The sequence below is a fragment of the Nuphar pumila genome, chromosome 13 (genome assembly GCF_984573655.1).
Source record: "Nuphar pumila chromosome 13, dmNupPumi1.hap1.1, whole genome shotgun sequence".
Lineage (NCBI taxonomy): Eukaryota > Viridiplantae > Streptophyta > Magnoliopsida > Nymphaeales > Nymphaeaceae > Nuphar > Nuphar pumila.
The window spans coordinates 49,548,272-49,836,629 of NC_143261.1; the positions used below are offsets into that span (position 1 = coordinate 49,548,272).

Here is a 288,358-nt window from a genome sequence, read left to right on the forward strand (position 1 = left end):
AGTAGTGTATGCATGCGTTAGTTCGGTAATTAGACTTGATTTTCAAGATAGGCTTTTTCATACTTTATCTGATTTTGTGACGCTTATATCCGGAGCTCCGAAAGTGATTTCTGAAATCCAAAAGTTTTGTTGAATCCCCTCTGTCAGGAATTCAATAGAACAAAAATTACTCTAATCGGACTCCGTTTAGCTGTCTACGATTCATTTTTCGACCTATCAGAAATTAGGGTTTTGCGTAGCACGAGGGCAAAATAGTCATTTGTGATTTGCGTAGTCTTTTTAATTCTGTTTTTTAATGTTTTATTAGGTTTCTAACACTAGTCCAGAGTTAATTGTAGCATTAGGATAGTTAGTTTAAGAAATTAGCACTAGTAATTTCTCATTTTAAGATTATAATTTCAGAATTAATTTAAAAATAGTTACCGTGATTTCTTAATAGTTTTACTAACTTCGTGTTTGTAGTGCAGGTGATTTTGCATTGCAATAAGAGCATCTCGTCTCAGTGACAGATTGTCGCATCAAGTGAACTGACAAAAATGCCCTTGTGTTCGCAAGCTTAAGTCACGACGCGTCTCTTTTCTATTCTTGTTCAATTCTTATTTCATTGTACTACTTTCTATAATTGAACAAGTTCAATATCAATAAAATGCAAAGTTTAGATTTAATTTGAGTATTTCCTGTTCCCTGTGGATTCGACCTGTACCACATTCGTGAAAAGTCGGTTTTATTACTTGATTGGTGATTTTCTAAAATGCTTTCAATGATAAAATAATATTTTAAAAATAACACTTACAAAAATCCGATCAGTACCCATTGGCGTGTCCAGACGTTTGGCACCAAGGTAGCCACTGTCCCCAAGGATGTCTAAGAGATACTTTCGTTGGGTCGACATAAACAAGAGAAGAAACACCCGGCACTGGCATGATCTTGGAGAATATAAAGCAATATGATTTCGATTAATTGAACCCGCTATTTTTAAGGGATGACAAAAACTTTGCAAATCAATTTTATGATTGCTTTAAGTCCATAAATTGACTTGTCAACAAACTATCTGCTCCCCCTTTCTTGAATATACCGGTCATGTACAAGTTGACGTCAAATTGATAGATGGGTTCAACATCGACAATGGCAAGCAAACATCGCACAGTTACAAATTTGGCAATAAGTGCATATATTTTATTGTAGTAGAGGCCTTCTACTTGTGTGTAGCCTTTGGCGACTAAGCGAGCTTTATATCGCTCGATGGAACCATCTTCTGACTGATACCTAACCTTATAAACCCATTTGATGGACTTTTTATCAAGATAGCGGAACAAGAGTCCAAGTGTATATAACCTCTAATGCTTGATCTCGACTGCTGTCTCTTACCAATTAGGATCTTGATCTCACAAAGTTTTTGGTTCTATGGTTTGAGTAATAGTTGCTAGGAAAGCTTTATGAGAATCCAAAAATTTGTCATAAGATAAATGAGTTAGAAGGTACCGACTGCCTTTATAGTCCAACGCAAACGACGTATCATGATGTTGGTATAGCAACTATAGTCCTTGAGATATCCAGGTGATATTTGGGTCGGAGGAAGTAGAGGTGGATCGGGTTCTATACATTTGGGTTCGATGAGGTAATTGGATCGCAATAGCTATAATTATGGGACAAAATCCATGGTTTTAGGCAAAAATTTGTGATCCTCCCCCATCTTCTTTGATGCACTTGAGACTTTGCGAAGTGGAAAAATATTTTTATGAAAATGACATGCCTAATATGGTGATTATCGACGTCATAAACTCGATAAGGTTTTTTATCATAAGGATACCCTATGATGCATCTTTTGGCACAAGAATCAAATTTGTGCGAATGGTGGATGTGCAACAAATCAAAAAATGGTCTTAACTTGGATTCTTGCCAAACAAAACTTTATATAGCATCTTACCTAGTAGGATTTTTGTGGGAACACAATTTAACAAATGTGCAGCCGATACACTCCCCAGTGATAATAAAGACAATAGAATCCTTTGATGGTGAGTCTGATAAATCCATGTAATATGGGAAGTATGGCATGATTAGATTCATATTAGGAAAGTGATTTATTAATCGAAGTCATAAAGATGGTTAATGAAATTATCGTGTACTGTACTGGCACTCCTTGCCCACCATTTTCATAGTTATAAAGTGATATTTGGTCATGGTGGATGTGTTCCACTACCCCATTTTGTTGAAGTGTGGAGTGCATGGTCCCTTGAGCACCATTTTCATAGTTATAAAGTATTTCGTTGAAAAAAAACTTAGTTTCATTATCACTACAAAGGTGTTGAATTTGAATTCTGAATTGTGTCTTTATAGAAAAAAAATCACTCATGTGAGTTGCATAGTTTCAGATTTATATTTCATCAAATAAACCCAAATATTCTATAAAAGTAGAGTAGATATGGGGTTGGTGCATACACAAATGTATCAATTAAAAAGGAGCATGAGTGAAAATGAAACTATAGGAAAAGGTAAGCGAGTTTGATTGGCAAAATAACAAATATCACAATGATTATCAAAATTTATTAATTTTATTGGAAGAAACTAAGGATTGTAGTTATTAGAAATGTGACTGAGTCTAAAATGCCAAAAACATGGGCTGGTGTGATGGCAGCTAAGGCGATCTCATTGGTTGTCTCAAGGAAATAAAGTTCATTCACTTACTTGCTCCAATCGTCTATTTTGAGGCATGATCCTGCAACAGACAAAGGTCATTGTCAAAACATGCTATACAATCCAAGGTAAGCTTGCTAATGGAAATCAAGTGACATTCAAAAGATTCATCTTAAGTCAATGTAACGTTCTCGGTATGGGAGACATGTGAAATAGTTCAAGTGGAGAGGTGAATTCACAGGTGTAGGTGATTTGATATTTGGGAGGAAATTTGTCATGTGATGATCAGTGGCACCAATGTCAAGGATCCATGGTTATGATGGAGGCAACAACAACAAAGTTTTGAGCATTACCTGACTTGGGGTCCTGCCCGATTACCTTGATTAAGGCAAAAAATTGTTCAACAGGATGTTGCAAGAGCTCTTTGGTATATATTGAGGATTAGATGTCGGTTTCTCGCCTGATGCAATGGAAATCAAGTGACATTCAAAAGATTCATCTTAAGTCAATGTAACGTTCTCGGTATGGGAGACATGTGAAATAGTTCAAGTGGAGAGGTGAATTCACAGGTGTAGGTGATTTGATATTTGGGAGGAAATTTGTCATGTGATGATCAGTGGCACCAATGTCAAGGATCCATGGTTATGATGGAGGCAACAACAACAAAGTTTTGAGCAGGTTGGCTTAGCATTTCCTATTTTTCCCGTGCCCATTTTCCTTTTGTTCGATTGATTCAAGAAGAATCCATGTATTTGAAAACACTTGGCATTGACATGGCTGACATTCTCATAATGGTCGCATGGGGGTTGAGCACAGTTTTGACACTATCGGTATTCAGTTTCAGCCACCGCAGAAAGGGGCCTCTAAACCATGGCACACATATCTCGTGTGTTCATTATGTATTATTAATACTCATGTTTTCAATACATACAGTGGGAGGCGACTGCATGAGGATCTATATGAATAGTGCCATAGTTGTCGTTCAGTCCCATTAAGGATTGGATGAGATGATCTAACTATAATCTATCATGCACAAACTACATGGCACCACACACACATATGAGAAGTGGGAATCAAGTTTGTCCCACAGTCCCTTCATCTTTGTAAAGTAATCTGCAACCGAGCTCTGCATTTGCTTCACCAACAGTTGATATTTGGTGTTGGATCTCGTAGATCCTTGGCACATTTGAAGAAAATTGTTGCTCGAGATCCATCTACACCTTTGCCAGGTCCTTGTGAATGGCATTGAGAAGCCATGACAGAACCTCCCCCATGCATCTTTGGTGGATTCGTAGGTTTTGTGATGGTGTCATTGATGAATAGCCCCAGTAGAACACTTGCGACACAAGAAGAGCTCAGAATGGGTTCGATTCGCAAGTTTTGTGATGGTGTCATTGATGAATAGCCCCAGTAGAACACTTGCGATACAAGAAGAGCTCAGAATGGGTTCGATTCGCAGGTTTTGTGATGGTGTCATTGATGAAGCCCATCTTGTTTTTGGCACTTGCCATAAAGATCACTCATTTCCACGTTGAATAGTTCTCCCCGATAGAACTTGTGACACACGAGCGCTCAGACTGTCTGAATGATGAATGTAGAATGGGTTCGATTCGACTGGATTATCACCCTTCTGGTTTTGGTCACCATTGTTGTCGTTGGAAGCCATGAAAACTAGGCCTTAGATGCCTACTCAGATATGCATAAGATGGACGTACGTCTGGATGGACGAAGAGGCTTTGTTATGGTGAACCAGTGGATGATAGTAATGCGAAGTGAACCGGCTACAAGGCTTTTGTTATCGTTGGTGGCAACAACAACCACAATGGTCACGTCAAATCAATCTTTTAGCAACAGGGACCAAGCAACGACAATATCTCAAGGTATCGACCCACTCTGATACCATGAAAGAAGTGAGTGTGTATACTTCATGCACACAGTTTTCCATATACATTGGTGGAACGATTACCAAAATATTTTAATCTTAACCCAGCCTGCATAAACTAAAAATGGTGGAACGATTACCAAATCTATGTTAATGTGTGGGCCCCCATCATACCAAATCTATGTTAATGTGTTACCATACAGGTATACAGTCAAAATTTCATTACGACTCATCACTCAGCTCATCCTTGAGTGACTTGTTACTCAGTCGGGTCAACTTAGTGACTTGACCCCATGTAACTTTTATTTTATAAAATAATTATATTTTTATAGTATTTTACCAATATATTATATATAATAATACCAATATGATATTTTTTTATAATATTTAATATAAAATTATATATTAATGTGTTCATACCAAATATACGTTAACGTGTAATTCCAATATTGCACTCAACTCGTCCTTGACTGTGACTCGATCAAGTCAACTCGGTGACTTGACCAGGGGTCATGTAATTTTTAATTTTATATAAAATATATGTATATTATATATATTTTATAGTATTTTGTCATACATTATAATGATATTTTTTATAAAATATTTAATGTAAATTATATATAAAATATTATATATATATATATATATGTATGATTATTTTTACATAATACATGTATGATTATTTTTATATATGTATTATTAATACATGTATGATTATTTTTATATATATAATATACATAATATTTATATTATATTGCATACAATATATGTAAATTTTATATATGTGTGATTATACAATTTTATAGTATTTTACCAATATATGTATATAGTATTTTTTCATAATATATTTAATGTAGAATTAATTGTATTAAATATATAATCATATTTTTACATAATATTTATATTATATTTCATATAATATAAATATATAAAATATATTATATGTGTAATATGCATGACTTGCCCATGACTCAGCTGGGTCACACCTGGTTCTTCATACATGTATAATCAGCTCGTCCTTGCATGACTCAATCAAGTCATGTAATTTTTAATTTCATATAAAATATATAAATATATATTATCTATATTTGCCCATGACTCATCAGCTGGGTCACACCTGGTTCTTCATACATGTATAATCAGCCCGTCCTTGAGTGACTCGTGACTCGATCAAGTCATGTAATTTTTAATTTCATATAAAATATATAAATATATGTATATATATATTATCTATATTTTATAGTATTATATGATATTTTTTATAAAATATTTAATGTAGAATTGTATTAAGTATGATTATTATATTAATATTTATTAATATTTCATATAATATATGTAAATTATATATAAAATATATTATATATGTATATTATATATATAACAACCAAGTGTGATTATACATCTATTATCTAAATTTTATAGTATATAATATATGTATGTATATAGTATTTTTTTATAATATATTTAATGTAGAATTAATTGTATTAATATATAATCATATTTTAATATATAACATACATAATATTTATATTATATTTCATATAATATATGTAATTATATATAAAATATATTATACATGAATCGGCTCGATGACTTGACCAGGTCATGTAATTTTTAATTTCATATAAAATATATAAATATATGTATATATTATCTATATTTTATAGTATTTTGTCAATATAATATATAATATATTATATGATATTTTTTATAAAATATTTAATGTAGAATTGTATTAATACATGTATGATTATTTTTATATATAATATACATAATATACATAATATACATAATATTTATATTATATTTCATATAATATATGTATATATAACAACCAAGTGTGGATTATACATCTATTATCTAAATTTTATAGTATTTTTACCAATATATTATATTAAAAAATACTATATATATATGTATATATAGTATTTTTTTATAATATATTTAATGTAGAATCATATTTTTATATATAACATACATAATATTTATATTATATTTCATATAATATATGTAATTATATATAAAATATATTATATATTTATAATATGCATGACTTGCCCATGACTCAGCAGGGTCATACATGTATATCATATTTTTATATATAATATATACATAATATTTAAAATATATTATATATGTATATATGCGTGACTCACCCGAGTTTTGTTAAAGTTGGGTCACACCTGGTTTTTGACTCAGTGACTGAGTGATCAGGGTCGAATCAACCGAGTCACCGCCGGCGAGTTTTTAAGCCATAGTTTTATTCATTTCAGATCGGTTCAAATCTTTGGGGTGTGGTGGTATTTTTTCAGCCTAATCAAAATCCAATCGAAGATTGCCTTTCATAGACTTTTTTGCTTCACAAACACACCTTAAATGGGAAGCAAAAACGCTCATATGTTCAGCATGACCTGATCTGCTTCCCCTTAAATGGTCGTTATGAACCGACTAAATGACAATCTTGACTGAAGTACATTTATCTTGCATTGTTTACGTTGATCACAATAATGCAGTACAAAGTTGGCATATCATTGCTATATATCATATGACAGTGTCATAAAAACAAACAAAAGATCTTGCATTTAAGAAGCGAAGGATATGCTATGTGATCACATTTGCTGAGCACTTACGCATAATAATCGATAGAGGAAAACGCTAGCACAACAAGAGGTGAAAAAAAGTTGGAAAAGGTTGGAGCTGCCCCACACATGCATTTGATGGTACAAGCTCACTGCAGATAAATGGTCAGCAGAGGATAAGTCGTTGACAGATTGCTTTGCCACCACCATGGTACTTACGGTAGAAGTTCAAATTTAGACCTCTAACCTCCACCAGCGAGGGTATCTGAAAAAATAAAAGAGTTGAATAAGATGAAAATCATGCTTAAATATAAAAAAATGAACTTCAAAATCTCCACAAATATGCTAGTTTTACAAAACCAGAGAACCCATTTATACTTAAAGCAACTGAAACATGACTTGAAGTTGGAGAGGAAGATATAAGGAGATACCTTTTTAGGCTTCTAGTTCACTTAAGCTCCTCCCTGGCTCCCACTTTTTCTCTTAATGTTTCTGATGATATGATGCAAAAAAAGATGAACCTTCTGTTCAAGATTTAAGCCAACTCAGTACTGAAGAGATTTATGGATCTGACTTTTCTGTTCAAGATTAAGATTTGTAACTTAGCCTTCATCCAACTTACAATATGTTCAGTCAACCATGCTGGAATACGTCTCCATCCTGACCTAACCATATATAGAATTTGAAGAAAATCCATAAGAGAGCAAAAAAGGCTTTCCTATCAATAATGATAAAAGAAAAAATATAAATACAGAGGCCTTACCAAGAACCAAATGCACTTGGAACTTACCTATTATCTCAACTCACCAATATGCACTTGTACATCAAAACATACAACAAGAAACAAGAAAAAGAAAATCTAAACAAGACTTTACCCCTTGAGACTGATATTCAAATTCTGTATATACATGTTCAGAAAAAAAACTAGCTCCGCCAAAAGTAGTGCTTCACTTACCAAGAATTCATTGAAAAAAAAAGCTTGAAAAGGAAAAACTATAAAACCCATAAAGATCAAATCTTACCTAACCATTCTTACCCAATGAATGGAATGAAAAAGGAAAGAAACAGAAAATAGACTACAGAATAAGCAAGTAATACTTCACCTACCCAAGAATTTATTGAATAAGAAAAGATTAAATCTTACCTAACCCTTCTTACCTGATTGAAGCAAGATAAGCAGATTTGTCCCAGAGCTAATTTTTACTCGTATGTACATCAAGAAAGGAAGAAATGGACCCACTTTCTTCTTGCTCTGGAGAACTTTTGAAGTTAAAAAGTACTTTGACAGTTGCTAACCACACAATATATATCTGCAAGCAGGAAACACAAGACCCATGACACAAACTAGACAGATTGTAACAAGATTCTGAGAACACCATCTAAGAGGATTCAGCTTGATCTCGACGCTCGAACTCTTAATCCTCCTGACATTGCCAAAGGGATCTTTCGACAGATCGAAACTCGCCCCCTTCATCCTCAATTCTTGAATGCACCTGCTCAGTGCTCTGCCAACGATACGCTCCCTCTGCAGCTGTGCTGACATCTTCAGGTACCTAAAGACCTTCCACTGGACGCAGACTATTACGACCAAAGAGGTCACCAAATACAAAAAACAGGGTACCCACCATTTCCTACAAGAACTTTCTTTGGAATTGTTGGAAGAAACGAAGAGGAGAGTTAGGAAGAAGCCGTGGAAGGCGAAGAAGAGACAGCACAATTGGAAGACCTCGCGCCGGATGCCGTCGATCCGCGCCTCCTTGATCGCGATCCGGCGGCCGGAGAGGTGTTCCTCCCTCTGCCAGAGCTTCAGGAGCAAGAGATGGCCGGGGCTTTCGGAGATTTCTTGAAGAGGGTGGCGGATTGAGGATGGGGAAGTCGGTTGCTGGTGGTGTTCGTCGTCCACGGGGATTTCTACGACGTGGGCGTCCTTCAGTTCTGCCATTGCTGTTTCAAGAACGCTCAAAGAAGGCGAGAGAATAGAGAGGAAGAAGATTCAGAGAGAGAGAGAGAGAGAGAGAGAGAGAGAGAGAGAGAGATCGGATGAGGAAGATCAGGTGAGGGAGAGAGGAAGCTTTTAAAGGGTGAGTTTGTTGTGGGAAATGAAATAGTTGTGCGGCCCAACGGTCATATTTCTTGGGCCCTTGAAGACGTTCTTTAATCTGACCGTTGGGAAAAAATGGGTTCGTGAATTATCCGGCGACTCGGTACACCTGACCGTATCGGATTGAGTATATCAAAATTCACAAGACTTGGGGCACGTTTTCTTAGCCGTTTGAGGGATTCAGACACTTGATGTTAGCCAAAAGGCCTCTTTGAGGGATTCTCATGAAAATAAACTCACGGGAGAATTTTCATTTAGGACATGTTTGGAAGCAAGAAACAATCGTATAGAAAAGCAACCTTTCACTTATAAGAAGTTTTGATATTATAACTTTTCCAAATGAATTTTTTTTGCTTGTTTGTGTAGCATGAGAAAACAATGTGAAAATTTGTGAGAAAAATCAGAGAGAGAGAGAGAGAGAGACCTGAAAATGGCGGTGGTGAGCTTCCTATGGCAGACATGAAATGAGATGTATTATGGGTGAATGGTTGCCCTAATGCAAAAAACAAAAAAAATGATAGAAAAAATTCTTAGACCCTCTAAGTGGAGGATTTTTTCTTATAAATATCAGACTTTTTAGAGCAACTTTTCTTTTAAAAATTTTCTCTTATTTGGAACAGAGACACATCAGAGGAAGGAAGAGTCGCACATGTAGTTGGTGCTCCTGAACAAGGGATAGTGGTGATTAATCATGCTGAAGTAGTGGTTGGTGCTCTAGAACAACTAATAGAGGTTGGACTTGAAGCAGTGGCTGGTTCCCCTAAGATAGAGGAGAATGTGAAGGAGACATCAGAGGAAGGAAGAGTCCAAAAATGAAGGGCAGATTGATGCTCCTGAACAACAGATAGTGGTGGGTGATCATCCTCAATCAGTGGTGGTTGATCCTGATATAGAGTTTCATCCTCCTCAATGGATGGAAGAGGTGGAGATGAACTTGGAGGAAGAAATGGAAGTTGAGGATAGGAGGGTAGAGATGAACTTAGAGGAAGAAATAGAGGTTGAGGATAGGAGGGCAAAGAAAGGTAGAAGATCGGAGAAGATGCCGTCTAGTTCAATGAATTGTGCACGTGGACAAAAACCTTGTTTACTTAGTTTATGCTCTGCCAATGATTTTGAAGTGTAATCATTTTGCTCTGATAAACACGCAACTGATTAAAATGCACTTTGGGATTCGTATCTAGAAATTACAGTGTTCTTAATCATTTATTTATTTATTTTAGTGATTTTCGTGAACTAACCTAGTCATACAAAGTCTGGTTTGTTTTGTGTCTTGTGTTTATGTTTGCAGGCAGCTGGCACGGGAGGGAGGCACAACACTTAATTAGATAAATGAGATTGATTTACAAGGATTTGAATTTCAGTTCACAAGAAGAGGCGGGTTTTTGTTTTCTTTATTTGTAGTAGTTAATTAGAGCCTTAGGTCACATTTGGGGTTATATTTAATTTATTTTCTACTCGCAACTTTATAATAGATTTTTATGTGCTTCTGTGTTACACATTGTAAACACCTCAAATTTTTCAAAATTTTGTAAATATTTCCTTTTTGCCCTTGGCCCCGTTTTCTGGATAAATTGAGTCATTTTCGCTCAAAATTTTCAGTTTATTCCTCGGATTTACTGGAATTAAATTCATTTTATACATCTGACTCAATTTCGGATCCGGATCTAGTTTAAAATCCAAATCTGAGCCTTGTTGTCCAAATTTTCAAATTAAAATTACAAAAATACCAAAGGTAGTTTTGGAATGGCTCGAACGGTCCATCCGGCATCCGTTTGGATTCACTGCTCTATATTTCTCGATTTGAGGTCACAAACTCGAATATCTTCTAAAAAACTGGGCCAAAAACCCATTTTCTGAAAAAATTTCAAAAGATTGACCCGAATCCTCAGAAAACCCCTCCTTGTAAATATTTCTCAAAAAATTACAAAAATAATTTCAAAATCCCTTACTTTCCCTTAGATTTTAGAATTTTATGTCAAAAGCCCATAAAATATAGAAAATGTTAGAAAAAGAACAAGAAAAAAATCAAAATAGAAAAGAAAAATACAAAAAAATTAATCGAGTAAGCCTTTTTCATAAAAATCGTTTTTAGTAAACCCCCTTTTTAGAAAATTTCTTATAAAAGAGCCATCTCTTTGATTTTTTAAAATTTCTCAGTTTTTTCGAAAAAAAAATCCTTCTCGATGCTTCTTCCCCTTTTATAAAAAAGATACAGGGGGAAGGGGGGTCGGACACCGCCTCTTCACCCCCGCACCCCTCCTCTCTTCTCCTTCTGCATATCCTGCTTCAAACCCTGCACCCCCCCTTCTTCATCCATTAGCCTAACGACTTTCTTCTTCTGCTCTTCCTCATCTCCCATGACCTTCTCTTCCTCTCTGATCGAGCGAAGGAAACCCAATCTCCAGTAAGAGCTACGCAGTAAAAGGTCTCCATGATAGAATATAAGCCTCGGCTCCCTTCCCGCGAGAATCCCTGCCGAATCAAAGGAAAAATGGCTCACTGCAAGCCATCTGTTTGCAGAGAGCATCGAAAGAACAATGGCTTTCTCCTGTAACCAAATCCTCCATTGATTCACGGTAAGTAATCACTTTCCTTTCTCTTTACATTTCTGTAAAATCCTTCCCCTACGCCTCTCTGTTTTAATTTGATATCTTCATCTTTTATATTTTCCTTTTATTAGCTATCAAAAGCATCATCCGCAGCGCCAGTTTTGCCTCTAGCATTATTGACCTCCGTGTTGCGATATTAACGAAATCCTTGCGTTTCTACATTTTTTTTCTTTCTTCTTTCTTTTCCCTCCTGTTAATTTTGTTTTTCTCTTTTGCTTCATTCTTTTGATTTTCCTCTATTATCCATATCGAGCATCATTTGTGAAAATTGACCTGTATATAACAAGGCCAATCCACGTATTGCCATAGTAACAGAGTGCTTGCATTCCCACATCGTTTTTTCCTCTTTATTTGCGGTTTGTTATTGAGATTCATTGGTTTATATTCAAGTTTGGTCAAGGTTCTTATGATTGATCTGCACATATCAGGTTTCACTTTGATTTCCTTATTTAATTTCTGTTTGCAATTTCCTCTGGTTTTCGTTTTCCTGTTTTCACCCTTCTTCCATTTTTTTTCTTATCCTTTTTCTTTTCTTTAATCTTGATTTCTTGATTCATCTTTCCGATTTCCTGCTATCATCTATTTTTCTTACCTCGATTCTCGATTTCCCGTTTAAGGGTCTGTTTGAATTTGGATTCTCGTTTCGATAACGCCCAATGTTTATCTTCTTTCTTTTACGCTGCGGATTCATTGTTATGCTTTCATTATCTCTGAAAATCCTGTAATCATTATGGGCTTTTCAGATTAACACCTGATTATCAGTGTAATTTCAATATGATTCCCCCATTTTCTTTGGATTTATGCTTTTGCTTCACCAACACCTCTTATTTCTGTTTTGAGATATTGATTTGGCATCACGTTTCACTCTTCTTCTCTATTTTAGCACTAAGTTTACTTATATCCAAAATAATATGACATTTGCATTTGATTCAGAATATCTTTGGTTTTCTGCATTTTCTGTGTCTCACACGATGCACTGCCAAATCCTTGTGTTTTCTATTTTGGGTCGAATGTGGCTATATTTATCTGTTGTATTCTCGTGGGTTTCGTACCTCTTCCTCTGTTAAATCCACAACAATTGTCTGATGGTAAAAGCATATAACGTGGGTAGTCAAAATTTAGTTTCATTTGATCATATCCAAGGTAATCTCGTTTAGCATGGTTAAGATTTAACAGGGTGCTGCGAAATCAGAGCAGGTGGGCGTGAAACTTGGCATCTATACTGGACCTGGGGAAAAGTCACCATCTGATCCTCCCAACCAGCATTTCTCTTTGAGTTCGATCTGTCTGATTATGTTTCTAACCCTATGATCATAGTATTGGTCTTGTGCATTCATTTACAGCTAATGAGAGGTTTTAAAACCCAATTCTCATCGCATTCAGTCTACTCTAAGGTAATGGTGCTTTACATGAACCTGGAAAATTCGTGAAGAAGTCATGTTCTTGGGGCCCAATTTATCTAAGAAATGCCCAATAGCATGATCATCCATTATATGATCAGTGTTGAATAAAGGCATCTCAGTGGTGGTCATCATTAGTGCTTTGCATCAAGCATATTAAAAAAAAAGAGAGAGACCACAAGGCAAGAGTGGGGAAATTAGATTCAATTCAGCATTGAGAGTGGCCTTTGTTGAAGCCAGTCTGAAACAGGAGGTAATGGAGGATGCCATTAAAATCTTGAGTCCGGTCTAATTTGATGTATTCTTGTTGATAGCTGTGATTTCTGGGCGCAACCAAGCTGAAAATTTTATTAAGACAATAAATGTCATCCACCTTTTCATTAAGACCCACAAGGTTGCTAACTGTTTCTGCGAATTAGGCTCGAAGTTGGGCCTTTCGCCTCTTGGTAGGAAGGTTAGGATTTTGAATCCCCATGTGGTTCCCTATCTAGGTTTTTACTCCTCCTGATCATTGCATACGCAATTCTCAGGATGGTGTTCCAGGAGTTCACCTTTGAGGAGTCTCAATTCCTCTTCTAGTTTAATCCCTTGAGATTCAATGTCAACTTCTATGAATAATTGTTGCTGCTCTTCCTGCAAGTTGACCGGCACTTGTTCACAGGATGTTGAAATAAAAAAAAAATCGCCTTTGGGTTCTGTTTTACTGCAATTACCAGAGTTTGCTGGAAGTAGTGGTTTCTTGATTTCATCGCCATCACAACTCTGTAGAGAAGATCTTCTCTTGCTCTGGCATCTTTCCGGCAAATCGCTCATGTCGGCCTCTCATAATCCAATTCTTTATGCTCCGCACTTCAAGTACTATTGTGTTGATTAATTCATATAAGGTAATGTCAGGATATTTTCCATTTTTGATGAATTACGTCAGCAGACCTATGTGTTAGTAGAACTCATCTGTGACTTGACATCCAAAACTTGAGAAAAGTCAGATCAAGCTCAACCTAATACCTTCAGATTTGACTCTAATAGTAGAAATTCCCAGTGAGCATGCTTCATTTTGACAGTACTGACTTGTGTTACAGTAATCTGTTGTGGAATGTTTATCATATCACATGTATCATTATGTGCTTGTTTGGAATGTTTAAGCAAATGTGTTGATTGCCTGTTGTCATTAGGTGCTTCCTATTTTTTTTTTAGGTTGAGATGCTCAATTTCCATCAGCTAGATAGTTAAATTGTTATCTAAAACATCTTCTTGCTTCAGATAAACCATTGCAGGTTCATGCCATAGTTTGCTAAACCTTGCTATCCATAGCTTGAAGGATTTAGGTTGGTTCTAAGGGTGTTCTATCATAGAGGAATTTGTGTTTCCTTGTTTCAAGTCATTACAATTGTATGTGCAGTTTATGGCACTTCAGGTACCTCTTTTAGGGAGGTGAGTGAATCCAATTATCTTGGGCAAATACTTTTGTGAACCTCCTAGACTTTGTTTCTATACCAAGTGCCCTGCAAAAATTTCCATCAGCACTCACCTGCTTCAATCTCATTTTTTTTTTAGTAGCTCAGCGTGAACTACTATGGCTCTTTGTCCTTTACACATTATTTCAATTTTGAATTACTATGGTTTTGGGCCCGTCATTGCAGTACATTTCAACTGCCGTAGCGATGAGCCCTTCACAACAGTTCCTTTGAACTGTTGTGGCCTTTTTATACTTCATAACAGTTCACCTAGAACTATTATCACCCCCGTCATCTTTCACAGTAGGTCATCTTGAACTACTATGTCTTTCGTACCCATGGTAGCTCATCGTGAACTACCTTGGTTGTTTTCTTTCACAGTAGTTCACAATGAACTATTGTGGCTTCCCATCTTCATAGTAGTTCATCACAAACTATTATGGCTGTTGTCTTTCATGGTGGGTCATCTCGAGCCACTGTGGCTTTTGCCTTCTACAACAGCCATGGATTGCTACAATCCCTACACTGCTTACACTATCATCTGTATTGACTGCATCAACATTTCATAACATTCTCATTTATTTCTTTATTACATTTTTATGATAGCCACATTAATGTTCCATAATATCTTTTCAAATAATCACATCTTCATCATCATTACATGTATCCCTCATTAGGTATAAACTCCTCTATTAGCTCATGCACAACATTTAAGCAGTGGCGTAGCTAGGATTCATGTGAGGGGGGGGGGGGCAAACAGGGGTGTAGCACAAAAAAAATTTGTGTGATAGTCGCGGCCGAAATTTTTTTTTTTGAGATAAAATAAAAAATGACTAATTTTTTAATAAAAATCTATTTCATATGGACGAATCAAACTATTTGCTACAGTCAGGGTTGGGCTTTAAAAAAAAATTAACTGTTTCGGGAGGCAAGACTGGGCTCGCCTTTGCATTTAAGCATTACCTGTTCATTTTCTTATTAGCCTATGCATGGCATTTAGGTGTTACATGTGCATTTTTCTATTGAATCACCCCTTGCATTTAAGTATTATAAATGCATTTTCCTACTACTTTATGCACTGCATTCAAACACTACACATATATTTCTAGTAGGGCATAGGAATATTAATTTATATAGGTATAGTCATATGCATCCTCTTCTATATATGGCATTTGGCTTTATGCTAACTTTGTTTCGCAAGAAAGATTGTAAAAATATCAAATTCTTTCCTAGATTAGGATTTTATCATTTCAATTCAATTCAAAGATGTAATAATTAGATATAAATGAGAATTTACATTTCCTGTATTAGATTTGAATGTATGAGCATGCATATTTTCTAGAATTACATGTTTCATTTTGTTTTCTCTTTCGTTTATGAAAATCCACCATGGGCACACGAATGACACGTGCACCATTCTGATAGGAAGTGATTAAATCCTAAGTTGATGATTTGCCTCAATGGCCATAGTCAGGATGTGAACAAAACTTAGGATTTTCATCTTTTATGGAATAACATTGGATCCACACTGGATTCCTCTTAAAAAATCATCATACTTTTAAATATTTTCTTCTTTTATCAGGATTTAACTTAAAATTAACTCAGAATGGATATCAATGGCCATAGTCAGGATATATTAAGAGTTAATTTTATTTTAAACTCTATAAAAGCACCAAAATATATTTTTATTCTTCACCTGAATTTAAATATGATTATTATATAATACATTCAATGACCATAGTCAGGAATGTATTATATCTTCAATCTTATTTCAAATTCACTTAAAGAATGAAATATGCTTTTTTAAATCTAGTTTCAAATTCTTTAAATTCATTCATCATTTAGGATAAAATTACATCGTATTTTCAAAATTCTTTTTCAAAATCCAAGTGATTTTGAGATATATTTTCAAATATCTTCTTCATTTCTCAAATCAATCTTCAATTCTTATTCATGAATTCAATTTCATCTTCCTATTCTCAATTCTATTTTTACTTCAAAAACTCAAAATCAAATTTTAGAGTTCAATTCAACTTTGAAATTCCAAATTCATTTTTTAGGATCAAAATTCAATTTCGAATTCGATTCAATATTCAAATTCAACCTTGAAATTTCCAGATTCATCTTCTGATTTTCAAAATTCAAAGTTTAAATTCAAATTTATTCTTTATTTTTTCCAAAATCTTCAAAATTCTATCTAAAGATTGAGTCTTGATTCTCAATTCAAAATCCAAGTTTTGAGATTGATTCTGAATCTCAAAATTTGATTTTCTTTAAAGTTTAAAGCCCACTTTTAAATTCAAAACTGGATTTTCATAATCCAGATCCATCTTCAAAAGTCCCATTTGGATTTTCAAATTCAATTCTAGATTTAGAATCTGGTTCCACTTTGGATTCAAATTTCCAATCTCTATCTTGGATTACATACTTCGGATCCAATTCCATTTAGGATCCTAGGTTTCAGATTCAACTCCATTTTCGGATTCCAGACTTCGGATCCAATTCCATTTAGGATTCAGAATTCAACTTCATTTTGGATTCCAGATTTTGGACCCAATTCTATATAGGATTTCAGATCCTGGATTCAATTCTATCTCGGATTCCAGACTTCAGATCCAAATTCCATTTTCATATTTCAGATCCAAATCCATCTAACATTCCAGAGGTTAGAAAGGAAAAAGAGGAGGAAAAGAGAGAAGGAACACCAAGAGGAAAAATTTTGCGATGATCACACACATTTAATTACTTTTCATTTTTATTAAAGCAATAAAGGTGTGCTTTATGTGGAATACAACGTATTTTATCCTGTTCCTTGAGTTCGACCTGAATCTCACCCTAGTGTGAGCTAATTTTTATTATTTGGTGTCTGGTTTACACATTTTAAATTTTATCAAAAATATCTTCAAAAATCTATTTCATAAAAATTTACACCAAATTTTTGGCATTGTTGTCGGGGAACAACAATTGAAAAACTAGTATTCACTTTATTGCCTCTTGTTTGTTCACGTGTTATGTAGGACTGCTAGTTTACTTTTCTGTAATTTTTTTAGGGTTGTTTAGTTTACTTTCCTGCACTTTTATCTAGGACTGCTTAGTTTGTTTATGTTCATTATTTAGGATTGTTAGGACCGCATTGCTTGTTACCCATAGAGCCATCTTACAATTCTTGCTCGACTCACCTACTAGGGTACCCATTTCATAGGCGTCATGCATCTAGTTTAATTTTTTACAAGATAACTATTTGAGTGCAAGTGTGTGATTATGTGTACTTCTTTCTATTTTATTTTCCTACTTTCATGGTTTGGTTTGATCATGCTTGCGTGCTATAAGTAGGTAGAAAACCAACTCTAGGATGATTGCTACATCGGTCTCTACCTAAGGTGTTTGCAAGGGCGACTTTCGCAAGACCCTGAGCTTGTTTTACCTGTACGTACATCATTAGGAGAGCCCGCAGATCCGGCCATGTGGTTGAAGATCATCAAATCACTTGTCCTTTAAGGAAATATTTCATCCCAAATGAATATACTCTCGCCTTCTGCATCGTGAGACCTGATGTAGTTGCAAATCAGTTTGAGATTTAAGCCAGTGTCATTCAGATGCTTGGAGCAAATGCAAAAAGAGTTTCTTAAAAAATATTTTTTTATTGGCAAAATGAATTAATATCGAAAGGCAATAACCAATTTCCTTCAAATAGAAAAAAAAACAATTTCACGAGACCTGTAATATGTTGAAAGACCTACTCAGGAAGTGCCCTCACCACCAAGTGCCTAAATGGTAGTTGGTGTAGTACTTTTATGATGGTCTAACTAAAAAAGACAGGCAAATGGTCGATTCATGGTGTGGGGGCACGTTTATGCTAAAAACGAGGATGAGACATGGGCCGTGTTTAAAACATTGAGTGAAAACTCAATGCATCATGACACAACCTTGAGAGTTGATAGGGCTCCATCTGCAGTCGTGAGACCAAAGAAAGGGAGGACATAAAAGGTAGAGGCCTCCCTAGAGTTGCATCAGAAAGTTGACATACTGACCCAAAAATTGGATCAACTTTTTTTGAGCTCTACCCCAACTCAGCAAGGGTGCGCGTTGTGTGTTAGCCCAGCACACCAAGTCTTGGACTGTCCAGCGGCGCAATATTACCCTGAATTTGTTCCAAAATAAGTTCAGGCGGCGCAAGGTTTTGCTAAGCCTCCGAACAACCCTTTCTCGCAGACTTACAACCCAAGATGGCGAAACCATCCAAACTTTTCATGGAGAAATCCATAAGGCCCATCCTCCTTTTCTTCCCAGACTCAGGGTAGATGGGGTAACTTTCAGCAAAGTTACCAATGCATTACCTTTCCACAGACTCCACCTCAATATAGCCATCCTTCTTCCCAAGAATCCACTTCTAGCCAATCCTTTCAAGAGAAGCTCATCAAGACCTTTTCTGACATAAAGGTCAACCTCAACTCCCATATGCAGTCAATAGCAAAGCTAAAGATTTAAATGGGACAGTTAGCCGAGGCGTTGAGCAGGCGCAGTGAGGGGAGTCTACCGAGTCAATCCATTATCAACCCGAGGGTACGAAACCCATGCACCACGGCCTGCATTTGACAAAGTCTCATCAAGAGCAGGCTAAGGCCGTTATGACCCTTCAGAGTGTGAAAGAGTTTCACCCACTTAGGGAGATGACTGAGAGAACCAATGACCAACCCATAGACTAGTCGAGTCCCCTCACTAGGCCCAAGGATAGTGACCAGGGCAAACAACCTGAATCATCCATTTCCTACATTTCTAGAGCCCCTTTCACCTAGGCCTTAGAAAAGTCCAAACCGTTTGGCAAGTAGGGAGTTAAGATGAACGAGATGCTTGAGTTATTCAATCAAGTACATATAAACCTCTCATTGCTTGGTGTGATTTAGCAGGTCCTCGCTTATGCGAAGTTCCTCAAAGAGCTTTGCACCCAAAAGCAAAAGTCAAGGTCCAGTGTTTCTAAGTGTGTATACTTGACTGAACATATGAGTTTAATGCTTTTGCACTGGACCCCACTCAAGCTCAAGGATCCCATGACACCAATTATTTCTTGCATCATAGGAAACATCACTATTGAGTGTGCTTTGTTCGATCTTGAGACAAGTGTCAACATCTTGTCAGGTTTCTTCTATGACACATTTAGGCTTTAAGATATGAAGCCTACACCCATGACCCTGTAGCTTGCAGATAGATCTGTTAAGGTCTCACGAAGGATCCTTGAAGACATCTTGGTTAAGGTGGAGGACTTTTTCTTTCATGTTGACTTCATCATTTTAGAAATGGAAGGCGTGGATCATGTCCGACAGATGCCCATCATTTTGGGTTGCCCTTTACTGGTGACAACGAATGCTTGCATAAACTGTCACACTGTAGCCATGGACGTGTCCTTTGACAACAGAAAGATGAGATTAAACATTTTTAATGCCGACATGGGGCCTACAGGCAAGGATGCTTGCTTCCAAGTAGACATTGCCCAAGAGGTGGAAGTAGAGTTGTTATGAATGTCGAGTGCTCCCCCTCGGGATTCGGATGATGCATTGCTTAGAGAGTATGAGTTTGAGATGGATGATGTGATGGTGGTCTTACTAGGCGAGAGACGATTGACCTGGACTTTAGAGCCCCTCCCGAACCTTCAGAGTTACCTTTCAAACCCTCAGTGGAGTGTCTGACAGTACTTGAGTTGAAGCCTTTATCGACCACACTCAAGTATGCCTTTCTAGGTGACCGACAAACACTCTTTGTCATCATTGCATCAGATCTGACGAGTGATCAAGAGCATAAATTGATCCAGATCCTGCAAGTGCATAAGACAACAATAGAGTGGTCCGTTGAGGATTTAAAGGGGATCAACCATTCCTTTTGCATGTATAGGATTATCATGGATGAGGGTGCCAAAGCCTCCAGAGAAATGCAAAGGAGGATAAATCTAAATATGAAGGAGGTGGTTAAGAAGGAAGTGGTGAAGTGGTTGGATGCAGAGATTATCTATCTCATATCTAATAGCCAGTGAGTGAGCCCTACACAGGTTGTCCATAAGAAATCAAGGCTCACAGTGACAATCAATAAGAAAGGAGAGAGTATCCCTATGAGAACCACCACAGGGTGACGAGTTTGCATTGATTATAGGAGGTTGAACAATGCAATAAGGAAGGACTACTTTTTGTTGTCGTTTATTGACCAGATCTTGGAGCGACTCACATGCCAAAGTTATTTAAGCTTCTTGGATGGATATTCAAGATATAACCAAGTGGCCGTTCACCTAGAGGATCAGAAGAAGACCACCTTTACATGTCCGTATGGCACCTTCACATTTCAACATATGTTGTTTGGGCTATGCAATGCCTCGACCACTTTTTAAAGGTGCATGATGGCCATATTCTCGGATATGGTAGATGACGTCCCCAAGATATTCATGGACGACTTCTCGGTCTATAGCTCATCTTTCGAGGATTGTCTCTAAAAGTTGACCCAAGTGTTGAAACGGTATATGGAGATAAACTTAGTGCTCAGTTGGAAAAAGAGTCACTTTATGGTGAAACATGGTATAGTGTTGGGCCACATCATGTCCTAGAGAGATATTGAGGTAGACCGAGCGATGGTGAAGACCATTGCAAAACTTACTCCACCTACCTCAGTACCCCAGATCCGATCATTTCTAGGGCATGGTGGATTCTATTATAAATTTATCAAAGATTTTAGCAAAATCTCCCGACCATTATGTGCCTTACTTTTTAAGGAGATGCCTTTTCATTTTGATTCTAATTGCATGCAGGCTTTCCTTATGCTTAAGAAAGCCTTGATTTTAGCCCTAATTTTGCAGTCTCTCGATTGAGCACTCTCCTTTAAAATAATGTGTGACGTATTAGATTATGCGGTCTGAGCCATTCTCAGACAACGGATTGACAAAAAACCTTATGTGATTTATTACGCTAGTAGGACCCTCTCTGACACTCAATTGAATTATACCACCACAGAAAAGGAACTACTAATAGTAGTATTTGCATTAAAAAAGTTTTGGTCATACTTATTGGGCTCCAAGGTGGTCATCTACTCGAATCATGCCACTTTGCAGTATTTGATGAGTAAGAAGGACACCAAACTGCAACTCATCCGATGGATTTTGCTACTACAAGAGTTCAGTCTCGTGATTCGAGACAAGAATGTCAGTGAAAATATAGTAGCAGATCATCTATCGAGACTGACAGTGAAGCCATCTCTTCAGCTGAGGCCAATTAATGACTCTTTTCTGAATGAGCATATCTTAAATGTTCAGCATCTCTCTTGGTTTGCCAACATTGTGAATTATCTGGTGACCAGAAAGCTCCCTGCGCATTGAAGCATGACTGAAAGAGATTGATTTATAGCGCAGGCGAAGCATTACTTCTGGGAGGATCCAAAACCTTTTTAATTGGGGGCAGACCAGGTTATTTGGAGGTATGTGCCTGAGGAAGCGGTCCACTCCATCTTGACTTTTTGCCATTCCTTGGCATATATGGGTCCTTTTTCCAGCAGAAAGACCACAACGAAGGTCTTACAGTCTGGATTTTGGTAGCATATGTTGCATAAGGACTCACATGAGTATTGTCGTAGATGTCTGTGTTGCCAACAGACGGAGAACATGTCCAAGAGGGACATGATTCCCCTGATCCTTATTTTGATTATCAAAATCTTTAAGGTGCGGGGGATCAATTTTATGGGTCCATGTTCACCTTCGTATGGTTTTATGTACATTCTTGTTGGAGTGGATTATGTTTCCAAGTGGGTAGAGGCAATGGCCACCAAAACCAATGATCATAAGGTAGTATTTAGTTTCATTAAGCACACTATCTTTAGTCGGTTTGATATGCTACGAGCCATTATCAGTGATGGAGGAAAGCACTTCAAGAATGTGCAGGTTGCTTCTCTTCTGAAGAAGTATTCTGTACAACACATGATGGCCACCCCTTACCACCCACAAACTAGCAGTCAAGTTGAGGTCTCCAACAGGAAGGTCAAGAGGATCTTAGAGAAGATGGTAAGTCCAGACCGTAAGGACTGGTCCCGGCATTTAGATGATGCTTTATGGGTATATATGACTGCTTACAAGACTCATATTGGCATGTCTCTGTACCTCCTGATTTTTTGGAAAGACATGCCATCTCCCTGTTAAATTGGAGCACAGGGCCTATTGGGCGATCAAAGCGTTCAATTTCGATTTAGCCCAAGTTGACAAGGAGCACAGATTACAATTGAGTGAGCTGGAAGAGCTGAAAGAGCTCCACAACGAGGCATACGATAATGCCAAAATTTATAAAACATGAACCAAAGCCTTCCATGACAAGCTTATCCTTAGAAAGGAATTCGTGTTTGGACAAAAAGTTTGGTTGTTCAATGCGAGGTTGCAGCTCTTTCCAGGGAAGCTTAGGTCTCAATGGGATAGCCTGTTTGTGGTTCACATAGTATTTCCACATGGTGCAGTTACTTTATTGAACCCCAAAATGGGTGGGCTTTTCAAAGTTAATGGGCAAAGGATGAAGCCCTACATTTCGGATCTTGGAAAGGAACACGACATTGAGTCCATCAATCTCATTGATTGCGAGGGCTAGCAGTTTCTGAAGTCTGGTTAAAGACTTAAAACTTATTGCTGCATGAGAGGCAACTCATGATAGATATAATGATTTTTGTTTATTTTTGTTTTGCTTTAGGTAGCATTAGGATTAAATAATGCATATATTATGATTTGATATGATTAATGGTCTATGAGTTTTCTATCAAGTATAGGACATTGAGGAGCTTTGTGTGCACATGGCCTTACAGAATAAAGCATTTTCTCAAGGGAGCTCCAAAAGAAATATCAGGTTGTATCTCTCCTTTTTTCCTTTTTCTTGTGTTCTTTGCGTGCACTTACGCATTCATGTAGTTTCATTTAAGCATGGGGGAGTGCCACTGAGGACAATGACATTCAAGCATGGGGGGAAGGTATAATGCATACCTAAAAAAATTTCTGTCCATGTATGAATATTATTAAAACTCATAAAAATTAGGCATTTTAAAGCAAAATTTTAGCAATATATGATTCTTTTTTTATTTCTTTGACATTTTGAGATGAATTTTCAAGCTCCATGTAAAAAAAAAATTCGAAATGGATTTAGATGGATAGGTTATTTATGTGGTTTTTAAAGAAAATATTTGTTTATAATTGTTAGATTCTACTTTGATTTATACAGATGAAGATGCATTAAATTTTTGAAAATGAGCAATGTTAGCAAGAAAAGAAAAGAAATAGCATACAAGTAGTACTTTGATGTTTTTAGTTGTATTGCCCTTAATAGCGAGGTTGAGTCACAAGTTAAAGTGCCTGCACTCATGTGAATAAAATCTTTAGTAGCTCGGTTCAGACACGAGTTGAAGTGTTTGTACTCATGCGAATAAGGTAGCTAAGAATATTAAAACTTCTTATCTAACCGACACATGAGGCCTTTTGGAGTCAAACAATTAAGCCTGAAGGGTATTCTACACTTGGTGCCCTAAATCCATCTAGTTCGGGAGACACTGGCCCAAAGCTCGCTATATGGATCCATTAAAAAGCTCGGTCAGTGGAGATATTGCAAATGACAGAAAGAAAAACTATAAGTACCTATGAAAATTTAGGATGAAGTGACTCGAGTGATTAAGTTGAAGGGACACTCCGTGTCTAATACCCTAAATTCTTTTGTCCTAGGAGTCACTAGCCTAAAGTTCATTACATGGGTCATTAAATCCAAAAATTAGCATAGTTCTCAGTGAAAGAAAATTGGAATAAAAATAGAATAAAAGAGCTTAAAAAAAATTTTGCTTAAAAAATTTTGCAAAACTGTACAAAAGCATTTGTGTAATGATAGTAGATGATGACATGAGTAGGCAAGTTGCTCTAAAATAAAGCATATATAATATTAAATTCTAAAGAAATAGATAGATTTTTTTCCTACTATGGAGGTGTTGCTGATTCAAAAAAAATGAAAAGGAATGTGATTGCATGAAATATATTTATTGAAAATAGCTTTTAATTGCCTAATGATTTTTAAAATTGTATAATTATGCATGATAAAGATGTTTGTGGGTATCATCACTGGAAACCCTCATGAGAGCTTACTCATCCACTAGGGTAACCCAGGGGTTTAAAGAGCTTGTTGCATGCGCTAAATGAAATCGTGATTTCTATGAAAGTGAGTTGGGCATTGTATATTAATTTTGCATTTTTATTTTTGTTTAGCATGTAGCTTTATTTTCTTTTAGTTTAGGAGTAGTGTTTGCTTGAGGACTAATAAACAACAAGAATGGGGGAATTTGATAATGGATGAAAATGCATTCATAATTATCATTAAATTCATGCATTTGTGTATCTTATAATGCGATAATGCCTATGTTGTTTTAGGTGTCATGAAGCCACGATTCAAATTTCATTCAGTTCAGAGTTAAAATGACCAAAGTATGGTTGTTTTATAATTTTGGAGCAAACTTCGAGGTGAATCGGGTCCTGTTCTGGTCTGAATAGCAGTTGGTGGATATTGAATTGGATCCTCATGTGATCCACACCCCAATCCACCAAGATCCAATTGGAAAATATCCAAAAACCCCTCTCATTTGGTGCCAAACCCCTTTTTTTGTAAAATATAATAAGTTTATGCAATATTTTGAAATAACTTTTATGCTTTAGACTAATTTTGTAATTTTTGTTAAAACCTAGAAAACCACTATAAAAGCTCATGCATGAATGAGTTCTGACCTTTATTTACAACGGCCTCTCTCTCTCTCCCTTTTGATCCCCTTTCTCTCTCTTCCACACCACTCTTTCTCCTTCTTCCTCTCTTTTTGATTTTTTTCTTCTTCTTCGTCATTTCTTCCTCTTCTTCTTTTTCTTCTTCTTTTTCTTCTCCTTCTTTTCTATTTCTTTATTTTTCAGAATCAGCATGGGATCTGCTTTAGGAGGTTGCTGCATGTTGCACGAGACAATGATTCATTCTCTTCTCAACCCAAGCCATTGAGAAATGCCAGATATGCAATCTGGTATTTCTTTCTTCCCCTTTCACAATTGCATATTTCATTTTTGTTTTTCTATTTTTAATTAGCATCATTTTTTATGGTGTAGATTAGATTAGATTCGATTTCAATAATTAATTTGCATTAGATCTGTGTTTTCTTATATTTATTTTTTTGAAAAAAAAATCAAAATGATCGATTGACGGTTTGGATCGACCATCCTTCAATCCTAACCACTGATTGGTTTTAGATCTGCATTTTCTTCTATGTAATTTTTTTATTTAATTAATTAATTTATTTTGCTGATTAATTAGAATTTCTGTAATTTTATTAGATTTGTATTTTTTCCATTTTTTATTATTATTAAAAACAAAAAAAAAATAGTATAGATCTATGGCTCGGATTGGCCATCGCACGAACCGAGTCATCATCTAGACTTAGATAATTTTGCCTTATTTTAACTTTTTGGTTTAATTTCTTTAGTTAATTTTTTCTGATCAATTAGGATTTGAATTTATTTAGTATTTGGATTAGTGATTAATCTTAATTAATTTTTTTTAGAAAATGTTAATTAAAATAGTGATTTAGTTTAGCAAAGCCATTAGTTAATTTTCTGTGTTGTCATTATGATTTTCTTGTTTTTGTTTTAAGTGTATTTGGAGCTTCCGGATTCTGAATTTGAATTCATAAATTGGGTCAGATTGATAAACAAATCTATTTGCATTCTACAAATTTTGGTCAGGTTATGATTCTGATTGATGGACTTTTGCATTGAAATACGAGAAGCTTTCCAAAATGCATGTTTGTCTGCAATTTTCTAAAAATTTTCTGTTATTTTAATTGTTTTGAGAGTTTTACACAAATTTTTTTAATTCTGTAAATTGTGTTAGATTCTTGATCATGTCAAAAACATTCTTGCAAATTTTCAGCTAGAATTGACATAGTTTAATAGACTATTCTACCGATTTACAAAAACCTGTCTTGATAGGTGACCGTGAAATTGAGTAGGACAAACTTCATAAATTGTGCTTTGTTTGACTTTCATTTTATGAACCCCGTATGTCGTGTCGTATCGTATCTTGGAACAACTTTGTTTTAGATCAGATCCCTTTGATTCCCTTGGGATTCATGTCTAAAAATTGCAATGTTCTTAATTGTTTATTTATTTATTTCTGCGATTTTCATGAACTAACCTAGTAGTACAAAGTGTGGTTTATTTCGTGTCTTGTGTTTATGTTTGCAAGTGGCTGCCATGGGCGGAAGACACAACACTTAATTGGATAAACAAGATTTATATGCAAGGATTCAGATTCCAATGCACAAGTAGCGGTGGCTTTTTGTTTTCTTTGTTTTTATTTTTATTCGTAGTTAATTAAGGCCTTAGGCCATATTTAGGGTTGTATTTAATTTATTTTATGATCGCAACTTTGTAATAGGTTTTTATGCATTTTTGTGTTGCACATTTAATTACTTTTCATTTTTATTAAGGCAATAAAGGTGTGCTTTGTATGGAATACAACATATTTCATCATGTTCCCTGAGATCGACCTAGATTTCACCCTAGTGTGAGCCAATTTTTATTATTTGGTGGCTGGTTTACACATTTTAAATTTTATCAAAAATATCTTCAAAAATCTATTTCATAAAAACTTACACCAGTTACTTAAGGCATTCAAACTGCGAAAGGGTTGAGAGTGTGGAACCGCTGGCAATTTTGAGCGTAATAGCGACATCTTCACCCCCGCTGCATTTCTACATCCATGCATACAATATCCTACATTGGTATCAGAGCGGGTTCGACAGATCCCTGACGACGTTGAAAGTAGCTTGTGGATGCGAGCATATTGACAAAAGAATCGAACACTGGTGACAACAACAACTCATTTTTAGAAAAAAGCACATAAAAAATCAAAAATAAAAAACAAGAGGTCAGTTATATTTTCGAATTTAGCCAAATCAGTGAACCAAGCATTCCTGTTTTGCATAAACTCGAAAAAAATAGGAACGACCCTCTTCTATTTTTTTGTTTTTTCTGGGTAGAGAAAAATAAAGGGGGAAGAGGAAGAGGGTTTGACTCCCTCTCTCCTCTCTCTCTACTGAGGGGGCTCGACCCGCCGAAAAATACCTACAAAAGTGTCGGTTGAAGCCGTTAAAATAGGAAAAAGAGAAAAACAAAAATGAGAAAAAAAATATAGGCACAGAACTCTATCAGATTTGTAGTTGGAGTTGCTGTTGGGCAGCCATTGCCAGGCACAGGATGGCCGGATTTTGTTTTCAGCCCTCAAAACCCTCACCAGCGGAGGTCTCATTCTTTGAGGTCGTGCGGCGACCGCTGGTCACCTTATCTGGTGTGACGTGTTGCCATCAGACTGGTCGTCGGGTGTGGTGTGTTGTCGCTAGGCTGGCTGGCGTGTTTCGCCTGCAGTGGTAAACAAAAGAAAAATAAAAAAAATGGAAGAAGGGGGAACAGGGTACCTTGCCTATGCGTCGTCGAATAAGCTGGAGGAGGTTGCCGGAATATCGGTCGCTAAAAAATCTAACACTACTCCAGCGCCGCTCCAGCTGCTATTTTCTCTCTCTCAAAGAACAAAAAGGAAAAAAAAGGAAAAGAAGCCTAATCGGGTTTCCCTTTTGTTTTTAAGCATATGCCTTTTCTAATAAAAAAAAAACAATTTAAAACTAAAATTTCTGAAAAAGGTTTCTGTTAATTTATTTTTTCTGAAAAACAGAAAACCAGTACACCAACTTTTCTGAAATTATAGAAAAGTGGTTCCTTTCTTTTCTGTTAAACTCAAAAAATTTCATATACATATATAGTTTGCTGAATAATTATGGAGAGGCTACTAATCTTTTCTGAAATTATAGAAAGAGGGTTGTATCTTTCTGTTTAACTAAGAAAATTTTCTTCTTGAGGTTTCTGTTTTTGTTTTTGCTTAGAAAGGCTTCTGTCTTTCTAGAAATTACAAAAAAGATTATATTTTCTGATAAACTCAAAAATTTCAGAAAGTGTTCTGTTTTATTGAATTTTTACAGAACAGGGCCTTTGATCTTTTCTAATATTATAGAAAGAGAGTCAGAACTTTTTGTTTAACTTAAAAAGTTGTAGAAACAAGTTTCTGTGATTTTTGTCTACACAAAACCTCTTATTTTATTTTCTAAAATTACAGAAAGGTGGTTCTAAGTTTCTGAAAACCACCTACCCCTTATTTTTATCAAAAAATGCTTAATATTTAGCAATTTTTATGATTTTTTTGCATACCTAAAGACCATATTGTATGCTAAACCAGTTTAGAAAGATCAAAACTAGTTACATTTACAAATATTAGTTGGAATAAACTTTATTAATTTTAATATTTGTTTATAATTAGGAATATGACAAATCGAATAGTCATGGCTGAGTTATCCAAAATCAAAAAACTCAATAGAACAAATTTTGGAATGTGGAAAAGGAAGATGAAATATCTATTAACACATGATAAGACTCTATACATATTGAATAATGTAAAATCTTCACTAACTGATAAATCGAGTGTAGAAGAGAAAAAAACTTATAATGAGTTTATCAAAGATGATCAACTTGCTCGAGCAACTCTTCTAACATTTATGCAAGATGACCTCATCCGAGTGTTTAAAGACTTTGACACTACAAAGAGAATGATAGAAGAAGTCAGAAAAAAATATTCATGTAGGATGAAAGAGTCAGACAACGTGGTTGATCATGTGAATCAAATACTGGTAATAGCTAAGGATTTAGCCATAGCTGGAAATGATATTCCTGAGTGAATATAAATCTCAACCATACTAAACAACCTTCCTCCAACTTAGAAGATGGTGTTAATTGCCATGAGATTAAACTAGAAAAGTTTTACTCTAACTAAGCTCCCTCTGCAATTAGCCATTGAGCAAGAGCACATGTCAAAAGACCAGAAGGGAGAAGTTATGAATACCCAAGAATCCTTCCCGACAACCTCTTACAAGTTCAAGTCTAAAGGCACATTCTTCAAGAAATTTAAGAAGAATAAGTTCAATCAGAAGGGTATACTGCAAACCAAAAACTCCAAGACAACAACCAGAGGAGAATGTTTTTTTTTTGCAAAAAAAGTTGGGCATTTTAAGAATAATTGTCTAAATAGAACCAAGAAAGAAAATATAGGAAAACAAGTAAGTGGAGGACAAGAATTAATATACACTGTCTTTGAATCATTGATCGTAGATACTGATCTCACAGGGTGGTGGATTGATTAAGGTATAATGCAACATGTGCCTAAGACAAATGAAGGACTTGTAGAGATGAAGGAGTTGAAGCCTGAAGATCATAAAGTGTATATGAGAAATAACACCTATAGTGATGTGGTTGAAATATGGACCTACATGCTTCAGGTAGAAGGGACTACTTACCTACTAATAAATGTACTTTATGTACCTTACACGAGAAGAAATATTTTAGTAGTGGGAGATTTTACTAAAAAGGGCTTTAAAATTCGCTTCCGGGGTGACAAGGTCACTATTGGGAAAGATGAAAAAGTGAAGCTCAGGGGTCGCTATGATGCTGACCATAGTCTCTTCTGTCTAAACACAACTCTTTCTATAAATAATGCAATCAATATTTCTGGTTATATTGATTGTATATTTAATGTTAATGCATATTTATGACATTTAAGGTTAGGGCATGTAAATGTCAATAAAATAAAAAGAATAATTCGCATGAGATTATTACCTTCTCTTAAAAATATAAAATTTGAAAGATGTAAACCATGCATATCATGTAAAATGATTAGAAAACCTTTTCCTAAGAAAAATAGGTCATGTGACTTACTAGTTTTGGTACACATAAATATTTATGAAACCTTAAAAGTAAAAACACATGAAAAGAAATCACATTTCATCATATTTATAGATGACTACTCAAGGTATGAATATATATACCTAATCTCTAAGAAATATGAAGCTCTAGAAAAGTTTAAGGCATATAAACATGAAGTTGAAGGATTACTATAAAGAAAAATCCAAGTTATTAGATCTGATAGAGGAGGTAGATATAATTTTGATGAGTTTAAGACCTTCTGCATTGATAATACTATAACTCCTTATACAACTATGCCCTATACAACACAACAGAATGGTGTAGCATAATGAATGAATAGAACCTTAATGGATATGACAATGTCCATATTGGCATATGCAAATATTTCCAAGAAATTTTGGCAAAAAGCAATTTGCACTGCCATGTATATTCTAAATAAGGTTCCTTCTAAAATTGTAGAGTTTACACCCCATGAATTATGAACTGGTAAAAAGACAGACTTGAGTAATTTACGGAAGTGGGGGTCACCTGCTCATGTGTTGATTCCTAGTCAAATGAGAGACAAGTTAGATAGCAAAACTATCAAATGCATTTTCATGGGATACCCAAAAAGATCAAAGAGATATCGACTATATAAACCTTAAAAGGATTTATAGAGAGTAGAGAGGTAAAATTCCTAGAAAGTCAAGAAAGCAATTTTGATCCTGAAGATGATAGTGTCTTTCTTGATATAATAAATGATGGGATACCAAATCAAGAGTTAAAGCATAACGATCCAGTTATGAATAATGAGCAAAATTCACAACCAGTAATTTGACAGAAAAGAACAAGAACTCTATCATATTTGAATGATTATTATACATTCCTGAGTAAGGAATTATGTTATTCCATGGATTTGGATGAAACTCTTGACAACTTGAGTTTTGAAAATACAATTGTTTCTAATGAGTTTGAACTATGGAAGGAAGCAATAAAAGATGAGTTGAACTCTATAGAAAAAATGAAGTTTGGAAACTAGTTACTTTGCCTAGTAGATATAGGGCAATTGATAATAAGTGGGTTTTCAAGAAAAAACTCAAGGCAGATGAATCTATTGATAAATTCAAGGCAAGATTAGTAGCAAAAGGCTATTCTCAACGAGAAGGGATTGATTATGAAAAAACTTACTCTCCTATAGCCAAACTAACATTTATTTATATCATCTTGGCATTGGTAGCTTATTTTGATCTTGATCTATATTAAATGGATGTGAAAAATGACATTCTTAAATGGTGAACTAAATGAAATTATTTTCATACAATAATCAGAAGGTTTTGAAATTAAAGGTAAAAAGGATAAAGTATACAAGTTAAAAAGATCCTTGTATGGACTTAAATAGTCACCAAGATAGTGGTATTTGACTTTTCATAATGCAATAACAAAATTGAGTTATAAGGCAAATAGTTTGAACCACTGTGTATATGCTAAAAAATAGTAAAAGTAAGTTTGTTGTGTTATCCCTCTATTTTGATGATATATTAATTATAGAAAATGATATATATGATAAAAATGACCAAATCATGGTTAAGTTCTTGATTTAAAATGAAGGATATGAGTGAAGCTTCATATATCCTTGAAATTAAGATAAAGAGATAGAAAATCGCGATTGCTATGCGTAAGTCAAGAAAAATAACTTGACCACATTCTAAAAAAAATTAGAATGAAAAGTATCAAGGCAAAGGGTACTCCTTTAGTAAAAGGCTAAAGGCTAAGTAAGAATGATTGTCCAAAAGATGAACAAGAAAAGTTGAATGTTTTCTATGCTCAGGAAATTAGAAGCCTAATGTATGCAATGCTTTGCACTAGACTTGATTTAAATTTTGCTGTAAGTCTAGTGAGTAGATATCAAAATAATTATGAGCTTTCTCACTGGAAAGTAATGAAGATAATTTTTTCAATATCTAAAGGAAACTAAGAAACTCAAGATATGCTATCAGTCAGATAGTTTAAAGCTTGTAGGCTACTCAGATGCTGACTTTGCTGGTGATAGAGATGAAACAAAGTCCACCTCTGATTATGTATTTATGTTAGGAGGTGGGGCAATTGCATGGTCATAAAAGAAACAAGGGTGTGTGGTACAACATTACCAGGCAGCTGAGTATATGGACTGTAACATGGCAACCACTTTTGGTGTGTAGATAAATCATTTTCTAAATGAGTTAAAATTGAACATTCAAAAAGATCCAGATCAACTTTATTGTTACAATAAAGCTGCTATAGGACTAATACAAAAAAAGTTGATAGCTTCAAAAGTAAGCATATTGAAGTTAAATATCAATATATTCATGATATACTTATGAAAAATGAAATAACAGTGAACTATATTCCTTCAAGTGATATGGTAGCAGATCCACTAACCAAGGCAGTCCCTAAGGATGTTTTCAGTAGACATGTGAGTTAGATGGGACTCAGATATGTCTAAGTGGTGAGTGAGTAAAGATTACTTGAAAAATGTGTATACAAGGTTATGGTTGAGAACAAGCTTATAAATACAAGAAATTTCTTATGGCCAAGTGAGAGATGTAAGACCATGTGACCATAAGGAGACTATTGGGGGGTATTCCAATAGTCAAAATACTTAAATGCAAAGAGACGTGTCTCTTGGAGGATGAAGGGATTTCTCTCAGGAGTGTATCCCAAACTTGAACTCTTTACACAACTATAAATGCAGTGAAAATGGTATGGTATATATATGAAGTCATACCAGAGTAACAGTTACAGTTAATAAAGTCATTCAAACTGTAAAAGGGTTGAGAGTGTGAAACCCCTGACGATTTTGAGCGCAACAGTAACATCTTCACTCCCGCTACAATTCTACATCCGTGCATACAAGTCCCTACAAGCCTCAGGGAGAGCGTTGACTTTCCCGCCTAGCAAGGGTGGAGCCTTGGGGACTCTTTTGTTCTTTTTTCTCACTCTTTTTTCTTTTTCTTTTAGGCTTAGTTGGGCTGCTCTGTGGTATGGGGGAAGGCTTTTCTCAACCGACAACCATGGTAGAGAAGCTGTTCCAACACCTCCTCTGTCTCATTTTTTTAATGTTTTTATTTCTATTTTTCTCATGGTGCACAAAGAAGTGAATTTTTCATTTAGAAAAATTATCATATCAAAACTTCTCATAGACAAAATTTTATTTTCCTATGAAATTTTCTTTGCTTCCAAACATGCCCTTATATTCCAAGTCACAAAGTCCACCGAGTAACTCTTACACATTTTGGGCAAGTTTGCTTGATTTTGGGTACATCGAGTTATCACTGAATAAAACATAGTAGTGCCAACAGCAACACCCTTGACCTATAACATAGCATCAAAGAGAAGATCAGGTGCAATGTGACTGTACGGTTTTGGTGTGCTGCTGAACCTGATCACCCACAACATGGTGGTCCTCACAACTGACAGGCTGTATGTCAAAGATGGAAGGTGATTGAGTGCAGCAGCACATTAAAAGTGTGCAACCACATTGCACCTGAACCTCCCTGGTGTTGGTCCTTTTTTTTCTGATAAATGAGGAAGCTCAAGGTTAACTTTTCTGTTATAGTAGACCCTGCCATTGTGCGGCTGATTTCTCCCTCCTTTTGGCCTTTGCAAAAAATATTCAGAGTCGAATCGCTTAACCCCACATTCAACCATAGTCACAAATATGTCAACTATTTTTTTCAATATTGTGATATTTTCAGAACAAAAAACTTCATATTTTCAGAATACAATCTGTTTTGAAGTGTTTTTTGCTTGGTTTTTATATTATTTATATGTGCATTTTGTTTATATATTTATTATTTATATAAACCATTTTTTTTATATATTTTCTAAAAAAAAACACACTTTGTCAAGATATCACAAGCTTTCCCTTGCGGACATTTTCTCGAGAATGAGATTTATCACATTCCCAGATATATTTTAATGCATTGGTTTTCTCTGAAAAAGGTCAGGAAAGCCACCTTGCTTGAGAGGGATGCCAGGAGGGAAAGTGCTTCCCTACCGCAGTACTTGTCAACTTATTTTAATATAAAAGTGTTTTTTTTTTTTTTTGCGTTTCACAAATTTCCTATGGAGATGTTTGTTTCACCTCCCATATGAAAGAGGACATTTTTCTTATGAAAAGGGCATTTTCACAAGAAAGGGCATGACATTCTGGTTGGTCTTGTGGTTTGAAGGAAATGCTTAGCCAATTCCATGTGTCTAACCGTATCTTTCAAATTTTTTTATTTTTCCAGTCATTGCCTGTTGATCCTTCTTCTCCCAATTCCTTCCATTCCACCAATGAACGATCTATATGTCAAAACCTCGAGTTTCAAAAAAAATCTAAAAAAACACAATCTGAGCCTAGTCAAGTCCTAAGTTTTGGGCTGCGTGCTTCTCTTAAGCCTAGACCACTGCCTAGTTTGGAGCAGGTTGGATTCACCAACAGGGAGGCTCCGGCCATGGCAGGAGCAGTTAGTGCACTTCACATTGTGTTGGAACGTTGTAAGTTCAAATCCCAATGGTATGGTTGTACATAACTGGTAGGGGTCTGCCTAACCCCAGCTTTCTCTGTCCAAAAAAAAAAAAAAAACATGTTGGATTCAGATAAGAAACATATCTCCTTTAAAAAAAATGTCAGAACCATCTTAAATCTTGCGGTGTCTGCATCTAAACTAGGCACATGCCACCCAAGGAGATGGCACAACACACTTTTTGTGCGATTTTGTTGGACCGGATCCTTGCTTGGATTTGAAGGAGTTGACATGCTTTTAGGACTCCCTAAGCATAACCATCTTAAATCTACATTTTTAACTCATCCATAAATCTCATGAGATTGTTACTTTTCAACAGGGGAATGAATTAAGATTTCTAAAAAAAATTTGTATGTAGACAATTTTATGGATAAGAAATGTTCAAGACTCATGAGAGAGCAAACACTGTTTTCAGCCATGGTTGATGCAAATGAGAGAGGACGCTGAGCTTAAAACAAAAAAAATGGCTCAAAGAAACTAATCAGATGAAGCACACTATCTCGATGTAAGGAGCACTGAATTTGATCAAGAGATCAGATCAGCTCTCATACCATATTAAAACTATCACACCGCACACAAACACAAAAAAAAAATGTGGTTCGATCATGAGAAGGATCTACTTTCACAACCAATAATGTTTCTCTATCTCTCAATGATTTGCATAGCGATGAGAGGTTCCTTAAATGGATGAACACATGATACAACTGATTAGATATTTCCAATCCGAGTGGTCTCTTTCTACACGTTTTTCCACATTAGATTTATGTAAATCAATACTTGATGAGATTTTGTTAGTTATAGATAACGATGGCTTTTCTGCAGGAGGAGTCTGAATCCTTTTTGGTATTGCCTCTCTTGGATTTGCTTCTCATTGGACTCATCAACATGTGTACTCTAAGATGTTGAACTCTTAGACAATTCTAACTTCTACAAGATGATTTGGATTTAGATTGGTTCCTCATGATTAGTTCTGACCAAGATTAAGATTATCCTTAACAAGGAGCAAGGGGTGTGCCATGGGTTTACATTGTTAAAAAGGAAGCCCCTAAGCACAACAGGCTGGGCCAATGCGACTAGGTCTCTGATCTCAAAGGTGGTTTCCCCATCCTTCATGGAAAAAAAACACCCAAACCCTTACTCTTTTTAATGAAGAATCCTCTCTGAAGGTCGCGACACTTAATGGGCCTGCCCCCCTTCAAGCAAGGCAAACCATTACAAAGTCCACCAATTAAAAGCACCCACACACTTTATGGGAGTCAGACCTGGAATGAAGAAGTCAACACCTTCCCCCTAGACCCGTTGTCGATGGGGCGACTAGGACGGTGTAGCCACTGGTACTTCGTAAATGACAAATACATGAGTTCTTTAGTTCTCAATACTGTGAAATGGGTATGGGTACAAACCACATTTTCATCACTTTGGGCATATATTTTAGATATTTAATTGGGTTGAATCCAAAATGGTTTTGGTTTGATATGTGAGCTTTAGTCTGATGTATGTTTTATAGAGCCAATTGAGTTGGGCATAAAAACGGGTCAAGCGCGAATGATCTGGGTTTATAATTCAGTACCCGAAAATAACCCTTTTTAAATGGTTTGAATTTTAGACCTGATAAACCATCAGACTACTAAAAATCAGGTTGGGTCAGGTCTAACCAGTTTGGGACATTGATTACTCCTGGATAGTTTTAATTCAAATCCAATTCATTATTTTCATATATGGAACTTGAAACAGAATCTGAATGTGTTTTGGACTCTTCCGTTTCGGACTCAGATTTCTGTTAAAAGTATGTACCAGTTTTATGTGTAAAAAACATAATTTTCAACTTTTTTATTTATTTATTTATTTTTCTGGAAGGCTCACTTTCAACATGTTTTTTTCTCAGTTCCATTAGCACCGTATAAATCTGGACTCTGATTCAAGGCTATGGCCTGTCTGGGGTCGGTAACTGGGATGGGCGTTTATAAAGTTATGCATTTGAGGAGCTGCTTTGCCAGCCACACTCCGTCTAGGAGGTGGTAGTAGCTATCCTTTAGTATAAATATAAAGGAGAAAGGGCTTCACTTCTCATCCCAAATGCATAAACTTCAGAAACACCATTCTTAACTTCGGCGAAGGCCTAATGATGCTCCGGTTAGAAGGATGGAGAAATGGAAAAATATATTATTTTAAAGAAGTCGGGGTAGGCCTAAGAAAACTTGGATAGAGATGATAGGAAATGATATGATTGCTTTGAACCTCACCGAGGACATGACATTAGATATAAATGATTGGAGGAGAAGAATTCATATGGAAGACCCAGAATGATTTTCTTTGTTGGTTCATATCGCCGACCCCAATTGTTTTGGGATGAAGGCGTAGTTGTTGTTGTTTGTTGTTGTATTCTTAACTTCCCAAACACCTGTGAGGGTTGGTGGTATTAGTTAAAACCTCCTTAACTCGCATCTCCTCACATCTCCTGCTCCCAAACAGGTCTGTTTTCGAAATCTAATTCGGACCAACCCATAGAGTCCAGTTCATATCCGAGCCATTTGTGCCCCTGAGTGGACTTGAACCTAGTTTTTATCTCGGTCCTGCAATACTTTCGAATTTGTTGCTCTATAACTAGGGATGTCAATGGGTTGGATGTAGTCCCACATCCAACCCAAATCTTAATCCAATTAGTCGGATTCAGTAGCCAAATTCAGATCCGAGCACAAATCCAAGTCTGACTAAAATCCGTCCGATTGTATGTAAACATGGGATTTTAAACTAGTCAAATCCAGATTCGGTTTTGTCTGATGCCATCCTAATCACCCGAATCCGACTCCCTATCTACAAAGCAGGAATTTCCTCATCCAAAAAACGTGGGGAGTTTCGTTCACTGTCTCAATGGTACGCCACCTCGAATTCGGGTCATAGAGACACGACACCGACTAAAAGACACGACTCTCTCAGCACGAACATTACTTTAATATTTTCAATATATTTTTTAATCACATTTCGAAAAACATAAACCTAAGTTAATAAAATAACAAAAAACAGTCTTATTAATTAAGGGCCACAATTAAAAGAACCATTGTCCGTGTTCCCTTGCGACTTACAGTGTACAGTTGCGCTAGAGTCTGTTTTGCTTTTGTTGAGTCTGATGTAAGCTGCCCGGTTCAGGTGAATCAATACCCCGAAGGGGCAGCCCGTATACTTGAACTGTAATCGCCTGCGGGCAAAATTGTGAATGAATTAAATGCGTTGAGCTTTCTTTTGTTCACCCTCGTTGTGATTGCTTCTTGTGATTGCAATTTCTCTCCCTCTATTCTCTCTTGCTCTCTTGCACTCTGATTACAAGCTTTCGCGACCGGCAAGCGAGCTGACGAGTAGGCTTGCGGTGGTAAGGAAGGACCGTCGTGCCGCGCTGGCCCATTGAAGGAAATAGGCCCGTGACAAGTGGTACCAGAGCTCGTTCTCGTGCTGGGGAAGGGACTCCGGAGTCGGTGTCGACAGACACGCCGACAGGCTGCGATTTGTGAGCAAGACATCGTGGCGCCTTATCAACACTTGCGCAACACCAAGGGCAAGGCAGTTGCCGAAACTGAGGAGATGGGTTCACCTCGGGGCCAAGAAGAGTTGGCTGCAACTGTTAACAAGCTGGTGGAAGATGTGACTTCGCATGATGAAGCGATTTCACGGGCATGTGAATCATTCAATGGATTGAATGATGTGGTGGCGAGCCTGCAAGAGCAGGTGAACTTACTAATGGGGCAGGTCACTTTGTTGACGACTATAGTGACCGATCTTGAGTTGAGGAACCGTACGTTGCAGCGGACGGTGACCCTGAATGGCGGAAATGGTGAGAGACCATCAAGGATTGATGTACCTAGACCCGCAAAATTCAATGGTTCTCGCGACAGCAAGGCCATTGAGAACTTCTTGTTCCAAGTAGAAGACTACTTGGATATCCAGAATGTGACCCTCGAAGATCTGAGGATCAAGGCTGCAGCGGCCTTACTTGATGGTGATGCTATCGCTTGGTGGAGGCGGAAACGCAATGACATGGAGAGGGGTCAATGTGTGATAGACACCTTTGACGACTTCAAAGTAGAGTTGCGCAACTACTTCATGCCAAGAAATGCGCAGAGACAGGCTTACCGGATGGTTCGTGAGCTCAAACATACTTGTTTGTTGCAAGACTATGTCAGAACGTTCCAGAAGCTTATGCTGGAGATACCTAACATGCCAGAAGACGACATGCTCAACTGGTTCATTGTGGGACTTCAACCATGGGCACAGTCTGAAGTGGAAATGAGTAACCCCCGTATTTTGGAAGATGCATATGTGGCGGCTGAGCGCTTAGTTGACACTCAGCGCAAGCCTTTCACCCCATCAACCAAAGTTGGGAAGAAGCCTGACCACGGAGGCAAGAAGGATGAGCAGCGCAACGATAAAGGTGAGGCATCGACACGCCATCAATCCGAAAAGAAACAGAACTACACAAAGCATAACAACAGCAACAAGGGTGCAGTTGTGACATGTTGGTTCTGTGGTGATAGACATATCGCCTGGCAATGCCCAAAGCGCCTTGTAAAGGACGACGGGCAAGCCAATGCTGCACAGGAAGAATGCAGCGATACTGAATGCAGCGACACTGAGACCATGCAACCGAGGATGGGCGCCATGCGATCGATTAATGCAGCCAGAAGTTATGCAGCTAAAAACATGCAGGTCAGTAAGGAACTCATGTACGCTGAAGTTATTATGAATGGAAAGTCTACTTCAGCAATGATAGACTCCGGGGCCACACACAACTTTGTCTCGCGGGAAGAGGCAGAGCGGTTGGGCTTGAAGCATGGGCCAAAGCAGAGGACCATTAAAACGGTAAACTCTGAGGCCAAGCCCATCCTTGGTGAAGCAAGGGATGTGGCTATTCAAGTGGGAAGTTGGGTCGGTAAAGCCAACTTCTCTGTGGTGCCCCTGGACGATTTCAAGATGATTTTGTGTATGGAGTTTCTGCGAAGCCAGAATGTTATGATGTTGCCAAAATTCAACACGCTGACGATCATGGAGTTAGACTTGTCCCACACAGTGCAGTGCCTTACGCAGAAAGGCATGTCTTCAGTGTTGTCGGCAATGCAACTAAAGAAGGGTGTCAAGCATGGGGAGCAGACATTCTTAGTGGCAGTGCGCGCAGAGGAAGGGAAGGTGGAAGCAGCAGTGCCACCGACCCTAGCCCCACTGTTGGAGGAGTTTCGAGGGGTGATGCTCCCGGAATTGCCAAAGCGTCTTCCGCCAAGACGCGAGGTCGACCATAAGATTGAGTTGACCCTGGGAGCAAACCCTCCCGCAATGGTTCCATACCGTATGGGGCCAGCAGAGTTGAAGGAGTTGCGCAGGCAGCTAGATGAGATGTTGGACGCAGGCATTGTTCGTCCATCAAAAGCCCCATTTGGTGCCTCAGTCCTTTTCCAGATGAAACATGATGGCTCTAAACGGTTATGTGTGGATTACCGTGCTTTGAACAAGGTCACGGTGAAGAACAAGTACCCATTGCCATTGATAGCGGACTTGTTCGATCAGCTAGGCAGTGCCCGTATCTTTTCCAAGTTAGATCTGCGATCGGGTTACTGGCAGGTGAGGATTGCTGAAGGTGATGAGCCGAAAACAACTTGTGTCACCCGCTATGGTGCTTACAAATTTCTAGTAATGCCATTCGGGTTGACAAATGCTCCAGCCACGTTCACGACTTTAATGAACCAGATCTTCTACCCTTACTTAGACAAGTTTGTGGTAGTCTATCTGGATGATATCGTGATCTACAGCAGTAACATGGAGGAACATGTCGGGCACTTGCGAACAGTGTTTCAGGTGCTAAAGGAGAATAACCTCTGTGTTAAACGAGAGAAGTGTCTCTTCGGGCAGGAGGAGATCAGCTTCCTTGGCCACGTTGTGGGGCGTGGTGTGCTGCGTATGGATGGGCAGAAGATAAGGGTCATCCAGGAATGGGTTCCGCCAAGCAAAGTGTCAGAATTGCGGTCATTCCTCGGCTTGGCAAATTATTATCGGCGTTTCATCGAAGGTTATTCCCTCATTGCTGCGCCCCTCACAGATTTGTTGAAGAAGAATCGGGTATGGCTCTGGACAGGAGCGTGCCAAGATGCCTTCGAGGGCTTGAAGAAAGCCTTAGTGAGAGAGCCAGTGCTGCGACTGCCTGATCATTCGAGACCCTTCAAAGTCCACACGGATGCCTCAGACTTTGCCATTGGCGGAGTTATTATGCAAGATGGTCATCCGATCGCATATGAGAGTCGCAAGCTGAAGGATACAGAGAGGCATTACACAGTGCACGAACGTGAGATGACCGCCATTGTGTATTGCCTCAGGACCTGGCGGCACTACCTTTTGGGTGCCGAGTTCGTCGTCAAGACGGACAATGTGGCCACGAGCTATTTTCAGACGCAAAAGAAGTTGACGCCCAAGCAAGCTCAATGGCAGATGTTTTTGGTTGAGTTCGACTTTGCCTTAGAGTACAAGGTTGGAAAAACCAATGTTGTGGCGGATGCCCTGAGCCGTAGGGCTGAATTAGCTGCTGCGCGCGCAGAGCCTTCTGAAGTGCATTTGGAGGGTGCATTGCTGAGCCGCATTCGCGAGGGTACGCAGCAGGATCCGACTGCACAACACCTTGTTTCTCTGGCGCAGGCAGGGAAGACTCGGCGATTTTGGCTACAGGACGGCCTCTTCGTAACAAAAGTGGGACACATCTTTGTACCACGGTGGGGAAGCCTTCGTCGAGAGCTACTCAAGGAGTGCCATGATACACTATGGGCCGGCCATCCTGGCCAGGAGCGGACCTTAGCACTCCTTGAGCGCGGCTACTATTGGCCGCAGATGAGAGACGATGTTAAGGGGTATGTGCGGACATGCCTTATCTGCCAGCAAGATAAGGGGACAAACCAGAAGGCTGCCGGTCTCCTTGAGCCTCTACCAATTCCAAAACGTCCTTGGGAAAGCATCTCTATGGACTTTATTGTTAGTCTGCCAAAGGTAGAGGGCCTCAGTTCTATTTTGGTTGTGGTGGATCATTTCTCAAAGTATGCCACCTTCAACTCAGCTTCCAAGGAGTGCCCTGCAGAGTTGTTCGTAAAGCATGTGGTGAAGCACTGGGGCATACCAAAGAGCATTGTGAGCGATCGCGATGCTCGCTTCACGGGCAAGTTCTGGCGTGAAGTATTTCGGCTACTTGGCTCTGAGTTGTTGTTTTCAACAAGCTTCCATCCGCAGACAGATGGGCAGACAGAGCGCATCAACGGGATACTGGAGCAGTACCTTAGGCACTTTGTTAGTGCCAATCAGAAAAATTGGGTGAAGCTCCTTGATGTGGCACAGTTTTGTTATAATCTGCAGAAGAGCGAATCTTCAGGCCACAGCTCGTTTGAGATAGTCATGGGGCAGCAGCCACTGACCCCGCACACTCTTGCCGCACAAGAAAAGGGAAGGCCATCCTTCGCCTATCAGTTTGTTCGCGACTGGCACGAGCAGAATGAGTTGGCGAAGGCATTCTTACACAAAGCGGCGAAGAGAATGAAGAAGTGGGCGGACAAACACCGTCGGCCCGCAGGGTTCCAAGTTGGGGACCAAGTGTTGGTGAAGCTATATCCTGGTCGCACAGGCATCTTCCGCGGGCGGCACCGCGGACTACTCAGAAAGTATGAGGGACCCTTCACCATCACAAAGAAGGTGGGCAAGCTGGCATACAAGTTAGAGTTGCCCCCAGATTTCAAGGTGCACCCGGTGTTCCACGTGTGCAACCTCAAGCAGTTCCATCCAGATGATGGAGACCCAGAACGCAGTGTGCCACAACGCGCTCCCATCATGCAAAGGGCCCCGGCAGCACAACGGGCCGAGAAGCACCTCAGTTAGATCCTTCGCCACAAGGTCAACTACTTGGGGCAAGCGAATAAATACTTGTGCAGTGGGAGGAAACAGCAGAACCAATGTGGGAGCCTGCATTTCGAATGAACAGCCGCTACCCGGCTGAAGTCAGGGCTTATCACGAAACAGATGGCGCCGAGGACGGTGCATGATTTGAAGGGGGGAGCATGTTCTCTTGCGACTTACAGTGTACAGTTGCGCTAGAGTTTGTTTTGCTTTTGTTGAGTCTGATGTAAGCTGCCCGGTTCAGGTGAATCAATACCCCGAAGGGGCAGCCCGTATACTTGAACTGTAATCGCCTGCGGGCAAAATTGTGAATGAATTAAATGCGTTGAGCTTTCTTTTGTTCACCCTCGTTGTGATTGCTTCTTGTGATTGCAATTTCTCTCTCTCTATTCTCTCTTGCTCTCTTGCACTCTGATTACAAGCTTCCGCGATCAGCAAGCGAGCTGACGAGTAGGCTTGCGGCGGTAAGGAAGGACCGTCGCGCCGCGCTGGCCCATTGAAGGAAATAGGCCCGTGACCGTCCGTGTGCTATTTCGAATTTCGAACTTGCGTGTCGCGTCATTCACGTGTCAAGTTTTGTAAGGTTCACCCGTACAAATAGCTCTGAGTCCCCTTTGAAACAATGCGCTTCACTTAGAATGGAAGAGATGACAAATTATTTTTTTTTTTAATTCTGGTGTTGCAGGGAAACTAGGGCTTTTTGGTGCGTGATACAAGTTAGGTTTCTTTTTTTGTCCTCAATCCTTGTAGAAGAGGAATGCCGGTTTAGGGTTTCTTCCGTCTACGAGCAAATCGTTTCTTCTTGTTACTCCTGAGAAAAGAGCGATTTTGAAAGGTTTTTGATTCGAGAAATGGGGGCGATTTCTGTATCGGATCGAAGCCTTTTGCGCATTTAAGAAAAAGACGATTTTTTATGGTTTCTTCCTTCTGAGTCGTGGAAGAATTCGGGTTGGGGTTTGCTCTTTATGTAATTCTGGGGTTTTGCTCGTTTGCTTGATCAGGAGAGGAGGAAATTTAGTGTTTTTTCTATCGGAAACGTGGATGGCTTCGGGTTATGTGCTGTTGATTCTGTGAATTGACCATTTTTCGCGTTTTTAATCACAGAGAGGTGGCGACTTAGGGTTTCTCTGTGAGAGATGTAGGAGGATGAGGATTTGATCAGTTCGGAGATGGAGCAGGTAGAGGCAGAAATCAGCAGGGTGCTTCAGGACCACCAGACGCTGTGCGCGAATGTGCGGAGCGAGGAGGCGAAGATCGATAGCCTGAACAAGGAGATCAAGCTATGCGAGGAACGGGTGAGGGAGTCCGGAGCTGGGGAGTTGGAGAAGCAGAGGATGCAGAACCTACTGAGCTATCAGTCCACTCTGATCCTCCGTGCGTCGTCGCAGACACAGCTGATTCGGGCTCTTCATGAGGATCTGCTGGTCCTTTTCTTAAGACGCAAGCAGCTTCGTCAATCGGGTACTTGCTTCTGTTAAATTTCGTTCAATGTTATCTAATTTACAATGGGAATCGATTTTCACCATGGAAAGAAGCTTCATTCTGTAAATAACTCTCACTTCAATAATTGAATAGTTGCATAAGACTTTGTTTGGTTTACTCTGTGTTTTCTCTTTGAGAAATGATCTATGCCACATTGTTGTATGTTCTGCATTTTCGAATAGAGCGAAATGCTGTTTATTGGGCGTGGACTGGCTTGTGCAGGAGTTACAAATTTGGACACAATTCCTAATGTTTCTCTCAGCTCAGGATTATCTTGTGGCAATGATGATAATCAAGAGTTTCCGAATAATTGTACAATGCCTGCCACAATGGATGTAATGAGAGTGAATGTAGAACAGAATGATAACTTGGAGGAAGTGACAACTGGGCAAGAACAACTGCCCCTAGGCTTGAAAATGCTTCAAATCAATATGAACGAGGATGCGTGCTTGACTCCGGAAGATGGTAGCGAGTATGGCGACCTCCAATATAAAGACAATATCTTAGATAATATTGCCATGAGCATTCTCGATCCAAATGCAAATGTTGAGAGCATTTTTAAAGAAGCAATAGACAGTCCTGAATTTTCTGGTGCAGAAAGTCAAGGTAAATGCACCTGTTGTTGAATATGATTGGTTTTTTTGGGCTTGTAATAGGTCATTTGGTCACTGATCCAAATTTAAGATCTTTAATCTGGCACTCATTGTCACCTGTTTTGTGTTTCCACAGGTACTAGGAATATGACTAAAAAAATAGGTCATGTAAGTTATCGGAACTTGGCGAGACGTTTGACTGTGGATTTTGATGAAAACGGTAATCCAACTGGCCCTAATGCTGGGGGCTTTAAAAGGTCAATCAACTCATTTGTCTGCCAATTCTTGCCTGTCAATTTTAAGCAAATTGGAGATGTTCCAGTTGAGGACTACAAATCAGTGTTAAACATGTTAACGGTATGTATCCTGTGTTTTGCTTGCATACTTATGAAAGATATTGTTTTTTATATCTTTATTTGTTGCATGGTGGGATCATTTGAATTTTGTTCTTTCCAGGAAAGGTATAATTTTGATCTTAATAAGAGCTACACTCGGAAAAAAATTTCGTCTTGCTACAGACAACACAAGTATAAACTGTTAGTTCAAGTTAAGAAAGACCTTGAGAGGGGCGTAGAACCACAAAAGCCATCTTATGTAAAACAAGAAGACTGGGATTCTTTTGTGGCAAAGACAAGAGATGAAGAATTTGATGTGAGTTGTTCCATCAATTTACTATTTCTACTTTTCACTTACCAAAGTGCTGTATGGCTGAGACAACTTAAATGTGTCTTATTTAGAGGATAAGCAAGAAAAACAAAGCCTGTAGGAGTCAGCAGAGTGCTCTTAACAGGAAGAGTCTCTCAGGTGCTACTGTTCGTAAGAGGAAGACGGTGAGAAGATATGCAAACTGGGTTGAAACGCTCTTTTATTAAAGTCATTACTTGGAAATCTCCAAGTTGTGTCATTTGAAAGTGTTGGCTGTGATGACAGAAAGTATTGGAACTAGGCATAGTGGATGATGCTATCTGGGCAAAGGTGCAGAAACCTAAGCGAGGTGCAGTAATTTTTGCTTTGCACTTTGCAGACTTGTAGAATCTCAAATTTTGTCTAGTGATTGCATTGACTTTACTATTAAAACATGAATTGGATGTGTTTGTTTTTCATGATTTAATTGCTCTTTTTTTACTGTGTCTGAATCTGATCATGAATAATGTGCTTAGAGGCTGCTTCATTTGGAAATCCCCTTTTTTTTTGGGTGCAAGTTGTGTTCCATTCTACATTTTGCTCTTCATATGTTTATCAATTGCAGTTTTCCTAGGGAATTGTTTTCCTCTTTGGTTTAAATGTATTAAGTTGATTAGCTTTTTCATTTCATTTCAAAAAAATATATCTTGTGTTAATGTCGTTATGGAAGTTCTTTGCAATTCCTTGATCAAATCATACAATCTATGATCATTTTAAAATGTGCCTTCTGACAGTTGCTTGTTTTGAACTATTTGATTGGTTCCATCCAGCAGGCCCAGGATAACATGGCCGTTGATCAAAGTAGTAAGTAGTTGTTTGATGTTTTGAAGTGCTATCATTCGAAAAACAAGCCAATCAAGGAAAGGGGATGCTAAACATTGATGAAGAATGGGGATTTCAATTTGTAAAAAAAAATGATTTGAACAATAGTTAGAAATATAAAAAATACTGTTAGATAAACTTGGTAATAATGCTCAGAAAAAGTGCCTTCTTACTGAAATTATCTTGGTATTTTTTTTTGGTTATTTGACCAAGTTTTTGAAGCTGATGTCTGTATTATTGACTAAATGGACCTCAAAAATAATAAGAACCTCAAATTAGCATGAGCTATCCTACTTGAAAGGTTATATGTTTGTTGTAGGTACCAACAACTAGAAGCGCTTAATTTAAGTTTTCAACCAGTCTTGGTTATTTCATCAATTTTTTCCCATACACATAATTATGAGTTTTCTTTTCTATTTGTGAATCTCCATATTGGTTTCTTTTTTGGTTGCTGTGCTTGTTTGGCATTTGGCTGCAGTTGTCTGTGTTCAATCGTTTCTTTTTTTGAAGTTGGAACTGTACTGTAGCTATAGAAGAGGTATATTGTCCAATCTCATGCATTATCTGCTTATTGCTGGTTGTAAGGGTGCAAGCAAGTGAAGTCAACCTGAGTTAATCTAACCATTGGGATGCTCAAGTGAGCCCTTCTTGAGTATTGCTCATGCTCAAAGCTGAGTTAATCTAACTGTTGGGATGCTCAGGCAAGCCTTTGTTGAGTGATGCTTGTGCTCAAGCTTAGGGTGAGGTGATGTCAACAAAAGCTTGATTAAGTGGGTTCAAGCATCAATTTCTTAAGAAGAGTCAAGCACTCAAGCTCACGCTCTTCAAAAAATGTTTTCTTTGCATGTTCTAGTCTTTTTGCAAAGAAAAACAGCATTCCCTCTTTTTTTTATTTTTAATTTAATATCTTCATGGAAGAGGTTAAAGGCTGGGTTCTCACCATCCTTTCCCTTTTTAAGGGTATAAAGGAATGAGGGATAATCATATCTTTACTCTTATATGTTGCACGATAGCTTTTAACTGCTGCATGCTTCCAAATTTTGTGTATATAATTTTTCTTTTTTTCTTATGCTGTGTGTGGAGTTGGTTAGGCTAATTACAACCTTGTGTATTTGTTTCTGTTCACTAAAGTTATTCCATGCAATTATTTAATTTTAGGTCGACCAAAGAAATTACTGGCTACTGTGGATGAAAGTCATGAGGTATGGCTTTCTCTGTATGGGTTCTCTGCACCTGTTTTTTCCTTTTTGTACATAGTAGAATCCTTGTTGTTTTGCTAATCAATCCAGTTTCATTTTGATATGTTTGCTTTTAAAAAACATAAGTTTCTTGACACTGTTATGGCGCATTTCTGTCATTATTCTCTTTATATGATATGTGCCACTCATTTTCTTGTGTCTGAAATTTGTTGAACATATTTTAGTTTTGTACAGAAAAACCTTATGTTCAGTTTTCTTTTTTTCAGGTTGATGAAAGTATGGGTCTTCTTGCTACAACGAAGTTTGTTGTTTAACTGGATTAATTGATTGATCATAGTTGTTTCCAATCATCTTAATCATTTGAACAACTCACTGTGGTTCTTTCTATTACTGTTTAATCTCAGGTCTATTTGAAGTTTTTTACTACTGACGGATAAGCTTATCTGTTTGGTATTACTGTTTGCTTTTAATAGAAGCAGAGTTTATCACCTTAATCATTTGAACAACCCACTATGATTTCTTCTATTATAGTTTAATCTCAGGTCTATTTGAAGCTTTTACTGCTGACGGATAAGCTTATCTGTTTGGTACAATTGATTTCTTTTAATAGAAGGCAGAGTTAATCATTTAAATGATCATTGAATACCAGATCCCTCCATTATTTTGTTGTTTTAGATGTACGAGCAGGCATTCAACTCTGGATTTTGTTGGCTGTATTCATCTTGCATTCCTGTTAGTTGGGCCCTTTACATCCATATCATGAGGGAATGCTATATATCGTTGCACATCTAGGTGACATAACACAACACTTGGACATGCCATGTTACACACTATGACCTGCTTAAACATTATTCCATGTCTGTATCTCTGTGCATGTGACATAACTTTGCAATATCTTCTATAAACTTGGCAATGTTAGGTTTTATGTTTTTTTACCTTCTAAGCATATAGTTTTTTCATTTTGGGTCTCTTCTGTTGTGAAACAAAGACGATGAATGAGTTCAACTAAGAGACTGTTTTCTTGTATTTGTGTTCTAACTTCTTTATATTCGTTTTGGTACCTAATTGATGATTATCTCTTTATGTGCATCATAGTCACCACATGTTTTTTCCAATTTTTTGTGCTTTTAAAAGTTTTCTATTTAAGAAAAAAAATGTGGCAAAATATCACAACAAATTGAAAATATTGTAAAAAATATGTTTTTCATTATTATCTTGATATTATCACTTTTTAAATGTATTTTGTAACATTTAAAGTTTTTGTTATTGTTATTGTTATTGTTATTGTTATTGTTCTTTAAAATATCAAGAGTTCAACAAAAAAAGGAACCTTTGCTTTTGTTATTGATATTGTTGCAAGAATAATTTTGTTAAGAATGATGGACATACTTGAAAACAGATAAGAAATAAGAATAGAGCCACTGCTACCATCTTTCTTTTGCAAACAGCTGCCATGGCATATCTCTCACGTGTCCCTAACCCCTCAACTGAACAGCTAGAATATCTCAGACAATGGAGGTTTGAATAGAAGGAACCTTTGCTTTTGTTATTGATATTATTGCGAGAATAATTTTGTTAAGAATGATGGACATACGTGAAAACAGATAAGAAATAAGAATAGAGCCACTGCTACCAGCTTTCTTTTGCAAACAGCTGGCATGGCATATCTCTCACGTGTCCCTAACGCCTCAACTGAACAGCTAGAATATCTCAGACAATGGAGGTTTGAATAGCTTCTATGTTTGAAGAGGATCAATGCTGCAGATGGGCCATGTTGTGGTGATATGCCGCAAGCACTAATGGTGGAATAAGAATTAGACTTGCTGAACCATTCAAGTGGTTTAGACATTGCAGATCAAGAGAATGATCCTATTTATATTTATGTCATGAGCTGCCTACCTTCTAGAGCTTTCTCTTCCGGCTCTTCATAAGCTACTGATTAGGTATATGGTATACGCATTGTATTATCCCTTATTTGCATATTGATTCTTCATGAACTCAGCTGTTCTGTCTCATAAAAGACCTCCTATCTCTGTGGAAGCTTCCACTTCCTGAGCTAAGATATGAGGAGCACTTTCTCTGCTTCCCTTTCTTTCCACTCCCTTGGGGTTTAAGGGGGAGCTTTTAATGGGTGTCTTGATTTATGTGTTATATGTCTACTCACATTCTTCCTTTGTATTGTGGTTTGCTGGTATTTTTTTCCTTGATGGTTCTGAGTTGTGTAAATGTTTTTTGTCTTGATTGAAATCTTTGATTTTGTGACTCAGGGCTTTGAGTCAAAGCATCCTTCGAAGATGTATTCGTGTCATGTTGCCATGAATCAATATGAATATTGGTAAGAATTTTCTTAGTGGTTTACTATCATCGGTTTGATTTTGTTATATTTTCAATTGCCTTAATTAATCTTGGTAAGTTTTTCTGTCAAATTAATTGACATTCCATCGTCAACACTTGGGCTTCACTTCTATCAAATACATTTGCCTCCAAATCTTTTTCTTATATGTGTTTGAATGAGAAAAATGCACTGTGCACTAATTAACCATCTGGAGTCTACTAACTGGATTTTCTTTAGTTGTTATATTCTGGTGCCTGTTGTATTACCATAACATGTTCTAAAGTCATCCTGCTGAATTTAAGGTGTAACTATAAAACCCATGAAAAAAAATCTGGACCCAGGCCCCGTGCCTTTAAAAGGGCACAAAGGGCTGAGGGTTTCTCACTCGAGAAATCTTCTCTGCCTCGTTCTCTCTCTGCTTGCCTCTCACCCTTGCTCGACCCCCTCCTTGTTTTCCCTATTTTGTCGGGGAGGGGCCGAGCCCCCTCCTTGTCTCCTTGTTGTATGAGATACGGGGAAGGGGCTCGGTCCCCTCTCTGCTTCCCTATTTTTCCAGGGAGGGGCCGAGCCCCCTCCCTGTCTCCTTGTTCTATGAGATACAGGGAAGGGGCTTGGCCCCCTCCCTGTTTCCCTATTTCGCCTGGGAGGGTCCGAGCCCCCCTCCCTGTTTCTCCTTTTCTCAAGGGAGGGGCTGAGCTCTCTCCCTATCTCCTTGCTTTCCTTTTTATGCAAAAGGAGGGGTTGAGCCCCTCCCTACTCTTGTTTGGGCCCGGGATCAGGTTCAGTTCATCAGCCGAGCCCACCCTTCACCTTTGGCTGTTGAAGGTAGGGTTGTGCCCGGTTCGACTGTCGGGCTCACCTACCTCTCATGTTTTATCTTTCGAGCTTGTTATATATATTCATACTTTGCTCTTTTGTAGCTTGCACGACGGATCTTGCTCGCGTCCCGCGGCCCGAGCCCTTCGTTACTTACACACGAAGGCAAGCACAACCCCAAGACTCCCCAAGGTAGGGGAAAGTTGCGCAATGGACTTTGGATGAATTGAACTAAGCTAAAACACTAAAAATAGAAATTAAAATAATTAAATATATATATATATATATATTTATAGAAGTATGTTTTTTAACTCAAGGACGCAGTTTTGCGATCCTTATCCTTTCCATTATGTCATTTACTTTGCTGTCATGCTTTAGTGCACATGTTATTGCTTTATGTCATTTACTTTGCTGTCGCGCTATAGTGCACAAGCTACTGCTTTATGTCATTTACTTTGCCGCCTCACTTTAATGCACATGCTACTGGTTTATGTCATTTACTTTGTCATCGCGCTATAGTGCACATGCTACTACTTTATGTCATTTACTTTGCTGTCGTATTTTAGTGCACTGGCTACTGCTTTATGTCATTTACGTTGCCGTCACGCTATAGTGCACGGGCTACTGCTTTATGTCATTTACTTTGCTGTCGTATTTTAGTGCACAGGCTACTGCTTTATGTCATTTACTTTGCCGCCACGCTTTAGTGCATAGGCTACTGCTTTATGTCATTTACTTTGTCGTCGTGCTTTAGTGCACAGGTTACTTGCTTTATGCATTTACCTGCTTACGCATTTATTTAGTCGATGTACAGTTTTGTACTTCGTGTACTGCTTACGCATTTTTGCGCTCAATACACAGTTTCGCGCAATGAAGATTGCTTGCGTCTTACATTCACATTGGATTGTACTTGAGCTTGCATTTTATTGACTTACACTTACATAAGTGTAGCCTTGAGCGTACCCCATCTCGCTCATTGTTTTAAAATATGCGAGTCACACTTATGCATTTCAATTATCTAAAAAGGGGATTCCTAGCGCGAACCTGCTTTCCCGAATGCGTATTTTCAAAGCAGAAATTTAAAGTCTTTCCTGTTGCAAGATAGCAACCAAGTCTGTTAAATTGCTATATTTGAGAGAAGTGTCTCTACTGCTTCTATTGCACATCTGATATGACTCAGAAAACCCTGATTTGGGGGGGGGGGGGGCACAACTTGTGTTTTGGGATAGTTCCTTTGAAAGACCCTTATCCCGTTTATCGGGACCAATATCACGAGATATGCGTAGCATACGATACTGTGATAGTCGAATAAGAGATCTGTGGCGATTCCGTCTCGTACAAATTGCACAGTGTTGTACTCACGGTTTGGAAGATAAATCATCATCAAAATAAGATGTTTGGTTCAACATATTCTAATTATGCTCTTTTTCAAAAGATGCGGGTTTGTGCATGAGCGCTAAAATTCTAAATAAAAGGATTTCTATTCGTGATTCCAACTTTTCAAATATACGGTTTTGCAAAGTAAAGTTTGAGAGCCTTTTTTTTTTTTGAGAAATAACATCCAGGTCTCCCAAATCAATGTATTTGGGAGTAGTGTGTTTGCTAGTTCTGATTGAGTATCTGATACAACTTGGATAACCCCGATTAGGGGCATGAGTATGAGTTTGGGCGGGGTTTCTGTTGAGAAACTTGTATCTTAAACAGTATCACAAGACATGCACAATATACTGATACTGCAATAAATTAGATAAGAGATTTGTGGCGATCTCGTACCGTGTAAAGTGCATAATGTTGTTCAAGTGGTTTAAAGGACTTGATCATGTCAAGTCAAACTAAATATTTGTTGCATCGAGTTGGGGTTTCTTCTGAGAAACCAATACCCCTTTCATCATAGTCATGCTTTTAGACAAACACAACATGTTTATACTACGATGATTGGATGACAGGTTCATGTAACCTCGAAGAGTGCAAATGACACTTTGTAGAAATCAATTATATAATGATGTTTCGCTTTTACAAACAAGATGCTTGTGTTGGTTTAAAGAACCAGAGCATGTTAAATATAAATTAAAATGATTTCATCATTTCTTTTACAACACATTAAAGCCAGAGTTTCTTTATGAGCAACATGTATCCCTCTCATCGTAGCTGTACTTTTTGACTGGTATGACATGTTAGTACTACGATGATTGAATGAGACAGTCATGCGATCTCGAATTGTGCTACTAGCAAAGTGCTGCAATCACATAAATAGTGATAATTCGTTTTTACAGACAAGATGCTCGTATTGGTTTAAAAGACCAGAGCATGTCAAATTTAAACTAGAATGATTACACCATGTGTTGTGGGGATTTCTTTTGAGAAATCCAGACCCCTCTTATCGTAGTTGTACTTTTGAACATGTACGTTGCGTACTGCGATGAGTATGATGAGAGGTCTATGTTTACCTCGAACATGCAATGGCACATGATTGAAATCACATAATGGTGATGTTTTCACCCTCATAATAAGTTGACCCCTCTCATCGTGGTTGTACTTTTGAACATGTACGTTGTGTACTGCGATGAGTAGGATGAGAGGTTTATGTTTACCTCGAACGTGCAATGGCACATGATTCAAATCATATAATGATGATGTTTTCACCCTCACAGTAAGTTGACCCCTCTCATCGTGGTTGTACTTTTGAATAGGTACGTTGTGTACTGCGATGAGTAGGATGAGAGGTTTATAATCACCTCAAACGTTCAATGACATGTGAATGAAATCATATAATGATGATGTTTCGCCTTCACAGACAAGATGCTCGGATGGGTCGAAAGACCAGAGCATATAGAATGAGTATTCAGTTAAGTAACACCTGACGTACCCATTCGACTCGATGTTTTCATCAAGAGAGAGGATGAATTGGTACAAAACTCCGATGGACAGGTTGTTAACAACCACCCCTTGGGCAATGACTCGGTATCCCCAGTTATCGGAGTTAGGGGACAGGACTACCAAAAATTATCCTAGGTGGTAGATTCCATAGACTTCTGCAGAAGTAGGATGCATTCGTTGTCTACGCATGCCTTTGAGGAATCCTCTTTCAGTCACCGACCGTCCCCTTAGGAACAGACTCAGTTGGCTATTCGGGGTATTGAAAATACATGGTATAATAGACCCCCGAACTAGTCTCAACTGTTTCTACGATTCGTGCCTTCGTACCCGCAGGCCAACTAATATCGAAACAAGTTATATGGTTTACATTACTTGTTGATTGCGCACCGTGCGTTGATTATCTGTTAATGCTAGTTGTAGCATTTCACGTGCGCTGATTAATTGTTAATGTTAATTATAGCATTTTGCGTGCGCTGATTATTTGTTAATGCTAATTGTAGCATTTCGTGTGTGTTGATTAACTGTTAATGCTAATTGTACCTTTTTGCATACGTTGATTATCTATTAATGCTACTTGTAGCATTTCGCGTGCGTTGATTATCTGTTAATGCTAGTTGTAGCATTTCACGCGCACTGATTATTTGTTAATGCTAGTTGTAACATTTCACGTGCATTGATTAACTGTTAAATGCCAGTTGTAGCATTTCTCTTGCGCTGATTAACAGTTGATGCTAGTAATGCTAGTAGTAGTTTTTCATTTGTTTAAACGGTTAAGCATGATAAAATTAAATGTAAGTACTTAATTTTGTGCTATATTGTCTCACTTGCACCTACAAGTTTTTCGTGAAACTGACTCATTTTATGGGCACAGGTCATGATTGGGTCTGTACGGACTGCGATGACATGATGGCATGATGAAATCAAGATGAGACTCTTTTCCTAGCGTTTCGCTCCTGAAAATAGTTTGGTAAATTTGCGTAAAGACTTTTTTCAAAGCTTCTCTTTTGTACAAGTCTTAAATTATTAAAAGGTGTATTTCAGAATCTATTTGGTTTATTAAATGTACGGAGGTCCAAATCTGCTTGTGAAAGAAAGTTTGCACTGTAATGCGCTCATGGTCCATTGACTGATATTTCAAATACCATTTTCCGCTGAACTACTTTTAAAACTTTGAAGAATGACTGATTTAATGCTTTTAAATTTTTTATAAAAAGTCATAAGTCCTGGATTTTTGGGGCATTACAACAACTTATCCACTAGTACCGATAACAATGTGAACTATTTACTAGTGAGTAATACACGTGATGAATTGTTGTAAAAGAAAGAATGCTACATCTGCACAAGTAGCTGATATTTTTATCTCGTGTAAATGGTCTTTACAAAATTTGAGAAGACATGTAAATGGACCATGAATATGTTATTAAGCGCAAGTCTTGAATTTCTTCGTTCCTGTTAACCTTTTTGAAACCTAGATGTGCTGAAGTAGGTTTTGTTAGCATATGTTTGTCCAATTGGTATGCTTCCAGAATTTGCAGTGCTGTTGTTTGCTAAACTTTTCCTTCATGAAGGAACTCAGTATGATGTTATATTGTTACTTTCATCCGATTCTGTCCAACTGTATGCTTGGTTTTCAAGAAGGCATGGATTTGCGCAAAAAAAGATGTTATTTCCCTCTAACCCATGAATTTTGCATTCAACATTTATGATGCTGTAGATTTAGCTTCATGGTGGCTGCTGCTGTAGTGAACAACTGAACATGCTGAGAAAATGCGTCTAACCTGCTGATACGTTATTTGGGGTCAGAGGTCGAAAATGGCTTCTTTAAGGCTGATGTTGATAAGAAATGTAGTCGTTGGTCAAATTGATTTAACCACAAACGCTGGTACTCATCCCTAATGAAGATCATATTTGACATTTCAGCTACTGATGAAGTCGAAATGATTGGTTAGGCAGGCAAACATAATGTATTAAGTGATCATGGTTGGCTGTACTCATTTTTCTGGCGCTTCATTTGGAAGATATTGTCAGAAATTGTTTATTGTAGTAAACTTGTCTCTTGTCCATCTGTTTCTGGTATGATGCACTTGCTCTTGAGTTTCTTCTACGGTTGCAAACAGATGGAATCTAGGATCCCAAAATACATTAGGAAGTTGGATCAGTTTGGATCCGGGACAGACAAATTTTGCAAATTTGGCTTCCTGAATGGGACCCTTTTGCAACCCTAGGGTGCTGTCATCGCCGGTGCCGCCCTAAAGTTCCCCATGTTCTTTCATATTTGCGCTTGAAAAGTGGTCATTGGGGTCTCTCTTCTTCATTTCTATTTTCTTTCAATGCTGCCATACATGTATTGCTTTTCTTCTTAGTGTAAGGTTTCAAGCCCCCCTCAACGGTCCCTTGCTTTCTTTTCCATCACCCATTTTTTTTTTTAAATCTGTTCCGGTTTCAAGTGGAAAATGATTGCATGATTCGACAGTCAGTTGGCAAAAAGGTCTTTGCAATTTGCTGCTGACACATTTCTGACTAAACTTTTTGTCCCTATATCACTGTATTCGTCTGAATTCATCCAAGGTTTGAAGCCTCGAGTTTGATGCAACCTGCAGCCGGACTTATGCCTGCCAAACCTAGGGTCACTTCTTGCGTATTCCATGAAAAATGAACCTTGGATATTCAGCTAGCATTGGTCGGGTTCGGGTTGTTGGGCCCCTTCAATTGTTAACCGGTAATAATCAGGTTTTGATCTGTTTTGGGTGTGGTGGACTCGCATGGGCCATTGTGTTCAGGTATATATCATATGTCTGGGTTGGTAGGTATTGCGTCAAGCCTTTAGTAGGTCGGGCTGAGCACGGTTGGGGTTTATAAGAGTATCGGTTAGAATCTGTTTGGCTGTAAATTGGTTCAGGTCTATAAATGGCTAAGGTTTGGTTTAGTTTGGGTATGAACCGGTAGGTTGCTAAATGTCTGCGCTCAAACCTGGTTAAGAGGTTGAACTTGAGTAGGAAATTTCATAGTACTTGGGGAATTTAGTTGTGAATTAAGATACTGGGAAGATTCTCATATTCATGCAGGGCTTGAATTGCGCGGAGTATAAATTTGTGGGTTTTTTCTTTAATCCATTCAGATACGAATCAGTTCGGGTTCTTAGCAACCAAATTGTTTTGCAAATCAAGTATAAATCGGCTCAGGTACAAGTGGATTAAAGTATGGATTATAATCTAATCAAGCAAGTTTATCTCTTGATTATTTTTTTTAGTGGATCTTAAATTGCTATAACCAAGAATTGACCTGCTTCTTAATCGAATCCAAAATTGTATCTTTTACATGCCTCTATTAAAGCGAGGTTGGGTCGGGTCTAAGCGGTTCTAGCAAGCTTGAGACTCGAGGTATGCTATTTACATGCAAAGATTCAAAATTCACGAAAAGCAAAAGTCCAGATAACTAGAGCTCAGAAATGAGATGAGTCGTTCATGGCTTGGCTTGTAAGAAGATTGGTCGAATTCATAAAACACGAGTGTTTAGCTCACTTTGAATAGGTTCATTAAGTAGTAATAAATATATTTTTCATATACCTATGTCTATGCTACTTATAAAGGAGTAACGAGAGGCATTAGGGAGCCAAAAGTTGGATGTATTATAACATTTTAAAAATGGCAAAGGATGGGTTGAATGTAATTTACTAAATTGTTTATTATTTCTTGTTTTTATAGGAGAACCCCATCATGCAATATTTTCTTAAACCACAGGGCGACTATTGTGATTATTTAATGTCATTTACTAAATTTGTTATTATATAAATATATATGAAATTAAGAAAGCTACTTAGATGAGATTCTATCAGGATATATATGGGCTTCACGCACGCGATCAGCTGTCCAAAATCATCCGATTTGCATTGTACTTTTTACATATTTGATGACACGGTCTTCTCATATATATATATATTCAACATTTAAAAAATGACAAAGAAGAGTTGGTTTGGGCTGAATATAATTTATTAAATTGTTTATTTTGTTTTTTTTATAGGAGTACTTACGTCACACACCATTTTTTTAATGACGAAGTGTTGAGATTTTTTATTGTATTTACTAAATTGGTTGTGGTATAATGTATTTTACTAGATAGAGAAATTAGGGAAGATAAATTTTGTTAAAATATCACTTGCTTATGGATCTGGATCCAGATCCATACGCATGGTATGTTTAATGAACACATGCTGAATATTACTCATCAATGGCATCCTTGTAATATCTCTGATATTACAAGGATCATTGTATACCTGTTTGATTTATAAAAGGATTAGGGCTTGGAGGTCGAGTAACACAGAGCCGCCCCAGCCATTGATTATTTCTCTCTCTCTTTCTCTCTCCCTGTTTACTGTGGAAACTGTACCAGATATCAAATCTGATATGGTATCAGAGCTTTAGCCATCCTGTGCATGAAGAAATTATGAAACAGCAAATCATGAACAACAACACGTGAACAATGTGAACAACGTTCTCGATCCTTTCGATCCTCCTCCATGGTTTCAGTGTGAACAACAACACTGCATGAACAACAGACCGTGAACAACACTCTTTGATGTCCCATCTTCTGAAACCCCTCATCAGCATGAACAACAGTCTTTGAAACCCTTGATCTTCTGAAAGTTGGTATCTTTCTTTCTCCTTTCAGCGTGAACAACGTGCTCATCCATCCTTTCTTTCCTGTTACTCATATTTTTTATTTATTCTCGCTCATTTTTTGTTATTCTTGTTCATTCTATCGTCTGTGTTGGTTCCATTTTTTCTTTTTTCTAGACATCACCGACTGTTGTTCCCCTTTTTTTATTTCAAACCAGTTTTTTATTCCACAAGTTTCCCTTCCTTTCTTTACAGTTTTACTGATTAATTACAGTTTTACTGATTAATTAAGTGATCTCAAATCTGTTTATTTCTTTTCATTCATCTTGTTTGCTTATTCATTATTCCGCTGATATGGATTACTCTTCGTCTTCGTCATCCAGTCCCTCTGCCAATTTCTTGAGTCAGCTCGTTACAGAAAAACTTACTCATTCTAATTTTTTGACCTGGAAGAGGCAAATCCTTCCTTTTATACGGAGTCAGGATCTCAATGAACATTTGGATGGTTTAGTTCCTATACCACCACGACTTATTTTGCAGGAAACCAAGGATGAGAAGGGTGACACAATTACCATTTCCATTAAGAATCCAGAGTATACAACTTGGAGGAAGCGAGATCAATCTTTGGTTGCTTATATTACGTCAACACTCTCTCAAGAAGTGTTGGTTACTCTTTCAGATGATTGCACTGCAGCGGATCTGTGGAGTAAGTTGTCTCAGACATACTCTCAAATATCAAAAGCCCGCGTTATGTACTTAAAAAATGAATTTCAAAGTTTGAAGAAAGGCTCCATGACAGTCATGGAATACATAGGCCGCTTGAAGAGTATTACTGATCAATTGACTGTTGTTGGAAGTGCTATTGCAGATAAAGATAAAGTTCAACAACTTCTAAATGGATTGGGTCCTGATTTTGACATGTTCACCACAGCTTTATCATGCCTTCCTCACTTGCCCACTTTTGACGACCTCCAAACGAAACTTCTCCAGCATGAGATGATTATGAAGCAAAGGGCAGAAGGAAATGAATCAGCTCATCCTCATTCAGTTTTGGCCATGGATACTTCTGTTGGTTTTGGACGAGGGAATGGCAGACATCAAGGAGGCAGAGGCCGCAAACGTTTTGGGCAGGGAGGACGTGATATCTTGCCTACACCTAATATTTCAGGGATTTTTAATACAGGAAATCAGAGGAGAGTGCCCACTTGTTTCTTATGTAACAAAAGAGGACATGTGAAAGCTGATTGTTGGTTTAATCTATAGAACAGAGGAAAAATAAACAAAATTGAAAATAAATCAACTACCACTATGGACACAAAAGTGCCATCCACAGATGTGCAACAACTTTTGTTATCAGCATTGTCTTAGATGACGATCAAGCAAAATGAACAAGGCGAATGGTATGTTGATTCAGGTGCCGCCACACATGTTGCGGGTAAGTTATCTCACTTATTGCCTTATTTTGAAAAAGGTAGTATAGTTACGAGAGATGAAACTTATCACTCCATTAGTCATACTGGCAGTGCACATATTCCTATGTCAAAGTCTTCACTTCACTTGTCCAATGTCCTTCTTGCTCCTAATATTAAAAAGAACATTGTTTCTGTAGCTAAACTTGTTGACGATATGAATTCTTCCGTCGAATTTACTCCCTCTTCTGTTTATGTTAAGGATCTACGAACGAAGGAGACGTTCCCTAAGGGGGAGCGACAAGGAAACATGTACGTCTTCAAGGAGATCCCTTCAGTGTCTCCGTCTTCAGTTCCAGTTCTCCAGTTGAAGTCGTCCAAGCATCCTTCAGTGTCTTCACCTTCAGAGTCTTTGTTTTTCCCATCATTGGAAGTTTTTAATTCATCTCATTATAATAAGTCAGATATTTGGCATAGTCGTTTGGGACATTGTAGTCGGGGTTTCGTTGAAAATCTTGTATCTGATGGTCTCCTTCCAGAGTCTAGTTTATGTTCAATTTTTTATAATAATAAAAAATGTTCTTCATGTGAACTCTGCAAAAAGTCATGTTCTTCCTTTTTATATTATAAATAAAAGAACTTCAAAGCCATTTGAGATTATTTGTTCTGATGTTTGGGGACCCGCACCTATTCCTTCTCTTTCTAGCAGTCGTTACTATGTTATCTTTATTGATTCTTATTCCCGTTATACTTGGATATATTTCTTAAAACACAAGCATGAAGTTTTTCAAATATTTCGAGAATTCCATTCGATGGTCAAAACCAAGTTTGCTTGTGATATTGTGCATTTACAATGTGATGGTGGAGGAGAATATTCATCGAACGAGTTTATTTCCTTTCTTCGTGATAAAGGAATAAGTCGACAGGTTTCTTGCCCCCATACTCCTCAACAAAATGGGGTTGCGGAGAGGAAACACATGCATATTGTAGAGAGCGCGATGAGCATGTTACATGATAGAAATGTGCCTGTTAGTCTCTGGACAGAAGTTTTTCACACATTTGTTCATATCATAAATCGTCTTCCTATGGCACTTTTGGATCGAAAAACTCCCTATTATACTTTATTCGGGCAACATCCCTCTTATGATGACCTGTGTGTTTTTTGTTGTGTATATTATGTACATGTTGATTCATCTCTGCGAAATAAGTTTCAGGACAAGGCTGTCCAGTGCAGATTTGTTGGGTATGCAGATGAATACAAAGGTTATCGATGCTATGATCCTACTACCAAACGTATTAGGACCTCCAGAAATGTTGTTTTTGACGAACGAAAATTTCAGGTCAATGACTCTGCAGCGTTGCCATCTCGAGAATTAGAAGTATATGATCCATGGATGAGCGCAGATCTTTTTGCTAATATAGGAGAAACATGTCAGACAAATTGTCCTTCCTTCGGCTTGAGTAGGGAGTTGAATGACTCATAGATGCATGTTGAATTATCTCCAGTTGAGCCAACCCCAGTAGAACGCTTCTCTGGGCATATATACACTAGACAGGACAAAAGTACAGAACCGAGGAATGTGGAAAGCATCGCCAATGATCTGGCTCAAAGGCCATCACGCATTAAGCATCCTATTCAACGATGGGTGAGTTATGAGGCCTTCTCCCTTGATTTTCAGTTGTTTATGTCTCAGCTCACAAAACAGAATGAACCCACTTGTTTTAATCAAGCTCTTCAATCCCGCCATTGGACTGAAGCTATGAATGAAGAAATGGAAGCTCTTCATGAATGCCAGACTTGGGAAATAGTCCCTCGGCCAGAAGGAAAGAATGTAGTTGGCTCAAAATGGGTTTATAAAACAAAGTATAAGCCTGAAGGAAGCATTGACAGATATAAGGCACGACTTGTTGCTCGAGGATTCACACAACAACATGGTGAAGACTACGATGAAACTTTTAGTCCGGTAGTCAAAATGGGTACTATTCGTGTCATCATATCCCTAGCAGTTGATCGAGGTTGGAGCCTTAGCCAGATGGATGTTAAAAATGCATTTTTGCATGGAACTTTAAAGGAAGAAGTGTATATGGAGCAACCTTCTGGTTATGCCGAGAAGGATCCTACTGCCTGGGTGTGCAAACTAAGAAAATCTCTGTATGGGTTGAAACAAGCGTCCCGTTCCTGGTTTGAAAGTTTCTCTATGCAAATTCAGAGTTATGGTTTTAGAAGATGCTCTCTGGATCACTCACTCTTTATTTACCAAAATGCAGACATTGTTATACTTCTTCTTATATATGTTGATGACATTGTGATCACTGGGAGTTAAGATAATCATGTGCAAGACGTGAAGCAGTTTTTAATGAAAACTTTCAAGATGAAAGATTTAGGGGAGTTGAGGTACTTTCTTGGTGTGGAAGTTGACAGACAACAAGACACATTGACACTCATGCAACAAAAATACACTCTTGACCTTCTGGAAAGAGCCAGGATGACGAATTGCAAACCAGTCAGTACTCCTAGTGTATTACATCAAAGGCTGAGCTCTGAAGATGGTCATCTTTGTGTCAACCCTACAACGTATAGAAGTCTCGTGGGGATGTTACAGTACTTGACCTTTACCAGACCTGATATAGTTTATGCTGTCAATCAGGTATCCCAGTTTATGCATGCTCCAACGGAGGGTCATATGGAAGCTGTGAAGTGCATTCTACGCTATTTAAAAGGAATTATAGGAGACAGACTTGTTTATCGCAAGAACGATAATCTGCATAGAGGACATGAACTCATCACTTATACAGACGCAGATTGGGCAGGGGATCCAGATGAAAGATGATCTGTCTCTGGATATTGTGTATATATTGGACACAATTTAGTGTCCTGGAGCAGCAGAAAACAAAAGGCAGTGGCACGATCGAGTACAGAGGCTGAATACAGATCGATGACTGCAGGCACGACGGAAGTCACATGGATTAGACACTTATTGAGTGATCTTGGGGAGACAATTATTCAATCTTTTCTTCTATGTGACAATCAAAGCGCAATAAATATTGCATGTAATCCTATCCAACATAGCAGAACGAAGCACATTGAGATTAATCAACATTTCATACGGCAGAAAGTCGAGATGAAGGAGATAGAACTACGTCATGTTCGAACAGAAGATCAAGTGGCAAACCTGTTTACCAAGGGGTTAACAGGACGTCAATTTTAGCTATTGAAGAGCAAGTTGTACATGCTCCAAAATCACGTACAACTTGAGGGAGGGTGTTAAAATATCACTTGCATATGGATCTGGATCCAGATCCATACGCATGATATGTTTAATGAACACATGCTGAATATTACTCATTAATGGCATCCTTGTAATATCTCTGATATTACAAGGATCATTGTATACCTGTTTGATTTATAAAAGGATTAGGGCTTGGAGGTCGAGTAACACAGAGCCGCCCCAGCTATTGATTATCTCTCTCTCTCTCTCTCTCTCTCTCTCTCTCTCTCTTTCTCCCTGTTTACTTATGTCACACACCATTTTTTTTAATGACGAAGTGTTGAGATTTTTTATTGTATTTACTAAATTGGTTGTGGTATAATGTATTTTACTAGATAGAGAAATTAGGGAAGATAAATTTACCATTAGGGATTTCTGAAATGTGTTTTAGTTGTTTTCTGAAAGATAAATTTGGTTGCTTCAGATATACGTTTAGTACGAGTTACGGGGTTGTTTCCTTAAAATAAGAAACTTTGGTGGATATATTAATTATGACAAAAATACTCAATAGTTAAATAATACAATTTGAAGAATGTTGATATTCCAATAAAATAAAAATCTCAAAATCATGTAAAATTGATGGTGCTTTTGAAATTTACATCAATAATGAAATATCTTGACACATCTAGGATAAAAACATAGTTATGAACAATTACTTACCGGTGCTTCTATGGTGGTACTGTACCACCATACCTTACGGCGTGAGTTACATACATCTAAGCTCCAAAAACAAAATCTAACCATTGGATCATGCTTAACATATTCTATTTATTATTTTCATATGTTAGAGTTGACTAAATATGATGTTTTATACCATTTTTAAGCCACTCATATTTTCATGCATTGTGAGCCATTGATTTTCTTTTTGAAAGAGGTGAGCCATTGATTTTCACTATCTTAAAAATGGAATCATGATGTATTAAACATGATAAAACCTTCTATTATACTAAATAAATCATCGGATATATCTATACAATTAGATGTACCATTTGGTAGCTAGTGAAAGTGCACTAGGATCGAGGCAACGAGCACTAGAGGGGGGGTGAATAGTGCTTTTAAAAATTTCTGCAGAATATTGAATGATTTTGCAAATCTCAAAGCAAACACACAAAGAACACAAGATTTTATCCTGGTTCGGTCAAACCCGACCTACATCCAGTCTCCAAGCAAAACCTGCTTGAGATTTTCCACTATCAACCTTGTAAGCTACAAGATCACACAGACCATAATCGGTCCCACTTTCAGTAACAATCCTACTGAAAGCAAACAACTCCTTTACACCAAGGAGTCCTTCTTTTTACACAAAAGAAATAACAACTTACAATGCAACCTATGAGCCTTCCTTTTGAATGCAAATGAGATGCAATTGGCTTTTGAGGTTGTTGAAACACTCTACTCACGAATTCACTATCTCTCAAAGTGATTTGAGTGAAAAATATCACGTGAGTGAGAAAACAAATACTTGAATGAATAGGAGTGAAAAGCAAGTAATTCAATATGATTCTATTGAATTTCATGTTTTTGAGTGTAGAACGCACTCATATTTATAGTTAAAAGATTCCATACGTTGAGAGTATGAAAGGGTGTCAAAACTGTCCATTTTGAACGATCAAAACGTTTGAAAAATGAAAAGACACGCCTTTTTTGAAGTTTCAGGAAAACGGCAAAATTAGTCGACTGAAACATCAGTTAGTCGACTAATAGTTAGTTATTAGTAGACTGACCGTTATCGTCGGTCGACTGATCTGTTAATCGAGCCGTTTGAAAATCTGAACTTTTGAAACTTAGTCGACTTAAGAAAAGTTAGTCGACTGATAATATCATCAGTAGACTGAAAAACCTTTTAGTCGACTGCTGCTAAAATCTTCTGAAAAAACAAACATTCTGTTCGGTCGACTAATAAAAAGCATTAGTCGACTGCTGCTAAATTTTTCAGAAAACATATGTTCTGTTCAGTCGACTGATAAAACCATTAGTCGACTGCTGCTAATTTTCCAGAAAACAGATATTCTGTCAAGTCGACTAATTTTGACAAGAACGACTTTTTAGAAAATATGGCGCGAAAGGATTAGTCGACTGATAAGTTGATTGGTTGACTAATAAACATGAAAATTTAAGAAAAGAGTTTTCTAAAAAGATTTTCAAAAGAGTTTCTTTTAGAAAAGTTTTTCTAAAGACTTTTAAGGTGAAATGCAACCTAAATATGCACTCTAAGTAAGGCTCTTACAAGAATCTAAGACTTTTAATGAATTAAACATTTGCACACTAGTCTTCAAGGATTCTTCACCGAATTCTTCAATTTCTTCATAGCCTTAGCTGAAATGCAGTTGATTCTACTTGCTCATCATCAAAACCTTGTACTTGAAGTATCATGTATGGCTTCATTGTTGTAACAGCTAGATCTATGCAAACAAGGGCGTGTGCCACCTTAAGATATCATGTTACATAACCACCATATATTTTCCCAGGAAACATTCTCGGCCATAATTGACTAAATCTTATACACCAAGATAAAAGTCGGGTAAAACAGTTCTGCATAAGCCATTGGAACTTTAGAAAAACATGAATATGGAAGTAAATTCCAACACAGACAACCGTTTGAGCGGACTCCATTTTGCAAATACAATTAAGTCAAAAGATGTGCTTAAATTAGGCTATGTTTTTTTTCGTGATAATAGGTAAGGGTTTGATTGCCCGGATAGCAGACGTGCCTGATGCTAGGGCTATTAAACGAACCCAACAAACTGAATGTCTTATTTGGGCTTAACTTGTTTACCAGTGGATTGAACTTATGACTCAACTTGTGTTAGTGTTTAGTTGAGTTGAGCTCGAACTCGACTCGTCCTTGAATGAGATGAGTCTAACACGAGCTGACTCATGTAAAAACATTCCTTGTTATTTATACATGGAATGCTTGTGTGTATATATATAATGTGTAGATGCATGACCACTTTTGAACATGACCAAAACGCGATGAACACTCAATGCAAGTTTGCGTTAAAATACACCTTTAGTTGTGACTTTTGTTTTCGTTAAAGGTTTCATCTGAGACTTTTAGTGGTGTCAGTCTTTTTGTGAAAACAATAACACTGAGTGTCCATCGCGCGCGATGGACGTTCAACGCAAGTTCATTTTGGTCATGTTCGGAAGTGGTCATGTACCTACACACTTCACACACACACACACACACACACACACACACACACACACACACACATATATATATATATATATATATATATATATATATATATATATATATATATATAGGCTCTTATAGGGATTAGTTTTTCAATATGCAAAATTGATACGTGCTAAATGGATTTTTCTGCCATTTCAGTGTTTTTTTTGGCATTTTTGACCCCATAAATGTGTTGGGCATGTTAATTTACAAGGAATCCACACCTAGATCATGTGTTTTCGATGAAAAAATAATGATATTTGAAGACTAAAAAATTTATAAAGATTTTGGACAGTTGATTTTTTGAACCTTATAAAAACCCACCCATGTATCGAAATCGAACACTTCAAGAGTTGATCCCTATAAAATCAAGTACATAGTTCACATTTGTATGGTTAGAATTTAAAAATAAAATAAAAACCCTTAAAAAACTCATTAAGTACTATCATTTAGCACTTACCCATTACTCTCTCTCTATATATATATATACACACACACACACACGAAACACTGTATCGTTGGATGCTAGAAGTGTCGAACGATGTCAGACGTGCGACTTTACATTGCGCATAAAAAAAATTTAAAAAAAGCTTTAGTGGCACTTTTAAACATGACTTCCTCATCCTCACATAAAATATATGCAAACTTCCTCATCTTCGTATAAAATATATGCAGACTTTCTCATCTTCACCTGTATTTTATGCGAATTTTCTTATTCTCACAAATATTGATAAATTTTCATTTATATTTTATGCGGACTTCGTGAGGTTCACAAAAAATTTGTACAAATCTACCTTTTAGTTAGATGGTGCGATATAACCGAAAAGTATATCTTCAAGAGGATGTTTCTTCCAAACCGTTCATCAGATCAAGTCGATCTTGGTGGTGTTGAAAAGTTAATGTGATGATATGTGTGTCATTTTTATTGTTTTTCTAAATTTTTGGTATAGGTGGTCAAAAAATAGCATAGAATAATCGAGTTTGATGCAATCGCGCCTGTTAAATTTTTTTTTCTGAACACTGTTGGGTTGTATTTCAGGCAACCGTTCATCATTTTTCCAACGATTAAGATGACATTGAAAACACATTTATATCTAGTTTCTTTATTTTGTTTCTAGAAAATCCTTTAATTTTTAGATAAAAAATCAATAGTAAAGTCTGTCACACAGAAAATTCACATATCCTCTGAAGGTCTACACATGCAAAGTTTTAAGTGATCATTTTAATACCTAACATTTATTATTTTGATCATCCAGCAAATTTTGATAAATTATGAGGTACAATACAGTCATTTTCTGCTTAAAATATATATTATACATAAAAATATATATTTTATCTATACGAGCTTTCTCCAACCGAGCAAAGTTGAACCAAAAACCTTGTGTTTAGGCTTGATGCTTAAGCTAAACGAGCTACTCATGGGCCATGGCTCTGCTCACCAGCTATACGAACATATCACAGACGAGTTAAACTAAGCTGAGTGCCTGAGTCACAAGCTTTCCGATTTGTTTACCAAGCCCTATGCGATGCAAAACATCGAATGTGCAGGACGCCATAAACACAACCTCCCGGGCATCCAGCGGACACCTTTTAGGTGTTTCACGATGTTCCGCTCCTCCCCTGAAGAAGTCCGGATCGGGTGCAATATATTGCACAAAAAATGTGCATTAGGCATCCGATCGTCCTCCATCAAGTCTTGAGTCCCGTATTGTCTCAAGATATGAGGGTAATCAGGTGCTTAATGTACAAATGTGTACAATAATATTGCACCTGATCTTTTCACTCCTCAAGGAGTGGTGTCCGGAGCATTTGAGACAAAAACCAAACAATTAAAGAAAAAGCCAAACAAAATTCGACTTATCCAAGACACATCTGCACCCGATCAGCAGGGTTCCAACAAGACTGTTTTATACGGTTCCGTCGTACAATCTATAGCGGTAGCGAACGTAAAAGGCTTGGTCCTACCATTGTTTACATACTTAAAAGCTTGGTGGTTGGCTCTGCTCTACACTGAGAGAGAGAGAGAGAGAGAGAGAGAGTATGGTTGAGGAAGAGGTGAAGAACAAGCAGGTCCTGTTGAGGGACTACGTGAGGGGTTTCCTTGAAGAGAAGGACATGGTCTTGGCTTGCTCCACCATCAAGACCAAGCTTCCGCATGGATCGCAGGCCGTCCTGGTCAAGAATCTCTACTTATCCTGCGATCCGTACATGCGGGGGAAGATGTCCCCTCCAGCACCCGGGAGATACTCCCTCTCCTTCACCCCTGGATCCGTAAGTCTCACCACCCAATTCCTATTTTTTCTTTGTCTTTGTTATCCCCTTTTGTTTGAAGTTTGTTGTGCAGTTGACCCCCATTTTCTCATGGTGGTGTTCTGTGAGATGATTCATTTTTGGCACTTTTGTACATTCAATGGCATCGGTGTAGACTCACTCGTGCGAGTCACTACACTAGAAATGTGAGAACTATCCTATGAACTGGGCATTTCCAACACTTTTTTTTGGAAATCCAACCATGTAGATGTGTTTGGCACGGTGAATTTGCTAGGAATCAACTGGTGGGTCGTGTATTTTTGATGAAAAAATACGAGTTTTGGATGCTTGAATATTGATGAAGATTACGAGCCGTTGAGTTTAAAGCCTTAAAAAATCTTGCCTATGCATCATAGTCTGATGAAATCAAGCACGTAGATCACGCCCGTACTGCTAGATTTAAGAGAAAAGAACAAAAAATCCATGAACATGGCGGTTCACATGAAAGTTCTCATATTCTAGCGACTCCACTCATGGTCATGAGGTCTTAAATAATTAACAGATGAGATGATGTAATTGGGTGATTGGTTGTGGCTGGTTTGTTGGGGATTTATGAAAGACCGCTATTTTTACTCCCTTCCCTTGCGAGTGCTTCAAAGATGGTTTTGTCCTACCACTTGCTGCTTTGATAAGCTTTGCTTTATTAAACCATGAAGCAGCAACGAAAGCTTCAGTACTGTGTGAAAAGCGACCAAGTAGTTCTTGCTGAAACATGGGGAAGTTGGTATTAGAAACACTGGGTTTCATGAAATTGATGGTGTTCTATGGTCGTCATCATCATCAAGCCTTATCCCAACTACATGGGGTTGGCTTTGCGAGTCTTATTTCTCCATTCTGTCACTTTACAATCTTTCATGTCACCTCTAATTGCCTCCTTCCAAGTCTTCAGTGGTCTTCCTCTTTTCCTAGTTTCTTCTACTTGTACATTGTCAACCTTTTTCACAGGAATTATGAGAGGTCTTCTTGCAACATATCCAAACCATCTTAAATGACACACTTATTTTGTCTTTTATTGGTCTGACTCCTAGGCACACTCTAATATGTTCATTTCTAATTCTAGCCTTTCTATGGTATGCCACAGTATTCAATTACAATAGAGTCATTAAACAAGTTTATGCAGGGAACTCCATAACCGAGAACTATGGAATATGTTGATTAGTTGTGATCCTTTTGAAAACATCCATTGCATGATTAACAAGAAAGTATTTCATTCTAACACGCATTTGGTTTGAATGCTTGTTATTTTTCTAATAGCTTCTTTTACAATATAAAGAGAGGGCAGAAAGAGAATAGATTTAGAAGAAAATGGTTTACTTTTGGTTGATGGTTGACTGTTTAGAAGAATAGGTGGCTTTTTTCTTCGCTTAGAAGATCAAAGGATGATAAGCAATTTGTACATCACTCATGGCTCTATTGTTTGATTTAAAGAATCAGTTTACAGTTGGCTAATTCAAGTGGGACTGTGGATTGGCCCCGTTTGCATATTTTTCAGGATGATAAGCAGTTTGTACATTACTCATGGCTCTGTCATATGGTTTAAAGAATCAATTTACAGTTGGTTAATTCAATTGGGATTATGGTATGCCCAGTCTGCAGATTTTTCAATTTGAATTGGAAAAACCCAGTGAATTCTTCTGATTACATGAGTTGAATCAACTCATTCCTCCTCTGAGTTGGAGATTCTTTTTCTTATTTTCTTTATTCTGCTATAAATCAATGATCAAGGAAGCTCATGGTTTAGCTTGTGGTTGTGATCTCATCAACTTAAGTGTATCATGACATTAAAATAACAACTTGTCTCTAGCCTTGGGCTTAGAGACAGTGGTTGTGTATGCCAAGAGCCTTATGCTGTGATTTGGAGTTTTCTTTCTTTCCCCTCTTCTATGATTTGAAGTTTTCTTTCTCCCCCCTCTTCCATTGATATGTCTTGCTTTGTTCTCTTCTACTAATACCTCTTTTGCTTCTTTGAAGGTCATAACTGGCTATGGTGTCTCTAAAGTAGTGGACTCAGGACATCCTGATTTCAAGGTGGGAGATTTGGTTTGGGGAATCACTGGATGGGAAGAGTACAGCTTGATATCATCACCTCAGAGTCTCATAAAAATCACAGATACTAGCGTTCCACTTTCCTACTACACAGGCATTCTAGGTATCACTTTTAACTTTTTTCTTTTTGTCTTTGTCTCTAAGATGATGCCTAGAAATTTTCCATTTTCAAGAAGTCATTCATGGAAGTGCGGTAAGGCAGATGGTTTCATATTCTTCATAGGGTTGGGCCACTGTCTCTTAAGATATTGTGATCGATTCCTTCACCACTCGAGGTGGAGACATCGTAAGATGTCCAATGGTGGGACCCATGTGGGGAATCCTAGGGATGGTCACGTGGATTTTAGTGGTCCTCATGGTGAGTCCATTATGAGTGGCAGAGGGAGAAACCAGATAACCTTTCTTGCGAATCGATGAGTCCATCCTTGCGCAGTATCCGCTATCCCCATACCATCTCAAAGAAAGAATGGGTCCCCTAGTAGCACCTGCAATTAGATAAGAAACCTCTCTTGTTACTGTTAAATTATGTAATCAATCATGTAATGTTATATATATATATATTATATATATATATTATATATATATAAGTTAATACATATACATATATTAATATATATATGTATATGTATCTACTTATTATATATATAAAATATATATTTCTAATTGTTTAGCTGTAGGGGTAGTTTAGTCTTTTTACACATATTCTTTTCGGAATATGTTTTGTAATTCTTTTTCTTTTTCTTTTTATTATTTATTTTTTGTTCTTTTTGACCATCTAGTCATTGGGCCCCTTCCAACGGTCACATTTGTGACCGTTGGAGGGGCTCCAACGGCTAGAGGTGGAGCCTCTCCAAGGACTCCACCTCCTCTATTTAAAGGGGCTCTCCCCTTGTGTATTCTTATGTTTTTGGGATTATAGCCCAAGCACTTTTTCAATCTTATGACTCTTGGGTATGCTTTTGCGCATTTGTGAGTTTGTGTTGTGCCTTGTGTGCATAAGTGTTTCAAGTGTTCTTGTTGTGCATATGTGTACACATTTGTTTTCAAGAATATTGTAATATTGCTATTAGTATCTTGTTGAAGATACTTTTACATGGTAAGAAGGAGGTCCGTGCTTCTATTTATTTTTCGACTGTCTCGAAAAACATGCCTTCAAGCTATTGGCATTTGAAGTGGATAACCTTCTTTGGGCAATATTTTGAGAGTCTCTTTTGTTAAGGAAGGCGTGAAAGTTTTTTGAGGTACGTATTTTTTTCCAACTTCTATCCCCTCTAATGGGTGAAAAAGACTCTCATTTCTCTCTTGGCTTCAAATTGAATGACTCAAACTATCATGTTTGGGCCGGGAACATGGAAGCTCAAATAAAAGGTAAGGGTCTTTGGGGATACGTTCTTGGTTCTATACCGGAACCTGAACCAAGGATTACTTTAGTAGCGAAAGGCGAAATCAAAATTCTCGAAGGAGAAGAGATGAATAAAGCTCTTGAGGAAGAAACATGAAGAATGAGAAATGAAAAATTTCAAGATTCTTTCTTGGATGTTTTCATTGGTTGAAACAAAAATAAATGCCAACATTATTAAATTCAAGAAAGTATCGGAAGCTTGGCATTATCTAGAAAAAATGTACACGTCAAGAGACTTGTTACACAAGTATTATCTCCAAAAAAAGGCTTTGACCCTTTAACAAAATGAGATGTCCATAAGGGAATACTTTGCAGAATTGTCGTCCATATAGGATGAACTTGCAATGCTTGAGCCTAAGTGGAATGGAGAAGCTATTGAGCTTAGATACAAACAATTAGAAGATGACCATTTTTTTAATTTTTTTAATGGCCTTAGACCCAAGTTCGAGCAAATTCGGTCCTCTCTCATTTCCTTCTTCGTTTCCCCCTCTCTTGAAGATGTCATTACAAAGCTAAGTTGGGAGAAAACTTGTATGAACTTTAGCAAAAACAATTCAAATGTTCTTGCTACTTCAAGTAATGAAGAAAATAAAGGTGCTAATGTCGTATCAAGACCGGGGAGCAATTTGAAAACTTATAAGCCTCCTTATTTCAAGAATCAAAATTCAATTGGTCAAGGTGTTAAGAAGGACTATAGCAAGCTTACATGTTATTTTTGTAAAGAACCAGGGTACATTAAACCTATATGCCCAAAATGAAAGAAAATACTTACTATGGCCATGACATCTCAACAAGAGGAACGACCATCATCGTTAAATGACTCTCTCTCTCTCTTCATCAAATTGTAGAAGCTTTACAAATTCTTCGCAAGAGAGGAACTTTCGGAGCCACTATGTCTACCTCTTCACCTTTCGGTAAGATATCTTGGCTTTTAGATTCCGGTACATCTTTTCATATGACTCAAGTGTTTTCTCCCTTTTCGATTTTTTTAAAAATCTTCTTCCATCTTTTGTCTCAACGGCGGATGGAACACCTCTTGAAATAAAAGGAATAGGAAATTTTGAAAAACAAGATTTTTTTATCCCTAAAATTTGTCTTATACCAAAATTAAATTTAAATTTACTTTCGGTCTCTCACCTCACGGATCATGGTTGCGATGTAAAATTCACTTATGATAAATGTTGGATTTAGGATCGCCAGTCTGGGAGATTGATTGAGGAAGACTCTAGGAGAGGCGAACTCTACTACGTTGACTTTCTTCAAGTTTTCAAGAATCAATTTTGTAATGGTGTTCAAAACAAAGATATTCATGTATGGCATAAAAGACTAGGACATCCCAACATTGTTAAAATCTCTTGTTTGCCTTTTATTAAACATCTTTGTAAAAGAGATTTTGTTTGTAATGATTGTATTATTGGGAAAATGAAAAGTCTACCTTTTTCTCAAAGATCCATGTTTTCAACAAAGCCCTTTGAAATTGTTCATTTCGATGTATGGGGACCCACTCCTGTAATATCTAAAGGAGGATTCTCGTATTATGTTATTTTCGTGGATGATTACACTAGTTTTTTCAATGTTTAAAATGTTTCATATGATGATTTTAAATCAATTTAATGAAAGTTTAAAAATTATTAGGTTTGACTCTGGTGGTGGCCGAACGAAAGCATAGGCATATTATTGAAACAACTAGAACCTTGCTCATTTCGCAAAACATTCCAAAGAAACTATGGGTTGAAGCCGCCCTTACCTCGGTATATCTCATAAAGAGACTTCCATCGAAAAATTTGAGTAACATTTCTCCTTTTGAAAAGTTGTATGAAAAAAAACCTGATTACAACATGTTAAGGGTGTTTGGATGTAAGTGCTTTGTCCTTACATATAAAAATGATAAGCTTTCCCCAAAGGTCATTCTGTGTGCCTTTCTTGATTATTCCGAAACTCATAACGGTTTTCAATGTTATGACATTAAAAATGAAAAACTTTATGTTTCCAGAAATGTGAGTTTTTTGGGAAATCTTAGTTGTTTTGAAAGTCCAGAATTACATAATGAAAATGTTGATTATTCTTTTTTGTTTGAACTATTAGCCAAAGATGATGATTCTAGTGATGATGAGTCAAATCAGAACGACTCAAGTGATATCGATATTAAGGAAATCATTTCTCTGCTTCACTCCTCTCACCAACCTATTGATGAAGGGCCATCTAGAGATCTCATCACCTATACTTATAGAGATATAAGCATTTTTAGAAGTGCTCTTGAAAGATATGATGATAGTCAAGACTATTCCTTAAGGTGAGGAAAATCTTCGTAGAACCGAAAGACAGAAAAGCTCCCTCTAGGTTCATATCATATGATTTTTTTTCACCTAAATATAAAACATGTTTTAGTGTCATTCACTCCTACGTAGAACCACAAAACTTTGCAGAAGCTAATAAAAGTCCTGAATGGATAGTTGCGATGGAAAATGAACTCGAAGCTCTAAAAAAAGCTAAGACATGGGAATTTCAAGTTCTTCCTAAGGGTAAGAAAATAATAGGGTGTAGATGGGCTTTTAAAGTTAAAACTAAAAGCGATGGATCTCTTGAGAGATATAAGACTCGTTTGGTTGTCAAGGGTTATAGTAAAGAGTGTGAGATTGACTATGAAGAAACTTTTGCGCCTGTGACCCGAATGGTCATTGTTCGATGTCTCATCATTGTTGCATCAATTAACAATTGGAACATCTATCAAATGGATGTTAAGAATGTCTTTCTGAATGGTGATTTGAATGAGGAAGTTTATATGGATGCTTCACCTAGAATGAAGTCTCTCAAAGGAAAAATGCTTCATCTTAGGAAAGCGCTTTATGGCCTAAAACAAGCTCCTAAGGCTTGGTATGATAGGTTTAACTCAGTAATGTTGGAAAATGGTTTTTCTTCTTGCTTTACTGACACTGCTTTATTTGTTAGAAAATCTAATGTTGGGATTGTGATTTTGCTGTTGTATGTGGATGATATGATCATCACCGGAAGTGATTCTAATGGGGTTAAGGGTATAAAATTAATTTTAAAAGATAAATTTGAAATGTCTGACTTGGGTTTTCTAACTTATTTTTTGGGAATTGAAGTAGCATACTCTCATAGAGGGTATTTTCTATCTCAAACTAAGCTTGCTTCTGAGATCATTGACAGGTCAGGTATTACAGAAGAAAAGGTTTGTGAAACTCCTGCTATAGTGGGAACTAAAATGAAGATTGATGATGGTGTTTCTCTTTCGGATCCTACTCCCTACAGACAGCTTGTAGGATCATTGATGTATCTGAGTATTACCAGACCAAATATCTCTCATGCAGTGCATACTGGAAGTCAGTTTCAACATGCACCAACATCCATCCATATGAGTGCTATCTTACGAGTCGTAAGATACATTAAGGGTGCTCTAAACAAGAGAGTTTTTCTATCCTCTTCATCGGATTTAAAGTTAATTGCTTATACTGACTCTGATTGGGGAGGTGACCCAAATAATCGTCACTCCACCACTGGTTTTTGTGTGTTCTTAGGAGATTCACTAATTTCATGGAGATGCAAGAAGCAACAAAAAGTCTCTATCATCAACTGAAGTCGAATATCCTGTCATGACAACTACTACCATGAAAATTGTATGGATTCATCAGTTGTTGGAAGATATGGGGATCACAGTTGAAGGACTTACCAAGCTATGCTGTAACAACAAAAGTGCAATTTATATTGCTAAGAATCACACTTTTCATGAGCGGACCAAACACATAGAGATGGATTGTCATTATGTTCGTGAGACGTATTTCAAAGGAGTCATTGACCTTCCACATGTCAGGTCAGAATATCAGTTGGTGGATTTCTTCACCAAAGCTTTGTGTGCTCCGCGCTTCAACTTCCTTCTTGGCAAACTCTCGATCATACTGTTCTAAGTTTGAGGGGGGGGGGGGTGTTAAATTATGTAATCGATCATGTAATGTTATATATATATATTATATACATAAGGTAATACATATACATATATTAATATATATGTATATGTATCTACTTATTATATATATATAATATATATTTCTAATTGTTTAGCCGTAGGGGTAGTTTAGTTTTTTTACACATTTTTTTTGGAATATGTTTTGTAATTCTTTTTATTTTTATTATTTATTTTTTGTTCTTTTTGTAAAAGGTGAAAAGTACCTTGGAGGGGCCCACCATCTAGTCGTTGGGCCCCTTCCAACGATCACATTTGTGACCGTTGGAGGGGCTCCAACAGCTAGAGGTAGAGCCTCTCCAAGGACTCCACCTCCTCTATTTAAAGGGGCTCTCCCCTTGTGTATTCTTATGCTTTTGGGATTATAGCCCAAGCACTTCTTCAATCTTATGACTCTTGGGTATGCTTTTGCGCATTTGTGAGTTTGTGTTGTACTTTGTGTGTACAAGTGTTTCAAGTGTTCTTGTTGTGCGTATGTGTGCGCATTTGTTTCCAAGAATATTGTAATATTGCTATTAGTATCTTGTTGAATATACTTTTACAGTTACAACTAGAGAAACATAAAGAACAACCATACTGTCCAACCCAACTTGCCTTTTATATTGATCGGAAAGAAGCAGTTGGTCTTTCTTAACATGGTGTATAACACAAAAAAACATTTGATACAAGAGAGGGTCGTTCACATGAAAGAGGAGAATCAATCCTTTTTTATTTATTGAGTCTTTCAACGAGAAAGAAAATCTTGGTCTTATGGAGGTCTTGGGGGAAAGATTTGGGTGCATTTATCCAAATCTTCCACTGTAAGACATGAGATTGTTCGATATTTTTTTGAGAAATAAAGATAAAATTCATGTTTCAAGTCTTGTTTGAATTTCAATTTGGATTTGGATAATTATAATTGTAGTATCCAAATCTAGATGTGGATCTTAAATATGGTAAATAGGACCTTGGGGTGGGATGCCCATTGGTTGTTGCTCCATTTGGATCATAGAGTCCAAGATAAGGGCTAAAACCAAGTCAAATCCAATCCAAGGTGGGATGCCCCTAACTACTTTCCTTTTCTCTTACTTAGCTTATCTAAGATTTGCTTAATTGTTTTCTTATTTCATTAGAAATCCTAATTAGTTAGGATTCATAAATTGTTTCCTTGTTTCATTAAGAATCCTAATTTGCTAGGATTCATAAATTGTTAGAAATCCTAATTAGCTAAAATTGCTTAGGGAGTTTCCTTATTCAATTAAAGGACCTTATGAGGAAGCTGTTTAGAGGGAGGCTTTCCTTCTCCCTCCCACACGTTTTGCTCTCTCTTTTTTTCCTCTCTCTCACACACCCCTCTCTCTCTCTTCTTCCTCACTCACCCTCTCCAAGAAGAACCCCCATTAATGCCTAGGGTGTGGTTGCATCTCCATTAATTGTGCAATTGTGGGAAGAAGTGTATCGATGAAGATGAATTTCAGGAAGGTCATTCGTAAGATCTAACGATTTTGAGGTAGGTACATCTTAACCGTGTATGCGTGTATAGTGTTAGGATACATGTGTAAAAATGTCTACGAAGAGACAATACACATACAAACACTAATACTTCACAAAAGATGTGCACAAAGGCACTCAAAGAACACTTGAACAAATACGCAACAAGCGTAAAATAATGCAAACATGCACAAAGGCATGCAACACAAATATATTGAATAAAAAAGAGAAGCTTGAGTCACTCATGCCTTGAATTTATAAGGGGGAAATACCCCTATTTATACACCTCAAGGGGGTCACCTTGGGGGCTCCCAAAAGGAGTCGTTGGGAGCCCCCATTGTGACCGTTGGGGGCTTCCCAACTGTAACGACCCTAACTCATACCCTTAAAAATGCAGTTTTTTTTAAACCATTGCGGAAATCTTTCCAGAAACCCGAGGCTTTTACAGTTTCACTCTAAATTGGATAAAACAACCAACTACATTAGAACTTACAATTATCATCCATACCAAATCAAACATTTATTGAATAATAAGCGATAAGTCTCGAGACAATTGCATAAATGAAATTCAGAGTGCAATAACAACTAAATGAAACGAAAAGGAAATAAAAGAAGACCGAGTCACACTGTCCATCTGAGATTTGTCTAGCAAGTGTGTGACACCCGTAACTTTTTCAGAAGCCAATCGCTTCACTGATCACCTGCGACTGCGAAAAACCATAAATAGAGGGTGTCAAAAATCTGAAGAATTCTGCGTACGAATCCCTCTAATGAAATAAATGAGCATAAAGAACACATATACGATTTCATGCAATAATTCAGAGGAATGCAATTATGACGATTACATAATTCAGTTAAGCATTCATACAACAAGGAGCATTTATTAAGCATGAAAGAACATTAATCAATAACAGGGATTACAATTTAAGTAAGCAAGACATTTAACAAGCATTAGAAATTAAACATCATGCATCCACCAACATGTAACAATTAAGGGAACAAATAAAATATGTATGTCTTAATGCATAGCAGGATTATGCATGATTTATGTGCAATGCATGAACACCTTATTGTCTTTCATTAAAGTTTTCATTTCTATATGCATGCTCTATTAAATGCATACAATTTAAGTTCATCTTTTTATTTACCGTTGTCTTCGGATACACCACACGGGTAAAATCCTTGAGGTCAAGTTAGGTCCCAAGTGTAGCTTAGCACAAAGTTGTATTTTATTACTGAGTTCTCAACTTAGCCCTCGACCGAATCACCTTTGAAACATTAGACCTCCACATCTAATGCCGGAACACTAAGAAACCTTCATATTCAATAGTGTCACTTTCTTGGTATACCAAAACAACAGCTGTGTCGAACACACCACCCTAGGTAAAGTGACGGACTCTCCTTAAAATCGTGGTCAGAAGAAAGAACCTCAATATCGGGTTCAAGGGTTAAAGTGAAGCACACAGAGTTTTTGTATCCTCGTGGTATCCCAAAACCGAACCTCTAAGATGCTCATTCTTTCGATGAGAGATCTCAGTTTATACATTACACTGTTTCTTTTTTTTATTTTTTATGTAAATGTCAATTATTAAGTTTTGCAATTTAGCATACAAAAACAAGAGCAAAAACTTGCATCTACCCCTGTGAGAATCATCACAGGATTTTTGCCCGTGGAAAAGCATAGGATAGTGTAAACATAATGTCATAAAAATAAATATGATTTTTGCGATGTATTGAGATGATTAAAGAAAGAGCAACCCAAAGCTCAGGGCCCACCTGACCCACAATGACTCGTTACGATCATCGATGCACCCTAAGCAAAAACCATGACAGCATGCTATATATGAAATAAATCACATATCTTCTAGATGCACATCCATTTAAGAAAATTTCAACCATGCTCATGAACCAATAATAATTAAAGCATGTTTATATTTAATTCACAGGATAATAACACGTGCAAGTTTTCATGTAATGCACGTACTTAATTCAATGGCATGCTTTCATTCACTATGCATTACTCATGTCATTTGCATACATGCATTCATATCAAAGTATAGTTTTCGTAAGTGTGCATATACCTGTCAATGCATTATACCCTTTGAATCCACATAGGTTCTTATCAATTGCATGATATCAATAAACTTGCATATGCATATTACTACATATTTCCATCATGCCTACATACTTGTTAATGTATGTTTTTCATTAGAAGAAAACATCGAATACACATTTTATCAAGTGCGTGCGTAGCTATCAATCACTGATTCTATTTAGAATAAACATATGCACATCAACACAATTTCTATCAACTGTCAATGCAAAATTTATTAAGTGTACGCTTAACTGTTGCTTATTTTTTATCAAGTAAATGCTTAGCTGTAAGTGCCTATTCTTAATATATATATATATATGTACTAAAAAAAATCTTTCTATAAAGAGGTTCACACCCAGCCGACCCAGTCGGCTGGGGTTCCAAACAGGCCCAGCCGACCCTGGGGGTCGGCTGGGTCTATTCTTGACAGACCCCAGGCCATACCTGTCCCGGTCCAGCCCAAGAGCCGGGCTGGGGCCTGGCAGGTCCCTGCCAGCCCGGGCTGGGCCTGTGTGTGTGTGCTGTCAGGGCTGGGCAGACCTTGCCAGAACTAAGAAAATATCCATATATGTTTTTTTTTTCTCACAGCACCCATCCAACTGGGCTGGGGCTGGACTTCTGCCCAGCCGATCCTAATTGGCTGGGCCTGGCAGCGCATGCACACAAACTCACAATTCTACAGATTCGTGAATTAAAATATCTAATATGAATAATCAGATTCATGAATAAATCGCAGATTTGCGTATTTATGATTTAATGGAAAACACAATGCTTATGTGACTTACAAACTCTTAACATGATCACGGTTCCAGACTGTTTTTTTTTTTGCTGAACACATAATTTCATCACTCAAGTTTATGCCAACTAAACCATACATTCACGATTTATCAAGCAGCCTTTACCAACAGAAAAATACACATAAAGAAATTTTCATATATATATATATATATATATATATATATATATATATATATATATATATATATATATATATGTGTGTGTGTGTGTGTGAAAAGAAAACAAAAACACACATGTAAGAGGAGATTCATGGATTCTTATCCATGTATTGTAGGATGAACATATATATCCATCCCTTTTATCATGGATTCACACTTAATATTGCATGAGAATCGAACCGGCGTTCGATTTTTCACTTATATTCAAAAGAGGAGACCCGTACCTCAAACTGGCGCTTGGGGACTGCAGCTGTTGCGAGAAGGGGATGTTGCTGGCCACCGAACCTCTGTCGCGAAAGGTCGATCAGGAGTGTACAGAAATCGCCGGCTGCTAACAAGAGGGTTTGAGGGAGGTGTCGTCAGCGCTCTGAGGTCGCTGACGATCGGTGGTCACCGGGAAGCGAGGCAGTGGAAAGGGAGCCGCAGGAGGAGGCAGGGCGTCAGGCGAGGTCGCCGGCGACAGGAAGTTCGTCGGCAGCTCGCTGAGAAAATATAGGGGCGAGGGAGAAAGACAGGGAGACAAAGAGAGTGGAGGAGGAAGCGCGCACGAGTGAAGGATCATCCCTCACCCTTGCATGCTTTTAAAGGCACGATTCGGGAAACCCCAAAGGGGTTTTCTTCAGTTGAGTGGGGAAGGGGAGAACGGTGTTATAACCCTAAAGGGTTTTCGGGTCCGAGTCCAACCTGGATCTGAAAAAGATTTTTTTTAACTGTTCGTTACATAGGGCGCGGCCCGGGTCCGAGATCTGGGATCCAACCGAGTGTTGGATCTGCACCTCACTGGCAAGGTGGATCCACAGGTTGGATCCAAATGGATCCAATTGTGGATCCCTGTACTAAACTCTTATTTTATTTTTTCAATAAATAAGATATTAATTTCCTATATCGACCCCCTTTATGGGTCCTCGATCTGAAACTTGGATCCCAGGCCCAAATCAAACAATTTTCACTTTAAAAATTAACGGAAAAAATTAGGTTATTAAATCTTTACCCCCTAAAAAGAATTTCGTCCTCGAAATTAGAACATACCGAATAAGTGTAGGTAGTGTTGACGCATATCCGCCTCAGGTGCCCAAGTGCATTCATCCGGCCTATGATGCTGCCAACACACTTTCATGAACAAAATCGTCCTATTACACAACGTCTTCTCTTGACGATCCACAATCTTCAGTGACCTTTCCTTCGTAGTCAAGTTAGGTTGTACCTCGATCATCTTATAGTGAATCACGTGTGAGAGGTCAGGTACATACTTTCTTAACATCGAGATATAGAATGTATCGTAGATATGCAAAAACTAAGGAGGGAGTGCTACTCGATATGCAGTCTTCCCAATGCGTCCAAGAACTTTGAAGGGTCCAACATATCGAGGACTCAACTTCCCTTTCTTCCCAAACCTGAAAATACTCTTCGTAGGCGAGATCCGAACAAACACATGATCGCTTACCTCAAAACTGAGCTCTCTGCGTCGCTGATCGACATAGCTCTTTTGCCTGCTTTGTGCTGCAATCAATCTCTGTCGGATTAAATGCACATAGTTCGCATAATGCTGGTTGATATCTGGAGACTCCACTGCTCTCACTCCAACCTCATCCCAACACACATGGGATCTACATGGTCGGTCGTACAAAGCTTCATACGGGGTCATGCCAATATTGGCATGAAAACTGTTATTGTACGAAAACTCTGCAAGCTTCACATGTTTGTCTCAATCGCCTGTCCAATCCAAAGCATACACTCTCAACATATCCTCGAGCGTCTGGATTGTATGCTCTGATTGTCCATCCGTTTGTAGGTGGAACGCAGTACTAAACTTCAACATAGTGCCTAAAACCTTCTGAAGCTGGTACCAAAATCAAGACATGAAACACGAATCCCGATCTGACACTATCGAATGCAGTACCCCGTGAAGTCTAACAATCTCATCTACATAGAGATCGATCAAACTCTCTAAACTCTAACTGATCCTGATTGAAAGAAAATGGTCACTCTTCGCCAAATGATCCACTATTACCCAAATGGCATCTCGTTGTCGTCGGGTCTTAGGCAACCCTAACTATGAAGTCCATCGAGATGTCATCCCATTTTCACTCTGGGATCTCGAGTGGCTACAGAAGTCCACTAGGTATCTGGTGCTCGATCTTTACCTGCTGACAGGTGAGACACCGGGACACGAACTTTGCGATGTCTCGCTTCATCCCATTTCACCAGTAAGTCCTCTAAAGATCTTTAAACATCTTGGTGGAACCAGGGTGAATGAAATATCTAGACCTGTGAGCTTCACTCATCAGCTCCTCCTGCAACGCCTTCAGAACCTACCATATGTCTCCGAACATGATGGTTTTGTACTCCTCTCGGCGAAACCGTGCCTCTGGCTTTTGGGCACTCTCGCATAACTTCTCAAAATTAGGATCGGTTGATTGAAGCTCCTCGATTCGATCTATGATCTTTGGTCGTGCCTGCATCCTCGCACAAAGGATGCATTCTGAGTCATTAGCGAAAGGCTGCCATTTGACGAACTCCTCTATCAGATCCCAACTGCATTCAATCAGGCTAGCTGCTGTGACCGACACCTTTCTACTAAGCGCATCCGCCACCACATTCGCTTTACCAGGGTGGTAAGCGATGGAGAAGTCGTAATCCTTTAGGAACTCTAACTACCTACGCTGCCTTAAATTTAAATTCCACTGCGTGAATATTATTTGAGGCTCTTGTGATCGGACATGACCTCAAACTGTTCCCTATAAAGGTAGTGGCACCAAATTTTCAATGCGAAAACCACTGCCTCCAACTCCAAGTCATGTGTGAGGTAATTCTTCTCATGTACCTTCAGCTGTCGAAAAGCATATGCTACGACCTTTCTGTGTTGCATGAGGACACAACCCAGTCTTGTCTCCGAAGCATCGTTGTACACAACGAAACCACCCGTCTCAGAAGACAAAGTCAAAACGGGTGTTGTGGTCAACCTTTTCTTTAGCTCCTGAAAATTATCCTCATATCGGGGTGACCACTCGAACTTTACTCCTTTCTGCAACAATCGAGTCATAGGGGCCGCTATACGCAAGAAGTCTTGAATGAATCGACGGTGGTAGCCCACCAATCCCAAGAAACTCCTGATGTCAGTCACCGTCTTCGGCTGCTCCCATGACAAAACAACTTCTACCTTGACTGGATCAACCTCCACGCCCCTCTCGGATATCACGTGACCGAGAAACATCATCCTATCAATCGAGAACTCGCACTTTGAGAACTTAGTATAGAGTTGATGTTCTCTCAGTGTTTGTAATATGATCTGTAGATGCTCTCGGTGCTCTTCCACACTCTTTGAGTAGATAAAAATGTCATCGATGAACACGATAACGAACAAATTCAACTATAAACTGAAGATCTGATTCATTAGATCCATAAACGCTGTAGGGACATTGGTGAGTCCAAAGGACATCACCAGAAACTCATAATGCCCATATCGGGTCCCGAATGCCGTCTTCGGAATATCCTCCGTCTTGATTCTCAACTGATGGTACCCAGAACGAAGGTCGATCTTCGAGAACACTTTTGCCTTTCTCAGCTGATCGAACAAATCATCGATCCTAGGCAATGAGTATTTGTTCTTTACCATCACATTAATGTCGTTTGTGCCATACATTAATGTCTTTGTGATGCATCACGTTACAAAAAAAAACTTTTGGAATTTGAAGAAAGTCCACATAGTAGAAATCTCCTTTTCTAGAGTCTTCCTCAATTAATTTCCCGGACCGATGATTCTGTATCCAACATTTATCAGATTTGAATTTTACATCACATCTATGGTCCGAGAGTTCAGAGACAAAAAGCAAGTTTAAATTTAGCTTTAGAATAAATATGATTTTCAGAATAAAAAAACCTTTTTCTTCAAAATTTTCAGTGCCTTTAATTTCTAGAGAAGTGCCATCCGCATTTAAAACAAAAGATGGGGATGGATGTTTTAGAAAATCGAATAAAGAACATATGTTGGGGGACATACGAAAGGAGGCACCCGAATCAAAGAGCCAATAGGTCTTACCAGGAAAAGGAGAGGTAGATGTAGCTGCTCTAGAAATAACTCCCTTAAGAAGTGGTTGAAGTGCTTCCACGATTTGATGAAGATAAAGATGCCCATTTGAGGAAGTCGCATTTTCTTCCTTTTGAGAAGTGGTGGCCATGGCAAGCAGCTTCTTCCATTTAGGGCAAATAGGTTTGATGTGCTCTGGTTCCTTACAAAGATAACACACAAGTTTGTTGTAGTCCCTTCTTCTTCCTTGACCACTTGATCATTGATTTTGATTTTTGAAGTGAGGAGGCTTATAAGCTCGTACATTGTTTCTCGGTCTTGAAACAACATTAACGACATCACTTTCTTCATTAGATGAAGTTGTAAGAACACTCAAATTGTTTTTGCTAGAATTCATACGAGTTTTCTCCCCACTTAGCTTAGTAATGACATCTTCAAGCGAGGGGGAAACGAAAGGGGAGAGGAGAGAAGACCGAATTTGCTCAAACTCGGGTATAAGATCATTCAAAAAATTGAAAAAATGATCATCTTCCATTTGTTTGTACTTAAGCTCAATAGCTTCTCCACTCCACTTAGGCTCAAGCATCGCGAGTTCATCCCATATGGATAACAATTCCGCAAGATATTTCCTTATGGACATTTCATTTTGTTGAAGGGTCAAAGCTCTTTTTTGAAGATAGTACTTGTGAGATAAGTCTCTTGACGTGTACATTTTCTCAAGATAATGCCAAACTTTTGATGCTTTCTTGAACTTAATAATATTGACATTGATCTTAGTTTCAACCGATGAAAAAATCCAAGAAAGAATCTTGAAAATTTTCATTTCCTATTCCTCGTGTCTCTTGGAATATTCTTCAAGAGCTTTATTTCTTTCTTTTCCTTCGAGGATTTTGATTTTGCCTTTCTCTACCAAAGTGATCTTTGGTTCGGGTTCCGGTATAGAACAAAAAATGTATCCCCAAAGACCTTTACCTTTTATGTGAGCTTTCATGTTCTCGGCCCAAACATGATAGTTTGAGCCATTCAACTTGAAGCCAAAAGAGAAATGAGAGTCTTTTTCGCCCATTAGAGAGGAGAGTAGATAAAAATTCACATACCGTAATAAGATTTTAAATCTTACTTGTTGGAGAAGACTTCCAAAATATTGGATGAAGATAAGTCTTCCCGCCAATCACCAAAACTTTGAAGTCATGCTTTTCGAGGCACTCGATCACACGCCTTTCTTTCTTCAAACCAAGCTTTGATACCATGTAAAAATATCTACGAAGAGACAATACACATACAAGCACTAATACTTCACAAAAGATGTGCACAAAGGCACTCAAAGAACACTTGAATAAATACGCAAAAAGCGTAAAATAATGCAAACATTCACAAAGGCATGCAACACAAATATATTGAATAAAAAAGAGAAGCTTGAGTCACTCAAGCCTTGAATTTACTAGGGGGAAATACCCCTATTTATACACCTCAAGGGGGTCACCTTGGGGGCTCTCAAAAGGAGTCGTTGAGAGCCCCCAACGGTCACAATTATCGTTGGGGGCTCCCCAATGACTCTTTTTGGGGAGCCTTCCCAAGGTGGCACGAAAAGCCATAAAAAGGAAATAAAAAAAATAAAGAAAAAGAAAGAAAGAAAAGAAAATAAATAAAAAGAAAATACAATCATATTTCAAGTGGAATGTGCATAAGAAGTGAATTTACAGAAATACCATTTTCGGGTATTATGATCAAAATAAATATATATTAGTATATATATATATATATAGATATGTATACATATATATATATATATACATAATAAATATATATATATATATACATATATTTATATATACATACTAATATATATACATAAGGATTACATTTTTAACAACATGAGCATGTCATGCGATGATCCCCGAATGTGTATCAACATATGTATCAACCTAGATTCACGTAGAAGCTGATATTGTTTTGTACATGAAGGTTTTAAAACCAAAATTGTTTTTGTATAAAGGATCTTGATTCGTAGTATAGAGAGAACATGTTTTCTCTTGAAAAACGGTTTATTTTGGATGTTATATTCATATTATGTGTTAGATTTCTGTATTTACAACATGATTTAATATTCGTATGAATGAATCTGATGTGTTCTTGATGGATTTAGAAATCCTTGGATGGTTTTTCTTGAAAGTTCTTTTGAAATCATGATGTTTCTTGGTTGATTATTGTTATATTCTGTTGTGTATTTTGATCCGATCAGTTAAGATGATAAATCCGTTTCTCTCAAACTGTAGACCCATAAATCTTGAAAATTTGTAGAGATCTTACGTACATATGGAAGTAATCCCAGACCAAATCCTAGACTCGGATGAGTTGTGGATTGGGAGATATGTCCTTTGCAAGTCGTCACGAAAACTCTATCTTGACTGTAAGTCTGTAAAAACATAATATTTTGTAAAAATCATATGTCAAAGAATACTTGGGATCTGTGGCTAAAATTTTAAGGTGCATTAGTTTAGATATTGAAGAACACATGGTTAAAATTTGAGAGGTCAATTACTCATGTTTTGAAAACAAAAATTCACAGAAAATAGTCTTAAATCTATAATTTTATGAAACAGGTTCTATCAAATAACAGAATCAATATGCGTTTCGAGATTTTTAGCTGGAATCGAATTAAATTTTGGATTTTTGTGGGCTTGAATCTGACATATCAAGTCACCCACAGTAAAAATCCTAGCATATAATTCTTTCTGGATGATTTATAATTGATTTTTTATTGGAGAGACAGAATTGGACAAGATTATCTGTGATCAGAAAACAGTATGTGTTACAAAATTTTATTCCCTTTTCTATAATGAGTTAAGGTTTGGGTTTTTTAGGGTACGTATTTAGCATGTGTAAGAACCTTTAATTAAAATTCCAGAACCTAAATCGTTATATACGATTTATGACTGAATATCTAATGACAAGTAAATTTTTGTGTTATCAGTCCTGAGTTATGTGATTGTTTTGTTTGAATGCATAAAATGGTTTCAGAATTGAACCAAATGGATATATGATGGTTCTAGAAGTTAATTTGAATGCATGAAATGGTTTCAGAAGTGAACCAGATGAATATATGATGGTTCTAGATGTTAACCAGATGGACATGTGACATACTAATGAATGGTATGTGGGCCTATTGAGGCAATGTGCTTGTACCATCTTTTATGAACATCTTTTGAATGTTAAGATTTAAATTCTATCATGATGTTATAATGTGCAATATGATATGATGTGCAACATGACATGATATGCAACATGATGTTATGATATGTGGCATGTGATTATAATACGCAATAAGTCATGAAAAATGTGCATGCACATGTGAATTCTCATGAATGAGCAAATGGTTTAAAATAGTGTTATTAAAAGCGTGCCTCAAGGCAAGGGCCTTTGTGCCTTGAGGCGAAAGCATAAAGCGCAAATTTCGCACGCCTTGAGGCGCACGCCTTGGGGGCGAGGCACTCCTCAAGGTGAGGGGTATACGCCTCTCACTTTTAATCTTATTTATTCATCCATTCATTCAGAGAGAGAGAGAGAGAGAAAGACCTGCTGGAGCATGCCGCAGACGGTGGGAGTGTTCCATCTCATGAGGCGGAGGGCCTCGAGGGTCTGCCGGTGAAGCTTTCGGGTCCTTGGCAGCCCTCTCACCAGCATTATGTACAAGTGGGGGCTCCACTCGATACCCACCCTCACCTTGAACGCATTAAACACGTTGTTCATCTCTCTCTCTCTCTCTCTCTCTCTCTCTCTGTGTGTGTGTGTGTGTGTGTATGTGTGAAAACATCCAAGGTGAAGAGGGAAAGGGGTTGAGGTTGAGGGGTCATGCCAAAATGATTAAAAGTGGGATGTGAAAATGAAAGAACACAAAGGTCAAAACGTGACACATGTTAAATTTATTAAATTAATATTAAAATAATAATTTTAAGTGTTTTTTATATTTATTAAAAAATAACCGATTCAGGGTAAAAGGTATCTATTTTTTGTCGATACGATATGACAACCTTCTTTGAAGAGAGTTGGCAAACCAACTGCTAAGTGAGCTCGGCAAACAGGACTGAGCAGCTCATGTAGTACGAGCCTAGTCGAACACCCACTGTTCGGCTTGACTTAAACTTATTTAGGATTGTCTAAATGAGCATACCTGATATAAAAAATAATATGTTGGCTCAATTAGTTGGTCGGTATTCTTGTAGCCAATGGGTCATGGTTCCATTCTCATCACGAACCTTTAAAAAATCCAATTATTTAGACTAAATGAGCTAGCACGAGCTGAGCTCAAACTCAACTTAAATCATCTGAGCCAGAATTAAGGGTGTCAAGAGGTCGGGTTTCGTTGGATTCAAGTGTGTTCAAACCCAAATTTGATTTATGATACTGGTATCGGGTCCGGATTCTGGTTCAGTGAGACCTACCACGAGAAGTCATAGTCGAACCATATAGGAATTGCATAACCAAACTCTAACCATAACCAGTAAAATAATATCATTTATATTTTTTACATTGAAAAGTTGTGGATCTTAGTCAAAACTGGGGTCGGGCCCCATGAAATTTCATAAACCATACCCAGGTTCTAATCGAACCTCCTTGTTTATCACCATACCTTGACCCTATAGGGTTTGGTACGGGTGTTGGTGCAGGAAAGATGCATCATGTTTTTCATGTATATTATTTTGTCACTAGTGAAATTATTGATTTTACGATGGTCGTTGCTTTATCAATAAAGCAATTTTTATTTATTTATAATTTTAAATATTTTTTATAGTTTTTTTTTAATTTAAAAAAAATTGAGGCTTACGCTTTACGCCTCGAGGCTTACGCCTCGCCTCAAATTTTGGTGGAGCGCCTCGCTACGCCTCAACGCTTTTCACAACACTAGTTTAAAAGAACTAATGTGGTGTCGTAAGTGTACGAAGTTATGAAAATCATACATGTGCACATAAACGTTACCTTAGAGCAAATGCGGGGATATAAATGCTCAATTGGTTTAAAGGTACCAGGAAACATACTAAATGAGTTATCAATATGAATGAGCTAACAAATTATGTAACTGCCATGAGTGGACAATATGATGTTTTTGTCATAAAAGGCAATTGTGGAAAGTTACCTTAGAGTAGAGTACTTGACCATGAAAGACAATTTTGGAAAGTTACCACAGAGCAGATGCAGTAGTACTTGAGCTAATTGGCCATAAAAGGCCAAATGGTAAATAATACATGAATAAAATGCAGTGACACTTTGCCTTTAATAAAAAGAACCTAATAACCCATTTAGTCTGGGTCTACTTAGAGAGGGTAGATGGTACACACTCCAATGGACTGCGTTAAAGTCTTTTCAAGCGAGAAAACTCATTTGGTCCCTAGTCCTTGGAGGTTAGGGGGTCAGACTACCAATATTGTCTTAAGGGATATGTCCATGTTTTCTGCAAAAGTTTATACTGCATTATTTTTGTGCTACCGTTGGTGGAGTTTCTTTCGATCATGAATCGCCCTCAGTGGATCTGTTTCAGTAAGTCGCTTGGGTCATTAAAATATATGGCACAATAAACCTTCAAATGATCTCCTTTGATTCGACGACTTGTCCTGTGCGTACCCACAAGAATGGTAAGCAAGAGAAACCTGGCCTTACATTTGAACAAATTCACTTTTTGATGAAGTTGTAGTGAAAAGATGTCATTAATGATTTGAATGCTTAATCATTGATATGTTCATGCTTTGTAATATGCTACATGAAATTATTTGTCATAGTTGTCCATCTAAATGCATGATTGCTATGTTGGATTGTATATGTTTTGAAAGGATGTATGATTTCTTGTATACTTGGTTTTGTACGCAATGTTATTGTGTTCCTAATGAGACTTGATGAGTCTGACCCCTATATCATAAATGAGTTGTAGCGATGGCAGGATGCTACTGGCGATGCCAAGAACCAACTATTTTAGATCCAGTATTTTTTTGAAAAAAAATAGTCTATGGTTATTAAGACTTTTAATTTGTTTTGACAATGTTGTGAGCCTTAGAGTCCAACGTTTACAAGCAATTCATTTAATTGATGAATGGTTTAATTTGGTTCATGAATTGAAATGTCTCATTTCTATCTTGGATTTCTGATTCTTGATTGGACCCGATCCACAATTTGGACATGGACCCAAATCTGTTACTGCGAATGAATTCAGTCTTATGTTAAGTTAGAATACTTGTAACCCACCCAAAATTCTAACCGGAACCAAAATGAATACTTCCGTTGTAATCTAAATAATTAAAAAAAATGTGAGATTTTATGTATATTTCCGGGTTAACTTTTTGGGGCGTTACATCCACTGCATCCAAGTTCACAAGTGGAACACTAAGCAAGGGTGGAGAGGCGGGAATGACTAGCTTCCATTTCTTGCTTCGGTCCAACAATGAGGTTGTTGCCCTTCTCCTGTCGTGGAAGAGCTAATGTTTATCACTTCTTGTTGATGGTCTCTGCCTCTACCAAGCCTTAAACATCAGCCCTCATGTTGTTGAGGTGAACTCGACTGTCTTGCTTCATTTGATTAATATGAACACCTCTATCCTCATCGCGGGGAGATAACGAATAACGAAAGTGGGGCTTTCTTATTGTATTGCCGAGGTAAGGGAATGCCCTCAAACCGTGATTCTCTTGCGTAAAGATCCCGTTCAAGGCTTGGCAGAGGCGAAGACCATCGAGAAGTGATAAACATTCTGCTTGAATACTATTAACATGTCCATACGGTGCTGCATATGCAAAAATCAAATCCCCTGCATGATTTCTAAGAACACCACCTCCACCATCGTGACCTCTCTCGAGTCCTTTTTGTGGTAGCATGCTCTCCATTCGTCTCACCCCTCTCCCCCATGATGGTTAACATCTACTTGCATGAAACTAAGGTCTAGGGGCACAATTACATACCTCCCTTGCACACACCATAGTTCAAAGGATTTCCCAGAATGCAGCTACATACTAATCCCAAATGCTACAGTGCCTTTCCCTCTCCCAGACAAACTATTCTTGGGCTAAAATCATAGTCACAAATATTGGTATCGACTATATCTTGGTAGGGCTATTTCTCGCGATATTATAGGTTTGGTGATAGATCTTAGGAAAATCTTGAGGCTTTAAAAATATACAAAATAACAAAAATAAGTAATTTTAGACAAACAATACATAAATAATAAAATAAATAAGTAACAAATATAAAATAAAGAAGAAAAACATATTTAAAATATAAATAATAAATAAAAACAGTAAAACTAATAGATAATATCATGATAATATCACGAGAATATTGAAATATTATCAAATTTGTAATATTTTCAAAATATTGCAATATTTTACCTATATTATTATTTGCTGAATTTACAACAATAATATCATGATATTTTGAAAATATTGCTGATATATGTGACTATGGATAAAAGTAGGATCCGATAAGACTTCGAGAGAGGGAGAAAGTTTATTTATTCTCTCAGGTAAGGGGAGTTACAAAGGGGAAAGCTTTCTACCTAAAAATAAGGGGGAAAGATTGACCACTAACCATTACAACAGTAGGAACTTCTCTAAAGCCGTAGACGCTTGAACAAAAGACCTACAACCCTAGCAGAGGGGGCAGATCTGGGAAGTGGTTAAATGAACCCATGAGCACAAATGACGAAGAACCGGGGACCAATTGAATCTTTTAAGGGGAAGGTGGCCAAGCCATTCCTCTCATTCACTAAAACCGACTAGAGACTTTTGAGAATTTCCCGATCTATTCTCTGAGTGCATGGCATGGAAAATAATAAAGTAAACTAAGAAACATAAAAAAGGCCTACTTATAAAGGTACCACATGGCTGATGTTATTGGGAATGTGTTTGGAAGCTCCAATGATGACCACCTTCCAATGAAATCATGCAACCCTCGAACAACAAAGAGGGAGTTAGAGACTTTTCAAACTCTATGGATCTGGGTCATTAGCAAAAATGTTGAACTTCTTAGTATAGATGATAGCTCAATTTATTTGATTCTTCCCCCAAACTTGCTTACTTCCCCAGGATCATGCTTCTGCCTATTCTTCTTTTTAAGCATCCCCATAAGGTTGCTATTATTCTTTCTTCTTAAAGGTCATCTATGTTCGTTGACTTCATTCTCGAAATACGGGTCAGCTCAACTTAAGAGAGAGATAAAAAAAAAAAAAAAGATAACTTAAATCGTATGCATGATACTACGTGAGGCTGAAGCCATGAGGCTAGTCCCCCCGAATGAAGAAAAAAGTAGTGAGGCCCCGTTCCCGCGTATGCGCCTAACTTCTTGAAAAGGGCAATGCAACCTTAAAAGCCTCATTGAATATGGATACCCTAATCTACATATTACACCAGACCTCTCAAAATATCTGAGGCAATGTTTTCTTTTTCCAAAGCTTCACGACCCCTTGTAACAACAAGTCGGGTGTGGAGAGACTAGCCCAATACGTCTAAAGCTCTGGTTTGAACTAGCAGTCTTTTTCCCGGTCCACCACATGATCGGACATAGAGCCACTAAGATATGGCAGACCGGGACAGGGTCATAGATGACAACCATTCATCTTTTCACGTGCTTGACATGTCTATCTATCATGCCATAATAGGTAGTGTTCTTGAGGGATAACCCTAGAGAACAATATAAGTGCCCCTTCACGAGGGTGATGGAAGTTCAATGAAATTCATTGGTAGTTTGCGAAGCATCTGGCATATTGTTGACTCTAACCCTCCTCGATGTGTCTCGTGTCTTATCCCCCAATTTCTAAAGTCTATTCTCGCAGGGGTCTCAGTTACATTCCTATCTCGGTTTTGGATCAGATCTATCTACTCGGCAATTCATGTGGTGGCTTTACCGTCACCAAAGAAGCCCCAAGAAGCATCCTTGTTGAGACCTGGCGAGGCGACTCCAAATTATCATGAGACATCCCGTCTGCAGGGTCCAGATCAGAGCGGGATCATACCAATGGGGTTTTATCATTTTGATGAATTTATATACATAGTAGTGGGAACTGCCAACATTATGAAAGCTTGGCTATTGTCTCCTAACTAATAGTGGGGTTGGGAGCGAGTGGAAGGGCGAGAAAGAGTAGAAGCAGCAGCACTGCCACTGTTGCAACAACAACAACAGCATCACCGCCATTGCTGCATCTATATATATATAGCTTCCAAACCATTTATCTCCCAAACCGTCTCAGGCCCCTTTAAAAAACATACTTGTATGTATTTTTTGCTTAATCCAAACTTGTAGATCTGTTTATTATTGTTTATTCACTAAAAATCATGCTTTGGAATAAATTGATTTAATAAGAATTCTTGATTTTTAGTTAATCAAGTTTTTGATGCAATATGAATCATTGATGTTTTTGGTGAGTAAAAATATATATATTTAAACATGAAAATTGTTTAAACTAATACACATTTTCTACTAAATAAAACATAAAGATCACATCTATGGTTTTAGATTAAACAAAAGACACATGCAAGTATGTCTTCTAAATGGGTCTGGGACGTGTCATTTAATAACACGAAATCCAAGACATTCCAAATCATAGTCCAAATGCCAATCAAAATGTATTTGAATACTAACAATATGCAAAACTTGATACAAGTTGTATGAATAAATCATTTCATTCATAATGAACAAAAATACATAAAGGAAATAAATACATAAAGGCCTCACTACAATACACTAAAAAACACAGAAGGTCCTAAAACTATGTGTCACTCACTCACCTTACAAAGGCACCCACCCATATATATATATAGACACAAAGAGGGGAGGAGAGAGAGAGAGATTAAAGTAGAGAACAGGAAAAAGGAGATTCCCTTCTAGCCATTGGACACCCTCTCCAACGACTACAAGATGTAACTTAGGTTGACTATGATATATATATATATATATATATATATATATATATATATATATATATATATATATATATATTAACACCCCTCTTAAACTTTCGGTGACTCACTGTAAGTTTGAAATTACAAAAGAAGAAACCTATTACATAAAATATCTTCATAGGCTTCATCAAGTTCTTCCATTTGGTGCTTTTAAGGGGTGCTTAATCATATGATACATTACATAGAGGATCTTCAATATCATCAATTCTTGAAAAGTTGTAAATAGAGCTAAGAAAATATCTGAACTATACACATATATATCATAAGAAGATTTCAAAGGATAACTATATTAGTTATATATTATGGAGAGAGGATGGCCAAGCACAGAAACATTCAATATATAGAAGATATTTAATAAGTCAATTTAACATTTTTAAAAAACATTTAAAGTATAAATTAATTTTGAAAATTCATTAATTTCAAACACGTTAGTCATTAATCACTTTAATCATTCATGAAAATCATGCACACATATATCTATCACAAAAAACATATTAATGCATAACAGGCATGAATTTTCAACATTATCGATACCATGAAGAAATAACTCATAAAAAAATATAAATAACAAATCATTTTTACATAGCGGAAGATAAGAAATTATTTCAATCACTTAATAAAAGATTTAAGAAAGGTAAAATACACATAGATCAATTTCATTTTAGAAGCAATATTAGCCATATAAGTAAAAAAGTTACTTATAGACCAATTTTAAGAGATAAAAAAGTCTTTCAAGAACACATGCTTAAAAAACTAACTAATGAAACCAACAATATCTCAAAGAAATGCCATAAAGGTTACAATGAGATATTGGTACGATAGTGGTCACTTATGGACCAAGGGAATACACAAAATAAAAATACACACCAATAACTCATATAATATATCCTTCGTTAACAAATGCTTAGAAAGCATTAATCAAACTTATGCAAAACACGCAAGACAATTAATCATGGAACAAATCATGCAACTAAAGCATATTAAATACAAAATGCATGAAAATATTTCAATAATCATTTCTCATACAAGAGTAAATGAGTTTAGAAAATTATGAAGAGATTTAAAAATCTCATGAATGATATTTGCAAATCTCAAACTAACCACCACAAACAATCACCTAACTAGATCTCAAATCCTCAAAAATGAAGTGTATCATCGTCTAGATCAGGAGCATAATCACAATGCTACTAAAGGTCTAAAAAACATAAAAAAGTGTAAATAACTAGCATCTCTTGTCTACATAAAATGACACTTAAAAAAAGTGTATGAATGAGTATAAAATGAACATAACTGATGGGTTCATATAACTCACCACATTGAAAGCATCATCTCTTGTCTACATATAATGACACTCAAAATAAGTGTATCTGCTACTAGAACAAGAGTATAATCTCAATGCCATTTTTGGGCAAAACAAACACACAAAAGTATGAATAAACATCTCTTGTTTTTATATAATAACACTTAAATAAGAAGCATAATAGTAGAGAACATACGAGGTAAGGAGAGCTTGTAATGAAAATAAACTAATGTCATCAAGAAAAATAAGGATATCAATTCTAATAATATTTTAAAATGTCATAGTTTAAAAAACAGATAGCCATTACAAATAATCATAATTATAAGCATCCATAATAACAATAACCAAATAAACAAATGAGTGATACAATACACTCACAGAACCAGAGATTAAACAATCGTCAGTTAGAGCCAGATTACAAACTGACAATCTAAACTGACACAAACTGAGGTGCACATAACTCACCTCAACAAAAAGGCTAAAAGGAAATGATGCATCATATAAAATTTTGTGATGGACAACGAAATGCCATAAGAAGGCAATAAATACTCACAAAAATCAATTTTCAAATAAGTGAGTTCATATATATTTAGAATGAATATAGTGCAATCATGTGCACAACAAGATGTCAATTGATAATTTTTTACAAAACAAGATTACATCAATAACAATGAAGGATTAGCATGGCCAATATAAGCAATCTATATAGATAGGTAGCTCAATCTAGATTATAAGTCTATCTATGAGACAATAGTGATTTTTAACATTAAATGGGCCAAAACATATATAAAGATTTTTCAAAGAACCATAGAGAAAACCAAGAGCATACACAAGTAGAACTAACCATGAATACTCTCAAAGAGATAAAAGATCATGTATATGCAATAATTTAATGACTTTAAAGCCACATATCCTATAAAAAAGCTTATGAAGGATCACATAAGATATGCATAGGAACATACACACATAGCCATAAAGATACTAACATACCCAAAATACATTTTTTGAATTATTATGCTTACGCAAGAACCAATAAAACAATACCTCATTTTGAAGAGAAAATATTAATTTCAATTAATTTGAGAACACGTCTAATTTTTCAACAAAATACGAAACAATTTTGGAATGACACATAATCATTAATGGCACATAAAAACATGCATAAACATGTGTATGACACATGAATATGTAGATGATATACCGATAGAGCAAACTCACGAGAGCATACTAACCATCCATGGCATGACTAATGAGAGCATACGTACAAGAATTTAAAATTTCTTTAGTAGCATATTTCAATAAAAGCACCATATAAAATTTAAAGAACACGCTTTGACAAGATACACATAGATAAGGATATGTGTTGTCATTCCGATTCAATGCATATCAAGGAACGTGATATCCTGTTGTAACTAAAGGAAGGTTGTTGTAACTGTATAGGAAGTTATCGTAGGTAGGTTGTTATATAGGGGCGGCAAAATCTGACACGACTCGCCAACCCGCTTCTTAGTTGGGTTCGGGTTTGGCTTAAACGGGTTCGTGTTGTAAACGGGTCGGGTACGTGTTAGGGGTATGCCAACCCGCCAACCCAGCTGACCCGTTTAATAAGTGGGTTAGGTGTATGGGTCAACCCGTTTACCCGAACCCGACCCGTCAACCCGTCCGCCAACTCGTTTACCCGGACTCGACCCGCCAACCTGTTTACCCGACCTAACCCATTTATTAAACGGGTTAACCGTGTCGTGTCAGGTTAACTGTTTAATAAATGAGTCGGGTTCGTGTTTGCCACAGCCGACTCGTTTAATAAACGGGTCGGGTTCGTGTTGAGGTATGTTGACCTGCCAACCCGACCTGATTGCCACCCCTACTGTTATATAAGGATCAATTGTAATACTAATACACAATTTTTGCCTTATTCACCTATTATCTTTTACATATGCTCTCTCTATTCTGTACCATTTTACATAGTATCAAAGCAGAAGTAAAAAAGAGATAATGGCGAGTGATGATGCTGAGTCAAGGCAGCATATACAAGCCAACCATGACAAGGGAGTCAAGGAGGATAGTTCTTATTACGTTCATCACTTCGACAACCCATGTATTATGCTTGTATCACACTGCTTAATAGGGGATAATTATCCTACATGACGAATAGCCATGATCATGGCATTAAATGCCAAAAACAAAATGGATTTTGTGGACGGTTCTATCCCAAAACCATATTCTCCACCTTCTCTCATCGCTGCATGGAATTGATGCAATAACCTCGTTCAATCCTAGATTCTAAACGCCATACACAAGGACCTTTCCGCCACGATTATTTATGCACGTTCAACAACCGAAGTATGGGATGAACTGAGTGAGCGGTTTTCTCGAGCTGATGCACCAAGAGTGTACCAAATCCAACATCAAATCATGAATTATAAACAAGAGCTGCCTTCTATTGTCGTGTATTACAGCATGATTAAAGCATTGTGGGATGAGCTTGCATCCTACACGCAATTACCCAGTTGTGAGTGTGGCGCTATAAAGAAAGTATATGAACTCCAACAACGTGATCAATTGATACAGTTCCTAATGGGACTGAATGAAAGCTATAATCAAGTTCGGAGTCAAATATTGCTCATGGACCCACTGCATACTATTGCCAAGGCTTATTCATTCTTAATTCAAGAAGAAAGACACAAGGAACTTAATGTTATTGTACCCATAGCCGAATCAGTGGCTGCAAATGTTACCCAATCAGACATTTTCAATACAAGAGAGTATCAAGGACGCGGACGGGGAAAGCCCCGAATCAAGTGTGAACATTGCGGCAAACTTGGGCATATAAAGGCAAAATGTTATTTTCTGGTCGGGTTTCCAAGCAGGTCGAATTCATCTAATGCACCTTCAAAGCATAAGGCCAATGCCACTACATCAGCCAGCACTATAGGTGAACTTGGTACTACTCTAGTTAACCTTGAACTCCTTAAGCAAATCATTGATCTTATGAATAAAGCCAATCAAGGTAAAACCGAATCATTTGCAAATCTATCAGGTACGACCTTGAATTTATCATGCTGTCTCATTTTCAACAGAGTATGGATTTTAGGTACTGGAGCCACCGACTATATATGCAATAACCCGATGCTTTTGGATTCACTCAAGAAACCACAACATCCATCAGTCGGCCTTCCCAATGGAACCCGTGCCACTGTCACCCATATAGGAACCGTGACCCTCTCTTCTAATCTCACACTTAAAGATGTCATATGTGTACTCGAGTTCCAATTCAATCTTATTTCAATCTCTAAGTTATGTGCTGATTTTAAATGTGATGCGATATTTAACAATGTTTTTTGCATCTTGTAGGACCGACACTCGACGACTTCAATTGGAACGAATAAATTGCAAGGCGGGTTATACATTCTTGATCAAGCCGACAAAATCATTAATTCCTCCATTATTGACAAATCAAAATTATGGCATCGCCGGCTAAGACATCCATCTAATTCTAGAACGGCTTTCCTCATTGGTACCAATTTCATTGAACATTACAAATCTATAGATAATTGTCATGTGTGTCATCTACCTAAAGACTCTAGACTTTTATTTCCTAGCAGTACTATTCATACTCATAAACCTTTTGATTTGATTCATTGTGATATTTGGGGAGCATATAAAACTCCATCTCTTAATGGTGTTCATTATTTCTTGACTATTGTTGATGATTTTTCTAGAGTTGTTTGAGTTTATCTAATGAAGTACAAAAATGAAACCTTTTCTATTATCAAAAGTTTTGTGACTTTTATTGAAAACCAATTTGGAGAAAGAATTAAAAAAATACGAAGTGACAACGGGACTGAGTTTTTTTCAAAAGAGATGCAATCGTATTTAAATGAAATGGGGGATAGAACACTAACATAGTTGTGTTGCCACACTCCAACAAAACGGTATAGTGAAACACAAACATCGAGATCTTTTGAATACAACCCGCGCTCTACTATTTCAAAGTGGACTACCCACAAAGTTCTGGGGAGAAAGTGTCATGACTGCTGCCTATCTTTTAAACTGATTGCCAACTAATGCCATTTATAACAAAGTCCCTTATGAAGTACTATACAACCGTACCCCTAAATATGAACATCTTCGTATTTTTGGATGTCTTTGCTATGCTTATAATATCTATAAAAACCACAAATTCGATAATATGGCAAAAAGGTGCATTTTCATCAGTTACCCATATGGGCAAAGCGCATACAAATTATATGACTTAGAAAACCATACAGTTTTTACTAGTCAAGATGTTCGTTTTTGTGAAAATGAATTTCCTTATCAAGCAAATAATGGGTCCCAAAGGGATGAGAGTAATATTGTCCTTCCCTTACCTTTTGATGATCCATTTAGTTCCGACCATCCCCATTGTCTAAATCTTGATATTACCCCACCCAACTCACCTCCAACGTCATCACCCAATCCCGAGCCTAAAGCTACTAATCGAGAATCTGGACCTCCTTCAACACCATTTGAACTTGCTCGCAGATCCACGCGACCTCATCGCCCTCCTACCCATCTCAAGGATTATCACTGTCTTGCAATTTCACCCGAATTTGATCCGGATCTTACGAGTGCGGCTCCTAACAAGCAAAAAGAACTCATTATCTCATCATTTCACATTTGGATGATCGCAGGTACTCTCTCACTCACCAATGTTTTATGACAAACCTACTTCACGACATTGAGCCCTCCACCTTTTCCCAAGTTGTACAAGATGCTAGATGGCAAGGTGCCATGCATGATGAGATTCGTGCATTAGAGGAAAACAACACTTGGACCCTCACCCGACTACCTCCAGACAAAACTTCTATCGGATGCAAATGGATATTCAAAATCAAATACAACTCTGATGGTTTTGTTGAACGATACAAGGTCAAACTTGTTGCAAAAGGTTATACTCAAACTGAGGGTATTGACTATAATGAAACCTTTGCTCCCATCGCCAAGATTACTACTATCCGTTGCATACTTGCCCTTGCGGCCATCTTCAATTGGCACCTTTATCAGGTTGATGTCAACAATGCTTTCCTCCATGGTGATCTTCACGAAGAAGTCTACATGACATTGCCACCCGGTTTTAGTCGCCAGGGGAAGAATCTTGTATGTCGCCTAAATAAATCCATATATGAGCTCAAATAGTTGTCACAAAAATAGTTCGCCAAGCTTTCAGAGTTTCTTATCAGTTTAGGCTTCTCCCAATCCAAAGCCGACTATTCCTTATTTTCAAGGTCTACGATTAAAGGCAAAGTTTTTTTAGTCATATATGTTGATGACATCATCATCGCATGCAACGATTTGGAAGACATATCTTGTCTAAAGACTCTCATCAATGATCATTTCTGCTTAAAGGATTTGGGCAAGCTCAAATCTTTTTTAGGAATTGAAGTCACCAGATCAAAGGACAATATATTTCTGTCACAAAGAAAATTCACTCTTGGCATTCTCCATGATGCAGGATACACAGGAGCAAAACCAAGCGAGTTTCCCATGGAACAAAATTTGAAGCTTGATAATTAAAGTGGAGAAATCCTTAAAGACCCAACGTCGTATCGGAAAATAGTCGGTAAACTCATTTATTTGACTATCGCACGACCAAACATAGTTCATTCATGCATATCCTAAGTCAATTCATGAATGGACCTATAATCTCACACCGAGATGCTATGTATAGACTTCTCAGATATTTGAAGAGAACCACATCATATGGAATCATGATGTCATCTCAAAGCAAGGTCAATATAACAGGGTTTTGCGATTCTGACTGGGCTTCTTGTCCAGTAACCCGACGGTCTACCACAGGATATTGCATCATGATCGATAAAAGCCTTATTTCGTGGAAAACGAAGAAGCAAACAATAGTGTCAAAATCATCAACTAAAGCTGAATTCAAGGCAATGTCGCTGGCATGTTGCGAACTAACGTGGATTGGATATTTATTTAAGGATTTGGGTATTGAATTTGAAAATCCTATGACATTATGCTATGACAATCAAGCCGCAATGCACATAGCAGCAAATCCAGTTTTTCATGAAAGAACCAAACATATCGAAATAGATTGTCATCTCATTAGGGAAAAATATAGGCAAAGGAAATCAATACCAAGTTTGTGCGGTCGAAGGATCAAGTTGCTGACATATTTACCAAATCACTTGGGTGAGAGTAGTTTATTCATCTCAGGAGCAAGTTGGCCCTTATCGACATAAGAACGCCAACTTGAGGGGGAGTGTCAAGATACGCATAGATAAGGATATGTGTTGTCATTTTGATTCAATGCATATCAAGGAACGTGATATCATGTTGTAACTAAATGAAGGTTGTTGTAACTGTATAGGAAGTTATCATGCAGATTGTTATATAAGGATCAATTGTAATACTAATACACAACTTGTTATATAAGGATCAATTGTAATACTAATACACAACTTTTGCCTTATTCACCTATTATCTTTTACGCATCCTCTCTCTATTCTGCACCATTTTACATCCTTCAATCTATGCTCACAAGGGCTCTCTGCTCATGTGGGAGACTTATGAATGTCGAAACCCACAGGTGGCGTCCTTCGCTGCAAAGTACCCCCTGGTAGGGGGATGGGACATCAAGGCTTTTATCAACCGGAGGCCAGCCAATGTGCGGACGTTGATTAGTAGAGGAGGGGGAGCCATTATGTGGTGCTAGCCGGTTGGTGTTTGGCCCCCAAGCACCAGATCTGCTTCAACCCTTTTGTCGCTTAACACTGGATTCACTATCTAGATCTGAATTTGAATCGAAATCCACTTAGTTTACATCGGTTTCATTAGGTTAAGCTTTAATCATCATGTTTGATCTGCATGTGTATGTGTGTGTGCACTTTTACGTGGTGCATTCGTGTGGACATGCTGTTTTCTAGTTTATATTATGGATTATAGATAATTAAAGTGTTTTTGCTTGCAAACAATAAGTTTACAGTTCAATTTCTATTGTGTACAACTTTGAAACGCTTCATTTTTTTCTATAAATAACTTAGATTGAGCTTGGCTTGGTAGGTTTAGATTCCAAAATTTATTATTTTCAAAGTAAAAAGATGTATTATTTTGTAAATGAGCTAGCTCAAACTTGGTTCACTTAACCAGTGTTATCAAAATGTAATGGGATCAACTCAAGTCAGCCGAGTCCAATCAATTCGGGTCTATTTCAATTCAAGAAAGTGGTGGATTGGACCGCTTTTGAGAAATCGGACAATTCAGGACGACTTGATTATATTCAGCTGATGCACTAAATCTAGCTGGCCTGAATCGGCCTTAGGGATGTAAATGGTTCGGATCTGGGCTGGATGTGCCCAATACCAGACCCAACAAATTGGATGTTGCTTAAACAAATTCGGATTCAGACTGTGATGGTGAAAAGCTCATACCAAATCCATTTTTTTACAGGTAATCCGACTCTAATATCCATCAAGTCCGGATGTCTAAAAAAAGAAAATCAAAACCATATCCACATTTAATTATAATATGATTTTGTCCCTCACGGCTAACCCTAATCTGCGAGAGGCACAGTTCCACAATTTGCCCCCTTTGCCGCTCTGCCCCTCCACTCCTTGCAATCGGGCGTTGCCAGAGGTTTCTCTCTCTCTCTCCGACCAGCGTGCTCAGTCTCACCGGTGGTTGGTGCTGCCATTGAAAGGCTCCCTCCCTACCTTTATGTCACAAGGACATGGATAAAAGGACACGAGACACGCCATATTTGTGCAAATTTCTATTAAAATAGTATGCAAAGGGACACCACTAGGGCAAGTTGAAGAATTCATGCGTCAAGTCTCTCTCTCTCTCCTATCATGAAAGGAGTAAAGTGTTATTTTTACCAAAATTTTCTGAATGTTTTATTGTAATAGATGTTTTTATTTATTTATTCTGAATTTCTAATTAAAAAGTCCAGTTTTTAAAATAGGTCAATTCCAATCAATTCTCTCCGAGGGGACTCGAGCCTATTCAAAGCCTCTTTTTTTTTGAAGAACCGATTTGGTTGAAAATCCGATTCTGACAACATTGCATTTAACTCGAAGTTGCGATGAACTTTTGCTCAACTTTGGCTTGCCACGAGAATGAACCGAAGTTGAACACCTTCTGCCAGTGGCGGAGCCAAAAGTTTTTCGTTGGGTGGGCAGACTTCGGGTCTCGGGGACAATGCTATGGTCTTGAAGGACGATCCATTTATTCGAGGGACAGGGTCGGCAATCATAGGAGGCAGGGGAAGCAAAGCCCCTGCCGAAAATCGAGGTACAGAGGGGGCAAAGCTCCCTGTCGGGAAGGGCTCGCAGAGGCAAGGGGGGCGGGCACCCATGCCAAGGTTTCTAATTCGGGGGGGGGGGGGGGCACCCATGCTTGATTTTTTAGAAATCGGCTCTTGGATCGTATAATTACAATATGCGAACAAGTTTTTTTAGCGTTTGAAAACAAATGGCCTAGAACTTTCATTAATATTCAAGCCTGAAAAAGTTATATTTTTTCGTCTGGTATGTGTTGGTTCCTAGCAAATGTGCTATGTGGAACACATATGTGCGGTCAGATTTGTGAAAGTAGTATAGGAAATATCCAGTTTGTACCCAAATTGCATATTTAGTAGTTTGTATCATGTATCTATTTTGTGTGTGGTTTTTACTTATTTTTAAAAAATGTTTTGTGCTGTTGATGCATTGTACTTCAGCTAGACAAAAGGTATTTCTCTTTAAATTTTCTTTGCCAAAATTTTTACTGGATCTTTGGAAAAGAGTGACTATTTTTCAACTAAGAATGTTGCTGATAGCAATATTGGTGAATGGTGACTGACAAGTTAGAACACGTGTGTGCACCTGCTAGCACACACACACACAAAGTCTTTCTTAAGATATTGACCTTTCTCAATGTTGGTTTATGCAAATGAGAATATTGTCATTGTAAAGTAGGCAAATTATAATGAGGACGAGAATCTAAGTCTAGGATGTCGTGGTAAACAAGGAATTGAAGAAATGCTTGGCTCACCATGCCCACCCCCCTTGCCTTGGTTTCTAATTCTGGGGTGGGCGACCGCCCACCCCTGGCTCCGCCACTGCCTTCTGCTCGGTTTGTTCAGCTTTGGTATACAGCCCTACTGCCAAGGTGAGTAGGGATGTAAACGGTTTGGATTCAAAACAGCTAAACACAGGATTTAGATTGAAATTGAGTCCGGAACAGCAGGATATTGCAAAACTTTCTTCCTTAATTCCCCATTTGCATCCTTAAGGGCAGCGAGAAAGATGTAGAAAAAGTGAGGAAAAATGAAAAATTGGTACAGATTTTTTTGACCCCTCCAAATGAGAGACTTTTTCATTAAGAGAGTTTTTTCTAAAAAATTAAACGTTTTGATAGGAAACATTGAGGTGGTGGAAGAATGTATCATACTAAGAGAAAATTTATTTCTACATTCTCCACCACCATCCATCTCACCACTACCCACCATCACCACTACCCTCCTCATCTTCTCTCATTTTTTCACATGTTTTCACTATGTTTTTCTCATGCTATACATACAAACGAAAAACTTTTTTTTGAAAAACTTCTCATATCAAAAACTCTTTCTTTCCTTACGAGAGTTTTTCTATCTTCTGGCTTCGGATTTGAAGAGGAGTATCTTTGTTATGTCAATCAAAGAGCCCAATTTTTTTCTGCAAGAAAAAAAAATAGAGATTTCATCTCATTCAAAAAGTGCAAGCAATGTAAACGTGTTGGACTAGGGTTGAATCTAGGAATTACTGAATCTAACCTAATCAGATTTGGATTCAAATTTAGACTCATATGAAACTGGATAAAACTGAATATGGATTCAACTAGCTTTAAAAAAAATTCTGCATATTGAAACTCAAAATTTAGTCAAATTTGGATCTTAGTAGGTCTAAACTTCAATTTGAATGAAAAACTAATGCAGTGAATAGGAGGATCGTTTCTGAACCCTGCAAGAATCGGTACCCTAGCACAACTACAAACTAATCAAACAGGAAATCAATGAAAAATAACACAAAAATAGATGAAGAATAACTAAAATCACTAATAATTCATTCATCAAGCTCCATGTTTGTGTCTCTACAATGAATATATATAACAAACAAAAAAGCAACCCTAGAAACCTTCGTCATAATATAGATCTAAGATAGATCCATTTTTAAACTATAATCCAAATAGGACTCAAGAACCAATGTGGATATCAGATAGATTAGATATGAAATAAGATACAAAACAAGATCATAAACTAAGATCCAAACTAAATAATTATAAAAAAATAAATAATAAAGATGAATCCAAATAGACCCCATGGACCTAGTAGTGTATCGCTCCCGCTCCTACATCATTCTCTTGGGGTTGGAGAAGACTTTCCCTCATGGCTAAATCTCGCTTTCATTTTTTTCAGTTTCACCGTATCGTTTCGATCATGCAAGTCCAATATATAATGTGAACAATGCCATGCTCTTCATACTGCGGATACCAAGCGCGGACCACTTTGAGAAGTGCAGAAAAACCATGTATGTTCTTTCCAAACCAATTACAATCATTCATGGTGCCTCTACATAAAAAGAAATCAAATGGATCATACATATCCAATATAAGAATATTTTAATATGAGATACTCTTCACTCTATGCGCTATGGTGCACCTTGGGATTTGAAAAATGTCTGAATAAGGTTTAGGAAAATTAGATGTAAGGTATTATTGGATCTGGTTGTTAGGTTTGGTTTGAGAGGATTCATTGTGGCAGGAGGCTCTTTGTGATTTGGATATAAATGGTTTAGGTTTATATCCAAATTTGTTTCACCTATGGATGGGTCAATGAATTTTATAATAGGTTTTGAGGGATCCAACAAAATGGATTTGGATTCATTAGGAGACTTTAGTTTTAAATCATCTTTAATTGGATATGGGTCTTTAGAAAGATCTTGGGTAAGTTTTATCTGAATTGGATCATAATTGAGTTTCTCTTACATGGGTTTGAGTAACTTTAGGTATACGACTAAAAGTAGATATGCTTTCTTGAATTTACTTATAAAGGCTTTTGAATCATGATTTGAAGGAACAAACATGGTGGGCAGTAAATGTTTGAACATTTTCTCATGTTTGAATTTGTCTCAAACCTTGGTTCTCTTGACAATTCATCCCACTACAACGAAAACATGTGAGGCTCTGAAACATAATGGTACTAAAAAAAAACCACACTGCATATGACTAATCAAAGAACATCTTCCCATTCAATGGGCCATGATTTAGAAACTCCAGTTTGAACTTGTAGGTGTTAAGCTTGCTTGAGTTGGATCTTAATTGATTGGAATATCTAGGCCTGTGGGTTATTTCGGGCTTGAGAAAGTCTAACAAGAGAGTTGATGTTAGACTGGGTAGACTTAGGTGGGTCATGTGAAGTAGAAATGGGTTGGGTATGGTAACAATATGGTTGGATTTAGGTATGGATCATTATTTGGGTTAGGTTTTTTTTTTTTTTGTGGATCTTGGGTTAGGTTATGACCTTAATATGTAGGATGATAGATTTGGGTAAAATCTAATTGGTTTGAATAGACATAAGGATGAGTTTGGATAGGATTCGATTGGGTTGGGTTTAAAGGTTTTTGACAAAAAATGAGAGTCCAAATCTAAATTATTTGGGTTATGTCTAGGTTTTAGAAAATGGTTTTGGGTTTGACTTGTCATACATAGAGGGGCATTTGGGTTTAGTTGGGTCTAGTTTGAAGGATTTAGGGTAGTATTTGGGTTCAATAGGATCGGGTTAAATCCAAAGTTAAAAACAAACCTTGGAACCAGTTCTTGGGACAAAAAACCGGGTTCTACAACATGTGACATTGGGTAACTCTGGGTGGGGAAAAAGTTCATTTCTGAACCTTTTCCAGCCAAGTGTTGGGCAGAGGCAAGAGACGGCAGTGCAGGAAACCCTCCAGTTACGATGGGTGTATGTGGTGCACTTGGTTGAACAGGATCTTCCCTCGAACTCAGCAATAAGGTGATAAACGAGATGAACAAACCTATAAGCATGATACCAATTTGATGCAGTAAACAAGAAGATCGCTCTTAAACCTTACAAAGAATCGGTTCCTTAGCGCAACTAAAAACTAATTAAGCAAAAAATTAAATGAAAGATAACATAAAAATAGATGAAAAATAAACTACAAACACTAATAATTCATTCATCAAGCTCTGTGTATATCTTTCTACAGTGAATATACAAAGCAACCTTAGAAACCATGATCCTAATATGGATCTAAGATAGATTCAATCATAAATTGTGATCCAATTAGGACTCAATAATCAATATGAATATAAGATAGATCCAATATGAAATAAGATCCAAAACAAGACCTTAAACTAAGATTCAAACTAAATAATTACAAAAAAATACAAATAATGAAAATGAATCTGAGGCGACCCTATGGACCAGGTAGTGTCTCGCTCTCTCTCTCTCTCTCTCCTGCATCAAAAACTCAATATGATTATTAATTGGATCTAAATTTGGCTACCAAATCTGACTAAACAGATTTGAATTCAGGTTGGATGTCCGAAAATATCTGACCCATTGTGTAAACAAGCACAATCTAAGGATGCCAAAGAATCAAATTTTACTGACCAAATTCGATTCCAATTAGTTGCATTTGGCAAGCCAAGCCATATAATCAGATGTCGACTGGGTTTTGAATTTTTGCTACCAAATTTGACAAATATCCTAATTTGATGGACATCCGAATCCATTTACATGTAAAAAATCGGATCTTGCATGAGATTATCTAAATAAGAGTTTAAATTCGTTTAGCCAACATAGGGTTAGTCGAATATGGTATTGACCACATCCAATCTGGATCTGAATCCGAACCGTTTACATCCCATCCCTTCGTAGTGTTGGAGTTCGGTTCAGGCTGGTCCGGGTACATAAATTGGGTCGGGCGGTAAAACCGTAAAATCAAACCGGCTTCTCTAAGCATCTTGCCCTAGCGAGCGGCCACTACACTCACCCCTTGTAAGGAGAGAGAGAGAGAGTCTCTTCAGGTACGTCCTCTCATTTTGGCGTAGATTGGGAGTTTCATGTTCGTTTTCCATTCTTTTGATTCGTTTTTTGGTTGTACAATTTCTTGTTCTCTCCGTTTTACAGTGTTCCATGTTCTCGCATATTGTATGTGTTTGCGCTATTCTGCTAGGTTTTTTTATTTGCGATTTCAGGGTTTCTCTTTGCTTCCTTTCTCTTCAGGTTATCTTACAGTTTGAGTTGCTTTGTTGTTCATTAGTTTGATGGGATTTATCTTCCTTTTCTGTCTTTTGGCTGCGTGTCATTTTGTTGTTGTTGTTGTTGTGTGTGTGTGGTTCACTATTACTGGATTGCTCTTATTGCTTGGATTGTATCTACCCAGTGACCGTAGTCAATTTTGCATCGAACATGTTTTATAATGTAAGATATTGAAAGAATCATTGTGCGATCCCAAGTGCGGTCCCTGCCTCTCTGTATACGTGGGATTTGGTGTGATGAGTGGTTCAAGAGTGGTTGCTTGGTAATTATGGTCTTCCGTCGTGAATTTTGAGTTTTTCGTGATCGTGTGTGTTCGGAACTTCTAAATTGTGTTGCCTATGTTTTTGTACGCGTCCATGTCCGTTTCGAGGAATAGATTGGTGAAGTTATTGTTGCAAATCTTGGGGGTTAAGAATCAGCTTGGGTTCCTTTTCTGTAATTCATAGCCATCCTGCTATCTCAGTCACATATTCTCACCAACTCGAGAATTTGTGTTCCTTTGGCAAGCTCCATCGTTGCAAATCCAATGTTTGGCAACCACTCATTTATCTCTTCAACTCCCATTATCAAGAACAACATAGATGGCCCAGATTGTCTAATACAAAAGGAATAAAAGTCAAGCTTCAAAATTTATAATTAAAAAAAGTTGGATAATTCGCTTAAAAAAGTCAAGAAATTGAGGAACAAATATGACACTTCAGATTTATGGCTTAGTTTGTTTGTTTTTTCTTGTAAAGTAGTCAGAGATTACTAAATCTTCTGCATGCTTGCTCGTGAGTTTGTTCTTTTCAATGTTGTTTGATTATACACCCTCCAGTTTGTCTCACAATCATGTTGATGTAGCAGGTTGACAGCAAGGAAGGAGGAACCAATGAAAGTGAGGAAGCGGAACCCTTCATCGGTTCCGAAGAGAAAAGCCAAGCATGGGGTTTCGGGCATTTCACTCGATGATGATCCCTTCTTTAATATGGGACGGAAGCGAAGCAAGCGATCGGTTGAGGAGGAAGAGATCATGGAAAGTGATGAAGATAACTATTTTGATGATGGAGAGAAGGGGCAGGAAGAGGAAGAGGACGGGCAGAAATTAGGGTTGGAAGATGTAGAGACGGCTGACGAGAAGCGTGTTCGGGTGGCGAAGGCATACCTTGAGAAGATCAAGGCAATCACGAGGCACGAGGAGGAGGAGGAGGAGGAAGAAGAGGGGGATGAGGGGAAGGCAGAGGAGGAGCGGAAGGGGATGAGAGACTCACTTGTTGCAGACTTTCTTCAGCAAGAGCAGCTCGAAGAGAGCGGGCGGGTGCGGAGGCAGCTTACTTCGAGGTATCATTCTTTTTCTAGGTTTGCTATTGAGATGGGAGGAGTTCCTTCTCTGCTGAAGGTTCAATCGGTCTTAGGGTTTGATTGTCTTGAGTCACCTCAAGTGGTTGCCTGAGGCTGAAATGTTGTGAGAACCATAATATTTCACTTTAAAGAATTTCAGCTATTCTAAATATGGTAATGCATATCCTGTGAGAAAGATATTTATTTCAGTTCATTGTGTCTGATCAATGGGAGCTTGTAGTTTTGATGTATTTAAATCTAGAAAGAAAATGACTTTATTCATTGCTCAATAGGGTTCAAAAGCCTGAGACTTTTGATGAGTTCCATGTCTTGGTAAAGCATCGAAAACCTGTGACTGCCGTTTCTTTAACTGAGGATGATCTCAAAGGATTTTCTGCATCCAAAGATGGATTGATCTTTCAATGGGATGTCGAAAATGGGAAAACTGAGAAGTACACATGGCCTAGTTGGGAAATATTGAGTTCGCATGGTGCAAGAAATCCAGGAAACCCTTCAATAAAGTGGAGCAAACATATTTTGGCATTGGCTGTGAGCTCTGATGGGCGTTATTTGGCCACGGGAGGCTTAGACCGGCATGTTCATCTATGGGACACTCGCACTAGAGAGCATGTTCAGGTAATCCTTTGCTAAACACCTTGCAATACTGACATTTTCTATTGTTTTCAGTTACTATTGCTTATATCATCATCATTTTCAGTATTTATGCTGCTATAGTTATTGTAATTAATTTAGCATGTTTTGTTGTGTTTTTTCTGTCTATTCATTTGGTTCTTGTTTTGGTGACATTCTATGTTGTTCAAGAAAGCTGGGTTTCTGTTGTTTCTTACTACAATTCTGATTATTGAGCAGGCATTTCCTGGTCATAGAAGACCTGTATCTTGTTTAGCTTTCAGGCAGGGGACATCACAACTTTTTTCTGGATCATTTGATCGCTCTATCAAGATATGGAGTGCTGAAGATAGAAGTTACCTTGGGACATCTCATGGTCATGAGGACGAAATATTAGCAATTGATTGTCTACGAAAGGAGCGCACTTTAACTGTTGGTCGTGACCGAACAATGCGATTGTCGAAGGTAATTGTTGTTGTTATAAGAAAACCCTTGGATGTATTTCCATAAATGGTCTTTTCAGTTTGTGCTGAAAGGTTATAAAAATAATTCCAGTGCTATTCTCGATGTTCTACTTTTTGTTTTTTACTGTCATTTTTCTAACTTAAGTTGCAGCCTGTGGTATGCCAACATGGGCCCTTTTAAGTGAAGGCTCCTTTTTATTAAGGCATGTGTTTTGTTATCAGTACTTCTTCCAATGTTAAGGGGTGTTTGGTTAATTGGTTAGACGCTCATAAATGTCAAAACCCAAAACACATGAAAAAGAAAGGGTGTCTGCAAGTTTTACATGTGGACATATTTTCTGCAATCTGGTGTAGAACATGCCTGCATACATACATTTGTACCTATACTGACATTTGTATTTGAAGGGACAAATGCACGCCCAAGCAGTCTTTGTCGTTTAGTCCCAGTACAGCGTGATCCTTGATCAGTAAAATGTGGAAGGCGTTTTGGCAATAAAATTAATCACTCTTGTTGATGATTAAACAAAAAACTCGTATATGCTGCTATCATTTCCCGTCTTAGGCAACTAGATAGAATTTGCCAACATGCATAACTACAATAGGAACAAGTTATTAAATCATTTATCCAAAATTAATTGATTATGAATGTTGTCATAGTGGTTTTTAGTAAAGACTGTTTGAAGCCTTGGTGACATAAGGCTGTAGATTGTCTTCAAAGGGGAAGAGATTGGCACCAGTCATGTTGTCCACTTGATCTAAAGGCAATGTCTCCCATGGAATTTCCTTGCAGTTTTTGCCATTATGTTTGGTTTTTTCTTTTCCTTCATGATGCATGAGTTAACTCTTCTTCCAATTCATGGAGCAAACTATGTTTCTATTTTTCAAACCTGAATGATTCCTCCACTGATGATGCCAGCCTTTTTCAGATCCCTGAGGAAACACATTTAATATTTCGGTCTTCCACGGCATCTTTGGAGAGTTGCTGTTTCATCAGCAACGATGAGTTCTTGTCTGGCTCAGACGATGGAAGCATAGAACTCTGGAGCTCATTAAGGAAGAAGCCTACCTTTGTCGTAAAACATGCCCATTCCGCTTTCTCCCCCGAGAGTAGTTTGAATGGAAAGGGTGATGCGAGGAATATGACCTATGATCATGCAGGTGAGAAAATGCAACTGGCTTCATGAAACTTTTTTGATTATGCAACTTTTGTTAATGAAGTTGACCGTGTAGATTTTGCTTGTGAAGTTAAGTTTCCCTTTTATATATGAATGTATGGGTGCCTGTGATTATGCTAACCGTCCATCAATAATGATCAAACTTGTACCATGTCTGAGTTGTGGAATTGAGGCTTAGTCTATGGAATCAACACTTTTGTATTGTGAGTTATGTCAAATGCAGAATCCATATTCTTCAAAAAGTCAGGAAGTGAATTTATTGTTCTGTGTCCATTGTGTCATTTTCTATGAGATAAGGATACGTTGGGCCCTATGTCACAGGGATTCGGCTAGCAGGGTGCCGCACCCTCGTCGACGCGACTCGACGCGGGTGCGGCACTGGGTGCGGTCAACCCGATCCTGGGTGCGTTGACCGCACCCAGGATCATTTCGGTCCATTTTTTTTTTTGATTTTTTTTTTTTTAAATTTGCCCTGTGAAATGGGCTGCGGAATTTTTAAAAAAAAAATTCTGCTGACAGCTGCTTGCTGCTGCTGCTCTTGTTTTATAAAGGGGCACTTTTAAAACCATCCAGATCCTTCTTTTTCGTAAAGGATTTTCTCTCTCCATAATAAATGATAATGATGGTGGTAGCCTTGCTGGCTATTAGTATTCACTGTTCTCCTGACGAGATGTAGCCTTGTGTAGAATAAAAACTATTAGTATCTCGGTGCTCCAGCTGTAGCTTTGTGTAGACCTCTCTTTTTCACATGTCAAATCCAATAAATTTCTTTTAGCTGTCATCTCTGTGCAGCTGTATATAAAATGAAATTTGAAAAATCCGATAGCGTGGCAGTGGAGTCGTAGGCCTCATGAAGACTCTCTCTCCAACAAACCACATCAAACCTTGCGCTTATATTTTTTTTCGTGAAGACCAGGGAGTTTCAGACATGATTGAATCATGACAATCAGAAGAACGCAGCAGGCTGGGATTGCCAATCCTTTCGTTTCATCAATTTTGTCCCGTTGCCTCAAAGTACACAACAAGCAGAACTTGGGTAACGAGTCTTCAAACAAACACACACACCAGCAAAAAAAATTGGACTCCCGACCCGCGCCGGGGGAACCCCCGGACCCCCTTATATATATATATATATATATATATATATATATATATATATATATATATATATATATATATATATATATATATATATATATATATATATATATATACACACATTTACATTTTTACCCCTGCCGCACCCCTGCACCCGGGTTTTTTGGAAGTGCCGAATCCCCGCACCTGCACCCATGTGACATAGGTTGGGCCAAGACATATTTCGAATTTATGGAATCTGCAAACCGGACAGTAAAATGTTTCACTGTCTTCACCCTGTGTCTACACAAAAGCACACTGATCTTGATCCTGATGCATGTGTCCTGCTTATATCAGATTCTTATGTTAACATGATTGTTTTGGTGTATACCTGATATTTTAGTCATTCAAATATCTTTTAGTGTTTTCTAATTGTCTTTGGAATTGCTAAGGTATTCCTCTTTTGCCTTCTGTTCTTTATACAGATAATGAACATTTGAAGACTGGAATTCCAAGGTCTTCAGCGCGGTTATGGGTTGGGGCTGTCACAGTTTGCAGGGGAAGTGATCTTGCTGCATCTGGATCTGGCAATGGCCTTGTGCGCCTGTGGGGTATAGGAGATGAACAGAGAGTCATCCACCCTTTATATGACCTTCCACTAGTATGTGCAGCAGATGAATGATCATTTTCATTGGACATTAGTTCTCTTTGGTTTTGCCATGCACCAGTAGAACTTCTATACCAGTTCTGTGCTGGTATATTTGTTTAATGTTTAGAATTTCACATATCAAAATCTTTATGTGTCACATTCTTAATTATATGGTGCTAGTAAAAGAATGTTTGACCCTCTACATTTATGTTGGCTAACCGTTTGCTTGTGTGAATTGACAGAATGGTTTTGTGAATGCCCTTGCATTTGGCAAATCTGGGCGCTTCCTTGTTGCTGGAGTGGGACAGGTCAGTTTTCTCCATAGAATAACCACATGCTATTTGTCTATTTGGATTCAATGTGCTTAGCATAGATAAATCCATAAATTTGTACTTACTATATGAATCATGTAAAACATTACGATGCTGAATCATCAAACTTTTGCAGACTTCTTAAAGAATAAAAGATATAATGCAGAAGAGGTCATCTATCAATTAACCCTCTGATCTTGAGGCATGTCCATTTAATCTAGTAGAACGTAAGCCATTGGGTTACTCTTCAACACAACACTGCATCATGTTTTGGAGAACTCACACAACTTTGATAATCTCTTATTCTCCCCAAACGCCCTTGCAGAGCAGCTCTCTCTCCTAGCGGCAAGCAAGCCTACAACTTTTACATCACCTACACATTTATAGTATGTCCTACTGTGGGGCAAGCTGGAACTGGTTGATAGCGCCCCACAATTTTGATAATCTCTCATTCTCCTCAACAAGTATATTGTTCCTTTCTGTGCCATTCACAGGATGGCTAATCTGGTATAACCTGAACCATTGGGTTACTCTTATACACTACAAATCCAGCATAGTGTTTTACAGAACTCCCACAACCTTGATTAATGTCTCATTCTCCCCAAGTATTTTACTGTTCCTTTCCATGCCTTACGCTACACCAGGTTGGTTTTAATATTTACTTGTGTACATGCTCCTACCATTTCCTGTTCCTAAGCAACATCCTTCTAGCAGTAATGTGTTTGCGAATTTCCTTTGCTAACTCTGTTTTCCAAGCAAGTGGACATTGGTTAAAAAGAGAGACGCTGACAGCAATTATCAATTCTCATAACTATGTTTAAAGTATTGTTTAGTTATTGATTCATGTTTAGTTAATTAGGCAGTTCTTACAGTTCCATAAACGTGACAATTTCAGGAACCTCGATTGGGAAGATGGGACCGTGTTACCGATGCATACAATGGAGTTGCAGTACAGCGAATCAAGCTCTCAGAATAGGCAATGCCCCAAAATTGAAATGTTTTTGTTAAGATTCTTATATTCTAGCATTGGAGAATCTCAAGTTTTGGCTGATGTAACAGCATGGCTTGTATATCATGTTTTAACTATTCTTCAGTCTCCGAACTGTATCATAATTCAATTTTGACAATGCAAGTTCTTATTTGGGAAAATGTTGGCTACACTCGTAGATTCATGAGCGAAAATCTCCATTTTTTTGCCAAACCTGACCCTTCAGATGTGATGCATGTTTGGTTTTGTAGAGACCAGCCCTTGGATTATGTTTTTCTGATGTGTAGGATTTTCCAAATGTTTGAAAAATCTGCAGCAAATCATAATTTTTACATTGAAAAAAGACTATTCAAGAGTCAATTTTTACTGTTTTGAGTCATTGACCATGTGGAACACATCCATGGCTTTTGATTTGCAAAAAGTTCGCTGATCAAATTCAAAGTCCATTTTTCTGTATTCAACTTGTGTCCTACTGCCACGTAAAGTCTAAAAAACATAGTTCTTTAAGATCGGGACATATTCATCATCTTTTAAGCTCTTAGTGGACAAGGACAATCAAGTCCATTTCACCTCTATAAACTACAGTTACAAATATAGCGGGTTTTTTTTCAAATCTTGTGATTCATTGCTAGATTTTTGAAAAATGATACAATCCTGGATATCTCACAAATTTTGCCAGTTTTTTGAAAATCTTGTGATTTTAACAAACAGATACAATCCGAAAAATATTGCCTAGTTTGAAAATATTGTGTGATGTGTATATTTTTTATGGGAAAATGACCATGTTCTATGACAAATATGATTATTTCTCAAAATGCCTTACAATTTTTACTATTCTTTTTATGTCCAAAATTTTAAATATCTGGTATAAAAAAACTTTTTTACTTTTTGCACATTCTTAAATATATGTGAATATTCTTTCAAATATGTGACTGTTTTTTTGCATAACAGTCTTTGTTCTCAAATCTGTATCTCTTTGATCTGACGTTGCAGCTTAGGCGTGTTACTTTTCTTTTAAGTCAGAATAAAAAAGCCCTCTAAGATTCGTGTTTTTGAGTTTCAAAACCAGAATAAAAGAATGCAAGGCACACTGGACTGGTTCCTTAGAGAGAGAGAGAGAAAGAGGGAGATTTGGATAATCCAAGGGAAACCCTCTCTCTGCACCCCAAACACCAACAACACATTATCTGACTTTCAGTTGGTAAAACCCTTGATGTCTTCTTTGCCCATCGGGGAGTACACCCAGCATCGACCTTATGGCAACAGACACCACCTGTGGGTTTCGAAGTTGTGATGTCTTGTCAACTTGGTGTCATTTACAAGTTGTCCCTACTAGATGGGTGAAGCCCTTGATCACGTCCCAATAATGGACCACATATTCTCATTTCATCTAGTGAGTTTTGTAGGGCTACGATCTCTTGATGTGTATATAGCAATAAGTTCCATTTTATGCTCGATATATAGTCATGATTCATTGATGCCTAAACATAAGCAAGTAGCTTTTAACGAGTATTACAGTACTGCAGTATCCTTTAACAAGCGTTTTTTCTTGTTTCCATTTTAATTTGGCAGTGCTGTTGGCTTCCTGATACTGGCACATTATTAGCTCGATTTGTTGGAGAGCCTTTACCAATAAAACCGATGTGGACACTTGGATCATACAAAAGGGTTCCTTCACCAAAGAGCAACTTGAGGTTAGCAATTTTACTATTTCATTTCCCATAGTCATCTTAAGTGGTATAATCTGATATGAAATCTTTCTGGAGCTATCCACTGGGTGCAGGTGATTATTTTATCCTTAAGAATAAGTTGCACCTTAAGTGGTTTCTCGTGTTAACTAAAAAACGATACGGCTGTTTTAGCAAGTTTATGTACGGTATGTAGACTTCCATGTTTTAGGATTTAAGCAACTCAGACAGTCGTGAAAGCAATTTCTTGAAAGGTTAGCCGACTATCTTAAATATTTGAGATTTGAGGGGACTAAACATAAATTTTCCATATGTTAGGTGCATATGTAAACTACCCTGGGGCTTATTTTGTGAATGTTGTTTGTTGAAGTTACTAAAATGACCTTGCTGATTGCAGACTACCACTTCTACTGGAGTCACTAAAATACAAATTGCTCGTGTTTGTAATACAGTTATAACAGCGGACACCAAAGGCATTGGACAAACGATTGCTGAGGCTAACAATGATCGCTTTCACATAGCTATTGATCCTATTATTAACTGAATGGGATTATATTGGAATACCCCTTGAATAATTTGTTTAAAAATTTTCTGGCTTCTTATACACCTTTTCTTTCTAGAGACATTATTATTTGCTGCTTTTATCCTACTTGCACACTCTTACTTGTCTGCGTGCAGATCTTGGCTGATGCATCATCTTGCTCTTCATATTTTGCTTGTTTTCGTATTATTCAATTCAGATATGGGAAAGAAAGGACGTTGGATAAGTTTTGTTGGAAAAAGAAAAGCAAACTCTTATTTATAATCAATAAAATCTGTATATAGAAAACAGACATTTCTTGTGCTTCTTGTCTTTTCCTGGATTTTATTACCAAATCCCAGTTTTCCTAGACAATTGGATTCATGAGATCATCAGATAGGTCCCACAAAATACAGTCAGAGTTAAATACTCCGGTGCCTTTTCCGGCATCGGCGTCACCTCCTGTGCTGTATTGTGCCTCTTCCCCATCCTCACCCTTCAACGGCAGAATTCCAGCTTGCCGCTCACCACCTGTGCATGTGCTCCCAGTGCACATGCTTTGACTCCAAGGTGAGGCCTCCTCCGCATCATTGCCATAAGACGATGCAACATACTGGAACCCTGCTGCAGCGTCCGAGGCAATAATGGTGGTGGCGGTTACACCGGGCAACCCTTCTGCACCTTCACCTGCAACACATAACAAGGTTGCTGATTGCAGACCTTCAGCAGTTTGGCCCTGCATGGCACGAGACAGACCGAACTTGATCTTCTGCACGGTCTCACTCTTATCATCTGGCCTTGCAGCAAGTTCCCATGCTGAAGAGGTTATGGGGTTGCATGAAACTGGCAGTCCAGCAGCATCCGAAGAGTGTTGGATCTGCCAGTCTATCCTTTTCTTGGTGAGGAGGTGAAGCATCTCATCTTTGAAGCAGCCGAGGGCTGCTTCAGCAAGGTGTGCTACTTGTGGAGGGGCTAAGGTGGTGGCGATTTCCGCCATCAGGTGGGAGAAGGGCTTGTGCGTGACCGGGTCGATCCCCATGCCGGACAGCTTCTTCTTGAGCTTGGTGTTCCAGTGGTTCTTGACATCATTGTCTGTGCGTCCCGGTAGTTGAGCAGCTATCAACGACCACCTGAAGCCACAGTAAAAAGTATTATGTATGAGGCACAAACAGAGCTTATTATACCGTGAAAAACGTCCCCAGGAAACTTTTATGGAGCGTTTAATTCACAGACAGGCCTAGACAAGAACACCATGTCCTGTCCTCTCCACTTGTGTCCTTTGTCTTGTCCTCTCCTGTTTCAGGAGGGAAGGCGGAACTCCCTGGGACACCAAAAAGCACCTCAGAGGGACATGCAGGATGCAGTGTCTCACGCGTCCATGCATCCCATGTTTGTGTGGGTGCATGGCCCCAGGTGATGCACGGACGGCTGACAGCACTGTCAGCACAATGAAACACAAAGAACTAGAAACAAGAGTCGTCAATGTTGAGCGGATCAAACCCCGTTGGTGCATGGGCATATAGCTTTTGAAGGTGAACCATGTAATGCAAGGTGGTCGTGGGCTCAACCTGGGTTTATTAAGCGAAAAATGGTTGTACTGTACAGCTATTTTGACATGTTTCTCGATCTGCCTTACAATTCTCGCTATGCTTCTCATCTCTAAAATCGTAAATACTCAACTTTATTAAAACCTTTTTACCCGTGAACAGATGGATTATTGCAATAACATTTTATTTGCAAATCGAACATCATAAATATCTTCCATATTCGCATATATAGTACGAACCTCACGTAAATTTACTTGTGCGCGTCCCGTTAAACTGAAACCACTAAAATCACAAATTTCCTACTTATTCCGCTAGACCTTCCTCATCGTTAAAAAAACAGTTGCCAATTTTTGAGAAGGGGTGATTCAATTTTGTTCCGGTTGAGCCTATCAAATGTTGAACGACACAGGAATAATTGCCTGTTTCCAACGACGGAGTGAAGCTTCACAATGGCTTGCTCTTCAGCTTCCGTAAACTCGCCGTGTTTTAGATCCAGCCTGAGGTAGTTGGTCCAACGGAGCCTGCAACTCTTTCCACACCTCTGCAGGCCTGACCAAATACACAACAGAGAAGTAAGTTCAACAACATGAAAAGGGTATTTACATGATCATCATAGGGTTCATACTGATCGCTATATTCTTTTTGTGGGATCAAATTACCACATTAATATAGAGCCCGACGTATATCAATGTGGGTCCAAATCATATGTACTAGAAACCAGATCCATGCAGGTGGGAGGTCCACATTTCCCATTCTAAAGATCCAGAGGTACCACTTGGGTTGGCTGTTAGGGTGAAGATCCTAACCTACTCGTCAACCGGTAGGGTTTACCTGGACCCGACCCGGACCAAACCCTATTAAGGTTCGGGTATGGTGATAAATAAAAAGACCCGATTAAGACCTGGGTCCACACCCAAAGGTCAGATTAATACATGGATCCAGGTATAGTTTGTGAAATTTTCTACCAGACTCGGGCCCGACCCGAGTTTTGATTAAGACCCACATATTTTCAATGTAAAAATGATAAAAAATATTATTTTACAGGGTATGGTCTGGGTCTGGTTCATGTAGTTCTTACTGGGTCTGGTATGGTTTCTCTTATAGTGGACCTGGTTAGACCCGGGTTCAGACCCAATACCATACCCAAAAATCAGGTTCAAGTCTGGTTCCACCTGGGTCTGAATCAAACCCGACCCGATGACACCCCTCTACTGCTCATGCAGGATCCAAGAGCTAACATTATGGGACGATGTAGGTGGACTGTCAATTGGTCTGTCCCGGGCCAGAATTGAATGGACCTGGATCCAAATTTGATGTGTGATACTGTGTTTGGGACCCACCTCTGATTGGATTTGGACCTGGCTTGGCAGGATTAAAAAACTTTGATTCACTATATATGGCTGTCTTAAGTCTTAATCCGAGTCAAATAAGACACTAATCATTGTGACGTAGCTAACAAAAAGAGAGAGAGAGAGAGAGAGAGAGAGAGAGAGGTTTTACCGGCATTCTTGGGGATGAGACGCCAATTGCGGGTACCATGTTGAGCAATGTAGGAGACAAGCTTGGCGTCTTCCTCGGGTGTCCACTGCCCCCTCTTCACATTGTCCTTCTCACAGCAAGGCATCCTTCCCATCTTGTGTAGGGGAGTGGAGAGGTTTAAACTTTGAAGAGGAGGAATACACTAAAAGGAAATAATGACTGGAAAATGTGAAGGAACTAAGAAATCAAACTTCTTTTATTGGATAGCGAATGAGTTGATGTTGAAAGCAATACAAGGGTGACGGTGGAGGTGAATTGTGTGGAGTTAAAAAGGAATTCACGTGTGGGGGTTTACAAATAAAATTGGTGTGACTTCATTAAAGAATTCAACGCCGTCGAGCGCGTGAGTGAGGGACTGGACAGGTAGCTCACCCTCACTACGCCCGGTCAAACATACATCTCTCTCTCTCTCATCGTTGACTCACTTAATATGGTATGATTATTAGTATTTAGCTTGGTTTTGTGATCACACCAAAATGGCCTACACAACACGTACTCTTGTTGCCTCTGTCAATTTGACACAACACGCTCTTGGGAGATTCTCTCTCTCTCTCTCTCTCTCTCTCTCTCTCTCTCTCTCTCTTGGAGCCCATGGAAATATATATATATATATATATATATATATATATATATATATATATATATATATATATATATATATATATATATATTCAGCTCGGCCCGATTAGACCCACAAGCCAAACGGGCCAGACAGTGGGCCAGGGGTTTCACAATGGGCTGGCCCGAACTGGGCTTTTGGCTCGGCCCATCAATTGATGACTGGTACTTTGACTGGGCAGGCTGGCCCATTGCCCACCCCTAACACTGGGCTCGCTGATGTGGTGCAGGGCAGATGCCGGTATCCAAGCACATTCAAACTTTGGATCAATGTTGTCAGTATTGTTGTAAATCAGCATTGACCGATTCATATCGGACAAAAATCAATATGAAGCCAAGCTGATTCAGCTTATTTTTAAATATTTTAAAAAAATGGTTTAATTTTTTTTAGTATTACTTGTCATCTGCTGGTTAAATTAAAATCCGCCGACTCATTTTTAGATTCAGTTCCAAATCAGAGAATCAGCCGATTCTCCTGAAATGGTTCAGGGTCCGATTCTGACAACACTGCTTTGGATCTAAGATCAGGGATCCTAGATACTTGAAATAAAGGCAAAAAGAGAGACCCTCGATCGGATCTTTGTCCGCCCTTGACCCTGGAGGTTCGGATTCAAAACTTAGGTATAATTGAAAGAAGATAATGGATAATCTAGGTCCTTCACCAAAGGGGTCTCCCGTTTGGGTTCAGGTTGGAATCCCCGGTGCTCTAAACTCAACGATCAACAATCTAAATTTTTTATAAATTTCAAATCTCATAAAAAATATATATTTTAATAAAAAAAACGCGATCCAAATAGTCCATTAATCCTAGCAAATAAATCATGTTAAACACATCTGTGAGGTCTGATTTGCAAAACATGACTTACAACATTAAAAGTCAGCACTGCCCATAGGGTTGGAGGGACTAATTGGCGATAGTCTTTGTCTGAAGATTGATTTTGCAATACTTCCATCTTGTATCAATACTATTTTACAATCTCATAATCTTTAAGCCAATCACCACCGTGGTTGTGGCCAGCAGGGTGGTTATAAGGGTGCTGAGATGAAGGCACCAGATCAAACTCTGCTGGTGCACGGGGGTGTGTCCATAGCTTTTAGAGGTGAGCCACAAAAGGCAGGGTGGTCGATCGTGGGACCCCACCCGGGGTTTTCCTCGCTTTGGCGAGGGTTCCTCGTCATCAAAATAATCTTTAATCCAATCCGATTAGGATAACCACATTTCTATAATTAATAACTTTGCATGCACGCCCCCTTTACTCAAAGAGACACATAACACAGGCAGATGAGCACATCTATTTAGCAGAATATTGAGAAGTACTACTCGCTCCTCAGGCATCTCTGCATTTATAAATCATTCTTCTATTGTTCAAGAGTATACAATGAAACGTATTACAGTTATTTCTAGCTCAACTTTTCAGTTATAAGCCCTTCAATTGAACCCACCAGAGCAAACAAGGAAAGGAACAAGCATAAGAGACTAAAAGATTGCAAAATGACCCATTTCTGTGACAACTTCCTCACCTTCATCTGCACAAAATACATCTCAACTGGGAAATAAATTGACAGGGGCCAAAAATTCAAGGCACCCAATAACCCCAACACCTCATTGAAGTAAGGAAACAACATTGCAATCCCAGTTGTTGATGCCACATAAGCAGTTCTAGAGCATATCCTAAAGAGGTTGGTCTTGTAAGGTGGCAAGAATGGGATCCTTATGGTATAAAATCTGTTTATGAATCCTTGATTAGGATACTTGGAGGATAACCACTTATCCATGAATGCAAACACTGGCTGGCTGTATACCTGAAAGGGCAAAGTGCAAGTATAAATAAATGAGGACCTACTTCTATCTGAAAAAAAATTATTAAAAAATATCCACAAAAATTTCAAAGGTTGGTCCCCTAAAAGGGTGTATGCCATTTGGGGATCACCATGATGGAGTTGGCCAACTTAGCATCAGGCATATACTCTTTTTGATGGATTCAAGCACAGAGGATGAAGGAAAACATGCAATAAGGAATTGTGAAAGCCTTCAGGGTGGATGTGATTACTAAACATGCAAGAGCAAGGAGTTTTTTATCCTGTATTTTCATTTGCTTATCTTGAAACTTGGCACCAACATATACAAAATCGATGCACATCGCCGTTATCATATTTGCAGTACCCATATTGCAATATTTCAAATCCATTATAAGTTGGTCCATTAAAATATTTGTTTTAATTTCTTATTATCAAGGGAAACCTTTAGGTAGTGTTTGAATGACAATAGGGAAAAGTAGGTTTCATAGAAACCTGATTTTTCTTTAAAACTTGGTTTTTGGTAAACTTGGATAGGGATTCGAGAGACATGGCCTTCCCCTCCCACCCCCAGGGCCCCACCCCGATAAACTAGGTTTACCTGGTGAAAAAACATGGTGGGGGCAGTTTTTTCAAAACTGGGTTTGATGGCAGCTAAACAACTACGTACCAAACCAAGTTTTAGAGGTAAAACTTTGTTAGTTTTACACCGTGTCATCCAAACGCAGCCTTACACGATTTATTCTTATGATCACAAGCAGTTGATCATTTGTGAATGTAGATTTCCTTTGTTCTCTTTTCTGGACACAGTATCCAGTCAGGGAAGGCTGAGTGTCGGCATTTTTTTTTCCCTTCGTTTTTTTTTTATGTTTTTGATGATGAGGAAATCTGTCCAAGGTGTCAAACCATTCAAGGTGGGTTCAATATAGGACGGATCAAGTGTTTTGACAAAACACAAATTTTGTGTTTTGAAATCATCACCGTCCATCGCTTCAATAACCACTATCCATTGTAAAATGATGACATCGTCACTTTTGGTAGACCCCACTGACTGCGCAATGAATGGTGGTGATTTTAAACCACAAAATTTGTGTTTTCTTAAATCACTGATCTGTCCTCTTTCAAAACCTACATGAACCACTCCTTTCTTGGACAGTAAAATCTTGAGTTTACTCTCTTGCCCGCTAGGAAGATGATCCCAGCGCTTTAACATGAGTGCACACATGGGGAATTGATATTTTTTTTTGGCTGGCCTCCGGTTGGTAAAACCCTTGAGGTCCCCCCTGCTCCCCGGGGAGTACAACCAGCTTCGAGGGATGTCACCCATGGGTTTCGAACTTGTGATGTCCCGTTAACATGGTGACATTCACAAGTCACCCCTACCAGATAAGCGGCACCTTTGTGGGCATGGGAATGGATTGTTTGACGTGCAAAAAAAGGACGGAACAAAAAGGAAGAAAAGAAAAAAAAGAAAGTTTCTTGAAGACAGTGATATATCATGTACTGTGGTCCATGAGAATGGGAGAATACGTTACCTGGTAGCTTCCAATTAAGTGAAGGACGATACATGCATTAGCAAAGTCTATGAGCCAATATGGTTCATAAAACCCAAAGCCCGTCAAGAGATTTCCTGTTGTATCATCTCCAAATGCAGCATAACCAAAGCATCCACAGAAAAGATAGAAGAAAGTTGTCATAGCAATGGCAGCGGCCGACGCCTTCTTCATAGTATGGTTTTCGGGAGGTGGAGACTTGATAGTGTCCTGCATAAGAAAAAAAAATGTTAATCAGGTTTATGCTTATTTGAAGCATGACTGCCTGTCACTAGCTAGTGATAAAAATGTCCAGCACCTTCAAGCAGCTAATGAAGTTGGACTTAGCAAAAGTTATCTTCCAGAATGCTAATTATGTTTATTGAAATTTAAATTCCTCATTCTCTGATGAGCTTCCTCACTGTGCATTTCAAATGTTCAACTATGCAGTTTCTTTTTCCATTTTTTTTTTGTGTTGTGTTTGATACCAATGCAGTAATGCTTTAATATGGCCACTAATGAGTTTGAGGAGCCAAAAATAGAGGATTGAACTCTTTAAGTGGAAGCTTAGTTTTTTCTTGATAACTCACCTCTATCTCAAGAAGAATCATGGAGTACGGATATGCAAATGCTATATCCCCCAGTGCTTGTGAAACCTTCCATACCTTCTGACTACTACGAACTCCTTCTATGTTCCCATATACTTTTCCATTTTCTGCAATTTCAGTATTACAGAGAACATCAAAAGTAAACGATCAATACAAGGAAGGAATTCTTTGCTAAAGTACATAATTAAAAAGTACAAGAACCAAGTCCCAACTTCAGTTTATTAAGAAGACTGCTAACAGTATAGTTTGGTTCTGATCAGCTTTAGAGCTTAAAAGAACAACATAAAGTTCACAAAACTGCGCTCAGAGCCACACTCAGCAATGCATTTGCACAAGTTTAAAGAATTGGGGAATGAAAAAGAAAATGCCTGGATGATCCTAAAATTAGTACCGATTACTTGGGCAAGTCCCAGTCCAAGTCCAATTGTAGAATAAGAGAAAGACATGATGGCAGCCACAGTTGAAAGCCAGATCATGTTATGAAAATCTGGTATTTGGGAGAAAATAATTTGGATGAGCCCAAATGCTAGCATATAAAAACTATCCCCATATGTACATGCTGCTTTGTGCCCTTCTCTGTGGAAACAATTTGACCGCCTGATAGCTCTGCAATGACAAAGGAATGAAAACATAAGCTAACCAATATAATGAATGTTGTTATTCTCTTGTCCAGTCTTTAACTTAAGAATAACCAAGATAGTTAATTTTACCAACTGCTGCAATGGAATGATAAATAGGAATATATATATATATATATATATATATATGGTCAGCAGATTTATAATGGCTTATTTCATAATTTGCCAGCATAAAGCATGGGTACCTCATGCTGGTTGAAGCAGTGATTGTATAAGCAATGCACATTCCATACAAGGTGATATACTGAAGTAGTCCACAAACCCATACCTTCTTTTTACCTGAAATAGCGTTAGGAAGAAAACTTACGGAGGCTGCACTCTTAAAACACAATAGTGGAAAGAAAGGAAGTAGCTGAATATAATACCAAGATTGACTCTAACAGCATTCATATAAGTGTGGTTTCTTCTTCCTGTGACAGGATCCTGTGATCTATAAAGCACAAATTACAAGTGCAAATAATATAATCAAACTAGGCCCTGCTATCCAGCCCAAATGTGCGGTACTCCACGAAAGTGATAGGACTCCGGCACCAATTACTGCAGTAATTATATGAGCAACAGAAGACCACACAGTTCTTGGTTGAAGAGTAAGTGTTACCAACAAACAAAATTGATCAAATAGGCATTCACTAGACTTTGGATCTCTTTACCAGTTGGAGTTCGAGTTCGGTTGGTATTACTTTTTGGAGGGAAAGAGTACAGAGTTCATACAGAGTAACTGGCTAATTTTTTTTTCTTTATCATTCAATAACTTACTTTCTTTCACAATGTTCATTATTCATAACAAAAGAAATAACAAATACATTATTATTCAATGACATAAAAGTAAAAACTACCAAATACTCAACTGAAGAAGAAGTCAATCAAGTCTTGTCTGGGATATTGTGCCTGAAACCTATAGTTGTAATTAAACAAGAGGGGTGTGTCTACAACCCAGTAAAAAATAATTATAAGTAAGTAAACACTTAACTTACAACTGTAGTGGACTCTAAGCCCCTAGTCTTAGTTTAGTTTTCGACACACCAAATAAGTTTGTATATTTTAATTATCTCCATTATTTTTCTCAAACACTCTCTCAAAACAAACTATCACTAGATCAGTTATATCAGTCATAATCATCTATGGGCATAGCAACCCGTATAGAACACTCAAATTATACATGTTGGCCAGACAATGAACCATATACTCATAGTGGTCTCCGGACTATCAAGCACTGCAGTGAAACCACCATGAGGACCCCAACGATAGATAGTTGGGAGGTCAAGCTCTCAATCTTTGTATAGTTCATGTTACATCCTAATCATGATGGTTATCAACCATATATGGTCCTTCAGAGTCCCAAACACTTTGTGAGTATAACCCTAAGTCATAAACTAAGTTCAACACGTTGAATCATATTCTCAAACTTATAATTCACTCGTCCTATCTTGAGTAATGTCGTAAACTGATCATGATGGATCTCACTCTTTAATCTCATGATGATATTAGGACTCACACTATCTCATACTAAGCACGCAACGATGTAGTATCTCCACATCATTAAATCATCGGTGGCCCACTTTCTATGGTTGTTGTAATCTGACTGTGAACCAGGTAGCTCTTACCATAGGTTGTCACTTTCGAGATTTAAGGGGTCATGTATGTTGATCTCAATATATTCATTCATACAATATGAATAAAATAAATAAGACTCAAATCTAAACATGATCTCATCACAATACATGTTATCAGTAATCACACAGATATGCTATCACAATATAATCTATTTCTAATATGCATGACATACCATAACAACATATACATCACAATAAATATGTATATAAAATCATCTCATAATATCAAGCATGGTAATTTTTATACATGTCATGTTCTCACTCAAAAGCTATCATGCTAATTATATTAATTCAAAATATTACAATAACATGCAACGTAAAAATATTCATTTATATCTAAAATTACTTATAATATCTCTAAACTAGAGTGCAAATATTGTGCTCTGATTGCAATCAAGTCTCAATATGCTCTAACAGTATGATCTGGTCATTACATAAACATACTCGCATTAATGCACAAAACCTCTTACAGAATTACCAAAATACTTCTCTTAAATTGACTCATGAAACCTAAATTTTTGTATCACTAATTTAACCAAAACCAATAGATTCTTCTCTACAATATGATTTCAACGCATCAAACTTCACTCAATTCTGAGTTTGGGGTGCAAAGTTATGTCCATTTTACCAAAATGGATCTCGAGTACACCTAAAGATATTTTGGTTATTTTAAATTTATATTCATTTCGAGACTAAGTCATAACCTGATTTAAATCCATTTATGAACTGGATCCAACACTATCTAACTAAATCTAGATCCATTACTGATCTAGATCCAGAACAGTTTGACTGGATCTAGAACCGTTTGATTATATCCAAAACAGTCTGACTGAATCTAGATCTAGTTCTGATATGGATCCAAAACTGATCCAATTAGATCCAGAATAGTCAGTGCAGATCCAAATTTAGTCTAGTCCAGATCAAACTGGATCTGAACTAAGAACTGAGACCCAGTCAGACCAAACCGATTTGGTCTGACTCGGGTTAATCTAAACCAGTTCGATTCAGACTGGTTCGATCTGAACCGACTCCACCTGAACTGGTTCAATTTGAACCAGTTTTAACGAACATTTTTTTTAAGCCTGTCTTAGTTTGGGTGCGACCCAAACCGACCCGGTTCAGTCAGAGTCACACCTAGAACGACTCGGTCTTGATTTTTTTTGTTAAAAGCTAGCTCGGTCCGGGCGTGACCCAAACTGGCAGGCTCGATTTGAGGTGACCCAAATCAGCAAGCTCGGTCTGGGTCATGCCCAGACTGACCCAGTTCGGTCTGGGTCACACCCGGACTGAGCCAATTCCCTTTAATGGAAAGAAGAACGTGGAGCCCCTTCTGTCTTCTTCATTGCAGAGGAGGGCGGGGGGGGGGGGGGGGGGGGGGCTTCTGAGCCGACCCTCCCTCTTCCTTTTCGCTGTAGAGGAGGGGTTGACCGACCCTCTCTCTCTCCTACAATCCCTCATTTTATTTTATTTTTCTGCAACACTCGTCGGCAGCCATGGCTGCCAGCCCTCAACTCGTCGAAGACAAAGAAGATGAAAAGAAGAAGGAAGAGGATGATTACCTTGCCGTCGTCGTCGCTATTGTCATCGTCAGTAAGCCCTCTATTTTTTTTCCTTCTCACTCACTCTCTCTGCCATTCTCTCTCTTCCTCCGTTGTTCGCTTGATGCAAGATGGAGGGCTAAGGACAAGCCTCACCCTCCGCAGAATATGGGGGGTGCTGTGTTTTATCGAGAAGGCAATTCCCCCAAACGGGGAACCGTCTCTCATTTTTTTTAACTCTTATCCTCTCTGACAGTTTCATCAGAGGGGTTTTTACAATTCTACCCCCTTTAAAACAAGATTTGTTCTGACTCCTACCTGAAAACACTTGTCAAAATTGTTCATGGATGTCTGATTCGCGCTCCCATATAGCCTCTTTTTTATTGTGATGACTTCATCTAACTAATACTAGAGGTATTTCTTTATTTCTTAATTTATGTACCTTCGCATCCAAGATTTCTATCAGCTTCTCACTTATGCTTAAGTCATCTTGAATTTTCATCACCGACTCAACAGTATCCAATATGTGGGAGGGATCAGGTACATACTTTTGCAACAAAGATACATAAAACACGTTATAAATTTGAGACAAAGAAGGTGGCAAAGAGAGTCTATATGTCGTCTGACCAACTCTCGCGAGTGTCTCAAAGGGTCCAATGTACCTTGGACTTAATTTTTCTCTTCGACCAAGACACATCACTCCCTTAAAAAGAGATATATTAAAAAATACGTGATTACCTTGCTCAAATTCTAACTCGCAATGTCTTTGGTCTGCATAACTTTTCTGTCGATTTTGCGCTGCTAGAAGACGCTCTCTAATAAATCTCACCTGGTCTGTCATCCACTACACCAAATCAAGCTCTAACAATCTTCTTTCTTCAACCTCATCCTAATACAAGGGTGTTTGACACCATCGACCGTACAGTACCTCAAACGGAGCCATGCCTATACTTGCTTGAACACTATTATTGTAGACAAACTCCATCAAAGGTAGGATGTCATTACATGAGTCATTGTACTCTAAAGTACATGCCTGTAACATATCTTCCAAAGTTTGAATGGTTCATTCCGATCGTCCATCTGACTGGAGGTGAAATGTCATGCTCATTTTAATTGAGTCCTCGTAGCTTCCTAAAAACTCTGTCAGAATCGTGACGTAAACTTTGAGTCTCTATCTGAAACAATTGAATCAGGTACTATATGAAGTCTAATAATCTCTTTAATGAACAATTAGACCAACTGGTCAAAAGAGTGAGTTGTCTTATAGGCCAAAAAGTGAGCTGGCTTAGTTAGCCTTTCTACAATCACCTATATCGAATTCATCCCATTCTTGATTTTTGAAAGACCTGAGATAAAGTCCATAGTGATATCAGTCCATTTCCATTCAGGTATAGGGAGTGGTTGTAGTAGTCCACTAGGTCGTTGGTGCTCAATTTTCACTTGTTGTTACACCAGACACTTGCTTACAAATTCAGCAATGTCTATCTTCATACCGCTTCACCAAAATGAATCTTTCAAATCTCGATGCATTTTGGTGCTGCCAGGGTGGATGGCATATCTAGAGTGGTGTGCATCGCCCAATAATCGATGTCTGAGTTGATTATCCTTTGGAATGCACACCCTATTATGAAATTTGAGAAGTCCTTGATCATCAACTTTGAAGTCTGATTCATCACTTTCTGAAATCCTCTGCCTCACTTGGGCCAACTTAGGATCTAAGGGTTGCTTTTCCTTAATTTGCTCTGATAATTCTGACCTCAATGTGGTTTGCATGAATAATAACCGACCTTGTTAGCATTGAGCTTTTGTTTTCTGATGCACGACCGAAGAAAATAAATCCCAATCTGCGAGTCTGACTAATGCTCCTAACTTTCTGCTAAAAGCATCAACGACTATATTCACCTTTTGGGAATGATACTTCAGCTCAAAATCATAATCTTTTAAAAATTTCAGCTATCTTTTTTGCCTAAAGTTCAAGTCGCTTTACGAAAACAAGTATTTAAGACTTTGATGGTCGATAAAAACTTCAAACTGCTCGCCATATAAGTAATGTCTCTATATCTTGAGGGTGAAAATGACCGCTGCAAGCTCCAAGTCATACGTCAGATAGTTGACTTCATGTGTTTTGAGTTGGCGAGATGCATAAGTTATTATCGTACCATGCTGCATCAGAACACAACTCAATCTCTTATGAGAGGCATCACTATAAATAGTGAAACCTCTGGATCCAGAAGGTAAGACCAACATCGGAACAGTGGTTAAACACTTCTTTATCTCTTAAAAACTTCGCTCACACTTATCATTTCACTCGAACTTTATGTTTTTCTTAGTAAGCTTTGTCATTTGAGCTGCCAACAGAGGAAACCCTTCCACAGATCGCCGATAGTATGCAGCTAGTCTAAAAAAACTATGAATCTCTGTAGGATTCTTAGGTCTAGACCAATTGGTAACTACTTCAATCTTTGCAAGGTTTACCATAATTCCTTCTTTAGAAACAATTTGTTCAAGGAAGGACACTTGTTCCAACCAAAATGCACACTTAGAGAATTTAGCATAGAGTTGATGTTCTCTTAGTGTCTGTAAAACTATTCTTAGGTATTCTTCACATTGCTCCTTCATGGTGGAATAAATGAAAATGTCATCAACAAATACCACCATGAACTTATCCAAATATGATTTGAAAACTCTATTCATCATATCCATGAAGGCTTCTGGTGCATTAGTCAGACCAAAAGGCATGACCAAGAATTCATAATGAATATATCTTGATCTGAATGTCGTCTTAGCTATATCTTCTTTCTTAATTTTCAGCTGATGATAACCTGATCTCAGATCCAACTTCAAGAAACATGTAGCTTATTGGAGTTGATCAAACAAATCATCAATCCGCGACAATGGATATCTATTCTTGTTGGTCACTATCTTTAGTTGTCGATAATCTATGCATATTTGTAATGATCCATCCTTCTTCTTGACAAAAAGAATTAGAGCATCCCAAGGGGATATTGACGATCGAATAAAACCTTTCTTCAACAATTCTTGCAGTTGATCTTTGAGTTCCTTAAGTTTCGCAGGTCCCATCTGATAAAGAGCCTTCAAAATGGGCATTGTTCTCGAAATAAGATCAATTTGGAACTCAATTTCTCGATCAGGGGGAGGCATGGAAGTTCTTTCAAAAAAACATCAGTATATTCACGAACTGTGTCCACATCTGATAAGGTGAGATCTTCTCTCTCTTCGGTCTTCATGTTGGCCAAAACTCCCATGCATCCATCTTGAATGTATTTGTTGGCCTTTAAGCAAGATATGATTGTTGGTTTCAGTAGTTTTCTAACACCCTGATATATGAAAGTTGGAGTCTAGGGGGTTTAAAAACTGACAGACTTCTTTCTGTAATTGATGGTAGCATGATGGTCCGACAACCAATCTATGCCAAGAATAACGTATATATCTTTGAAATCGAGTTGCGATAAGTTCACAGGCAACTCACAACTTTCTATATTCACTATACAGTTGTTATATATTGTATCCACAATAGTGGACTCGCCTATAGGTATTTCTATCAAGTAAGAAATACTCAATTGAGAAGGTGCAACAGGCAACCGTTTTCCAAAAGTTAAAGTAGTGAAACTATGTATAGCTCCAGAGTCAAACAATATATGTGCTAGAATACCAGAAATAGAGAGTGTACCTTCAACCAGTCCAGGACTAGCAAGAGCATCTTGAAGAGCAGTCGTGTAAGCGCATCCTAGTTCAACGGGCTTCTGTTGTAGGGGTGCACTGCTTCTCCGATCTGGTTGAGGGCAGTCATTGGCATAGTGACCCATATGCCGACAGTTGAAGTACCTAACATTCCTTAGGTCACATTTGCCCTCGTGCCTCTGGAGACCATAAGTCCTGCATGTGTTGTCCGACTGGGTCGACTTTTGAATCTTTTGCCTTTTGGCTTGTTGACCTCCCACATTTTTGACTTGCTTACCCTGGTTCTGACTAGGGGTCTGACATCTATACTACCTCTTGTTTTTCTGTTGGAATCTTTCTCTATATTGAAACTTTCTTTGAAAAGACTCTACCACATTGCCACCATTATGTTGGGCCTTATCTTCACCCTTAGGCTTTTTCTTCTCTTGAGGCTTCTTTTTCGTTCTTATCTCCCAAAACTCATATCTGGAGGCGTAGTCCATGAGCCGACTATATTTCTTTATCTATTATGGCCCTACCAACCTTAGATTTTTGGGTCTCAAGCTCCTCTCAAAACGTCTGCACTTCTCTTTCTCATTTCCCACCAAGAACTTGGCAAAACAAGAAAGAGAGTTAAATCGAGTTGTGTACTGTGATAAAGTCATATTGCCCTACTTTAACTTTCTGAATTCCTCTTCTTTTTATATTCTCTGGCACTTTGAAAAGAATTGCATGTAGAATCTCTTTATAAAGGTAGACCAAGGAAAATATGTATCTTGCTCCAAGGTATCCCTGATGGACCTCCACCAATGCTCTGCATCACTGATCAAATTCGGCACAGTTATCCAAACCCTGTGATCATCTGGACACTGCATGGCATCCAAGGCATTTTCCACTTGCATTAGCTAATTTTTTGCAGTGACACCATCAGGAGTGCCATCGAAAAGTGGAGGTTGCATGTTCTTGAACCTCTCAGCCTAAGAGGTGATGCCAAAAATAATTGTTTGAGGCTGACTATGCTGACCTCAGGTTGTTTGCAAGAGCTCATACAAAATGTGATTTGTGGTATACTTAGGAGGTATCCTCGTGCTCTCTCTTTCTAAATTCTGCATTGGCGATCCTTGTTAGATCTCCATGCTCTCTTCTCTATCCTCATATCGAGTGTGCCTCTTCGAAGTACGAAATGATGAGTGAGCTCCCTGAACTTGTGCACCTTTCGTGATAGGAGATGATGAAGGCGTCCTTCGAAATGGTCCACCAAGGTGCTCTATATCCCCAACCGCTGCGTCTAACTACCCTCTCTCTTTCGTCTGGCAGCTATAGTGTCCTTAGATAGATAAGATGTTCTCCTACAAGTGAACATTTATACTGCATTGACATTATCACTTAATGAACTTATCATAATTTGATTCATTTATATTCATACAAAATTCTATCAAATATTAGTGATTATGATAAAGGCATTCATTTTATTTCATGAATCAATCTCATACATGTAACAGAAATATCACTAACAAGCACGGAAAAAATAAATGCAAGATAAGAAAATAGAACTAGACCAAATAAGCTAACTATTCCTAACGTTTCGCCACATCACTCTTCAATCCACCCGAAACTTGGTCCTTTCCCTGAACTCCTTCTTGTCGGATGAGAGTGATTCGCAGGAAGAACATTTAAGTCATACTGGGGCAAAGTAGAGTATAAGTAGATGAGGAAGGACTGTGGGTAGGTGAGGCAAGATCATCATTGAAGTTTTCATTCTCGTCTCCTTCCTCCGAACTCCCCAAAGCTGCCTGCCTGTGCCCTAATCCTGGGTCACTTCTGCAACTTGACATGCTATTTTTGTTGCCTGAATTGCTGCCCTCTAGTTTCTTTAGATAGAAACTCTCTGACTAGATGTGAAACTCTTCAATTTATTGCACTCATGGTAGCCATATAGCTAGCTCGAGACATATGTCATCCCCATACACTGGCCATATGAGACTCTCCCTAAGGCGCAAACTTTGCGCTAGGGGATGTTCTTCTTGTGATTCCTTCTTAAGCCGCCACCCGATCTCTTGCCAATCGCCCACGTGTAGACCTCGCTCTCTGATAGTAGGACTGGTGAGTTTCTTGCCTGTATGGTTGTGACTGTCGCCCCTGAGTAGTGTAGGGGTAGTTATGTTGATTGGTATCTCTGTCTCCAGCTATAATATAAATCGGCGGAGGTCATGGTGTAAAATTTCTAACTATTTGATCCATGCTTGTCATGACTCCAATAACCATCATCATTGCAGTGATGAACTCCTCTCTCTCTACGACAGGAGGCTTAGACGGGTCTTGTGCCCTTGGCTCTTAGCGATTATCATGCAAGATAGTCATTTCTAAGCACAAAACAAACTAATTACTAACGTGTTGTTATCGAGTAAAGACTTATATCATATCCTATGTCATTGAACTTATTATGAATGATAAACTTCTTTGTGTGAATCTGACTTTGATACTATTTTATAACACCTCGATCTGGGACCTCGGGAGTCCGAGTTCGGTTGGTATTACTTTTTGAAGGGAAAGAGTACAAAGTTCACACAGAGAGACATGACTAATTTTCTTTTTTCTTTATCATTCAACAACTCACTTTCTTTTATAATGTTCATTATTCATAACAAAAGAAATAACAAATACATTATTGTTTAATGACATGAAAGTAAAAACTACCGAATACTCTGCCAAAGAAGAAGTCGATCAAGTCTTGTCTGTGCTAGTGTGTCTTAAACGTACAGTTGTAATTAAACAAGGGGAGGGGGTGAGTCTACAACCCAGTAAGAAATAATTATAAGAAAATAAACACTTAACTTATAATTGTAATGAGCTCTAAGCCCCTACTCTTAGTTTAGTTTTTGACATACTATACAAGTTTGTATATTTTAATTACCTCCATTATCTTTCTCAAACACTCTCTCATAATAAAGTATCACTAGGTCCGCTATACCATTCATAGCCATTTATGAACATAGCAACCCGCATAGAACACCCGAATTTTACATATTGGCCAGACAATGAACCATACACTCTCAGTTATCCCTAGACTACCAGACACTGCAGTAAAACCACCATGAGGACCCCGCTGGTAGCTAGCCGGGAGGTCACACTTTCAATCTCAGTATGGTTCATACTACATCCTAACCATGATGGTTATCAATCATCCATGGTCCTTCAGAGTTCCAAACGCTGTGTGAGTGTAAACTTAAGTCACAAACTAAGTTCAACACATTGAACCACATTCTCAAACTCGTAATTCACTCATCCTCTCACGAGTAAAGTCGTAAACTGATCACAATGGATCTCACTCTTTAATCTCATGATGACATTAGGACTTACATTATCTCATACTAAGCACATAACAATATAGTGTCTCCACATCATTAAATCATTAGTGTTCCACTCTCCATGGTGGCTGCAGTCGGGCCGCGAACCAGGTAGCCCTTGTCGCAGGTCGCCACTTCTAGGATTTAAGAGGTCATGCTTGTTGATCTCAATATACCCATTCATACAACATGAATAGAATAAATGAGACTCCAATCTATACATAATCTTATCATAATACATGTTATCAGTAATCACACAAACATACTATCACAACATAATCTCTTTCTAATATGCATGGCATACCCAAACAACATGTATATCACAATAAACATGTATATGAAATCATCTCATAATGTCAAACATGATATTTTTTATGCATGTCATATTCTCACTCAAAAGCTATCATGCTAATCATATTAATTCACAATATTATAATAGCATGCAACATAAAAATATTTATTTATATCTAAAAATACTTAGAATATTTCTTACCTCGAATGCGAACATTGTGCTCTGGTCGCAATCAAGTCTCAAGATGCTCTAACAGTATGATCTAGTCATTACATAAACATACTCACATTAATGCATAAAACCTTTTATAGAATTACCAAAATACCCCTTCCAAATTGATTCATGAAACCTTGATTTTTTTGTCACTAATTTAACCAAAACCAATAGATTCTCATCTACGATACAAGTCCAATACAACAAACCTCACTCAATTCTGAGTTTGGGGTGCAAAGTTATGTCCATTTTACCAAAATGGATCCCGAGTATACCTATGGGTATTTTGGTTATTTCAAATTTATGTTCAATTCGAGACTAACTTATAACCTGATCCAGATCTATTTATGATATGGATCCAACACTGTCTAACTGAATCTAGAACAGTTTGACTGAATCTAGAATAGTCTGATTGGATCCAAAATAGTCTGACTAGATCTAGAATAGTCTGACTGGATCTAGATCCAGTTCTAATATGAATTCAGGATTGATCCAATTAGATCCATAATAGTCAGTGCAAATCCGAATTTGGTCTGGTCTAGATCAAACTGGATCCAAAATAAGAACCAAGACTAGGTTTGACTCGGGTTGATCCAAACCGGTTGGGTTCAGATTGGTTCGATCTGAACCGACTCTACCTGAACTGGTTCAACCTAAACCAGTTTGGTCTGAACTGGTTCAATCTGAACCAATTTCAACCAATATTTTTTTTGGGCCTGTCTTGGTCTGGGTGCGACCCAGACTGACCCGATTTGGTCTCGGTCACACCCAGACCGATGCAATCTTGAATTTTTTTTGTTAAAAGTTGGCTCGATCTAGGTGTGACCCAGACCGACAAGCTCGATCTGGGCGCGACCTAGACCGACAGGCTCGGTCTGGGTCGCACCTATACCAACCTAGTTTGGTCCAGGTCACATCCAGACTGAGTCAGTCCCCTTTAAAGGAAAGAAGAACGCGAAAGGGGCTTTGCCCCTTCTGTCTTCTTCATTTCAGAGGGGGGCGACAACCTCTGAGCCGACCCTCCCCCTTCCTTTCCGCTGCAGAGGGGTGGTCGACCGTTGGTGCCGATCGGCCGACTGGCCCTCTCTCTCTCTCTCTCTCTCTCTCTCTCTCTCTCTCTCTCTCTCTTATTTTTTTCTACAACACTTGCCGACAGACATGGTTGTCGGCTCTCAACCCGCCGAATACAAAGAAGATGAAAAGAAGAAGGAAGATGGTGATTACCTTGTCGTCGCCATCGCTGGTAAGCCCTCTATTTTTTCCTTCTCTCTCACTCTCTCTGTCGTTCTCTCTTTTCCTTCGCCGCTCGCATGATGTGAGATGGAGGGCTACGTGAGGGCTTTTATAGCCCTCACGCAGGGTGAGGATAAGCCTCACCCTCTACGGAATATGGGGGGTGAGATTTATCCTCACCCCCTTTGTTTTATTGAGAAGGTGGTTTCCCCAAATGGGGAACCGTCTCTCTTTTTTTTTTTTGAACTCTTATCCTCTCTGACAGTTTCGTCGGGGAGGGTTTTAAAATTTCTTATCAGACACTTATTGTCATCATACTTGTAACTGAGTGATTCATCAAAGTTGGCCTCTTGCTTTTCAACTTCCATTTCTTGCAATTCTCTATTTTGTTTCACAATGTCAAGTCTTGTTTTATAGATGAAAGTCCTTGAGAATATGCTAGTGCAAGGCTTGTTTACATGCAATTCTGACTTAGCCCCATATGAGGAAAGTCTGGCAAGCAAGAGTGAGGTTTAGCTATGAATATCCAGAATGGACACAAACACAAACCAGTGACATATCTGAATGCATGTCTGGTTAACCAAAAGCCAATTCTACTATCGGGGACTATTCAAGTCTTTACTATCATGGACCATTGCAGATTGAGAAAGTGCAAAGGCTGGCAGGCCTAAAAAGTCGATGTGAGGTCTCTATCCCATTCTAATTGGCTTGTCTTTTATTCTAAACTTGGGAAAAATGACATTCCATCTTTTTTTGTCCTCTTCAAAACTTGGTGATTCCTTAAGCCAGCTCGATTAGGTCCACCTAGCTTGGCCCAGGACTGACCTCCATTGACCATGACTCAATTTGATTCAGCCCCAAACTCTTGTAACCTAGCTCATGTGCCAGTTGACTAGGCTCTTATTGAGTAGTCTACCTCAGTATAAGTTGTTCAGACCATCATCAGAGTCCAACTTAGATTCGTTTGTAAGCTACTGAGAAACGGATTGGGTAAGTCCGCAAGTGCCCATGTCTTGAGTTGGTTCTCATGTCTCAAGCTTCATTTGAGTCTGCTACTTTAATGTGAATATGTTTTTCCTTCTCTCTCACCGAGTAATAGTTGAAGCAGGGGATGAACTCACTCTGATGTTTGTTTAAAGTTAAATAAACTTTAATTGTAATCAACAAGACACCTAAGTGCATCAAATTGCATGTTACCAGATAGTATCACATTAATTCTAAATCATGAAGTTAGTAAGCATCCATGCAAATGAATTACCTTGTGAGAGGTTATTGTAGGATCATAAATCCATCAAAAACTAAAACACAATTGATAACATGCTCTCGCTGAATCATTGAAATGATAAACAAAACAAAAGCAAAAGTGAAAGCAATACCTGAATCCATAGTGCTTAGGTTGATTGCTGATGGGTATGATCTTTCAAAACCTGTATATTAGCCCTTTTTCTTTCTCTAAACCTGATGAGAGGGACTGAATCTTCTTCTGATAATGAGAAGTCTGAAGAGAGAGGGCCTCAATATAAGGTTTGGGGACCACAACCTAATGTATTTAGAACTTTGTCTCAACCCAACCCATTATAGAGTTTTAGACAGGGCAGGTCTCTCCGCGTAGTGTTTCATACAATCTGAGATACCAGGGGGCCCATCCGAATTAGACCACATGAATCGAGCCTGGACCTAAGACAAACTTACGATGTGTAGTTTAACTTATGTAGGCTCATACAATTTTCTAACAATCTCCCACTTGAGCCACATACATAACCTTATAATCACACATTGTAACCTTATAAGCTCAAAAATATTGTCTTATCAATTGATATCTATACCAATCTGGTCCATTAATCATGTTAACATAGAACCAAAGTGGTCTTCATTACAAATAACGTAATTGGACCCATCAATGATCACACATATCGACATAACCAAACGACATGGATCAAGTATGAATATAAATCATGAAAATTACATGCAATGTCATCAAACATGCCTATTTCCAACTGGTCCTTTCTGAAGACTTTAGTGAGATCACAACATAATGGGTACAAAATAAAACTAAAACTTTAACTTTATACCAAAGTGGCAAAAGATAACTTTATTATATCATAGAATGACCAAATACAAACTCTCACTAAACCAGCATATCATAAAATGATAAAACACCCATGCGAGCAGCAGTATGCTTGTGAAAGACCTTGGGTGACAAACCTTTAGTAAGCGGATCCACAATCATGGAGTTTGTGCCAATATGCTCTATAGATATCTGACCCTTCTGCACTCTTTCTTTAACAATAAGGAACTTAATGTCAATATGCTTTGACTTCGAGGAATTCCTATTGTTATTGGAATATAGCACTGCTAAATTATTGTCACAAAATAACTTGAGCGATCTTTCAACATTATCTGAAATCTATAGCCTAATGACAAAATTACATAGCCATATCCCATGATTTAATGCCTCATAACAATACACAAATTCTGCTGCCATGGTGGAAGAAGGGATGAGTGTCTGCTTGGTACTCTTCCAGGAAATAGCTCTCTCGACCAACAAAAAAACATAGCCTGATGTGGATCTTTGACTATCTTGGCATCCCGCAAAATCAGAATCAAAATACCCAATGATCTCCAGCTGATCTAACTTCTTGTATGTGAGCATGTAACCTTTTATTCTTTGCAAATACTGCATAACTCGTTTGGCTGCTTTCCAATGATCCATAACTGGGTTACTAAGATATCTGTCAAACATCCCAACAATATATGTTAAATCTGGACATGTACATATCTGAGCATACATGCGACTCCCCACAACAGATGCATAGAGAATTTGTTCCATAGCCTTAATTTTAGATTGGTGTTTGGGGCACTGAATGAGACTAAACTTGTCTCCTTTAGCAACGGAAGTATCCCCTCGTTTGCAATCCTTCGTGCCATACTTTTCTAAAATCCTTTCGATATAGCTCTTTTGTGATAATCCAAGAATACCCCGATAACGGTCTCGATGTATCTGGATCCCTAATACAAAAGTGGCATCTCCAAGATCTTTCATTTTAATTTTTTTTGTCAGAAATCTCTTGGTTTTGTGTAGTATGCCTATATCATTACTGGCAAGCAATATGTCATCTATATACAAAACCAGAAAAATAAATTTATTCCCACTGAACTTATGGTATATGCATTCATCAACCACTTTCATCTCAAAACCAAACGAGATGACAACTTGATGAAATTTATGATACCATTGACGGGAAGCTTGCTTAAGTCCATAGACAGATTTCTTGAGTTTGCAAACTAATTTTTTGGCATCGCCTGAGATAAAATATTCTGGTTGAACCATGTATATTGTCTCATCGATGTTCCCATTAAGGAATGGAATTTTAACATCCATCTGATGTAGATCTAAGTTATAATGAGCCACAAGTGTCATCATGATCCTAAAAGAGTCTATCGTAGAAACCGAAGAGAAAGTCGTTGTATAGTCAATGCCTTCTCTTTGAGTAAACCCTTTTGCAACAAGATGAACCTTATATCTTTTCACATTATCCTTTGAATACCTTTTGGTTTTAAATATCCATTTGCAACCAATGGGTTTCACACCTTCAGGTAATGGGACAAGATCTCACACATCATTGTTACTCATGGATTTAATCTCCTCATGCATTGCTTCAATCCACTTTTGAGAGTTAGAACTTTGTGTGGCTTGATGGAGATTAATTGAATCATCTTTCATTAGGCCAATACCACCCTCATGTTCTTGTAAAAAGATAATATAATCATCTGAAATTGTCTTCTTCTCTCTAGTAGATTTTCTTAATGACATTGGTTCTTGAGGTTATTGAGTTTGAGCTTCAAGAGTAAAAGCTTGATTTTGAGTAGGGAGATCTGAAACATTACCTTGATCCAAATTTGTAAGAACAATGTTAGGAATGAGAATCTTATCATTGTCATCCACAACTATAGAAAGAGAAAAAGACTCTTCTTCAAAGGCAATGTCTTTTACTTTATCACTCTCCCCAAACTCAAAATTCTTAAAGAAACAAGCATTTCTCATCCTAAAAAATGACACAATAAATGTTTCTTTCAAATCTAAAAAATTTTCAGTCTTTAATGACAAGATTCTGTTTTATTAAGGTGAGAGGTACCATCTAAACATTAGTGTCATGAGATTTATTCATGCATATAAGTCGAATGAAGAGGGAGAAAAGAAAGAGAGTATAAATACAATGATCAAGTGACATGCCTGGTGAGTACGTGTTTGTGGGCTAGACTATGACCCAAAGTTTACTAGCAGAGTGCAGATCCGGTACTCCAATGGATGGCTGCCATGCATTTAATGGGATCCATCTTCCTAGTTAATGTATGGCATCTAGTGATTGGACCAAATACCTTGCAATATACTCATTCTGATCAGTGGATCTCCTCTTTTACTAGCAGTCCCATTGTTGTTGGTGTATTGAATTTTTGACCTGCTCCATTAATTTAGGATCCCATCAAAAGATATTTTGGTGACAGTACAATGAGAATTTTCAATTAAGTTTATGGTGGTAGCGAAGAGATCATGTGGTTAGGTCCGAGATCAAAGCCCACCACAAACCTGTCTCTGGGAGCGGGGGACAGAGCTCCATGTCTAATTTTGTAAATTTTTTTGTACCCACTAGGGTTGTATGGCCTTTGTCACACACACACACACACACACACACACACACACACACACACACACACACACACACACACACATATATATATATATATATATATATATATATATATATATATATATATAGCTGCTTCCTCCTAAGAATTGGTTATGGGAGTATTTGAGTGTATTGGAAATTAGGGTTTTTAGAGCTCTCCCACTGTATTTTCTCACACCTTGCTAGTGGATTTTTTGCTCCTTCTTCCACCTGTATGAACGACATAAATCTATTATCTTCTCTTATTTCTTCTTCTCTTATATTATGGTTTGCTTTGTTTTGGTTGTCATAGGCATGTTTTTGTCATAAAAAATAGTAACGTCCATCATTTCTTCTATGAGTAGACACGTCATTTGACTATTCACGCCATTAATGAACATGGTCATATGCTCATCTGATGCCAAAGATAAAAAAAAAAACCAAGTCCATGAAATTCTGTATTTCTACAGCATTTCAATTAGTCAATGAACTAATGATATTACTAGGAAAGACTTTGGAGTATTTGAGCTTGGCTATGTTCTCTTTAACGTCTAACCACAAGTCTTATAACGAACACTTTTTGTCAAGTTGGTTGCAAACTTTTATGTAGAAATCACATGCTCAAAGGAAGGTAGGTTTGAATAAACAACGGACGCTTCACGTGGTTGGTAGCAGTTTTTGTCTCCTTGTGGTGGGGACGTTGCAGGTTGAATAAGAACTGGTGGGTCAACATAACGCCAGCTTGCCTTTCAAAAAAAAATGCTCAAAAGAAAGGTAGGGCCACGAATATGACGCAAGGGACAAAAGAAAATAGAAAGCGAAAAAGATGTACCCCACACCACCCAATTACGAAAGCAGATCAAGTCATGCTGACATCGTGGCCATCCGATTTGCATTTTAAAAAGTTCATAAGTCAACAAAACCACATGGCATTCATCCAAAATGCAAACAGACGGCCACGATGTCAGCATGAGCAAAAAAACTCATGTTCAGCATAACCTGATCTGCTTCCCCCAATTATTAGCAAATAATTGAAGGCTTAGAAGCTACGGACTTCTGGGACAATGTGTAGAAAAGGAACATCATTCAGAGATTATATTTTTGCGAAGCAGGTCATATGTTCTCCCCCAAAGAGGGCAGTTAGCTACATCTTGTGTTCAGGGGTCCCAATGAGCACCATGTATTTAAGCATGTGCATCTTGTATCCCCATGTTTGTCAGCATTAATTAGCGTTGGAGTTTTATGCGATTGCAAAGACTTAAGTACCCTCTCCTCCATTGGTGCCAAAAAAAATGATGATTCTAGAAAAGGAGTGGTTGTAAAGACTTAAGTGCCCCGAACATGATTATTTAAGACACAGTCTCTGCACTGCAGGATTATCCGAGAAAGAAATTTCCCCTAGAGGAGGCCATGAACATCAACCCTCTTACTCTCTCTCTCCCTTCTCTTTTTGCTTCCGTGCACATCTAGCAGAATATCCTACATTGCTCCATCAAGCACCGACTGACCTGCACATTGACTGTTGTGGAGCCTGATTCAGAGTTTTTACCCTTATAGGATGAGGGTTTGGGGGTTCTTCCTAGCGTGGGTAGCATCATTCAACTAAATGAGTTATGGATCATGATTCAGAGTTTTTACCCTTACAGGAGAGGGGTCTGGGGGTTCCTTCCAGCGTGGGTAGCATCATTCAACTTGAAGAGTTGTGGATCCTAATTCATAGTTTTTACCCTTACAAAAGAGGGGTTTGAGGCCTCCTCCCAGCGTGGGTAGCATCATTCAACTTGATGAGTTGTGGAGCTTGATTCAGAGTTTTTGCCCTTAAAGGAGGAGGGTTTGGGGGCTTCTCCCAATGTGGATAACATCATTCAACTTGATGAGTTGTGGAGCCTAATTCAGAGTTCTTGCCTTACAGGAGGGGGGTTTGGGAGCTCCTCCCAGCGTGGGTAGCATCATTCAACTTGATGAGTTGTGGAGCCTGATTTTGAGTTTTTGCCCTTACAGGAGGGGGTCTGGGGGCTCCCCCCCCCCCCCCCCCCGATGCGAGTCTCGTTGTGCTGTCAGCGGTCCAGGGGGGGCCGCCCCTAGCGGGGGGGGAGGATTGGGGGGCAGCGCTCCCCGGACCAAATTTTTTGGGGGCCTTGTATAATTTTTTTTATTTTCTTTCCCTCTTTTAACTATCAAAAAAGTGCAATAAAGCGTTTTGTTTAATCGTGGGGCTCATGTTTCCTTTGGTTGTTTCTTGCTCGAGGTTTTCGTAACACCCCTTTTCACAATTTTTCTAATTTTCTTTTTCTGTTTCTTTCCCACAATTTTTTCAATGACTCCGCTACAATGATTTTTAGTGTTGTTGGGTCTCCATCAAGCCCCATAACGATTTATAGTGTTGTCCGATCTTTCAACAACGATTTGTAGTATTGTCGAGCTTTTCTACAGTGATTTGTAGTGTTTTCGAGTCTCCAACGAGCCCCACAATGATTTATAGTGTTATCCGGCCTTCCAACAATGATTTGTAGTATTGTCGGCCCTTCCTACAATGATTTGTAGTATTTTCGAGTCTTCAACAAGCCCCACAACAATTTATAGTGTTATCTGGTCTTCCAATAGTGATTTGTAGTGTCTTTCACAAATCACTATAGGAATTTGTAGTGTTTTTAGGTCTCCAACGAGCTCCACAATGATTTACAGTGTTATCCAGCCTTCCAACAACGATTTGTAGTATTGTTGGGCCTTCTTACAACAATTTGTAGTGTTTTCGGGTCTCCAACAAGCCCCACGGCGATTTATAGTGTTATCCGGTCTTCCCACAACGATTTATAGTGTCTTCCACGCCTTGGGGGAGCCCCCGGACCCTCCTCCTATAAGGGCAAAAACTCTAAATCAGACTCCACAACTCATCAAGTTGAATGATGCTACCCACACTGGGAGAAGCCCCCCAAACCCCCTCTTGTAAGGGCAAAAACTATGAATCAGGCTCCACAACTCATCAAGTTGAACGATGCTACAGTCAGTGTGCAGGTCAGTCGGTGTTTGATGGAGCAATGTAGGTTCGTCTGCTAGATGTGGACAGAAGTAGAAAAAGAAGGGAGAGAGAGTGAGAGGGTTGATGTTCATGGCCTTCTCCAGGGGGAACTCTTTGCCTCCCTTGATTTCTTCTCTAGAGAGAGAGGGGGAGAGAGGGTTTTACAGTGTTTTACGGAGAAGGAAGAAGAAGAAGATGACGATGAAAAGTTCAAACAGACATTTTTGATGGCTCATGTTCGTTTCGCCGGATGACCATCGGATCATCGGCTCACCATCGGATCGTCGACTCACCATCGTTTCGCCGGATCACCATCAGATCGTCGGCTAAGGTTCGTTTCGCTGTGTAGACTTTGAAGAGTCAACATCATCCTCGACTTTCTGGATGAAGGACATGTTTGTCCTTTTTTTAAACCGTTTGTTTTCCTTTTTGAATGAAGGACATTTTTGTCATTTTCTCAAATTGTCGTTTTATGGCAAGAATAGAAAGAAAGGGTACTTAAGTCTTTGCAACCGCACCAGACTCCAATGCTAAGTGATGTCAATATACACGGGAATATGAGCCCCATGTGCTTATATACGTGGTGCTTTTTGGGACCCCCGAACACAGACGTGGGATTCAGTGAATCATCGGGGGCAAACATACACCACCCTCCTTTATTTTTGGGATGACTTGCAAAAGGAACAACAAAGGTATTGTGTTAACGAAGATGCCGAATTATCTAGTAGAAATTATTTCTTTTTATATATAATTTTTATATTATTTTGTAGATCACTCATGTGAATTTTAGTAGAAAATGAGTTTTGAATCACGTGAATGTGAAATTTAAGCATGTTTTTTAGGTCTTCAAAAATCAATGGCCTATAATGTACTAAAGTTTTATTATTCAAACAAACATATTTTTTACATAGGAAAGATATGATCTAAAATTTGATCCTTAATAAATAATATATATATATATAGTCTCATTTTTATATTCTATTTTTGGAGTTTCGAGTTCCGACTCTGACTTTCTTTCAGATCTAATGCTCGTGTTGGACAGATCGTTGCTTTGAAAATCTGAGTGCTAAAACTCGGGTTTTCTCTTTATTTTCTTTTTAAAAATCCAGGTTCTGACTCAGGTCACATTTTTATATTCTATTTTTGGAGTTTCGAGTTTCGACTCGGACTTCCTTTCGGATCTAACGGTCGTGTTGGACAGATCGTTGCTTTGAAAATCTAAGCGCTAAAACTCGGGTTTTCCTTTTATTTTATTTTTAAAGATCTAGGTTCCGACTCGGGGCTCATTTTTATATTCTACTATACATACATACATACATATATATATATATATATATATATATATATATATATATATATATATATATATAAGGTGGTAGCTGCCTACCACTTTTTTGGCCTACCACCAGCCTAACCGGCTTATAAAATTTAAAAATCAAGGGTCAAAGTTATAAGCTAATTTTTTTTCTTGTTTTTATCAAAAAACATGATCTAAGTGGTATTTCCTAGCAAATCTATCATAGCCTAAAATTTATTAAATTATAGGAAAAAATTCAAGAAGGCACCTAAGCTTAGGCATTAATCAAAAAGACAACTAAGTTTTTAAATTTTTTAAAAATGCACCTAAAAAAGAGTTTAAATGAATATAATATATAATTAGCTTTTTACCCTCAACGTCATAATGCACCTAGAACAAGAGGGAAGGAGTCTTTGAAGAGTTAACTTGTAAATTAACTCTCTTAACTCATCTTGGGTTAGTGATAACCAAGGTTAAATGGATGAAAGTTTGTTTTTTATTAACAGTGTTAAAATTTAAGTGCCTTTTTAACATTTTCCAAAACATAGGTGCATTTTTTATTAATGCTCAAACTTTAGATGAGTTTTTTTGAAAATTTTCCTAAATTATAAGAGAGAGAGAGAGGAATTACCTCATGCTTATTGCAGCAGTGATGGTGTATGCTATCCAAAGCAGGTTATATGTCCCCCCCCCCCCTCCCGAACAGGGCATCTCATGCTCGGGGGTCCCAAAAAGCACCACGTATTTAAGCCTGTGCATCTCGTATCCCCATGTTTGTCAGCATTAATTAGCATTGGAGTTTGATGCGATTGCAAAGACTTAATTACCCTCTCCTCCATTGGTGCCAAAAAAAAAATGATTGTAGAAAAGGAGTGATTGTAAAGACTTAAGTGCCCCGAAGATTATTTAAGACCCAGTCTCTGCACTGCAGGATTATCCGAGAAAAAAAACTCTCCTTGAGGAGGCCATGAACATCAACCCTCTCACACTCTCTCTCCTTTCTCTTTCTGCTTCTGTGCACATCTAGTAGAAGATCCTATATTGCTCCATCAAGCACCGACTGACCTGCACATTGACTGTTGTGGAGCCTGATTCAGAGTTTTTACCCTTACAGGAGGAAGGTTTGGGGGCTCCTCTCAGCGTGGGTAGCATCATTCAACTAAATGAGTTGTTGATCCTGATTCAGAGTTTTTACCCTTACAGGAGAGGGGTTTGGGGGCTCCTCCCAGTGTGGGTAGCATCATTCAACTTGAAGAGTTGTGGAGCCTCATTCAGAGTTTTTACCCTTACAGAAGAGGGGTCTGAGGGCTCCTCCCAGCGTGGATAGCATCATTCAACTTGATGAGTTGTGGAGCCTAATTCAGAGTTTTTGCCCTTACAGCAGGGGGGTTTGGGGGCTCTTCCCAGCGTGAGTAGTATCATTCAACTTGATGCACTGCAGGATTATCCGAAAAAGGAATCCCCCCTAGAGAAGGCCACGGACATCAACCATCTCTCTCTCCCTTCTCTTTCTACTTCTGTGCACATCTAGCCGACAATTCTACACTGCTCCATCAAGCATCGACTGACCTGCAAAATGACTATAGCATGGTTCAACTTGATGAGTTGTGGAGCCTGATTCAGAGATTTTTCCCTTACAGGAGGGGGGTATGGGGGCTTCCTCCGGCGCAATAAAGTGTTTTGTTTAATCATGGTGCTCATGTTTCCTTCAGTTGTTTCTTGCTAAAGGTTTTTGTAACACCCTTTCTTACGATTTTTCTGTTTTTTTTTCTGGTTTGAAGATTGTGACTTCTGAAAGTTACTGTTCAATTTCAGGAAATGAACCTGTTACAGAACCAGAAATTCTATAATCAGTTTCGGTTTTTAACCGATTTGAAATATCAAATGAGTTTATAAAGTTTTATATTTGAAATATCAAATAAATATATAAAGTTATAAAAATTTCCATATATAAACTAGACAAATGAAGCAAAAAAACCCTTTTTACAGATTTGAAAAATGATCTTTCGTTGGGTAAATATGACTCTTGCAAAATGAACTAAAAACATGAGTAACTCAAACGATATAAAGTGTGATAGGGTCTTGGTTTTTGACCAAAAATAGGTATGAAATGACCATAAAAATTGCTGAAAATTGACAGAAATAAACTAGACTCAATAAGAAAGACACCGCTTTTTACAGATTTGAAATCCGATCTCTGGTTAGAGAGATACGTCTCCGACAAGTTAGTCTTGATTCAAATAGCGATTTACGCGTGACAACTATAGCGATTTGTAGTGTTAATCGCTATAGCCATCACGCACAAATCACTATTTAAATCAAGACCAACTTGTCGGGGGCGTATCTCTCTAACCGGAGATTGGATTTCAAATCCGTAAAAAACGGTGTCTTTCTTATTGAGTCTAGTTTATTTCTGTCAATTTTCAGCAATTTTTATGGTAATTTCATACCTACTTTTGGTCGAAAACCAAGACCCTATCACACTCTATATCGTTTGACTTGCTTATGTTTTTAGTTCATTTTGCAAGAGTCATATCTCCCCGACGGGAGATCATTTTTCAAATCTGTAAAAAGGGTTTTTTTGCTTCAATTGTCTAGTTTATATCTGGAAATTTTTATAACTTTATATATTTATTTGATATTTCAAATATATAAAAAACCGAAACTATTTTGTTTAATCATGGTTAAATAAGATTAATTTGTAAACAGTCCTGAATTTTAACAAATTTAAAATATCAAATATGTATAAACAATTATAAAAATTTCCAGATATAAACTAGACACCTAAAAAAAAAAACCTTTTTACAGATTTGGAAAATGATATTTCATTGGGGAGATATGACTCTCGCAAAATGAACTAAAAATATGTGCAACTTAAATAGTGCAGAATAATAGAGGTCTGGTTTTTAATCATAATGGGAATACAAATGACCATAAAAATTGCTGAAAATTGACAGAAATAAACTAGACTTAATAAGAAAGACACCGTATTTTACGGATTTGAAATCCGATCTCCGGTTAGGGAGATACGCCCCCGACAAGTTGGTCTTGATTCAAATAGCGATTTACGCGTGATGACTATAGCGATTAACACTACAAATCGCTATAGTCGTCACGCGTAAATCGCTATTTGAATCAAGACCAACTTGTTGGGGGCGTATCTTCCTAACCGGAGACCAGATTTCAAATCCGTAAAAATGGTGTCTTTCTTATTGAGTCTAGTTTATTCCTGTCAATTTTCAGCAATTTTTATGGTTATTTCATACCTATTTTTGGTCAAAAACCAAGACCCTGTCACACTCTATATCATTTGACTTGCTTACGTTTTTAGTTCATTTTGCAAGAGTCATATCTTCTCAACGGAAGATCATTTTTCAAATCTGTAAAAAGGGTTTTTTTGCTTCAATTTTTTAGTTTATATCTGAAAATTTTTATAACTTTATATATTTATTTGATATTTCAAATATATAAAAAACTGAAACTATTTTGTTTAATCATGGTTAAATAAGATTAATTTGTAACCAATCTTGAATTTTAACAAATTTAAAATATCAAATATGTATAAACAATTATAAATTTTAACAAGTTGGTTCTAATTCGGGTAGCGATTTACAGCGATTTGCTTACTGAATAACACTATAAATCGCTATAGTGATTTGTAGAAGACACTACAAATCGTTATAGTGAGATTCAAAAACACTATAAATCGCTATAGCGATTTGCAGAATACCAACTTGTCACCCTGTTGTGCTGACAGGGTTGTGGTTTTTGACCCAAAATTTGGTATCATCAACTTAGGATTTAATCACCTTTTATTAGAATTGTGCTTGTGTCATTCGTGTTTCACCATAGTGTTATTGAAAATGAAAATAAAAATACAACATATTGATTATGAAAAATGAAAAATTAAACTACATGCTCATTCATTCTAATCTAAGCATAAAGTAAACTTATCATTAATTGATTTATTACAACATTTGAATTGATACAACAATTAAAAAAGAAATAACAAAAAAAGAAAATCTTGCAAAATGAGAAAACTTGGTAGAAATAAGTGCAAGCCTTTATGGATTTTTCCTCAATTATTGAAAAATTGAAGAATACATCCAAAATTAACCTTTCTTGCCTCAGAGATAAAGAAAATTAAACAAAATAAACATATATGATGCATGATTTTGTAAAAGCATTTGAAAGATCATTTTTAGATAGATGAGAGTCTTAAACAATCGAAGTTTAGCTTAAAATGAATTCATGGACTCACAGCTCAGCAAGGAAGCACTCCCTTTTTATAAAATATCAAAATTATTTTTGAAACTAGAGTTATAACCAAAACATCAGAGCATTAATTTCAGAAACAGAAAATTGGATTTTAACAGACAGGTTTGAGTAAACTGGATGTTGCAGAGGCTAAACAGACCTGATTTCTCCCAAATTTGAGGGAGAAGTTTTTTAACTCAATCAAAAAACCAACCCAATTTATATAATTGAAAAATCAATTTTGGTTTGAAAATGGCGACTTCGAGAAGTCATTGTTTCCAAACAGGAAATGAACCTGTTACAGAATTTAAAATTCTGTAATTAGTCTCGATTTTTAACAGGTTTGAAATATCAAATAAGTATAGAAAGTTATGGAATTTTCCAGATATAAACTAGACACATAAAAGAAGAAAACCCTTTTTACGGATTTGGAAAATGATCTTCCTTTAGGGAGATATGACTCTTACAAAATAAACTAAAAATTGTGTCATTCAAATAAGGCAAACTGATAGGGGTCTTATTTTTTATCCAAATGGAGTATCAAATAACCATATAAATGGCTGAAAATTTATACGAATAAACTAGACTTCATAACAAAGACACCATTTTTTACGAATTTGAAATCCGATTTCTGGTTAGGGAGATAGGGCCCTGACAAGTTGGTTCTAATTTTGGTAGCGATATACAACGATTTGTATCGCAAATCGCTGTAGTGTTTAGCGGAAAACACTACAAATCACTATAGCGAAGTCCAACAACACAATAAATCACTGTGGGTCTCGTTAGAGACCCGAAAACACTATAAATCGTAGTTAAAAGACTAAACAACACTATAAATCGTTGTAGGGGTCGTTGGAGACCCGAAAATACTATAAATCGTAGTTAAAAGACCGGACAATATTATAAATCGTTGTAGGGGTCGTTGAAGACCCAAAAATACTACAAATCGTAGTTAAAAGACTAGACAATACTATAAATCGTTGTAGGGGTCGTTGGAGACCCGAAAATACTACAAATCGTTGTTAAAAGACTGGACAACACTATAAATCATTATAGGGGTCATTGGAGACCCGAAAACATTACAAATCATAGTAGGGACACATTAGAGACCCAAAAAAATCATAACAATGATTTGCTGAAGAATATTATCAATCAATTAGCGATTTGTTGAAGGAGGGCTACAACAGTCATGATATGGGGGCCAAAATAAGAACATTTACAAAATCTAGATACAGGGTTCTGGCATTAAATCAAAATAAAATAGCAATTAATCATGAAAAATTCTGAAAATTTACAGAGATGAATTAGACACATAAACAAAGAGAACCTGTTTTACGAAATTGAAAAATGATCTCTCATTAGGGAAATAAAATTATGACAAAATGGATCAAAATTTGAGCCGTTAAAATGACACAGGGTGATAGGGTTGTGGATTTTGACCCAAAAATGGTATGAAAACATCATATAAATCGCTGAAATTTAATATGGACAAACTAGATTCAATTTAAAAAACAACCCTTTTTACAGATTGAAAAGATTATCTCTGGTTAGGGAGAAATCACTCCCGCAAGTTGGTCCTGATTCTGCTAAAATCCTGACGGTGCAAAATAACAGGTTCTGAACCTCAATTTTTAAAGTGGATCAAACAAACTCAGAATGATCTGATTTTTGGTGGAGAGCATAAAGACATATGAATGAATTTGCAGTAAAAATTTCAGATCGAAATGAGCTTCAATTACATATATATAGATGGATTTAAAATACACTAGAATTGAAAGTACAATCTAAAAAACAACTGAAAATGATAAGAGTCAACTGTACATTCAAAAAGAAATAACAGGTTCCAATGAATCCGAGAAACATCTTTGTATTCTTCTATACATATCAACTCTTCAAGTTGAACGATGCTACAGTTAGTGTGCAGGTCAGTCGGTGTTTGATGGAACAATGTAGGATCGTCTGTTGGATGTGCACAAAAGTAGAGAGAGAAGGGAGAGAGAGTGCGAGGGTTGATGTTCATGGTCTTCTCTAGGGAGAACTCTTTGCCTCCCTTGATTTCTTCTCTAGAGAGAGAGGGGGGTTTTTACAGTGTTTTACGGAGAAAAAAGAAGAAGACTTTGAAGAATCAACATCATCCTCGACTTTCTGGATGGAGGACATGTTTGTCCTTTTTTGAATAGAGAAAGAAGAAGAAGACTTTGAAGAGTCAACATCATCCTCGACTTTCTGGATGGAGGACATGTTTGTCCTTTTTTTGAACGGTTTGTTTTTTCTTTTTTGAATGAAGGGCATTTTTGTCATTTTCTCAAACCATCACTTTATGAGAAGAATAGCAAGAAAGGGTACTTAAGTCTTTGCAACAACACCAGAGTCCGATGCAAAGTTATGTCAACATACACGGGAATACGAGTCCCATGTGCTTGTATAGGTGGTGCTCATTCAAAGCCCCGAACACAAACGTGGGATTCAGTGAATCATCGGGGGGGAACATACACCACCCTCTCGTATGCTATCCCCACCCCAAACATGTTGACTTGCTGAAGCACTCCACAGACCCATTCCCTCTTTGTTCCTAAAATTCACAACATAGAGAGAAAAATGGTTATAGGACACCTTGAAGAAAGTGACCCAAACACAGCCATTTTTTTCTTAAAGTCCAGCTGGGGTTAGGTAGATCCCTACCAGATATCTCTTAAGCCCCATGTGGCAGAGGGATTCGAACCTGGGCTGCCAGCTTGGCACAGGTCCCCGCTTACCACATGGGATACCACCTGGGTAAACACCGCCATTTTCTCTTATTTTCCAGTCACTCATTTTTTTGTGCTTTAGATGCCGTTCATCTAGAACATGAATGGCTCTGATTTTTTTTTTGAGACCCCATGGTGTTTGGGTTGCCGTTCATCATATGGATGAAAGGCATCCAGGGATATCAATGGGTCGGACGAGTGTTGGCAGTTTGACCCGGGACATATCCGAATTTAAGGATATGGGTGTAAAATTGCCAACCTGAATATTATCTAAACCGACCCAAACTCTACCCCGGCATTTTGTATGTATTTTTAAGTGAAATGCATATTTTAAGCATTCGTTAAATTATACAAGTTGGGTCCGGACTCCAGTTCCTCAACTCAACATAGCACAAACCCAAACCACGCTACAGTTACCTGGGCCCCATATTCGATCCACTGGCACCCGTAGTTTTAAATATTGTCAAATAGAATCCGTGGCATGGGCCTGGTTCCAGCCCAATGACAGCCCTGTCTAAACCCAAAATGCAAATCCATGATCCAAGAAAGATGTAACCAACCACATCTTAAACCGCCCAATTCAGAAACCAACGGCCACCATCTTTCCAACTGGAAAATGAAACGTACACGCAATCATCTGTGCTTGGTGAAAGCACTTAATGAGAACTCCAATATTGACCATTGATCTCTGGATTGGACGGTGGCAGATGGGCCGCAGTCAGTGCTACAAGAGGTAACTCCTATAGTCAATGTGATTATACACTTCAAGTATGCTGCAGAACCTGATCACCCACCACATGCTGTTGAGCCCCCACAGCTGACGGGTTGTTTACCAAAGATGGCGGGTGATCAGGCGCATTTATGCAGCAGTTTAGGGGTGCACAACGAGCCGGCTCGGACTCATCCAAGTAAGTAAATGAGTCGAGCTTGAACAAAAGCTCAGGCTTGTTAAACATAAACGACCCGAGCTTGATCAAGCTTTGAAACTCATTAAACTCATCAAGCTTGGTTAATGCAGTCATAATGACAAGCTTTATACCATATGTATAATTTTTGTGGAATAAAAATCTCAAAAGGTGACTTCACCCAAGTGGTTAGGGCATTAGGCATTTGTGTGGGAGGAGTGAGTTTGAATCTCGTCCTTTGCACACAAAATCAGCTCTGCTGGAGCCCGAGCCGAGCTTAGAATGAGCTTTTTGAACTTAAGCACAGCTCGAGCCTGACTAGTGTGCACCCCTAGCAGCAGTATACTAGAAGTATGCAATGACATTGCAAGTGAGCCTACCTCTCTAGAGTGGGAGCCGATCCTGTAAAACGCTGAGCGTTTACAACCACACAAACCACCCCTCACTTGAGGGGTGGTTTGTGTGGTTGTAAACGCTCCCAAGCCATCATAGGATCCGCTTTCCTCTGGAGTCCCCTCTCAACTACCATTCATCTCCAAAATGACGACTCCAATGCCATTACATTCTCAACCTTAAACCATAAACTTAATCACCAAATTTCTGCAAAAATGACAAAAGTATGCAACAACCAACATGAATTTTAATCCTGTATCTATGCTTAGAAGCACAAACTAAGGCATAACCTTGTTATGAAATCTAAGGAAAAGAAAGAAAAAAAAAAGAATGACTGACCTAAGTTTAGTCTTACAGATTCAATATAGGTGTGGTTGATGATGGGCCCCGTCTCCGGGTGAGGTGATCTGTAGAAATCAGCAAGCAACCATGAAGACACCACAGTGATTCCTGCAAAGGCCAGCAATCCATCCAAGCTGAGCCACACTCCATGCCAATGATAGCACCCCTGAGCCTATCACTGCAGTGATTATGTGAGCTGTTGCACTCCAAAAATCCCCTACCAACAAAAAAAGAACCACCATGGTTTCAGAGGAATCAGCAGAAAATAATGTAAAGAATCAATGAAATCAGAGAGAGAGAGATCCAAAATTTTGGTGTGCTTGGAATTTCACCTGTTTTCTCTATATGCCAATCATCTGGCAATGATGATACAGTGAGTAATGGCACCTGGGTATCTTCTTCCATGCCTGCACTTTCTCTGTCTTTTTGCTTTTGGTTAATAAAAATCTCTGTGTGAGAGAAGTATGGAAATATAATTGTTAGATACTTACAGAATCAGATAGATTCTTTTATGTTAGCTGAAGCTTTATGGTTGTCTGGTAAGAAGGTTTGGTTTGGTGGTAGTCAGAGAGAACCCTGTTTGGCTTTCGCTCTCGGCGTACACCGTTAACTGATTCATGATGAATCTCAGCCCTAGATAGACCCCACCTTTTTCCTCTTTGGGAATTTCCAATTTTTCCCATTACCCTTTTGGGCTTTATTCTTATAAACCCATAAATAGAAACTGCCCCCTGTGGGGCCTTGTTTTGGTCCCAGACACCTTTTTGTTAATTAGGTTGACCTACAGTTAGCGATGTGTCAAATGACAGAAATTCAAGAAAGAATGAAGATATTACTAATAAAATGATGTTTTCATTTAAAAAATAGATAAAAAATTGCATAGAAAATTAAATTGCAAAAAAAAAAAACAGGAACTAGCGTATATGGGTTCAACTTGGTTTTTAATTTTGCAAAATATAGTAAAAAAGAAAACACACGTGACTTATTTTTCCTTTAAAAACCAAGCTAGGTTACATAACCACAGAATTGGAATCTAGGATCACGACATGATTTCAATCCCAGATATTGTAATAAACTGTGCCACAATGTAGATTGTGAACTGTGTTTGCATAGATCTTGTTTAGCTAAACTGGTTTCATAAGAAACAACATGGACAAAATTGGTTGTTCCAAAACTTACAAGACGCATCTAAGTTGCAGTTGGCATCTTAGTAAAACCTAGTTGTATGACTGAAAATTGTCAATAGAAAATAAAGCAAATTGAATTCGATCATACACTTTTTCATACAATTTCCATTGGTGAACTATGATCATCTGAACGTACCAAGTACAAGAAATATCACAAACAACATTATTAACAAATAAAAAGCTAAGTAGAAAAAGATTAGATATTATGTATCCTTGCGTAAATAATAAACAGGTAAGTACTTGTGATATATGTATAATGTTAGTATCAACATGAATTGTAAACATAAGAATATTGAAAAGTATATACTGTTAGAGAGAGATCATTGTTTTACCATAAACCTTACTTTCATTACCAGTCATATCAGCCTTTGACCTTCTTTTCTGGAAGATGCATGGTTTGTTATCACCAGTTTCTTGATCCAAAATTTCTTTGTTCATATACTATTAATCCCTTGCCAGCCACCATGAATCATCTCACTTTACACAACTATTTGGACCGATCGTATCTGAATGTGAATGATCCTGACAAAAGAGCAATCGTTCATCGAACTTTAAAGTTCCCTCATATGCATCTCCCATAGAGACACTAGTGCTATCTTGTAAAACAACATTAAATGAGGTTTCCAATAAGATACGAGCATAATGCAAATGGCACACATGCATGCTGCTGGTGTGGCAGTAAAATCCAGGGTTTTGCCAACATTAGATCTCAAGTATGAGGCCACTTAGGATTTGAGATCCTCACTTTTATGAGATATAGAAGAAAGTGCCATGGATTTGAAATTTGATGGGGGGGAGGGATGGGACTTCATTTCCTCGGATATCAAATTAATTAATTATATAATTAAATTCGATGAGTTCTTGAGTACTATTCTTTAGAATTGGGCTTCACTTCAACCCGACAGTTTCTACTGAAGGGCAATAGGAATTATCTACAAAAAAAATGAATTCGAGTTTTGATTACTAAAAGAAATGCCTATTAATTCTAAGTTTATTACCTTTAAATATTTAATTGCTTATATAATATAATATTGACCAATTATTCTAGTTATTTCCTTGTACTAACTCATTATAAAATGGGTTTGGTTACATAATTGTTTCGGGTTCGGGTCTGTTTGGGTATGAAGCAGGTTCAGGTTCCTTCAAGAATAAAATGGGTTTGAGTATATAATCGGGTTGGTTCGGTTTTAAAATATGGGAAACCATTTGCGTCGGGTATAAAAGACAGGTCAGGTCCAAATGGGTTTGGGTCTTCATTTTCAATACCCAAGACCCAACCCATTTTCATTACAGGTCTATATTCTGGACCCGAATTGAACCCATGGGTCTACTAAAATCAGGTCTGATTGGGTATAATCAGTTCCGGATGTCAGGTCGGGTTGGGTTGGGTCTACTTGACCCAGTTGCGCCACTAGGGGTGGGCATGAAGTCAGCTCGGCCTGGCTTGATAGGTGTCTTATAAGGTTTAACATGGACAACCCAAACCCTGTCCCGACACTAGCCTGACCTGCTTATAATTGAGTTCGGGTTGAGCTTGGGCCAGACCCTTTAGGCCCGTTTGGCTAAACAGGTCAGCCTTTGTCAAGCCTATGTATTTTTATGTTGCAACATGCCCAATTTAGCCCTGCTTAGCTAATCAGGCTAGACAGGGCCCGACCTGCAAAACACAGCCCGAACCTGGAAGCTCATCGGGTACCCGAACCTATCTCCACCCCTAATCATAATCTACTTTGGACTCCACTGTGATACCCAACATAGATCCAAATTCAAAACAGGTCCTGCTCTTCAAAATTCAAATATTGGATACAATATCAGGCTAAGAATGAATCCATCCCACATCCAACCTGAATTACCCAAGCATATTCACAGCGGCGACCCGATCCAGATTCACTGTGTAAGTCCTAAGCAGTAAAATAACGAAACGCGTGAATCGGAACTTCGAGTCCGAGACAGACTCGAAAAAACCTGTTTCCTCACACCGCAAGGTCTGCAAGTCTGCAAAGCAAAGGACAGGAACGACATAATGAAAAAAGAGCGAGAGCAGGAAGGACTTTTTCTTTCCTAAAATTTGAAATTTTGGTGGCTTTCCGTTTCCTTGCAGAAGGGGTGGGTGAGAGAGGCAGATCGAGAGGAGCACCGGCGCTAAGTTTTCGTGACGACAATACCCCTGAGACGGTGACGACAATACCCCTGAGACGGTAAGCGGCCGTGGCTCCTCTCTTCTTATTCTTTGCAGAATCTGTTTTCCTCCGCAGCTTTCTTTCACCGTTTTTTAGGGAAAACCCTAACCCTGGGAAAAAAGAGAATCCCTAATTTTGTTGCGACTTTTCTCCTTTTTGGGAACTATTATCTCGCTCTTGTTGTACAGAGACTTGATGCTCTCTCTCTCTCTCTCTCCACAGTTTCTCAAATTGGTGATGTGGGTGATCTCCCTGGTTCTCCCTCTGTTTATTTTGCTAATGTAACCTCTCTCTCTCTCTCTGCAGGTGGGGATGGAGGTGGTATACTCGAAGCTTTACGACAAGTATCAGAAACTGAAGGTTCGTCCCTCTCCTTATCTTCATTTGTTATTTATCTTTTTTTGAATGGGATTGGTTCTTTTTTTCATATGATTCTCTCGATTGGTGGTGGTTGCTCAGAAAAGGAGGTTTTCCAAATTGGAACAATTCAATCAGGTGCAGAACACCAAATTCCTGAATTATGTATCTGGTAATAACCCATCTGCCAAATTTATGTTTCATTGTTTTCTTGGTTGATGCCTTCATTGATGGTCGATTGAATTTGGTGAGTTTGAATCAATGAAATCCATTGTTTCTTAAGAGTGGTTTTACGTTGCCATTTCTCTATTTTTGGTTGCTTTGGAGTCTATCATTAATTAAAATCCAGACTCATGTGAGAAATCTGCGGTGATTTGGGTGTTAACTTGAGAGCTGCTTGTGAAATGTGACTGATTTAGTCTAATTTTGGCGGATTGCTGTGCTGTCAAGTTGCAACCAGCTTGCTTGAGTTGCCCGAGTCAGTTCATGCAACTGTCTGGTCTACTGAGTCTTTGTTGCCATCAGGTGTTGACAGGAACTAGGTGGTTTTGATTGTTTTTGAACAAACTGGATGGTGTTAGTGAGTTGGTATCCGTTCATAGTAGTGTCGAGTGCTCTTGGTGGTCGTGTTAGGATTGCATAGGCCGAGCTTGGCCTATTCAACCTTGTTCATTTGGGTCAAACCCAAATAGGGATCAGACTCAGCTGTTGGTGCTGATCCGAGCTTCAAGTCATGACAAGCCGAGCCAACAAGTAGATCTCAAGTTGGACTCATAAGTATTGTATTTTTTAGCATTGTTAGTAATAGGAATCAACATGCTGGACGATCCATTTTCAAACCACGTACTCCATTCAAATGCTCTACTACATTGTGCATGACATAAGAATCTTGTGGAAATATATAATATATGTTTAAGAAGCTTACGCAAAGTCGTGCACCCTTTGCTCATTCTCAGCTTGACTTCTTTTCATTTGTTTCGAGAAATGATCAATTCCAATTCTTTCTTTTTCTATTGATTATTTTCCAATCTAGATGTATGAATCCATGGATCTATGTGTCTATATATATTGATCATCTTTGTGGGGATTCCATAAATATCTCATTCCAAAAATAGAAAGTTCGAAACAATTGGGACTTTTTTGGAGATTGGATGCAGTTACTAATTCATGATCTGGCACGTCCAGAATGAAAACTTCATTCTAAATTTTACAAGATTTTTTATGGAAGTGTTTCATTTGCTTCTCTTCAATGGAAACGATCAGCTCGTGGCTTTGGCTAATTGAGCCCCTTTCATGAGATCTTTCAATGAGCTGAATTGGACAAGCCACAGGCTGCTTGTCTCATTCCCAACCCTATATTACAAGATAATAGTAGCTATAGAAAATGATGACATTAAACATGGTTATTTTATAAAAATAAACAGAGGCAAACCATTTGCTAATATTTTGGGATGCTCATGCTTTTATAAATGCAAAGTAAAGCTCCAGAACAGGGTTTGCTGAATGTGTCATCTGATTCTGAACTATGTCGCTTGGTCCATTGGTTAGGAGGAATGAATAATTATTGGAAAATTGACAAGAAGAAATTACAAGGAGATGACAATCATCTCAAGAACATGGGCATTACCCAAGAATTAACATATGACTAGGAACATGACATAATCCTTTTCCACTTGTTAGGATATATAAATATGGCTTTGATACCAAAGGAAATAGGTTGATGCTTCTACTTCTACCTATCTAGGTGGAAGTTAGGTGAATGAACCTATTGAAAGGCATAATGCAAAAGAGCATTGTTGTGCAAATAAGAAGAGGTTCATCCAAAATTAGCAGTTTTTGAATAAAGAGTCAAGGAAATTGTCTTTTCATGTAGGTGTTTAGTTAGAAGCAGTGATGTTGGGAATAACTTGCAATCTCACAACATTATTGAACATATTAAGGAAATGATGCGGGCAAATATAAAAAATTCAAAATGTTATTTTTGGAAAAAATGAGATATGACAATGTTGTAATATATTTAGGCTTTTTTTTTTCTGCCTATCCTTGCAGTTTGAACCAAGGTTGTATGTATCGTATCGTAACCATATAGGTCGGGCCCATAATGACACCGGATCATATTGTATCGTAATTTTTTAATAAAAAAATTCAAAAAATTCAAAAAAATCAGAGAAAAATAGCAAAAATAATAAAAAAATCATAACACATGAAACTATAAGAAGTCACACACCTTTGGTTCATCACGTATCTCGCACGAGTCTTTCATAAGCTGCAGAGGGGAAGAAGAGACCTCAATGGCTGGCACGATTCTCTTATGAGATATCATGCCCTATATTTAGAGTTATATAAGGTACAAACTGAATCGGGTCTGTCGACCTAGATCTGATAACATCAACTTGTAAATATCATATAAAGAAAACATTTGGGTCTAGAACTAGACCCGTTAGACTTCATTCTCAATACTCTCCCTCAAGTTGTGCATGGTTTTGTACCATGGACAATTTGTTCTTCAAGAACCAAAAACGCATACTGGTAAGACCCTTAGTGAACAAATATGCCACTTGATCAGCCATAGGAACATAAGCAGGATCAACTTCTCTATCTTTTATCTTTTGTCGAATGAAATGTTGATCAATCTCTATATGCTTTGTGCGGCTATGGTGAATAGGATTAAAGGCAATCTGTATGGCACTCTGATTGTCACACAAGAGAGTGGTGGGTAGAATAGATTCTCCGACTTCAGTCAAAAGATGTCTCAGCCATGTGGCCTCTGTTGTAGCAATCGTCATAGATCGATATTCAGCTTCAGTACAAGATCGTGCAATTGCACGTTGTTTCTTGTTACTCCATGCTATCAAGTTACCATCAAGAAAGACACAATATCTAGAAACCGATCGCCTGTCATTTGGATCTCCAGCCCAATCCGCATCTATGTATACATCCAGTCGATATTGTTCCCCTTTGAACTTGGACTGATGATAAACTAGACCATCTCCAAGAGTTCTTTTTAAATATCGAAGGATTCTCTTGACAACATTCATATGCTCTGTTCGTGGGTCATGCATGAATTGAGAGACTTGATTCACTGCATATACAATGTCGGGTCTAGTAAAGGTGAGTTATTGAAGCATACCCACAAGACTCCGATATTGCTTGGAATCTTCATATACTTCCCCATCCTGAGAATCGAGTTTATGATTGAGGACACTAGGAGTGGATAGTGGTTTACAATCTTTCATGCCTGCCTTGTCCAATAGGTCTAAAGTATATATTGTGTTGGGTTAGTGACATGGCTTCATCCTGTCTATCCACCTAAACCCCCAAGAAATAATGCAAAACCCCCAAATCTTTCATTTTAAACCGGCGACTTAGCAAAATCTTGGTAGCTTCGATGTTTTCATCAGAGTTTCCAGTAAGAATAATATCGTCCACATATATAAGAATCAAGGTGCGTACCTGACGATCTCGAAAAATAAAGAGCGAATGATCAAGATGAGATCGAACGAACCCATGTCTCTGAATTTCAACAAAGAAACTATCAAACCATAAGCGGGAGGCTTGTTTTAGCCCATAAATAGCTCTTCATAGCTTGCAAACATCTGTGTTGGGGCTATGTTCTGTATAACCAGAGGGTTGCTCCATATACACCTCTTCTTTGAGATTGCCATGCAAAAATGCATTTTTGACATCAAGTTGGCTTAAAGTCCATCCATACTGAACTGATAAGGACCAAACTAATCGAATGGTTCTCATCTTAATCACAGGACTGAAAGTTTCATCATAATCTTGCCCGTATTCTTGAGTGAACCCTTTTGCTACTAGCCTTGCCTTATAGTGTTCAATGGATCCATCGGGTTTATACTTGATTTTATAGACTCATTTAGATCCTACAACATTCTTGTTTGATGGTCTAGGAACAATCTCTCAAGTTCCACACTCATGGAAAGCTTTCATTTCCTCATTCATGGCCTCAACCCATTTGATTGACATGGATGCTTGTGAGAAACTGATAGGTTCATCATGCTTTTCAATATGAGAAATGAACAGTTGTAAGTTTGTAGAGAAGTTGTTATAACTTACCCATCTTTCAATAGGATGGCAAATCCTCTCTGGCCTCCTGGGTTGCCCAATCGGTCGCTAAGCATTGCCTTTGTTGCACCGCACATAAGTAATCCCTTGAAACTTTGTAATATCTGAAACAACATGCATAGTAATATCTTGTGTGTTTGCCGACCTTTCCTTTTCTGGGTATACATTTGTACTATGACGTTCTGCAGATAGAGTGTGACATGAGGGTACGTCATGCGTCGCCATTTGATCAAACACCTCAACAACAAGCCATGACTGATAACTTTCAGCATCCTTACTGTGCCCCTCTGTACTTCTTGAATCAGCAATATGAGTCTCATCAAACACTACATTTCGTGAAACTCTAATGCGACTGGTAGTGGGGTCATAACACCGATATCCTCTATACTGATTAACATATCCAACAAACTTGCACCTGCATGCCCTGTGCTCAAACTTATGACATTGAGAACTGTCAATGTGAACATAACATATACAACCAAACACACGCAACTCATTATAGTCAGGATGAATCCCAAAGAGTGTAAAATAAGGGTATTGGTCTGCTAGCAATTTCATTGGCAGTCGATTTATGACATAGACAGCTGAATGAAAAACTTCCGTCCATAAATTTAAAGCTATGTCACATGGGTGCGGGCGCGGGTGCGGGGATTCGGCACTTCCAAAAAACCTGGGTGCAGGGGTGCGGTAGGGGCAAAAATGTAATATATATATATGTATGTATATATCATGTATAATATATATGTATGAATGTATGGTAGCTGTTAAGGTCCATGACATTTATGCCCAACTTACTTTTTACCATTTTTTTTATCTTATATGGTTGTCCCCAAAGATGAAAGTGATGAGTTGTGGAGCCTGATTAATTGTTTTTGCCCTTGCAGGAAGGGGGGTCCGGGGGCTCCCCCCGGTGTGGGTCCCGCTGCGCGGTCAGCGGGCGGGGGTCCAGGGGGGCCGCCCATGGCGGGGGGTTATAGGGGGGCAGTGCCCCCCCCCCCCCAAAGATTTTTTTTTAAATTCCGTAACACATTTCATAGGGTAATTTTTTTTTTCAAAAAAAAATCCAAAAAATAGGACAAAAATGACCCTAGGTGCGGTCAACGCACCCAGGGTTGGGTTGACCGCACCCGGTGCCGCACCCGCACCCGTGCCGAGTCGCGTCGACGTGGGTGCGGCACCCTGCTAGCCGAATCCCTGTGACATAGATTTAAAGGAATATGAGTGTCATGTAACATACTCAGTGCACTTTCTACAATGTGCCGGTGTTTTCTTTCCGCCACACCATTTTGTTGTGGTGTGTGTGAACAAGATATTCGACGACCTATTCTATTATCTTGGAGGAATTTAGTAAATTCCTTCGATAAATACTCTCCTCCACTGTCACAATGAAAATATTGAATTTTAGTTGAAAATTGATTACCAACTAAAGCACAGAATGAGCAGAAAAGTTTGAAAACTTCAGATTTATGTTTCATAAAATAAATCCAGGTGTACCTGGAGTAACTGTCAATGAAGGTAACAAATAATGTCTGTCCGATAAAGAAGGCTGCGGGGTAGGTCCCCAGACATCAGAATAAACAATTTCAAAAGGCACAGAAGCTCTTTGATTTATTGAACGAAATGGAAGAACATGACTCTTACATAATTGACAACTGGAACAAAGATGAAAATCAGCCTCAACATTCAAACTAGACTTCGGAACAAGACCTCTGGACACAAGCTTCTCAATAAATGAATGATTGCAATGACCAAGACGACGATGCCAAATCTCTGGCTTATTACATTGAGATAGACAAACAATTTTTGAGTGACACTGGACGAACTATTTGTGAATTGAGTGATGCATCACGAACTGGAAGAGACTCCTTGAAGACATACATGTTTTCCTGTCGTTCTCCTTCAACGAGCGTCTTCTTCGTGAGAAGGTCCTTGACACATACAGAAGAATGAGTAAATTTGATAGAAGAATTAGTATCATCAATAAGTTAAGAAACAGAAACAATGTTTTTAACAATGCTAGGAGAATGCTAAACATCAGATAAAGGTAATGTGGAGTCGAGGAGTGGAAGGGAAATATTTTCAACATGAGAGATAGGATGAAGAGCACCATCTCCAGTTTTAATACTAAATTTACCACGATAAGGTATGGGTTTCAAAATCTTACCAACATCACCTGTCACATGTGCAACAACCCCGGAGTCAATATACCAAGTCCCCTGCTCAGTTTGTTTAAAGCTCAACTCTGAAAGAGCAAAAATCAGGAGATTCTTCACATTTTTCTTTTAATCACCTTTAGGGTCGTCCCCTGCTTGTCCTCTAGTAGAAGGCCCAACACCACTAAATTTGCCTTTGTTTTGCGAATTATGCCAGGAATTTGCTTTAATGTGCCTCCTTTTATTACACTGAAAACATGTCGGTATATTTCTAGAATATTGGTTCTCTGGATACGAGTTAGATGACATGTTGGGTGTGGGAAGTAACCCACGCCCTCCTTTGTTACCTCTTTCGTGACCACGTCCACCTCGAAAACTCACACGTCCTCGCCCTGATGCTATTCCTGTGACAAGTATCTCATGCTTGTTGGAATTCAGGGCCATCTCCTCACTTCTAATGGTGACTTCATATTGCAGTAGCTTAGCCCGTAGGTCTTCAAAACTAGGTAATGTAGGAAGGCATAGAAGAGAGGTGACTAACATGTGGTAGTCAGATCCCAGACCATTCAGTGCCTGTTGAACCTTTTTTTTGTCAGGAATTACGCAACCCACCATGGCTAGTTGATCTGTGATACTCTTGATTTTGTTCATGTACTATGTAATTGATAAACTCTCTTTCTTTACGAGCTGAAATTCTCTCTTTAAATGCAAAATCCTGGCTTCTGAAATCTGTGAATAAGTCCGAGCTAATATCTGCCACAACTCTTTGGCTGAACACTCATCTGGGATGACCACTAATACCTCTTGGGAAAGCGTAGATGTAATGTAAGCCAAAACTGCCTGATCTTTTCTTTTCCATGTTGCAAACTCTGAATTACAAACCAATTTATTTGAAACCTCCCCTTTATCATCTCGCTCTTCCTGCAGGACGAATTCTGGTGGTGCATGAATCCTTCCATCAAGATATCCAGAGAGATCCAAACTCTTAATAAAAGGCAAAATTTGCTGCTTCCAGGTCAGGTAGTTTGAATTGTTTAGTTTTTTAGATATGAGCTGTCGAAGGAAACTGGAAGGAAGGGAAGGAAAATCCATATGGAACGATAGGAAGAGAACACTCTGCCAGCAGTTTGATTTTCCAGCAATGTAAATCTGTTTTCCTTTTTTTTTTTGCTGCGAAATATTATATTGCTGCAAATAGTCAGAAGTAATCAGTAGAACAAGGCAGGATAATGATTTGAATTTTTCATTGGATTGAAACTTTGATTAGTTTTTTTTTGAAGGTATCAAACGTGAAGATGAGAAACAAAATTTCACGCTAGGACAAATAAACAGATTAGGTCAGATTTCAGCTTGAGGGGTTGAAATCTTATTCAGATCTGATTCAACGATCTGAACAAAAAGGAATAATAAAAAAAAATGAAGAACAAGAATAGATTTGAAAGATGAGAAATTCTAGATTTAGAAGGGGACACAAATCTGATCTGATACGATCAGATTCGATGTAACCCAGTTGAAGAGAGAAATCAAACTTGTACAACCTGATTTAATTTAATTAGACTTGAAACAAAGCACTAGATCTGGAATGACCCGATCCAACGTTAGGGAAGAAACTAAGAACCAAGTTTTAGGTTTTTTTTTAACAGATCTAGTTTGATGTGGGCAGACTCTTTGCCATGGCCAGAATCAATGTTGAGAGACTGAGTCGTGAGAAGGAAGGAAGATGCCTAAGGATTTAAGAGAAAAAAAATTTATCGATTTCAGAATATACGAAGACGCAGAAGACTAAGAAGAGGAAGAAGGGAATATCAACATGGTACTTACTGTAAATATGTCTATGAATAGACAATACACATACAAGCACAAGTACTTTATAAACAAAGTGCACGAAGACACTCTCACAACACTTGAACAAAATACGCAAAAAGCGTAAAAATAGCAAACATGCAATAATGCATGTATTTCATAAAAGGAGCAAATGCTTGAGACTCTCAAGCTTAAGAATAACAAGGGGGAACACCCCTATTTCTACAAGAGCCAAGAGGTGCAAAGGGGGGCTCCCAAAGGAGTTGTTGGGGAGCCCCCAATGGTCACATTTGTGACCGTTGCCCCCCCCCCCCAACGACTCTATTGGGGGACCCCCAATGCACCTTTTAAGAAAAATAAAAAATAAATGAAAAATAAAAAGAATTACAAGAGAAAATAAAAAGGAAAAATACAACATATTCCAAATGGAATATGCGCAAGATAGGAAATTACAAGAATGCCCTTTTTGGGTAATAAAATAAAATAGATATATAAATATATATATTTATATATATAGAGATACATATACATATAATATATTATATGTATATGTATCTCTATGCATATAAGTATATATATTTATACTTACAACAAGGATTTTTGGAGATACATTTTAACACCCCCCCTCAAACTTACGGTGCGATAACCGCAAGTTTGTCAAGAAGGAAATGAAATCTGGGCGAACATAGAGCTTTTGTGAAGAAGTCTGCAAGTTGATACTCAGACGTCACGTATGGTAGATCAATGACCTTCTTCAAGTATTCTTCTCTGACATAATGACAGTCCATCTCTATATGCTTTGTTCGCTCGTGAAAGGCGTGGTTCTTGGCAATATAAATTGCAGTTTTATTGTTACAGCATAGCTTTGTTGGTTCTCTGATAAACACTCCCATGTCTTCCAAAAGGCGACGAATCCATACAATTTCCATGGTGGTCTGTCACAGGGACTCGGCAAAACAGATGCCGCACCCGCGTTGACGCGACGCGGGTGCGGTCAACGCACCCAGGGTCATTTTTGTCCATAATTTGGGCGTAAAAAATTTTTTTTACCCCGATGAAAAGGAGGATTAGGGCAATTTTTTTTTTGGCCCTAATCTCTCCTCTCTCTCTCCCTAGGCTCGAGCTCTCCCATCGCCGCCCCAGCTCCGCCGCCCAGGCTCCTCCTCTCCTTTCGCAGGTATGTCTCTCACTCTCTTCTTGGGTCGGTTGGGGAGGGGCCGAGCCCCTTCCCCATCTGTTTTTTTTGGGTCGACAGGCATCTGTTTTTTTCTTTGGGTCGATAGGGGAGGGGCCGAGCCCCTCCCCCATCTATTTTTTTCTTTGGGTCGACAGGGGAGGGGCCAAGCCCCTCCCCCATCTGTTTTTTTTTTGGGTCGACAGGGGAGGGGCCGAGCCCCTCCCCCATCTGGCTCTTTTTTTGGGTCGACAGGAACCCCTCCCCCATCTGAATTTTTTTTTGGGTCGACAGGGGAGGGGCCGAGCCCCTCCCCCATCTGGCTCTCTCTGTTTTCAGCAGGGGAGGGCCCGAGCCCCCCTCGCTCTCGCTCTCTTGTTGGGTTGGCAGGGGAGGGGCTGAGGCCCCCCTTCTCCCTGTGTTTTCAAATTGATTTGAAAATTTTAATGTATTTTTTTTGTGTTTTCAGGATAAAAATGATGGATAAAGGGAAAGGACTTGCGTCATCCTCATCCCAACATGTGAGTTCTGCTGCTAGTTTTGCTGATAGTTGCAGTGAGATTGATGATATGGGGCCACTATGGGTACATGTAGTAGATAAACTTGCAAAAACTGGAGAAGGAGGTGGTGAAAACAAGAGATTTCGATGCAAGCTCTACGAAAGAGATTTTGTTGGGTCTTACACAAGAGTGAAGGCTCATTTGTTGAAGATACCAGGACATGACATTTCAGCTTGCAGGAAAGTTGATGAGGCAATGCGAAGACAATACAAGAAAATACAAGAAGAATATGAGAAGAGAAAGACAATGGCCGATTCTTCTGCAGTCACTGTGCCATTTGCAAGCCACCAAGAAGATGCTGAAAAAAAAGAAAAGTCAATGTAGGAGGTAGATGAACGATACAAGCAACATTCAATACATATGGAAGGGAAAAATTGGATAGAAAAGTTGGGAGGTATTTTTATTCTGGTTCACTCCCATTTAATGCGGCTAGAAATCCTTATTGGAAGGATTTAGTAACATCCTTGGCAAATTATAATTTGACTGGTTATGTGCCTCCAAGTTCAGAAAAAATACGAACCACACTTCTTGCAAAAGAGAGGGCAAATGTGGAGCGGTTGCTAGAGATTAAAAAATATTCATGGGAGCAAAATGGAGTTTTTATTGTGTCTGATGTATGGGCAGATATTCAAAGACGTCCATTAATCAATTTCATTGCTTGTTCGCTTAGTAGCCCAATATTCTTGAAAGCAGTTGATGCATCTGGGGAATATAAAAATGCAGAGTATTTGAAGGGATTGTTTATAGAAGTGATAAAAGAAGTGGGTGATCAGAAAGTGGTACAAATCATTACAGACAACGCTCCAGTTTATAAAAGTGCAGCGTTGAGTTTGAAGAGTGAGTACCTTCATATTTTTTGGACCCTGTATAGCACACAGCTTAAATCTAGCCCTAAAGAGCATCTGCAACCCCAAAGAAGAAGAAAATTCACAAACATATGCTTTATGTTCATGGATTGAAGATTTAGAAAGAAATGTCAAAAGCATTAAGAATTTTGTTGTTAACCACCATCGTGCTAATGCTATATTTAATAGGCATTCTGATTTGAAATTGTTGAAGGTCGCCGAAACACGTTTTGCGTCCATCATTGTGATGATGAAGATGATTAAAAGAGTGAAGAATGCTTTGATTAACATGGTGACTGATGAAAATTGGACATTCTATCGTGCTGATGATGATATCAAGGCTCAAAAAATTAAGAAATTCATTCTTGATGATGGGTTTTGGGACAGATTGGTATACTTCCTTCAATTTACGCAACCTATTTTGGAAATGTTAAGAGAAGTTGATAAGGATGAGCCCATGCTTCACAGAGTTTATGAAATGTGGGATAATATGATTGAAAAAATACAAGCTATAGTTTTCATGCATGAAGAAAAAAATCCTGCATTGAATAATTCAGATTTTTTTAATCATATTCATTCAATTTTAGTCAGAAGATGGGATAAGAGCAACACTTCTTTGCATTGCATGACACATTCTCTTAATCCAAAATATTATGCAAATAAGTGGCGGGCTGATGGTATTGGTCGTGTCCCTCCAAATTTAGACCCAAAGCTATCAAGACATAGAAATATGTGTATGACAAGACTTTTTTCAGAAGCATATCTTTTACATCAAGTCACACTCTTGTTGTGAAAGAAATTGGAGCACATATTCTCAAATCCACAACACGAAAAGAAACAAACTCACCAGCAAGCATGCAAAGGATTTAATATATGTTCATTCAAATCTTCGATTACTTTCGCGAAGCAATGATGAATACATGTACTAATTTGCTCTCTTAGTTATTTGATTATTTCTTAGTTTTCATTTAAATATACTTGTATTGTATTTATCATTTTCAAATTGGGTTTATAACGCAGACAAGGAACATCCAAATTTTGGGATGTAAACCCAGAAGAGTGTGACTTCGAGGGAGAACATGAATTCAACGTAACAAACATGGATTTAGCTGAGCCCAGTATTCCTTCTAATGATGCATTTGATGATGAAGAAGAAAATTATTAACATCCATTACTTCATCAGGATATACTTTGGTATATAATTTAGTTCTTTTATACAATACTTATTTGATTGATATTTAGGTCGATTTATGTAATTGCTTTACTTATTTGATTGATAATTTGATATTTAGGTTGATATACTGCATGCATGATGAATCATATTATGAGTTTATGACAATGTTTACTGTTAAATGTTAAATTGTTAAAACTTCAAAATTTTATATATATATATATATATATATATATATATATATATATATATTTACATTTTTGCCCCTGCCGCACCCTCGCACCTGGGTTTTTTGGAAGTGCCGCATCCCCGCACCCGCACCTGCACCCGCACCCGCACCCGCACCCGCACCCGCACCCGCACCCATGTGACATAGATGATGGTAGATGCCATGGCTCTATATTCGGCTTCAGTGGATGACAGAGATACCTTCTGTTGCTTTTTACATCACCATGAGATCAAAGATTCACCTAAGAAAACACAAAAGCCAGTGGTGGAGTGACGGTTACTAGGGTCACCTCCCTAGTCTGAGTCAGTATAAACAAGTAATTTTAATTCAGAGGAAGAAGATAGAAATACTCCCTTATTCATTGTACCCTTCAAATATCTGATGATGCGAAGGACAACACTCATATGAACGGTTGTAGGAGCGTGCTGAAACTGACTGGCGATATGTATAGCATGTGACAAATTGGGTCGAGTAATGCTAAGGTACATTAACGAACCTACTAACTGCCTGTAAGGAGTAGGATCGGTTAGAGAAACACTGTCGTCAATCTTCATTTTTGATCCCACCACTTCAGGAGTTTCGCATACTTTGTCATCAGAAATTCCTGATCTGTCAACAATCTCACAAGCAAGTTTAGACTGAGATAGAAAATAACCACGTTGCGAATAGGCAACCTTAATTCCAAGAAAATATGTCAGAAACCCCAAGTCTGACATCTCAAATTTTGAAGTCAAGACAGACTTAATACCCTTGACTCCTTGAACATCATCACATGTAATTAACATGTCATCAACATAGAGTAATAGTATCACAATCCCTGCATTAGATTTTCTAGTAAATAGAGCAGTGTCAGTATAACATGAGGAAAAACCATTTTCTAGCACTACACTGGTAAACCTGCCATACCAGGCTTTGGGGGCCTGTTTCAAACCATAGAGGGCCTTTCGAAGACGAAAAACTTTATCTTTAGGAATCTTCATGCCTGGTGGGGCATCCATGTACACTTCTTCGTTAAGATCACCATTTTAAAAAGCATTTTTTACATCCATTTGAAAAATATTCCAATTTTTAATAGATGCAATAGTAATAAGACATCTAACTGTAACCATTCGGGCTACAGGAGCAAAGGTTTCTTCATAATCAATTCCATACTCTTGCCCATACCCTTTTGCAACTAAGCGAGCTTTATACCTTTCCAGAGATCCGTCACTCTTAGTCTTGACCTTAAAAACCCATCGACAACCTATAGTTTTCTTTCCTATGGGTAGAGTTTGGAAATCCCAAGTTTCAGCCTTTTTAAGGGCATTGAGTTCATTTTGCATAGCTTCTTGCCATTCTATACATTTTTTAGCTTTTTCAAAATTCCTTGGTTCAAAATAAGAGTAAATGACACTAAGACAAACCCTATATCGGGGTGAGAAAAAATCAAAAGAAACAAAACGAGTTGGAGGTCTCCTATTTCTTTCAGATCTTCGGTGATCAAGAATAGGAACAAGCTCACTATATTGGTCAATAGCACTCTTAAAGGTGTCTTGGTTTCTACGAGAGTAGGTTATTGGATCACTTGAAATTCTACTTTCTTGTTCATTGAATGAGCTATGTTCACCAATTTCACCATCGTTTTCCTCATCATGGTTTGATGATACATCATCATCACTATATATAGCATCATTGCTAGACAATAAGTCAAATAGGAAGGAATAATCAAAGTTTTCTTGTTTTGAAACATTTTTTTTTCAAAGCAACTTTCATTTTCTAAAAATGTTACATTTCTAGAGACATACAACTTATCATCTCGAATATCATAACAACGAAACCCTTTTTGAGTTTCGGAATATCCAAGAAAGGCGCAAGGGATAGCCTTGGAAGAGAGTTTGTCATTCTTATCCGTAAGTATATAACACTTACACCCAAAAACCCGTAACCTATTATAATCAGGTTCGAGCTTATATAATATCTCAAAAGGGGATATTTTTCCTAATATCCTAGATGGTAAGCGATTTATCAGATAAACAGAAGCAAGAACTGCTTCTGCCCAAAAGTTTTTAGGAATGTTTTGGGAAATAAGAAGGGTCCTAGTGGTCTCAATGATGTGCCTATGTTTTCTTTCGGCCAACCCATTCTGTTGAGGAGTTTTAGGACAAGACCTTTGGTGGACAATTCCATGATCCTCAAGATATTCTTTAAATTGATTTGAGAGATATTCTCCTCCAGAATCACTTCTAAATATCTTTATGTTACTATTGAATTGATTCTTGATCATTGAATGGAAGGTCTTAAAACACGAAAAAACTTCATGTTTGAACTTAAGAAAATAGATCCACGAATATCTAGAAAAATCATCCACAAAAATGACATAATAAGAAAAGCCTCCTTTTGAAGTAACAGGTGCGGGTCCCTAAACATCCGAATGAACAATTTCAAAAGTTTTAGAAGAGAACATAGTTCTTTGCTCAAAAGGCAAACTTTGCATTTTTCCGAGAATACAATCATTACAAGAAAATGAACTTTTACATAGGTCTTTTGCAAAATGTAAATAAGACAACTTGGTGATATTAGGATGACCAAGTCTTTTGTGCCACACATTTATATCTTTGTTTTGGGCAACATTACAAAAAGATTTTGGAACTTGAAGAGATTCCATATAGTATAAGTTTCATTTTCTAAAGCCTTCTCCAATCAATTTCCCGGACCGACGATCCTGTATTAAACATTTATCACAAGAGAATTTAATATCGCAACCATGGTCCGAGAGTTGAGAAACAGAGAGGAGGTTTAAGTTTAGTTTATGTATAAATCTAATTTTTGGAATAAAAAAGTCTTGAGTTTCAAAATTACCTATTCCTTTAATTTCAAGAGAGGTTCCATCCGCAGTGGAAACAAAAGAGGGAGAAACATTTTTTGAGTAATCGGAAAGCGAAAACATGTTTGGGGACATATGAAAAGATGCACCGGAGTCCAAAAGCCAAGAGACTTTACCTGGAAAGGATGAAGTAGACACGTCGGCACCAGAGGTAGCTCCCTTGAGAAAAGGTTGAAGAGCTTTCACTATTTGATTTATAGAGAGTGACCCACTTGATGATGCCTCCTCCTTTTGTGGTACACCGGTGGTAGCCATTGCGAGAAGCTTTTTCCATTTGGGACATATGGGTTTGATATGTCCGGGTTTTTTACAAAAATGACATGATTTTGCTATAGTCCATTTTCCCTCTTTGCCCACCATTTTCACCTTGATTTTGTGGTTTAAAATGAGAGGGACGATAGGTTTTTACATTGTTACCAGGTCTTGATACGACATTGACCTCATTGTTTTCTTCATAATTACAAGGAACCATAAGAACACTTGATCCTTGTTTACATAAACTCATACGAGTCTCCTCACCACTTAATTTGGTGAGTACATCTTCAAGAGAGGGATGAGTAAATGAGGATAGAAGAGAAGACCTTATTTGCTCAAATTCGGGCCTTAGCCCATTCAAAAAATTGAAGAACCGATATTCTTCAAGTTGTTTGTGACGGAGTTCAATTGCCTCTCCACTCCATTTTGGTTCAAGCATGGCAAGCTCATCCCAAATGGAGGAAAGATCGGCAAAATACTCCCTAATAGTCATTTCACCTTGAGTAAGAGAGAGAGCCTTCTTTTAAAGATAATACTTATGAGATAGATCCCTTGATGTATACATCTTCTCAAGATAGTGCCAAGCTTCCGATGCCTTTTTGAACTTAATAATGTTGGCATTAATGTTAGTTTCAACGGATGAAAAGAACCAAGAAAGAATCTTGAAATTCTTCATTTCCCATTCATCGTGCTTCTTAGAATACTCTTCAAGAGCTTTGACCCTTTCTTCTCCTTCAAGAATCTTGATTTCACTTCCGTTTATCACAGTTATTTTGGGTTCCGGTTCAGGAATTGTGCCTTGCACATATCCCCATAGCCCCTTCCCTTTTATGTGAGCCTCCATGTTTCCGGCCCAAACATGATAGTTGGACCCATTTAATTTGAAGCCAAGAGTAAAATGAGACTCTTTTTCGCCCATTATGAAGTAAAGAGGAAGAGAGAAAGGGCGTACCAACACAATATTTCAAATTCTAGCTTGCGCAAGATCCTTCTAAAATATTTGAGAAGCAAGATCCACCACTTCAACCTCCAAAGATCCGAAGGCACGTTTTTCGAGGCACTAAAAAAAAAAGAATCCCACGATCCTTTATCACAAACCGAGCTCTGATACTATGTAAAAATGTCTATGAATAGACAATACGCATACAAGCACAAATACTTTATAAACGAAGTGCACGAAGACACTCTCACAACACTTGAACAAAATACGCAAAAAGCGTAAAAATAGCAAACATGCAATAATGCATGTATTTCATAAAAGGAGCAAATGCTTGAGACTCTCAAGCTTAAGAATAACAAGGGGGAACACCCTTATTTATACAAGAGCCAAGAAGTGCAAAGGGGGACTCTCAAAGGAGTCGTTGGGGAGCCCCCAACGACTCTATTGGGGGACCGCCAATGCACCTTTTAAGAAAAATAAAAAATAAATGAAAAATAAAAAGAATTACAAGAGAAAATAAAAAGAAAAAATATAACATATTTATACTTACAACAAGGATTTTTGGAGATACATTTTAACACTTACCTCTCGACCTGCTCTGATACCATATCAGAAGTCACACACCTTTGGTTCGTCACGTATCTCACACGAGTCTTTCATAAGTTGCAGAGGAGAAGAAGAGACCTCAATGGCTAGCATGATTCTCTTATGAGATATTGTCTATGTCACAGGGATTCGGCTAGCAGGGTGCCGCACCCGCGTCAACGCGACTCGACGCAGCACCGGGTGCGGTCAAACCGACCTTGGGTGCGTTGACCACACCCATGGCCATTTTGGTCCATTTTTTTGTTTTTTTTTTTTTAAATTTCCCTATGAAATGGGCTGCAGAATTTAAAAAAAAATTTGCCCAGGCCCAAGCTTAGGATAATGATCATTCCATCGTCCTCATATGTCTTTGGACTTACGTGACGTGGTCGATGTGACCTTTCATTTTCAAAGAAACGTTTTTTGTTCGACGCTTGGGAGACTGACAGGCGTAACACGACAACTAGTCACTGGTTGTATGTATGGAAAGTCCCTCATTTTTGTTTTTGCTTTTGCTTTTGGATGACGCTTCCAGCTTTTTGAAACGAAAAAGCCATAGAGTGCCAGGCTGTCACGCGCTCCGAGCCTTTCATTTCAGTTCGACACTCTCCAACCACACTCAAAATAGCTCTTTGTTTTATCCTGACAGACTCACTCGACTCGACTATAGTCTATAACTGGTTCTTTTGGGCGACTCTTGAGTCTGACTTGCTTTTAATAAGTTAGTCGAGCATTTGAAACAAGTTAGTCGAACCTACATAGTGCGTATTCAAGGCGGGGCGACTCTTGACCCGCTCAGAAGTCACCAAGGTTACGCGGGATGGGTATTTGCCTTTTTAACAGGGCTTGGATTTTGAGCACCAGAGTTGGCCACTTCAACTCCCCATGCGTGTCCCACAAACACCATCCTCATAAGGGCAGGAACTTGTGACACACACATTCCCAAGTTGGTCGATCCATGACCAAACCATTGCGCGCTGTCTAGCTAAATCGTCAACGCCATGGACTTGGTTCATCGATGACTCGGTCAACATCCATTCTTCAAGGAACGCTTGTGCTTTTGTTGCCCATGGGACCCGCTCTGGGGGACCCCCCAAACCCCCCTTATATATATTATTTTATTTTTTTACATTTTTGCCCCTGCCGCACCCCCGCACCCAGGTTTTTTGGAAGTGCCGAATCCCCGCACCCGCACCCGCACCCGCACCTGCACCCACACCCGCACCCGCACCCGCACCCGCACCCGCACCCGCACCCATGTGACATAGGATATCATGCCCTATATTTAGAGTTATAGGTACAAACTGGATCGGGTCTGTCGACCCAGATCCAATAACATCAACCTGTAAATACCATATAAAGAAAACATTTGGGTCTAGAACGAGACCCGTTAGACTTCATTCTCAATAGAAACAAGGATGTATTTCACAAAATACGACCATAAAATCACATATGAAGCATTTATGTCTTGGTATGAATGGCATGCATAAGACATTGAACCCTAAATAATCAAGATAATATGCTATAAATGGCAATCTCATAAGAAAAATGCAAACTATGAAATAATATGCATATTAAATAACGAATCTAATCTAATAAGTTACAAGATTCATAATAATGTGTGTTTACATAAACAAAAAAAAAGCGCATTGTTTTTTTAATGCTTAAAAATTTTACATAACTATTTTTTTTAAATTTCAAACAAAAATGAATTAGATAGCGTCAATGATTGAGTATCATCGACATCATCTTTTTTTTTTTTGAAAAAAATCTCTCTAAATCACTCTTAAGCTCGTTAGGATGAATATGAACTAGCCACATGGGGCCTTATATGTTTTCCAAAAAAATTTAAATAAGTGCATTTAGACTACATTTATAACGTATCTTAAGATACACCCTGTATTACTCTATATCGTAAGATATAGGGGCATATCGTAAGATACACCTCATATCGTAGTGTATCGTAAGATACAGGGGCATATTGTAAGATACGGGGGTGTATCGTAAGATACACACCCATATCAAGATATCGTATCAGAATACCCCATAGTAACAAAATGTATCGTACAATACGGTATGATACAAACAACCTTTGTTTGAACACAATTCTTGTTCTTATTATTATTTCACATATTGGTATCTTTATGTGCCATTTTTATGTTCTAAAAGGTTTTCTATTATTTTTTCTACATATCAGTGTCTTTTGTACTCTTTTTTACATTGTTTTAAAAAATTTAATACAATATATGTGATGCAGCCACTTCTACTAGGCCTTTGTTTTGGTGTTGAATTCATACAAATGCCATAGTCACCAATATTGACTTTATTTTGAAGATATCATGATATCATAGTTTTTTTCTGCAACAGCTGATAAAAAATGTGAAAGTATCATGATATGTTCAGGATATTGGCTATAACATAAATATCATGACAATATTGTGATAATTTCGAAATAATTTATTATTATATATGTTTTGAGTATATATATTTTTATTATGTGTTTCTTTTATATTTTAAAACTTTTCCAATTGTTTCTTTATATTTTTGTAAGAAAAATACTATTAAAACCTAATAACTTTTTATCTGCTTTATTTTTCTTTGCATTTTTTTAATTTAAAAAATTCAAGCTTTTTTTAGAAAAGAACACTTTTAAAGAAACTTATGAGAAAATGTCTAGTTGAGAAATTATTGAAAACAATATTGGTGACTATGACTATTACTAAGTACTCTTAACCATGGGCCAATTGGGTTTTGAACTTGACTCGTTTTATTCATCTTATAATCCAATCAATGTGTAGTGTCAACATCAAAAGTGTCTACTGTAACTATATGTTTGTTGATCATTTTTTGTTACTTGTCTATATTCCCTCGATATGCTTTAGACCTTTAGTTCGTAATTGATAGTTTATGACTTTATATTTGAGCATTTTGTAAAATGCAACATAATCGTGCACTTTTGCATTTGTGTCTTGACATTATATATATATATATATATATATATATATATATATATATATATATATATATATATATATATAGAGAGAGAGAGAGAGAGAGAGAGAGAGAGAGAGAGAGAGAGAGTAATGGGTAGGTGCTTAATGACACGTGCTTAATGGGTTTTTCAGTTTTTTTTGTTTTATTTTTAAATTCTGACCGTACAGATGTGATCTATGTACTTGATTTTATAGGGATCAGCTCTTGAAGTGTGATTTCGACGCATGGGTGGGTTTTTATAAGGTTAAAAAAATCAATTGTCCAAAATCTTTGTAAATTATTGAATTTCCAAATATCATTTTTTTCATCGAAAACACATGATCCAAGTGTGGATTCCTCATAAATCGACCATGCCCAACAAATTTATGGGGTCAGAACTACGAAAAAAATACCGAAAGAGCAGAAAAACCCATTAAGCATGTATCATTAAGCACCTACCTATGTAACAGAGATTCGGCTAGCAGGGTGCCGCACCCGCATCGACGCGACTCGACGCTGGTGCGGCACCGGGTGCAGTCAACCCGAACCTTGGTGCATTGACCGCACCCAGGGTCATTTCGGTCCATTTTTTGGATTTAAAAAAAAAAATTTTGCCCTATGAAATGGGCTGCGGAATCTAAAAAAAATTTCAGCGGGACCCGAACCCCCCTTATATATATATATTTACATTTTTACCCTTTTCGCACCCAAGGTTTTTGAAAGTGCCGCACCCCCACACCCAAACCAGAGTTGCCAGTCGAGGAAGCGGGAGCGGGAAGCGGAAGCAGGAAGCGAGGCACTTGTAAAATTTTATGAAGCGGAAAGCACGGGACAACTTAGGAGCGAACCAGGAAGCGTCTCGGAAGCGATATAGGAAGCGTCTCGAAAACGTCTCGAAAGCGACATAGGATTCGAGTGAGAAGCAAAAGGGAAGCGAATAAGAATCGAAAATGTAATTATAATATTATATATTTTTATTTTATCAAAAAATAAAATTTATGTCATCATTAACAAAATAAAACATGTATCTAAGACAATAAATAATATAAGTTGTAATTATCTAACAAATAAATCATATTGCAACTGTCAAGCATTTAAAAAATCATACATTAAGAGAAAATCATAATTCGTATTCTTGTTGCAACCATTTAACAAATGCATGCAAGCACTAAATAATGCATTAAGAAAACAATTAAATTTGATTAAAAAGTGTACCTTTTTCAATGAAAGAATCAAATGACTTGTTATTTGATGTTGTGATTGTTGTAAATCTTGTCATCTCTGCAACATAGAAAATGAGAAATCAATAAACTCAAAGATTACATAGAGATATGGTTAATTTTTTAAGCTATAAATTTTTAAACTGTAAATTATAAGCTACAAAGTTCTAAACTCTAAACTTAAAATTAACAAAATCCACTACTTCACTTCATCATGTAAGATTCAAAATAAAAGTACAGTTTACCAAAAAAATATTACAAGACCATGACAAAAAAGTAACATAAAAGTTTTTAAGTTGGGCTACTCCAACTACATTATAAAAAAAAATAATTAATAATTCAAGAGTTCATTAATCTGTCATCTTTCTCTTCCCCTTCAAGTCAACAATAGAGCGCGAACTTTTTGCATCATCACGTGTTTCTTGTCCTCCACGACCATGTCTTCTGCTCCTTCCTTCATTTCCTATAATGAATACGTTAAAAAATTAAAATGTTCAAAAACCATAATTTAAAATATAAAAAACACAATATCAACATACCTTGCCTAGGTCTCCTGCTAAAGAAACGATCAATCTGACCTTGAGGAACTGATGATCGCTCTTGTATATCTGCAATTCTATTAGCTCTGTTGGATTGATTTGTATCCTCTTCAACTTCATATGTACGTATGATTATTGGAGGTAATGGAGCTCTTGTTTGTGCATCTTTGGGTTTGGATTTGAAAATACTGCTTGATTGTTGTGCACTATCATCCAAATCTCTCCAACGCATGTCCTCTAATCTCAACGTATTTTCTTCTACAATAGGAAGTTCTGGATTGATATCTCATTTTCGACTAGGTCCTTCTTTGTAACGATTGTTGCATTTTTTTATAACAAGAATATAAAATATGAATGATAATAAATAATCAATGATAGAAAAAGAGAAAAAAATACTTAAACAAAAGTACAACATAATTTAATCATACCTGTCAATCAATCGAAGATTGAAATGAATATACACTAAGGTATCAACACGATCTTCATTGAGCCTATTTCTTTTAACATTGTGAATATAACTATAGGTGCTCCACACTCTTTCTGCAGAAGATGTGCTAATAGGTTGAGATAAAACCTTAATGGCTAATGCTCTCAACTCAGGTATATCACCACCATAAAAATGCCACCAATTAAGCACCGACATTGTAGGATTCAGTGCATCTATTCTTGCTGCATTTCGGCTAAATCTTTCACTTCTTGATGCAAAAGCCATAAGTTGTGACCTATAAAGTGTATATAGCTCTTCATTTCTAACAGATATCACTTCAAGCGCGAGCATTGCACCGTCTAAGATATCATTATCCTTTTCTGCAAAAAAAATGTTTAATAACTATAACAAGAAAATGCAAATGAAATAATAAAATAATTAAATCATTAAACTTTAAACTTTATTAAATAGATAGAATAAAATTTTTACCAGGAGAAAATCGTTTGACCCCTCCTGCTGCTGGGATCTTGAGATACTACGACTCGTAATATTTTGGAGTAAGCATGTGGGCTAGACTATGAAGATGCACATTCATTCTATCCTATTTATTTGAGACAATCTTATGAATCTTTTCATACAAATCTGGTTGTCCTTTTAGATTGTCTTTGATTTCCCTAACATGTTATCCATGCCTTCATACACTTCACCAATCATAGGGCCTTCCTGATCACAAAATTTAATCATCTTATATATGGGTTTTGTAATCAATAATGCTAAACATACAAAATCTCAATATTTTTCGTCAAAAACAGTTGTTTCTGTTGTAACAACCTTTTTTTTCATAGTTTCATCCGTGCATGACTGCTTCCACTCGCTCTATCTATCTGAAATTACTGTGAGCCTCAAGCTCTCCCTCACATCAAGCAAGCGCTTCAAAGTAGTATAATGTAAAGCAAACCTTGTTTTTGCAATCTTTATTAACTCTAATTTTTCATTGCTTCTAAAGATTGCTAGTGCCTTTGAATGATTTGTAATATACTTCACAATTTCTTTACTCTACAAATATGTTTCTCCCAACCAATGAAACTCATGTGCCAAATCCTTATAGATCAAATTAAGTGTGTGTACAATACAAGATGGCCAAAAAATATACTTATACGTTTGTTTTAATTCTTCACCTACTAACTTGTAATTTGATGCATTGTTTGTAATCACTTGCACTACATTAGAAGGCCCCACAAGTCTAAATCCCGTCTTAAAAAACTCGACAATTTTTGCAGCTGACTGTTGCACATTAGAAAAATCGCTTGTATACAAGAACATCGAGCCAAAACAGTTCGAGGCAAGTATATTTATCAAGTGTTTGTTCTTGATACCGTCTGAGACAATGGAAACTCCAAACTCCTCAAACTTTTCTCGAAATTCATTTAACTCTCTGTGAACACACTCTTTCTCACTGTCAAGCAACGTTGTTCGCGCTTTTTCATATGATGGGAGTTTATATCCAGGCACTTTACTAACTGCAGATATCATCTCTTCCCAATATGGTGATCAAAGCACATTGAAAGGTATGCCATTTGCACACAAAAATCTGATAATTTTGTGATCTACATAATCTCTTTCTACCTTTTTGAAGGTATCACGAATATCAACTATTTTTTGGCTTCCGCTAGATGATGTAGTCATACTAATAGGCTTTTTCAGATTATTAATTCTTGATCTCCTCAACTCAAATGCACTTGATGAAACCTCCACTCTGCGAACTTGCCTCTTAATTTTTTTTTACCAATTCTGCATTTTTTGCAAGGCAAAATGCAATCCCAACACTTTGTCCCTTTGAAGATCCCATGAGATGTGCAAAAACTCGAGTATATGACCCATGATAAATATTTTTGCAGTGCTTGCACATAAAAACCTGGGTTCTACCTTGCTTTCCTTGCCCACTCTTCTTTTGTTTCAATACATGGCGCCATAGCATTGTTGTTTTATGCATGCTAGGTGGTTCATCATCTTGGTCATCTTCAGAATAGTAGTCATCTAAGTCATATTCTTCTTCATCTTCCTCATCAAAACAATTTTCATTTATGTTCTCAAACTGATATGGACAATCAGAAGACCTCTTGGTCTTGCCCTTTCTTGCATTGTCCTTCCCAACACCACTAGACAATTCATGCTCCAAATTGTACAAAGAATCATCATTGTCATCATAATTATCGTGATCATAGCTTGTGATGGTCATTAATGAAGCAAATAACATGCAAATATACCTGCATCATAAAAGTATATGAATCATTTTAAAACACTTTAAAAAAACTATTATTAACAACAAAAGATGGAGAGTGGAATGCAGAAACAAAAGGGGAAAAAAAGAGACCCAAAGTGAACCATGAACGTCCCTTGCAATCGAATTCCCGTAAAATATCATGGGGTTTACTAAACAACTTCAGTGTCAGCGCACATAAACTAATCATGCTCATTTCTTAAAATAATTTAGACATGTATCACACAACTTTGCAGTCATAATCTAAATTTCAGAACTGTGAAACCAATCAGATTTCCTTTTTCTAATAGCATTAACACCCGTAATGAATATAGAGGAAAGCATCAAGCCTTAAAATTCAAGTTTAATTAAACTAAATCTCAAACAAACATGACAGTTGAAACACCACAAATTTAATTTAAACCAGGAAATCACAAATAGGTAGAAGCCTGATAAATCCAATCTAAAAAGAACTGCAGACTATAGTTCTATTTATTCTTATTAGAAATTTTGGTTTAATGGCCATCAAATCAAATTTAACAAATCAATACATGAATCAGCCAAGAGTCCAAGACTCAATGCATATAGCAAAATTTGTGTATAAAACCCATAAGGTTATATATACGATTCTTGAAAACCTATCCGTAATAAACATCGGAACACAATCATCGATCAATCGATTTAACTACAATCAGTGTGAAACTGTGAACCCATTTTAGAAGGATGCATATTAAAAATCTATAACACCAATCAATTTATTTCAAACAGAAACAATCTTGATCATTCGTGAACCTAGTACAAGAAACAAGCAGATCAACATTTAAACCAACACATCTAATTTAAACAGAATTAAAATTTCAGCAAAAGTCCTTAAAAGAAATTAGATCTTTTTATGTTCATCTAAAACCAAAATCAGAAAACTGATACCCGAATCAACAAAGACAATCAGTGTTCCGCCCGTATCACAAGGGGTGTACCCACAACTATTCTTATACAAGGGGGCGATAGCTCCTATTCGAGTCTATACAAGGAAACAATCTTGATCATTCGAGTCTAAAGCCCGTATCACAGGGGGTATACCAACATATCTATGGTAACTGCGCTTGCTGATTACACGTGGATGAGAGAGGAGAGCAAATCGAAAGAGAGAGGTTGCCGAACGTCAGTGGATGAGAGAGGAGAACATACCTGAACAGAGACATTGCCAATGTTGCTCGAGGAGGTCTTCGATCGTCGGATGTCAACAAAGGAGGAGGTCGCTGGTCATCGGAGGTCGCCGATCGTTGGTGGTCGCTGGTTGTCGGAGGTCGCCGATCGTCAGAGGTCGCAGATCGTCGGAGGTTGCCGATCAGAGGAGGTCGCCGATCAGAGGAGGTCGTTGGAGGTCGCCGATCGTCGGACGTCGCCGGTCGTCGGACGTCGCCGGTCGTCGGACGTCGCCGATTGTCGGAGGTCGCCGGTCGTCGGACGTCGCCGATCGTCGGAGGTCGCCGGTGGCCGAAAATGAGAGAGAGAGAGAGAGAGGAGTCAGGTGAAAAACAAAACCCTACGCCTTCGTTATTAAGTTTTCACAAGTTTTTTTAAAATGTCTGTTTTGCCCTTATTCAGAAAAATAATTTTTTTTAGTTTCTTGTTTTTCAAGTGTTAATTTCGTTTTTAAAAAGGGTAAAAAAGATATTTCGTAAATGCGTCCCCCTTTCAGGGGGGATGCGTCCCCCTTTCAGGGGGGACGCGTCCCCCTTTAAAGTGAAACTCGTCTCCCTTTAAAGAGGGACGCGTTTCCTTTTAAAGGGGGATGCATTTCTTCTTTTTTACGTGCGCTTCCCCGTGCGTTTCGGAAGCGTCGCGTTTCGTGCTTCCGAATCCCCTTATGCATGTGTGTTTCCGGTAACTCTGACCCGCTCCCATGTGACATAGGCACCTACCCATTCTCTCTCTCTCTCTCTATATATATATATATTATATATATATATATAAGGGGAACCATCCAACCAAAGGAAGGTCCAAAATTTACAACCAACGATGATCAGACAACTCCCCTTCTCCAATACTTGAGCATCTCATAAATCTGACCTCATATATTTGTTCATTATAATTTATTTAGTAAGAAATATGTTTTACATGAAGACTTTACGACATATAGACATGTTTTTCGAAATGTGAAAAATTAATGTCTCACAATGCATTTAAAACTTTACAATACAAAGTATTATAGGTCGTTGATTTTTAGAGCTTTCAAAAAACACATTTAAACATCGAAAATTCATAATCCAAACATGTTGCTCACTAAATGAATGATAAAAATCCAATATGTAAAGTCCGATCGATGAAAAACTCTTTCGTTAGAGAAGGAACACAGTCGATTATCATCGGTTGTAGATTTTGGAGCTTCCTTTGGTTAGACAGTTCCCCTTTCCTATATATATATATTGTCATTAGAATATGTTTACTAGAAATATGTTTACCAGAGTATGAACTAGGTATTTCCGATACTTTCTTTTTGAATTCGACCTTACAGATGCATACAACACAGTTCATTTGCTAGGAATATATGATCATCTATTTTTGACAAAAAAATATGATTTTTGGATGCTCGAATATTTACAAGAATTATTAGCCATTGATTTTCAAGTCTTCAAAGATCCTGCTTATGCATTGTAATCGGTCGATCTGAGAGCCTATCCCCATAAAATCGAGCATGTATATCACATTCGTACGATGAGATTTATGAAAAGAAAAACAAAAAAAATCCATGAAAATCTCGATTCATACAAAAGTAAACATATTTTAGTGACTCTCTCTCTCTCTATATGTATATCCACGTAGCCATTTCTTTAGAAATTTTTTGTGTCATACCCTTTACGCACACTTACACCAGTGTGATGGAGGCTACAAGGTGATTGGAACCAAGGTTGTCTGTATCGTACGATACACATTCGTATCGCGATATGAGTGCATATCGTATGATATAGGCTTGCATCGTACTATGCAGGCTCGATACACTTAAAAAGAGCCAAAAAGTAATTTTTTCATTTTTTGGGTTTTAAAAACATCTTGAAGGTCGACTCCCTCATTTGTCTAGAGGCCATTAGAATGGTATTCATGCACCCTAGGACTTGTGAGAGGGATTTTGCAATTTCATCAAGAGCGCATTTTTACCATTTTTTCACTCAAGGAAGTGGGTTAAGGTAAAAAAACCTTATTCTTTGCTTTTTATTGACCTTTTTTTGGGGAAGATGACATCAAATGATCTGGCATGACAATGGGGCACTCGAATAATGAGTGAAAACTAGTTAAAAATCGAGTGCAACTATTGCCATACTGTTATTTCAGGTGATATCTTTCGGTTGAAGCATCATTTAGCTTTGGCACATCTTAATGTTATGACCTACACATCAAGAAAATTATTAGATTTCGTGAAATGAGATTGCTATCAATTACTTACTGGTTTGAGAGAAAAAAGACAAGAAAAAGAGATAAGTGATGCAAAAATGGGGTATGCGGAGCCCTGGGAGGACGAAAATGAGCTCTCTACTTCTGATCTTACAGCTCATAGTGTAGCATTAGAAGTAAGAAGTTCTACAACGAATGAGAAAATGTGTGACTGATGCTAGTAGTAGTGTCACAGACACAAAAAGAAGAGGAGTAAGAAGGAGTTCTTCGAGAGGAGGTAAAGATAGAGGCTCTGTTTGGAGTTTTTCCCCTCCTAAAACTGCCCCTGGGGCTCAACCCGACATTCGTATTGCTATGACTCCTCAACATTTAGTCGAGCAGGCGAATGTCGTGGTTGGGAGATGGTTTTATGATGCTTGCATTCCTTTCAATGCGGAAATTTCATTTCATTTTCAAGCCATGACTTTGCATGTATCTTCATTTCGTGCATTTTATCATTGTTTTGTAGATTTTTTAAATTTTTTTGGTATTTTTTCTGATTTTTTACATTTTTTTTTGTAATTTTAAGTTTTTTAATTTATGATTTTTTATAATACGATACATATCCTATTTTGGGCCCGAATGATACGGGTTATGATACATTACATACAACATTGATTGGGACACCAAAAGGGAAGGGACCACTCAGGCTGATAAAGCTAGAACACTTTCCAGCCAAGTTCCATTGATTGATCATTAGCGATATCATGAAAATGCTGCAAGAACCCATTATATAGGAACGGAAATAGAATCATATTGATACTAAATTGGTGGCTGACCACTTGAAAGAATGATGTGCGTGGACCAGGTGAGCAAGGATGCAACTCCATGTTAAACTCTTGGGCTTGATAGGTGGTGGTATCACTGTAATGAGATATGCGAAAATACAAAGAGTGCTATAAACACTTGCAATATCCTACAATGGACAAACAAAAGAGACAATAGCCAAGTCCACAAAGGGACAACACATACACAAGCCTTGTGATAGGCAAAAATATAAGTCTCTTTATTGAAAGAGAGAGCTCCCAAGCATAATACAAATACAAAGGGGTTCACCCCTATTTATACAAAAGAAAAGAGAGGAAGAGGGGCCACAAGGCCTCAAAATGAGAGCCACAAAAGGGGGCTCCCATGGAGTCGTTGGGAGCCCCCAACGATCACAATTGTGACCGTTGGGGGCCTCAACGACTCCATGGTGGGGCCCCTTAGGTGGCTTAAAGAAATAAAAAAATAATAATAATTACAAAAATAAAAAAAGAAGAAAAACAAGTACCCCTATCAGGTATAGTGTAAAATGACCATAATACCCCTATTGGGTATTATGGTGTATTTGAATAAATACACACACACACACATATATATATATATGTATTGATACATATATTTTAACAATCACACCCTTCTCAAAGGAACCATTGGTAACACTCTTATGTCATATGTCTCGAATTGGCACCTCCCCTTTGACCAATGGGACCTCGAACAAATATTGTTTTAAAAATATTGAGTTTTTCCAGAGATTTATAATAGCCTATATTCTTAGAACTTATTTTGTGTGGATAATGGGTGAGACCGATTTGTCTACTATTCTTTTAAAAGGGTTTACCTTGATAGATGTGCATGGAGTTGAGCCTTTTTTGTGCCACATGATGAACATTCCAGCAGGTCATCTGGGCTTAAAATAATTTATTTTTGTAATGTGCATGATCAGATTGTTAATCATATTTTATTTCTTGTGTGGCAAAGTCTCTTTTGAGGTCAATAGTTGTTACCGTGCATATTAGAAGTTATAGGTTTCAATTTAGATCATTCATCAGTTTTTCTTTTGAATGGTATCATACTTTTTCTTTTCAATTAAAGCCACACAAAATGGAGCTGCTAGCATGCTGTTAATATACTTTATTTGAGAATAAGTTGACTTTATATGCATTTTTTGAATCATGGTGTTTACAGCTGCGGAAAACATGATTGAACACTTAAAAAATGAAAATGAAAGCTTGCAAGAACAAGTAAATGAACTGAAGGCTGGGGCAGAGGCCAAAAGGTACACATTTTTAAATTTTCAGTTTCTTTGGGTACTGAGATATAGGAGATAGGGTATTTTTAGCTCTATACTTATTTATTTCAGGTCAGAATTTGCTGAGCAAGCTAACAAGATTTCCGAATATCAGAATCTCTTATTGGAGGAGAATGAAAAGAGTGAGGAAGAAGTTTGTGTCATATTATTTTTTGCTGTATCTGAAAAATAAATCGTGATCTCATGCAAATTGTTCTGCGAGTTATTACTTAGCACATTGTTCAGTGTAAGAAGAGGAAGCTCACAAAAGAAACTTCAAAAAGAAGCTTATGAATGATCTTTCACAATGAACACAATGGTTCATACAACACACTCACAATAACCGAAATACTCAAAAGAGTGCACACACAAAAGAGAGAAAATATATCTCATTAAAGTGGGATAAAGCCCACACAAGAAGTGTCTTTACAAAGGGGAAATAGTCCCATATTTATAGAGAGAAGAAATAGAGCTAGGAGGGAGTCATTGGGCTCCCAACGGCTCTAATTAGAGCCAGCCGTTGGGAGCCAAACGACTCTAAAGGTACATGTTACTTTTTGACTTGGTCAAAAAGTGACATGTCTAAGAGTGTCCTATTTACAAAACTAAATCCTAATTTTAACTAGTTCCTAACTAAACTAAAAGCTAACTAAACAAAATGTAAATTACATATGAAGATTACATTTTTAACACTCCCCCTCAAACTTACGGTTGGATAACTAAAAGTTTGTCGAAGAGAAAGTGAAATCGAGGAGCCGTGAGAGGTTTGATAAAGAAATCTGTCAGTTGATAGTCTGAGGAAATATATGGTAGATCGATGGTGCCATGTAGGATCTCCTCTCGTACGTAGTGACAATCCATTTCGATATGCTTGGTGCGTTTATGGAATGTCCAGTTGCTGGCAATATAAATAGAACTTTTGTTGTCGTAACATAGTCTTGATGCTCCTGTACTTTTAACACCCATGTCATGAAGCAACACCTTAGCCAGACTACTTCCATAGTGGTTGTAGCCATCGCCCTGTATTCGGCTTCAGTTGATGAGAGATAGACTTTTTGTTGCTTCTTGCACCTCCATGAAATCAATGATTTACCTAAAAACACACAGAAACCAGTAGTTGAGTGTCGATCATTGGGATCACCTCTCCAATCTGTATCAGTATAAGCAGTTAAATCAAAGGAAGAAGAAGCAGACAAAAAAAGTCCTCAAAAAATTGAGGTTTTGATATATCGAATAATGCGCAAAACAACTCTCATGTGCACAGTAGTGGGAGCATGCTGAAATTAACTCACTATATGAACGACATGTGCAATGTCAGGTCTGGTAATAGAGAGATAAGACATTGCTCCAACAAGTTGTCTATAAGGAGTTGGATTTTCAAGTAATTCTCCATCATCAATCTTCATTTTGATGTTGACAACTTCAGGAGTGTCAACCTGCTTTTCATTCGTGATACCAGACCTGTTAACAATATCCAAGGCAAATCACTCATTTCGAAATGTGTTTTGAGAATTTTTTTAATGTTATCAATTCCCTGTTTGTCACTTCCAGTGCTGATCGTGTTGTCTACATAGAGAAGAAGAATGATGATACCTACATTAGAATTCATAACAAACAATGTTGTGTCAGTAAGACAAAATTGAAAGCCAAAATCAATCATAACTTGACTAAATTTATCATACCAAGCCTTTGAGGCTTGTTTAAGTCCATATAAAGCTTTGTTTAATCAAAGAGCCTTTCCTTTGAGAGCATTAATGCCAGGTGGTGGTTCCATATATACTTCTTCAACTAAGTTTCCATTAAGTAATGCGTTTTTAACATCCATTTGGTATATATGCCATTTCTTTGAAGATGCTAGAGCTATCAAAATCCTAACTGTGGTCATTCTAGCAACAAGAGCAAACATTTCTTCATAGTCTATTCCGTATTCTTGAGAATATCCTTTGGCAACTAAACGAGCCTTAAACCTTTCAATAGTGCCATCACTCTTAGTTTTCACTTTATACACCCACCTACATCCGATAGGTTTTTTTCCTGATGGAAGATCTTGGATAGTCCAAGTATTTGCTTTTTCTAAGGCTCTTAACTCTTCTGACATTGCTTCGACCCATTCAGATTGTTATTTTGCTGTATCATAGTTAGAGGGTTCTACATAGGAGTGTATCAAAGCAATATAGGCTTGATACTTTGGTGAAAAAGACTCATATGACATAATTTTTTTGGGAACTTTAGAGACTCTCGATGACTTCCTAGTGGATACTTGTTCCTGTTCTTTGGTCTATTTTTCGAGAGCAGAAAGTTTCTCTAAATTACCTCGCCTAGAGTACTGAATGCAATCAGAAGGGTCACTAAAAGCTTCTGAATTTGTTATATCAAGTTGTTCTTCTGGGCTCTTTGCTACATCATCTTCAATAATTTTTGAAACTAGATCCAATAGAAAATAATATTTATCTATTTCCCTAGGATTCACATTTTTAAAAAAACTTTCATTTTTCAAGAAAGATACATTCCTTGAAACATATAATTTTCTTGTTTTGAGATCAAAACATCTATAGCCTTTTTGATGACTTGTATATCCTAAAAAAGCACATGAAATAGCGTGATGAGATAATTTATCATTTTTGTTTGAAAAAACAAAGCATTTGCACCCAAAAACTCTTAACCTGGAGTAATCTAGGATTTGTTTAAAAAGTTTTTCAACATGAGATATATGGTTTAAAGAAGATGATGGCATCCTGTTGATAAGATAAACCACGGTTAACGTGGCTTCAGCCCCAAAAACCTTATAAGGGCATGCTTTTTGATGTATAATGCCATGCAAGTTTAAGTAATCCTTAAATTCTTTAGACAAAAATTCTCCCCCTGAATCAGTACGAAAAATTGAAATATCCTCTTTGAATTGATTTTTAACTAACTGCTGAAATATTTGAAAGTGTGAAAAGACTTCAGATTTGTGTTTAAGAAAATAAATCTAAGTGTGTCTTGTAAAATCATCTACAAAAATTACATAATAAATAGAGCCACCTTCTGAGCTAATAGGTGTGGGGCCTATTAAAAAATGTAATCCTTATGTATATATATTAGTTTGTATATATATGTATGTATATATATATATATTTTGATCATAGTACCCGAAAAGGGTATTTCTGTAAATTCACTTTTTACGCATATTCCACTTGGAATATGATTGTATTTTTTTTCTTTTTTTCCTTTTCTTTCTTTCTTTACCTTTATTCTTTTTTATTTCTTTTTTTATGGCTTTTCGTGCCACCTTGGGAAGGCTCCCCAAAAAGAGTCGTTGGAGAGCCCCCAACGGTCACAATTTGTGACCGTCAACGGTCACAATTTGTGATCGTTGGAGGCTCTCCAACGACTCGTTTTGGGAGCCCCCAAGGTGACCCCCTTGAGGTGTATAAATAGGGGTATTTCCTCCTTGTAATTTCATGGCTTGAAAGTCTCAAGCTTCTCTCCTTTTATTCAATATATTCATATTACATGCATTTGTGCATGTTGGCATTATTTTACGCTCTTTGAGTGCCTTTGTGTTAGTTTGGATCGTGGATCCGACCCGACCCACGATCCACCTCGAGATCCAGCGGTGGCATGTTTGTAATTAGATCTTATTACCTGTGTAAAGTGTATTGTACCACTTATAAATATCAAGTAAAAAGGGAAAACCCTATTGCGCCGACTATTCCTCTCTCTCTTCTCGTTCTTTATTTCTGATATTTCTCTAACATCTGCAGGCTGATATCTCTAACATCTACAGGATAATTCTGACATGGTATCAGAGCACAGGCGCGGAAATCGATCATCTGGAAGGCCTATAAGGACCAGTGCGTGAAAGGACGTAGGCTTTCTCCCTTTTCTGATTTTCTCACGTATCCCTATTTCTTCAGTTTCTCCTTTTTCCCTAATCTGTTTCTCTAAATCACGTATCCCTGTTTCTCTAAATCAAGTATCCCTATTTCTCTCACGTATCCCTATTTCTTCAGTTTCTCCTTTTTCCCTAATCTGATTTCACACGTTATTTCTTCTCTTTCTTCAATTTGCGCACCCTTATTTCTATTTCAATTTCTTCTCTTTTCAAATCCTTTTTCTGGCTCACACGTTACAAAGCATTGCTGTTTTTCTGTGCACACAGCATTGCTGTTTCTCTGTGTACACAGCATTGCTATTCCTGGCCTGGTTCACACGTTATGCAGCATTAAATTTTTTTTTTAACGTGTGTCTGTGAAGATTAATTTCTGGATTACACGTCATTATATTTCTGTGCAACGTGTTGCTGATATCATTTTCAGCACACACAATATTGCTGTTCTTCTTCTATTAATACACTGTTAAATACAGTTTGTTCTCTCATTCTTCATAAAATCTATGGATTCCAAATTGAACCCTAGTTTTCTTACTCACCTCATGACCCACAAGTTATCACATGATAACTATTTGCTTTGGAAACGCCAAATTGTGCCTTTTATTCGCAGTCATGGTCTTTATGGGCATCTAGATGGACGATCGCCCGCCCCACCTACACATATCATGCAGGAAATAACAGGTGAAGACGGGAAGGTGAGTCAACTTCGAAGCACCAATCCAGCTTATGACATATGGGTACAACGGGATCAGACATTAGTCGCTTACATAACTTCCACACTTTCTGATCGTGTATTACAAACTATCTCTGATGACCAATCCGCTGCCGAGTTGTGGAATGGACTAGCTCATTCTTTTTCTCAGGTTTCCGAATCTCGGGTTTTGCAACTCAAGTGAAAGTTCCAATCCATGCGAAAAGAAAACAAATCCATTACAGAGTTTATGGGGGATGTCAGAGTGATTACAGGTCAGTTAGCTGCCATTGGAAGTCCTGTATCAAATAAGGATATGGTACAACAAGTATTAGGTAGTCTTGGACCTGAATATCGCATGTTCTGCACCGCACTCCAGGTTGTCTCAGTCCTTCCATGTTTTGATGATCTTCAATCTAAGCTTTTGCAATGAGGTCAGCCTAAATCAGGAACATGCGTTAGAGGATGCTCATCCTGTGATGATGACACATACGCCTATTCAAACAGGAGTTTCATTTACTCCCCCTCGCCCCAATGGAACATCTATGAACAGAGGAGGATTACTGCCTACACCAGGAGGAGGAGGTATTGGTTCAAGCAGTGTACCACGAGGAGGACGTGTTCCTACTTGTTTTCTATGTAACAAACGGGGACATGTTAAAGCAAACTGCTGGTATAATCCTCAGAACCGGAACAAATCAGGGAGGCCAGATAGTAGGCCAGTGCAGAAGGTCACTCATCAGTTTGCCCGTACTCCTCAGGGACAGGTTCTTCCACAGGACGTACAGAATATCCTTATGACTACTTTCAATCAGATGAACTTACGCCAAAATGAAGAAGGTATATGGTATATTGATTCAGGGGCAGCAGCACACGTTACTTCTGATGCAGGTAAATTTACCCACTTGACTCCTTACACTGGAAATGGCACTATAGTCATAGGAGATGGATCTCACCACCCCATCTCTTACACTGGAAATGTCTCCATTTCTTTGCCTGAATCTCAATTACCCTTGTCAAATGTCTTACTCGCACCTGCTATTCAAAAGAATATTCTATCTGTGTCTAAATTAGTTGATGAAACAAATTCTTCCATTGAATTTACTCCTTCTTCTGTTTATCTTAAGGATCTTCACACCAAGAAGACGCTCGCTAAAGGTGAGCGGCGCGGGAACATGTACGTCTTTGAAGAATCTCATGTGCCTTTGAAGACGTCGTCTTCCGTAGCCGTGGCTTCTTCAGCTCCTTCTTTTCCAACATTTTTGAGTCGATCCACATATCATAGTTCTTCATCTAGAGTCTTGAAACTTAATAAGCCAAACTTATGGCATCTTCGTTTGAGTCATTGTAGTCAAGTCTTTCTTGACAAGTTGTCTGCTAAAGGTCTAATACCCGCAGTCAGTTTAGAGTCAAAATGTCCAAGTTGTCATTCATGCAAAAGTCATGTACTTTCTTTTCATAGTATCAATAAAAGAGCATCAAAGCCTTTTGAAATTATATGCTCAGATGTTTGGGGTCCTGCACCCACTGCTTCTCTTTCTGGATCTCGATACTATGTACTCTTTCTTGATTCTTACACTCGTTTTAGTTGGATTTACTTCATGAAAAACAAACATGAAGTTTTCAAGTTGTTCAAACAGTTTCATGCACTAGTCCAAAACCAATTCAATACCAATGTTGTATATTTCCAGTGTGATGGGGGGGAGAATACATATCCCATGATTTTAGTGAATATTTGAAGGAGCATGGCATTACACGTAACATTTCTTGCCCTCATACCCCTCAACAAAATGGAGTTGCTGAGAGAAAGCACAAGCATATTGTTGAAACAGCCTTGAGCATGATGCATACTGTGGGCATCCCTTTTTCCCTTTGGACCGAGGCTTTCCACACAACTGTTTACGTTATCAACAGGTTGCTCATGACCATCCTTGAAGATAATTCTCCGTATTTTGTTCTTTATAATTGTCATCCATCATATGAAGAACTACATCCTTTTGGTTGCGTATGTTATGTTCATATTGATCATTCATTGAGAAATAAGTTTCAAGACAGAGCTATACAGTGCAAGTTCCTTGGGTATGCAGATGACTATAAGGGATATAGGTGTTATGATCCTCATACAGGCAAAATTCGGATATCCAGAAATGTTGTTTTTGATGATAAAAATTTTGACACTCTGGGTTCATCTTCCACAGATACACAGGACAGTTATGATCCTTGGCTCAGTGACTCACTTTTATATGACTCGTTGCCTCATGAGGATTCATCTTTATTGACAGACAATGAACCCTATACTTTTGATGTGGGACCACATATGGAAGACATTCCTCCTACAACAACATCCTCACGTTTTTCTGGTCTTGTTTATTCTCGTAGAACTCACCCAGTCAATGCAGAGACTCCCCTACGACATTCCACTCGGGTTAGACATCCTATAGATCGCTGGGTAAGTTATAACAATTTCTCTTTGGATTTTCAAACATTTCTAACCAGAGTGTCCAAAGAAACAAAACCTTCCTCCTTTCATGATGCTGTAAATTCTCGTGCCTGGGTAGAGGCGATGAATGAGGAAATGGAGGCATTGCATGAATGCAACACATGGGAAATTGTGCCAAGGCCATATAACAAGAATGTTGTAGGATCCAAATGGGTGTACAAGATCAAGCACAAACCGGATGGCAGTGTTGAGCGCTATAAGGCTCGCCTGGTTGCACGAGGCTTCACACAGCAATATGGGCAGGATTACGATGAAACATTCAGTCCAGTAGTGAAACTGGGCACAATCAGGATTGTCATTGCATTGGTATTACAACATGGATGGTCACTCAGTCAACTTGATGTTAAAAATGCTTTTCTGCATGGTGAACTAAAGGAAGAAGTTTACATGGAGCAGCCACCTGGATATAGCATGCATGATTCATCAAATTGGGTATGTAAACTTCGACGCTCTCTTTACGGATTAAAACAAGCTTCTCGATCTTGGTTTGAAAGTTTTTCCACAGAGATCCAGCGTCATGGTTTTAATAAAAGTGTTCTAGACCATTCATTGTTCATCTTCAAAAGTGGTTCAGCTATTGTTTGGGTGCTTATATATGTTGATGATATCATTATTATCGGGAGTGATGAGGATCACATATCTTGGGTTAAGTCTATGCTGATGGGTAAATTCAAGATGAAAGACTTGGGTTCCTTGCGATATTTTTTGGGTGTGGAAGTTGATAGTCGACATGAGACTATTACATTGAGCCAACATAAGTACACTATTGATATTCTCCTCGCTACGGGGATGGAGAATTGTAAACCAATTAGCACACCTTGTCTTCTAAATCATAAGTTAAGTGCTAAAGAAGGAACCACTTATCATGACCCTACTTTGTATCGTCGAGTTGTAGGGATGTTACAATACTTAACATTCACTAGGCCTGACATAGCATACTCTGTCAATCTGGCTTCTCAGTTTATGCATGCTCCTACAAATGCACATATGGAAGCGGTAAAAAGAATCCTTCGGTATTTAAAGGGTACGATTGGAGATGGTTTGATGTATAACAAAGACACAGATTATACGTCAGGACATCGACTATTCACCTACACAGATGCGGACTGGGCTGGTGATCCTGATGAGCGCAGATCAGTTTCAGGGTATTGCATCCTTATCGGCAATAATGTTGTAACATGGAGTAGCAAGAAGCAAAAGGCAGTGGCGTGATCTAGTACTGAAGCCGAGTATCGTGCAATGGCAGCAGGAGCAGCTGATGTTACGTGGGTGAGACCCCTACTGCAAGAATTACAAGAACCAATCTCGTCCTCTATGCTTCTTTGTGATAATCAGAGTGCTATTAATATTGCCTTCAATCCCATTCTTCATTGTCGCACGAAGCATATCGAAATCGATCAACACTTTGTTAGACAAAAGGTGGAAGAAAAAGAAATTGAACCCGCATATGTTAGGTCAGATATGCAAGTTGCTGACATTTTTACCAAAGGATTATCCACTCATCAGTTTTGGGCACTCAAAGACAAGTTGAACATGATCAAAGACCATACTCAACTTGAGGGAGGCTGTTAGTTTGGATCGTGGATCCGACCCGACCCACGATCCACCTCGAGATCCAGCGGTGGCATGTTTGTAATTAGATCTTATTACCTATGTAAAGTGTATTGTACCACTTATAAATATCAAGTAAAAAGGGAAAACCCTATTGCGCCGACTATTCCTCTCTCTCTCTCTTCTCGTTCTTTATTTCTGATATTTCTCTAACATCTGCAGGCTGATATCTCTAACATCTACAGGATATTTCTGACACTTTGTGCACATCTTTTTGTGAAGTATTAGTGCTTGTATGCGTATTGTCTCTTCGTAGACATTTTTACATGGTATCTGAGCAAGGTTTGAAGAAAGAAGGGCGTGTGATCAAGTCCCTTGAAAAGCGTGCCTTCAAAGTTTTGGTGATTGGTGAGAAGACTTATCTTCATCCAATATTTTGAAAGTCTTCAACAACAAGTAAGATTTAAAATCTTATTACGGTACGTGATTTTTTATCTTCTCTTCTCTCTAATAAGCGAAAAAGACTCAAATTTCTCTCTTGGCTTCAAGTTGAATGTCTCAAACTATCATGTTTGGGCCGAAAGCATGGAAGCTCACATAAAAGGTAAAGGTCTTTGGGGATACGTTCTTGGTTCTATACCGAAACCTGAACCAAGATTACTTTGGTAGTGAAAGGCAAAATCAAAATCCTCGGAGAAGAAAGAAATAAAGCTCTTGAAGAATATTCCAAGAGACATGAGGAATGGGAAATGAAAAATTTCAAGATCCTTTGGATTTTTTCATCGGTTGAAACTAAGATCAATGCCAATATTATTAAGCTTAAGAAATCATCGGAAGCTTGGCATTATCTTGAAAAAATGTACACGTCAAGAAACTTATCTCACAAATACTATATCCAAAAAAGGGCTTTGACCCTTCAACAAAATGAAATGTCCATAAGAGAATATTTTGTGGAATTATCATCTATGTGGGATAAACTCGTGATGCTTGAGCCTATGTGGAATGTAGAAGCTATTGAGCTTAGGTACAAATAATTGGAAGATGATCATTTTTTCAATTTTTTAAATGGTCTTAGACCTGAGTTTGAGCAAATTCGGTCTTCTCTCCTCTCCTCTTTCGTTTCCCCCTCGCTTGAAGATGTCATTACTAAGCTAAGTGGGGAAGAAACTCTTATGAATTCTAGCAAAAACAATTCGAGTGTTCTTACAACTTCATCTAATGAAGAAAGCGATGCCGTTAATGCTGTTTCAAGACTGGGAAACAATGTACGAGCTTATAAGCCTCCTCACTTTAAAAATCAAAATCAAGGATCAAGTGGTCAAGGAGGAAGAAGAGACTACAACAAACTTGTATGCTATTTCTGTAAGGAACCAAGGCACATCAAACCTATTTACCCTAAATGGAAGAAGTTGCTTGCCATGGCCACCACTTCTCAAAAGGAAGAAAATGTGACTCCCTCAAATGGGCCTCTTTCTCTTCATCAAATCGTGGAAGCACTTCAACCACTTCTTAAAGAAGCTGTTTATGGGGCAGCTACATCTACCTCTCCTTCTCCTGGTAAGACCTCTTGGCTCTTAGATTCGGGTGCTTCCTTTCATATGTCCCCCAACATATGCTCTTTATCCGATTTTGTAAAACATTCATCACCATCTTTTGTTTCAACTGAGGATGACACTTCTCTAGAAATTAAAGGCACTGAAAATTTTGAAGAAAAAAGTTTTTTTATTCCGAAAATCAGATTTATTCCAACGCTAAATTTAAACTTGCTTTCTGTCTCTCAACTCTCGAACCATGGATGTGATGTAAAATTCTCATCTGATAAATGTTGAATACAGGATCGCCGGTCCGAGAAATTGATTGGAGAAGGCTCTAGAAAATGAGATTTCTACTATGTGAACTTTCTTCAAATTCCAAAAGAATCTTTTTGTAATGTGATGCATCACAAAGACATTAATGTATGGCACAAACGACCTGGCCATCCTAATGCCACAAAAAATTTGTATCTTCCTTTTGCCAAACATTTATGTAAGAAAATTTTGTTTGTAATGATTAAACACTTGGAAAAATGAGAAGTTTGCCATATTATCAAAGATCCATGTTTACTACAAAACCTTTTGAACTCATTCATTCAGATGTTTGGGGACCCACACCTATTATTTCAAAGGGAGGGCTCTCTTATTATGTGATATTTGTAGATGATTTCTCTAGATTTACCTGGATATATTTCTTCAAATATAAACATGAAATTTTTACAACATTTAAGACTTATCATATGATGATTAAGAATCAATTTGATGCAAATCTGAAAATCTTTAGATCTGATTCTGGAGGAGAATACCTCTCAAATGATTTTAAAAGCTATCTTGAGAAATATGAGACAATTCATCAAAAATCATGTCCCAAAACACCTCAACAAAATGGTTTGACACGAAAGGAAACATAGGCACATTATTGAGACAACGAGAACCTTGCTCATTTCCCAAAACATCCTGAAAAGATTTTGGGCCGAAGCGGCTCTTGCATCTGTTTATCTTATTAACCGCCTTCCATCCAAAAATTTGAATAAAATTTCGCCATTTGAAATTTGGTATAAAAGGGATCCTGATTATAGCAGGTTAAGGGTTTTTGGGTGCAAATATTTTATTTAGACAAATAAAAATGATAAACTTTCTCCTAAAGCCATTCCATGTGCCTTCCTTGGGTACTCTGAGACCCAAAAAGGATTTCGATGCTACGATGTCAAAAATGATAAATTATGTGTCTAAAAATATAAGTTTTCTAGAAAATGTTAGTGGATTTGAAAATTTTGAATCTCATGAGGAAAATATGGATTATTCTTTTTTTATTTGAATTTTTATCAAGAAATGATGACATTAGTGATGATGAATTCACATAAAGTGAGGATAAAGTAGAAGAGGATAACCATCCTCCTTAGCCTTTCATCTATCTTGAGGCTGATGATCGAACTTCTAGAGAGCCTGTTGTATACAGACATAGAGACCAAAACAGTTTTAAAAGTGCTATAGAAAAATATAGCGAGCCTAATGAGACAATAAGTTCTCAAAGAATTGAAAGAAATAGGAGACCTCCCTCTAAATTCATATCCTATGATTCTTTTTCTCCCAAACATAGAGCGTGCCTTAGCGCTATTCATTCATATGTGGAGCCCAAAATTTTTGAAGAAGCCCAAAAGATGAATGAATGGGTAGAAGCCATGGAAAATGAACTAAGGGCCCTTAGGAAAGCTAAAACATGGGAGTTTCAGGATCTTTCTAAAGGAAAGAAAAGTATAGGATGTAGGTGGGTTTTTAAAGTCAAAACCAAGAGTGATGGGACTCTTGAGAGATATATGACACGTCTAGTTGCTAGGGATATGGTCAAGAATATGGGGTAGACTATGATGAAACGTTTGCTCCAGTTGCTTGGATGGTTACCGTTAGATGTCTTATTACCATCGCTTTAATTAAAAAATAGAATATTTATCAAATGAAGGTTAAAAATACTTTCTTAAATGAGGATTTAAATGAAGAAGTTTATATGACTCCTCCTCCTGGCATGAATTGCCCTAATGGTAAGGTTCTTCGTTTACGAAAAACTCTTTATGGTCTAAAACAAGCCCCCAAAGCTTGGTATGACCGATTTAACAGTTTAATGATAGAAAATGAATTTGTCTCATGCTATACTAACACTGTCTTATTTGTAAAGAAATCTGATGCAGGAATTGTGATCTTGCTTCTATATGTTGATGACATGTTAATCACAGGTGATGATATCAAGGGAATTAAAAAAATTAAGTCTGCACTAACTGAAAAATTTGAGATGTGAGACTTAGGTTTCTAGGTTTTCTGACATATTTTTTGGTCATTGAAGCCACTTTTTCTCATAGAGGATATTTTTTTATCCCAAACTAAGCTTGCTTGTGAGATAATTGACAGGTCAGGCATTACTGATGACAAAATTTGTGAAACACCCGAGGTTGTGGGGTCCAAGATGAAGATCGATGATGTGGTTATTTTGGATAATCCTACTCCTTACAGACAACTAATTGGGTCATTGATGTATCTTAGCATCACTAGACCCGATATATCTCATACAGTGCACATTGCCAGTCAATTCCAACACACTCCTACGTCAGTGCACATGAGTGCAATCCTCCGAATCATCAGATATATAAAAGGGACGGTAAATAAGGGAATATTTCTTTCATCATCCTCTGATTTAAATTTAATTGCATATACTGACTCTGATTGGGGAGGTGACCCTAATAACCGTCACTCCACCATTGGTTTTTGTATCTTTTTAGGTGAATCATTGGTCTCTTGGAGGTGTAAAAAGCAACAGAAGGTCTCCTTGTCCTCCACTGAAGCTGAGTATAGAGCCATGACTTTCACAACCATGAAAATAGTATGGATTCGGCGTCTGCTAGAAGATATGGGAGTTCATATTCAAGAACCGACAAAGTTATGCTGTGACAATAAGAGTGCGATATACATTGCCAAAAATCATACCTTCCATGAGCGTACGAAGCATATAGAGATGGATTGCCATTATGTTCGGGAAGAATATTTGAAGAAAATTATCGATCTTCCATATGTGACATCAAAATATCAACTAGCAAATTTCTTCACTAAGGCGCTTTGCTTTCCTCAGTTTCATTTTCTTTTGGGCAAACTTGCAGTTATCACACCGTAAGTTTGAGGGGGGGGGGGGTGTTAAAAAATGTAATCCTTATATATATATATATTAGTATGTATATATATAAAGATACCTATATATATGTATATATATATATATATACTAATATATATTTATTTTGATCATAATACCCAAAAAGTGTATTTCTGTAAATTCACTTTTTACGCATATTCCACTTGGAATATGATTGTATTTTATTTTTTATTTTTTTCCTGTTCTTTCTTTCTTTTCCTTTATTCTTTTTTATTTCTTTTTTTTACGGCTTTTCATGCCACCTTGGGAAGGCTCCCAAAAAAGAGTCGTTGGGAAGCCCCCAACGGTCACAATTGTGACCGTTGGGGGCTCCTAACGACTCCTTTTGAGAGCTCCCAAGGTGACCCCCTGGATGTGTATAAATAGGGGTATTTCCCCCTTGCAATTTCATGTCTTGAGAGTCTCAAGCTTCTCTCCTTTTATTCAATATATTCATATTACATGTATTTGTGCATGTTTGCATTATTTTACGCTCTTTGCGTATTTGTTCAAGTGTTCTTTGAGTGTCTTTGTGCACATCTTTTTGTGAAGTATTAGTGCTTGTATGCGTATTGTCTCTTCGTAGACATTTTTACAGGGCCTCATACATCTGAATGTATTAACTCTAGTGGTCGAGAAGAGACAAAGGTTCTTGTTTGAAACGGTAGTCTTTTCATTTTTTCCAGAATATATTTTTCACATTTAAAATTCTCAAAATTACAATTTTTTTTCATTCAGGTATGTCCAAAAAATCCATTAAGCTTGGATACACTAGGATGTCCAAGTCTCTTGTGCCATAAGTCTAAGTCAACCTTTTGAACGTTACAACATAATGTATTCTTATGTATGTCTAAAAAATCCATGTATTATAAGCCTTCTTCTCTATGACCTTCCCTAATCAGCTTCCCTGACTGGTGATCCTGCACTCAACATTCACGAGAGAAGAAGGAAACATTACATCCATGGTCAGTTAATTATGAAATAAATAAAAGATTTAATTTGATTTTTGGAATGTAAAACTTTTTTGAGTTTTCAAAATTTCCTACTTTAATTTCAAGAGATGTTCTATCAGCAGTAAACACGTTTGACCTATTTGAGTTATGACATTTAGATAAGACATTAATATTTGGGGTCATATGAAACGAAGCACCTGAGTCAAGAAACCAAAAAGATTTACCTGGATCTGAGGTGCTAATGGAAGAGACTGCGGCTCCAGTAGAGGAAGACGCCCCCTTGAGCAGTGGTTGAAGTGCCTCGACTAGTTGTGCTAGAGACTGTTAAATTATGTAAATAATCATGTAATGTAATGTATATATTATATATATATAAGGTAATACATATACATATATTAATATATATGTATATGTATCTACCTATTATATATATAAAATATATATTTCTATTTGTTTAGCCGTAGGGGTAGTTTAGTCTTTTCCACTGTTTTACGCACATTCACTTTATGAATATGATTGTAAATTTATTTTATTTTTTCTTTCTTTTTCATTTTTTATTTTTTCTTTTAAAGTACCAAAAGGTACCTTGGGGGGCCACTCAAATAGACGTTGGGCCCCTCCAACGTCTATGAGTGGAGCGCCTCCAAGGCTCCCTTTGTGTTGTTATAAATAGGGGCTCTCCCCTTTGTATTTCTTCATGGCTTTGAGTCAAAGCCCAAGTGCTCAATAAAGTGATTCCAATATTTTTATGCCTTTGTGCATTTGTGAGTTGTGCTTTTGTGCACAAATGTTCTAAAGTGTTCTTATTGTGCATTTGTGCCAGGTTTATTATCAAGAATATTAAGGTCTTGATCTTAGTATCTTGTTTGGAGATACTTTTATATGGTATCAGAGCCTCGTTGAAGGAGAAGGATCGTGCATTTCTTCACTTGTGAAGTACCTCGAAAAACCTGCCCTCAAGTTATTGAAGTTTTGAAGTGAACCATCTCCTTCGGGCAATATTTTAGAAGCATCTTTTGTCAAGAAAGGTTTGAGAATCCTTTAAGGTACACATTATTTTCTATCTTCTTCCCTCTCTAATGGGTGAAAAAGACTCCCACTTCTCCCTTGGTTTTAAACTTAGTGGTTCGAACTACCATGTTTGGGCGGCAATATGGAAGCCCATATCAAAGGGAAGGGTCTTTGGGGTTACGTTCAAGGTTTCATATCGGAACCCGAACCCAAACCCAAACTTACAATCATAGAGAAAGGGGATATTAAGATTCTTGAAGGTGAAGATAGACAAAAGGCCCTAGAATAGTATTCCAAAAGGCATGATGAGTGGGAGATGAAGAACTTCAAAATCTTGTCTTGGATTTTTTCATCCGTAGAAACCAAGATCAACGCCAACATCATTAAGTTTAAAAGGGCCTCTGAAGCTTGGTTGTACCTTGAAAAAATGTATACTTTAAGGGACTTATCTTACAAATATTACCTCCAAAAGAAGGCTTTGACCCTTCAACAAAACGATTTGTCTATTCGGGAATATTTTGCCGAACTATCATCTATTTGGGACGAGCTTGCTATGCTCGAACCAAAATGGAGCGGAGAAGCTATTGAGTTAAGACACAAACAACTAGAGGAAGATCGATTCTTCAACTTTCTAAATGGTCTTAGACCCGAATTTGAGCAAATTCGGTCCTCTCTTCTATCCGCCTTCACATCTCCCTCTATTGAAGATGTTATCACCGAGCTAAGTGGTGAGGAAACCCGTATGGGGATTAGTAAAAATAATCCTAGCATCCTTGCTACACCTCAAAATGATTATGAAGCGGTTAATGCTGTGTCAAGACCCGAGAATAATATGAAGGCCTACAAACCTCCCCATTTCAAAAATCAAGGACAAGGAGGAAATGATCGATATGACAAAAGAGACTATAGCAAATTAACGTGTCATTTTTGTAAAGAACCGGGGCATATCAAACCCATTTGTCCCAAATGGAAGAAAATTCTTGCCTCGGCTATGGCATCCCAACCAGAGGAACGACCTTCTTCATCAAATGAGCCTCTTTCCCTTCAACAAATTGTGGATGCTCTTCAACCTCTTCTCAAAGGAGGCATTTCTGGAGCCACTATGTCATCCTCATCTTCTCTCGGTAAGACATCTTGGCTCCTAGATTCCGGTGCTTCATTTCATATGATTCCAAGTTCTTGTTTTCTTTCTGATTTTTCTAAAAATTTTCTTCCATCTTTTGTCTCAACGGCGGATGAAACACCTCTTGAAATTAAAGGAATGGGCAATTTTGAAAAACAAGACTTCTTTATTCCAAAAATTCGTCTTATACCAAAACTAAACTTAAATTTACTTTCCGTTTCTCAACTCTCGGACTATGGTTGCGATATAAAATTCTCTTCTGATAAATGTTGGATGTAGGATCGCCAGTCCGGGAAGTTGATTGGGGAAGGCTCTAGGAGAGAAGACCTCTGCTATGTTGATTTTTTCAAAATTCCCAAGAATCAATTTTGTAATGTTGCTCAAAACAAAGATATTCGTGTATGGCATAAGAGATTGGGTCATCCCAACATTGTTAAAATATCTTATTTTCCTTTTATTAAGCATCTTTGTAATGAAAATTTTGTTTGTAATGAATGTATTCTTGGGAAAATGAAGTCTTCTTTTTTCTCAAAGATCCATGTTTACAATAAAATCTTTTGAAATTGTTCACTCCGATGTATGGGATTCGTTTCCGGTGATATCTAAAGGAGGTTTCTCATACTATGTTATCTTTGTGGACGATTTCACTAGATTTAGTTGGATATACTTTCTTAAACATAAACATGAAGTTTTCTCAACTTTTAAAACATTTTATATGATGATTTTAAATCAATTCAATGGAAATTTAAAAATTCTTAGAACCGATTCGGGTGGCGAATATCTTTCCAATGAATTCAAAAGTTATCTTGAAAATCATGGTATTCTCCATCAAAAGTCTTGTCCTAAAACTCCATAACAAAATGGGTTGGCTGAACGAAAACATAGGCATATTATTGAAACAATACGAACTTTGCTCATTTCACAAAATATTCCGAAAAGACTTTGGGCTGAGGCAACCCTTACATCTGTCTATCTGATAAATAGAATTCCATCTAAAAACTTGAACAAGATTTCCCCATTTGAAAAATTATACGAAAAAGAACCTGATTATAGCAGGTTAAGGGTTTTTGGATGTAAATGTTTTGTCCATGGTCAGTTAATTATGAAACAAATAAAAGATTTAATTTGACTTTTGGAATGTATGACTTGTGGAATGTAAAACTTTTTTGAGTTTCCAAAATTTCCTACTTCTTTAATTTCAAGAGATGTTCCATCAGCAGTAAACACGTTTGACCTATTTGAGTTATGACATTTAGATAAGACATTAATATTTGGGGTCATATGAAACGAAGCACCTGAGTCAAGAAACCAAAAAGATTTACCTGGATCTGAGGTGCTAATGGAAGAGACTGCGGCTCCAGTAGAGGAAGACGCCCCCTTGAGCAGTGGTTGAAGTGCCTCGACTAGTTGTGTTAGAGACATGCTTCCAATGGAAGATTCATTGGATTCTTGCGGAGGTCCGACATAGGCAACCTTCTTTTCATATGGTTTCTTCAGTTTCTAACAATAAATTTGTACATGTCCTAGCTCACGACAGTAGTAACAAATTATTTTTCGTTTCTCAAAATCATTTCCGTCATTTGTTCTTCCATAATTCGGAGCTTTGTAAGTGCGAACATGATTCCCTGTTCTAGATACGGCTATAACCGAGTCATCATCATTTTTGGCAATTCCACTTTTGAGCCAATTTTCCTTCATGCTTAATTCTTCTATAGTGTCTTCAATTGAGGGAACCTTTCCTCGATGAAGAAGAATGAGCTTGGTAGCTTCAAAATCCGATCTTAGTCCATTGACAAGTTGAAAAAGTGTTCCGCATTCATTTGATTTTGGCGGAGTTCGATGTCTTGTGGGCATTGACACTTTGGTTCGAGAAGAACCAACTCTTCCCATAATTCGGACAAGCTATTGTAGTATTCTCTAATGCTTTTGTCTCCTTGAACCATATTCCGAACTTGATGTTGTAGATTGCACACATGTGCAATATCTTTAAGAAAATACAATTTTAAAATAGTCTCAAACATCATTTGCATGTTCAAACTTTGCAAGACTTGAACATTTTTTTATATCCACGCTACTTATGAGTCAAGACATAATCTTGGCGTGTCCCATTCTCCACTCTTTCCACTTTTTCTTATAAGTGTTAATGACTTTAGTTTTTTTTACCTCCGTAAGAGGTATTTCTTTCTCACCTTCGATCTTTGTGAGGATTAGTTTAGATTCCAAGTCGGTTCCATCCACTAGTCTCCACAACCCCTTTTCCCATATAAGGTGTTTCATAATTGAAGCCCATGTGACATAGTTTGAATCATCGAGCTTGATGGGTTTAATGGTGACGTTATCAATCATCCATTTTACAAGGATTAATAAGGAGAAAAGAAAAGAAAAGAACAATGAGTAGAGGAAAAAAAAAGCTATACTCTACCACAAATGATAGATACGAGCACACCTTTATATATACTTGAAGAAAAACGTCTCTTCTTTGAAGCTTGAGTGGTACACTTCCCAATGCATCAAGATAAAAAGCTTGATCACAACCAATATCTCTGATACCATGTAAGAAGAGGAAGCTCACAAAAGAAACTTCAAAAAGAAGCTTATGAATGATCTTTCACAATGAACACAATGGTTCATACAACACACTCACAATAGCCGAAATACTCAAAAGAGTGCACACACAAAAGAGAAAAAATATATCTTATTAAAGTGGGATAAAGCCCAGACAAGAAGTGTCTTTACAAAAGGGAAATAGTCCCATATTTATAGAGAGAAGAGAGAAGAAATAGAGCTAGGAGGGAGTCATTGGGCTCCCAACGGCTCTAATTAGAGCCGTTGGGAATTAGAGCCGTTGGGAGCCCAACGACTCCAAAAGTACATGCTACTTTTTGACTTGGTCAAAAAGTGACATGTCTAAGAGTGTCCTATTTACAAAACTAAATCCTAATTTTAACTAGTTCCTAACTAAACTAAAAGCTAACTAAACAAAATGTAAATTACATATGAAAATTACATTTTTAACATTCAGCTGGCCTGCTTCATCTTTTTGATGCATTCATGTTCTCACTTTAAGTACTAGAATTTGCACATTTTAATATCTGGTGTTTAGCTGGTAGCAGGTCATCTTAATTTTGCAATGTTTCTGATCATTTCCAGGAAAAGAGCTTTCTAAAGAAGTTGATAATCTAAACTGTCTACTAAAACTGGGAACCTATGGCAACAATCATGCTGAAAATTTGTTGAAATCTCCATCTGATGATCTTCATATCAGGCAAGAGTATTTTCTTCCTAAAACAGAGGCCAACTGCTTCTATGGCTTTTATAGCTTTGAAGGATTGCCCTGCCCTTGATATGTTCGCTTATGCTGGCACACTTAATATTTGTTAAAAAATATAATTTTGAAAAGATAATACAAAAAACACAAGAATATATGACAAAAGTAGCTAATCACTTGTTTACCATCACCACCAGAGTGGAGAATTCTTCGATGAGAGAATCAGAACATTGTTCGCATGACAGAGCTTCATCTAAAGATGATGGCGGATCCCCTTATAAGGTAGGTCCAAATATGATCTAACTGCAGGAAAACTCATAGAGATCGAACTTGCTTTTTCCTTTGCTAGTTCTGTGCTGCCTTTGATGCAAAGCTGTATGTTTCAGGTGGCTGGCTGTAAATTAAGCACGGTGAGCACAGGTATGCATGAAGAGAAAAATCAATATTCATGTTTGTGGCACTCTTTGATAGAGTAATAATCACTTTTAAACAACACTAATGACATTGTGGAATTTTAGGGAATGTAGCACCAGATCCTTGTCATGCGGATTGCTTATTTCAGACTCTATTGGAAACTTTGGTTGGCATGAGCTTCTCCTCTGTCAAACAAAAAGATGGGCTGCAGCTTTCTGTTTGCCACAAATTAAGTGGTAATTACCTGAATGAAAATCATACTACGTCACCTGATAGCATACTAGATATATCTTCTAGTTAGTAATTAAACAACCTGAAGAAATATTTATTCTATCGGACCTACTCTCAGCATCTCTCCGTTTTCTAACAATGGATTTCAACAGCACAGTCTATAGGTATATTGTCAACTAGTATCCGTTTGATGAGGTTTTCTTGTTCCGCTTATGTGGTCTGATTTGTATATGATTCTCATTTTTTTTTCTTTTAGTCAATGATTGATATACTTTGTCAATCAGATTCTCCTTAAGATGTATCAGATTCAACTTTGTTTTGGGTCTATTTTGTTTCTATAAGATTCATCATACATCTATACTCACAAGCACACACATGCGAATGCACACGTATTCCCATACGGGCTCTGCTCAACAGCTAGGGGCGACCATGATTGTCCGACCGTTTCCTGGGCATCCTGTGTTTGAATCCTGGGGTGAGTATCCGATGAACAAGCAATGGGGTGGGTACCCTGAGTGGGCCAGGGACCAACCCCTGGTGTCTTTTACCTTGATGGGAAACAGTTTCACAAGGGTGGTTGAGGTCCCTATGGGGGCATGCCCACGAGTCCCTCCTGGCCAGGAAATCCTGCTCCGGTGGTATCCCCATTACTAAAATATTTACACAAACACATTTATCCCAAGTTTTTGGCTCCTAACTATTCCTTCAGTGTCATCATGCTGCACTGGATTATTCACTAAGCACACTTCATTACTGAGGAGTGTGAATAACCGCAAGACTAGAAAATGAATTAGCTGTGACAGTGGATTGAGCATTGGAGAAATTTAAACAATGAACAGCGATTGTTTTGTACTTCTGGCAACACCATGTGATATTTTTGTTAATGACATTGCAGGATACACTTTCTGTTTGACATGGATAAAGAAACAGGGGATAAGGGATGCAGGTGCAGATGATGAGATTCTGTATCAAGTTTCTTCACTGGGGACATTTGAGAGGATAGCTCCTGAGTGGATGAGGGAAGATCTTATCTTCACTACACACATGTGCCTGCTTTTCTTTGAGAGGATATCTCAAGTTATCCGGCTACATAATTGATACTAAGACTGCTATCACATTGACAACTCAAAAGCTGTTTATGTTGTAGATTTATATCTATTTTCTGTATATCATGTATTTTAGATTCAGGGATGTGATCAATGCATCTCTTTTAGTTTCACAATTCTAATTTTGAAGACTCAAGATCATTCCACATTTTTAACTCGGCAAACTTTTCGCAGCTGGGACAGGTCAGAGTTGCTACTGCTGCTTTATTTATGTTTGTTAACTTGAACTATCTTGCTTTTTTCTGATTTATCTAAGTCTATAATCAGGGTTTTCTCTGCAGGAAAAGGTTCAGTGGCGGCTGTCAGGTTCACTTGTTTCCATGTTCTAGTAACTATGTACCCCATGAAATAACCTCTTCTGAACTAACCTTTTTTGTGTACATCATTGCAATGAGTTACTGTGAGCCTAGGGTAGTAGGCTTAACCAGAACGTGGACTAGCTTTGGTCTATACCCAAGTTGTATCTAGTGAAGAATATATATCCATTTCCAATTTCAGTTTGATACTCGTAATTTTAGAATGACACATGAGAAATATGGTTAAGTTTAACAGGAAATATAATCAAGTTTATGAAATTGAAGGTTTCAAGTATGCTTGTATCCCATGTGGTATATTTCCATAAAAAAGTAGGAAAAATGTATCATTCCTGATGGATTAAGAATAATAAGGCCTCGTTTGTTTTATTCAACTTACATGGGAAAGTGACCATGATGTAATCATTTTCCACCATGAATGAAATAAACATTAGATCATCATGGTGGCACAAGTGATACGGTCGCGGTAGAACAGTGCCCAAGATCTATGCCAAAAGAAGTCTCAAAAGCATTTTCACAATTATGTAGCGAGCGGTATGAATTTGTTACATATGTTTGAGCTCATTTGCAGAGATTTATGGCAGAATCAAGACTATCTGAACTTCAACAAGTCACTAGCTTTTGCAGCTATTTAAGCTCGATTAGACTTGTTGAATATGAAGCTACTCTTCTGATTGAGTCGATCGTCCAACTGGCTGAGAGATGAACATTCAGTGTTACTGAATCTGCAATTCAAGACAACAATTTCTACTCACCGTAATGGTTCTTGAGTTGATGCTAAGGAGTACTCCAGCTCAACAGTACTTCTTTCTAGATCAGTCATTAGGAAATGAATATCATCCAATACGTTTACAGATCTTCAATGGAGAATCGCTCGCTCAATGTAATTAGGAATCCAACAGAGTATGTCGATTAGGAAAACTCTTGAAGTCATATGCTCCATGAACCTATTCAGAATTGAAGGAGCAGGTAATGCTGGTATTTGGATCTGTAATTGCTCAAGTCAACTTCTAGAGAGATTGATCTCTCTCTTTGCTGCAGGTGGATCACGTTGATCTTTATTCTATTCTTGCTTGTGTGTTAGTTCAATAGATTTGTTGAAAGAAACGTTGACCAAGCTTTTCTTGATTTCCTGAGTTGATGGAATGGAGGAAGGAAAATATGATATTGCATTAGCTTATGGAATGAGCTAATGAGGCCTAATCCTAGTTTAGACTGTGAAGGAGGTCTAAGTAGGCCAAACCTCTCATGGAAGCCTCTCCCTAAAGAGCCAAAGCTAGAAGCTTTATTTTAGAAAAGGTTTACAAACATTTCAGATTCAAAAGCCCTTTACATCAGCCTTGTACAAGTATTTATAGCCTCAACGTGAGAGCACCTTACCTTGGACCAGCTGGGTCAATGTCTGACCTGGCTTGGTCAATGTTGGTTGCTAGACTCTTCTCCAATCAGCACTCACCAACTTGGCATGCTCAGCTCACTCAAATCTGATGCATTGCCTCTGCGCGAATTCAATTAACGCACTCTCGTCTGTGCAGCTTTAACCATTCTGACGCTCGAGCGCTGCGAGTGCTGGCGTTGCGTCATGCATCACTCGAGTGCGTGCTAACTCCTTACCACGTGCTTGCACATTGGCACTCCGTCGTCGTGCGCCCTGCACTCCCGCTCATCCTGCGTGCCTTGCACAACCGCATGGCCTTCACATTCCACGCGCTTGTGCATCCCGCATGTCCCACGGTTTCGTGTCCCACTTGACTTGCGATTTTGCGTGTCTGCCTACCACACACCTTTTGTGCCTACATACCATTCGCGCCAGCCTATCCCCTAGTGTCTGCATGCCATGCACACCCTCTTATCAACCTTTCGGTGTGCTTTTGACTTTACGCCTGTGCCTAACCTTCTCATTGAGCTTATATAACCTGAAACTGATCTTCCCATGTACCGGATGAAACCCAAACTGCCCTCACTGTATAAATGCTTCATCACTTGAAATGAGGTTTGTATCAATCCATCATGCTCTGTTTAGTCTTGTCCTCAAGGCTTCTTCCAAACCTGTGGGTTAGGGCCCTCCAAATCTACGCTTATTTTACACTTCTGACTGTGCTACACTGATCTTATTATATGCTAATCTCTTTAATTCTACTAGCCACACTTCGATCCTCATCCATTCTTTAACCTCCCGAATCAAATGGAAATTTGTTCCATTCTGGCATCGGTAAGGTAGGTTGCGTTTGGATAATGCATAATCTCTTCTCATCCACTAGGCCTTGGCCCAATGGTCTCCCTTGCTGCCCATTCATCCTCCAATCACTCAAGAAATGCATATAATAATGTCGTATTGCGAGTAACCACGGTCCTTCCTTGCTCTTGTACTCTTGAGCTAGAAACAACTTGACTTCTATAAGACTACCTCGAATTGGTAAAGTCACTCACTTCCAACTTTTGCTTCACCTCACTTTGGATGCCTACGACTTCCTTGCCATTTTGCACAAGTTTGGTGTTTTGGCTGCACACCATAATCTGTACACAATCACACAACAACTCATGGACTTTCTCAAGCTCTTCATAGGTTCTTAATTAAATGGAATATGTCAAAATTAATTCCATTGCTTCTTGTTCATATCTGATTAGAACCCATGTCATATGATTGATCAACTCCCGCTCCATGCCTACATACTCTCTCCATGGAATCTTCAAGCCATCGCCGATTTGCAGCCTTAATTCTAAAGCCACATTTAACTTCTTAAGGGTTGCATCAATTCTCTTGAGGCACATCCTTTCGACTTAAACATTCAGCGTTTCAAGGCAATCCGACATATAGCTGCAAGTTTCTCAAATTTGCATTCTCAAATGCCTAACAATGTACCTTGTCTCTTCACTCTCATACTTGACTGGATCTAAGATATGCTTTCGCAGCGATGTGCTTAATTTCCACAAAGACTTATTCAAGTGCATTGCTTGCTCCATTGTAGAATATTCATTGTTATGTGAGAAGTCCACTGTATCACTGCGAAGTTGTTGCAGCGAAGAAAGGAATCCACTTTAGTGGCTAAGATTCCACTCTTGCTGGCAACTTGGAAGACACCTGCACTAGGTAAAGGTGTTGGCGATGTTGCAGCAAAATAGTGCTACAACTGATAATTTGCTGCGATGCTTCAGCATGTTGAGGTGGGCACAACCACGTCTAAGCAACAACTCCACTATGCATCAGAGTTGAATTTCATCTGCAACTATATAGCGCAATATAGCTGCAATTATTCGCTGCCCTGCAATGTGCGGCGCGAGATGCAATGTTGCACTGCTTTGTGGCAGTCTCGACATGACTGCTGTAATGTGATACTACACTGGTGCGTTACCGCGATAGTCTCACACCAGGGCGTGACTAGGCCTGCACAAGTAAGATGCCAAGTTGCGCTACACTAACAGGATGGCAGTAGCTCTCTGTTGTGATGGAAAATGCAGTGTGGTCTTCTCACTTTGATGCTCTACACAAGCTTAATTGCTGACATGCGTGACTGTGATGAGCACAGTAACACTCAGCACAAGATATGAAATGTATTGCACTTTGGTGTGACTAAGGATGCGCAGATACAATGACAGTAGCACATCGAGCTGCTGTTTAGCTATGCACGGCAGGTTGCAGATGTTTAATACCTGATACATTGTTGTAGTAACTGTTGTTGTGCAGAAGTCTATGCACAACTAAGGTAAATGCGATTTGGACGCACGCGCGATGAAGTCAGATGCTACAGCGGTGCTCACTCAATTCTAACATGCTGCAGTATTGCACCACACTACTTTTCTATGATACATAGTAGATGCTCACGATGATGCAGTGTGTGTGATTATTGTAAATTGGTACATGGATGTAGTAACTGTAATGTCGGCAGCCCACTCACAATGGAGTTCTATAGCAAAACCCTGATATCTTCTATTATATCCATCACCAATGCAGATGCAACACAACAATGCTTGCGACCAATGCATGTTGCATCGCAAATCCTGCGACACCTTTAGATATGCAGTTCTGCTGCAGATTGTGCTCAGGTGGACAACAATGCAACAACCCGAGCTAAGAACGTGCATTGATGTAGCTGATATTGCCATAGCTGCAGGCGGTGTACAGTCAGATAATGGCACACATGCAAAGATGCTAATACTCTAATGCATGCACAGTTGTTGACAGAGCTTAAGTTTCCAGATGCACAACAAAGTCTACAACTGATGCGTTGTTATAGCAGGTGCTGCTGTGCTGAGGTTTGAGCACGACTTTGGTAGCACGTGGGACACGCTACGCATGAATAATGCAGCACAAGTGCGACCTGTGAGGTTTAACAAATTGCGACGCATTGCAATAAAACAATTGATATACATAGGATGGTGTAAACTCTAGCACTGCACACTAATGACAGCATACACATAGGTGCATATACAAAATAGTTAGGCGAATTAGGTAAGGTTACAAGTAGTTTCTGCAATTGATCAAATGTCCGGATCATAATAGAAATGTTCTAGTTCTTCTGTTTCACACATGCATATTCTGCTCGACTTTGATCAGTGAAGAGAGCTTGCGCTCAGATTTACTGGGAGCAATTCCAAGCTCAATTAGTGCCAGGTGCTCAAAGATGCTGTGCACTATCACACACACAAGTTGGTGCAAGACAGACGTGTGCTGAAGAAACTCTAGTGCGACAACACATAAAAATTATAGACTCGGCCCTTTTAGAATTGCAGCAGCTCCTGCAGATTTTGCGCAGGTGTGCAGGAATGCAACGACAATTGCACTTTCGAAGCACAAATCAAACTTTATGCATACAGGTATGTTGCACGTCAATCTGTAATTGCAGAGGCATTGCGTAGTTGCTAGAATGCAAACACCTGTGTTACTAAACATGAATGCACTGCTGATGCACTGACGTGCATTGCTGTAATCAACAGATGCAGTGATCAGTTACGCAATACGTAGGCTACTATGCACTGTAACATCTTGTTACACTCCACCAAACTCGATGACATTCAGCAGATGAATTTCAAGTAAAATCACTTAAAAAACTTTGATTTCAGCGGCAAACGGTTTTGCTGTATGCAATTTAAGCTTAAACGCAGAAACTTGAAAAGTTTGGTCGACGATATGCACGCGTCAAGATAGAGCTTAACTTCAATTTCACTTTCGGAAGTCAATTCAACTTCAATTTTGACGTGTGAATACTCTATTTGATAGTGCTCGAGCTGAGGGACCAGAATGTGCAACTAGAATTGTCTTACGAGTTATCCACTGGCCAAAATAAAATTTGGAACATAAAAGATGCTGTTCAGAATTCTAGTGAAACTTGTTGCAGCTAGATCAACAATCAGACAAAGGATTTCAGCTCAATTCATGCCAGAAATTCATTCTAATCAGCATTGGGCTTTGATATCAATTGATACGGTCTCGCTAGAACCGTGCCCAAGATCTATGCCGAAAGAAGTCTCTAAAGCATTTTCATAATTATGTAGCATGCGGTATGAAGTTGTTACAGATGCTTGAGCTCATTTGCAGAGATTTATGATAGGATCAAGACTATCTGAACCTCAACAAGTCACTAGCTTTTGCAGCTATTCAAGTCAATTAGACTTGCTGAATATGAAGCTACTCTTCTGATTGAGTAAATCGTCCAACCGGCTAAGAGATGAATGTTCAGTGTTACTGGATCTGCAATTCAAGACAATGATTTCTACTCGCCGTAATGGTTCTTGAGTTGATGCTAAGGAGTACTCCAGCCGAACAATACTTCTTTCTATATCAGTCATTAGGAAATGAATATCATCCAATACGTGAATCAATTACAAATCTTCAGTAGAGAATCGTTCGCTCAATGTAATTAGGAATCCAGCAGAGTATGCCGATAAGAAAAACTCTTGAAGTCATCTGCTCCATGAACCTATTCAGAATTGAAGGAGCAGGTAATGTCGACAGATTTGAATGCTTCGTTACTCAAGCCTCCAGATCTATTTGGATCTGTAATTTCTCAAGTCAACTTCTAGAGAGATTGATCTCTCTCTTTGCTGCAGGTGGATCACGTTGATCTTTATTCTGTTCTTGCTTGTGTGTTAGTTCAACAAATTTGCTGAAAGAAACATTGATCAAGCTTTTCTCGATTTCCTGAGTTGATGGAATGGAGGAAGGAAAATATGTTCATGCATTAGCTTATGGAATGAGCTAATGAGGCCTAATCCTAGCTTAGACTGTGAAGGAGGTCTAAGTAGGCTAAACCTCTCTTGGAGGCCTCTCCCTAAAGAGGCAAATCTACAAGCTTATTTCAGAAAAGGTTTACAAACATTCCAGATTCAAAATCCCTTTACATCAGGCTTGTATGTACAACTATTTATAGCCTCAACGTGAGAGCACCCTGCCTTGGACCAGCTGGGTCAACGTCTGACCTAGCTTGATCAAGGTTGGCTGCTACACTCTTCTCCAATCAGCACTCACCAACTTGGCACGTCCAACTCACTCAAATTCGATGCACTGCCTCATGCACAAATTCAATTAACGCACTCCCATCTGTGCGGCTTTAACCATTCTGACGCTCGTGTGTTGCGAGTGCTGGCATTGCATTGTGCATCACTCGAGTGCGTGCTAACTCCTTACCGTGCGCTTGCGCATTGGCGCTCCATCATCGTACGCCCTACACTCCCGCTCATCCTGCGCGCCCCGCACAACCGCATGGCCTAAACATTCTGTGCGCTTGTGCATCATGCATGCCCTACTTACCCTACGCTTTCGCGTCCCACTCGACTTGCGATTTTGCAAGTTTGCCTACCACACACCTTTTGTGACTACGTACCACGCGCGCCAGCCTATCTCCCAGTGTCTGTGTGTCATGCACACTCTCTTATCAACCTTTCAGTGCGCTTTTGACTTTACACCTATGCCTAAACTTCCCACTGAGCTTATATAACCTGAATCTAACCTTCCCATGTACTGGATGAAATCTAAACTGCCCTCACTGTACAAATGCTTTGGCACTTGAAATGAGGTTCGTATCACAAGTGGGCCTCAGTTTTTTTCACCATCTACCACTTTTTGTGTAAATCCTTTCGTACCTTTTCCCTTATGAAAGCTTTCACATGGGGAAGCTGAGCTGGCAGGATTTTTAGAAATCCTTGCCCATTCCCATGTTAAGCTTTTCCTTTACATTGGAATGAAACAAATTCTGCCTAACAAAAAAAATTAGGAGCTACAACCACATGATTTGAAAGACCAAGTTCTCTAACTACATATTGTCTTGCTATAAAATTGGGGGCGAGACAGATTTTAAGGGTGGTGATGATGCATTAAATATGCGTAAATATAATATATTTTATTACATAAATGCATCATTTATAGGTTTAGAACCCACACTTAGATGCATATAGATGTCATTGAGCTACGATTCTAATTTCATTCGAATCGAACTTAAAACGAGAGAGATATCACATTTTTAGTTTAACGGGTCAGACCTCGGGGTGAACCGGGTCATTTCGGATCCAAAACGCCCTTTTGGGCCTTGGATCTGGGCAAAAACTCCAAGATCCACCCGACATCAGACCAAACTCGATTTTCACAAAATCTTTGCTAAAAACCCCTCCATGCTAGGCGCCTAGAAAATATTTTATTCTTAATCCTCTTTCTGGAATTGCCAGAAAGAGAGTCCGACTCCTCCTCTTTCATCTCCTCTCTCAACCGCCCCTTGCATCCACCTTCTTCCCCATCCGTTGGAGTCCAGAGAAATGCAACCTCCATTGGAGCCGCCACCCTCCTTCCCTTCATTCTCTTTCTTTTTCAGAACTTCCCATGCTTTTCCCCTTGCTGGAACTAACCATCCATGCGGTGTTTTTGCAGGTAGCCACAACAATGGAGTGCGCCAGCCATGGACGGGGTGTTGTCTGCCCCTCCATGGCGAGCCGGTCCTTTCCCCCATACGGCTCTCTACGCCTCATTCACCATCGATTCTTCTTCTTCACTTCGGAGCACCACCACCTGCAGCTCCCAGCAACCTGCAACAAAGAGATGTTAGACAGCACCAACGAGGTCCCCTTTGGCGCAAATCTAAGACAAAGTTTGCTCCTCTCTATTCCCTCCATTCGTCGGACATCCCAATATGAGGTATGTCTTCCTTCTCCCCCTTCTTCTAGCGTAAAATCCCCTATGCGTGTGGTTGTCTTTCTTTTTTTAATGTGTGCATTTTTTTCTGTTCTTTCAGCCTTAGCATAGGATTGTCCATGCTTGAACCAGCATTTACATCGAGTCTAGGTTTGCATTCTCATTACTTTGTATGCTTTTTACAATTTGTATCCCAATTTATAGCATTTTTTCCTTTTGTCATGCTAAACCGGCTAGATTGATTCTAGCCGGCTGTAGTGTTTTATCATAGGCAGTTAGTTTAGTGAAATTGCAGAGTTAGTTTAGTTTAGTGAAGTCTGCAATCATGTTCTCTTTGCATTAAACTCTGTTTTAGTTGCAGGCACATTCAATTGCCAAAAATCGGGTAGAATGGATTCTACCCGATTTTTGTATTTTCAATAGAGGAGTTAATTAGCCCTGTTATGTGTAGTTATTAACAACAGCCTAAGGGTTAATTGTAGATGCTGCTAGGTTAGTTTACTATTTTTTATTTCAGATCATTAGTTTAACTGGTTTTTAGAATCAAGTAGTTGTGTTCCCTTGTTACCCGAATTTAGGAATTCTAAATGTTACTCTAGTTGCTGATGTGTTTAAGCTTTCATACGTTTTCTATTTTTACAATGTTTTGAAAGTGCTTAAGAGCTAAGTAGTGAAGCTGATTAGGTGGTGGTAATATAGCTTAATAATATGTTAAAACTGTTTGGGCACAGTTCAGATGTGGAGCCCATTTGGGCGATTTTGGCGTTTTGATTAAATTATATCTTCTTAGTTAGGTTGTGCGTAGTGTTGGCCGCAGGATCAGTTAATCATAGGTTGCTAAGGAGTTAATTAGGTTAGTTAATGTAGTGATTTAGTAATTAATTTAGAAGTGCATGTTAGTTTCATTTAAGATTAATAGTTACATACATATTAGTCTTTTGTGTTAGCCTACATTTGTATTTCTCGCAAATAATGTAGATGGTTAACTTATATTTTATTTTCTTATTATAATTAGTTGTAGTTCCTGTTAGTTAGTTAGTATTAGGATGTGAATGACTGTAATTACATATGTTTTAAGCAAGAATGCATAAGTTGGATTCCTTGAATGAATAGTGCATTGAAGTAGAAACCCGAATTTTGCATTGATTTTCGCTTGTTACCTTATGTGTAATATTCTGAGTTTCCTTGAAATTACTATTCTATGCTATTCATTAGTATGTTTACTGTTTGCAAACCAAAAATCAACTCGTTTTGAGTTGATTTGGTTTGCCTTTCAAACGTTCTACAAAAGTAGGTTTTTGGCGATTTTAGATTTCGGGTCAAACAATTTTAGAATTTTGATCGAACTTGAAACACTTGTATCCGGAGTTTTCGAATGAGTTTTTCAACTCCGTAAAGTCCAACAGACTCTTGAATATGTCAGAAAGAGAACAAAAGAGAAATACTTAGAATCAGATTTAGTCTGCCCCTTCATACTTCTTGTTTGCGAAAACCTATTTGAATCTGATTTTGCACTGTTTAGGGACAAAATAGTCATTTGCTTACTTGTTTGCGTTTATGTAATTTTTAGTATTTGCTAACATTTAGTAATAAACTAAGAGCAGTTAGACTAGTTAGAATGTATTTACTTAGTTAGTTTAGTCAGAAATTATTGTTTTAGTTTTCTTTGTTTTTAATCGTAGTTTAATTTAGTAATTAGTTGAGAAATAGATAGTGTGACTTAGAATTAATTAGTGATAATTTACTGACTCTTGATTTTCGTTGTTGTAGGCTGATAAGTTAGAAACATATCTACAAGTGTATTTACAATGCGAAGTGCAGATGCACGCATGGTGAAAAGACAGAATTACCCCTGGCGATCTGGAGAAGACTTAGCAAGCTTCTTAAGTTCATTTTCATTTTTTAGATTGTCATGCAATTAGAATTGTAATATTAACGCAGTTGTAAACAATTGTGATATTAATTAATTGAAGTTTTAGATTTTAATGCAAATGTATCCCGTTCCCTATGGATTCGACCTGTACTCGCAACATTCGTGGAAAGTCAGTTTTTTATTACTTGATGAATGATTTTCCAAAATATTTCAATGATGAAATATTGTTTTAAAATAAGCACTTACAAATACACATCAAGTTTTTGGCACCGTTGCTGGGGAACGACGATTATATTCTGATTATTTCTGAGATTTCAGTTTATTAATATGTGTTTAGTTAACTGTTTATTCTAGTCAGTAGGAATTAACATAGTTAGCAAATATAGAATTCACATGTTATTTCTCCTAGGATTCACTGAATTTCATGATTCAAGGAGCGAATAGACAGGTGAGTTTAGAGAACATAGCTTGTGCCTTTCTGTATTTGCTAAATTTACTGATTTAGATCTAGATTTATGTTTGCTATTTTCATCGCATAGTGTAATTCTGACATAGTTAGTTGCTTTATGTGTTAGTGTTTTTATTTTGTTAACTGTTATTTAGGGTGTATCATATGCGTATTAGAAATAAAAGTGTTATTGTTTATGTGTTTTGTTTTGATTTTGTTTTGGATTCCATTTTTGACATGCATGAACACCGTTCCATCTGATGCTTCAATGTATGAGTCCAAGTTACCAGACATAAAGCATGGCTTTTAGAGCAGACAATCGATTAGGTCAGCTGAAAACTGAGCATTGTCGTATGCTTAGTGGTGGAGCATGATCCAGTCAAGAATCAGCTCAAGAGGCCCCGCATATCAGGTCGTATCTATCTGTTCTCCTGCCTTGATTTCAAGTTCTGTTAGTGTGCATCTACATTGTATTTTTATATCTCTGCATGCCACTAGGGACAATGTCATTCAAGCATGGGAGGGTGGTTCAGTAGATACACACTATTTTGTCTTGTTTATCATGTTTCGGTAGCTAAGACTCATAAATTAGGCATTAAAAAAAAATTAGCATATATGAATGTTTTTTACATAATCAAACATGTTAGAAATTTTTAGAAGCCCCATGAGGATTTTTTTCTTCTGAACAAAGCTAAAAAGAGTGAGTATTTATGTGAAGTTCAAAGAAAAGACTGTATTTGAATGTGAAAAGAAAATTTTGAATCACAAAGTATAAGTAAGCACAGTCTGAAATAAGCTACTAAGTAAATGAAAAATATTAGAAAAAGCTCAAGCTCCAAAGAAAATAGCCTGCGTTAGGTTGTTTGGATGATTTCACAATCTCGAGTAAGATGAGTTCAGAAGCTAGTTAAAGCATTTGAATTCCACCTGAAAAGGAGAATGAAAACTTTGTGAGCCTCAGAAGCTGAGACCAGATACAAGTTGAAGTGTCTGAATCTCGTGTTGAAAAGGTAAATAAAGGAAGTCGCTTTTGTGCATATTTAATGCCCTCGACATATAGATAGTGGTATTAGAAGGCATTAACATTGCACAAAATACAAAAGCAGACCATACGCAAGCTATCGAATGAAAAGAAAAGAAAAGAAAAAAAAAGGATTAAAAAAGTGGAAAAATTGAAAATTCATTGAAAAAGAAAATAAGAGCTTAAATGAAAAGAAAAAGTCATTACTTAGAAGTAGAATGAAAAGCTGTGCAGAAAAATATGCAAGTGATGAAAAATGAATAATAACATGATAATACACAATTTTATGAGAAACAATCATAGATAAATACTATTTTTACAAGAGTAAAAGGAAATTTTTTATCGTGGAGGTATAAAATCTCTAATTATGTTCTGAGAAGTGAAAAATTATATGCAATGTTTGCTAAAAATGATCTCTGGAATAGCCTAGCATTTTAGAAGAAAATTTTGAATTCCTGCATGATTTCTGATGTTTGTGGGTAGCATCTCTGCCAACCCTCACGAGACATTTCTCGTCCACTGGGGTAACCCAGGGGTTTAAAGGGCTTGTTGCATGTGCTAAATGCAACCGTGATTCCTACGAAAGTGAGTTAGTGGTTTAATAAGAGCTTGCATTTTATTCGGGTAGTCCGTATCCTCATTGCAAAGGTAGGGTGTATTGCTAGGGACTAACAATTATTCTAGCATGGGGGTATTTGATGATGCATTAAATACGCGTAAATATAATATATTTTTATTGCATAAATGCATCATTTATAGGTTTAGAACCCACACTTAGATGCATATAAATGTCATTGAGCTACGGTTCAAATTTCGTTCGAATCAGATTTAAAATGAGAGAGATATCACATTTTTAGTGCAACGAGTCAGACCTCGGGGTGAACCGGGTCATTTTGGATCCAAAACGCCCTTTTGGGCCTTGGATCTGGTCAAAAACTCCAAGATCCACCCCACATCAGACCAAACTCAATTTTTAGAAAATCTTTGCTAAAAACCCCTCCATGCAAGGCGCCTAGAAAATATTTTATTCTTAATCCTCTTTCTGGAATTGCCAGAAAGAGGGTCTATGAGTTAAAAACTCAAGAGACGCCCAAGGAAAGGGGTCTTTGCCTGGGATTGCGTACCCTAGGAGCCCGACTCCTCCTCTTCCATCTCCTCTCTCAGCCGCCCCTTGCATCCACCTTCTTCCCCATCCGTTGGAGTCCAGAGAAACTGATGCAATGTAACGGTGGACTCGGTACACACTGATCCACGATCCAAGATCCAAGATCCAAACGCACGCGGAAGCTGAAATGATATAGAGTCCGAACAGAAGTCTGAAAAACTGATTTTTGGGATTTGTATGCTCTATTTTGAAAGAGAAGATCCAAATGAAAGTTGTGTGTGATTCGCACAGCTTTCCAACGAATAAAAAAATACTAGATTCGGAGCAAGAACGACCGCTCCACGGACTCGACACCAGGACTGCTAACAAGTCCAACACAGATTATCGAAATTCAGGGGGTAGACTGTTTGAAGGGAATTTTGATCCTTCAAACATTAGAGTTTGGACAAACTTACAACTGACGAAATGAAGGTCAGATCTAAACCTTTCCAGAACACTAAAGATCGCAATTTTTAGAATTTTCTATAATCTTATATGAATTTTTGAATTTTAGAATGGTATGAGTTATTGTTTTAGAAAATAAAATTCAAAGATTCGACAGTAGCAGAAAAGATCAATATTTTTGAAGCAACTAAAAAATGATTCAATCAAAACCAAAAACATAAAAGTTGTAGGTCTAGATTATAAATTTCAATAAAATAAAAAAAAATTGAAATTTCATTTAGGGAATCTCCAGATAATCAGAAAATACCGAACACTATTAAGTTGGTTCTGAACCAAACTGGTGACAGTGGATGACTATCAGTTCGAGACTTTGACAGACCGATTCAGGGGTTCAAATGAACGAATCTCAGAAATATTTCAACTACAAAGTTGTAGGAAATTGTTTTAGCTTTCCAGAAAGTTAAATAACACGAAAATCCATTCAGTATTGAGTCCAATACGGATGTTTTATCAGGGACTTCTCTATTATCTCGTAACAGCGTTTTGGTCTTTTTGAAAGAACCCGAGTTCATTCACACACATCAACAACCTGAAATAACTTAAGATCAAATGAGACAAGTTTTAACATGAAAAAATACTTCTAACATGCCTTCACAACTCTTTAATGGTCTAATACAATTTAGCAACATCAAATAATGAACAATCGCAACAAATGCGAATAAAAGTAGCTAAAGAAATAGAACGAAGAACCGATAGAGATATCCGGGCTGAAATCGATAATGGCCGTCGTTGGAAAGCAACCAACGCCACAAGAGAGATACAAACAATAGGGTTGAATGAGCAACCACCACGAACTAACCTAGAACAACCACCACGAATAGAACCTTTTCACAAGAGAACCTTCCACACAAAAGCGAAGTTCGATTTTTCTTTCACACTAAGATAACTTTCTTTTTAGCACCAACCACACCAAAAACTTGATTTTTCTCACTCTAAAACCAGCCACACTACCAATTTCGAAATTGAACAAGACCCCCTCACCCCATGGTCTACCTCCCTAGTTAAGAGCTTAGGTTGCTTGGGAAGAGCCACAATAAAGAGACCTTGGGCCTTCCCAAGCCTTGCACAAAAAACGAGTGTGCAAGCCTTATTTTTGTCAAAAGCTAATAACTCAACCAACAATCCAATTGACTTTGAACTGGTCAACATGAATTCAAATGAGGTCCAAGATGTACCACACTAAAGTGGCGCCACCTAGGACCCTCCTCATGAAGACGGATCAAGATCCAGATCCAAATAGGTTGTGAATTGGATCCTGCACCAACACCAAGAGAGAAGCAAATTTGCGAAAAAAAAATAGAAACTACCCTTGAACCCCATACACCCTCTAGTACCACAAAAAAGATCCTACAGGGTACCAGAACTATCCGGATCCGTAGAATCCGGCTCCTAAAAAAAATTACATAAAATAACTATTGCTAAAACAAAGTCCAAAATACGATTCCTCAATGGAATCGAGACAATAAAAGGAGCACGACGAACATCGGCTAACTAAGAGATCCACAAGGACCAGGGACGTCCTACAAGTGTGTGAATTGCCTTGGTTTGCGATGTCCGAAACGTGTCTCGATATTTGGATTTGGATTTGGATCCAAATCCACTTTTGTCTTTGGATGCTTTGCATCATTCCCCCCTGGGTCGAAAGGCTTCCTCCTCAAAGCCTGTATCTCCTCAAGCGTCCCTCCGTAATCCTTACACAAGTTCAAAATATAATCAGCGTAGACACTATTCAAGGCAAATAAAAGTGAAGTAAACATGGCAAGATATTCAATATTGGAATGACAACAATGTTTGATGCAATGCAATGTAATATGCTCTATAAAATGTAATTCAGACAAATGCAAAGCAAAACAATGAAATTGAATCTCAAAAGCATCTACGGCATTATATTTAATGACCTTACCTTGCATCAATGCACTACAGATAATACCAAAATTTGGGTCAGAAACAGATATCAATTGACTATATAGCATGTAATTCAAAATTGCAAATTTTGCACTATTGGTTTGAAAATCACATGATGAGTCACAAGCAACATAAAGTAACAACATACTAAATGTACTATCAGGATTTATCAAAGAGAAAAAATCAACATTATCCATTAAACCCTGGTGGTCATAAACCAGATTTGGGGTTTTTATGCCAACTAGACCTATTGCGTCATGACTAAAATGAGACTCTAAATTCAACTCTGCAAAAGGAGTTTCGACATCTAAGCGCTCATTGACAGACATGTATTGTTGATTCTTATTAATAAAATTCATCTTTTTGACCGTTGACTCGACAATGAATATACTAATGAGACTTGTCAGAACAATGTCGACAATCATGTCAGACACAATGCGGAGATAAACTGTAACATCCATCGATTCACCATGAGAGTTTTCAAAAATGTTGGGTTCACTGATAAGGATGTCTATGAACTCATTAAGGCTTGGATTGAGCTTTTCAATTTCGACATCAGCCTCACAAATGGAATTATGAATGACAAGTGTGAAGTCATCAATGACATCTTGACATGCAAATGCTTTGATGTCTTCATCAACATCACCATAGAGTGGATTATCAAAGATGAAGTTGTCCTCGAACCCGCTTGGACAACTTTTAGTATTCTCCATGAATAAAGGGTTGTCAGAAATGATGTGAGACAACTCTTCATGATCTTCTATGTCAGAAAGTGAAGAAAGGTCGGACAATTCATCAGACTCTCTAACAAGGATGGGTCTTTCACTCAACTTTTCAAAGACTAAATCAGAAATGAACACACTCATCAAAACTTTCTCAAATACAGGTGAGGGTTCAATCATGAATTCCTCATTAACTTCAACGATAGGATCACTACCGACTTCGAGAGAAGGATCTGCTAGGAAATCCTTTGCGACAACATGAGATTTCAATAAATCTTGAGGTTCATGCCTGACGATGAACACACTGGGCCCCTTGATTTGAGATGCAGCGATCTTAAGAGACTCATGAGGCGAAATGGGGGTAACAACATGAGATGGAGGAACCATAACAGAAATGGTGGTTTGGACCATAGATGACAAAGTGGAAGACAAAGGAGGCAAATCTTTTGAAGGAAGCAACTTGATTTTTCTACCCTCAAAAGTGAAGGAATAGACATTGGACTTACCATGATGTATGGCATTTCGGTCATATTGCCAAGGTCTTTCGAGAATAAGATGGCTCGCATCCATAGGGAGCACATCGCACCAGACTTGATCGAAGTAGGTATTTTCAATAGAAAACTGGACCAAGCATTGCTGGTCGACATGAACATCGATGCTCTTTTGAAGCCAAGACATCTGATACGAATAAGGATGAGTCTTACAACTCAAACCTAACTTGGTCATGGCTTCGATCGAAATCATGTTCTCACAACAACCAGAATCTATAATGAATCTGCATACTTTCCTATTGATGGTACAAGCAGACTCAAATATGTGAGTTCTTAGCCATCGATCATTTGTTTCTTGTCTCGAGGCTAAACAAACTCCCCTAGAAATAAGTGCTTCGCCTCTATCAGGCAACAACATATCCGCTTCCACAAACTCTTCTTCAATATCTCCCTCAAAATCTTCTGGTTCTTTATCATAAACAGGATTGGACTCTGGATCGAATCTTGAATCATCCTCAATTGGTGATCCGTCGATAAAGAGGGCCTTGCCACGACACTCTGTGGACTTATGACCGGGTTTCCCGCAAGTATAGCATTTGATGGGATTATTGGAACTAGAAGTTCGAGCTGGGGTTCTTACCTGAGCATTCTGACTCGTGACCCTAGATGGGTTATTCACATTAGGGTGTCGGTAGGATGGGTCAACTTTTTCACTTGAGACTATTAGGGCCCGCATTGGGGGTCTAGTAGTTTGACTAGATTTCACCAAGGTCTTTCGTTGAGTAGACCTTTCCCATTGACGTGCTTTCTGATGAGCCTCGGACACAGTCCAACACTCAACGAAGTTAAGCATATCCTGTAATTGAAAGTTCAGACCTCCAATATATTTCAATACTAACTATTCTTCGCTTTCACGAATGTCATTCCGAGCAATGAGATCATGAAAATCTTCAGTGTATTGGTCCACCGAACGGGTTCCTTGTTTCATACTTTGATATTTCTGATAAAGTTCTTGATGATAGTTCAATGGTAAGAATTGAGCATGGAGTTTCTGCTCCATGTGCTCCCAATGCTCAATCGGGACACGACCCTGATGTCTGCACGTTTTCTTGAGTTGTCGCCACCATGCTGCAGCTCGACCCTTTAATTTGAGGGATATCAATCCCACACGACGATCTTCGGGTACCTCCTTAATATCAAGGATTTCGCGAACTTCGCTAATCCAATCTAAGAATTCTTCAAGAGTTCCAATCCCCTTGAATTCTGGGATATCAAATCGCAAATCTGAATCCCAATGGGATCTCCTAGGCTGAAGGTTATCTCTCCACTCTGGACTTTGGCGGTGTGACTCAAAGTCATCATCAGAATCATATGATTGTGTTTCTTGATTTTCTCGAAAATTGTGCAAACCTCTTTCCTCACGCCGATCGTTAAATCTAACATTCTCGGCCATTTGACAAGTTAAATCTTCAACTCGGCGATTAGCCTCAGCCAGTTGTCTTTGCAGATCTCGCACCTCATATCGATGGTCACGATCATCGTTTCTTCTATTAAAATTATTTTGACATCGACCGCCCATTCGACCAGCCATGGTGAATGGTACCTAAAATATTTTTTTGAACTCCCCACAACATAGAGAAACGTGTCGAATTAAAAAATCCAACAATCTGGCTTTGATACCAAAATGATGCAATGCTACGGTGGACTCGGTATACACCGATCCATGATCCAAGATCCAAACGCACACGGAAGCTAAAATGATATAGAGTCCGAATAGAACTCTGGAAAATTGATTTTTGGGATCTGTGCGCTCTGTTTCGACAGAGGGGATCCAACTAAAAGTTGTGCGTGATTCACACAACTTTCCAACGAATCCAAAAATACAAGATTCGGAGCAAAAACGGTCGCTCCACGGACTCGACACCGGGATTGCTAACAAGTCCAACACAGATTATTGAAATTCAGGGGGTAGACTGTTTGAAGGGAATTTTGACCCTTCAAATATTGGAGTTTGGACAAACTCACAACTGACGAAATAAAGGTCAGATCCAGACCTTTTCAGAACACTAAAAATCACAATTTTTAGAATTTTCTATAATCTTATACGAATTTTTGAATTTTAGAATGGTATGAGTTATTGTTTCAGAAAATAAAATTCAAAGATTCGACAGTAGCAGCAAAGATCAATAATTTTGAAGCAACTAAAAAATGATTCAATCAAAACAAAAAACATGAAAGTTGTAGGTCTAGATTATAACTTTCTACAAAATAAAAAAAGTTGAAATTTCATTCAGGGAATCTCCAGATAATCATAAAATACCGAACACTATTAAGTTGGTTCTGAACCAAACTAGTGACAATGGATGACTATCATTCTGAGACTTTGACAGACATATTCAGGGGTTCAAATGAACTAATCTCAGAAATATTTCAACTACAAAGTTGTAGGAACTTGTTTTAGCTTTCCAGAAAGCTAAAGAACACGAAAATCCATTCAGTATTGAGTCCGATACAAATGTTTTATCAGGAACTTCTCTATTATCTCGTAACATCGTTTTGGTCTTTTTGAAAGAACCCGAGTTCATTCACACACATCAACAACCCGAAATAACTTAAGATCAAATTAGACAAGTTTTAACATGAAAAAATACTTCTAACATGCCTTCACAACTCTTTAATGGTCTAATACAATTTAGCAACATCAAATAATGAACAATCGCAACAAATGCGAATAAAAGTAGCTAAAGAAATAGAACGAAGAACCGATAGAGATATCCGGGCTGAAATCGATAATGGCCGTCGTTGGAAAGCAACCAACGCCACAAGAGAGATACAAACAATAGGGTTGAATGAGCAACCACCACGAACTAACCTAGAACAACCACCACGAATAGAACCTTTTCACAAGAGAACCTTCCACACAAAAGCGAAGTTCGATTTTTCTTTCACACTAAGATAACTTTCTTTTTAGCACCAACCACACCAAAAACTTGATTTTTCTCACTCTAAAACCAGCCACACTACCAATTTCGAAATTGAACAAGACCCCCTCACCCCATGGTCTACCTCCCTAGTTAAGAGCTTAGGTTGCTTGGGAAGAGCCACAATAAAGAGACCTTGGGCCTTCCCAAGCCTTGCACAAAAAATGAGTATGCAAGCCTTATTTTTGTCAAAAACTAATAACTCCAACAATCCAATTGACATTGAACTGGTCAACATGAATTCAAATGAGGTCCAAGATGGACCACACTAAAGTGGCGCCACCTAGGACCCTCCTCATGAAGACGGATCAAGATCCAGATCCAAATAGGTTGTGAATTGGATCCTGCACCAACACCAGGAGAGAAGCAAATTTGCGAAAAAATAAAAACTACCCTTGAACCCCGTACACCCTCTAGTACCACAAAAAGATTCTACAAGGTACCAGAACTATCCGGCTCCTAAAAAAAATTACATAAAATAACTATTGCTAAAACAAAGTCCAAAATACGATTCCTCAATGGAATCGAGACAATAAAAGGAGCACGATGAACATCGGCTAACTGAGAGATCCACAAGGACCAGGGACGTCCTACAAGTGTGTGGATCACCTTGGGTCGCGATGTCCAGAATGGGTCTGAATATTTGGATTTGGATCCAAATCCGATTGTCTTTGGATGCTCTGCATCAGAAACACAACCTCCATTGGAGCCGCCGCCCTCCTTCCCTTCATTCTCTTTCTTTTTCAAAACTTCCCATGCTTTTCCCCTTGCTGGAACTAACCATCCATGCGGCGTTTTTGCAGGTAGCCACAACAATGGAGTGAGCCAGCCATGGACGGTGTGCTGTCTGCCCCTCCATGGCCAGCCGGTCCTTTCCCCCATACCGCTCTCTACGCCTCCTTCACCATCGGTTCTTCTTCACTTCGGAGCACCACCACTTGCAGCTCCCAGCAACCTGCAACAAAGCGATGTTAGACAGCACCAACGAGGTCCCCTTTGGCGCAAATCTGAGGCAAAGTCTGCTCCTCTCTATTCCCTCCATTCGTCGGACATCCCAATATGAGGTATGTCTTCATTCTCCCCCTTCTTCTAGCGTAAAATCCCCTATGCGTGTGGTTGTCTTTCTTTTTTTAATGTCTGCATTTTTTTTCTGTTCTTTCAGCCTTAGCATAGGATTGTCCATGCTTGAACCAGCATTTACATCGAGTCTAGGTTTGCATTCTCATTACTTTGTATGCTTTTTACAATTTATATCCCAATTTATAGCATTTTTTCCTTTTGTCATGCTAAACCGGCTAGATTGATTCTAGCCGGCTGTAGTGTTTTATCATAGGCAGTTAGTTTAGTGAAATTGCAGAGTTAGTTTATTTTAGTGAAGTCTGCAATCATGTTCTCTTTGCATTAAACTCTGTTTTAGTTGCAGGCACATTCAATTGCCAAAAATCAGGTAGAATGGATTCTACCCGATTTTTGTATTTTCAATAGAGGAGTTAATTAGCCCTGTTATGTGTAGTTATTAACAACAGCCTAAGGGTTAATTGTAGATGCTGCTAGGTTAGTTTACTATTTTTATTTCAGATCATTAGTTTAACTGGTTTTTAGAATCAAGTAGTTGTGTTCCCTTGTTACTCGAATTTAGGAATTCTAAATGTTACTCTAGTTGCTGATGTGTTTAAGCTTTCGTACATTTTCTATTTTTACAATGTTATGAAAGTGCTTAAGAGCTAAGTAGTGAAGCTGATTAGGTGGTGGTAATTAGGCTTAATAATATGTTAAACTGTTTGGGCACGGTTCAGATGTGGAGCCCATTTGGGCGATTTTGGCGTTTTGATTAAATTATATCTTCTTAGTTAGGTTGTGCGTAGTGTTGGCCGTAGGATCAGTTAATCATAGGTTGCTAGTGAGTTAATTAGGTTAGTTAATGTTAGTGATTTAGTAATTAATTCAGAAGTGTATGTTAGTTTCATTTAAGATTAATAGTTACATACATATTAGTCTTTTGTGTTAGCCCACATTTGTATTTCTCGCAAATAATGTAGATGGTTAACTTAGATTTTATTTTCTTATTATAATTAGTTGTAGTTCCTGTTAGTTAGTTAGTATTAGGATGTGAATGATTGTAATTACATATGTTTTAAGCAAGAATGCATAAGTTGGATTCCTTGAATGAATAGTGCATTGAAGTAGAAACTCGAATTTTGCATTGATTTTCGCTCGTTACCTTATGTGTAATATTCTGAGTTTCCTTGAAATTACTGTTCTATGCTATTCATTAGTATGTTTACTGTTTGCAAACCAAAAATCAACTCATTTTGAGTTGATTTTGTTTTCTTTTCAAGCGTTCTACAAAAGTAGGTTTTTTGCGATTTTAGATTTCGGGTCAAACGGTTTTAGAATTTTGATCAAACTTGAAACGCTTGTATTCGGAGTTTTCGAATGAGTTTTTCAACTCCGTAAAGTCCAACAGACTCTTGAGTCTGTCAGAAAGAGAACAAAAGAGAAATACTTAGAATCAGATTTAGTCTGCCCCTTCATACTTCTTGTTTGCGAAAACCTATTTGAATCCGATTTTGCACTGTTTAGGGACAAAATAGTCATTTGCTTACTTGTTTGCGTTTACGTAATTTTTAGTTTTTGCTAACATTTAGTAATAAACTAACATCAGTTAGACTAGTTAGAATGTATTTACTTAGTTAGTTTAGTCAAAAGTTATAGTTTTAGTTTTCTTTGTTTTTAATCGTAGTTTAATTTAGTAATTAGTTGAGAAATAGATAGTGTGACTTAGAATTAATTAGTGATAATTTACTGACTCTTGATTTTCGTTGTTGTAGACTGATAAGTTAGAAACATATCTACAAGTGTATCTACAATGCGAAGTGCAGATGCACGCATGGTGAAAAGACAGAATTACCCCTGGCGATCTGGAGAAGACTTAGCAAGCTGCTTAAGTTCATTTTCATTTTTTAGATTGTCATGCAATTAGAATTGTAATATTAACGTAGTTGTAAACAGTTGTGGTATTAATTAATTGAAGTTTTAGATTTTAATGCAAATGTATCTCGTTCCCTGTGGATTCGACCCGTACTCGCCACATTTGTGGAAAGTCAGTTTTTTATTACTTGATGGATGATTTTCCAAAACATTTGAACGAGGAAATAAAGTTTTAAAATAAGCACTTACAAATACACATCATGTGGCTTTTGATATAAAGTTTACAGTAAACAATGACGGAGACCATTTATCACCTCAAGGTAAAAATCACAAATTATGCCATTGTTTCTAGTAACCAATTACATAATAAAAAACAATAAGATGAAACATGGATCTAACTACAACTATGTCACATCCCTCTACAAGCATTGTTTAAAACAATTGCACACATATCTAGGCACAAACTCCCTTCTATCGTTCTATATTAGGAGGAAAATGAGTTACATAATTTGTATATAGGAACATGAACTTCTCGTTGTAGCTACTATATGGTTTTTGGAAATCATCAAACTCAAGGTCCAAACCTATCATATATCCCGACAGGCGCACCTGTGTCTTTTGGGCCACTGATGAGTTACCATCGACTACAATAGCAACATGATTAACTACACAAATAAACAAGTGCAACTATGACTCATTGTCACCCATCCTCAAAATCTCGTGCCATGATGTTCTGGATAGTGTAGCGATATTTGGACCTAAATTACAAAAAAATGTAGCCTACCTTATGCATTGCAACAACTCCCCAGCTTTAAAAATCATAAATCTTTCACCTTCACGAACTTGCAATTTGTATGAATAGTACTCTCTTGGAGACAATTTTGAGTTTCCTACATACATTTTTCCCATCAAGGGAACTCCTATATGCCAATCAACCTCACCATGCAAAAAAAAAAAACAGATGATACTGCAATGGATCATAACAACCATAATTTGAATGAACTTAGATACAATGCCCCTATCATGACCGTACACCAATATCTCTCATCTGTTCACCTGATGGATCACTACCTTCAATCCATATAGTTGCTACTTCAAACATGATCGGTTGATTTTTCACAAGCTGGTCTACCTTTGAATTCTTCATAATTGTTATGTTGCATTCGGCTTGAGGCACAATTTCTCTAAATGTTTGAAGCGTATATACAAATTGTTGCGGTTATAACGGACGTATCAGATCTCCCCATAAGTGTGAATCGATGAAAACAATAATGCAATGACAGTGGAAGAAAATAAAACCAAAACAAACCAACAACGAAAATAAAACAACACACAACGATTTACGTGGTTCCCTCTCAACTGAGGTACGTCCACGACGACCAATAGGTCAGTAACTTCCACTTTTTTCAAACAAAGAATACTGAGTGGCCAAAAGGCATAAGCCTTACAAACACACAAGGTGTAACGAAATGAACAAGAGGATAAACCTCACTGAGGAACAAAGAACGAATGATCTGAAGAACCAGCTTGACGAAGCTGTCCTGAAAGAAGTGTAACAACACTTCTTGCTTTTGTTCACTCCACACCCTTTTGGTGCCCTAAAAGAGTTTTCCACACCTTTTCGCTCTCTTCTCCTTCTTATTTTGCTCTCTCATTCATCCCTTAAATAGAGAACAGGACCCACATTTAATGTGGAAGACTAAACGTCTTGCACAACTTACAATGCACCTGAAGCGTATTAGCACAAATCGCTATCCAACGACTACTACAAATCACTATCCAGCGATACTGCAAATCACTATTCAGGTGAAAGCACTCTTCGCCAAATCATTATCAACAAATCGCTGATCCTCAAACTCTGAACAATTGAATCGTCATTCAGCTGAAAGGACTTCTACAAATCGCTATCCAGCGAATATGAAAATCATCCTCAAGAAGATCAGGCGTCGTGCTTGAAATTCTGCAGCGATACTGAATGTGCATCGAACCAATGGATCCCACAAAGGAGGGAAACCCAACAATTCTCCTCCTTCCCGACTTATGTGGAAGCTTCTTCATTCCTACAAGGAATCGACACTTCTCATGCTTGTCCTTGGGCAATGCTTGGTCAACATATCTGATGTATTGTCATCAGTATGCACTTTCTCCAGTTGCAACAATTTTTCATTCAAGATATCTTCAATCTAGTGGTATCGAACATCGATATGCTTTGATCTTGAATGAAATGAGGAATTCTTACTCAAGTGAATCTCACTCTGGCTATCACAGTGAAGAACATACTCTTCTTGCTTCAAGCCCAACTCTTGCAAGAATTTCTTCACCCATAGTAATTCCTTACTGGTTTCTGTAATGGCGATGAACTCGGCTTTTGTAGTGAAGAGAGCTACACATTTCTGTAATTTTGACTCCCATGCAACTACTCCCCATGCAAAAGTAATCAAATACCCAGAAGTAGACTTTCTACTGTCTACATCACTAGCCATATCAGAATCTGTGAACCCATCAAGAATAGGTTCACCCTTTCCAAAACACAGGCTCAACTTCAAAGTGCCCTGAAGATACCTCAGAATCCATTTCACTGTTGCCCAGTGTTTCTTCCCTGGATTTGACAGAAATTGACTAACAACTCCAATAGCGTGAGCTATGTCTGGTCGAGTACAGACCATAGCATACATCAACGAACCTACTGGCGAAACATAGAGAATTTTTTGCATCTCAATTCCTTCTTTATCATTTGCAAGACATTGACTTGAGCTAAGTTTGAAATGGCTTGCAAGTGGACAATTAACAAGCTTTGCTTTGTCCACATTGAACCTCTCAAGAACCTTTCTGATATACTTCTCTTGTGATAACGAGATCAGCCCATGTGATCTATCACGAATGATTCTTATCCCAAGAATCTGCTTTGCTGGACCTAATTCCTTCATGGCAAAGGTCTCACTCAGCTCCAACTTTAACTTATTTATCCTGCTGATGTCTTGGCCCACAATCAACATATCATCCACATAAAGCAAGAGAATGGCAAAATTACCATCTGAATTTTTTTTCACAAGCACACAATGGTCTGTGGAGGTTCTTGAATATCCATGCTTAGTCATAAAGGAATCAAACTTCTTATACCACTGCCTTGGTGATTGCTTCAATCCATACAAGCTCTTCTTCAGCTTGCAGACTAGGTGCTTTTTACCCTTGTCAATAAAGCCCTTAGGTTGCTCCATATAAATTTCTTCTTACAAGTCACCATGCAGAAATGCAGTCTTCACATCAAGCTGCTCAACTTCCAAATTCATGCTTGCAGCTATATCGAGCACAGTTCGGATGGAGGACATCTTTACAACTGGTGAAAAGATTTCATCAAAATCAACTCCCTACTTCTGAGCAAAACCTTTCACTACAAGTCGTGCCTTGTATCTAGGTTGAGAGTTGATCCCATCAGTCCTCTACCTGAAGACCCACTTGCTCTTCAACACCTTCTTCCTTTTAGGTATCGTTACCAGATCAAAGGTGTGATTCTCATGCAATGAATTCATTTCCTCTTTCATTGCCTTAAGCCACTCGGTTTGGTTTTCATCATCCAAAACTTCTTCAAAAGTTTTTGGCTCACCTTGAATTGTAATCATCACATACTCATTCGATGAGTATTTCTTGGATGGTTGTTTCTCTCTGGTAGACCTCCTTATCGGAGTCTAAAGAAGTAACTCTTGGGGTGTTGGCTCCCCCTTAATTTTTGTCTCATCATATCCTTCATCTGCATCATTGTGAGGAGGTGGCATCTCCTCCATGAAATCCTGAATAGCCGGCACATCAAGGGGATCTAAATCAATAAGATCACTTTTACTGGACTCTGATGGCTCAGACTTACTAATGTCTTCAATGGTCTGATATTTCAAGAAGACAACATCTCGACTTCTAACCACCTTCTTATCAACAGGGTCATAGAGTCTGTAGCCAAATTCTTCATGTTCATAGCCAAGGAATATGTATTGCTTGGCTTTTGGATCAAGCTTGGACCTCTCTTCCTTCGGAACATGAACAAAAGCTTTGTAGCCGAACACTCTTAAGTGTCCATAGGAAGGTTCTTTCCCTGTCCAAACTTTCTCTGGAACATCTTCCTTCAAGGGAATAAAAGGAGACAAGTTGATAAGATCAACTGTTGTCCTCATTGCCTCACCTCAGAAAGATCTTGGCAATTTAGAGTGTGACAACAAACATCTGACTCTCTCAAGGATGGTGTGATTCATTCTCTCAGCAACCCCATTCTGTTGAGGTGTCATCCTCACAGTCCTTTCATACTTGATGCCATGATTGGTGCAATAATGATCAAATGACTCAATGTATTTGTCACCATTATCTGAGCGAACACACTTCAACTGCCTGCCAGTTTCTCTTTTAGTCATGGCCTGAAAATGCTTGAATACATCTAGAACTTGTTCTTTAGTTCTTAGTGTATAAACCCAAACTTTTCTAGAGTGACCATCAATGAAAGTCACAAAGTACAATGCACCACTAAGTATCTTGATCTTCAAAAGTCCACAGACATCAGAATGTACAAGATCTAGAACATGAGATTTTCTAGATGCAATACTTCTATGGAAAGAAACTTTGTTCTGCTTACCACGGAAGCAATGAATACAAGGTTTCAAAGATGTACCTGCTGCACCCGCTAGGAGCTCTTTCTTAACTAGGACTTGCAGTCTCTTCTCGCTCATATGCCCAAGCCTTCTATGCCATATCTTTGTGGACGAGCCAGTCTCTACAACATTCACAACACTCTTGCAGGTCTTTGCTTGCAAAGTGTAGAGGGAGCAGGTTTTAGTTCCTCTTGTTACCACCAAGGAACCCTTGGTTAACTTCCACCTTCTATCACTGAAGGTGTTGTTGTAGCCCTCATCATCCAACTTTCCGGCAGAGATTAGATTAAGTCAAATGTCTGGTACATGCCGCACATCTTTCAACAACAATTTGCAGCCAACGTTTATTTTCAAGCAAATGTTGCCAATGCCAACAATCTTCGACACATCTTCATTTCCCATTAGAACATTTCCAAAATTACCTTGCGAGTAGGAAGTGAAGAAATCAATCATGAGGTAACATGAAATGAAGCTCCAGAGTCAATAAGCCAATCAGTCTCTTGACCGATCAGATTGATGCTAGTGCCATCACAGATAACCATGAGCTCTCCATATGTGACTGCGGCTTTGGTACTTTACTTTTCTTTTGAGCTCTTCTCTTTGCTTTGCTCCTTGAACTTGAGTTTTCTGCACTCCCGCTTCATATGTTCGTTCTTGTGGCAATAATAACACTCGACATCTTTCTTTGAGCTCGAGTGTGAGTGGTTTATGGATTTATCACGGTAGTGCGGAGCCTTGCTCTTTCTCCTGCTTCTCTCTCAGTTTTCAATCACAAGTGCCTCAGAGGTAGAAGGACCTAATGACTTTCTTCTCGGCTCTTCATTCAGGAGACTACTTATAACTTGGCTCATTGTTACCATTTCATCAGGTGCGGAGTTACTGACTGTGACCACCAAGGTTTTTCAACTCTCAGGAAGAGAACTAAGGAGCAACAAAGCTTTCAACTCATCATCAAAAGTTATTTTCATTGTAGCCAACTGATTTACAATGCTTTTGATCGCATTTAAATGCTCTGCAATAAAGCTGCCCTCTTTGTATTTGTGGTTCACAAGCTTTCGAAATAGAAATGTCATATTCACTGCTGTCTTTCTATCATAAAGACTTTCCAATTTGGTCCAAAGACCATGCGCCGAAGTTTCTGTGGATACATGATGAAAGACACTATCATCTATCCATTGTCAAATGAAACCGACAGCCTTTCGATCTAGCTTTCTTTATTGGTCATCTTTTATCTCTTCTGGTTTGCTGCTATTATCCTTTATAGGTCCATCTAGATCTTTACAAACCAAAAGGTCTTCTATTTTTGTTTTTCATGTCATCCAATTTGTTTCATTCAAACTGATCATGCGACTGACATTGTTCTCTATGACTCACACATAAATATATGACGAACTGAGACTAGAAAGCAAAGCTCTGATATCAGATGTTGGGGTTATAACAGACGTACTGAGTCTCCTCACAAGTGTGAATCGATGAAAACAATAATGCAATCACAATGGAAGAAAATAAAACCAAAACAAACCAACAACGGAAACAAAATAGCACATAACGATTTACGTGGTTCCCTCTCAATTGAGGTACGTCGACAATGACCAATAGGTCAGCAACTTTCAACAAAGATTACAGAGTGGCCACTTTCTTCCAACAAAGATTACAGAGTGGCCAAAAAGCATAAGCCTTATAAACACATAAGGTGTAACGAAATGAACAAGAGGATATACCTCACTAAGGAACAAATAACGAATGATCTGAAGAATCAGCTTGACAAAGTTGTCCTGAAAGAAGTGTAGCAGCACTTCTTGCTTTTGTTCACTCCACACCCTTTCGGTGCCCTAAAAGAGTTTTTCACACCTTTTCTCTCTCTTATGCTTCTTATTTTGCTCTCTCATCCAATGCTTAAATAGAGGACGAGACCTGCATTTAATGTGAAAGACTAAACGTCTTGCATAACTTACAATACGCCTGAATCGCATTAGCACAAATCGCTATCCACCCGAAGCCACAAATAGCCATCCAGTGACTACTACAAATTGCTATCCAACGATACTGCAAATCGCTATTCAAGTTAAAGCACTCTTCACCAAATCGTTATCGACAAATCGCTGATCTTTAAACTCTGAACAACTGAATCATCATTCAGCTGAGAGGACTTCTACAAATTGCTATCCAGCGAATACAAAAATCATCCTCAAGAAGATCAGGTGTCATGCTTGGAATTCTGCAGCGATACTGAATGTGCATCAAACCAATGGATCCCACAAAGGAGGGAAACCCAACACAAATGAATTACAAACATCAAGGACAACTTGCAAGTGTTGAATCACTGCCACACTCAATTCTTTAAAGAACGTAACTCGGTTTTGCACCTCATGTTCTGTGTCATAGACTAACAAAATGGACCCTTTTTATTAGATGTTGATTTTTGGCCTTTAACTCCTATAGATGTGAATGCAAATACCAGATTATACTTTCCTATGTATCACCAAAAAATGGCTTGCATTTGACAATATAGATACTTATAAATCATAAAGCCTATGATGCATTCAAGGAGATGGCAATGAAATGGTACCGCTTGAACAACACATCGAGTTACTTTCATGCCAAAAAAGTTTTGCTCCACAATATGAGTGAACACAACGAAGAGACATCATATGCATGGGTGAGTGCGCACGTGGCTGAAGAGTTTAGGTTTAGAGAAAAAGAGTCCACATGCATCCTTAGGTCACATAAATGGCAGAACACACACAAAGAGCATTGTTTTGAAGTTGAGTGATCCACCATGTTGCTTATTGTAGCCCACATAGACCCGGCTAACGTTGATAGAGGAGGCTCTTTAGTTTTTTTATTTGTTATATGTGAAACCACATCATCACTCCAGTTTGGAAGGAGGACATTGGAAACCCAAAACATTCTATCGATAGGATTTTAGTATCTATTTGGAAAAGGCTAATATCTAGAAAAGGCTAATGGCCAATCCAAATATTTACATGTAATCATATCTGAATTGGATATCAGTTTGATCTAGTTAGAACTTTCTATATTTAACCCAAATTTAACTATTAAACAAATTTAATTGCCTTTAACGAATACGACTAATTGGAGCTAAATTGAGGTCGCATGTCAGGTAACATCCGATCTATTGACATTATTGATCTATTTCTATCTAACCTGGTTACCATTTTGCTCTCGTACATTACAGATATTTTGATGAAATCCATATTCGATTCAATTTTCAAAGTTGGGCTTGGAGTTGAACTGAGCACCTTTGTAAGATCATCTAGTGAGGAGAGCAAAAGACTCCCGAAGGCCTTTAATGATTTGAGCAAGCAAACTCCTTGGCGATTCATGGACAACCTTTTCTTGGTTAAGAGGTTTTTCAATGTAGATGCTAATAGATCCGATAAACAAGCTAAAATAGTCAAGCCTAGCCTGTTTCGGCTCAGCCTGAGCATCACTTGTCTTCGGCTCATTTTTTGGTTAATGAGTTGTTCATGGCTCGACTCTTCTGCTACACGAATAAGTTTTCTAAGAGTAAATAGGTTATATAAAGAGTGTGTTTGATATGCAAGACAAATCTCATGAGAAGACAAAGTAGTTCTAGCAGGTGGATTGTCCAATATTTGGTACTTCCCCACCCTGGAGAAAAAATAATTCCCATGGGGCTATTTTGTTTTTGAATTTTGGAATGCAAAATTCAGACCCCTGAATCAGACATTTGCACTGCAGAAATAAGCCACGTAGCGAGTGTTTGTGCATAGAATCAAATGCTCCCTAAAGAGCATGTTTGTAATGGTTACCATTGTTGAGGAAAAAGAAGTGCAAACCGAATGCAACCACTTTTCAAATGGAGGCGATGACAACAAAGTACCTAGAAGAAGAATACTTTGTGAACACCCCAAAATTTTCAAAGTTTTGAAAATGACCATTTTTGCCCCAAAACCTCGTTTTCTGAAAAAATCAAGTCATTTCTTCAGATTCTCTGAATTAAAAATTCATATCGATATATTCAAAATCAACTCCGGATCCGAATCCAGCACTTTAAATCCATATTTCTTCAAAATCCGGATCAAAACCCATTTTTTTGAAGAAATTTTCTCAAAATAGTTTTTAATTCTCAGAAAATTTCTCTTTTGAAATATTTTCGCAAAAACACAAAAAAATTAGTTTAATCTTTGGTTTCTCGTAAAACTTTAGGATTTTATTCTAAAAATACCAAAAAAAATAGAAGGATAACACCAAAAACCAAAAAAATGTGGAAAAATTTTGAGAAAAAAAAAATAAATGAATTAGTTTAAACTTTAAAAGTCAATTTTTATTGCTAAAAAGCCCTGAGAGCCTATTTTTGTAAAAACTCAAAAATTAGAGGGGGTCTTATGCGAAATGCTCTTTTAGGGTTTTTGAAAACCCTTCGTGAATAAGGAAAGGGGAAAGAGAGCTGCCTCCCTCACTCGGGTATCTCCCCTCTCTCTCCACCGAAACCCTAAAAGCCCTCTTCATCGCCCTTCTCTTTCTCTCTCCTCCATGGTCGATCGCCCGGACCCCGCTCTCGATCACCATCCATCTCTAACAACCTTCTTCCCGAACCTCCTCTTCCCCTATAAAGAAATCGCATAGGGGAACCCTAAAAGGATCCGCCTTCACCTCGCCACATTTTTATTCTCCTGCTCGATTTCCCATTCTTCCTCTTCTTCTCACTCCCCTTTCTCTAACCTTTTCATCGGTTGAAAAGAACGACCAAGCCACGGAAGTCCTACAGTATATTGCTTCTTCATACTCCCTTCAAAGCTCCCGCCTCAATCCACCATGGCAAAAGCTTGATTAAATCGGCTGGAACACGAAGGAAGGGTTTCCTCTCTGCTCGACCTGGGTTAATCTAGACCCCTGCAATCTACTTCAAAGAATATCGTTTAGAATCCCTACAGCAGAAGGTAAGTGACTCCTTCCTCTCCATTTCCCGTGATTCATCATATTTTGAATATTGTTTTTATTGTTTTTCCGCTTTCCTTTTAATCAGATCTTCTGCAGATTTTTTTTTTCTCTTCTCATTCTGTTTGGATTTTTTTTTTAGTTTTTTTTTTCTTTTCTCTTTTTTTTAGCGTTACGAGTGGGATCGACCTGCATATAGCAGGATCGACCCCCCTTCCATTGCTACAACAAACGGAATCTATCGATTCCTACATCTAATTCTTTTTGGGTTTTATCACCCTTTTATTTTCTATGAATCCGTTTGATATTTGGATAGTGTGTCTTATGATGGTCTTACCCTAGTACGTATTGGTTTTAAAATGCACATCAGGTCCATTGTCGTTCCGTTTCATTCTCACTGTATCAATCACTTTTTCGTTACGTTTTGGACATGCAATTTACCTTGTTCCTTGTTCAGAATATCAATATCATCAAATATTCGTTGCTTGCGTTGATTTCATCGAATATTTTGGCCATCCTTTTATCATACAGGCCTTCTCTTGCCTATCTAGTGTTGTGTTTTTCTTTCTTTTTTTTCTGTTGCAGGAATAAAAGATTTCTGATTATGCTGCTAAATTGGGTTATCATGCATTCAGTAGATAATGTTGCAGCTTTATTTTATTTTATCCCTTTTTTTTTTATATAAAACAAATCGCCATATTCTCTGGGGGTTATACCTATGACTGTTTGTGATTCATTGGTATGAAGTATGATGCCCCACAGTCAATTCTGACAATAGTTGGATGCACAACAAGGGAATGTGTATCTCACGGCTAAGACCCTAATTAAGAATACGCAATGTTTTACTGGATTTGAAAGCCATAACTCTTGTTGCCAAAAATTCACATTGCAAAGGAGCAACAATATGGATTCACCTGCTAAAATTTACATTCAATCCTCTGCAATTCTGGTTTGCATCCCTCGGCACTTCATTTTTTCTTTTGCTCTCTAATAGTCATCTGTTTGATATTTAACTCTGTACAAATCAGCCTGCAGGATTAAGTTTCCCAGCAAAGTGAATTGCCGCAGGTAATCCATTTGATAGGTTAGGCATGCTGTGACACATTCAGAAGGACATCAGGCAAAAGGAAGGATTCCCAAGGAAGGAAATTCCCTGTAAGATCCCACAAGTCATAATCAAATTACCTAATACACTAGAGCCTTGAGCCAAGGATCTGTTGACATTTGGTTTGACCCTACGTGAGCTCATATTTTCATTCAAAAGGGTAATATCAAATTCTATATATAAAGGTTAGTCTTCTAAATTTAAATTCACCGTTCTAAATTCTGTTTTCTTTCTGGTTATGTAGATCAGTAATCTCCTTCTTACTATGACTATGGCCTTTTTTTTTTTTTGGCAGAATCTTTTGATTGATCATGTAGCTTTTCTTTATTTCCTAAGATTATAACCATTTTATGAGCTTAATTCATGATTTGAATCCTTTCATCATATGCTGCATCTATGATAAATCCCTGTAGTTACAAGTAATTTTCTGTTTGTAATTGTACTTACCTTCATTGCTTTTAATTTTCCTGTTTTAATTGCCCTCTCTTAGCTTTAATATTCTGCTTGTGTACTTCAGTTGTTGGTTGACGCCTATACATTCTTTGCTCGAGCATACTGATGTTTGCTGCGTTTCTGGACGATGAAGCTATTCATGACATATGTATACGTTCTCTAGATATCAAGAGAATCCCAGACCAATCTCATCCAAAAATTCATTTAGTGCTTTCTTCATAAGCACTAGTTACCTCTGTTGAGAGGTCATATCGTGAGCAGTTGTCAGCTCCTGAAACAACCAACGCTGGTTTCTGAGCCATCCAGTATGATGGCCAACTATGATCCAAGGCATGGAAGACATATGGCTTGTTGTTCGATATATCGTGGTGATGTCGTTCTCAGGAATGCCAATATTGTGGTGGCAATCCTCTGAACCAAAAGAATTGTTCAGCTTGTGGGCTGGCCTCCCCCCCCAACTGTTTTCAAATGTGGGATAAATTGTCAATTTTCAGCACACACTTTCCTGTACTTTATATCATATCCACAACATTTTCATTTACAGCATGCCTATATATATACCTCCAGCACATCCTTTCTTTTTTTTTTTTTATTATTATTATTATTATTGTCCTTTTTTTTAGCACAGCACCAGCATCACAACAATCTTATCCAAATATGGTGCACCTCAAAACCTCTCAGCATATGCCACTGTCACACACACTTCAATTCAATTTCTATGTATTACCAGCCATCTTTTTCTCTTAACAGCACCACCTGCAATTCCTGCGACCAGTTGCACAGCAACCCTTCATCAATTGTCTTTACACAGCTATATCTTATATGCTGTTATCCCCGGAAACCTATCCTTCCAGCTGCTACACTCACCTTCATTATCTGCTGTCCACTTTACCAATCACATTTTTTTTAGGTTCATCAATCCTTCACAAATATCTGTTATAGCCACATTACAAGCTCTTCACCCAACCTTCCAGTTGCACATGCATTTGTGTCATTCACCATCACGCTCTACACCATGTTAACATTATACCCTTATTCATAACTATCACTTCAGCTACACATAGCAACCCAACTGGTCATTCACCTGCACCAAACATCATATAGTAACACTTACCCTTTCTCACAGTGGTTACTTCAGCTACTGTGACCCATACACCACACAATGCACCGATCATACATGTATACTTTTCTGCTAAAAGTGCTATTCCTCCATACCTGTAGTCATATTCACTTCCTCCACACCTTAGCACATCTCTCCATTGAATATACCCCTAGATGTATATATATGTATATATGCCTATACATAGATATATACATTTATGTGAATATACCTATATATATGTATGTAGGTATATAGATATGTTTTCCATCCTTTTATCATCATTTGATTTCCATATATATATATATATGATTTTCCCTTTTACTAACCTGGTTGTTTTACAGGAAATATGGAAAAGATATCATTACTTAGGGTTGTACATTTGATTTTATCCATTGTAATAATTAGATTGGAATAAAAATTTACATTTTCTGCTTTAGGTAGAATGAATGAGCATTGTAAATACATTTGAATCACTTCTTTTTCATGCATTTTTCCTTCATTTCTCAAAATTCCCACGATGGTGAAACACGAATGGCACGTGCACCATTTCGTAAGAGGTAAGTTAATTCTAAGTTGACGATTTACATCAACGGCCATAGTCGGGGTGTAAACAAAACTTAGAATTTTTGTCTTTTACAAAATAACACTGGATCCACTTTTCAAAATCCATCATATTTTCTCAAAATATTTTCTTCCTTTTATCAAAATTTAACTTAAAATTAACTCAAAACATATATCAATGGCCATAGTCAGGGTATATTGAGAATTAATTTCATTTTAAATTCTATAAAAGCACCAGAATGTATTTTATTCTTCACTTGAATCTAAATATAGATTATTATATAATACTTCCAATGACCGTAGTCAAGGATGTATTATATCTTCAATCTTTTTTTTATTCATTTAAAGAATAAAATATGATTTTCAAATCCAATTTCAACTTATTCAAATTCATTCATCATATAGGATAGAATTGCATCATATTTTCAAAACTTCTTTTTCAAAATCCCAAGTGTTTCTTCTTCTTCATCAGATCTTATTCAAATCCAATTCTATCTCATTCTAAGATTCAAAATTTCAACTTCAAAGTCCAATTTGACTTTGAAACTCCAAAATCACTTTATATTCAAAATTCAATTCAAAATCCAATTTCAAAGTTCAATTTAACTTTGAAGTTTCTGATTCATCTTCTGATTCAAAAATCAAAGTTTTCTTCAAGTTTTAAATCAAAGTTGAGACTGACCCTGAATCTCAACCTTCCTAAAGATCAATCTGGGTTTTCAAAACCCAGATCCATCTTCAAAAGTCCTATTTGGACTTTCAAAATCCAAAATCCAAAGTTAATCTCAGCTTGGATCCAGATTTCCAAGTATAAACTCCATTCCACTTTGGATCTCCCATCACAGATCCAAATCCCATTTAAGATCCAAATCCTTATTTCACTTTGGATCTCCAATCACAAGATTCAAATTTCATTTAGGATCCAGATCCTCATTCTACCATTGGATCTCAGATTCGGATCCAAATTCCAATTCTTAGGATCCAGAACCCAATTCTACATTGGATCTCAGACTTCAGATCCAAATTCACCTTAGGATCCAAAACCAATTCTACCTTTGGATCTCAGATTATAGATCCAAATTCCAATTCTTAGGATCTAGATCCCCATTCTACATTGGATCTCAGATTCAGATCCAACTTCCAATTCTTAGGATTCAAAATCCAATTCTACTTTGGATCTCAAACTTTAGATCCAACTCCATCTTCCAAAACCTATCTTGGATCTCAGATTTCGGATCTAAATGCCATCTTGGATTCCAAGTCTTGAATCCAATTCCCTTCAAAATTCCAAATCCAAAATTCTACTTTAAATTCCAAAAGCCAAATCCATTTTCATTCAAACCAAGTTCCTATTTCGGATCCTAAATCCAAAAATCAACTCAAAACTCTATTCAGAATCCAGAACTTGGATTCGGATTTCATCTTGAAATTCCAACTTTTTCAAAACCCATTTCTCAATTCCTTTTTCCCACATTTCCTTCTAAATTCAAAACTTCAAAATTGGAATTCAATTCCATTCCAAATATTCATCCAAGTTCAAACTTCTAAATTCAAAGTCCATTTATGACTTTGAAAATTTCCTTCATTCTCTTTTTATCTCAAGGCTTCAAAATCAATTTCCAAATTCCAGATTTATTTTCCCAAGCTCTTGATTATTCTAAAAACTTAGAACTTTAATCTTAAGTTCTAAGTTAGGAATCATTTCTTCACTTTATCAGATTCACTTGGAAATTCTTCAAAATATTTTCAAAAGAGCATACATCTTTTGCATTTGCACAAGCATGATTCATTGTGCATTTAGACTTAGGATAAATACTTAGATAAATTCTTTGCAAAGCAAAAGGCCTAAAATTCGACCCTTGGTTCGATTACCCCTGGTAAAGGCGCCAAGAACTGTCGAACCTCGTACCGACGAGCGGATCTCGTCTCCCAGTTTTTCCCGCAAATATTTCAAAAACGGAGGCCAGTTATTTCAAATATTTTCAAAATTAAGGTCAAGTGAGACCCGCAAAAGAGTTCCTCTTCTCTTCTCTTCTTTTTTTTCTCTTCTCTCTTTCTTTCCGTCTTTTATCTTTCTCCCTTCAAAAAGGAGAAAAATAAGAGGTTGGAAAGGAGAAGAGAAGGAAGAGAGAGAATATTACGAGAGAAAAAAATTTGTGATGATCACAGGTTTGGCGACCGAGATGGGACTCGTCTCCGTCCGGTCGAATTATGCCTTTTCTTTTGCTTTGATATTATCTAAGTCTTTATTCTACATATGTCAGCTTCATTTCCATGCAAACCTTAGGGGCCTAGATTTTGTCCTAAGCTGACATCATTGCATATAGGATCTAAGTATGGTTTGGTAGGACCATATTGAGGAGATTATTCCATGCTCACATTAGACTTAGGTCTTAAATACAACTCTCCTCAATTCTAGGGATTGAATGCCAAAACAATGTATGCAAGTGTATGCTTCTCTTCATTTTTATCTATCTCTTTAGGACTTGCATTAGGGCCATCTGATTTCTTGCATGTTGAGCATATTTTGAAAACCTCCTTACCTATTTTATCCCGATCTTCACGTTGCTGGGCTGTCTCATTGAACCATAGTTCGGGAGAGAGCCTCACAACTGGACCACTTATTTGGGTTCGCGCCCCCCTACCACGTACCTAAGGGCCATAGTCCGAGGTATATCGGTAGGTGCTCAAGGATGTTGAGAAGCCATTACATTAGAACCGAAGGAATATTTTTATGCCACGTACTTCGAGCTTCGGCTTAGGTATATCGGCGTATCTTGATTGGAATCAGATGATCTGAACCCTAGAGTTAGGATTAAGGTCCTACAAGCCATTTTAAAATATTGCATTTAGAGTCTGCCTCTAGGGAGTGCTGTTTGTGTATCCTTGTTTATATCTCAATGATTGTATGATATTTTATATTCCCTATATTTTCCAAAACCCTGGGTATATATTATTCAAAATTTCCTCCTTATTTTAAAACCCAGGTGTATTTTTCTTTTTTTCTTCTCTTAATTTCTTCTAAATTCTTTTTTATCCTGCCTGCAAATTCTTTTCTATATTTTTCCTTACCCTCATTTACAATAAAACATATTTTGTTAGGAGATTTCCTTTTCAAAATTAATCTTTTTTTCATATGCGGTTGTCGCAAAATTTGGGTGACAACCCGATCCCTCGTAATGGGATGTTTTCATTTTGTGATTTCTTCCTTTATTAAAATTTCTTCCTAGATCTTTTCTAAAAAAACCCTCCATTTATTCATCAGTGAAAACGTCAACGGTTCATCATGGTTCAAACGAGAGCGAGAAGAAGGGCAGCTCAGCAGCACAATGACAGCGAAATGGAAGAAATTAATTCTTCCAGATTGTCTCGAAAACATAAATCAGAGGAAGATGACGTTGACCCGGCGATGTATAAGATCTTTCAAAAAATGATGGCAAAGATGATGTCTGAGCAATGAGGGGCAAGTTCAAAGAAGACATCCTCTAAGAGCAAGACCAGGAGAAAGCCAGTGAAGATGCATGCCAGGATCAGCAAGAAGAAGGTCCAGCAGGACAGCACGTCTGAGGGCACAGAATCAGCAGAAGAGGATTCCGAAGAAGAACAATTTATGTTCATCCCAAAACACCTACGACAGCCCAAGAAAGTGGCAGAAGAACCTGACTCTGTCAACAAGCCTAAAGATGGAACCCCGACAGAAGATTCAGTTCAAGCATTAACTAAAATGGTCAAAGATCTGCAGATTCGAGATAAGGGGAAGAGGGTGTATACTAGACAGGACTTCTACCTTGGTTTAGATGGGGACAACAGCTTGGAAGATCTCCCCCGGAAGTTTATCAAATTCGATGGGTCCGGCAACCCAAAGGCCCATCTCGCAATGTTCTTCGCCGAATGCGCCAGGTTCAGTGAAGACAATCGGGCCCTCTTCTTGTGCTTTCCTCGCAGTCTAGAGGCCATAGCAGCTAAGTGGTATGCATAGCACATCAACCCTGTCGAGCTGCGTGACTTCGATAAAGTTGTCAACCTGTTTGTAGAGAGATTCATGTTCAATACTGAGGCACCGCCAACCCTCAATCACTTATGCAATTTGAGGCAGGATGACAACGAAAAGGCCATAGATTTTATCCGTAGGTGGAGAGATACCTGCAACAAGATGAGAACCCCCATTTCAGAAGAGCATGCCCTTCAACTCATCCTCAATAACTTCTCTCAACCTCTGAAAAGCCTCATTTTCCCATACCCTTCTAAATCATTTATTGAGTTGACTAAGCGAGCTGAATGGCTTGAAATGGGAATAGATAACAGAGTCTATGATGGCACCACTCTGGCAAGGGGCAATCAAGATGCAAAGAAGAAAGCCCATTTCACTCTTTCCGCTGGTCCCTCATCCGACAACAAGGGTAACAAGGATGATCATGTCAGCAATTCAGAAGGATTCAGAGGTCAAAAGGGAAGGTCTTCCAACAACAATAAGCCTTCCCAACCTAATTCTCAGCAGCGGGAAAAGAATCAGGAAAAACCAAAGCGCAAGGATTGGAGTTCTGACCGCGAATTCACCCCTTTAGAGCAGACACTCGATGATGTTCTGGAATATATGCTCACAAAGAATATGATTCGTCTGCCAAAAGTTGGCGATCCTTCAGTAGTCGTGGGCAGCTTCAAGCAACAGTTCTGCAAGTATCATCGAGCAATGGGGCACGACACAGAGCACTGCTTCGTTCTGAAAAATATCGTCCAGGACTGCATCGATAAACACCTTCTGATAGAGGAGAAAACTGAAGAGCAGCCCGCCGCCCTGACTTAACCTTTTTCAGAAGGCCGATGACACTAGAGTCTTTTCTGTTATCCTCCATTTTCTTTCCTGTAAGGGCAAGTCAGCCCGAGTCTTTTTACGACCTTTCGTTCAAAGAATGCTTGTAAATATTTCAGTCTTTACTATCAATTTTGCTTATAAGTACAATGACAATTTCCTTCCTATCTTTGAAGTTCAATTCTTATTTCTTTTTGCTATATTGGGGCATTAAAATTTCTTTTTCAAAAATTCGGGACAATCCTGACATCATTCATGAGAGAAATGATATTACCTATGAGGGTCTTTCAAAAATCATGAAAATTTTATTTCAAATATTTTATTACAACCTTTTTCAAAAATCAACCCTTGTGTTGATCATATTTTTCTACAAATTGATTTCAAATCATTGCATTTCAAAGATCAACCCTTGCGTTGATCATATTTTCTGAAAATTGATTTCGAATTATTGCATTTTAAAGATCAATCCTTGTGTTGATCATATTTTTCCAAAAAAATTGACTTTGAATCATTACATTAAAAAAAACCAAACATTGTGTTGATCATATTTTCTAAAAAATTGGTTTCAAAATGACATTCAAAGATCAACCCTTGTGTTGATCTCATTTTTCCAAAATTTGATTTCATTACATTCAAAGATCAACCCTTTTTGTTGACCTCATTTTGTCAAAATTTGATTTCATTACATTCAAACATTGGGTTGATCATATTTTCTAAAAATTTGGTTTTCAAACCATTCATTTCAAAGATCAATCCCTTGTGTTGATCTCATTTTCCAAAAATTTTAATTTCATTACATTCAAAGATCAACCCTTGTGTTGATCTCATTTTCCAAAAATTTGATTTCATTCCATTCAAAGATCAACCCTTGTGTTGATCTCATTTTCCAAAAATTTGATTTCATTCCATTCAAAGATCAACCCTTGTGTTGATCTCATTTTCCAAAAAATTTGATTTCATTACATTCAAAGATCAACCCTTGTGTTGATCTCATTTTCCAAAAATCTGATTTCATTCCATTCAAAGATCAACCCTTGTGTTGATCTCATTTTCCAAAAATTTGATTTCATTCCATTCAAAGATCAACCCTTGTGTTGATCTCATTTTCCAAAAAATTTGATTTCATTACATTCAAAGATCAATCCTGGTGTTGATTATGTTTTCTAAAAATTGATTTCGAATCATTACATTTCAAAAATCAACCTTCGTGTTGATCATATTTTCTACAAATTGATTTTCAAATCATTGCTTCAAAAAATTAACCCTCATGATGATCTCTCATGAATGATCCCCTTTCAAAGATTAGCTCTCGCAGATAATCTTTTCTTTCCAAAAATGATTTTCTCATATTCTTCTCTCATTTTGAAGATCACATGTAGGCAGGATCAAATCTTTCTCAACTTTTTCAAATTTTCATTTATCAAATCTTCTTTTCAGTCTTATCAGTTTTATTCATCTTTATCAAATTTTATTTTATTTATTCATTTTTATTAATTCTTCTTGTCAAATTCTTATTTCAAAAAAAAAAAAGAAACCTACCCTTTCAGGTTAAGGGATAAACCTGATGCCTCTTTCCCATGAGGTATTTCTTTTTCCTTCTTTTTTTTTTCCCCCTTTCAGGATAAGGGATAAACCTGAAACCTCATCCTACGAGGTCTTCATTTCTTCAAAACAAGGGATAGTCTTGAATGTCTTTCCTCCTCCTTTAAAGCTTCATTAATCTTTGCCGAATCTCTTCTTTATCAAATTTTCAAGCTTTGTTGATTCTTTTGATTCTTTATCAAATCTATTATCAATTCTTGCCAAAATTTTATTTTTCCAAATCAGGATAAGGCATAATCCTGAAACCCCTCATAGGAGCAACAATGCTAACTGTGAAAATTCTTCTACAAAAATAATTTCCATAAAAATTCCCTGATTCTTCTCTTTTGTCAAAACTTCCATCAATTTCTATTCTTCTTAGATTTTATTTCCACCCTATTCAGGATAAGGGGTTAATCCTGAAAACCAGGCCACGTACAGCTTAACTATGATGGTCCATTTCAATCCACAAGTTGAATCCATTCTTTAGGTTGAAATTCCTATAAAATCAAAAGCCCGTAGGTTGAACCCCTGTCAAACCAATATGGCTCACAGGTTAAATTCCTCTTGAACTAAAATTTCTTCTCAAAACAGTCGAGCTTTAGGTTGAAGTCCTACTGATTCGCAGTCCTTAGGTTGAAATCCTTTAGGACCATTTCTTTCGATCTTTAGGCTGAACCCCTACTGATCAGCGAACTTTAGGTTGAAGTCCTACTAATTCGCAGTCCTTAGGTTGAAATCCTTTAGGACCATTTCTTTTGATCTTTAGGTTGAACCCCTACTGATCAGCGAACTTTAGGTTGAACACCTACTGCATCGCGGTCCTTAGGTTGAAATTATTTAGGACCATTCCTTCCCTCGATCTTTACGCTGAACCCCTACTGATCAGCGAGCTTTAGGTTGAACACCTACTGCTTCGCAGTCCTTAGGTTGAAATCCTTTAGGACCATTCCTTCCCTCGATCTTTAGGCTGAACCCCTACTGATCCGCGATCTTTAGGTTGAACACCTACTGCTTCGCAGTCCTTAGGTTGAAATCCTTTAGGACCATTCCATCCCTCGATCTTTAGGCTGAACTCCTACTGATCCGCGATCTTTAGGTCGAACACCTACTGCTTCACAGTCCTTTGGTTGAAATCCTTCAGGACCTTTTCTTTCTGTCTTTAGGCTGAACTCCTACTGATCCGCGATCTTTAGGTTGAACACCTACTGCTTCGCAGTCCTTAGGTTGAAATCCTTTAGGACCATTCCATCCCTCAATCTTTAGGCTGAACCCCTATTGATCAGCGAGCTTTAGGTCGAACACCTACTGCTTCATAGTCGTTAGGTTGAAATCCTTCAGGACCTTTTCTTTCTGTCTTTAGGCTGAACTCCTACTGATTCGCGATCTTCAGGTCGGACTCCTACTAATTCGCAGTTCTCATTTTAAATTCCCTTCAGATCATTCATAAGTTAGTCTATAGGTTGAATTCCTACTAATCCATATTCTTTTTACGGTTCTTAGGCTGAATTCCTATCGAACCACATTCATCTTTCAAGAAGTAAACCTGTAGGATGAATTCCTACCAATCTATATTCTTTTGCAGTTCTTAGGTTGCACTCCTACTAAACCAAAATTCAGTTTTCCAAATTTTAATCGATAGGTTGAATTCCTACTAACCCATATTTTTTTTCGGTTCTTAGGCTGAATTCCTATCGAACCACATTCATTCTTCAAAAAGCAAATCTGTAGTTTGAATTCCTACTAACATGCATTCTTTTGCAGTTCTTAGGTTGAATTCCTATTGAACAAAATTCATTTTTTTTTGAAGGCTGAATCTCTACTGATCTATATTCTTTTGTTGAAATCCTATTAAACCAAAATTCATTTTTCAAAAATCCAATCTGTAGTTTGAATTCCTACTGATCCATATTTCTTTTGCTGTTCTTAGGTTGAAATCCTATTGAACCAAATTCGTTCTTCGAAAATTCAGTCTATAGATAAATTCTTATTTGCCACAAATTCTTTTGCAAAATTCTTAGATTGAATTCCTATTGAATTAAACTTCATTTTTCAAAATTTCAATCTGTAGGATGAATCCCTACGAATTCAATATTCTTTACAACTCTTAGGTTGAGTCCCTGTTGAGCCAATGATTGTGTGATAAAACCAGTATTTTCATGTTATTTCCTCCAAAATTTCAGCTAAAGGATGCATCAAAATCTATATTGAGTGATTATTTCACAAAAGAATTTTGGAACATTATGCCAATTTGCTAAAAACAGTTGTTGACTCCAATATTCTTGCTACACAAAAAGAATTTCCTTAGATTACTTCCTGTATTTCCTTCCAAGAAGGTGAAACTCTTTGCGAAAAAGAGGTAAAATTCAAATCTTTTTCTGTTGATCAACCAAAAGGATGTAAGAAATGTCCTCGATATGATCAATGAAAGAAATCTTCAATGATGTTGAAAAGCCAGAAGCGAATTGATATTGATCGTAGCTATGGCGCATGTTTTAAAAATGACTTTTTGGCAATCAGGCAGTGGAAATATCTTGAGCTATAAAAAGAATCCACTCAACCCATATCTTCTCATTTTCGTTTAAAAAAGTTGCAATCAAATATCTGCAAAAGGGATCTCTCAATTGTCGTCAAGATGAAGGCGAATTAAGAGAGTAGACCCGCGGGGCCAAAGAAGATTTGAAACATCTCCAAGATGACAGAGTTTTGTGACGGATCCTTCCAGGGAAAGTTCAGATCACCGTCGAGATGAAGGCGAGTGTGATGAACCTACCGACAAACCCTAAAAGATATTTGATTTCTGCTATCGTCTAAAGACCTTTTGAGCCAGTGAGATCAATAGAACCCCTGAGATAAAAGAAGGATCAGAGCATCTCCAAGATGAAGGAGTTTGTGACGTGCCCTTCCCTGAAAAAAGAGAAAAAGTCAGGACATCCAAATGAAGAATGATGAGAAAAATCCGAGAAAGCCCAATGACTCAAAAAGAGTGCAAAAAGATCATCGTGGGAAAACACCCAGATATCAAACTGCCAAAATTTCCAGAAGTCATCTTTTCTCATGCAAAATTCTTTTATCAATATCTCTTCGCTTCCTGCTTTTATGAAATTAAGAATATTTCTTTTATTCTCATATCAGGGAAATGGATAGCTTCCTTGAAGAAAATTATCAGTGCTAAATTTTTGAATTTGACTCTTAAAACCGAGGAGCTAACATCATTAGAGGAAATACTCTAGGTAAAAGAGGGAATATCTTTTCACATACATGCACATTTAGAAGCATCTGAATCTGCTATGATTTTATCTTATTGGCAAAATTTTCTAGCTATTCCAAGAATGAAATAAACATTCAATATCCATTCTGATGCAACCTAGCGTTGTTTATATCTTCCAGAAGAGTTGCCTCATTCAGTTGAAGTATCTCTTCTTATTTCATCGCGGTTTCTTCAGTCAAGGATTCCGTATGGTGCCCCCACTCAGGATAAGGGTCAAACCTGAACCATTTGGGGAAGATTATTTGATTTCAAAAGCTATTTCAGTCTCAGCAATGAGACGCCCAATTTCTTCCCCTTTTCAAAAGCTTTAGGGAACCCTATATTTCCTCCTTTCGCAAAAAAAACCCCTTTCGGATTTGTTCGTCCAAATTCCGAAGGTCCCATCGTGCTTTCTCCATTTTTGAGAAACTCGTATGGTAGATTTCCTATCCAGATTAAGAGTTAACCCGGAACCTCACTTCGCAAGGTATCTTCCTTGCAGGTTTGGGTTAAACCTGAGTCACATTCCAATGAAATTCCTCGTTTTGACGAGATGTTTTCTTCCAAGTCCCATCATGGCTCTTCCCATCAAGGAACCCATGCTTTGTATATCCATCTAGGATAGGATTCCACTTAAGCTTCATTTCACAAGGCATTTTCCAAAATGTCCCATCAAGATTCTCATATATTCCTTTCCTCATTCAATACATTTTTGATATATCTTCGTCCCATCCAGGTTAAGGGCTAAACCTGAATCATTCCAAAAAAAAAAAAGAGTATCTCGTCTCACCCGTGAGACCTGATCAAAATTCTGATTTTTTCCACCATTTCGGGATTTTCATCCAAAGTCCCATCACGATTTCCTCATTTCTATTATTTGATTACATCATCTTCGAGGATTTCTTTTCCCCAAAACCATTCAAGATAAGGTTTCAAGCCTGAGAAGCCATGTTTCCAAAATAATTCTTCCACACCCAATTCAGATCTACTGACTGGGGCATTTTTAAAATTTGGAGTGTTATCTTTGCCACTAAGCTCGGCTCTCAACCGGCTTAGTAGCAAAGAGGGCATCTGTGAACACCCCAAATTTTTCAAAGTTTTGAAAATGACCATTTTTGCCCCTAAACCTCGTTTTCTGAGAAAATCAAGTCATTTCTTCAGATTCTCTGAATTAAAAATTCATATCGATATATTCAAAATCAACTCCGGATCCGAATCCAGCACTTTAAATCCATATTTCCTCAAAATTCGGATCAAAACCCATTTTTTTGAAGAAATTTTCTCAAAATAGTTTTTAATTCTCAGAAAATTTCTCTTTTGAAATATTTTCGCAAAAACACAAAAAAAATAGTTTAATCTTTGGTTTCTCGTAAAACTTTAGGATTTTATTCTAAAAATACCAAAAAAAATAGAAGGATAACACCAAAAACCAAAAAAATGTGGAAAAATTTTGAGAAAAAAAAAATAAATGAATTAGTTTAAACTTTAAAAGTCAAATTTTTTTGCTAAAAAGCCCTGAGAGCCTCTTTTTGTAAAAACTCAAAAATTAGAGGGGGTCTTATGCGATATGCTCTTTTAGGGTTTTTGAAAACCCTTCGTGAATAAGGAAAGGGGAAAGAGCGCCGCCTCCCTCACTCGGGTATCTCCCCTCTCTCTCCAGCGAAACCCTAAAAGCCCTCTTCATCGCCCTTCTCTTTCTCTCTCCTCCATGGTCGATCGCCCGGACCCCGCTCTCCATCACCATCCATCTCTAACAACCTTCTTCCCGAACCTCCTCTTCCCCTATAAAGAAATCGCATAGGGGAACCCTAAAAGGATCCGCCTTCACCTCGCCACATTTTTTTTCTCCTGCTCGATTTCCCATTCTTCCTCTTATTCTCACTCCCCTTTCTCTAACCTTTTCATCGGTTGAAAAGAACGACCAAGCCACGGAAGTCCTACAGTATATTGCTTCTTCATACTCTCTTCAAAGCTCCCGCCTCAATCCACCATGGCAAAAGCTTGATTAAATCGGCTGGAACACGAAGGAAGGGTTTCCTCTCTGCTCGACCTGGGTTAATCTAGACCCCTGCAATCTACTTCAAAGAATATCGTTTAGAATCCCTACAGCAGAAGGTAAGTGACTCCTTCCTCTCCATTTCCCGTGATTCATCATATTTTGAATATTGTTTTTATTGTTTTTCCCCTTTCCTTTTAATTAGATCTTCTGCAGATTTTTTTTTCTCTTCTCATTCTGTTTTGATTTTTTTTTTTTAGTTTTCTTTTCTTTCTTTCTTTTTTTTTCTTTTCTCTTTTTTTTAGCGTTACGAGTGGGATCGACCTGCATATAGCAGGATCGACCCCCCTTCCATTGCTACAACAAACGGAATCTATCGATTCCTACATCTAATTCTTTTTGGGTTTTATCACCCTTTTATTTTTTATGAATCCGTTTGATATTTGGGTAGTGTGTCTTATGATGGTCTTACCCTAGTACGTATTGGTTTTAAAATGCACATCAGGTCCATTGTCGTTCCGTTTCATTCTCACTGTATCAATCACTTTTTCGTTACGTTTTGGACATGCAATTTACCTTGTTCCTTGTTCAGAATATCAATATCATCAAATATTCGTTGCTTGCGTTGATTTCATCGAATATTTTGGCCATCCTTTTATCATACAGGCCTTCTCTTGCCTATCTAGTGTCGTGTTTTTCTTTCTTTTTTTTCTGTTGCAGGAACAAAAGATTTCTGATTATGCTGCTAAATTGGGTTATCATGCATTCAGTAGATAATGTTGCAACTTTATTTTATTTTATCCTTTTTTTTTTTATATAAAACAAATAGCCATATTCTCTGGGGGTTATACCTATGACTGTTTGTGATTCATTGGTATGAAGTATGATGCCCCATAGTCAATTGTGACAATAGTTGGATGCACAACAAGGGAATGTGTATCTCACGGCTAAGACCCTAATTAAGAATACGCAATGTTTTACTGAATTTGAAAGCCATAACTCTTGTTGCCAAAAATTCACATTTCAAAGGAGCAGCAATATGGATTCACCTGCCAAAATTTACATTCAATCCTCTGCAATTCTGGTTTGCATCCCTCGGCACTTCATTTTTTTTTTGCTCTCTAATAGTCATCTGTTTGATATTTAACTCTGTACAAATCAGCCTGCAGGATTAAGTTTCCCAGCAAAGTGAATTGCCGCAGGTAATCCATTTGATAGGTTAGGCATGCTGTGACACATTCAGAAGGACATCAGGCAAAAGGATGGATTCCCAAGGAAGGAAATTCCCTGTAAGATCCCACAAGTCATAATCAAATTACCTAATACACTAGAGCCTTGAGCCAAGGATCTGTTGACATTTGGTTTGACCCTACGTGAGCTCATATTTTCATTCAAAAGGGTAATATCAAATTCTATAAATAAAGGTTAGTCTTCTAAATTTAAGTTCACCGTTCTAAATTCTGTTTTCTTTCTCGTTATGTAGATCAGTAATCTCCTTCTTACTATGACTATGGCCTTTTTTTTTTTTTTGGCAGAATCTTTTGATTGATCATGTAGCTTTTCTTTATTTCCAAAGATTATAACCATTTTATGAGCTTAATTCATGATTTGAATCCTTTCATCATATGCTGCATCTATGATAAATCCCTGTAGTTACAAGTAATTTTCTGTTTGTAATTGTACTTTCCTTCATTGCTTTTAATTTTCCTATTTTAATTGCCCTCTCTTAGCTTTAATCTTCTGCTTGTGTACTTCAGTCGTTGGTTGACGCCTATACATTCTTTGCTCGAGCATACTGATGTTTGCTGCGTTTCTGGACGATGAAGCTATTCATGACATATGCATACGTTCTCTAGATATCAAGAGAATGCCAGACCAATCTCATCCAAAAATTCATTTAGTGCTTTCTTCATAAGCACTAATTACCTCTGTTGAGAGGTCATATTGTGAGCAGTTGTCAGCTCCTGAAACAACCAACGCTGGTTTCTGAGCCATCCAGTATGATGGCCAACTATGATCCAAGGCATGGAAGACATATGGCTTGTTGTTCGATATATCGGGGTGATGTCGTTCTCAGGAATGCCAATATTGTGGTGGCAACCCTCTGAACCAAAAGAATTGTTCAGCTTGTGGGCTGGCCTCCCCCCCCAACTGTTTTCAAATGTGGGATAAATTGTCAATTTTCAGCACACTTTCCTGTACTTTATATCATATCCACAACATTTTCATTTACAGCATGCCTATATATATACCTCCAGCACATCCTTTCTTTTTATTATTATTATTATTATTATTATTATTATTGTCCTTTTTTTTTAGCACAGCACCAGCATCACAACAATCTTATCCAAATATGGTGCACCTCAAAACCTCTCAGCATATGCCACTGTCACACACACTTCAATTCAATTTCTATGTATTACCAGCCATCTTTTTCTCTTAACAGCACCACCTGCAATTCCTGCGACCAGTTGCACAGCAACCCTTCATCAATTGCCTTTACACAGCTATATCTTATACGCTGTTATCCCCGGAAACCTATCCTTCCAGCTGCTACACTCACCTTCATTATCTGCTGTCCACTTTACCAATCACATTTTTTTTAGGTTCATCAATCCTTCACAAATATCCGTTATAGCCACATTACAAGCTCTTCACCCAACCTTCCAGTTGCACATGCATTTGTGTCATTCACCATCACGCTCTACACCATGTTAACATTATACCCTTATTCATAACTATCACTTCAGCTACACATAGCAACCCAACTGGTCATTCACCTGCACCAAACATCATATAGTAACACTTACCCTTTCTCACAGTGGTTACTTCAGCTACTGTGACCCATACACCACACAATGCACCGATCATACATGTATACTTTTCTGCTAAAAGTGCTATTCCTCCATACCTGTAGTCATATTCACTTCCCCCACACCTTAGCACATCTCTCCATTGAATATACCCCTAGATGTATATATATGTATATATGCCTATACATAGATATATACATTTATGTGAATATACCTATATATATATATGTATATATATGTATGTAGGTATATAGATATGTTTTCCATCCTTTTATCATCATTTGATTTCCATATATATATATATATATGATTTTCCCTTTTACTAACCTGGTTGTTTTACAGGAAATATGGAAAAGATATCATTACTTAGGGTTGTACATTTGATTTTATCCATTGTAATAATTAGATTGGAATAAAAATTTACATTTTCTGCTTTAGGTAGAATGAATGAGCATTGTAAATACCATTGAATCACTTCTTTTTCATGCATTTTTCCTTCATTTCTCAAAATTCCCACGATGGTGAAACACGAATGGCACGTGCACCATTTCGTAAGAGGTAAGTTAATTCTAAGTTGACGATTTACATCAACGGCCATAGTCGGGGTGTAAACAAAACTTAGAATTTTTGTCTTTTACAAAATAACACTGGATCCACTTTTCAAAATCCATCATATTTTCTCAAAATATTTTCTTCCTTTTATCAGAATTTAACTTAAAATTAACTCAAAACATATATCAATGGCCATAGTCAGGGTATATTGAGAATTAATTTCAATTTAAATTCTATAAAGCACCAGAATGTATTTTATTCTTCACTTGAATCTAAATATAGATTATTATATAATACATCCAATGACCGTAGTCAAGGATGTATTATATCTTCAATCTTATTTTTATTCATTTAAAGAATAAAATATGATTTTCAAATCCAATTTCAACTTATTCAAATTCATTCATCATATATGATAGAATTGCATCATATTTTCAAAACTTCTTTTTCAAAATCCCAAGTGTTTCTTCTTCTTCATCAGATCTTATTCAAATCCAATTCTATCTCGTTCTAAGATTCAAAATTTCAACTTCAAAGTCCAATTTGACTTTGAAACTCCAAAATCACTTTATATTCAAAATTCAATTCAAAATCCAATTTCAAAGTTCAATTTAACTTTGAAGTTTCTGATTCATCTTCTGATTCAAAAATCAAAGTTTTCTTCAAGTTTTAAATCAAAGTTGAGACTGACCCTGAATCTCAACCTTCCTAAAGTTCAATCTGGGTTTTCAAAACCCAGATCCATCTTCAAAAGTCCTATTTGGACTTTCAAAATCCAAAATCCAAAGTTAATCTCAGCTTGGATCCAGATTTCCAAGTATAAACTCCATTCCACTTTGGATCTCCCATCACAGATCCAAATCCCATTTAAGATCCAAATCCTTATTTCACTTTGGATCTCCAATCACAAGATTCAAATTTCATTTAGGATCCAGATCCTCATTCTACCATTGGATCTCAGATTCGGATCCAAATTCCAATTCTTAGGATCCAGAACCCAATTCTACATTGGATCTCAGACTTCAGATCCAAATTCACCTTAGGATCCAAAACCAATTCTACCTTTGGATCTCAGATTATAGATCCAAATTCCAATTCTTAGGATCTAGATCCCCATTCTACATTGGATCTCAGATTCAGATCCAACTTCCAATTCTTAGGATTCAGAATCCAATTCTACTTTGGATCTTAGACTTCAGATCCAACTCCATCTTCCAAAACCTATCTTGGATCTCAGATTTCGGATCCAAATACCATCTTGGATTCCAAGTCTTGAATCCAATTCCCTTCAAAATTCCAAATCCAAAATTCTACTTTAAATTCCAAAAGCCAAATCCATTTTCATTCAAACCAAGTTCCTATTTCGGATTCTAAATCCAAAAATCAACTCAAAACTCTATTCAGAATCCAGAACTTGGATTCGGATTTCATCTTGAAATTCCAACTTTTTCAAAACCCATTTCTCAATTCCTTTTTCCCACATTTCCTTCTAAATTCAAAACTTCAAAATTGGAATTCAATTCCATTCCAAATATTCATCCAAGTTCAAACTTCTAAATTCAAAGTCCATTTATGACTTTGAAAATTTCCTTCATTCTCTTTTTATCTCAAGGCTTCAAAATCAATTTCCAAATTCCAGATTTATTTTCCCAAGCTCTTGATTATTCTAAAAACTTAGAACTTTAATCTTAAGTTCTAAGTTAGGAATCATTTCTTCACTTTATCAGATTCACTTGGAAATTCTTCAAAATATTTTCAAAAGAGCATACATCTTTTGCATTTGCACAAGCATGATTCATTGCGCATTTAGACTTAGGATAAATACTTAGATAAATTCTTTGCAAAGCAAAAGGCCTAAAATTCGACCCTTGGTTCGATTACCCCTGGTAAAGGCGCCAGGAACGGTCGAACCTCGTACCGACGAGCGGATCCCGTCTCCCAGTTTTTCCCGCAAATATTTCAAAAACGGAGGCGAGTTATTTCAAATATTTTCAAAATTAAGGTCAAGTGAGACCCGCAAAAGAGTTCCTCTTCTCTTCTCTTCTTTCTTTTCTCTTCTCTCTTTCTTTCCGTCTTTTATCTTTCTCCATTCAAAAAGGAGGAAAATAAGAGGTTGGAAAGGAGAAGAGAAGGAAGAGAGAGAATATTACGAGAGGAAAATTTTTGCGATGATCACAGGTTTGGCGACCGAGATGGGACTCGTCTCCGTCCGGTCGAATTATGCCTTTTCTTTTGCTTTGATATTATCTAAGTCTTTATTCTACATATGTCATCTTTATTTCCATGCAAACCTTAGGGGCCTAGATTTTGTCCTAAGCTGACATCATTGCATATCGGATCTAAGTATGGTTTGGTAGGACCATATTGAGGAGATTATTCCATGCTCACATTAGACTTAGATCTTAAATACAACTCTCCTCAATTCTAGGGATTGAATGCCAAAACAATGTATGCAAGTGTATGCTTCTCTTCATTTTTATCTATCTCTTTAGGACTTGCATTAGGGCCATCTGATTTCTTGCATGTTGAGCATATTTTGAAAACCTCCTTACCTATTTTGTCCCGGTCTTCACGTTGCTGGGCTGTCTCATTGAACCATAGTTCGGGAGAGAGCCTCACAACTGGACCACTTATTTGGGTTCGCGCCCCCCTACCACGTACCTAACGGCCATAGTCCGAGGTATATCGGTAGGTGCTCAAGGATGTTGGGAAGCCATTACCTTAGAACCAAAGGAATATTTTTATGCCACGTACTTTGAGCTTCGGCTTAGGTATATCGGCGTATCTTGATTGGAATCAGATGATCTGAAACCTAGAGTTAGGATTAAGGTCCTACAAGCCATTTTAAAATATTGCATTTAGAGTCTGCCTCTAGGGAGTGCTGTTTGTGTATCCTTGTTTATATCTCAATGATTGTATGATATTTTATATTCCCTATATTTTCCAAAACCCTGGGTATATATTATTCAAAATTTCCTCCTTATTTTAAAACCCAGGTGTATTTTTCTTTTTTTCTTCTCTTAATTTCTTCTAAATTCTTTTTGATCCTGCCTGCAAATTCTTTTCTATATTTTTCCTTACCCTCATTTACAATAAAACATCTTTTGTCAGGAGATGTCCTTTTCAAAATTAATCTTTTGTTCATATGCGGTTGTCACAAAATTTGGGTGACAACCCGATCCCTCGTAATGGGATGTTTTCATTTTGTGATTTCTTCCTTTATTAAAATTTCTTCCTAGATCTTTTCTAAAAAACCCTCCATTTATTCATCAGTGAAAACGTCAACAGTTCATCATGGTTCAAACGAGAGCGAGAAGAAGGGCAGCTCAGCAGCACAATGACAGCGAAATGGAAGAAATGAATTCTTCCAGATTGTCTCGAAAACATAAATCAGAGGAAGATGACGTTGACCCGGCGATGTATAAGATCTTTCAAAAAATGATGGCAAAGATGATGTCTGAGCAAGGAGGGGCAAGTTCAAAGAAGACATTCTCTAAGAGCAAGACCAGTTGAAAGCCAGTGAAGATGCATGCCAGGATCAGCAAGAAGAAGGTCCAGCAGGACAGCACGTCTGAGGGCACAGAATCAGCAGAAGAGAATTCCGAAGAAAACAATTTGTGTTCATCCCAAAACACCTACGACAGCCCAAGAAAGTGGCAGAAGAACCTGACTCAGTCAACAAGCCTAAAGATGGAACCTCGACAGAAGATTCAGTTCAAGCATTAACTAAAATGGTCAAAGATCTGCAGACTCGAGATAAGGGGAAGAGGGTGTATACCAGACATGACTTCTACCTTGGTTTAGATGGGGACAACAACTTGGAAGATCTCCCCCGGAAGTTTATCAAATTCGATGGGTCCGGCAACCCAAAGGCCCATCTCGCAATGTTCTTCGCCGAATGCGCCAGGTTCAGTGAAGACAATCGGGTCCTCTTCTTGTGCTTTCCTCGCAGTCTAGAGGGCATAGCAGCTAAGTGGTATGCAGAGCACATCAACCCTGTCGAGCTGCGTGACTTCGATAAAGTTGTCAACCTGTTTGTAGAGAGATTCATGTTCAATACTGAGGCACCGCCAACCCTCAATCACTTATGCAATTTGAGGCAGGATGACAACGAAAAGGCCATAGATTTTATCCGTAGGTGGAAAGATACCTGCAACAAGATGAGAACCCCCATTTCAGAAGAGCATGCCCTTCAACTCATCCTCAATAACTTCTCTCTACCTCTGAAAAGCCTCATTTTCCCATACCCTTCCAAATCATTTATTGAGTTGACTGAGCGAGCTGAATGGCTTGAAATGGGAATAGATAACGGAGTCTATGATGGCACCACTCTGGCAAGGGGCAATCAAGATGCAAAGAAGAAAGCCCATTTCACTCTTTCCGCTGGTCCCTCATCCGACAACAAGGGCAACAAGGATGATCATGTCAGCAATTCAGAAGGATTCAGAGGTCAAAAGGGAAGGTGTTCCAACAACAATAAGCCTTCCCAACCTAATTCTCAGCAGCGGGAAAAGAATCAGGAAAAACCAAAGCGCAAGGATTGGAGTTCTGACTGGGAATTCACCCCTTTAGAGCAGACACTCGATGAAGTTCTGGAATATATGCTCACAAAGAATATGATTCGTCTGCCAAAAGCTGGCGATCCTTCAGTAGTCGTGGGCAGCTTCAAGGAACAGTTCTGCAAGTATCATCGAGCAATGGGGCACGACACAGAGCACTGCTTCGTTCTGAAAAATATCATCCAGGACTGCATCGATAAACACCTTCTGATAGAGGAGAAAACTGAAGAGCAGCCCGTCGCCCTGACTTAACCTTTTTCAGAAGGCGGATGACACTAGAGTCTTTTCTGTTATCCTCCATTTTCTTTCCTATAAGGGCAAGTCAGCCCGAGTCTTTTTACGACCTTTCGTTCAAAGAATGCTTGTAAATATTTCAGTCTTTACTATCAATTTTGCTTATAAGTACAATGACAATTTCCTTCCTATCTTTGAAGTTCAATTCTTATTTTTTTTTGCTATATTGGGGCATTAAAATTTCTTTTTCAAAAATTCGGGACAATCCTGACATCATTCATGAGAGAAATGATATTACCTATGAGGGTCTTTCAAAAATCATGAAAATTTTAGTTCAAATATTTTATTACAACCTTTTTCAAAAATCAACCCTTGTGTTGATCATATTTTTCTACAAATTGATTTCAAATCATTGCATTTCAAAGATCAACCCTTGCGTTGATCATATTTTCTGAAAATTGATTTCGAATTATTGCATTTTAAAGATCAATCCTTGTGTTGATCATATTTTTCCAAAAAAAATGACTTTGAATCATTACATTCAAAAAAATCAAACATTGTGTTGATCATATTTTCTAAAAATTGGTTTCAAAATGACATTCAAAGATCAACCCTTGTGTTGATCTCATTTTTCCAAAATTTGATTTCATTACATTCAAAGATCAACCCTTTTTGTTGACCTCATTTTGTCAAAATTTGATTTCATTACATTCAAACATTGTGTTGATCATATTTTCTAAAAATTTGGTTTTTAAACCATTCATTTCAAAGATCAATCCCTTGTGTTGATCTCATTTTCCAAAAATTTTAATTTCATTACATTCAAAGATCAACCCTTGTGTTGATCTCATTTTCCAAAAATTTGATTTCATTCCATTCAAAGATCAACCCTTGTGTTGATCTCATTTTCCAAAAATTTGATTTCATTCCATTCAAAGATCAACCCTTGTGTTGATCTCATTTTCCAAAAAATTTGATTTCATTACATTCAAAGATCAACCCTTGTGTTGATCTCATTTTCCAAAAATTTGATTTCATTCCATTCAAAGATCAACCCTTGTGTTGATCTCATTTTTCAAAAATTTGATTTCATTCCATTCAAAGATCAACCCTTGTGTTGATCTCATTTTCCAAAAAATTTGATTTCATTACATTCAAAGATCAATCCTGGTGTTGATTATGTTTTCTAAAAATTGATTTCGAATCATTACATTTCAAAGATCAACCTTCGTGTTGATCATATTTTCTACAAATTGATTTTCAAATCATTGCTTCAAAAAATTAACCCTCATGATGATCTCTCATGAATGATCCCCTTTCAAAGATTAGCTCTCGCAGATAATCTTTTCTTTCCAAAAATGATTTTCTCATATTCTTCTCTCATTTTGAAGATCACATGCAGGCAGGATCAAATCTTTCTCAACTTTTTCAAATTTTCATTTATCAAATCCTCTTTTCAGTCTTATCAGTTTTATTCATCTTTATCAAATTTTATTTTATTCATTCATTTTTATTAGTTCTTCTTGTCAAATTCTTATTTCAAAAAAAAAAAAAAAAACTACCCTTTCAGGTTAAGGGATAAACCTGAAGCCTCTTTCCCATGAGGTATTTCTTTTTCCTTCTTTTTTTTTTTCCCCTTTCAGGATAAGGGATAAACCTGAAACCTCATCCTACGAGGTCTTCATTTCCTCCAAACAAGGGATAGTCTTGAATGTCTTTCCTCCTCTTTTAAAGCTTCATTAATCTTTGCCGAATCTCTTCTTTATCAAATTTTCAAGCTTTGTTGATTCTTTTGATTCTTTATCAAATCTATTATCAATTCTTGCCAAAATTTTATTTTTCCCATTCAGGATAAGGCATAATCCTGAAACCCCTCATAGGAGCAACAATGCTAACTGTGAAAATTCTTCTACAAAAATAATTTCCATAAAAATTCCCTGATTCTTCTCTTTTGTCAAAACTTCCATCAATTTCTATTCTTCTTAGATTTTATTTCCGCCTCATTCAGGATAAGGGGTTAATCCTGAAAACCAGGCCACGTACAGCTTAACTATGATGGTCCATTTCAATCCACAAGTTGAATCCATTCTTTAGGTTGAAATTCCTATAAAATCAAAAGCCCGTAGGTTGAACCCCTGTCAAACCAATATGGCTCACAGGTTAAATTCCTCTTGAACTAAAATTTCTTCTCAAAACAGTCGAGCTTTAGGTTGAAGTCCTACTGATTCGCAGTCCTTAGGTTGAAATCCTTTAGGACCATTTCTTTCGATCTTTAGGCTGAACCCCTACTGATCAGCGAACTTTAGGTTGAAGTCCTACTAATTCGCAGTCCTTAGGTTGAAATCCTTTAGGACCATTTCTTTTGATCTTTAGGTTGAACCCCTACTGATCAGCGAACTTTAGGTTGAACACCTACTGCATCGCGGTCCTTAGGTTGAAATCCTTTAGGACCATTCCTTCCCTCGATCTTTACGCTGAACCCCTACTGATCAGCGAGCTTTAGGTTGAACACCTACTGCTTCGCAGTCCTTAGGTTGAAATCCTTTAGGACCATTCCTTCCCTCGATCTTTAGGCTGAACCCCTACTGATCCGCGATCTTTAGGTTGAACACCTACTGCTTCGTAGTCCTTAGGTTGAAATCCTTTAGGACCATTCCATCCCTCGATCTTTAGGCTGAACTCCTACTGATCCGCGATCTTTAGGTTGAACACCTACTGCTTCGCAGTCCTTAGGTTGAAATCCTTTAGGACCATTCCTTCCCTCGATCTTTAGGCTGAACCCCTACTGATCCGCGATCTTTAGGTTGAACACCTACTGCTTCGCAGTCCTTAGGTTGAAATCCTTTAGGACCATTCCATCCCTCGATCTTTAGGCTGAACTCCTACTGATCCGTGATCTTTAGGTTGAACACCTACTGCTTCGCAGCCCTTAGGTTGAAATCCTTTAGGACCATTCCATCCCTCGATCTTTAGTCTGAACTCCTACTGATCCGCGATCTTTAGGTTGAACACCTACTGCTTCGCAGTCCTTAGGTTGAAATCCTTTAGGACCATTCCATCCCTCGATCTTTAGGCTAAACTCTTACTGATCCGCGATCTTTAGGTTGAACACCTACTGCTTCGCAGTCCTTAGGTTGAAATCCTTTAGGACCATTCCATCCCTCAATCTTTAGGCTGAACCCCTATTGATCAGCGAGCTTTAGGTCGAACACCTACTGCTTCACAGTCCTTAGGTTGAAATCCTTCAGGACCTTTTCTTTCTGTCTTTAGGCTGAACTCCTACTGATCCGCGATCTTTAGGTTGAACACCTACTGCTTCGCAGTCCTTAGGTTGAAATCCTTTAGGACCATTCCATCCCTCAATTTTTAGGTTGAACCCCTATTGATCAGCGAGCTTTAGGTCGAACACCTACTGCTTCACAGTCCTTAGGTTGAAATCCTTCAGGACCTTTTCTTTCTGTCTTGAGGCTGAACTCCTACTGATTCGCGATCTTCAGGTCGGACTCCTACTAATTCGCAGTTCTCATTTTAAATTCCCTTCAGATCATTCAGAAGTCAGTCTATAGGTTGAATTCCTACTAATCCATATTCTTTTTACGGTTCTTAGGCTGAATTCCTATCGAACCACATTCATCTTTCAAGAAGTAAACCTGTAGGATGAATTCCTACCAATCTATATTCTTTTGCTGTTCTTAGGTTGCACTCCTACTAAACCAGAATTCAGTTTTCCAAATTTTAATCTATAGGTTGAATTCCTACTAACCCATATTCTTTTTCGGTTCTTAGGCTGAATTCCTATCGAACCACATTCATTCTTCAAAAAGCAAATCTGTAGTTTGAATTCCTACTAACATGTATTCTTTTGCAGTTCTTAGGTTGAATTCCTATTGAACAAAATTCATTTTTTTTTTGAAGGCTGAATCCCTACTGATCTATATTTTTTTGTTGAAATCCTATTAAACCAAAATTCATTTTTCAAAAATCCAATCTGTAGTTTGAATTCCTACTGATCCATATTTCTTTTGCTGTTCTTAGGTTGAAATCCTATTGAACCAAATTCGTTCTTCGAAAATTCAGTCTATAGATAAATTCTTATTTGCCACAAATTCTTTTGCAAAATTCTTCGATTGAATTCCTATTGAATTAAACTTCATTTTTCAAAATTTCAATCTGTAGGATGAATCCCTGCGAATTCAATATTCTTTACAACTCTTAGGTTGAGTCCCTGTTGAGCCAATGATTGTGTGATAAAACCAGTATTTTCATGTTATTTCCTCCAAAATTTCAGCTAAAGGATGCATCAAAATCTATATTGAGTGATTATTTCACAAAAGAATTTTGGAACATTATTCCAATTTGCTAAAAACAGTTGTTGACTCCAATATTCTTGCTACACAAAAAGAATTTCCTTAGATTACCTCCTGTATTTCCTTCCAAGAAAGTTAAACTCTTTGCGAAAAAGAGGTAAAATTCAAATCTTTTTCTGTTGATCAACCAAAAGGATGTAAGAAATGTCCTCGATATGATCAATGAAAGAAATCTTCAATGATGTTGAAAAGCCAGAAGCGAATTGATATTGATCGTAGCTATGGCGCATGTTTTAAAAATGACTTTTTGGCAATCAGGCAGTGGAAATATCTTGAGCTATAAAAAGAATCCACTCAACCCATATCTTCTCATTTTCGTTTAAAAAAGTTGCAATCAAATATCTGCAAAAGGGATCTCTCAATTGTCGTCAAGATGAAGGCGAATTAAGAGAGTAGACCCCCGGGGCCAAAGAAGATTTGAAACATCTCCAAGATGACGGAGTTTTGTGACGGATCCTTCCAGGGAAAGTTCAGATCACCGTCGAGATGAAGGCGAGTGTGATGAACCTACCGACAAACCCTAAAAGATATTTGATTTCTGCTATCGTCTAAAGACCTTTTAAGCCAGTGAGATCAATAGAACCCCTGAGATAAAAGAAGGATCAGAGCATCTCCAAGATGAAGGAGTTTGTGACGTGCCCTTCCCTGAAAAAAGAGAAAAAGTCAGGACATCCAAATGAAGGATGATGAGGAAAACCCGAGAAAGCCCAATGACTCAAAAAGAGTGCAAAAAGATCATCATGGGAAAACACCTAGATATCAAACTGCCAAAATTGCCAGAAATCATCTTTTCTCATGCAAAATTCTTTTATCAATATCTCTTCGCTTCCTGCTTTTATGAAATTAAGAATATTTCTTTTATTCTCATATCAGGGAAATGGATAGCTTCCTTGAAGAAAATCATCAGTGCTAAATTTTTGAATTTGACTCTTAAAACCGAGGAGCTAACCTCATTAGAGGAAATACTCTAGGTAAAAGAGGGAATATCTTTTCACATACATGCACATTTAGAAGCATCTGAATCTGCTATGATTTTATCTTATTGGCAAAATTTTCTAGCTATTCCAAGAATGAAATAAACATTCAATATCCATTCTGATGCAACCTAGCGTTGTTTATATCTTCCAGAAGAGTTGCCTCATTCAGTTGAAGTATCTCTTCCTATTTCATCGCGGTTTCTTCAGTCAAGGATTCCGTATGGTGCCCCCACTCAGGATAAGGGTCAAACCTGAACCATTTGCGGAAGATTATTTGATTTCAAAAGCTATTTCAGTCTCAGCAATGAGACACCCAATTTCTTCCCCTTTTCAAAAGCTTTAGGGAACCCTATATTTCCTCCTTTCGCAAAAAAAAACCCTTTCGGATTTGTTCGTCCAAATTCCGAAGGTCCCATCGTGCTTTCTCCATTTTTGAGAAACTCGTATGGTAGATTTCCTATCCAGATTAAGAGTTAACCCGAAACCTCACTTCGCAAGGTATCTTCCTTGCAGGTTTGGGTTAAACCTGAGTCACATTCCAATGAAATTCCTCGTTTTGACGAGATGTTTTCTTCCAAGTCCCATCATGGCTCTTCCCATCAAGGAACCCATGCTTTGTATATCCATCCAGGATAGGATTCCACTTAAGCTTCATTTCACAAGGCATTTTCCAAAATGTCCCATCAAGATTCTCATATATTCCTTTCCTCATTCAATACATTTTTGATATATCTTCGTCCCATCCAGGTTAAGGGCTAAACCTGAATCATTCCAAAAAAAAAAAAAGAGTATCTCGTCTCACTCGTGAGACCTGATCAAAATTCTGATTTTTTCCACCATTTCGGGATTTTCATCCAAAGTCCCATCACGATTTCCTCATTTCTATTATTTGAATACATCATCTTCGTGGATTTCTTTTCCCCAAAACCATTCAAGATAAGGTTTCAAGCCTGAGAAGCCATGTTTCCAAAATAATTCTTCCACACCCAATTCAGATCTACTGACTGGGGCATTTTTAAAATTTGGAGTGTTATCTTTGCCACTAAGCTCGGCTCTCAACCGGCTTAGTAGCAAAGAGGGGCATCTGTGAACACCCCAAATTTTTCAAAGTTTTGAAAATGACCATTTTTGCCCCTAAACCTCGTTTTCTGAGAAAATCAAGTCATTTCTTCAGATTCTCTGAATTAAAAATTCATATCGATATATTCAAAATCAACTCCGGATCCGAATCCAGCACTTTAAATCCATATTTCCTCAAAATCCGTATCAAAACCCATTTTTTTGAAGAAATTTTCTCAAAATAGTTTTTAATTCTCAGAAAATTTCTCTTTTGAAATATTTTCGCAAAAACACAAAAAATTAGTTTAATCTTTGGTTTCTCGTAAAACTTTAGGATTTTATTCTAAAAATACCAAAAAAAATAGAAGGATAACACCAAAAACCAAAAAAATGTGGAAAAATTTTGAGAAAAAAAATAAATGAATTAGTTTGAACTTTAAAAGTCAAATTTTTTTGCTAAAAAGCCCTGAGAGCCTCTTTTTGTAAAAACTCAAAAATTAGAGGGGGTCTTATGCGAAATGCTCTTTTAGGGTTTTTGAAAACCCTTCGTGAATAAGGAAAGGGGAAAGAGAGCCGCCTCCCTCACTCGGGTATCTCCCCTCTCTCTCCAGCGAAACCCTAAAAGCCCTCTTCATCGCCCTTCTCTTTCTCTCTCCTCCCTGGTCGATCGCCCGGACCCCGCTCTCCATCACCATCCATCTCTAACAACCTTCTTCCTGAACCTCCTCTTCCCCTATAAAGAAATCGCATAGGGGAACCCTAAAAGGATCCGCCTTCACCTCGCCACATTTTTTTTCTCCTGCTCGATTTCCCATTCTTCCTCTTATTCTCACTCCCCTTTCTCTAACCTTTTCATCGGTTGAAAAGAACGACCAAGCCACGGAAGTCCTACAGTATATTGCTTCTTCATACTCCCTTCAAAGCTCCCGCCTCAATCCACCATGGCAAAAGCTTGATTAAATCGGCTGGAACACGAAGGAAGGGTTTCCTCTCTGCTCGACCTGGGTTAATCTAGACCCCTGCAATCTACTTCAAAGAATATCGTTTAGAATCCCTACATCAGAAGGTAAGTGACTCCTTCCTCTCCATTTCCCGTGATTCATCATATTTTGAATATTGTTTTTATTGTTTTTCCCCTTTCCTTTTAATTAGATCTTCTGCAGATTTTTTTTTCTCTTCTCATTCTGTTTTGATTTTTTTTTTTTTAGTTTTCTTTTCTTTCTTTCTTTTTTTTTCTTTTCTCTTTTTTTTAGCGTTACGAGTGGGATCGACCTGCATATAGCAGGATCGACCCCCCTTCCATTGCTACAACAAACGGAATCTATCGATTCCTACATCTAATTCTTTTTGGGTTTTATCACCCTTTTATTTTCTATGAATCTGTTTGATATTTGGGTAGTGTGTCTTATGATGGTCTTACCCTAGTACGTATTGGTTTTAAAATGCACATCAGGTCCATTGTCGTTCCGTTTCATTCTCACTGTATCAATCACTTTTTCGTTACATTTTGGACATGCAATTTACCTTGTTCCTTGTTCAGAATATCAATATCATCAAATATTCGTTGCTTGCGTTGATTTCATCGAATATTTTGGCCATCCTTTTATTATACATGCCTTCTCTTGCCTATCTAGTGTCGTGTTTTTCTTTCTTTTTTTTCTGTTGCAGGAACAAAAGATTTCTGATTATGCTGCTAAATTGGGTTATCATGCATTCAGTAGATAATGTTGCAGCTTTATTTTATTTTATCCCTTTTTTTTTATATAAAACAAATCGCCATATTCTCTGGGGGTTATACCTATGACTGTTTGTGATTCATTGGTATGAAGTATGATGCCCCACAGTCAATTGTGACAATAGTTGGATGCACAACAAGGGAATGTGTATCTCACGGCTAAGACCCTAATTAAGAATACGCAATGTTTTACTGGATTTGAAAGCCATAACTCTTGTTGCCAAAAATTCACATTGCAAAGGAGCAGCAATATGGATTCACCTGCCAAAATTTACATTCAATCCTCTGCAATTCTGGTTTGCATCCCTCGGCACTTCATTTTTTTTTTGCTCTCTAATAGTCATCTGTTTGATATTTAACTCTGTACAAATCAGCCTGCAGGATTAAGTTTCCCAGCAAAGTGAATTGCCGCAGGTAATCCATTTGATAGGTTAGGCTTGCTGTGACACATTCAGAAGGACATCAGGCAAAAGGAAGGATTCCCAAGGAAGGAAATTCCCTATAAGATCCCACGAGTCATAATCAAATTACCTAATACACTAGAGCCTTGAGCCAAGGATCTGTTGACATTTGGTTTGACCCTACGTGAGCTCATATTTTCATTTAAAAGGGTAATATCAAATTCTATATATAAAGGTTAGTCTTCTAAATTTAAGTTCACCGTTCTAAATTCTGTTTTCTTTCTGGTTATGTAGATCAGTAATCTCCTTCTTACTATGACTATGGCCTTTTTTTTTTTGGCTGAATCTTTTGATTGATCATGTAGCTTTTCTTTATTTCCTAAGATTATAACCATTTTATGAGCTTAATTCATGATTTGAATCCTTTCATCATATGCTGCATCTATGATAAATCCCTGTAGTTACAAGTAATTTTCTGTTTGTAATTGTACTTACCTTCATTGCTTTTAATTTTCCTGTTTTAATTGCCCTCTCTTAGCTTTAATCTTCTGCTTGTGTACTTCAGTCGTTGGTTGACGCCTATACATTCTTTGCTCGAGCATACTGATGTTTGTTGCATTTCTGGACGATGAAGCTATTCATGACATATGCATACGTTCTCTAGATATCAAGAGAATCCCAGACCAATCTCATCCAAAAATTCATTTAGTGCTTTCTTCATAAGCACTAGTTACCTCTGTTGAGAGGTCATATCGTGAGCAGTTGTCAGCTCCTGAAACAACCAACGCTGGTTTCTGAGCCATCCAGTATGATGGCCAACTATGATCCAAGGCATGGAAGACATATGGCTTGTTGTTCGATATATCGTGGTGATGTCGTTCTCAGGAATGCCAATATTGTGGTGGCAACCCTCTGAACCAAAAGAATTGTTCAGCTTGTGGGCTGGCCTCCCCCCCCAACTGTTTTCAAATGTGGGATAAATTGTCAATTTTCAGCACACACTTTCTTGTACTTTATATCATATCCACAACATTTTCATTTACAGCATGCCTATATATATACCTCCAGCACATCCTTTCTTTTTTTTTATTATTATTATTATTATTGTCCTTTTTTTTTAGCACAACACTAGCATCACAACAATCTTATCCAAATATGGTGCACCTCAAAACCTCTCAGCATATGCCACTGTCACACACACTTCAATTCAATTTCTATGTATTACCAGCCATCTTTTTCTCTTAACAGCACCACCTGCAATTCCTGCGACCAGTTGCACAGCAACCCTTCATCAATTGTCTTTACACAGCTATATCTTATATGCTGTTATCCCCAGAAACCTATCCTTCCAGCTGCTACACTCACCTTTATTATCTACTGTCCACTTTACCAATCACATTTTTTTTAGGTTCATCAATCCTTCACAAATATCCATTATAGCCACATTACAAGCTCTTCACCCAACCTTCCAGTTGCACATGCATTTGTGTCATTCACCATCACGCTCTACACCATGTTAACATTATACCCTTATTCATAACTATCACTTCAGCTACACATAGCAACCCAACTGGTCATTCACCTGCACCAAACATCATATAGTAACACTTACCCTTTCTCACAGTGGTTACTTCAGCTACTGTGACCCATACACCACACAATGCACCGATCATACATGTATACTTTTCTGCTAAAAGTGCTATTCCTCCATACCTGTAGTCATATTCACTTCCCCCACACCTTAGCACATCTCTCCATTGAATATACCCCTAGATGTATATATATGTATATATGCCTATACATAGATATATACATTTATGGGAATATACCTATATATATATATGTATATATATGTATGTAGGTATATAGATATCTTTTCCATCCTTTTATCATCATTTGATTTCCATATATATATATATATATGATTTTCCCTTTTACTAACCTGGTTGTTTTACAGGAAATATGGAAAAGATATCATTACTTAGGGTTGTACATTTGATTTTATCCATTGTAATAATTAGATTGGAATAAAAATTTACATTTTCTGCTTTAGGTAGAATGAATGAGCATTGTAAATACCATTGAATCACTTGTTTTTCATGCATTTTTCCTTCATTTCTCAAAATTCCCACGATGGTGAAACACGAATGACACGTGCACCATTTCGTAAGAGGTAAGTTAATTCTAAGTTGATGATTTACATCAACGGCCATAGTCGGGGTGTAAACAAAACTTAGAATTTTTGTCTTTTACAAAATAACACTGGATCCGCTTTTCAAAATCCATCATATTTTCTCAAAATATTTTCTTCCTTTTATCAGAATTTAACTTAAAATTAACTCAAAACATATATCAATGGTCATAGTCAGGGTATATTGAGAATTAATTTCATTTTAAATTCTATAAAAGCACCAAAATGTATTTTATTCTTCACTTGAATCTAAATATAGATTATTATATAATACATCCAATGACCGTAGTCAAGGATGTATTATATCTTCAATCTTATTTTTATTCATTTAAAGAATAAAATATGATTTTCAAATCCAATTTCAACTTATTCAAATTCATTCATCATATAGGATAGAATTGCATCATATTTTCAAAACTTCTTTTTCAAAATCCCAAGTGTTTCTTCTTCTTCATCAGATCTTATTCAAATCCAATTCTATCTCGTTCTAAGATTCAAAATTTCAACTTCAAAGTCCAATTTGACTTTGAAACTCCAAAATCACTTTATATTCAAAATTCAATTCAAAATCCAATTTCAAAGTTCAATTTAACTTTGAAGTTTCTGATTCATCTTCTGATTCAAAAATCAAAGTTTTCTTCAAGTTTTAAATCAAAGTTGAGAATGACCCTGAATCTCAACCTTCCTAAAGTTCAATCTGGGTTTTCAAAACCCAGATCCATCTTCAAAAGTCCTATTTGGACTTTCAAAATCCAAAATCCAAAGTTAATCTCAGCTTGGATCCAGATTTCCAAGTATAAACTCCATTCCACTTTGGATCTCCCATCACAGATCCAAATCCCATTTAAGATCCAAATCCTTATTCCACTTTGGATCTCCAATCACAAGATCCAAATTTCATTTAGGATCCAGATCCTCATTCTACCATTGGATCTCAGATTCGGATCCAAATTCCAATTCTTAGGATCCAGAACCCAATTCTACATTGGATCTCAGACTTCAGATCCAAATTCACCTTAGGATCCAAAACCAATTCTACCTTTGGATCTCAGATTATAGATCCAAATTCCAATTCTTAGGATCTAGATCCCCATTCTACATTGGATCTCAGATTCAGATCCAACTTCCAATTCTTAGGATTCAGAATCCAATTCTACTTTGGATCTTAGACTTCAGATCCAACTCCATCTTCCAAAACCTATCTTGGATCTCAGATTTCGGATCCAAATACCATCTTGGATTCCAAGTCTTGAATCCAATTCCCTTCAAAATTCCAAATCCAAAATTCTACTTTAAATTCCAAAAGCCAAATCCATTTTCATTCAAACCAAGTTCCTATTTTGGATCCTAAATCCAAAAATCAACTCAAAACTCTATTCAGAATCCAGAACTTGGATTCGGATTTCATCTTGAAATTCCAACTTTTTCAAAACCCATTTCTCAATTCCTTTTTCCCACATTTCCTTCTAAATTCAAAACTTCAAAATTGGAATTCAATTCCATTCCAAATATTCATCCAAGTTCAAACTTCTAAATTCAAAGTCCATTTATGACTTTGAAAATTTCCTTCATTCTCTTTTTATCTCAAGGCTTCAAAATCAATTTCCAAATTCCAGATTTATTTTCCCAAGCTCTTGATTATTCTAAAAACTTAGAACTTTAATCTTAAGTTCTAAGTTAGGAATCATTTCTTCACTTTATCAGATTCACTTGGAAATTCTTCAAAATATTTTCAAAAGAGCATACATCTTTTGCATTTGCACAAGCATGATTCATTGTGCATTTAGACTTAGGATAAATACTTAGATAAATTCTTTGCAAAGCAAAAGGCCTAAAATTCGACCCTTGGTTCGATTTCCTCTGGTAAAGGCGCCAGGAACGGTCGAACCTCGTACCGACGAGCGGATCCCGTCTCCCAGTTTTTCCCGCAAATATTTCAAAAACGGAGGCCAGTTATTTCAAATATTTTCAAAATTAAGGTCAAGTGAGACCCGCAAAAGAGTTCCTCTTCTCTTCTCTTCTCTTCTTTCTTTTCTCTTCTCTCTTTCTTTCCGTCTTTTATCTTTCTCCATTCAAAAAGGAGGAAAATAAGAGGTTGGAAAGGAGAAGAGAAGGAAGAGAGAGAATATTACGAGAGGAAAATTTTTGCGATGATCACACACTTCTATGTCTTGCAATTAACACAGAGAATAACTTCTTTCACCCAAGCTCCAAAATAAAACCCTTATCATCCAAGGGATACCAAAAATATATATATATATATATATACTTTGATTCACAAGAGCAAGAGATAATAAAGAAAAGAAAGAACACAATAAGAGAGAGGCACACACCAAATTTTAACATGAAAAACCCTCTCAAAATAAGACGTAAAAACTATGAGATTGAAAGCAACCCAACAACAACTCCACTATGTGATATAAAGAATGACTACAAGGGGGCATACACAATGCCTACCCACAATAAGCCCACAAATCACCACAATAGAGAAACATCAAAGCAAATAAAGAGGTGAAAGTGGAAGAATATCATCTAATCAATAGTGATGACCTTCCCACAACAAAAACCCTTTTTCTTTTGCCCTAATCTTTACAAAACAAGAAGAAAATGAAAAGAAGATGAAGAACACCAACCAAAGCTTTTCTTCTTACTTTCTCTTTCTCTCCCACTCTCTTTCTCTCTTTCTCACAATCCTGTGGAAGCCCCACACAAAACAAAAGGAAGAAACCCTCTTCCCTCTCTTTCTTTCTCTCATTTCTTCAAAGAGCAAAAACCCAAAGGGGCTCCCCAAGCATACCATCGTGCCCTCTTTTCACCTTTTTCTTTCTTTTTCTCTTTTTTAAATTTTAGTCCCTTGCTTCTTTCTATTTTCCTCATTTTTCAAGCCTAAAAAAAAAACATGCATGGTGAAGTGTCTCTTCACCTTCCTTGGACGGGGCCCTCCACATGGTGGGAACCCAAATCCAACATATCTCCCCCTCACCGACTATGTGGAGGACTTCGCCAAACCGACGATAGAGCAACATACTTCAAGCTTACCATGAGGCAACTCCTTAATAATCATATCTACACCATTATCATTTGTATGAATCTTCTCAAGCTGAAGTAGCTTTGCATCTGACACATCACGTATCCAATGATACCTCACATCAATATGCTTCGACCTTGCATGAAAAGTAGAATTCTTGCCAAGATGAATCACACTCTGACTGTCACAATACAAAACATACTTCTCTTAAGTAAAACCAAGTTCTTGCATAAATTTCTTCATCCACAGTAACTCTTTACTGACCTTTGTCACTGCAATGAACTTTGCCTCTGTAGTCGATAGTGCCACACATTTCTGAAGTCTTGACTGTCAAGACACTGCACCACCTGCTGAAGTAATCAAATATCCAGATATAGACTTTCTAGAATCAACATCACCTGCCATAGCTGAATCTGTATAACCTATTGAAGTAGGTTTTTGCTCACCAAAACAAAGACACAAATTGTTTGTGCTTCGAAGATATCTCAAAATCCATTTCACAGCATTCCAATGCTCTCTACCAGGATTTGAGAGAAATTTGCTAACAACCCCAACTGCATGAGCTATATCTAGCCTCATACATACCATTGCATATATTAAACTGCCAACTGCTGAAGCATAGTGAATCTTTTGCATATCTTCTTTCTCTTTATCTGTATAAGGACTCTACTTCACACTCAACTTGAACTGTACTTCAAGTGGGGTGTTCATTGCTTTTGCCTTGTCCATGTTGAATCTTTGAAGTACTTTTTCAATGTACTTCTCTTGTGATAGCCATAACTTATTTACCTTTCTATCATGAACAATCTTCATGCCCAAAATCTGACTTGCGGCTCCCAAGTCCTTCATGGCAAATGATTTACCCAACTCTTTCTTCAAGTTAGCAATTCTTGAAGTGTTCTTGCCCACAATGAGTATGTCATCAACATAGATCAACAAAATGACAAAATCATCATTTGAAAATTTCTTCACAAAAATACAATGGTCTGAAGTAGTCTTCTTGTAGCCATGCTCCCCCATAAAAGACTCAAACTTTTTATACCACTGTCTAGGAGCTTGTTTCAAACCATACAAGCTCTTTCTTAATCTGCAGACAATCTTCATTTTCTTTCTTCTCAAACCCTTTAGGTTTCACCATGTATATCTTTTCCTCAAGATCACCATGGAGAAAGGTTGTCTTCACATCTATCTGCTTAACTTTCAGATCAAGACTTGCTACCAAGCTCAAAGAAATTCTACTAGAAGACATTTTAACAACTGAAGAGAAGAACTCTTCAAAGTCAACACCATTCTTCTGACTAAAACCTTTTACAACCAACTTAGCTTTATATTATGGGTGTGACGAGTTCTCATCTCGCTTTACTCTAAAAACCCAATGATTCTTCAAAGCCCTTTTACCTTTAGGCAACTGTACAAGCTCAAAAGTATGATTATCATAAAGAGATTGCATCTTATCTTTCATTGCTTCAATCAACTTCTCTTTCTGCACATCTTGCATAACTTCATCATAGCTCTCAGGTTCTCCACTATCAGTCAACAAGACATACTCATGTGCAGGATATCTAGTGGATGGTTGTCTCTCTCTAGTAGATTTGCAAAGTGGCTCTGCAGCTGAAGAGGAACTTGTCTCATGCTACTCAACATCATCACCATTAGACATATCTGACTTGTTAACATTCTGTTGTGAATCTTCAACATCCTCATGTGTGTCATCTTTAACTGAATTTGGAAAAGATGACAAAGGAACATGATCCATATCAATCAAGTTGTCACTGCTCTGAGATTTTTCCTTCACCATTTTTTCAGTGTCTTCAATGGTTTGGTCTTCAACAAAGACAACATCTCTGCTTCTGACAAACTTCTTTTCAATAGTATCATACAACCTGTACCCAAACTCATCCTGACCATATCCCAAGAATATACATTGTCGTGTCTTTGCTTCCAACTTTGTCCTTTCATCTTTAGGAACATGCACAAAAGCTTTGCACCAAAAAATATGCAAATGGTCATAAGAAATATTTTTTCTAAACCAAACTCTGTCAGAAACATCACCATCTAAAAGAACATGAGGAGACAAGTTAATAACATGAGTCACTGTGTATAATGCTTCACCCCAAAAAGGTCTTGACAACTTTGCCTCTGACAACAAACATCTAACTCTTTCAACAATAGTTCTATTCATTCTCTTAGCTACACCATTCAATTAAGGAGTCTTAGGAGGAGTCTTTTGATACCTTATACCATGTATCTTACAATACTCATCAAATGGTCCCAAATATTCACCTCCATTGTCAGTTCGAATGCACTTCAACTTCTTTTTCTGTCTCTCAACAAGAGCATAAAATTGCTTGAATGCATCAAACACTTGGTCTTTTCTCTTCAAAGCATAGACCCACAACTTTCTTGAACGATCATCAATGAAAGTCACAAAATAAAGTGCACCTCCAAGCGAACTCTCTTTCAAAGAACCACATACATCTGAGTGAACCAATTCTAAAATTTTCTTCTTTCTTGATGGAGGATGACTCTTGAAAGATACTCTCCTTTGTTTTTGAACCAAGCAATGAGTACATCTTTTCAACTTCTCTTTATTCACTCCAAGAAGTAGATTCTTCTTTATCAAACATTCAATGCCCTTTTCGCTCATATGACTCAACCTCTTGTGCCACAATTCAACTGACTTCTCATTTTCAATCACATTCACGACATTCTTTGAAATCAATGCCTACAAAACATACAAACCGTTGCACTTCTTTCCATGAGCCATAACCAATGAGCCTCTAGTAAGCTTCCACTGTCTATCATTGAATGTACTACAAAAGCCTTCATCATCAAGCTTTCCCGCTAAAATTAAATTCAAGCGAACATCTGGCACATGCCTAACATCTTTAAGCATCAACATAGATCCATTGGTGGTTTGAAAATTTATATTACCAACACCAACAACTTTAGATCATTGCCCATTCTCAACACTCCAAAGTCACCTGGAGTATAAGTAGCAAAAAACTCTCTATTTGAAGTAACATAGAGAGAGGCACCACTGTCTATCACCCAACTAGTATCATGACTAGTCAAGTTCACCACATCATCATCATAGACAACAACTAACTCAGTCGAAGTAGTCATGGTGACACGATCACCATTCTCATTATTCTTCTTTTCTTGCTTTTCACAATTCTTGTTTTCTCTCTTCAACTGAAAACAATATTTCTTAATGTGCCCTTTTTTTCAGCAATGATGACACTCTATATTCTTGTATTTTGATTTTGATTTGCTTCGGCTTTTATCTCTACCCTTCTCACCCTTAAATTTACTTCTCTCCCTATTCTCAGTGACAAATGCCTCTGACTGTGGATAATAGCTTTGAGATTTCCTTCTCATCTCTTCATTGAGGACATCAACTTTAACAAGCCCCATAGAAACAACACCATTAGGAGCAGAGTTGGTGAGTAAGACCCTAAATGTCTCTCATGAATCCAATAAAGTAGCAAGCATCCAAAGCCCTACAACTTTATCTTCAAATTTAATACTCATGCCAGACAACTGATTAATAAGACCTTGAAACTCATTCAAGTGGTCAACTATAGAGCTCCCTTCTTTATGCTTGAGTTGCATCATCCGTCTAAGCAAATATAATTTGTTGTTGCCGGTCTTCGAAGCATACAACTTTTTAAGCTTAGTCCACAATATCTTTGCATGATTTTCATGTTGAATATGATTGTAGATATTCTCATCAACAAATTGTCGAATAAAACCACACACTTGCTCATGCTCAAATTCTCATTCTTCATCACTTTTAGAATCAGTTTTTTGAGTAGCAAACACAGGAAGATGCATAGCCTTAATAAACAAAAGATCTTTCATCTTGTTCTTTCATAAATTATAATTTGTGTCATTCAAACTAATCATCCGACTTGTGCTTATATCCATTCTTGAACTTGAGGTTTTGATACCACTGATGTTGAGAAAAAGAAGTGCAAACCGAATGCAACCACTTTCCAAACGGAGGCGATGGCAATAAAGTACCTAGAAGAAGAACACTTCTATGTCTTGCATATAACACATAAAATAACTCCTTTCACCCAAGCTCCAAAATAAAACCTTTATCATCCAAGGGATACCACAAAAATATATATACTTTGATTCACAAGAGCAAGAGATAATAAAGAAAATAAAGAACATAATAAGATAGAGGCACACACCAACTTTAACGTGGAAAACCCTCTCAAAATGAGAGGTAAAAATCACAGGGTTGAGAGCAACTCAACAACAACTCCACTATGTGATATAAAGAATGGCTACAAAGGGGCATACACAATGTCTATCCACAATAAGTCCACAAATCACCACAATAGAGAAACATCAAAGCAAATAAAGAGGTGGAAGTGAAAGAATATCACATAATCAATAGTGATGACCTTTCCACAACAAAAGCCCTCATTCTCTTGCCCTAATCTTTACAAAACAAGAAGAGAATAAAAAGAAGATGAAGAACACCAACCAAAGCTTATCTTCTTACGTTATCCTTCTCTCCCGCTCTCTTTCTAACAATCTTGTGGAAGCCCCACACAAAACAAAAGGAAGAAATCCTCTTCCCTCTCTTTCTTTCTCTCTTTTCTTCAAAGAGCAAAAACCCAAAGGGGCTCCGCAAGCGTACCATTGTGCCCTCTTTTCACCTTTTTCTTTTTTTTTTACTTTTTTGCAATTTTAGTCCCTCACTTTTTGCTGTTTTCCTCCTTTTTCAAGACTAAAAAGAAACACGCATGGTGAAGTGTCTCTTCACCTTCCTTGGACCGGGTCCTTCACATGGAGGGAACCCAAATTCAACAACCATGCGTTAAAGGGATTTTTTCTTGTGATATTCCATGTATCTTACTTGTCTTGGTTTGTTTCTTCCATGAATTTAGTTGGAGGAAAAGAAAGACGGCATACCATCATGGTTTTTGCTACATAGTGAGGACCCTAAAAATATGATTGACTAAGGGACATAATACTCAATTTCATAATAGTAAAAAAGGAAACAACTGCAAGAACAATGTCTTGGTTCATTTACTTGATGCGCAAATAGTGACGGCTAGAAATCCAAATTAGGGTGGGCACAGGTGTGTGTGTGTGTGTGTGTTTTGCAATGGACTGGCTGGCAGAGAGAGAGAGAGAGAGAGAGAGAGAGAGAGTTTAGGGGGGTTTACAACATTTGGGTTAGGGTGGACAATGCCCACTCTTACTCAAACACCCTTATTGGAGATTTCCAGGTCAATGTCCCATATGAAGTTCCACCCCTATGTGCAAGCACCCTTAAATACAGCATAATGTTGCCAAAGATATACATGATGTCAATGTCACCACCAAAGATATTCAGGATGTCGTTGCTATTGACAAAGAACACCAAGAACAACCCATAGAAGATTTCGCTGAAAACTTGAGCAAGGTGGTGTTGGACAAGATGCATTATCTGCATGTAATTCTTGCAGAGACACTTCGACTCTATCCTATTGTTCTTATGGTGATTAACTTAATTCATTGATTAAGGGAGTGTTTGAATGTCTCTAATCAGTGCACTAAATCTGGCACATAACATATGCCAAATTTATGTTTTTTTTTTTACATCAAACATGAGTTTTTAAATCCTTGAATTTGATATTCATAAGTAACCCTAGATTCATAAATCTCTAGCTTAAATGGGGGAGGGTCTGACAAGAGATTTTTGAATTTCAAATTCAAGTTTTTCAACACTATATGTGAGATCATGTATAAAATCTTAAGATTTGAGATCGTTGAATTCTAAAGATCATCTCAGATGTGAGATCCAAAGTTATCAAAGCACCCAAAAACTCTTAGTCATATCCTAAAGTAAGTTGATAGTTATTATAAATTTTTGTTTGCAGATCACAAGGTTGTGTTTGAAGATGATGTTATGTTAGATGGTTTTCACATGAAAAAGGGAGGCAAAGTATTTTATCTCACTAATGCAATGGGGAGGCTGAAGCCCTTATGGGGCAATAATGCTGAAGGGTTTAGACCAGAAAAGTGGCTATAGAACGGAGTTTTTCAGCTAGACTCCTTTAACGTTCCTAACATTTCAAGTAATTTGTGTACTATTATTACAAAGTACCCAAAATTTATTGCTCTCTACACCAAAGCAGATCAGGACATATTGTATGTGACCGATCATCCGTCATATTCAATCCTCACAATACATCTCACTTGGGGTTTGAGAGTGGGAGCCACAGAGAATGAATATAACCAGTATATATGTTATATACGATACGATATAATCTAGTTTAAAGGAAAAATTAGAAAAGAGAACAAGAAATACACCTGGGTGTCACTCGGAGCATGACCAAGTTCATGGTCTCCAATGCTTCATGTAATGTTTTTAGCAAGTGAACAACCAAAGTAGTTGTAGTTGTGGTTTAGTGGTAAGGTTACATTGTTGATGTAGAGTCCTTGGCTCAAATTCCTGTGACAACACTTAACCTTTTTTTGTTTTGTTTTTGGGCTCCCAATTTGAATTTATAATGAGTGAACACTAAAGAGTTAATAAGCCTTGTATATATTTTTTGTGGCACCAAGGTTACGAGAACACACTATAATCTTCTTGATTTTTTTCTTCTTGGCATCAATAAATGAAAAATATAAGAAAAAATAGAAATATAAAAAATATGTAACAACTAAGTTAATCAGTTTCTCCCCATTATTGGGGCCTTTTTTAATGGTAACCTCAAGCTACTTTGAAAGCATCATGATACATTAAACCCAAATCTGACTATTAATCGAATTTGGTTGCCTTTAACGAATACGACTAATCAGAGATAGATTCAGGTCGCATGTCATATAACATCCGATCTGTTGACATTATTGATCTATTTCTATCTAACTTGGTCACCAATATTTTGCTCTCATACATAATGGATATTTTGATGAAACCCATATTCGATTCAATTTTCAAAGTTGGGCTTGAAGTTGAACTGAGCACCTTTGTGGGATAATTTAGTGAGGAGAGAAAAAGACTCATGAAGGCTTTTAATGATTCGAGAAAGTAGAATCCTTGGCGATTCATGTTCACCCTCTGCTGGGTGAAGAGGCTTTTCAATGTAGATGCTGATAGATCCGATAAACAAGCTAAAATAGTCAAGCATAGCCTGATTAGGCTCAGCCCGAGCATCACTTGTGCTCGACTCATTTTTTGGTTAACGAGCTTCTCATGGCTTGACTCTTCTGCTATATGAACAAGTTCATTGCTAGCCGAATCATGAGCTGTTCAACTTGTCTCCCAGTCCTAGGTGCTGAAGCAAAGCTTAAGAAGGATGTTAAGGTTATTGATGAATTCGTCTACAAGTTGACTAATTGCAAAAGACCCCAAATGACCAGTCAATGCCTTTCGTATTCATTTGCAAGTGTTTTTTTTTTATTCTTTTCCCATTTCTTTTCTTTTTTGTTAATAATGCTAGAGTTTGTTTTGCATTAACCTGTAGCCCAAAAATGGAGATACATTGTCGTATAACACTAACAAGGCACAATTCAAATTTCTAATCAAGTTCAGGTAACTAACTTGTCTATACATGTAGGCATACATACATATGCATACATTGGTAAAATACATGCATGCTAGTGCCATTAACAATAGCATGCATCATTACCATCCAAATCTTGTGATTCTTTGTGTAATGGAGCTAAGATCAATTATTGTCAACAATTTATTAGTGCCCACAAAGTTATCTAAGAGTAAATAGGTTATATAAAGAGTGTGTTTGATACGCAAGACAAATCACAAAGCAGTTCTATCTGGTGGAGTGTCCTGTATTTGATACTTACCCACCTAGAGAAAAAATAATTCCCATGGGACTGTTTTGTTTATGAGTTTTGGGGTGCAAAAGTCAAACCCCTGAATCAGACATTTGCACTGCTGAAACAAGCCACCAAATGTGTCTAGTTGACTTGCATTCATAGAATCAAATGCGCCCTAAAGAGCATGTTTGTAATAGTTACCTCATAGCGAGTGTTTGTGCATGCGTTCAAGGGATTTTTTCTTGTAATATTTCATTTATCTTGTTTTGGCTTGTTTCTTCCACGAATTTAGTTGGAGGAAAGAAAGATGACATACCATTATGTTTTTTGCTAGAGAGTGAGAAGGGCCTTAAAAATATGATTGACTAGTATATAAGAGACATAATACTCAATTTCATAGTGAAAAAAGAAACAACCGCAAGAACAATGTCTTGGTTCATTTACTTTATATGCAAAGTGACAGAGCTAGAAATCGAAATTAGGGCGGGCACAGGTGTGTGTGTGTGTGTGTGTGTTGTAATGGACTGGCTGGAAGAGAGAGAAAGATAGAGAGAGAGAGAGAGAGTTTAGATGGGTGTACAACATTTGGGTTAAGGTGGACCCCTACGTGCAAGCACCCTTAAATACAACTTAAGGTTGCCAAATATATACATGATGTCATTGCCACCACCAAAGATATACAAGATGTCGTTGCTATTGAAAAAGAACACCGCAAACAATCTATACAAGATTTTGCTGAAAACTTGTGCAAGGTGGTGTTGGACAAGATGCATTATCTGCATGTAATTCTTGTAGAGACACTTCGACTCTATCCTATTGTTCTTATAGTGATTGATTTAATTCATTGATTAAGGGTGTGTTTGAATGCTGTGGATCTCTAATTTGTGCACTAAATCTGGTACATAACTTATGCCAAATGTATGTTTTTTTTACATCGAATATGAGTTTTTAAATCCTTGATTTTGTTATTCATAAGTAACCCTGGATTCATAAATCTCTAGCTTGAATGGGGGGAGGGTCTGACAAGATATTTATGAATTTTAAATTCAAGTTTTTCAACACTATATGTGAGATCATGTATACAATCTTAGGATTTGAGATCCTTGGATTCTAAAGATCATCTCAGATTTGAGATCCAAAGTAATCAAAGCACCCTAAAACTCTTAGTCATATCCTAAAGTAAGTTGTTAGTTATTATAAATTTTTGTTTGCAGATCACAAGGTTGTGTTTGGAGATGATGTTCTATCAGACGGTTTTCACGTGAAAAAGAGAGGCAAGGTATTTTATGTGGATTATGCAATTGGGGAGGCTCAAGCCCTTATGGACAATGACTCTGAAGAGTTTAGACCAAAAAGGTGGTTATACAATGGAGTTTTTTAGCGAGTCTCCCTTCACGTTCCTAACATTTCAAGTGACTTGTGTACTATTATCACAAAGT

The 288,358-nt window shown here is 37.7% G+C and overlaps 7 protein-coding genes and 1 pseudogene across 17 annotated transcripts; 5 read left to right on the plus strand and 3 right to left on the minus strand.

The window, feature by feature from the left end:
- Positions 1 to 8,386: 8,386 nt before the first annotated feature.
- Positions 8,387 to 9,037, minus strand: LOC149818324 (uncharacterized). The gene has a single exon (XM_089986198.1). The coding sequence runs from the start codon at positions 9,035 to 9,037 to the stop codon at positions 8,387 to 8,389; it is 651 nt and encodes a 216-aa protein (XP_089842324.1).
- A 13,408-nt stretch (positions 9,038 to 22,445) lies between these two features.
- On the plus strand, positions 22,446 to 23,259 carry LOC149818325 (uncharacterized). Its single transcript, XM_089986199.1, has 3 exons — positions 22,446 to 22,688; positions 22,804 to 22,941; positions 23,059 to 23,259. Exons 1-3 carry the CDS (start codon positions 22,446 to 22,448, stop codon positions 23,257 to 23,259), a joined length of 582 nt encoding a protein of 193 aa, XP_089842325.1.
- A 20,287-nt stretch (positions 23,260 to 43,546) lies between these two features.
- Positions 43,547 to 55,778, plus strand: LOC149818326 (uncharacterized). 5 transcript variants are annotated; one of them, XM_089984015.1, is made up of 11 exons: positions 43,547 to 43,629; positions 44,018 to 44,374; positions 44,618 to 45,001; positions 45,125 to 45,345; positions 45,445 to 45,639; positions 45,726 to 45,818; positions 45,919 to 45,982; positions 47,653 to 47,696; positions 49,961 to 50,028; positions 54,593 to 54,688; positions 55,436 to 55,778. In XM_089984015.1, the coding sequence occupies exons 2-10, from the start codon at positions 44,083 to 44,085 to the stop codon at positions 54,597 to 54,599; spliced, it is 1,368 nt and encodes a 455-aa protein (XP_089840141.1). In that variant the 5' UTR covers positions 43,547 to 43,629; positions 44,018 to 44,082; the 3' UTR covers positions 54,600 to 54,688; positions 55,436 to 55,778. The 5 variants fall into 5 exon arrangements, with proteins under 5 accessions (XP_089840141.1, XP_089840140.1, XP_089840142.1 ...); XM_089984014.1 differs by having other exon boundaries at positions 43,575 to 44,374; XM_089984016.1 differs by lacking the exon at positions 54,593 to 54,688 and having other exon boundaries at positions 43,575 to 44,374.
- Positions 55,779 to 68,225: 12,447 nt separating this feature from the next.
- On the plus strand, positions 68,226 to 102,694 carry LOC149818327 (2-alkenal reductase (NADP(+)-dependent)-like). Of its 4 annotated transcripts, none has more exons than XM_089984552.1 (3): positions 68,226 to 68,467; positions 70,478 to 70,655; positions 102,310 to 102,694. In XM_089984552.1, exons 1-3 carry the CDS (start codon positions 68,237 to 68,239, stop codon positions 102,402 to 102,404), a joined length of 504 nt encoding a protein of 167 aa, XP_089840678.1. In that variant the 5' UTR covers positions 68,226 to 68,236; the 3' UTR covers positions 102,405 to 102,694. The 4 variants fall into 4 exon arrangements, with proteins under 4 accessions (XP_089840678.1, XP_089840679.1, XP_089840676.1 ...); XM_089984553.1 differs by lacking the exon at positions 102,310 to 102,694 and adding an exon at positions 99,075 to 99,373; XM_089984550.1 differs by lacking the exon at positions 102,310 to 102,694 and adding an exon at positions 93,295 to 93,749.
- A 6,042-nt stretch (positions 102,695 to 108,736) lies between these two features.
- LOC149818328 (U3 snoRNP-associated protein-like EMB2271) lies at positions 108,737 to 115,795 on the plus strand. Its single transcript, XM_089984549.1, has 8 exons — positions 108,737 to 108,785; positions 109,867 to 110,340; positions 110,634 to 110,976; positions 111,211 to 111,435; positions 112,361 to 112,592; positions 114,172 to 114,347; positions 114,578 to 114,643; positions 115,542 to 115,795. Exons 2-8 carry the CDS (start codon positions 109,892 to 109,894, stop codon positions 115,620 to 115,622), a joined length of 1,572 nt encoding a protein of 523 aa, XP_089840675.1. The 5' UTR covers positions 108,737 to 108,785; positions 109,867 to 109,891; the 3' UTR covers positions 115,623 to 115,795.
- Positions 115,796 to 118,209: 2,414 nt separating this feature from the next.
- On the minus strand, positions 118,210 to 121,022 carry LOC149818329 (transcription factor MYB80-like). Its single transcript, XM_089985799.1, has 3 exons — positions 120,890 to 121,022; positions 119,809 to 119,938; positions 118,210 to 118,972 (listed from the first exon to the last, which is right to left on the minus strand). Exons 1-3 carry the CDS (start codon positions 121,020 to 121,022, stop codon positions 118,210 to 118,212), a joined length of 1,026 nt encoding a protein of 341 aa, XP_089841925.1.
- A 1,876-nt stretch (positions 121,023 to 122,898) lies between these two features.
- LOC149818330 (putative amino acid permease 7) lies at positions 122,899 to 156,262 on the minus strand (annotated as a pseudogene). The gene is made up of 8 exons (XR_016427343.1): positions 156,157 to 156,262; positions 155,998 to 156,083; positions 155,663 to 155,882; positions 126,307 to 126,400; positions 125,875 to 126,089; positions 125,466 to 125,590; positions 124,879 to 125,106; positions 122,899 to 123,349 (listed from the first exon to the last, which is right to left on the minus strand). The product of XR_016427343.1 is annotated as a putative amino acid permease 7 (transcript).
- Positions 156,263 to 158,970: 2,708 nt separating this feature from the next.
- LOC149818331 (uncharacterized) lies at positions 158,971 to 210,907 on the plus strand. 3 transcript variants are annotated; one of them, XM_089985631.1, is made up of 11 exons: positions 158,971 to 159,050; positions 159,339 to 159,392; positions 159,492 to 159,561; positions 188,855 to 188,945; positions 189,030 to 189,100; positions 208,518 to 208,632; positions 208,833 to 208,917; positions 209,022 to 209,055; positions 209,154 to 209,285; positions 210,176 to 210,569; positions 210,654 to 210,907. In XM_089985631.1, exons 2-10 carry the CDS (start codon positions 159,345 to 159,347, stop codon positions 210,376 to 210,378), a joined length of 849 nt encoding a protein of 282 aa, XP_089841757.1. In that variant the 5' UTR covers positions 158,971 to 159,050; positions 159,339 to 159,344; the 3' UTR covers positions 210,379 to 210,569; positions 210,654 to 210,907. The 3 variants fall into 3 exon arrangements, with proteins under 3 accessions (XP_089841757.1, XP_089841760.1, XP_089841758.1); XM_089985634.1 differs by having other exon boundaries at positions 210,668 to 210,907; XM_089985632.1 differs by lacking the exon at positions 158,971 to 159,050 and adding an exon at positions 159,222 to 159,271.
- The last annotated feature ends 77,451 nt before the right edge of the window (positions 210,908 to 288,358 follow it).

What these genes read in the sequence shown, in the direction of transcription:
- LOC149818331 (XM_089985631.1), top strand. Translation starts at nt 159,345, where the DNA reads ATGGAGGTGGTATACTCGAAGCTTTACGACAAGTATCAGAAACTGAAG. An exon ending in ATTCCTGAATTATGTATCTG is followed by an intron (nt 159,562 to 188,854) that starts GTAATAACCCAT and finishes TGGTGTTTACAG; the next exon opens with CTGCGGAAAACATGATTGAA. An exon ending in ATGGCGGATCCCCTTATAAG is followed by an intron (nt 208,918 to 209,021) that starts GTAGGTCCAAAT and finishes TGTATGTTTCAG; the next exon opens with GTGGCTGGCTGTAAATTAAG.
- LOC149818328 (XM_089984549.1), top strand. Translation starts at nt 109,892, where the DNA reads ATGAAAGTGAGGAAGCGGAACCCTTCATCGGTTCCGAAGAGAAAAGCC. An exon ending in GCACTAGAGAGCATGTTCAG is followed by an intron (nt 110,977 to 111,210) that starts GTAATCCTTTGC and finishes ATTATTGAGCAG; the next exon opens with GCATTTCCTGGTCATAGAAG. An exon ending in GAACAATGCGATTGTCGAAG is followed by an intron (nt 111,436 to 112,360) that starts GTAATTGTTGTT and finishes AGCCTTTTTCAG; the next exon opens with ATCCCTGAGGAAACACATTT.
- LOC149818326 (XM_089984015.1), top strand. Translation starts at nt 44,083, where the DNA reads ATGGAGCAGGTAGAGGCAGAAATCAGCAGGGTGCTTCAGGACCACCAG. An exon ending in TTCTGGTGCAGAAAGTCAAG is followed by an intron (nt 45,002 to 45,124) that starts GTAAATGCACCT and finishes GTGTTTCCACAG; the next exon opens with GTACTAGGAATATGACTAAA. An exon ending in CTGTGGATGAAAGTCATGAG is followed by an intron (nt 47,697 to 49,960) that starts GTATGGCTTTCT and finishes TTTGTGACTCAG; the next exon opens with GGCTTTGAGTCAAAGCATCC.
- LOC149818329 (XM_089985799.1), bottom strand. Translation starts at nt 121,022, where the DNA reads ATGGGAAGGATGCCTTGCTGTGAGAAGGACAATGTGAAGAGGGGGCAG. An exon ending in TCTCATCCCCAAGAATGCCG is followed by an intron (nt 119,939 to 120,889) that starts GTAAAACCTCTC and finishes GTATTTGGTCAG; the next exon opens with GCCTGCAGAGGTGTGGAAAG. An exon ending in CACTCCGTCGTTGGAAACAG is followed by an intron (nt 118,973 to 119,808) that starts GCAATTATTCCT and finishes CTGTGGCTTCAG; the next exon opens with GTGGTCGTTGATAGCTGCTC.
- LOC149818325 (XM_089986199.1), top strand. Translation starts at nt 22,446, where the DNA reads ATGGCCACCAAAACCAATGATCATAAGGTAGTATTTAGTTTCATTAAG. An exon ending in AGAGGATCTTAGAGAAGATG is followed by an intron (nt 22,689 to 22,803) that starts GTAAGTCCAGAC and finishes TTTTTTGGAAAG; the next exon opens with ACATGCCATCTCCCTGTTAA. An exon ending in TGAAAGAGCTCCACAACGAG is followed by an intron (nt 22,942 to 23,058) that starts GCATACGATAAT and finishes GCGAGGTTGCAG; the next exon opens with CTCTTTCCAGGGAAGCTTAG.
- LOC149818327 (XM_089984550.1), top strand. Translation starts at nt 68,237, where the DNA reads ATGGTTGAGGAAGAGGTGAAGAACAAGCAGGTCCTGTTGAGGGACTAC. An exon ending in TCTCCTTCACCCCTGGATCC is followed by an intron (nt 68,468 to 70,477) that starts GTAAGTCTCACC and finishes GCTTCTTTGAAG; the next exon opens with GTCATAACTGGCTATGGTGT. An exon ending in CTACTACACAGGCATTCTAG is followed by an intron (nt 70,656 to 93,294) that starts GTATCACTTTTA and finishes CTATTCTCGCAG; the next exon opens with GGGTCTCAGTTACATTCCTA.
- LOC149818324 (XM_089986198.1), bottom strand. Translation starts at nt 9,037, where the DNA reads ATGGCAGAACTGAAGGACGCCCACGTCGTAGAAATCCCCGTGGACGAC.